The 288,358-nt window shown below is 35.1% G+C and overlaps 1 protein-coding gene, 1 long non-coding RNA gene and 3 pseudogenes across 8 annotated transcripts; 3 read left to right on the top strand and 2 right to left on the bottom strand.

Annotated features, from left to right (window-relative positions):
- The first annotated feature begins 42,223 nt into the window (after positions 1–42,223).
- Positions 42,224–45,893, top strand: LOC101708909 (ubiquitin carboxyl-terminal hydrolase 1 pseudogene; annotated as a pseudogene).
- Positions 45,894–94,699: 48,806 nt separating this feature from the next.
- Positions 94,700–115,507, bottom strand: LOC101720315 (uncharacterized). 7 transcript variants are annotated; one of them, XR_015453430.1, is made up of 6 exons: positions 114,611–115,507; positions 108,899–108,978; positions 108,101–108,173; positions 104,708–104,795; positions 103,184–103,358; positions 94,700–94,920 (listed from the first exon to the last, which is right to left on the bottom strand). It is a non-coding gene; the product is annotated as an uncharacterized LOC101720315 (long non-coding RNA). The 7 variants fall into 7 exon arrangements; XR_002397653.2 differs by lacking the exon at positions 108,101–108,173 and having other exon boundaries at positions 104,708–104,798; XR_002397654.2 differs by lacking the exon at positions 108,101–108,173.
- Positions 115,508–115,596: 89 nt separating this feature from the next.
- Positions 115,597–234,256, top strand: Vegfc (vascular endothelial growth factor C). Its single transcript, XM_004852960.4, has 7 exons — positions 115,597–116,185; positions 192,700–192,913; positions 194,352–194,542; positions 212,623–212,774; positions 229,874–229,980; positions 230,280–230,604; positions 233,757–234,256. Exons 1-7 carry the CDS (start codon positions 116,027–116,029, stop codon positions 233,869–233,871), a joined length of 1,263 nt encoding a protein of 420 aa, XP_004853017.1. The 5' UTR covers positions 115,597–116,026; the 3' UTR covers positions 233,872–234,256.
- On the top strand, positions 174,549–179,982 carry LOC106010022 (MAP/microtubule affinity-regulating kinase 3 pseudogene; annotated as a pseudogene).
- On the bottom strand, positions 227,852–228,689 carry LOC101719149 (large ribosomal subunit protein eL43 pseudogene; annotated as a pseudogene).
- Positions 234,257–288,358: the final 54,102 nt, after the last annotated feature.

The following is a 288,358-nucleotide window of genomic DNA, read 5'->3' as shown; positions in this document are numbered from 1 at the left end:
TGATGAGAGTTACATCAGCACCAGTGTCTACCAATCCAGAAAATTGTCTCCCATCCAACCACAAGGTCATGAGAGGCTTCTGGGCTAAAAGCATCTCCGACCAGTAGACATCGGATGAGCCGAATCCCTGGCTGCCTCGGGCGTTGTTAAGAGCCTTATTAGAGGTAGAGAGAAGGGGAAGGAGTAACAATTGAGCAAATCTTCGGCCTGATTGAATGGTGTTAATGACTTTGGGGGAAGAAACCATAACTCTAATCTCTCCGGAATAATCACTATCAATCACCCCCGGGTAGATCAGCAGCCCATCTATAGTGCTGTTGTTTTTGTCTATTACAAGCCCAAAGGTTTCCTTAGGCAGGGGCCCAAAGACCCCTGTCGGAAGGGCCTGTATCCCCATTTCTGGAGTCAATACTGTGTGGGCAGTGGAACTGAGGTCCAGTCCGGCACTTCTCGTTGTTGCTCTGAAGAGGTCTGGAATGGATTGTTGTTTGCTGGAGCAAAATTGAGCTCCCCGTAAATTTGTTTGGGTGTGGGGGCCCGGGGCTGGCCCCCTTTCCCGTTTCCCTGGTCCGGGTTATGGACAAGCGGGAGGGGCCAGCCTTGAGCGTCAGTCATGGACTTGTATTTATTTGTCCAATGTCTCCCTTTATTGCATCGAGGGCAAGGCCCCGGAGGTGTGGCCCTAGGGGCCGACGTCCTAGGGGCCTGACATTCTTTGGCAAAATGACCCGTTGTCTCGCACCGGAAACATTTGTTACCCGGGCGGTGTGACAAAGCGACAAAAACTGTTTGACCGTGTAACCCTGCATGGCGGCAGCCCTGGCAAGTCCCTGTTGGTAGGCAGTCCCAATTTCTGAGCAAAGGCGAATGTAACCTGAGAGATCAGTTTTCTTTTTATAAGGGCGGATGGCGGCCTGGCAAGCAGCATTAGCATTTTTAAAAGCAAGCTGTTTAACAAAATCTGTCCCGGTTTTTGTGTTCCCAAAAATCTGACCCGCTGTTGTGAGCAGGCGGTGAACAAAATCCGCAAAGGGCTCATCAGGCCCCTGTCGGATATTGGTGAGAGAAGTACTCACATCCCCTTTAGAAGGGAGCTTTCTCTAGGCTCTAGTGGCTGCGGTCTGAATCTGGGCATATAACCCCGCATCAAATTGCATCTGTTGATCGTTGGTAGCATAGGCCCCATCCCCTAGAAGCATATCAAGTATCCAACCATTACCCGCCTGAGCATTGTGTCTAGCAGTATCTCGGCAATTTTCAATATATTCAGATTTCCATAATAAATAATCACCTCCTGTAAGGGTGGCGCGGGCCAGAGTCTGCCAATCAATTGGGGTGAGCCAATTTTCTGCCACCGATTCTAGAATAGCCATGGTGTAAGGTGCAGTGGCCCCGTATTGAGCTGCGGCCGTTTTAAGTTCTTTAATAACCTTGAAATCAAAACCACTATGGTGTCTCCACGCCTGTCCCTGTGCGTCAGCAGTCTCAGTTACAGGAAAGACTTCCACAGTTTCAAGTTTTAGGGGTACCCTTGATCCAGATGGCACCCTGGGGGTCGCCCCTCTAATGGGGGGTCGTGGCTTAAGGGTGTCTTTTCTAGGGACATTTTTATGGGCTTTGCCTGTTCTTAAGCCTTCAAGCTGGGTAATAAGGTCTTGATGTTCCTTTTCTAACCTTATCTGTTTTTTTAGAAATTCTATTTTGTCCCAGAGTTCCTTTTGGGGATCAACAACAGGGCATGTCAAAGCGGGCGCAATGGGAGTGTTGGGTTCTGGAAGATAAGGAGGCGGACATTGAACTACGGGTGGCCAATCAGGATTGCGATATCTGGTAGCCTCCTCCTCAAGATTGGTCCAGTCAGCCTCCCCCGGACCGTTCTGTGGGAAGGGGGGGGTTTCTGAAGTGTCGGAGGGAAGGCTACAAGGCTGGTTCCTCCTTAACAGGCGGGGCGGGGTTAGAGGCAGGGGCTGAAAGAGCGGGGGCGGAAGCTGAGGAGCGCCGAAGCTTTTTTTTTAAAAGGCTTGGAAGAGGCAGAGCCCGCCTGTAAGCCCTCATCAATAACATTTTGTTTTTCCTTGTCTAAGTCATGGTCGCTATCAAAAGACATCAAGTCTTCTCCTTCATCCTTTGAAGGAGTCCCGTCCCGCAGGGGCTCGGGCCTCGGCGCCATCTTGGCGTCCCGCAGGGTATTTACAAACTCCTCACTCCGAGGGAGAGTGATCAACCCTTCCTCCGATCGGAGAGCTATCTCCCCGACCTGGATGGCTTGAGCCACCACCGGATCTTTGGTTTTCTGAGAGATAATGTCATTAATAAGATTCCAATAAGAAAATGCAGTGATCGGGACCTTTCCTGGTCCGCAAGTAGCATAATAATCTTTAAGGGCCTCCCCTACTCTTTTCCATCACCTCTCGTCAATGGTACCCTTGGCGGGAAACCAAGGGCAGAGATCTCTAATATAATAAAAAAATTTCAGCAATTGTTTGACTGTAACCTTTACCCCTCGTGCCTGTAATGTCTCCTTGAGACCTTGCACGAACAATTCGTGCTGACTAATGCCCTGTCCCATAATCGCTGCTCAACTTACCGAGGTGCGAAAAAGACGGCAGGTTTACGTCAATTGCAAGCCTCTCCTGTGTCGAGTGTGCTCTTTGTTCCTCAATCTTAATCTTAGGGCCCCTGAGCAGCGTCCTTCACTGGATCCCCCGTTCTCTGGCCGCACGTTGGGCGCCACTTGTCCCGGCCCGCGGGTAAGTCAACGAAGACCATAGAGGGGGAGCGAGGATGAGAAGGGACAGGGGACACGAGAGATGGAGACAAGACAGGTTTCTGATCAAGTCTCGTTTATTGCGGAAGCTGCTACAACATATATACCGTAGGGCTAGAGGGGAGGAGCGAGAGGAGGGTACTGGGGCTACTTCCTTGTTGCCGGGTAGATTTGCAGCAGGCCCGGATATGTCCATAAAAGGCACTCAAGAGTTCTAGCGGGGGTCAAGGCCCCCCACAGCTTGACATACAGATAAGTGAGGCATATAGGACTCCAAATAGCCTTGATCAAAAAAAAAAATCTACACTTAAGCATATAATTGTTAAGATTCCAGAAACACAACAGAAGAACAAAGTTCTCCAAGCAGTCAGAGAAAAGAAATAAATCACATACAAAGGAAAGCCCATCAGAATCACAGCAGACTTCTCAACACAAACCATCAAGGCAAGAAGAGCTTGGAGTGACATATTCCAAGCCCTAAAAGAAAACAGCCTCCAACCCAGATTGATGTACCCTGCAAAACTATCTTTCAAAATGGATGGAGAAATAAGATACTTTCATGACAAAGAGCACCTTAGGACCTTCATGAATACCAAACCAGCACTCCAAAGAATTTTACACAATATCCTAGGAACAGACATTGAGGATCACAACCCCAGGAAGCAAAGCAGAATGAACTCATCTGGCATGACAAGAAATTAAATGTAGAGGGGGAGAACCCAACAAAAAGAAAAAGTCATGGCAATGACAAGTCAATATGTTTCAGTTGTAACTATCAACGTTAATGGTATCAATTCACCAATCAAAAGAAGCAGACTGGAAGAATGGGTCAAGAAGCAAAATCCAACATTATGCTGCATACAAGAAACACACTTCATTCAAAATGAAAGTCATAGACCGAAAGTTAAAGGGTGGAAAACATATGCAATGGGAACCCCCCAAAAAGCAGGAGTAGCTATCCTCTTGGCAGATCAAGTCGATTTCAAACCAACACTGATTAAAAGAGACAAAGAAGGACACTAGATCCTTGTAAAGGGAACAATCAAACAGGAAGAGATGACAATCATAACTATCTATGCACCAAACACTAGTGCGCCCAACTATATAAAATAGATGCTAACGTACAGGAAAAGTCATATATGCACTAATACAATTGTAGTGGGGGACCTCAACACCCCACTGTCACAAATAGCTGGATCAACTAGACAAAAAATAAGTAATGAAATACTAGAACTCAATCGAACTCTTGAACAAATGAACTTAACAGATGTTTACAGAGTCTTCCACCCCACAAAATCAGAATACACATTCTTCTCAGCTGCACATGGGTCATTCTCAAAAATAGACCACATACTCACACATAGAAAATGTTTAAGTAAGTGCAAGGGAATAGAAGTTATCTCCTGTATATTATCAGTCCATAGTGGGATGAAATTGGAGATCCATAGCAAAAGAAACTGGAAAAATTTCATAAACAAGTGGAAATTGAACAATATACTTCTGAATAACCAATGGGTCACAGAGGAAATGAAAGAAGAAATCAGACAGTTCCTTCAATTAAATGAAAATGACTATCCAACATATTGGAATCTGTGGGATGCAATGAAAGCAGTCTTATGAGGGAAATTCAAGGCAGTGAATGTGCATATTAGGAAAACAGAAAGAACCAAATTAAACAACCTGACGCTCAACCTCAAGCTTCTAGAAAAGAAGAAGAGGACAATCCCAGAGCTCATACAAGGGAGAAAATTATAACGATCAGATGAGAAATCAATGCAATGGAGACTAAGAGAACAATAAAAAATATCAATGACCAAGAGTTGGTTCTTCGAAAGAATCAACAAAATTGATAAACCCTTAGCCAACCTTGTCAGAAAAAGGAAAGAAAAGGCCCAAATCCATGCAATTAGGAATGAAAAGGGTGAAATTACAACAGACCAGGCAGAAATCCAGAGGATCATCAATACCTACTTCCAGAACCTATACGCTAATAAGATGGACAACACAGAAGAAATGGACAGATTCCTAGATACATATGAATTACCAAATTTGCAAGAAGAAGACCTAAAAATTCTGAACAACCCAATATCAACCAATGAAATTGAAAATGTAATTAAAAACTTAACAACTAAGAAAAGGCCGGGCCCTGATGGCTTCACTGCTGAATTCTACAAGACATTTAGAGAGGAATTACTGCCACTACTGTTTAAACTCTTCAATGAAATTGAAAGGGAAGAAAACTCCCAAATTCATTCCTGCAAACAAGCATCACCTTGATCCCCGAAGCAGAGAAAGACCCAACCAAAAAGGAGAACTATAGGCCAATCTCACTAATGAACATAGATGCAAAAATCATTAATAAGATAATGGCAAACAGATTGCAGAAGATCATCAAGAAGATCATACACCCTGATCAAGTGGGATTCATCCCAGGGATGCAGGGATGGTTCAATATATGCAAATCAATTAATGTAATACACTATATCAATAGAGCCAGGGACAAAACCCATATGATTATCTCCATAGATGCAGAAAAAACATTTGACAAAATCCAACATGCATTTATGATAAAAACCCTACAAAAAATTGGAATAGATGGTCTCTACCTCAAACTGATAGAAGCCATCTATGAAAAACCAACAGCCAATATCATACTAAATGGTCAAAAACTGAAATTCTTCACACTAAAATCAGGAACAAGACAAGGATATCCACTATCACCACTCTTGTTCAATATAGTTCTGGAAACATTAGCCACAGCAATTAGACAAGAGAAAGAAATAAAAGAAATAAAGATAGGAAACGAAGAAGTCAAATTGTCACTATTTGCAGATGACATGATACTCTATATAGAAGACCCCAGGAACTCCACCAAAAGTCTTCTAGACTTAATAACCAAATTCAGTCAAGTAGCTGGTTATAAGGTCAACAAACAAAAATCAATAGCTTTCCTCTACACCAATGACAGACTCACTGAGAGAGAAATAGGGCAAATAATTCCTTTCACAGTAGCATCCAAAAAATTGAAATACCTAGGAATCAACCTAACGAAAGAAATCAAAGACCTCTTTTCTGAAAACTATGGCACTATGAAAAGAAAGATTGAAGATGATATCAGAAAATGGACAGACATCCCCTGCTCCTGGGTAGGAAGGATTAATGTAGTGAAAATGGCCATACTTCCAAAACTGCTATATAGATTTAAGGCAATTCCAGTTGAGATCCCAACAGCATACTTCATGGACCTTGAGAAAGCAACCCAAAACTTCATTTGGAACAAGAAAAGACTCAGAATAGCAAAAGCAATTCTAGGTAACAGAAACATGGCAGGGGGTATCACAATCCCCAACCTGCAACTATACTACAAAGCTATTGTGATAAAAACAGCATGGTACTGGCAAAGAAACAGACCTGAGGACAAATGGAACAGATTAGAAGATCCAGAAACAATGCCAGACACACTCAGCCATCTCATCTTCGATAAAGGAGCCAAACACCCTCCCTGGAGGAAAAATAGCCTCTTTATAAATTGTGCTGGAAAAATTAGGCTTCAACTTGCCAAAGATTAAAACTAGACCTATATCTCTCACCATGCACTAAACTAAAATCAAAATGGATTAAAGATCTAAATATTAAAATAGAAACTCTGAACCAGTTGGAACAGAGGTTAGGTAGAACCCTTGAAGACATCGGTGTAGGAAAAGATTTTTTGAACAAAACCTCAGTTGCCCATGAACTAGCACAAACAATCAACAAGTGGGATCTCTTCTTATTAAAAGGCTTTTGCACAGCAAGAGAAACCACCGACAGTGTGAAGAGACAACCCACAATGTGGGAAAAAATCTTCACCTGCTCTTCCTCAGACAAAGGTCTACTATCTTGAATCTATAAAGAACTTAAAAAGATCAGACCTCCCAAATTTGAAGTCCCAATCCAAAAATGGGCATATGAAATGAACAGACATTTCTCAGACAAAGATGTAGAAATAGCAAATAAATACATGAAAAAATGTTCAACATCACTGGTCATTCGAGAGATGCAAATGAAAACAACACTGAGATTGCACTTCACTCCAGAAAGAATGGCTGCTATCATGAAATCAACCAATAACAAATGCTGGTGGGGCTGTGGGGAAAGAGGAACACTGCTCCACTGCTGGTTGGAGTGTAGACTGGTGCAAGCACTGTGGAAATCAGTATGCAGATACCTCAAAGAACTAGGACTGGAAGTCCCATCTGACCCCACTATTCCACTGCTGGGTATCTTCCCTAAAGAATTAAAAGAATCATACCACAGTGATATATGTCCACCCATGTTCATAGCAGCACAGCTTGTAATAGCTAAAACTTGGCAACAGCCCAAATGTCCATCAACTGGAGACTGGATAAAGAAAATGTGAGTACTACCTAGCCATAAAAACTGAGAAATTAGACATTTATAGCTAAGTGGATGCACATTGAGGCAATACTCTTAAGTGAAATAAATAGGACACACATGTATCAATACCGAATAGTTTCTCTGGTGTAAAAAACTGAAAGTGTAAATAAGGACTAAATGTATAATAAATAATATGAAATACGAAGAAAAGGGGCAAAGGGGAAGGAAGTGGGAAGGCTAGGGAAAAGGATAGAAGGGAATGGGATTAATATGAGAGAATGGGATTAATATGAGAAAATGGAAAAATAGGAACAAAATCTTTGTAAATAGGGAGGAATGGAGAGGTTGAAGGGAGAGCTTGGCATGGGTGAAAAATAAGAACCAAGAGAGACTATGTAAAGGTGCAAATTTCCAATGATGAATGTCATTATATTGTATACCTAAAATGTACCAATGATTGGAATGAATAATCGATAATGTAAAATAGAAGAAAAGGTCCAAAGGGGTAGAGGTATTGGGAGGGGCAGGGGAAAGAAAAGAAGGGAAAGGAAAAATGATGAGAAATGGAAACATGGAAATAAAGTCTTTGTAAATAGGGAAGGGTGAAGGGGGGGAAAGGGAGGGCTAGGAATGTGGAAAAAATAGGTGCATTATGTAAAGGCACAATTGCCAATGAGAAATGTAATTGTGTTGTATACCTAAAACGTACTAATAAATGAATTTAATTAAAAAAATAATATCCTATTGGAGCATAAGAAACCACATTAACTTCACAAACATATAGAAATTGAATAACACCCTCCTGAACAACCAATGGATCACAGAGGAAATTAAAGAAGAAATTAGACAGTTTCTACAATTAAATGATAATGCAAATACAACATACAGAAATCTATGCAAAACAATGAAAGCAGTTCTATAAGGGAAATTCATAAAAGTGAATGCCCATAGAAGGAAAACCGAGAGAGCTCAAATAAACAACCTAATTCTGAACCTTAAAAGAAAAAGAAGAGCAAGACAAACCTGAAACTCATACAAGGGAGGAAATTACAAAGATTAAAGAACAAGCATAAATCAATGCAATGGAGACTTAAGAGAATGATACAAAAAAATCAATAAATCGCAGAGTTGGTTTTCAAAAGAATAAATAAAATTGATAAATCTTTAGTCAAGCTTGAGAAAAAAAGGAACAAAAAGGCTCAAATCTATGCAATTAAGAAGGAAAAAGATAAAGTCACAACAGATCCAGCAGAAATCCAGAGGATCAATACCTACTTTGAAAACCTTTACTCTAATAAAATGGAAAACAAAGAATGGACAGATTCCTAGATACATATGAATTACCAAAGTTGAACAAAGAAGATATAAAGATTCTAAACACCCCAATTACAATCAGTGAAAATGAAAATGTAATTAAAAATTTACCAATAAAGAAAAGCCCAGGACCTGATGGCTTCATTACTGAATTCTACAAGACATTTAGAGAAGAACTGTTGCCACTACTCTTTAAACTCTTCAATTAAATTGAAAGGGAAGCAATACTTCCAAATTCGTTTCAGGCAGCAAGTGCTACTTTGATTCCAAAACCAGGGAAAGACCCAACCCAAAAAGAGAACTACAGGCCAATCTCCCTAATAAATGTAGATACAAAAATCCTCAACAAGATACTGGCAAACAGAATACAGAGGGTCATCAAGAAGATCATACACCCTGACCAAGTTGAATTTATCCCAGGGATGCAGGGATGGTTCAACATTATAATTTTTTTTTTTTTTTGGTACTGGAGATCGAACTTGGGACCTTGCACTTTCAAGGTAGGCTGAACCACTGAGCTAAATCCCTGGCCCAACATTTATAAATCAATAAATGTAATACACTATATTAACAGAGTCAAGGACAAAAACCATATGATCATATCAATAGATGCAGAAAAAGCATTCCACAAAAGTCAACACCCACTAATGATAAAAACCCTACAAATAATTGGAATAGCTGGTCTTTATGTCAACCCGATAAAGGCTATCTATGAAAAACCAACAGCCCACATCATACTAAAGGGTGAAAAACTGAAAACCTTCATGCTAAAATCAGAAACAAGATGAGGATGTCCACTATCAGCACTCCTGTTCTATATAGTTTTGGAAACATTAGCCACAGCAATTAGAAAAGAGAAAGAAATAAAAGGAATAAAGATAGGAAAGGAAGAAGTTAAATTGTCATTATTTGCTGACGATATGATCCTCTACATGGAAGACCCAAAAAATTCTGCCAAAAGACTTCTAGACTTAATTGAAATATTCAATAGAGTAGCTGGGTACAGGGTGAACACTCAAAAAGTCAATAGCCTACTTATACACAAATAACAGACTCACTGAGAGAGAAATTAGGGAAATAATTTCTTTCACAATAGCATCCACAAAAATGTAATATCTAGGAATCAATCTAATGAAGGAAGCAAAAGACCTCCACATTGAAAACTGCAACACTCTAAAAAGTGAGATTGAAGAGGATATAAGAAAATGGAAAGACATCCCCTGTTCCTGTGTAGGAAGAACCAACATATTGAAAATGGCCAAACTTCCCAAACTGCTATACAGATTCAACGCAATCCCAACTGAAATCCCAACAGTATATTTCACAGAACTAGAGAACAATCTAAAAATTCATTTGGAATCAGAAGAGACCTAGCATAGCAAAGGCAATTCTAGGCAACAGAGACATGGCAGGAAGTATCACAATCCCTGGCTTGAAACTATACTACAAAGCCACTGTGATAAAAACAGCATGGTACTGGCAAAGAAACAGACCCCAAGATCAGTGGAATAGATTAGAAGAATCAGAAACAACTCCAGACATACTAAGCCACCACATCTTTGACAAAGGAGCCAACCATCCTCACTGGAGGAAAGATAGCCTGTTTAATAAATGATGTTGGAAAAACTAGATTTCAACTAGCCAAAGATTAAAAGGAGACCCCTATCTTTCACCATGCACTAAAACTAAAATTGAAATGGATTGAAGATTTAAATATTAAAACAGAAACACTAAACTTGCTGGAAGATAGGTAGAACTCTTGAAGACCTTGGCATGGGAAAACTTTATGAACAAATCCTCAGGAGCACAGGAACTAGCACAAAGAATCAACAACTGGGATCTTAACTTATTGAAAAGCTTCTGCACTGCAAGAGAAACCACCAACAGAGCTAAGAGACAACCTACAATGTGGGAAAATAATTTTATCAGCTGTTCTTCAGACAAAGGTCTACTATGTAAAATATATAAAGAACTCAAAAATATCAGACCCCCCAAATATAAGGACCCAATCCAAAAATGGGCATCTGAAATGAACAGACATTTCTCAGATGCAGAAGTAAAAGCAACAAATAAACATATGAAAAAATGTTCAATATCGCTGGTCATTGGAGAGATGCAGATGAAAATAACACTGAGATTCAACCTCGCCTCAGAAAGAATGGCTGCTATCAAGAAATCCACCAAGAACTAATGCTGGCGGGGTTATGGGGAGAAAGGAACCTTTCTCCACTGCTGGTGGGAGTGTCGACTGGTGCAACCACTGTGGAAATCAATATGGAGATACCTCAAAAAACTAGGATTAGATGCCCCTTTTGACCCAGGTATTCCTCTGCTGGGTATCTTTCCAAAAGAATTAAAAGCATCATACCACAGTGATATGATATATGCACACCCATGTTTATAGCAGCAGTTTGTAATAGCTAAAACTTGGAAACAGCCCAATTGCCTGTCAGCTGGAGACTGCATAAAGAAGATATGATTTTTTATAAAATGGAGTACTATTCAGCCGTAAAGAATGAGAAACTAAAGACATTTATAGCTAAATGGATGCACATTAAGGCCATACTCTTAAGTGAAATAAACAGGACACACAGTGTAAATACCAAATTGTTTCTCTGGTGTGAAAAACTAAAAGTGTAAATAAGGACTAAATGTATAATTGATAATCAAAATAGGAAGAAAAGGTCTAAAGGAGTAGAAGAAATGGGAGGGGTAGGTGAAAGGAAAGAAGGGAAAAGAATCTCGAGAAAAGGAAAAAATGGAAACAAAGTTTTTGTAAATGGGGATGGGCGGAGAGGGTGAAGGGAGGGCAGGGGAATGGGGAAAAAATAAGAACCAAGATACATCATGTAAAAGTACAAGATCCCAATGATGAATGTAACTGTATTGCATACCTAAAATGTACCAATAAACAATTTTTTTTAAAAGTCAAGCTTTTCTATTTTCTTGTATAGATACTGAATGCACAGCTACTTATTAAAAAGGTTGTACTTTATCCTCTTCTTTGCAATATTTTACTTATTATAAATCAAGAGTCCAAATATATGCTGCTGTTTTGGGGTTCTCCATTGCTATTATTATATTTTATTTCATTAAGACAACATGAGCCAAATAGTATGGTTTAATAAGAATCTTTAAATGTGGCAGTGCAAGTCCCATGCTTTGTTCCTCAATGATGACTCAACTGTTCTTTGCCATATTCACTTACATATAAATTTTAGAATCAACTTTGGAAATGAAAACCTTCTGAGCTTTTGGTTGGAATTGAACTAAATCTACATTGTCGAACTGATTATTTTCTCATGACTATTAAGTTCATGGATTTGTTATCTGATGATATACTTTGTACAACTGAGAAACAAAGCCAATTTCCTGCACCATATTTCAAACATATGGCATGTTAGAGGAGGCATAAAAACTCTGAATAATAAAAATCTTGAATTAACATGCAATTAAATGATAATTCCAACTTTAAATTCCAGATGTAACGGTGAGCAAACTTTTGCTCAAATTGAAACAGGTCACACAAATCTGTTATTCAAAAATCATTCTTGAAATAGTATTTAACACCTTAATATATGACATTGATTAATGCTGTAGTCACATAGGAAGAATCTTATTTCAAACCAGAGGTCTTCCTTGAAATAATAATTCAATTTTGTAGGAGAAAAATTACAAGATGACAGAAAACGCTTTATTAAAATATTTTTGGTGAAGGCTATAGGGAAATACCTAAAACATTTTTGCACTAGCTTTTAACATTTCTGTATAAAATGAAAGTATTTCCTTGAAAAGATGTTTGTGTTGGAACCACATTTTTAAAAGTTTCCCTTGGGTCCACAAATGTTAAGTTTCAGCAGCATCAAGATTCTAACCCTACAGCAAAATAAACAGAGAGCAAAGGCACAAGTCTGTCCCTTTCCTCCCCTCTCCTCTCTCTCTCTCTCTCTCTCATCTTTTCCTTATCACATTCCCTTGGAGATATACTGTCACATTTCCCCTGATATTAACTGGGAAGATCTACTTTCCATCTTTCTTCAGGGCAGCCCAATTGATATTGCTTTCTGCTGACTTCACCTCTTCCTTTCCCTATATGGTATCTACTTATTTTTCTCCTTTGGTCAGTGGCACAGCTAGTTTCTGTCGCTTGGGTGGTCTTTCAACTTGCCACCATGCAACATATCTAAATATGTTAACCTATGTAAATAGAAAATTAAAACGACATATAAGAAAAATGTAGATAATTTTTACAATTATTTATTAAATTAAAAATACTCTACAATGTTACTTAAAGTAGAAAATTAAAACTACCTACAGAGAAAAAGGTAAGATAATTTTTCCATAGATTTATTCATTATATTATTATTATTTATTTATTTATTTATTTATTTATTTTGGTACCAGAGATCGAACTCGGGACCTTGCACTTGAGCGGCAGGGGCCAGAACCACTGAGCTAATTCCCTGGCCCTATTCATTATATTAAATATACAGTTTAATATAATTGCACTGCAAAATTTCCACAAATTCCTACAGCTAGAAAAATATGTTTACAGGAACTAGAACCAGTGTACAAGTGCTGTTTCTACTCTAGGTCGTCAGTCAACAAAGCAGCATCTCTAGCCCATGGCTGCTTACATATGAATTGTACTTAGTGACTGCAATGGTGGAGGCACCTATGGAAAACACTTGATACAATTAGTGTATAAGTAGGCATGGGCTAGAGGCACTGCTGCATTCAAACACACCTAAGAAACCTTAGCTTAGCATTAAATATAGTTCAAAAGCACCATAAATCATTATCATAATTTATGATCCATAATAAATTATGATGATAGTTAACTGATGAGAGTAAAGGAAATAATCATGTTAGTAATAATATTTTTTAAAGATTTCTCCACAAAACTTCGCAAGAGTGCATTCAGTAAAAAATGAGATAACATGCTAAGAGCATAATAAACTGCAGATGTAACCTTCATATTTCCATATACTCTAATCTATTCAAATGGAGTAAACTATTACAATGTAATTGTCCTTTTGGTCAAAATGCCACCCCAGAAATGTACTCATCCCCTCCACTCCCTCATCCCATCTACGCCACTGTCTTTAGGCTATTTCACAGAAGCCCAACTCACTGAGAACATCTTTTGCTTCCAGATCTTCTACTCTCTCTTAGTAACAGAAGGAAGTGTGGAAGTTCTAATAAAATAACACTTCAGAACCAGTGCCTAATAAAGAATTTCCCGTGTCTTTCTTTACTGCTTTTGATGTTTTTCTTTCTCCCAGAAATAGGAAGGAAATCCCACTTCTGTATCACTCACCCTGAAGGCGGTTACTGATCCATCTCCACTCTGATCTTGTTGCTGGATATTAATGAATCACCCATGTTCATCTGTTATAGAGTCATGGATGAAGATACACTCTCAGTTAACTTGAATTTAAGACTGACAGCATTGCATTTGTAAACAGCTAATTACTCACTCTAAAAGAAACCAGCTTTGCTTTCTTTTTATATAACTTTGATTAAATGCCACAGAGTCAAAAGTCAACAGTAAACATAATAGAAGGAAAATTTTTTGTTTCAAGACAGGGTTATTTAATCACTCGGCTAAATATTCTACATACAATATTTAGTCCACCAAATTTAAGAGGTCAGTTCTATCATTATCTCTATTGTAGAGTTGATGTGAATCAGAACACTGTAAAAGTTGTTTGCTTAAATGTATGAAAGTAGTTGGAATATGATACACATGCTTTTCTGCTTGCAATGTCTGCCTCCAACAGTTTTTAAAGCTCAGAACAATGTATAATTAGAGGTTCATATACCATGCATCTAAATACTCAACAAATCAAGATGATATACTTTTGAACGAAAGTTCTCATATACTCTTACTTTGACAAATACTGTAATGCTAATGGAAACACATCACAGAAGTCCAAATTATGAGTTGTATCTCTTGGACTGCTTGGTATTATTAGGAAATTATAATACAAAATAGAGGTAGGACTAGGAAGGAAAGCATCTGTCCTGTAACATAAGTGGCCATATACACACCTTACTGACAACTCTACCATCATACTCAAACTAACCTGCACATGCTACAAACAACTACCTTTGGCCCCCAATCCCCAGAGTTTAAAGGAACTTACATCATTAACATGACCCATGTACTAAGGAAAGACTTGGAGAAGATATGAATTTTGAGTCTAGGTATCTGGAGTGTAGTCGGACAAAGATAGAGTAGGAACTGTGTGGGGAGCGGTGTCAGCCAAAGAAGCTCCATTTTAAATTTACCCTCCGTTGTAAATAGTTAGGAGATTATGTTATGGGGAACTATGTCCTTGCCAACTCCGATACTTACCTTCAGAGGTTGCCTTAAAAACAAGATGAATGTTCTGTAACCTCAACAAACAAAGTAGCCCTTGAGGGCGGGGAATGGTCTGAAAACTAGTAAACAAGGAAGCAGCTGTTTTTTTGTATAAAGGTCATGATTAATGACCTAACTCACTGAGTGTATAAAAGAGAGGTGTAAATAAACTTGCTTGCTGGGTCTTGGGAGCCCTCCGGACTCTGTGTCTCTTTGTCTTATTTTCTCAGTCCTCCTTTCCCCCATTCAGGAACCTTTCAACTGGTGACGGCTGGTCCGTCACAGGTGGCGCCTGAACGGGGACCTGAATACGAGGGATACCAGAGTGAAGGACGCCGCGGGAATATGAGGGCGCTCGGTAGGTGACGGGCGGCGATAATACTCGGGAGAGTATGGGGCAAGGCAGTAGCAGGGTGCTGTTCGCTCAAACGCTTAAAAATACGTTACAAGCCCGAGGTGCGCGCGTCGGGCATTAACAGCTCTGTGCCTTTTTAGAGTTTGTTGAAAAGGTCTGCCCCTGGTTCCCCACGGAGGGAACTGTTAGTTTAAAATTATGGAATAAGGTAGGAAAAAAATTACAGGATTATTATGCTGGCCACGGGCCTTCCAAAGTGTCTGTTGATGTGTTTAGTCTTTGGGGTCTTATCAAGGAGAGCTTGAACCCGCGTCAGGGGACTTCAGTGGGTAACTCACAAAGAGACGCAGTTGCCTCTAGTCCGGAGGACATTTCGTGCATAGATATGAAAGATAAAAAGGATAAATCTGAAAATACACATCCCTCAAATCCTTTAGATATGTTATGGTTTAATTGGAAATGGAAACAAAAGGAACAAGCACTGCAAAAAGGATATTGTAATTCAATTTGGCCAAATATATTTGAGTGCAGTCTAATTTTATAAATTGTCTTATATGTTTGTCTGTTGTCTGTTTATACAGTTGAGCTCAATTTTCTTTTCCTTTTCACCTTTTGAAAAAAAATTTTTTTAAAAGATATTCACCTATTGTTAAATTGGCTTACAGATAAATGTTATTAAATTAAAGGCATGCCCTCCTTCCCAGGTTGCTAACTGATCAAAGTGCCACTGAGATTTATTTTATAAAAATAATGTGTATTGTCACCTACATGCAATAATCAAATTGCAATAAGCAGTTGTAAAATAAGAAGATATATATATTCTTATTCTTTGTCAAAATAAATAGAGACTATGGGTACTCCCTTTGGTAAATAAAGAAGTGGCCACCCAGAAAATAATTATTCTGGTCTTAATTCACTAAAGGGACCCCCTGGTAATTTTTATAATCTTATGGGAGACACACCACAACAAATATTGTCTCAAAATGTTATTATAAATTGGTTACATTGGTTATCATTGAAGTTTAAATTCTGAATATGTTATAAATTGATTACATTGGTTATCATTGATGTTATTGTAAAATGTTTACATTGGTTAAGTTCTGAATATGTTATTGTAATATGTCCACATTGGTCATCTTCAAAAGCTTAATTTCTGTGTCATAAAAAAGAGAGTGTTATTAGAAAGATGGTTTTGGTACCAAACTACAATGAAGAACATAAGGTTTTATGTAACTGTGATATTTATTACTGCTCCTTTTCTGGTGTTCAAAATGTATTCATGCCCTCTAATTGTATGGGTCCTCCAACATATTGTTTATGGTAATAACCTTTTGATTCAGGTATTTGCCCTTCTCTTATGGTCCAGCCACCTATGAAAATAGACACACTTGTATGCTGGTATATTTTCCTTAAATGACTTCCTATAAAAAGCTACGCAGGGATTTAACCACAAAAACAACTATCATTGGCAATAATAACAGTTTAACTATATTTTTATTCCAAAATGCCTATATCCAGGTAAAATTATAATAGTTGAGTTCACTACTCCTCTTACAATGCTAATGCTATTGATCTTCTCTTCTGGGTGTTCAACAACCAAAGTTTAGAGACCAAAACTGAAGAGGTATCTGGGCTAAGAAGGCAGCCAATATTTTGGCCCTGGCCCTCCAAGGTCAACAACAATAACAAAAAGATCCAGGACATGAGGGAACCATCTCCAAGATCCTGCATTTTTGGTGAGTCACCCAACCTGAGCAGGGAGGTTGCTGAACACCAAAAGAGTAAAGATCCAACAAAAAGTGTGCCAAAGGAATGTCACCTGGAGGAAAAAAATCTCCCATGCTTTTGCAGGAAGCAACATGGTCAAGCAAGGCCATGACATATCCTGATGGCTGACACTGACAGAGGAGCTAAGAGGCTCTATACATGGTTCCAAGACAGTGCCTGTGGAGACTTAATTGATCTTGTTAGAGATAACAAGAGATTGATTTTATTTAATATAGGTCTCACTGTAACTTGGTCTTAAACATCCAGTAGAAAAGTATAACTAAAGACAATGCTACTTTGAGTTCAACAAAAGTTTTAGGTTTTTAAGCCCAATATTTAAAAACAAATTGTTAGATTTTTTAATCCTTTTACAGCCCCAATTAAAAAAAAATTATGCTTATTATAGACAGCTAAGCCAGTCAAACTATAGATCCTCATACTACATAGGGACAAGCCATTGTTGGGTGTGCTTGCTTTTCATAAAACCCCTTCACATAAAACAAAAAGAAAGGGAGATATGTTGGGAGCAATGCTACATAATTCTAGGGAGAGATCGTTTGGTTGGCCTGGTTATCTTGCCTACAGCCCAGCTACAGAATAACTCCAGTTTGGCCTCCAGTCACAGCTGAGACTTCAGTGATCCAGTGATGCTGTGATTCTCCAGGACAAAAAACATCCTGGGAAAACAAACATCTGCTCAGTTCCTCATTGTTCTTGGACTGTTAATATCTTGTTTGCCGGAGATGTACTGAACTCTCTACAAGCCTTCTGTTACACCTTGTTTATCCCAATGTAAACTACTAAACTCTCTGCAAGTCATTTGTTATCATGGGAATGGTAGGTACCGCTCTCTGTGAGGCCTGGCAAAGGAGTGATTGTCTCTCCCCTGAATGCTACCCACTTGGGGCTTAGTCCACTGAGGTCAGAGTTGCTAGTCATTATATTTGTGATTAAAAACTTCCCTCCCCAACCTCTTAATATTTTAAATGATTCCTCTTACACAATTTGGTTGACTCAAAGACTAAGGAGCTATGGTCTGCTCTATCTTAGAGCCTTTATGAAAATGGAACTTGTCAATTTAATGTAACATGTGATAATTGTACATTGTCAAATTGTGTAAAATTCAGGTATCAAAATGTTTTAATAATTCATAGACGGATTTCTGTTTATGTTTCTTCTTTTCGTGATATTCAGCCAGTGTGTTCGATCCATGTTCTCAACAATGGCTGTTCAATTACATCGTCAAAAATTGATCACCCTTAAATAAAAGGCCGGTTAGTCAATGACGGGTTTGAGACCAGGAAAATCTCTTACCAACCTAAGGCAGGGAAGTTTCTCTTCCCTATGATGGGTAAGGTGGGATTTTGTCCTGAGATCTCACCTGAGACAGGCACGGTCATCTAATAAATAAAACAGGGGGAGATGTGGGGAGCGGTGTCAGCCAAAGAAGCTCCATTTTAAATTTACCCTCCGTTGTAAATAGTTAGGAGATTATGTTATGGGGAACTGTGTCCTTGCCAACTCCGATACTTACCTTTAGAGGTTGCCTTAAAAACAAGATGAATGCTCTGTAACCTCAAGAAATAAAGTAGCCCTTGAGGGCGTGGAATGGTCTGAAAACTAGTAAACAAGGAAGCAGGTGTTTCTTGTATAAAGGTCATGATTAATGACCTAACTCACTGAGTGTATAAAAGAGAGGTGTAAATAAACTTGCTTGCTGGGTCTTGGGAGCCCTCCCGACTCTGTCTCTTTGTCTTATTTTCTCAGTCCTCCTTTCCCCCATTCAGGAACCTTTCAACTGGTGATGGCTGGTCCATCACAGAACTGGTTTAGCTCCTTCCTCTTTACTCACATGGGGAGAATCTCAATGAAGAAAAAAAAAGCAGGCTATGATCTTCTAAAATAATACTTCTCTAGTTGCATTTAGGTCACTAAATCCTGGTCTATAAGCAAGAATTCCTGTAACTGAGATCTGAGGGAAGTAATCTCTTCAGATTCTAAACTTATGCTTATAGCACCACTACTACCCTACTGCCCAAGAAAGTTCAAAAGAAAAATAATATAGAAAAGATAAACTTGTTAGAAATATGTAAATATACTCAAGAAAATCAAAACAGAAGTTTCTTGGAAAGAAGCTCAAACAATGAGGTCAAGTTAAGAGATTTTTGCTTCCTTCTCCAAAAGTCTCTAAGCCAATTTTTTGTTATAAAAAATACATTTTTATCATCTTATTTAAATCATTATTTGTTTGTTCTAAAAGACATGGAGTGAGTAAAAATATTAAAATTACTTTGCAACTTGGCTCTAAGGAAGTGTGGAGACAATCCTGGCTTCTCAGTTTGAGTTCTGGCTCTAGCTTTGTTGATAAAAGCCACCTTGGGTAAGTCCTTCAACCTCTCTGTGCTTGATACCTCTCATTTAGAAAGCCATGGTTACAATGTAGATCATGCTAATGTAGAAAAGTGAGGTATGACTCAAATGTAAAATAATATATGAAATAATCTACTTTGAAACTGATACTGTAGATTTATTTATCTAGAAAATGTTGCTATTAATTTGAAGAAAAAAATTTTTTTTAAATTCAAGAAATGAATACTTCCAATAATATGTAATGTTTTAGAGCATTATTTACAAAAACACTTCTGATACTTGGAAACTAGGAAATAAAGAAAAGTCCTTTAAGAAAATCAGTCTTCTTGGGAGATCTTCCTTATGTGAGCTTTTGAATTGCCTAATTTTGTACTAAAGCAAAATTAGATAAAAATTAGATAAAGTTACAAGAAACAGATTTGCAATTGAATTTCATGCAGTTTCTATAAAATACAATTTAAAATAACCTAAAATTTCCACCATTGAAGAGTTAAGCACCATATATGTGTGAAGAAATTGTAAATAACACATAAAAGCTTGGAAATCTAATTTCAAAAATTACCATATGGTATATCATATATTATGATTTGAGCTATATATTTTTATTTTCCTAATCAAAAAACAGAATAGAACATTTTCTCTTTTTACAAAAGCATTAATCAGATAAAGCCTTATTTTTTTCTTAAATTCTTTTATTGATATATTTTAAGTATACAATATGTTTACATTTATCATTGGGTGCTTGTACCTGTACATGATGTATCTTGGTTTTTATTTTTTTCCCCATCACCTCTGCACCCTTCATCCCCTCCACCTTTCCCTATTTACATAGACTTCGTTTCCATTTTTTTCTTTTCTCATAATTTTTCCTTTCCCTTCTTTCCTTTCCCCTTCCTTACTTGTGTTTAATAGTCTTATATTTAAAAGTTACACTTTGCTACATACTTAAAGTTCCAAAAAGAAAAGGGAAATGAAACAGTTTCAGATCTTCTAAAGTTACTCCAAGTATTCACTCTTCTTTTTGCTAACATTTATTCCTTATAGTAACATCTTTTTTGTCAGGTTTCATTGAGAAATAAGTCCCATATAAATTAATTTATATACACAATGAACACTTATTTCTTTAAAATAAAAACTTGTAAATGATTTGTTGTGGAAATATTCATCCCTGATTCATTAAATTATGAGTACATGATAGGCTTTCTATAACTATTATGTCTACTTCTTCAAAACATTGAATCCTTGGTTTTGTGCCATTATTTTCATTGGGGTTTTAGAAACTTGCCCAAAGGCTTATATACATGATAGCACCATCCAAACCTGAGACTGCTAGCCCTATGTGATTACTGGGTACTTGAAATGTACCTAATGCAAATGGGTGTAAAGTAATATCTATTTCACATCTGCTGAGCTTGTACTATTACATTATCCAGCCCATTTTTTCAATAGATTCTCAGAGTGGAGTAGAAAGAAATAAGATAATAGCCGTTCAATGAACATTTCAGTTGCTGGGAGAATGTTTTATTCTGTCTTTTCATACTTAACATCCACCTTTTTGCATTGTTCTAGATATTCCACTTTGCTAAGAATATATAGGTCTTATCATTTCCTTTTTTTAATATTTTGGCTCAAAAGTAAGTACACATTAATTAATTCTACAACTGCTACTGAAGATGGCAAAAAAAATCATAGCAACAAAATACTCTGAAGTATAGCGTATTAAATTAAGAGTGAAAATATTCCATCTGCTAAGTAAAGTCCACTAGAGAATATTGAGGAAAAAAAGCCTTCAAAAGTTTATCATTATAAGTGATTTAAAGACACTAGCCAGAAGGTGGGACTCTTTTTTTCACGTACACATTTTATAATTAAATTCATATTCATGTTATGAAAGTAATTAGCATTAGATTGCAAAGTATCCTCTGAGGTCCTCTTAAAGGTCTCACTAGTTGTTCTCACCTTAATATTAGTAGTCAAATTTAAAGTGGAATTTTAATGTATTAGTAACTTTTGTGCATTAAATTACTTGTTTTCAGATCTTTGGAATATTTTTGTATGTTTGTTTTCATGTCTGAATATCTAGGAATCATAATAGCCAAGAAAATGTCTATAGGCAAATATTGAGTTTTAGAAACCTTAGAGAAGTTTATAAAGAAACACTGATAAAATGTACTGTTAATTTTTTGTTTGCATGGTGTTGGAGATCAAACCCAGGGTCTCATACATGGTAGGCAAATGCTCTACCTTTAAGCTACACCACAAGCCCATTCAATAGTAAATTTTAATAGTGCTTATCTACATCATGTTTTTAAAATTTTAGAGAACATCCAAAAATGTAGTCAAGCTTATTGTTTGAAAATATTGGATTATGAAGGTGGGAGACCACCCCACTGGCCTATGTACCGAGGTCAGAGTAACCTCTCAAAACAAGCCAATTGTGGAGTTAACACTTTATAGGCTGCCTTGAACAAATCAATATTATGGTCCTATGCATCTCCCCTTCTCTGAAAATGCCAGCCTCATCAGGTCTGGTGATCTTTGTAGGTCTCAGGGCTGTAGCAGGTGAGGGGGGTAACTCAGGTGCAGCCTTCAAAAGATCTAAACCTTAACATTCTACCCCTGGTGCCCAAAAGGCTGTGTTCATCTCAAACAAAATTTATTCAGTCCATCTCTAAAAGTCACCCAAGTTTTAACAATTCCAGCATTGCTGTGGGAAAAAATTTTAGCAGCTATAACTCAGACAAAGGGCTACTATCTAGAATATATAAAGAACTGAAAAAAATCAGACCCCCTGAATTCAAAGACCCAGTTCAAAAATGGGCATCTGAAATAAACAGACATTTCTCAAACAAAGAAGTAAAAGCAGCAAATAAACATATGAAAAAATGTTCAACATCACTGGTCATTCAAGAGATGCAGATGAAAACAACACTGAGATTTCACCTCACCCCAGAAAGAATGGGTGCTATCAAGAAATCAACCAATAACAAATGCTGGTGGGGGTGTGGAGAGAAAGCAACCCTTCTCCATTGTTCAACATTCTCCAAATGTTGGTGGGAGTGCAGACTGGTGCAATCACTGTGGAAATCAGTGTGGAGATACCTCAAAGAACTAGGGCTAGAGGTCCCACTTGACCCAGCTATTTCTCTGCTGGATATTTTCCCAAAAGAATTAAAAGAATCATACCACAGACATATATGTATACCCATGTTTATTGCAGCACAGTTTGTAATAGCTAAAGCTTGGAAACAGCCCAAGTGCCCATCAACTGGAAACTGGATAAAGAAGATGTGTTTTTTTTTATAAAATGGAGTACTACTCAGCCATAAAGAATGAGAAACTAGAATCACTTATAGTTAAATGGATGCATATTGAGGCCATACTCTTAAGTGAAATAAATAAGACACACACATGTGTAAATACCACATAGTCTCTCTAGTGTGAGAAACTGAGAGTGTAAATAAGGACTAGAAGGATTAATAACTAATAATTGATACTTTGAAATAAGAAAAGGTCCAAAGGGGTAGGGGTGGTGGGAGGGGAAGGGGAAAGGAAAGAATGAAAAAGAAAAATTAAGAGAAAAGAAAAAATGGAAATGAAGTATATAAATAGGGGAGGGTTTAGGGGTGAAGGGCACACAGGTAATGGGGAAAAAATAAGAACCAAGATACATCATGTACAGGTACAAGCACCCAAAGATAAATGTAAATGTATTGTATACCTAAAATGTACCAATAAAGAATTTAAGAAACAACAAAAAACAAAAGCAAAAGAACAATTCCAGCATTGCTTAAAAGACCAAGTCCAAACTGTCCTCTGAGACTCAAGACTCTTAGTTGTGAGTTCTTATAAAAATTTTTGAAAAGTTAAATTCTTTCAATATACAATGGCATAGGGTAAACATTCCCATTCCAAAATGCAGCAGTAGAGGGATAGAAAGGAATTGTACCTAAGAAAGACTGAAAAGCAGCAAGACAAGCATTAAATCCTGTAACTCTATGTCCAGCACCCAGAACAGATTATGTCTAGGTGTAAAATCTAAAGGGCATGGGTAGCTCTGTCTCTATGGCCTGTTTGGCTATATAACTTCTCCCTCAAGCTTGCTCTGCTCACTCCCTACAGCTCTCTTCTCCTCAGCAGATGTTTCATGTTACTTTCTGGAGTCTCCATTACAGCACTGACTTCACTTTAAAGCTGCATGCATTGCCTTCTCTTGGGCTCCTAGCAGGAACTATGACTGTCATCCCATGTTACCTCATCTCCTTGGCTTTTCTCTGAAATCTGGACAAAAGCCTTTGTGGTGCCAAACTCTTGATTCTTCCTGTCCCCAGAACCAGCACCACTTGAATGATGCCAAGATATAACACCAGCTCAAGCAGTATCTACTCCCCTAACCCAAGACCACAACTGTAGCTTCATCTTAGGGCCAGGATGGTTGAACTCAGACGTAAACTTCCCTAAGCAGCCCAGAATGAGTAGGGTTCTCTGCAGCCCTCTCCTCAAGGCAAAGGTTTTCAAAGAAGTTCACTCCTTTACATCTTTGAGCCTATGATGAGTGAAATCTGGCCCATTCTTGAGATGCTCTCAATGCATTTTTTCTTATTTTCTCAATGTAAAGTACTTGGCTTCTTTAATGGTGATAACATCTTCAGCAGCCACATACTGTAGCCCCAAATCTACTGTTGCTTCCTTTTTGGCTAACCTGCACAATTTTTATATTTCTTAGCTCTGTTTTGGCTCTTAATTTTTGTTATAAATCTGGCTGAAAGCAGCTAGTAGTATCCATGTCGCAGATTGAATGTTGGGCTGCCCCAAAATTTTCTCTACCAGATAAATACCTTTTAAATTCAGCCTCACACAAAGCCTTGGAGCGTGAGAAAAATGTAGACAACTTTGTTGCCAGAAAGTAACACACATGGCTTCCAGTCTAGTTTCCAAAGTCCTCTCATTTCCATCTGAAATCTTATGAGTTTGGCATTTACTGTTTGCATTCCTATCATCATTCTGGTCTTCTGAGCTCTGGCCAGAACTACCTGTTAAGCTCTGCTTACCTCTTTGTTTTGGTACTGTGGATCGAACTCGGGACCTTGCACTTGTGTGGCAGGCACCAGAACCACTGAGCTAAATCTAAGGCCCATTGCTTACCTCCTTTTATATTTCCTTTTAAAACTTCCATCTCAATTCTCAAAACATTCCCAAACTCCTTCTATAAATGAATTCCAAAGACTGTTAAACCACATCAACAGGTATAATCACAGCAAAGCCCCAACTCTTCTGGTACCAATTTTCTATATTAGTTATTTTTCCATTACTGGTACAAAATATCTGACACTCACAAGTTAAAGGAGGAAGCATTTATTATGGCTCACAGTTTTAAAGGGCTCAGCACATGGTTGGCTAGCTGGAGAGCAGAAATGGCATAGTAGAAGTACAGATGCAGGAAAGATGCTCAACCCATGGCAACTAGAAAGCAAAGAAAATTAGGAAATAGGGAGAAAGGAGGAGACAAGAAGACAGTCTTTCAGGTCATGACTCCAGTGACCAGGTCCTACTTCCTAGAAATATATTAACTCTTTGATGGATTAATTCACTAATGAGTATAGAACCCTCATGATTCAATCACCTCCCAAAAGCTCCACCTCTAAGCATGTAAGACTATCTAAATTGTAGTGAATTGTGTATCATTGCAGGTAAGCTTTCTTAGACTTACAGCATTTTCTAGAGCTTGTAACTTAAAAACTGATCTCACATTCTACCATATTTCCTGAAGAGATTGCCCTAGAAAAGAAAAACTGAAGTCCAATTTCAAAAGAAAAATCAGAACTGAAATGCTAATCTGTGGAATACTAGAGCATTGATGTTGTGCCCAGATCCCTGTAGAACTTAATTATTCACTCTAAGAACAACTCTAACACTGTTTCTTTTAAAATGTTTCTGTTGTAATTTAGTTAGAACTTAATTTTTATTCCTTTCTTTTCTTTATCCTCAGTGTCTTCTAAATTTAAATTTGACTTTTTAAATTACCAATTGGCCTATACTTGAAAGAAATGTGGAATTTATTTTAAAGCTACATATATGTTGTTAAAGTGGTTTACAATGTTTAATGGTTTTTTGTTTTTCTTGAGAATGTGAAAAAAACTATGTATCCATTCTCTCCTGAAAAAGGCTCTTATATATAAAATATTTCAAACAACTTCAGTGGATTTCTAGACTTAACAGAGACTTCTAGATGGTAATAGATCTTATGTCAAAAAACTTATGGTTTGTATTATTCTCATCAATGTACATTTCAAGTACTCTACAACTTTTTTTTTCTATTGTAGTGTATATGAATTTGGAACTTGACTACTAGTGGTATGGAAACTTATATTACTCACACTATTTTTCCCAAATATTGAGGAGTTGGAATTTGTATCTTTGAATGAATTATTTTAAATGATCCAATTATGCATTTATTTTTACTTTTAACATTACTAGTTATTTTAAAGAGATTCTTAAAGCTCATGTAAATAATAAGTTGTTAGAAGGCAAAAAAGTCATTATATAAATTTAAAGATAAATCATTTTGGATATTAATCAGGAAGTTGAAGAAACAGACAAAATAGATAAAACTAATATATTTATCACCCATAACAAATAACAAATAAAGAATACTAATAAATACTAATAAATAAAAAGGAAATAATAATCTATATAAGGGAGCCTCATCCTTTTAAATTGTAGATATTGGAGAGCTCCCGAAGTCATTTTTCAGAGTTGTTCTCATTTCTTTTCATATTTATACCCTAAGCAATGTATTCAGTTTTGATATTAAAGCCACTTGTACAATGACACATCATAAATTATTACCCATAGTCTTTATCTCTCATCTCAAGTCTACACTTACTTATAGAAGGTACCAACTAAACTTCTCCTTTAAATATTTAACAGACACTTTATATCTGAAATCAGATCTTATTTTCCCTCTCAAAACTGCTTCTGTCATAATTTTATATGACTCAGTATGAAATTTTTTTTCAGTTGCTTAAGTAAAAAGCCTTGTTTCCTCATTTAAATTCACCAGGACACACACACAGGCTATCTACAAAGTATATAAATACTCAACAATTGTCCCTTCTATAGCACTAGCAACCTGCTATAACCTTTTACCTGACATTATAATTTAGATCTAGAATGTCCCCCCAAAGTCTCCTGTGTTCAGAAGTGGAAAGTGGAAGGATCATGGAGCAGAAACTAGAAGAACATATCTCCCTCCCTAGGTCTTCCCTTCCCTCTCTGCTTTCTGCCCTCCATGACGTAAGCAGCCTTCCTCTGCTATGCCCCTCTTCCATGTCATTTCTACTTTGAAATCAGCTGACCACAGACAAAAATGTAAGCCAAAATAAACCTCTCTTACTTCTTGTCCCTCCCATAAGAAAGTGACTGAGACACCTGGATTATGATAGGTCAGAACTTTTCAGCTGCCCTGCCTACTTTCCCTTGCCTGTTATTCTCCACAGAGTGACCCGAATAGCGCTTTTAAATAGTAAAGAGTTTTTCTAGTAGCTTAAAACCCTCCACTGGTTTAATATAAAATCAAAAAGCTTAATGATGCAAGCCCTCCCATGATGTGGTCTACAGTTAATTCTCTGATTCCACCTTCTATGATTTTAACTACTGTCCACTGTTCCACTCATACTGGCCTCCTTTCTATTTCTTGAACACACAAAGCTAGTCCAACTCAAAGCCTTGCTTTTGATGCTGGTTATGCCTGCATGACTCTTTCTCGAGACATGTGGAGGGCTTCTTTAGGTTTTATATAAAATGTAGCCTCATCATCAAATCTTTTCCTTATAATCTATGTAAAAGAAGAGTTTTCCACCTCATCCTTCACTGTTAAATATTTCTCTTAGTTTAATTTAATCACTGCTTGAAATACTATATAGCTACGATACATTATGTTTACTTGGTCCCCCTAAAAGATAGAAATGTAAATTCAACGGAGATTCTGGTTAGCTTTCCTTCTTTTCTGCTTTATTTCCAGTACTTAGGGCAGTACTAATGTTTGGTGGGTTCTCAAGAAATAGTTGTTTTATGAGCAAGGGACTGAGTTTGGTGTGGTGGATGTAGTATGGGGAGTGAGAGCACAAGAAATGGGTTAGAAAGTTATAGTCATGATATAGATGATAGATAATGGCAGCTGAGACTACATGGCAGCAAGGAAGCTTAGATAACTGGTCACTTGAAAGGTACAGATTAAGAGTAGAGCCAATGGCACTTGCTGGAGGGTTCAATTTAGCAGTGGAAAGAAGAAAAGTCATATTAAATGATTCCCAGACTACGACTAGAGTAAGTGTGCAGATGATGATACTGTAAACTAAAAAAGGTAGTAATGGAAGAAGAAGAAGACATTGTCAGAACTTGAGGGAATCATGTGTCCTGTTTTTGATACTCTAGATGTCTATTGAACATCAAAGTGGAAATGTCAACTGTGCAGTTTTATATATAAAGTGGGTTTAAGGGAGTGCTAAAGGCTGAAGATCTCACTGGGTATGTTCCACATAGGTGGATTTCAGCCAGAAGATGAGGTTTTCTAAGGAATAAGTATATGTGGAAAAAATGGCAAAGAATGGGCCACGAGACAGCCTGGTATTTACAAGTAGAAGAGTGGAAAAAAGGCAGGGACAGAGAAAAAGAAAGCGGCCAGTAAGATAGGAAGTGATTTCACAAAAGCCAGGAGAAAAAAAGTTTTTCTCAGTTGCTATAACTATGTCAAAAAGATAGAGATAAGTAATTTTTTCATCTTCATAAACTTAAAAGTAGATGTATGGGGCCAGGGATTTAGCTCAGTGGCTCAGCGCCTGCCTGGCAAGCACAAGGTCCTGAGTTTGATTCCCAGTACCAAAAAAAAAAAAGAAAAGTAGAGGGATGTTGGTCAGTAGGTTGGTAGATGTAGGTTGGGATTATTGGGGAATCATTGTCTTATATCCTCTATTTTCTTTAAACAATATTAAATGAGATAATCTGCTAACACTTGGAAGTGAATGGATGACACTGGGGGTAATAAATAAGATATTTTTCTTATTGTGGGAAATAAGACAGGAATTTTGCAAGCAAAACATGAAATATGATATACCTTCTAGTTCTAGAATTCAATAAATGTATCTCATTTTTGAAGGAATTACATAGACACTAAGTTAGATAAAAGATAAAGAGAGGTAACACTTTCAGGTAATTAGAGAAAGCTTTAGAGAGGATTTACATAGCAGTAAGTATGTGTCTAGATAATTCATTTTATCTCTCTTAACCTCAGTTCACATATCTCTAAAATTTAAATATATAAAGATTAGTGAAATACAGTAAAAGTGAAGTTTTTATGTGTGTAGTCAGTGTTTGTTAAAATATCTGAATAAATCATTGTCAATCTATAAAATGAAATATTTCTGTACAGGAGACGAAAACAGGATTCACTTATTATCTGGAAATCTGGAAAACAGTTTCAACAGATGCATTCCAGTAGTTAAGTCTTGAATGAGTAAGAACAGCAAAAAAGACAAATGCTAAATAAATTTTTATTAAGCCTTTGTTATATGCTAAGCTCTTTGCAAACAAAATCTGTAACAAATGGAGACACTGCCAGCTAACAATTGTACATCTAAATAAATTAGATGGAATGATAAGGAATTAGAAATGACAAATAAAACATCACTTAAGATTCTTTTGCTATAGAAAAAGCAAATAATATACAAGCCTTTGATATGTGTACATACCTTTTATATATGTACATGTCTTTGATATATGATAATCAATATTTTAACTTGAAGATGAAAAGGCAGATCAACAAATTATTTGCCTTTGTGAAATGAACAAATCAGAACGAATCTTTAATGGATTAACCATTTGGCAACCTGAAAACAGAGCCTTGCCTAGACCATAAAATAATTAGCCAAATCAATCAACTCAGTAAAAACTAAAGAAACCAAACTAGTAAAAATTTCCAAATGGAAGGGCAGAAGTCCTCATTTTTTCAATCTGTTGTTTGGCATATGCTGTACACATCTTTTGATGTTTTCAAATATATCTTTCTTCTATTTAATTAGAGAATGTTTTATATAAGAAGGTAGGTTTTATTTTTTCTGACGAAAAATTTTCAGATGCACTAAAGAGAGAAAAGAGGTTTCAAAATTTATAAGGATAACTGAAAAATAATAGAGACAGAAAACGGTATGAAGGAAACTACCTTTCTCTGTAAAGTTTGCCTCATTGAAGTTCAGCACAAACAGAGGGAGGAGGCCAAGTGGAGAGGAGTAAATTAAATATGGAAAGAATACTGGAGATGAAATTCTGGGGTTGGCTGCATAGGATTGACAGATCATAGCAGAGTTCAAAATGGAGAAATAAGGTCAGATTTTTCAATAATGATTCAGTCTACTGGACAGCATGGATAAAACCAGCCTAATTTATACTTGGAAGTTGTTTTATCTCACTTCCTAGTTCATTACCCAAAAACTGCTACTTCTCCAGTTATAACCTTTGCTGATTCTTTTTCATATGTATTGAAAACTTTACAAGGAAGAGAAGACCCATTAAAATGGATTTATTGTAGTTTAAGATCCAATTATTTAGATGGAAAGATAAAAGCAGAGATTTGGGAAAAAGTATTAAAAAAACAGATTCTGAAGTAATAATCAGTAATTCTAGAAAAAACTCACGAGTAGAAACTAAATAGCAGAGATTAAAAGACATTAGATCTTCCTGTGAAAAAACCTCTCTCTTTTAACTAATAAAATTGTCCTTCTTTAAAGCTTGAGCTTCCAGGGCTGAGAAGTTTGCCTTTACATCATCTTACATTCATTAACTTTATAAAATCTGAGGAAAAGCATGCCAAAGAAACAATTAGTTTATACTCCACTAAACACAAAGTGGCTGAGCTAATGCAGTCTGTGTCCCCAAAAGCCAATTCTTGGACCCAAGTTACTGTAATTGTTTTGCTTTTCCCTAATAAACTAATTTTATGGACAACTCACAAAAAGTAAAAACTTGTTATTTAGCTTCGAACTACAGACTTGGCATGTCAGTTAAGGAAACTAAATTTGTCTCCCTATTAAAATTAGCATTAAGTAGTAATTTCTCAGTTCTAGGGATCTTTCTCTAAATCACCAAAGGAAGCTAGCCAAGAGAATTACAAATGTGAGCCAATTTCAGCTTATATTTTGCCTCAGACAGGTTTTCAGTAATTTTTATATAATTGCAAAATTCTATTGATTTTATACCAGATATCAACTGGCAAACTTTGAGATTTATCAGAAATGCTCTGACAATTGCATTATCATACAGAAACCCTTTTCAAAACTACACATGTGAAAACAAGCATGTGTGATTCTGTAATGAAAGGGTCCATTGGATTTAAAACAAAGTAAGGGCCTGGCCTCCCACATCAAATTAGTTTTAATTCACCAAGACATGTCTCAGAGTTAAAAGTACTGAGCACCAACCTCATTGGCAATACAGCTTGAAGATTGGAAGAAGATCAAGAAATAGACTTTCTTATATGAAAAAAGTATATAACTTTTAAAGTAAAAATGATGCTTATTTGATACTAAGGGACCTAGATTATAACACTTCCTATGAAAGAAAGCATTTGAGCAAAAATCTATAAATCATGTTTCCATACTTTGTTCTATTTGTAGTTACTTTGAAACCACCTTGTAAGCAGCTATCATAATGGTTTACGTACAGAAAAAATTTTATTTTATTTTCCCCAAATTTATACTGGGTTATTCTTAGTTTCCATATTAAGATTAAATTCTTCTCCCTTATTCCTGACCTTGATAATCCAGCTCCAGCATATGTGATCATGATTTCAAAATCCTTTTTACTGACAACACCTACATCCTATTCATCTCTTTTACTTATTTACTCTCACCAGTACTATTCTTCCATCATTTAAGGATGTTTAAATGCCTTATCATTTCCCTTTCAGTGAATCCTCTTCTAGACTTCACTTTGTTAACTTCCATAAATTATCAATTCAACCACATTTTTTACCTGGCCCTGTATATCCTTGATCTGTTGATCTTTTTGTAGAATATAACTGAAAACCCCAAATCTAAATGGACAGAAAGTCTATTTTAAACCTTCTCCATTCTATCAAACTTGGAAGAAAACAGTTTTCTTTCTAATATAGAGAAAATATAAGTGGTTAATTTTTATCCACTACAGTATGTTTTCTGCCCCATCCACTGTGTGCATCCTATTCCACCAGGTGAGTTTGTTGGTTTTATATACTGGATCTGTCAACACAATCTGACAGTTACTCACATCCCCTTTTTCACACACTCTTCAGGCTCTTTGAGCTTTAATCTCTCAGTTCTTCAGTAGAATACTTTTTATATTTTCCTGATCCTCTCTTTATCTCTATTAATGGTGGTATTTTCTGTTGGTTATGTCATGTGCTCTCTTGTTTTCTCATTGTTCCAACTAGATATTTATTTTCAAGGATGTCTGATTGCTTACTAGAAATCCCATTTCTATGCCTTAGAGGCACTCTAAGTGAATATGTACAAATCTCAAATCATAACTTCTGGCCTGAAACCTCTTATTATTCTCATCACACCAGTAAAAAGCGCCATCATATGCTCAATTACTCATGCTGGATATGTGGCACTATTTCTAATTCCTTTTCATCCTCAAACTACACATGGATTCTATCTTTTTGTCTTGTCAGTTCTACCACAAAAATCTCTCAAGATCTCTTTTCTTTGAACTCAGGATACTTTTCTAAAGTAAGCATTCTCATCTCTCTCCTAGATTACTATTCAGTCTCTTAACTGAATATCTTTCCCGAGTCAGGCCATCTCTTGCTCATTTTTCACCAACTTTTTAAAAAATTCTTTTATTGGTACATTTTAGGTACACAATACATTTACATTTCTCATTGGGAACTTGTACCTTTACATGATGCATCTTGGTTCTTATTTTTTCCCCATTCCCAGCACTCCCTTCACCCCCTCCACCCTTCCCTATTTACAAAGACTTTGTTTCCATTTTTCTCATTTCTCATAATTTTTCCTTTCCCTTCTTTCCTTTCCCCTGCCCCTCCCACTTCCCCTACCCCTTTGTACCTTTTCTTCTTATTTTGCATTAACGATTATTCATTCTAATCATTGATACGTTTTAGGTATACAATATAATGACATTCATCATTGGAAATTTGCACCTTTCCATAATCTTTCTTGTTTCTTATTTTTCCCCCTTCCCCTGTGCTCCCTTTAACCCCTCCATCCCTCCCTATTTACAAAGACTTTGTTTCCATTTTTCTATTTTCTCAAACTAATTCCATTCCCTTCTTTCCTTTCCACTACACCTCCAACTTCCCCTTCCCCTTTGCCTCCTTTCTTCCTATTTCACATTATCTATTATACCTTTTAGTCCTTATTTACACTTTCAGTTTCTCACACTAGAAAAACTATTCGGTATTTATACATGTGTGTCCTATTTATTCCACCTAAGAGTATCGCCTCAATGTGCATCTATTTAGCTAAAAATGTCTCTAATTTCTCATTTTTTTGTGGCTGAGTAGTACTCCATTTTATTAAAAAAACACATTTTCTTTATCCAGTCTCCAGTTGATGGGCATCTGGGTTGTTTCCAAGTTTTAGGTATTACAAATTATGCTGCTATAAGCATGGGTGGACATATATCACTGTGGTATGATTCTTTTAATTCTTTGGGGAAGATACCAGGCAGGAGAATAGCTGGGTCAAATGGGACTTTCAGTCCTAGTTTTTTGAAGTATCTCCATACTGATTTCCACAGTGGTTGGGCCAGTCAACACTCCTACCAGTAGTGGAGCAGGGTTCCTTTTTCCCCACAGCCATATCAGCACTTGTTGTTGGTTGATTTCATGATAACAGCCATTCTTTCTGGATGACCATCTCTCGAATGACCAATGATGTTGAACATTTTTTCATGTATTTATTTGCTATTTCTACTTCTTTGTCTGAGAAATGTCTGTTCATTTCAGATGCCCATTTTCAGATTGGATCTTTAAATTTGGGAGGTCTAACTTTTTAAAGTTCTTTATAGATTCGAGATATTAGGCCTTTGTCTGAGTAACAGCAGGTGAAGATTTTTTCCCACATTGTGGGTTGTCTCTTCACACTGCTGGTGGTTTCTCTTATTGTGCAGAAGCTTTTTAATAAGAAGATATCCCACTTCTTGAATATTTGTGCTAGTTCATGGGCAACTGAGGTTTTGTTCATAAAATATTTTCCTACACCAATGTCTTCAAGAGTTCTACCTAAGCTCTGTTCCAACTGGTTCAGAGTTTCTATTTCAATATTTAGATCTTTAATCCGTTTTGATTTTAGTTTAGTGCATGGCAACAGATATATATCTAGTTTTAGTCTTTGGCAAGTTGAAACCCAATTTCTCCAGCATCATTTATTAAAGAAACTATCTTTCCTCCAGTGAGGGTGTTTGGATCCTTTATCGAAGATGAGATGACTGAGTGTGTCTGGCATTGTTTCAGCATCTTCTAATCTGTTCCACTGGTCCTCAGGTCTGTTCCTTTGCCAGTACCATGTTGTTTTTATCACAGTACCTTTGCAGTATAGTTTCAAGTTGAGGGTTGTGATATCCCCTGCAATGTCCATGGTGCCTGGAATTGCTTTTGCTATTCTGGGTCTCTTCTTGTTCCAAATGAATTTTTGGATTGTTTTCTCAAGGTCCTTGAAGTATGCTGCTGGGATCTCAATTGGAATTGCATTAAATCTATACAGCAGTTTTGGAAGTATGCCCATATTTACTATATTGACCCTTCCTACCCAGGAGCAAGGGATGTCTGTCCATCTTCTGATATCATCTTCAATCTCTCTTTTCAGAGTGCTATAGTTTTCAGAGAAGAAGTCTTTGATTTCTTTTGTTAGGTTAATTCCTAGGTATTTCAGTTTTTTGGATGTTATTGTGAAAGGAATTATTTGCCCTATTTCTCTCTCAGTGAGTCTGTTGTTCATGCACAGGAAAGCTATTGATTTTTCTGTGTTGATCTTATATCCAGGTCCTTTACTGAATTGGTTATTAAGTCTAGAAGGCTTTTGGTGGAAATCTTGGGGGCTTCTATACAGAGTACCATGTCATCTGCAAATAATGACAATTTGACTTCTTCATTTCCTATCTTTATTCCTTTTATTTCTTTCTGTTCTCTAATTGCCGTGGCTAATATTTCTAGAACTATATTGAACAGGAGTGGTGATAGTGGACATCGTTGTCTTCTTCCTGATTTTAGTGTGAAGGATTTCAGTTTTTGACCATTTAGTATGATACTAGAGGTTAGTTTTTCATAGATGGCTTTTATCAGTTTAAGGTAGAGTCCATCTATTCTAATTTTTTATAGAGTTTTTATCATAAATGCATGTTGGATTTTGTCAAATGCTTTTTCTGTATCTATGGAGATAATCATATGGTTTTGTCCTTGTCTCTATTGATACAGTGTATTACATTGATCAAGTTGTGTATGTTGTACCATTCCTGCATCCCTGGGATGAATCCCACTTGATCAGGGTGTATGATCTTCTTGATGATATTCTGCATTCTATTTGCCAGTATCTTATTAAGGATTTTTGCATCTATGTTCATTAGTGAGATTGGCCTATAGTTCTCTTTTTCGGTTGGGTCTTTTCCTGCTTTGGGGATCAAGGTGATGCTTGCTTCCAGGAATGAATTTGGGAGTATTGCTTCCCTTTCAATTTCATTGAACAGTTTAAGCAGTAATGGCAGCAGTTCCTCTCTAAATGTCTTGTAAAATTCAGCAGTGAACCTATCAGGACCTGGGTTTTTCTTAGTTCGTAAGATTTAATTACATTTTCAATTTAATTGGTTGATATTGGGTTGTTTAGAATTTTTAGGTCTTCTTTGTTCAACGTTGGGAATTCATATGTATCTAGGAATCTGTCCATTTCTTCTGTGTTGTTCATCTTATTAGCGTATAGGTTCTGGAAGTAGGTATTGATGATCCTCTGGATTTCTGCTGGGTCCATTGTAATTTCACCCTTTTCACTCCTACTTGCATAGTTTGGGACCTTTTCTTTCCTTTTTCTGATAAGTTTGGCTAAGGGTTTGTCAATTTTGTTGATTCTTTCGAGGAACCAACTCTTGGCTTCATTGTTTTTTTGTATCATTCTCTTAGTCTCCATTGCATTGATTTCTCCTCTGATCTTTATAATTTTCTCCCTTGTATGAGCTCTGAGGTTTTCTTGCTCTTCTTTTTCTGGAAGCTTGAGGTTCAGCGTCAGGTTGTTTAATTGGGCTCGTTCTGTTTTCCTAATATGCATATTCACTGCTATGAATTTCCCTCATAAGACTGCTTTCATTGTGTCCCATAGATTCCGATATGTTTTATATTCATTGTCATTTAATTGAAGGAACTGTCTGATTTCTTCTTTAATTTCCTCTGTGACCCATTGGTTATTCAGAAGTGTGTTGTTCCATTTCCACGTGTTTATGAAATTTTTCCAGTTTCTTTTGCTATGGATCTCCAATTTCATCACAGTATAGTCTGATAATATACAGGGGATAACTTCAATTCCTTTGCACTTACTTAAACATGTTCCATGCGCGAGTATGTGGCCTATTTTGGAGAATGACCCGTGTGCAACTGAGAAGAATGTGTATTCTGATTTTGTGGGGTGGAAGACTCTGTAAACATCTGTTAAGTTCATTTGTTCAAGAGTTTGATTGAGTTCTAGTATTTCATTACTTATTTTTTGTCTAGTTGATCTAGCTATTTGTGACAGTGGGGTGTTGAGGTCCCCCACTACAATTGTATTAGTGCATATATGTCTTTTCATGTCTGTTAGTATTTGTTTTATATAGTTAGGTGCACTAGTGTTTGGTGCATAGATATTTATGGTTTTCATCTCTTCCTGTTGGATTGTTCCCTTTACAAGAATGTAGGATCCTTCTTCATCTCTCTTAATCAGTGTTGGTTTGAAATCTACTTGATCTGCAAAGAGGACAGGTATTCCTGCTTTTTTTCAGGTTCCTGTCACATGGTGTATTGTTTTCTACCCTTTAACTTTCAGTCTATGAGTTTCCTTTTGAATTAAGTGTGTTTCTTGTATGCAGCATATTGTTGGATTTTGCCTTTTGACCCATTCTGCCAGTCTTTTTCTTTTGATTGGTAAATTGAGACCATTAACATTGATGGTTATAACTGAAATGTACTGACTTGTCATTGTCATGAATTTTTCTTTTTCTTGGGTTCTCCCCCTCTACATTTAATTTCTTGTCATGCCAGATGGGTTCATTCTGCTTTGCTTCCTGGGGTTGTGATCCTCAATGTCTGTTCCTAGGCTATTGTGTAAAATTCTTTGGAGTGCTGGTTTGGTATTCACAAAGTTCCTAAGGTGCTCTTTGTCATGAAAGTTTCTTATTTCTCCTTCCATTTTGAAAGATAGTTTTGCAGGGTACATCAATCTGGGTTGGAGGCTGTTTTCTTTTAGGGCTTGGAATATGTCACTCCAAGCTCTTCTTGCTTTCATGGTTTGTGTTGAGAAGTCTGCTGTGATTCTGATGTGCTTTCCTTTGTATGTGATTTCTTTTTTTTCTCTAACTGCTTGTAGAACTTTTTTCTTCTGTTGAGTTTCTGGAATCTTAACAATTATATGCCTATGTGTAGATTTTTTTTGATCAAGCCTATTTGGAGTCCTATATGCCTCACTTATCTGTATGTCAAGCTCTTTTCCCCTGCTTGGGAAGTTTTCTGCCTTTACTTTTGTGAAGAGTTTTTTTATGTCATCTGCACTCTCTCCTGTTTCTTCTTTGACTCCAATCAGTCTTATGTTATTCTTCTTTGCATCATCTAGCAGCTGCTGGATTGATTTCTCATGTTCCCTTACAATTTTGAAGCAATTTTTCTTTTCCTGTTCACTAATTGCAATCTTATCATCTATACCTGAAATTCTTTCCTCACATTGGTTCATTCTTTTGTGTAGACTTTCAATGGCATTTTTGATCTCCTGGAAATCTGTTTCCACCTGTTTTCTGGATTCCATTTGTTTCCTATGTTGGGATTCCATCATGTTCCTCAGCTCCTCTCTAGATTTATCAGTCGTGTCTTGCACTATGAGCACAATTTTTCCTGTTATCTGAGAAATTATTTCTGATTTCATTTTTTCCAAATCCCCTTTTGTTGCCAGTTCAGGGAGTCCAGGTGGTTGAGTATCGGAGTGTTTCATCTCATTTTCCTTTTGGGTTGCTCTAGGTGATCTGGAAGTCTGGTTTTGAGACTTGTTTATGTGTCTTCTCATTTTGACCTAGGAGGGTGGGTGCTGTTGGCGCCCCTGCATTTCACCTCCTTTTAGCTGGGAGTGGTGGGACAGTGGCTCAGAAGCCCCTTCCTCTGGGCCAGGAGCAGTGGGATAGATGGCGGCCCAGAAGCCCCTTCCTCTGGGCTGGGAGTGGCAGGAAGGACCTTTTCCACCATCTTGAAGAGATGTTATTTCTAAAATCTAGTGTGATAAGATCTCATTCCCCTACCAAAGTTAGAATGGCTCCTAAGTTTATTTCTTAACAGTACTGGTGAGTTAAAAATTTGACCTATTCTACCCTGTCCAGGCTCAACTCTTGTTCTTCTTTCTTATCAACACCTGATGGCCCCATTTCTCTAAATTTCTCTTGCATACTCACTTGATTCATCAGTAATTCCAAGTTACCTTTTCTAGAACACTCATGTCGAACCCCAAATCTAATCATGGTTCTGACATTGTTATAACTTGTGTTTAGATTTTCCCCCAAACCCCCATGCACTCATAGGTGGGGCTTTTTCAGAAGTGGCTGAATCTAGAGTGTGTGACACTGGAACTGACTCATGGTGCAATGCTAGGATCAAGGACACTAGAATTAAGGGTGTGAGTGCTATCCACCCTAAGGGTGAGTAGCCTGGATAAGATATAAGGGACAGAAAGAACTTTGGTAATCCCTTATTGCTTTACTACTTTCTCCCCACCATTTACTATTTCTCTTCTGCAATGCCAGTCTCCCATGCCACCCTGCTTTGGAACCAGTTGATTATGGACTGAAACCTCTACAACCTGAGATAAATAAACCTTTCCTCATATAGTTCACTTTGAGTGTCATGTATTCTCAGGGATGAGAAAAGTAACCAAGACAGAATTTTGTTCCAGAGAAGTGGGGTCCTTGCTGTGACTATACCTAACCATGTGAATCAGTCTTTGGGACTGTGTTGTGGGAAGAGTTTGGAAAGTTTTGGAGATGTCAGCTGAAAAGAGGAGCTGGAATGCCTTAGGCTGTACTTGATGAGATTTTCTGGACCAAGTTCAGAAGACCAGAAAGTGAGTAAAACCAAACTGAGAAGGTTTCTGTTGGGAAAAAAGACTGCATTGGCTGCTGGACTTCAAGCCATGTGTGTTATGCCATGGAAGAAAGTTTGTCTACATTTGCTTGTGTTCAGGGACTTTGGCTGAGGCTGAGATTAAGGGTGGTAGAATAATCTGGCAGAAGAAATTTCAAGACAGTCTAATTGTTGAGGCTGTTGCATAGCTACTGTTGGAGGCTTTTAGCCACTTTTATGTTGATAATCAAGAGCAAAGAGCCCAGCAGAATGATTCAAAATGTTGTGAGTTTGCCCAGAAAGGAAGCTCCAATAAAGTTGTGCCCTCCAAAGATAGAGCAGGGAGAAATTGGTGGATGAAAAGACTAGCAAGAAAAAGCCAAGTATTTTAGAAGAAGGCAACAGAAAAGATGGTCTGAGAAGATCACAAGAACCAACAAGACTCCAGCCTTTGGAGCCTCAGAGTTGCAAAGGTGAAAGCCTTTGTCTTGAGAAGAGAGCCCCAGAACACTCTGTTCCAGAATGATGGCAGTCTAGGCAAGTTATTCCTCAGGATTTGGTTGACAGGCACTGGACTGCTAAAGCCAAGAGAGAAGGAAGCCTGTTTACTGCTCCAGCTGGCATCACACCTTGGCATCATCCACGTGGTGCTGGTTTTAGGTGTATGCAGAATGCAAGAGTTGTGGAATCAGGAAGGCTTTCACTAAGATTAAGAAGGAGGCCTGGGAAGCCTTAAATCTCAGAGGAGACTTTGGACTGGGACTTTTCAGCAATGCTAAAACTGTCAACACTTTGGCAACTCTTGGACTAAATGCCTTTTGCATAAGGGGATATTCATGAGTCTTTGGGGGTTTGGGGAAGACTGTTATAGCTCGTGTTTAGATGTCTCCCTAAAGTTTTATCCACTTATAGGTGGGACTTTTTCAGAGGTGGCTGGCTCCAGAGTTTGTGATACTGGAATTCACTCTTGGTGCAATGCAATTCAAGGATCAAGGACACTAGGATTAAGGGTGTGACTGCTATCTGCCCTATGGGCATGTAATCTGAATAATATATAAGGAACAGAAAGAGCTGTGGTCATCCCTTGTTGCTTTGCTACCTTCTGGCTACCATTAACTCTTTCTGCTCTGTGCTGCCACCCTACCTTGGGGCCATCCAATCATGGACTGAAACCTCTACAGCTGTGAGCTAAATAAACCTTTTCTTCTATAGTTAACTTTGGGTGGTGGGTATTTTGAAAAGTAACTAAGACAGATGTTAACTAAATTTACAAGTTATGGGCCAAGACTTTCAACTGAGTTTTGGGTCTTTACAGGCAATATAAATATGATACATATTTAATATATAGAGTGATGTCAGGTTTAAGATAGTACTCATAATTATTTTATTTAAAAGAAAAGTATTCTTACAAAATATCTAATGTTATATCAAATTTACAACTTTGTAATGATTTCATGAACAGAAATATTCTTTGGATATATTTAATTATTTTAAGACTATTATTTTCACAGCAATTTTTGGTTGCTGTACAGTAAGATTTATTACTCCATTCAAATATTACGTGTGATATAAAATAGCCAGGATTATAATTAAAGTAGCAAAAGAATAAGAGAGAAAGGGAAATATCCATACAAAATCAAAAGAAATTTTTGGAGTGTACCACTATCCCCAGCCTTCAGCCTACTTCTTCTTACCCCCTGGTCAAAATCACTAAAAGTAGGATTTTATGTATCTGAAAGCCTGCCCTTTTATCTTGTGCATTTTCAGATTTTTGACCTAAGAAACAGAGGAGGTTAGAGAATGAGAGACAAGATGCCAGTTATCAAGAATACTAACTTCAGTCACTTTTAAAATGAGAAATTTCTGAGCCTGATTTTTAAAAAAAGATATAATATCATTTAAGTCAAGAGGTTTGAAGCCTTGGAGTCTGCTTTAATATATTCAGCTGCATTTTATTATCTTCTGCTGGAGGCTCAGACCTATGAACTTCTTTATTATACTCTTTATTAAAATCTATCACTAAGACCTTGAAAGAGAATACCCTTGCTATGCTTTTAAATGAATACATTAAATATGTTCAGTGACCCAAGGAACGTGTTCAAGAATATCTGGAGTACAATGAAGTGAATCTTTGACTTTTATAGCACTAATGACTCTTCATAGTATTAGTATCTTTCAGTACTTGATCCAATTATGAATTTGTGTATAATACTAAATAAGCCAGTAGGTACTTAAGGATTCATGTATGCTCAGTACTGTTTGGCATGGAAAATCCAACAATAGAAACTCACAAGACAATGTCTATTTTGAGGCAGGATATGAGACTCACATGACACTCATGGATAATAAACCAAGGCCATATATATGTAAGGGTTAAATGGCCAAGAGTTTCATATATTTAAAGGATTTTTCTTAAAGTTCAGAAACAGGAGATGCCATTGTGAGTAAACTATAGAAGCAAATATCTTAAGGGTAGATATAATGTGACTTCCTGATTTTACAGAAAAGTAAAATGAAAGCTTTAGAGTGGTAAAAAGAAGAAGGAAAAGGAAATAGTATTTTTGACCACCATATTCTCCAAAAGTGTTGCTTAGTCTTTGGATCAGGTCTCTAAATTTGGTACGATTATTCCAATTTTCACAGAAACTTCATGAGATCAAGTGATTACTTTTTGTGTGTGTAAGGACTCAAAATGCAGGAATTTTCTTCCAGGGTTATTTGATTCTAAGTCTTCATTTTCATAGCATGAAAATGTTTAATTGCTACATGTTAATTATGTACAAGATACTCATAGGTATTTTATTCTAATTAATTTTTAAATAAAGTATACCTGAAATCTATAATTTAAAACCTCTTCTACCTTTTTGCACTGATTTGTTGGTAGAATCATACTAACTAAAAAGAGCTAAAGCACATTAATTAATTATACATAATTGTAGCAGCAAACACTCTATTATTGCCCCTGTTATACTTACTTATATATAATCTTTCATTTCATGAATCCTCACAATAATACAGTAAAATTAAGTATTAAAACAACAGTTAACACTACATGTCAAGACCTGTTCCAAGAAGTTCTATTGACCTGTATGAATTTACAGAAGTCCACTCAACCTTTAGGAATATTCTCCAAAATGTCCACTGGATGCCTGAAACCATGGCTATTTCAGAAACCTATATATATTATATTTATTCTGTATATACATTGATAATAAACTTTAAGTTATAAATTAAGCACAGTAGATCAATAATAGATAATATAAAACAATTATTAAAATATATTGAAATAAAACTTACATGAATGTACTTTCTCAAAATATTCTACTCAGTTTTCTTCTTGTCATAAAATGAGACGATACAAGAATGATAAGATAAGCACAGGCCCCAGCCAAAGGCCCACCTGGAAAACAGCCATGCAGGCATACAGGCCACAGCCAAAAATCTGCCAAAATACCATGATAAGTGTCACCCCAGCCACAGGCCTGCTCAGGCACCAGTGACTCAGGTGCACAGCCCCCAGCCAAAGACCCTACAGACAAGAGCTAACCAGGTGGGCAAGCTCCAGCTAGAGGCATGCCCAGATACCATCCTAAGCGTGCACAGGCCCCAGACATAACTCTCCCCAGACAACAGTGCAGCACAGGAATCCAGGAGGCCACCACTCTGAACACAAGAATTGGTGTAATGGGGAGCCTCAGAGATAGGCTAGCTAAGAATTGAAGCCCAATGGGCAAGCAAAAAGTCACTTAAACAAAGGCACAGTAGACAGCATCTGTTGAAATGAGGAGACATGTAAACAAGTCTCAAAACCAGACTTCCAGATCACCTACAGCAACCCCAAAGGGAAATGAAATGGAACACTCTGATACTCAATGACCTGGACCCACCAAATTGGCAACAAAAGGGGATCTGGAAAAAATGAAATCAGAAATAATTTCTCAGATAACAGGAGAAATTGTGCTCCTAGTGCAAGACATGATTAATAAATCTAGAGAGGAGCTGAGGAACATGATGGAATCCAAACATAAGAAACAAATGGAATCCACAAAACAGATGCAAATAGATTTCCAGGACATGAAAAACTCCATTGAAAGTCTACACAGCAGAATGAGCTAATGTGAGGACAGAATTTCAGATCTAGAAGATAAGATTGCAATTAATGACCAGGAAAAGAAAAATTGCTTCAAAATTATATGGGAACATGAGAAATCAATCCAGCAGCTGCTAGATGATGCGAAGAAGAATAACATAAGACTGACTGGAGTCAATGAAAAAACAGGAGAAAGTGCAGATGACATAAAAAAAAATTTGCAGAAATAATGGCAGAAAACTTCCCAAGCAGGGGAAAAGAACTTGACATACAGATAAGTGAGGTATATAGGACTCCAAATAGCCTTGATCAAAAAAAAATCTACACATAGGCATATAATTGTTAAGATTCCAGAAACTCAACAGAAGAAAAAAGTTCTACAAGGAGTTAGAGAAAAGAAACAAATCATATACAAAGGAAAGCCCATCAGAATCACAGCAGACTTCTCAACACAAACCCTTAAGGAAAGAAGACCTTGGAGTGACATATTCCAAGCCCTAAAAGAAAACAGTCTCCAACCCAGATTGATGTACCCTGCAAAACTATCTTTCAAAACTGATGGAGAAATAAGATACTTTCATGACAAACAGCACCTTAGGAACTTCATGAATACCAAACCAGCACTCCAAAAAATTTTAGACAATATTCTAGGAAAAGACAATGAGGATCACAATCCCAGGAAGCTCAAAAGAATGAATCCATCAGGAAAAACAAGAAATTAAGTGCAAAGGGGGAGAATCCAACAACAGGATAAGGTCATGACAAGGGCAAGTCGATATATATCAATTATAAGCATCAGTGTTAATGGTCTCAATTCACCAATCAAAAGAAAAACACTGACTGCAGAGTTTAGAAAGAATGCTGGGTTGCTTCATTGCAGACTTTAACCAATTTATTTTAACTCTTAACTTCTTTTGTGAGGGTCTTATGCTCTCACTTTCAGAAACAAACTTGGAGATTACTTTAGGAGGACTCTCCAGTGTATTCCCAGTAGCTTTTCTTTTTGATCTCATTTGTCTCTGGTTCTCATCCAATGACTGGTGGTCCTTGGCAACTCTGACTTTTTTCTTCATGTTACCAAATTCAGTGTCACTTTTTTCTTTTCCCATTCCCTTTTGGAGGTTTTTCTTTATTGTACTCAGAATGCTTCATATTGTCCATTTCCATGCTGTTAATTCCACTCACTTCCTCTTTCTGATGAGGTTTTTCTCCTACCTTTGTAGACAATTCTGTCACATTTTTTACTTCTTCTTTTTTTATGAGTTGGCATGTTTCTTGAATGTTTCTCAAAATATACTGTAATACTTCCTGTGCATCATGCTGTAGATATCCTTTGTACATAGGGTTGAGTTCCCTGAGTGTGTTAAGCAGTTGTCTTGGCTAAGTAGCAAGCTCATCAGTGTATTTCTCTGGATTTAGGAGGAAACTAGCCTGAAGCTGTTCCACTGAAATGATTAAGGACTGTAAACTGCATATAAGTTCATAACTCACCAAAGAATCTTCTTTGCAATTTCCCTTGTCTTTTTTATTGGCTTCATCCTTTAGCACTTCTTTCTTCTTTGAAATAATATTAAATAAGTGCTTCACTCCAGATTTAAAACCAGGACAAAAATACAATACCAGAAGTGTACTATTAAGATAACAAGTATTGCCAAGATTATTCAGTCCCACAAATAGCAGCAAGTTTTCTCTCTTCTCACAGTTTATAGGTGAGGACTGTGCTGCAGGAACAACTTGGTCAATTTCTGATCCTCTATATTCAGAAGCTTTTTCTTCATTTTCTTGAGAGTCTGTAAAATCTAAGGCTCTCTTAGTTTCCTTTTTCTGAAAAAGCTTCAAGGAAAGTCTGCTTTTCTTTCTAAATTCTGCAGTCTGAGAAAACTAACAGCAAGCCAGGTATCCAAAGGACAGTGTAAAGAAAGTGAGCCTGATCTTGAAGAGGACTTGGGGAAGTATGAAAGTAACAATACAACTCATAGTTGTGGACTTGAATCTCCAGAAGACATCAAACCTATAGATGTTAGTGAAGTTAAATCTATAAACAGAGGTGCAGAGCAAATTGGTTTTGAACTAGTGGAAAAATTATTTCAAGGTCAGCTGGCATTGAGGACTCGTTGCTTAGAATGTGAAAGTCTGACAGAAAGAAGAGAAGATTTCCAGGACATCAGTGTACCAGTACAAGAAGACTAGCTTTCCAAATCAGGGGAGAGTTCTGAAATTTCTCAAGAGCCAAAAACAGAAATGAAGACCTTGAGGTGGGCAATTTCACAGTTTGCTTTGGTGGAGAGGATTGTAGGAGAAGATAAATATTTTTGTGAAAATTGCCATCATTACAGTGATGCTGAATGAAGTCTGCTGTTTGACAAAATGCCTGAAGTTGTAACCATTCATTTGAAGTGCTTTGCTGCTAGCGGCTTCGAGTTTGATTGTTACAGTGGTGGACTTTCCAAGATCAACCTTCCCTTACTGACACCTAAGTTGTGACTAGGAGACTGGAGCACAAGGCCAACCAATGACAGCTATTGATTATTTGCAGTTGTAATCCACAGTGACATTACAATTAGCAGTGGGCATTACACTGCTTCCATTAAAGTCACTGACCTCAACAGCTTAGAACTGGACAAGGAGAATTTTGTGGTTGACCAGATGTGTGAAGTAAGCAAGCCAGAGCCACTGAATGAGGAGGAAGCAAGGGGTGCCGTTGAAAATTATGACAATGAAGAAGTGTCCATGAGAGTTGGTGGAAATACACAGCCAAGTAAAGTTTTGAACAAAAAAAATGTAGAAGCTATTGGAATTCTTGGAGGACAAAAGAGCAAAGCAGATTATGAGCTCTACAACAAAGCCTCTAATCCTGATAGGGCTGCCAGTATAGCATTTGCTGAAAGTAGAAGTTCTCAGACTAACAGTATTAATGGGACCCATGAAGTGGACAGGAACCAGGAATCCAGTGACCAAACAGGCATTTACAGGAGAGGATTTGAGAACAAAATTTCCTGTGTAGTGCAAAGTTTAAAGGAGTGTGAGGGGAAGTGGCTGCTTTTTGGTGATTCTGAAGTGAAAGGTACCAAAGAGAAGGACTTTCTGAATTCTCATTCCTCTTCTACACCTCCTACATCTACTCCTTACTTGTTATTTTATAAGAAATTATAGAGTGGGTATATTTTCCCTATGTATATATTAAACAGGCCTGGCCAACATTGGTAATGTTGATTACAGCAGTCTTTTAGCTTATCTTTTAAAGCTACTGGATATTATGGATCTCTGTAGGTTTTTATATAATAGTGAGATTTGAAATACTGAAAAACCGTGTTAATTTGTAGAATTCATTTTCCTTCATAGAGACAAGTGATGTGTTAGTTCTTGGGAACAAACTTGTATAGATTCTGAATTGAATTATTCAAAATGGAAGCATTTAAACCTTTTGGATCTACACCAATCTTTTGTGTTTACTTTCTAAAATAAAGTGCTTGTATTTGTATTCTCCATGTTTGGAGAAATTATCTACATTTATAGGTCTGTGCTTTCCCACTTAAGAAGCAGAATCTCATTCAGTACATTTAGTTTTATCAGTTGTGAAGCCTGATCTCTGATAGGCTATAGCAGAGGCATAAAATCTAGAATGAGTGCATTCACTTTGGGGTGTGCTTTTCATCCCTTGAATCACTTTAGAAAGTGCCCCAGAAAAACCACATGGTCCCCTTTATCTTCACAAGAATTTTATATATATTTATGGAGATGATTCTGTACTCTAGTACATCTTTTGGGGCAAAGATTGGTTTGTATCTCTTCATACTCATTCTGCATGATCTGTGTATAATACATCAAATTTAAGAGAGGTATGACCTTGAATCTAACTTTTTAAAAAACTGGAGGTCAATAAAACTTAAATTGTATACAAATGCTCAAAAAAAAAAAAGAAATACACTGGCAGAATGGGTCAAGAAGCAAGATGCAACAATATGCTGCATACAAGAAACAGACTTAATTCAAAAAGAAACTCAGACTGAAAGTTAAAGGGTGGAAAACAATACTCCATGTGATAGAAATATGAAAAAAAGTGAGAGTAGCTATCCTATTTGCAAATAAAATGGATTTCAAAGCAACACTAATTAAGAGACAAAGAAGGACACTACTACCTTGTAAAGGGAACAATCCAAGAAGAAGAGATGACAATCATAAATATATATGCATGAAATACTAGTACACCCAAATATGTAAAACAAATATTAATGGACATGAAAATTCCAATAAGCACTAATACAATAGTAGTGGGGGACTTCAATAACCCAATATCATAGGTAGATAGATCAACTAGACAAAAAGAAACAAAAAAATACTAGAAGTGAACCAACCTCTTGCACAAATGGACTTAACAGATATTTACAGTGTTCCACCCCACAAAATGAGAATACACATTCTTTTTGGCTGCACATGGGTAGTTCTCCAAAATAGACCACATAGTTCCCCAGAGAACATATTTAAGCAAGTGCAAAGGAATTGAAGTTATCCCCGTGTATATTATCAGATCATAGTACAATTAAATTGGAGATTAATAGCAAAAGACACCACAAGAATTTCATAAACACATGGAGATTGAACAACACACTTCTGAACAACCACTGGGAAAATTAAAGAAGAAATCAGATAGTTTCTATATTTGTCATTTTATTAATGACAATGACAGTACAACATATTGGAATCTATGGGACACAATCAAAGGAGTCTTATGAGGGGAATTCATAGCAGTGAATACTCATATTAGGAAAACAGAGTGAGCTCAAATAAACAACCTAATGCTGAACCTCAAGTTTCTAGAAAAAAAAAAAAAAAGAGTAGGACAAACCCAAAACTCATACAAGGGAGTAAATTATAAAGATCAGAGCAGATATCAATGCAATGGAGACTGAGAGAATGATACAAAAAAAATCAATGAAGTGAACAGTTTGTTCTTTGAAAGAATAAACAAAATTGATAAACCCTTAGCCAACCTTATCAAAGAAAGGAAAGAAAAGGCCAAAATCCATGCAGTTAGGAATGAAAAGGGTGAAATTACAATGGACCCAACAGAAACCCAGAAGATCATCAGTACCTACTTTGAGAACCTATAGGCCAAAAAGATGGAAAACACAGAAGAAATGGACAGATTTCTGGATACATATGAATTACCAAAGTTGAACGAAGAAGAGCTAAAATTTCTAAACAACCCAATATCAATCAACGAAATTGAAAATGTAATTAAACTTACCAACTAAGAAAAGCCCAGGTCCTGACAGCTTCACTGTTAACTTCTACAAGACTTAGAGAAAAACTATTGCCACTATGGTTTAAACTCTTCAATGAAATTAAAAGGGAAGCAATACTCCCAAGTTCATTCCTGGAAGCAAGCATCATCTTGATCCTCAAAGCAGAGAAACACCCAATCAAAAAAGAGAACTGTAGGCCAATCTCACTAATAAACGTAGATGCAAAAAATATTAATAAGATACTGGCAAACAGAATGCAGAAGTTCATGAAGAAAATTATACACCTTGACCAAGTAGGATTCATCCAAGGAATGCAAGGATGTTTCAATATATGAAAATCAACAAAGGTAATACACTACATTAATAGAACCAAGGACAAAAGCCATATGATCATCTCAATAGATGCAGAAAAAGTGTTTGACAAAATCCAACATTCATGATAAAAAAAAAAAAAAAAACCTGCAGAAAATTGGAACGGATGGTCTCTATCTCAACATGTTAAAAGCCATCTATGAAAAACCAATAGGTTGGGCCAGGGATTTAGCTCAGTGGTTTCACCACCTGCTGTGCAAGTGCAAGGACCCGAGTTCGATCCCCGGTACCAAAAAAAAAAAAAAAGAAAAAACAATAGGCATCAACATACTAAAGGGTGAAAAAGTGAAATCCTTCACACTAAAATCAGGAACAAGACAAGGATGTTCCATCACACCACTCCTATTCAGTATAGTTCTGGAAACATTAGCCATAGCAATTAGACAAGAGAAAGAAATAAAAGGAATAAAGATAGGAAACAAAGAAGTTAAACTGCCATTGTTTGCAGATGACATGGTACTCCATATAGAAGACTCCAAGAATGCCACCAAATATTTTCTAGACTTAATAACCAAATTCAGTAGAGTAGATGAATACAAGTCAACACACAAAAATCAATAGCCTTCCTGTACATAAGGAACACACTCACTGAGAGAGAAACTAGAGAAACAACCCCTTTCACAGTCGCATCTAAAAAAATGAAATACCTAAGACTCAACCTAACTAAAGAAATAAAAGACCTCTATTTTTAAAACTATAGCACTCTGTAAAAAGAGATCAAAGAGGATATTAGAAAATGGAAAGACATCCCTTGTTCCTGGTTAGGAAGAATCAATGAAAATGGCCACACTTCCAAAACTGCTATGTAAATTGAATCCAATCCCAATTGAAATTCCAACAGCATGCTTCACAGAACTTGAGAAAACAATCCAAAAATTTATCTAGAACCAGAAGAGGCCTAGAATATCAAAAGCAACGAAGACAAGGTAGGGAGTATCACAGTCCCCAACTTGAAACTCCACTACAAAGCTACTGTGGTAAAAACAGCATGGTGCTGGCAAAGAAACAGACCCAAGGATCAGTTGAACAAATCAGAAGATGGAGAAACAGCTCCAGACACACACAGCCACCTCATCTTGGACTAAGGAGCCAAACACCTTCACTGGAGGAAAGATAGCCTCTTTAATAAATGGTGCTGGAAAAATTGGGTTTCAACTTACCAAAGATTAAAACTAGACCTATATCTCTCACCATGCACTACACTAAAATTAAAATGGATTAAAGATCTAAATATTAAAACAGAAACACTAAACCATCTGAAAGAGAGTTTAGGAAGAACTCTTGAAGACATTGGCATAGGAAAAGATTTCATGAACAAAACCTCAGTCACAAGTGAACTATCACAAAGAATAAACAAATGGGATCTCTCCTTATTAAAAATCTTTTGTACAGGAAGAGAAACCTCCAACAGCATGAGGAGACAACCCACAATATGGGAAAATTTTTTACCAGCTGTTCCTCAGACAAAATACTACTATCTAGAATCTATAAAGAACTTAAAAAAATCAGACCTCCCAAATTTAAAGATCCAATCCCAAAATGGCCATCTGAAATGAACAGACATTTCTCAGACAAAGAAGTAGAAATAGCAAAGAAACATATGAAAAATTGTTGAACATCACTGGTCATTTGAGAGATCCAAATGAAAACAACAATGATATTCCACCTCACCCCAGAAAGAATGGCTGCTATCAAGAAATTAACCAAAAGCAAATGCTGGTGGGGTTGTGAGGGAAAAGGAACCCTTCTTCATTGTTGGTGGGAGTGCAGACTGGTGCAACCACTGTGGAAATCAATATGGAGATACCTCAAGCAACTAGGATTGGAAGTCCCATTTGACCCAGGTATCCCTCTGCTGGGTATCTTCCCAAAAGAATTAAAAGAATCACACCACAGTGATATATGTGCACCCATGTTTATAGCGGCACAGTTTGTAATAGCTAAAACTTGGAAACAGCCCAATTGCCCATCAACTGGAGACTGGGTAAAGAAAATGTGTTTTTTAAAAAATAAAATGGAGTATTACTCACCCATAAAGAATGAGAAACTAGAGACATTTATAGCTCAATGTATGCACATTGAGGCCATATTCTTAACTGAGACAAATAGGACATGCATGTGTAAATACCAAATAGTTTCCTTGTTGTGAGAAACTGAAAGTGTAAATAGGATCAAAATGTATAATAGATAATGTGAAATAGGAAGAAAATGTGCAAAGGGGAAGGGGAAGTTGGAAGGGTAGGGGAAAAGAAAGAAGGGAAAGGGATAAATATGAGAAAAAGAAAAAATGGAAACAAAGTCTTTGTAAATAGGGAGGAGTGGAGGGGTTGAAGGTACAGCAGTGCAATTGGGAAAAAATACAAACAAAGATGTTTTATGTAAAGGCACAAATTTCTAATAATGAATGTCAGCATATTGTATACCTAAAATGTACCAATAAATTTAATGAATAAAAAATAAAAAGGATGATAAGATTCAGTGAGGTAAGTAACACAGGCACTGTGATGTAGCATTAGATTATTATATAAGAATACAAGCACTGTGATATGTGATACCTCTAGAGTCAATCTGATGCCTGAAATCACTAAGAAATGCCTGACGGATAGCATATATAGTACAGGTACTCTGTGCACAGATAGGCTACTCATGTGTCATGAGATCTTCTAGTGTGGCTATTCAGGACAAAGGGTTCATTCATGTTTCAGGTAGGATAGAGCCAAAGGACAGGATATATCATCACAGTATTCAGAATGCACACACTGTAAATTGTAGAAATTTATTTCTGGAATTTATTGCTTAATATTTTTACGTCATGTTTGACAATGGGCAACTGACACCACAAAAAGTACTAGTGTGTGTAAGGAGGATATCTCAGCACATTTTGTTTCATTGTAGAAAAATACCTGAACCTGGGTAACATTTTATTTGAGAAAGAAGTTTATCTAAACCATTGCTTTGAAGGCTGAAAGTTCAAGATTGGGCAGATCCATCTGTTTCATCCCTGAGTACATCACAATGTGCCAGATGCCATCTGGCATGAGTAGATGTGAGAAAGGGAGAGAGATCACTCGGTGAGACAGAAAGCAAGAAAATGGGAAGGGGCTAGGCTCATTCATTTTATTACATCTTATTCTTGAGAGAATTAATCTACTCCAATCAGAATTGACCCACCAGGAAGAGACAGCAGTAATTCAGTTACCAAGGCACAGCCCCTGTGACCTAATTACCACAACAAGGCTCCACCTCTTAAAGGTTTTACCTGCTCAGTACCACAAGTTGGGGAATAAACTTCTAGCCTGTGAACCTGTGAGGAACAAATCATATCCAAACTACAGAAGGGGACTTCTATATTTAATTTTTATACTAACTCACTGCGATAGGTGTTGATACCTTCTTTATTTTGCCAAAATTGAGTTACAGTTGTATAACTTAGCTCACTACCATGTAGAATTCACTAGGGACATCTGTCACTTAAGCTTGCATACAGAACCACTGTGTACTGCCACTCACTGAGTAAGCAGAGAAAGAGGGATTCAGACAGTGAGAGTCAAGGAACTTGGTTGTGCCAGGAAGCAATGACCAAGAAGTGTTCCCCAGATGGCAAACTGTTTGAAATGCTGGAAAGAACAGGCAACAAATAGAAAGTAGGATAAGTTTAATGTTCTGAATTTCCCTTAAAATAAACCAAGACTATATCCCCAATTTGGTTCTTCTATCAGCCTATCAGGTCATAAGAACTAATGTTCATTGGTTTAGCTATCAGGTCTGAGGACTTTTGTCATCTGTATCAATGTAATTTTACCATGCTTTCTGGAAATAAGACATGAATGGGTCTACTGTTTGCTTCAGGAAATTCTTGAAAGCCAATTTATTTGAAGTATATAAATTAAAATTCAGCTTGTTTGAATGAATATAAATGGCCCTCACTCACAATAGTTTGCTCATCTGAGCTAAAAGCTTACTATCAAACATCTATTTATCAAGACATACTTCAATATCTTTACCTTACTTTCAACAACTATCTGAATTTGTTCTATCTCAGTCAGATCCTTGTACTGAAAACCTAACTATAAGCTACATCATATTCAATGCCCAAGTCCTGTGATTACTCATCTCTGATCATACCTTTTGATACATGAGAAAGTCTACATAGGTGATGCTCTCTCTTATTGCAGTAGCAACACTTACTTAACCAGAGGTTGTTTTGGTAGTCTTTTGCGGAGAGTGAAAGGTTGGCATTCATGATCAGAACCACCAGAACTACTTGCCACAATACTGGACACATAGCAGACCTCTGTGCAGTCAGGACATATTCACATAGGCAACAGTCAAGGTCACGCTTCACATCCTTTTTCTTCCATTGTAAATGTGTGTGTGAACCTACATCTGCCTACCTCACTTCAAGTCAAAGGAGACAGAAAGGAAGAATTTTTTTGAAGAATTGTAGGAACACTGCCTGGAATTATAGATTTTTTTCTTCCAGGAACTTTGAAATTTGAAACCATATCAATTCTGCCTTCCTCAGCTCTTCACTAAAACTAAATGTGTTTCAAATGTAGATGGACTTCTTATTTAACTGATGTGGATCAGGAAATAATCACAAAAAATTTTTTAACCAAACATGTGTCAGGCATGTCGACTTCCCCTGTGAAAGGAAAGGAGATACATTGTACCCTTAATTAGATGAAACCTTCTGCTAAGATAAATAGGGGTTTTGAGTACTGAGTAAGAGGAACATTGGCATTGGGATTTTTTCTATTAAGTATAGTAGCTGATAATTCTTAAATTATTTTGTACAACAAATGCATGAAAGCTTTATGTGGTAAAGAAGAAAAGAGATGGTTCAAGAGTATAGGGAGTTGCAAAAAGGAGGAGTGAGAAGAGTTCCTCTTTGGAATTTTAAGTAAGAGAATTTTGGGAACCATTATCAAACAGTAATAATACCATGAGCTCTGAAACAAAGAAAAACAGTTTTTTTTGTGTTGTTTTTGCCCAATATCGAGGTTATTTTAAAAAAATCTTAAACTGTTGATCTATAATTTTAAAATAGACTCTGGACCACAAAAGATCGAATTCTTTGTACTGACATGTTAAATGCTAAGAGATGTCATCCCACAGAGACAATTTTATGTCTCTTTCTTCACATTATTTTTTCCATTATTTTCATTGCAGAAAGTTAGGTACTAACTTGCCAAGGGTCATGAACCCTCGAGTCTCAAGTAAATTTCTTGGTGATGATTTCATAAAAGTGCTATATGTCCTTTTCTCTCTACAAGAATACCAACCAGGCCCGATGAATGTCATTATATTGTATACCTAAAATGTACCAATGATTAGAATGAATAATCGATAATGTAAAATAGGAAGAAAAGGTCCAAAGGGGTAGGGGTAGTGGGAGGGGCAGGGGAAAGGAAAGAAGGGAAAGGAAAAATGATGAGAAATGGAAAAAATGGAAATAAAGTCTTTGTAAATAGGGAAGGATGCAGGGCATGAAGGGAGGGCTAGGAATGGGGAAAAAATAAGAACCAAGATGCATTATGTAAAGGTACAATTCCCAATGAGAAATGTAATTGTGTTGTATACCTACAATGTACCAATAAAAGAATTTAATAAAAAAAAAGAATACCAACCAATGTAGACTTATTTCAATTCTAATTCCAGAAGTTGAGGATTGTTCAGTTGATGAAGTTGAGGACTGTCGGGTATAATTTCTTTGTACTTGTTAAAGGAAGTGCTTTTCAAGTATTTTTTTAAGCAAATGTGGACTATTGGTTCACTTAGATTGTTTATTTTTATCTTATTATACTTTAAAATTTACTATTTCATGCAACTACTTGGGAAGAAGTTGCCAATAAATCTTGGGTATAGCAATGTTCCAAAGCAGCAAATAAATTGCCTTTCATAATATCAAAAACTGAATTTCCAACTACATTTCTATTATATACTAATTAGCAACCAGTGTATTTTACTATTTCTCTGACTACTTGCAAGTTCTCAATATTTGATCTGTACAAAATTTAAAAGCTCTCATAATTAACATTAATTATTATAGATTTTACTCTCACAATAATATTTATAAATGCTTTACTTGAGTGATAATATAAGAAACATAGTCCAAATTGCATGTACTTAAATTTGAAAGTGAGTAGCTACGTACTAACAATAAATCTACATGACACAACTTGTTCTTGTACCTGAGACTCAATTTGATGGCAATCTATATAATCTTAAAATAGTTCATTGGAAAGAATGAGTTCAGGTAAAGTTTTAGATAAAAATATAAATAGGCATTCAGCTTATCAGTTCTAAAGGTTATGCCAAAGCCAAAGGCAAATAGCAGGTTATCACCAATTAATCAGGCCAACATAAATCTTGGTCTGAGACATGTTATTATACTTGTATGACATCTTTTCTTTGCAGAGCTTTGTGCATCTATTCACAATACAGAAAAATAGAAAGTTGAGAAACTGAAATAAAAATATTTTAAAGCAGTATTATATGGTCAAAATTGGACTACAATAAACCACGTAGGTATATGCCCATAAAACTCATCAAAATCATTAAAAATAATCTTTGTGACTTCCTCAAATTTTCTTGTGCCTCTTATTAATTCCTACCTTTTGTTCCACTCAAACCTATTATGATGAAAATATGAAGTAAAGAATTAGCTCATCCAGTGACTGGCAAATCTAAAATTTGTAGGACAGGTGTAATATAAGAAGAAGTATGCATATTCTTCTCTGCTCCTTGACTCACATAGACCTCCTAAAATTTCTGCAATTTCCTGAATGAAAAGGATGCTAAGAGAATCTTTTATTCTAACATTTGGTCTTTGACCCTTGTCCATGACACAGTTCCTAAATCCCTCGGAATTTCCTGGGTGATGGGGGTGCTTTTGTTCTAATGAGTTGAATGGTGGTCTCCTTGGAGTGAATGGTCACAAGAAATCCCAATCTGTATTTATGAGCTTGGAGCTTTCAGCCCACATCCCATCCTTCATACAGGGTTAAGGGGCTGGAAAAGGGTTAAGAATCAATCATGCCTATGTGATGAAGGCTTCATTTAAAAAAAGAAGAAAACATGAACTATGAGGTTTGATAAACTTCCAGGTTGGTTAACACATCTGCATTTTGAGCAGTTGACACCTTCTAATTAAGTCTATAGGGACAGAAGTTCCTATGCTCAAGACCCATGAACTCTCCCTATATGTCTCTTCATCTGTTTATTTTTATCCTTTCACCTAAGCACAGAGTTTCCCTGAGTTCTGTGAGGCACTTTAGCCAATTAATTGATCCCAAGGAGGCAGTAGTGACAGCCCCTGTTTATAGCCAGTCAGGCAGAAATATGTGCATTCTGCAACTTGCAGGTGACATCTAAAGTGTGTGTGTGGTGAGTGGGGGCAGTCTTGTGGGACTGAATGCTGAATCTGTGAGCTCTGATGCAATCTCCAGGTAGGTAGTACAAGAACTGAATTGAATCACAGGACAGTCAGCTGACATCCCCTGGAGAGTTTCCCAGAGTTTTGGGAAACACTTCCATACTTTTTATGTCAAAAGTGTTGTATTGGATTGTGTATGAGTAAAGGGAGGTTTTCCTGTTTATTTGTTGGCTCCCCCCCCACACACCTTTATAGCAGGATGACAGGCTAGAAACTCAGTCAAGAATTGATCTTGCAGTTTTGAGGCAGAATTTCTTCCTCCACAGGGAACCAGTTTTTGCTCCTAAAGCCTCACCTAATTAAATTAGTGTCACCCAAGTTATCTAGAGTAATCTCTTCACTTAAAGTCAACTGATTATACATATTAACCACAATGACAAAATACAGTAATCCCTCAATACCTGAGAATAATTGGTTCTAAAAGCTCCCCCAATGGATACCAAACTTCACAGAGTTCAATTTCCTTATATAAAAAGGCATGGTATTTGCACATAACCTATGAGCATTCTCCTGCATATTTTATATCAACTCTATATTACTTATAATATCTAATACGATGAAATGCTGTACATATGGTTGTTATCCTGTATTGTTTAGAGAACAAGGATAAGATAAGTAAGTCTGTACCTGTTTAGAAAAGACACAATTATTTTTCAAATATTTTCCATCTGTGGTTGGTTGAATCCAGGAAGGAAGAGGCACACTGCACCTTCAGAGCGACATATTGATTTACATGTGAGAATATCACCTACTGTTATGTCCTAGCTAAGTTCACACATAAAACCAACCATCACACTGCCACCAAATAATGTTTCTCAAAGTTCACATCAAACATTCCTACATACGCATAAGGAAGCTTTTTAAGGGGCTAGGAAGTACTAAGCCAAATAACTTCTGGATATCAATGACAACTTGCTTTTTTGGTAAAATCTCTTTTCAGATGGTGTCTAGTTTTTTTCTCCAACAAGCTGACATAAAAAAAAAATTCTGAAATGTCCTTAATTTTATTGCAAGGCCCAGAGGATGGAGGGGGTTGGGGGGAGATAAGGGAAGTTAATCAGTTAACAGCTACAGACAAAATCTACAAAATACAATTTCACATTCCTGGATATAGTTGAAACCTTGACTTAAATGCCTTCAGATATGAACACCAGGGGTGTGGCACCCTGCTTATATATAAAATTTCCAGGCTGTTAACCCCAAACAATGTAGAAGTAACAAGCAAGACTAATGGACTGCTCTCCATTCCCAAAGTTTCCTTTGGTTTTTGTTTTCCCACCTCTCTTATCTATAGCCAATGTTGGTTCAACATAAACAATTAATGCTCTCCTTCCCCAAATTTTATAAAACTGCCTTCAGCTCTAGGTTCTGCAAACATTTTCCAACATAGCCTTGCTTCTGGTAGTTGCAGGAACTTGTCCCAGGATCCGGTCCCTTTTTCTGGATAATATGTGTAATGGCTCAACAATTTTTTCTCTTCCATTGATCTAAAGAACTTTGGTTTAACAAAACATGATTTTCATTCTCTTGTTATACAAGGCCCAATATCCTCATAAACAGCAAATACTAACTATTGACATGACTTCTATATGTTGTAGTTGATTTGGAAATAAAGGCTTTCTAATAAATATTTTAAATTTTCCTTGGTTGGTTGAAATATATCTGGTCTCTGTTCTTGGTCTAGCACAGAATTTCCATTCCTGAAGGATAGAAGGTTCTTCTGTTGAACACAGGGAGCCCCTTTTTATCACAGCTGAGTTTATACTAATGAAGTGAGCAAGGATGGAGCACTTTAGATAGCTTCAGAAAGGGGCTGATTACAGAAATGCCCCATGATTAAGGGTAAGAATGTTTAGCACTTTATCTTCTAGAGAGGGCAAGGGGACTGAAGTTTGAACTCTAAAAATCACTCTTAAAGGAGATGTAATGAACTTGATTTGTGAATACATTGATTTACCAGAGAATGACACAACCCAACCCCACAAAGATAAAAGCTCCTGTGCTTGGGGACCGTTCCAGACTTCATTCTATGTGCCACTTTAGTTGAGTGTTCATTTAGATCATTTATAATAAACCAATAAATCTAAGAAAAATGCTTTCCTGAGTTCTATGAGCCATTCTAGCAAATTACTAAAACTTGAGAGGGGATCATAGGAACCCTCAAGTTAAAGTCAGATAGTCCAAAGTGCCAGAAGCCCAAAATTTGTTAATGGCACCTGGAGTGGGAACAGTATTGTGGGTTAAGCTATGAGATATGCACAATCTCCAGGTAGTGTTAGAATTGAACTGAATTTTTAAATGCCCAACTAGAATCCAAAATAAAGAATTTGTTTTTGGTGTAGGAAAAGACCTCAGACTTCTTAAGTGTCTCTTCATACAGTTTTAATCCACAATTCATCAAAAATGCAGTACTTTCATTGCAAAGTGCTATTTATATTTCATCATGTGTTTTCTGATAATTGATTTGGACTTAATGAATAGCATTGGAACCTCCTAAGTATGAAGTAATACCCAAGATACAATGAAATATTTTTACATTCGTTTGAGACAGGGTGTCGCCATGTTGTCCAAACTGGCCTTGAGCTCTCAATTCTCCTGCTTCAACCTTCCAAGTGGCTTGAGATTATGGACATGGACCATCATAGCCAGTCATGAAATTGTACATCTTTAAAACAAAATGATGAATTGTTCCTGTCACCACCTAGAACTGAAGAAAAAGAATACCATGTCTTTAAAGATACTCAATCTAGTAGTGTGCTAAGTACTGTTCTCATTGACTTTATTTACTTTTTAGTACATGCTCTTTAGTCCACTCATTATATATTTTTATAATCACACAGTTCAAATATTTAGACTTTACTTCCTTCATTGTCTAATTGCTGGCTTTTGTCTTTTGGAGTTATTTCTAGTATTTCAGTAGCCTAGGGGTCTTCTAGTGTAGGTTGGTCACAACTACTGCCAATACTTTTGAGTGTTTAGTGGGGAAAGGTAATCAGAAGTCATCTGTGGTGTGATTGTGAAAAAATTGTAATATTGTAATAGAATATTACCAAAATTAATGATTGCAGTATGTTTGGTCTTTTAAATTAAAAATAATACCTTTATTGAACTAAAATTTGCATACCACACAAAAGTTGAAGTGTTAAGATTCAGCAGAAATTAGCACATCGAGAGTTGTACAACCATGAACACAATAACATTTAGATTATTGCTGTTATCCCGAAACAAAACACTCTACAGTTTATTACATTCTATAGCTGCTAGTTGGAATTATTTTTTTTCCCATTAAGTTTATTGGTACATTTTTGGCATAAAATACAGTTACATTCAGCATTGGGATCTTGTACCTTTACATGAGTATCTTGGTTCTTATTTTTTTCCCCTTCCCTTGCCCTCCCTTCACCCCCTCCACCCTTCCCTATTTGCAAAGAACTTGTTTCCATTTTTTTCCCTCTTCTTACATTTTTTCTTTTCCCTTCTTTCCCTTCCCCTACCCCTCCCAATTCCCCTGCTCTTTTAGACCTTTTCTTCCTGTTACACAACATCAGTTATACATTTTTTAAATTACAATATCAAGATCTAGGAGACATTACCACAGATTTTATAGAATTTAAAAGGATATAGAAAGCATATTACAAAAATCTTTTTTGAAATAAATTTGACAACTCCTAAGAAGTACCTTGGAAGACAAATTAATGAAACTAACTCTGGAGGAAATATAAAATTTGAATAGCACCTATTAAAGAGAGTATATTCCTAGCTTGAAAACCTACCTATATGAAAACAGCAGGCTCATAAACATTTTAACTGATAAATTATATCAAACATTTAAGGCAGAAAAAAGAAGGAATACTTCTCCCCTCATTTTAGGAACTCAACATTGTGCTAATCCTAAAACTGGATAAAGATAATAGAAGAAAAAAGTATGAACATAGATAGAAATTTGTTTAACAAAACAAAGTATTAGAAGTCAGCTCTGGCAGTATGTAGAAAGTGGTTTTGTTATAGGGATGGCAGTGTTGGTTCAGCATTGGAAGATTCACCCCCTAAAAGTCATCATTTTAACAGAGGAAAGGCAAAAGCCATACGATCCTGTCACTAGTTGGAGAAAAAGTATTGGACTAAATTCTAGAGCTGTTCATGGTAAAAGCTATCAGGAGCCTAGAAGTAGAACAGAAACTTCTCAACAGATTAAAGACATGTACTCCATACTTCCAGTGAGAATGCCTGATACAAATGGAGGAGATACAATGCTTTCTCCTTAAAATGGGGAACAAGGGCAGATATGATTACTCTTTATCTTTCCATTAAATTTTGAAACCTAGTCCCCACCAAAATAGTTTGGCAATAAAATGACACAACTAGGATAGGATTGGCACGGCAGAAGCAAAATCTTTATATGTAGATGAAATGATCATCTACAGAGAAAATACTAAGAAATCTCTAGGAGCCCCTAGAACTTGTACTTGAATTTAGCAGGATTAGAAAACACAAGGTATATATAAAAATTCAGGTCTGTGTATATGTGCTATAAATGAAGAATTGGATATTGAAATTTAAAAGTTATGTAGGAGTACAAAGGACCTAGAAAAGTTAAAACAAAAACAAAAACAAAAACAGTGTTGGAAGACATTTAGCACCTAATTTTAAGACTTCTTCTAAAGCTACAGTAATCAAGGCAGTGTTGATGTAAGGAAAGATGTATAGATCATTTGAATAAAACAGAGAATCTAGAAATAGAACCACACATATATGGTCCACTGAGTTTTGAAAGATTATTTAACATTAGCATTTTATAGAATATAAACTCAATTCAAGAGCCGAGGAAGAGATAGTGTTTTCAGCAAATGGCACTAGAACACCTGGTATCCGTACATAAAAAATTAACTTCAACCCTTTTTTTCCATATGTGAAAATAACTTGAAGGGATCTATGAATGTAAATAAGAAATCCTAAAACTATAAAACTTTAAGAAGAAATTATAAGGGAAAATATTTATGAATTCAGGGTAGGCAAGAACTACCTAGGATACAAAAAACATGATGTATAAAAGAGAAAAATTGATAAATGAGATTCCATCAAAATTTAGAACTTTAAATGACATCATTAAAATGAAAAGTAGCCCTTAAACAGGCCATATTTACAATACATATAACCTATGAGCAGAATATATAAAGAATTCTTAGAGCTCATTAATAGACAACCCAATTAAAATGTAGACGTAAGAAGATGATAAATAGCCAGTATAGCACAAGGAATGGTGTGCAATTCTAGAATCAGAAAAATACTAATCAGTACAATAATAAGATTGAATTATACACTCATTAGGGAGATGAAGTTAAAAGTTTTAAAAGCCTTTTCATGACTTTTTCTTTTGGATTCTCCCCCTTTGCGTTTAATTTGTCATGCCCAATGGATTCATTCTCCTGGGTTTCCTGGGCTTGTGATCCTCATTGTCTTTTCCTAAGGTATTGTCAAAAATTTTTTGGAGTGCCAGTTTGGTATTCATGAAGTTCCTGAGGTGCTCTTTATCATGAAAGTATCTTATTTCTCCATCAATTTTGAAAGATAGTTTTGCAGGGTACAACAATCTGGGTTGGAGGCTGTTTTCCTTTAGGGCTTGAAATATATCACTCCAAGCTCTTCTTGCCTTGACGGTTTGTATTGAGAAGTCTGCTGTGATTCTGATGGGCTTTCCTTTCTATGTGATTTGTTTCTTTTCTCTGACTGCTTGTAGAATTTTGTTCTTCTGTTGGATTTCTGGAATCCTAACTATTATATGCCTATGTGTAGATTTTTTTTGATTAAGGCTAGCTGGAGTCCTATATGCCTCACTTATCTGTATGTCAAGTTCTTTTCCCTTCCTTGGGAAGTTTTCTGCCATCACTTCTGTGAACAGTTTTTTTTTTTTTATGTCATCTGCACACTCTCCTCTTTCATCATTAACTCCAATCAGTCTTATGTTATTCTTCTTTGCATCGTCTAGTAGCTCCTGGATTGATTTCTCGTGTTCCCTTACAATTTTAAAGCAATTTTTTTTTCCTCCTCACTAATTGCAATCTTATCTTCTATATCTGAAATTCTATCCTCACATTGGTTCATTCTGCTGTGCAGACTTTTGATGGAGTTTTTAATCTCTTGGAAATCTGTTTGCATCTGTTTCATGGATTCCATTTGTTTCCTATGTTGGGATTCCATCATGTTCCTCAGATCCTCTATTTTTTTTATCTGTGTCTTCTCTAGATTTATTAATCATGCTTTCACCATGAGCACAATCTTTGCTTTTATCTGAGTAATTATTTCTGATTTCATTTTTCCCAGATCCTCTTTTGTTGCCAGTTCAGATAGTCCAGGTGGTGAGTATCAGATTATTCCATCTCGTTTCCCTTTGGGGTTGCTGTAGGTGATCCAGAAGTCTGTTTTTGAGACTTGTTTACGTGTCTTCTCATTTCCATGGGAGGGGGTGCTTCTGGCGCCCATACGGCTCACCTTCTCTGCCCTAGGAGCTTGGGATGGCAGCGGGAGAGCTTCCTTCCAGGTGCTGGGACCAGCTGAGCTTCTCTGCCCTAGGACCTTGGGATGGAGGTGGGGAGCTTCCTTCTGGGTGCTGAACCAGCTGAGCTTCTCTGCCCTAGGAGCCTGGGATGGAGGCGGGGTGGAATTATTTTTTAATGATGTTATCACACTTTTGCTTGGGGTACAAGGAGGGAAATAAGTGATATAACATGAATATAACTTTGCAGAGAAAATTTCCTTCTGAAGGAACAGGGTATATATAGTTTTATTGAAAACCTACTTTGCTAACCAGTATTAACTATTCATTACTTTCTTGCTCTGCATATCAACCCTTATAGTTGGGTTTTCAGGCCAATAATCACTTGTATGAAATCTCTAAGGCTAAATTCAGAAATCTTCCAGTATTAGGGTTTAGGTATTTTTCTGTGATAAACATTGATGCTTCCTCAATGAAATAAAAGCCCATAATAGAATTAAAAAACTATAAATTGCTTCATATAAGGTCAAGTCAGGCTTTTGGACAATGTTTCCAGGTCAGGTCAGATTTTTCTGCCAATTAAGAAGAAAAATTGTTTCAGTGGTTTTGGGGTTTCAGAATTATGAATAAGAGATAATTTGTGAGTACTAGGCCAGTTTTAGAAGGAGGAACTTGGCATCTGGAGTGATTAATAGAAGTTAAAAATGCAGACTTTAAACCCAGACCTGTCTTTATCCAGAGATTGCACTGCTGTTGTTGAATCAAAATTAAAGATTTGTGGAAATGTATTCATTATGAATAGATTCTCTAAGGGGATCTAAAAATAAAAGGTTTTGTTTCCTAAGTTTATTTATTATAAAATAATTAGTTTTAATACTTTTGAAAAATTTACAATATGATCATCCAATCACAAAGTCATAGGGAAGGTTATTTTTCTGTTTTAAAAGTTAATTTATATTTAATAAAAGAAAACTTGTATATTTTCTTCACTTACCTAATTTCAAATTAAATCGTGACTGTCAAGAGATTATTTTGACATTGAAAGCTTGATGGTAGATTAGATTTGAAGCATCCATGAAGCTATTATTTTCCAGGCAATCTACATGGCCTGTTAACTAGTTATGGTTTGCATTCATATCTATTCCTATCCTACAAAAAAGATCTCACTTTTTCAAGCCTACAGAGTATGTAGTTTATAAACAGGTATTAACTGGATGCCAATGGCATGATGACAGTGCAGTTTTGCCTAGGCAAAAAATGCTGGCAAATTACTGCAAATACTCTGGGATGTTACTCTGCCAGAACTTTGACTTGGGTTTTTAGAAAAACATGATGTTATCCTGAACACCAGATGCTGCATGCTAAAACTCTTGGACCAAATAATCCTTTATTGGAAGGCCAAATATAGTCCTCTGTGTCGCAATAAGCCAGAATTTTCTACACTTACCACTTTACCCTTAGGTGAACCTCCAATGATTATACCACAAGCAAACATAAAGTAATTACAGTGGAATGCTTTTAACTGGATATAAGTGATGGTATTGTTACTATGTTTTATGAAAGCTTAGATTCAATTCATGCCATAAGTTCCAAGAAATGGGTTTTTAAGAATTTCTATAATTTTTCTCTTTCACTGCTATCCTAAGTAAGAAGACATTTTACAAAATCATCCATTATAATAAGATTTCATATTGTACTTAAGGATTTGGAAAACAAATTTCTGTTGCATCCACAAATTTAATATATTGCTTATAACCTAATAGTTGTGAAAGCAATTTTTATTTGATCATATGTAAGTCTTCACTAACAAATTTTGCTCATTCAAGAAATAAAGCTCTTTAAAATGTAACATTGTGACCAGTCTTCAGAAAATAGAATCGTATGTCCAGTGTATCCTGCATAGTTTCCTTTTTGATTGAAAGTTGAAATTGGAATCCATGCAAACTAATCTAAAACTGAGTTTATCTAAGTGAAAGAATTACTAAATAGAAGTCAGTAATTAAGATTCTTCTTTTAATCACTTTTGTAGTAAACATTAATGTGCTTCTTATATTTACCTGAAAATATAAACAGCATAGTATATTTAGCATGAAAAATCCCACAATGAAAAAAAATGAAATACGTAAAATGAAAACAACCCATCCTCAACTTATACTGATAATTCAAGTTTCCAAAATGATACAATTCCTTGTATTCAGTGGAGTTATTTCTAATGTCCTAGCAAAATCACTTTGGTCATGGATTATTCCCTCATAAACTATATAATGGCATCCATACTACTCATAACATAATGTTCCTTTGATTCCTCTTCTAATTGCTGAAACAAGTTATATTTCTAGAATCTTTAGTCAGTCTCAGTCTGTAAAGTGCTGTTCAAAATCTGTTACATTATGTTTTTATTGTAATATTTAGATACTTATATAAAATTATAGTTTATTTAGAAATTTTTCTCTCTAAAAGTATTAACTATGATATCACAAATTTTATATCCACAAGGAAACTCTTTCATTGGATTTTGATATGTATGCCTCTCACATTACTCATATTAATAGCTAACATTAAAAATACATAACTAGGGCCGGGGATTTAGCTCAGCGGTAGCACACTTGCCTTGCAAGCACAAGGTCCTGAGTTCAATTCCCAGTACAAAAAAATGCCCAAGAAACAAAAAACATAAGTTTTTAACTGTCCATTATGTCCATAACTGTCCATTATGTCCATAACTGCCCATTATGACACTCAAAAATAGAAATGAAGCATAGATGTCTCCATTGATTGGTGATTTGTTTCAGGACTCGGCAAAAACCAAATTTGGAAAAAGCTCAATGCTTTTTATAAAATGACACAGTATTTGCATATAACCTATGCACATCTTCCTGTATACTTTAAATCATTTCTAGGTTACTTATAATACTTACTACAATATAAATGCCATGTAAATAGTTATTATGCTATATTGTCCACAGGAAATGACAAATATATATATATGTTAAATATAGATATAATTTTTAAAAGTATTTTCCCTCTTCAGTTGGTTGAATCTGCAGATGCAAATCTACAAATATAGAATGTCAATTGTATTAGAAAAGACATGAAAAAGAAATTTGAAAATTACATTTGTCTTTTTTGGCTAAATGTAAAAATACAGAGAAGAAATCAGATAAAAACAGATTGTACATACTAAAATTTCATTTCCATTAATTTAGTCATGACACAAATGATTGAATAGCCAAAGGACAAAGAGATGTACATATAGTAAAATATTTTCAAACTAGATTAAACATTTTTGGTACTATTTATTTAATTATGTAGTAAGTCCAAGAACAAGTTAAAAGATAGAATAAATGGAACATTGTGTTAGAGAAAGAATGAAAGAGGAAGGGACTAGTGTTGCAATATCCCCTTCAAGGGCACCCCCAGCAGTTACCTAAGTTTCTCCTACTAAGTCCCCCTCTTAAAGGTTCTACCACTTCAAAATAGCACCACAAGCTGGTAATCAGGCCTTCCAGACCTGGGACATGAGGCACACTTGTCCAAATCATAGCAGAGATCATAGGACATGTAGAAATGAAGAGGATCTAATTCCTTGTTGACATCATACTAGTTGTTTATGATATATTTATATATCTCCTTCCAGAGTATATATATAAATTCATACAATAAAAAACCCTGCATAGAAAAGTAAGGTTAAAGCATAAATATCAAAGATATAAGGACCAGATCTACAGCCAATAAGTACCATGGATGATCAGTCCTTGTCCAGTAAAAAGGAGAATATTAGTAAGAAGAGAAGTTAGTTGGAAACTTTTCTATTTGGAAGACTTGTTGTTTTCTGTAGAGAAGATGGCTAGAGGAATTCCAACATCCTATTTAGGGCATTATGTCTTGGTAGCTAACATGGACCCTGTATCTACTCTTTGGATTTGAACCTTGAGTACTTGACTACTTGAATTACGTTGGTTCAACAGCAGGTGATTAAGTACTAGAAAATCTCTCCATGCCATTCAAACACTCGAAAGAAGTAGATAAGGAAGCCAGAAAGCCAATTTCTTAATTTTTCAGGGGATATTTATGAAGACAGAGGAAAGCTCATTTGATCAATTGCGTATCAGAATATAGTATTTTTTCCTTAAACAATGATTCTCTATAGCCTTCAAATAATTTATCCATTTCTCTATCATCAACTTAAGGTAGAACAACACATTTTTACTTCTTTGTCAATGCTTGACACCCCTTAAAATGATTAATTCTTGTTCAAAAGATTCACTGAACCCAAATTACCCTTTTGTGCTTGATTGACTGCATTGCCAGGGATATATATATGCTTATTGAGTAGGATGTCTGACACAATAGTCTATGTTTAATTTAAATGATGTCTACCTTGGTCTTTCTCTTGCAATTTAATTCAAATAAATTAAATATATGTTTACTGCAACTCTACTATGCAGAACAAATGAATAATCTGGTGAGTCATTTTTAAATGTGATGGAGTGGAAAGAGCAATGAGGTTTGAATCCGAAGTATTGTACTTCTAGGTTGTTTCTGGCACTCAAATTCTGTCAGGTATTGGTCAATTTATGCACCTTCAAAGTTGATTTTTTCAGCTTATGAATTGGAGAGCTTTATGTGATATTTCTTACAGATTTTTTAAAGAATTGAGTCATACAAGACAACTATAAAGATGCTTTAAAATATAATTTCTGAGGCAATTCAAGGTAATATAATAAAAGACACAGGAAGAGCTTGATCTCAACAGGTATCTGTGGTCGTCTCCCAGAGTGTTTTCTGAATGTCTTGACACCCTCCCCCCAGAAATGGTAATGGGAACCTGAGATCTGCTAATCAGACAATAAGAAACCATCTGTGTCTCCAATGGGAAGTTACCTTATTGAAATGAGACCAAGAATTAGAAGTTCCCTCTAATTAATAAAGTAGGCAGAATGGAAAACTTAGATAATCATTCCAGTTTTTATAAGGTAAACGTTGTAAACTGTGTTAGCTTTCTGTGCCTGCCATAAAATATAGATATAATCCCTGACTTTCAATATTTCTATTTATGATTTTTGACTTTACAATGGTATGACAGTGATACATATCTAGTGGAAACCACATTTCAAATTTTTAATTTTGATCTTAGACTAGTAACATGTGATATGAGTTACTGTGGCTCCCAGTCAGCACATGATCACCAGGGTGAGAACCAACACATCACAGGGACTGTGAGGTATATTAAAGGGTTTTTCCACTTACGGTATTTTAACTTACAACAGGCCTACCTGGACATAATCCCATTGTAAATCAGGAAGCATCTGGGCCACAGACTTAGTGACTTAAATAACAGAAATTTATTTTCTGATAGTCCTGGAGTCTGAAAGTTCCATGTTAAGATGTCATCAGGTTAAGTTTCTCCTGTGATCTCTCTGTTTGTGTATGGACATCTTATTGTGCTCCCACATGACCTTTCCTTTGTGTGCATCCCTGGTATCCTTTCCCATTCTGAAAAAGACCCCTGTCATGTTGGATCAGGGTATCACTCTTATGACCTAATATTCTATTATTCTATACTTACTACTGTGGTTATAGAGATATTACAGTAAAAAGCATATGTATAAACCCATATATATTAATAATCCACTGGTTTTTTATTGAATATCACACTATAATTATTTACATGTAAATTATCTATTTGCAGGCACTATCTCAAAATATACATTGGGGTTGGGGGTTAAGGCTTCAATATAAGAATTTTGGGGGAGGAGCTGCAGGAAAAGATCCCAGCACGTGTATGTATTTTTACTTGTCAATGTGTAGTTTAGGTGTTTGTACAGTTTTATGTTTGTATAGTGCATGTTAATGTATTTATGCAGTTTGCCATCAGAAAAGTACAGGAGAGTTCCTGACTATGAAAGTGGGGCCTTTGCTGTAGCTGTGGATACTGCTCTTTTTGTACCACATGAGTGAAGAAAAATATGACTCATCAGGAAAGGCTTGTCACTGGAAAGACGCAAGTGGCTCAGAGATTTGAGAGTCGCCTCCCTCGTACTCTTTTGCTGTGGCCTACCCCATCCCTCTTCTGTGAAATGAGAGCAGGGGTGTTCATTGCTCCCTTACTGTAGGAGGAATGGACATACTGCCCTGCATACAGTCCAGCAGCCTGTTCTGAGGGCATCTGGAGGAACACCCAGTCTCTGAGCCTGAGCAGCAGCACTGCGCTCCTAGATGCCTGGTCCAGAAAGCCCTTTTTGTACTCATCGTATGTGTGCATCATGGGCTTGTTGTTCTTGAAGAGAGCAACCCACATGTTGCTGCCCTTTCAGTGAACATGCTTTGAACTATTGGAAAGTAGGATAAGAAATCATGTGACTGGAGAAAATCATGCCCAAGATTGTGGGTATCATACTTTTGTAGCTGCAGTAGAATTCTGTTTATATCTATGGGAACATTACTATGAAGACTCTGGAATTTGAAGAGATGCCCACCAGCTACCCACCAAAATGCAGGGGCAGAGTGCCCCAGGCTGACTGAGCCCAGCTCTGTTTGGCAGGCCACGCCCACTTGTGACCAGGAGCCAGTGAGGACCCCCGGGCATGCCCACCAGCCACCAGTGGAGCTGCACGGGTGACTGCAATAACAGAGCCCCCACACACACACCACCTCTGGCCTCTTGGCTGTGGAGCTACCTGGTTCCACACTACACAGGCACAGGGGGTCATAAAGGCCATTGTCGTGAGCTGCAGAACTGAACAACAGACAGAGGCCCTCTCTCAGGCTTCCTGATGAAAACTGAAGCCCACTGGAAAAGTGAACAGAATCTCTGCAATAAAGGCACACCAGACCACCATGCTTGGTAAGTTGGAGGGAGCATCATCTCCCATCCCAACCTGGACTATCTTCAGGGGAAAGGCAGCTGGAACCTGCAATAGAACCTTACACAGTTCAAACCTGCAGGAGGACAGGGAGGTCAACTAGGGACTTGCAGCCAGAAATCTGCCTGAATCTCACAGGTCTGTGACTGGCTTACTGAGACTCACTGACTTATAATTGCACACTGCTCCTCACGTTGTCTATTGTGGCAGCAGAGACATACCCTGAAAGAATCCCTTCACTTTTATCTTTTATTTTTTATTTTCAAAATTACCACTATTTTTTCTCTTATTTTTAATTTCTTTCTTCTTTTTCTACTCTTCTAAAATTTTTATTTTTCTCTTTTTTCTTTCTTTTGTATTTTCTTTCTTTCTATCTCTCTCCCTCACTCCCTTGCTATCCCACATTGTTCTTCATCTCTCTTTGTGTTCCTGTTCTGGCCCTAATTCTATTTCCTCTTTATTTTTCTTTTCTTCTCTTTCCTTCTCTCACTTGTGTCCTCAGGCTTCACTGCTTACCTTCCCCTATCCTTCTACCTATGTATCCCTCCCTCCCCAACTCTTTCTAACTCCTCATTCCAAAAGGGTAAAGTTGCTATATTGAAGAGTTCACACAAGTAAGGTGATAGATTAATAACTACCACAAATTGTCATTTTCTAAGAGGTACTTGATGCTACTGTGTTGCTGATTGTATCACTTGGGGTAAGTTGTTGTGATTGATCTAATCAGTTGTCCTTCCTGGTATAATGAAAATGAGATAGGCTCAGAGCCATTGGAGACTCAAAACCTAAAGACCAGCTATATCTGGAAGACACCTCTGAGAAGCAATCATTCCATAAGGGTTCTAAATACATCAACAAAGATACTTACAATAAGCAACTTCAAAGTATTAATCCAGGAACTAAACTATGGACAATACGAAAAACAAAAATGAGAAGACATTTAAGCAAGGCACAAACTCAGACTTCCATCCCACAAAAGGCAAATACTGGGGGAAAAGAGGTGGAAAAGTCTGATAATCAGCCACCTGGACACACTGAACTGATAGCAAAGGAAATAACAAAACAGATGAATGAGGCTCTAGAAAAATTCAAAACAAGAAATAATTTGCCAGATAACTACAGAGATGGTGAGCAGACTGAAAGACATGATTAGAGGCTCTAGAACAGAAACAGATAAAAAAAAATAGATGAACTCAAATATGCTGGAAGCCAAGAATGCCCAGCATAAGAAAGAAATAGAAATCATGATCACCCAATATAAGAAAGAAATGGAATTCATGAGACAGATTCAAACAGATATTTAGAAGATTAAAAACTCCAATTGAAAGTATGTAGAGCAGATTTAGGGAATGTGAAGAAAGAATAACAGATAGAAGACAGGATTGTGGTCAGTGACATGAAAACAGATATTTCTTCAAAATAGTAAAAGACCATGACAAATTGATCCAGCAGCCACTAGATGATGCAAAGAAAAATAACATAAGACAGATAGGAGTCCACAAAAAAACAGGAAAAAGTACAATTGACATTAAAAAAAACTGTTCACAGAAATAATAGTAGAAAACTTCCCAGACAAAGGTAGAGAATTGGACATATGGATAAGTGTGGCATATAGAACTCCAACTAGCCACAACAATCAAAAAATAATCTACACCTAGGCATATAATAGTCAAGATCCCAGAAACCCAACAGAAGAACAAAATCCTACAGATAGAGAATAGAAACAAACCACCTACAAAGGAAAGCCCATCAGAATCAGGGCAGACTTCTCAACACAAACCTTAAAATCAAGGAGAGCCTGGAGTGAAGTATTTCAAGAACTAAAAGAAAATAACTTCCAATTTAGACTGTTTTATCCTGCAAAATTATCTTTCAAAATTGATGGGGAAATCAAATACTTCCATGACAAAGAAAAACTGAGAAATTTCATGAACACCAAACCAGCACTCCAAATAATTCTAAGCAATATCCAAGAAAAAGACAATGAAGGTTGCAACTCCATGAGGCCCAACAGAGGGCAGCCATTGGGCAAGGTAAGAAACTAAAGGGAAAGGGGGGGAAAATAAGAAATGAAAGAGCCAGCAACAGTAAAACATCATGACAAGGATGAGTCAATATCTTTCAATTACAACTATCAATGCTAATGGCCTCAATTCACCAATCAAAAGAAATGAACTGAAAGATTGGATTAAGAAGCAAAATACAGCAATATGCTGTATACAGGAAACACACCTAACTCAAAAGGAAATTCATAGACTGAAAATAAAAGGATAGAAAACAGTTCTCCACGCAACAAGAATTCAGAAAAATACAGGGGTAGCAATCTTATTTGCAGACAAAGTAGATTTCAAACCAAAACTAATTAAGAGAGACAAAGTTGGTCACTACATCCTTGTGAAGGGAACAATCCAAGAGGAAGAGAGGACAATCCTAAATATGTATACACCAAATACAAATGTCCCCAACTACACAAAACAAATATTAATGGACATGAAAAACCAAATAGCACTAATACACTTGTAGTGGGGGATCTCAATACCCCACTATCACAAAGAGATAGATCATCTAGACAAAAAAAATCAACAACGAAATTCTAGAACTGAGCCAAGCTATTGAACAAATGGACCTAATAGATGTTTATAGAGTGCTCAATACCACAAAATCAGAATATACTTTCTTTTTGACTGCACATGGGTCATTCTCCAATATAGACCACATGCTAGCTCATAGGACATGACTAAGTAAATGTGAAAGAATTGAAATTATCCCTATATATTATCAGACCACAGTGCAATAAAATTGGAGATCAATAACATAAGAAACCGCAAAACCCCCACAAACACATGGAAATTGAATAACACCCTCCTGAACAGCCAATGGTTCACAGAAGAAATTAAAGAAGAAATTATTCAGTTTCTACTATTAAATGATAATGACAGTACAACATACAGGAATCTATGGGACACAATGAAAGCAGTTCCACATGGGAAATTCATAGCAGTGAATCCCCATACTAGGAAAACAGAGAGAACTCAGATAAATAACCTAATGCAGAACCCCAGGCTCCTAGAAAAAGAAGAGCACAACAAACCCAAAGCTCATACAAGAGAAGAAATTATAAGGATCAGAGCAAAAATCAATACAATGGAGACTAAGAGACCAATATAGAAAATTAATGAATCAAAGAGTTGGTGTTTTGAAAGAATAAATAAAATTGATTAACCTTTAGCCAACCCTATCAAAAAAAGGAAAGAAAAGGCACAAATCCATGCAATTAAGAATGAAAAAGGTGAAGTCACAACAGATCCAACAGAAATCCAGAGGATCATCAATACATACTTTGAGAACCTGTACTCTAATAAAATGGAAAACACAGAAGAAATGGGCAGATTCCTAGATACATATGAATTTCCAAAGTTAAATGAAGAAGATATGGAAATTATAAACTCCCCAATTACAATGAATGAAATTGAAAATGTAATAAAATATTTACCAACAAAGAAAAGCCCAGGTCCTGATGGCTTCACTGATGAATTCTACAAGACATTTAAAGAAGAACTAATGCCATTACTCTTTAAACTCATCAAGGAAATTGAAAGGGAAGCAAGGCTTCCAGATTCATTCCTGGAAGCAAGTGCTATTTTGATTCCAAAACCAGGGAAAGACCCAACCCAAAAGGAGAACTACACACCAATCTCCCTAATGAACATAGATGCAGAAATCCTCAACAAGATAGTCGTAAACAGAATACAGAGGGTCATCAAGAAGATCATACACCCGGATCAAGTCAGATTTATCCCAGGGATGCAAGGATGGTTCAACATCCATAAATCAATAAATGTAATACACTATATTAACAGAGTCAAGGACAAAAACCATATGATCATCTCAATAGATGCAGAAAAGGCATTTGACAAAATTGAACACCCATTCATGATAAAAACCCTACAGAAAATTGAATTAGTAGGACTTTGTCTCAACCAGATTTAGGCTATCTATGAAAAACCAACAGCCACCATCATACTAAATGGTCAAAAACTGAGAACTTGATATAGTGTATTACATTGTTTTATTTGCATATGTTAAACCATCCCTGCATCCCTGGGATGAATCCCACTTGGTCAGGGTGTATGATCCTCTTGATGATCTTCTGCATTCTATTTGCCAGTATCTTAGTAAGGATTTTTTGCATCTATGTTCATTAGTGAGATTGGCCTATAGTTCTCTTTTTCGATTGAGTCTTTCTCTGCTTTGGGGATCAAGGTGATGCTTGCTTCCAGGAATGAATCCGGGGGTATTGCTTCCCTTTCAATTTCACTGAAGAGTTTAAACAGTAGCAGCAGTAGTTCCTCTCTAAATGTCTTGTAGAATTCAATAGTGAAGCCATCAGGACCTGGACTTGTCTTAGTTGGTAAGCTTTTAATTACGTTTTCAAGTTCATTGGTTGATAAGTAAAGAAAGGTAAATGGGAAAGCAAAAGAAGCTTTGCTTTCATCAGTTGGGTTCTTTTGGTTGTGATTGGTCCTTTCCTTTTTTAAATTTTACTTGTGGCCTACAGCCCCCAATCATGACTGGGTACAGCAATGCTCAACATTTTCTGGTGAAAATTTTCCTTTTTATCATTAAGAAAGAATCCAGAAACTCTTAGTAATATCTTTTTTTCATAATTGCTTTAAAAATGCACAATGATAAAATTTATTTACATTCAATAACATTTAAAAATAAATGTTACCTTTGCCATAGTGGAAAAATACTCATAAAGTAATCATTGTGATATTGATTATGGGGTGTGTGTGTGTGTGTGTGTGTGTGTGTGTGTGTATCTTTCATTCAAATAGGTCTATAGAACCCAAAAGGTCTATGGACCATAAATTTAGACTCACCAGTCATTTGTAGATCACACATGTAGAAATTAGTAAGTTTCTGCCACTAACCTAAACTTCCTCAAATAATTTGTAACCTCTTAAAGCTTCTGTTGAAATAACATTGTTATTATCTCTTGCATCTTTATGAAATTGTGAAGTACAAGCAGAATAAAGTATTACAAGATTTTCACAATGAAGGATTTGGTTCTCTTGATATTGTATTGGGAACAATAGCAGTGACAGCAAAGGATCTGTAGAAAGGAAGAATTTTTAAAATGTGACTGTAATAATAGTCATCATAGAAGTGGCAGTATTTTTCCAAGGAAATGACCAGTTTATTTCCTAAACCTTATTCTTGTTAGGATCTACAATTCTACACATCATATGTGAAAAATGCATAATTATTCAAATATCAAATTAAAAAATTCTAAAATTAGCAAATATTTTCTATCATACATATGATTTTTTTACTACAGGAAATAACCTAATAATATCAATTGAATGAACTTTAAAATAACCTTCCTTATCTTCCTATTAGAAAATAAATCTATTAATGTTTCTTAAAGGAGGGTTACATGATGAATGAGGGGCACTGATAGCTCTGAACTTTCCAAAGAACAATGCATTAGGAGAGCAACTGAAATTCGGTGGTGGATAATGATGGAAAGGAGTGGACAATAGAAACAAATTTATAGTATTCTTGAAATGAATAGGGGATAAACATCAAGTGGGTGTTCCACTTGCATACAGATAAGTACTTCATATCCTTTCAAGAAGTTGAGGCCTAGGGATTTAGCTCAGTGGTTCTGGCGCCTGCCTCGCAAGCACAAGGTCCCAAGTTCGATCCCTGGTACCAGAAAAAAAAAAAGAAAGAAGAAGAAAGAAGTTGAAAAATATGAGGAAGAAAGATATAGGACATATAGAATTTGATGAAACGTCATAGAAAAACAAACTTTATCACTTATCTATTATTAGGCATTCATTTTATTTTCAGTAAAGAGGTAAAATAATTTATATTTTGGATAAAAAATAATCTCCAAGGACAAAATCAATGCTCAAAAAGCTTTACTTTAGAAAACTTTTCAATAATAAAGACAATCATTCGAAAGTTAGTGGTTTTCAAAGTAAAGGACCTAAAGCAGCTGCAGAAGCTATTTGAAAGTGTCTACAGGAAGAGCCTTAAGATTAAAAGGCTATAAACTATTAGACACCTTATAACAGAAGAGAAAGGACGAGACAGCCCGACTGATCCCAAGGAGAGATAACAGGACCAGAGAAAGACTCCCAGGGGAGTGCTAACGGGTGGTGAGCAGGGAGAGGTAATAACAGGATTGTGGGGAAGGGGACGGACGGGGAGAGGGGTAAATCTCATCTTTCTCTGTTCTTTTACGCAACCAAGATGATATATTGGAGCAAGTTGGTTTTTGTTTGCTTGTTTATTTCATCTAATTTGACTTCTTTTGAGCTTGATATTATAGTTTTGTTTACAAAGTGTTACCAAATGTTACCTTTTCAATCTGGAGAGCTTTATTTTCTGACAATTTGCTCAGCATTTTCCTCAGAAGCACATTTCCACACAGCCTGTTTCTCATTAGGTGGAATAAACAGCAGTGTGTTTACAGCACAGCATCAGACTTGAAAGAACATCCTTTCCTCAGGAAGCTGGTCAGGGAATTAGCATTGATGCAATTTAAACGAGAAAATTTCTGTGCCCAGCTGCGACATAAGGCAGAGTCTAGGTTCATTAATAAGGACTTTAAAAAGCAAATTGTGTAACTTTTTGAGACACAAGATACAGTTTTGTTTGAATACAGTTTTAAGTAGTTCTAATATATGCAATTCTACTTATGTCAAATAAATATATTATGTAATGACTATAAAATGTGTAACTTCTATTCTGCAAATATTAACTACCAACTGTGGGTAACATAAAGAGTAAAAAGATGGATAAGACATCCTTAAATAGTAACGGTCTAGTGACTAATCCAACTTACTGCAAAAATAAAATCCATAGAAACTACTCTAGTGTGATAGGTATATTTAGAAAATGTCAGTTAAATTGAACACAAGTGTCTAGAGATTTATCAGTTGAGGTCAATAACATTATTGAAGAAAGTAGTCGAGAATATTTATAGCTATTTTGATATGAGAGTATTTGCATATATTTATCTTTATAAAATATAGCTCAAACATATTGCTAGCAAAATTGATTTTTTAAAAAAGCAAAGTAAAAGTCCATTCATGCTCATGCAATTACATTGTATTATCTGATCCACATTCCTCTCATGAGGGTGATTTCACTGTCGTTGGCCCTAGACTTCTAGGACCATCCAGGATAGTGGGAATGAGAAATTCAAACAAAAGGTAAAGTTGATAATTTACAGGTAAATATGTGGAAGCCCAGGTAAATAAGTGGAAGCATAGTGTTTAATGAAGAGTCATTAGAATATTATTTATTATAGCACATAGAGAGCTTGTCTCTGGGTTTATATACAATTACTTACTGTTCCTATAAACATAATACTAAGTCTAGCATAATAGAAATAAGTATGTAATGCAGTTCCTTTAGATAAAATTCATAGATACTTTAAAAACAAACATACGGCCTGGGATTTAGCTCAGTGGTTCTGGCGCCTGCCTCGAAAGCGCAAGGTCCCGAGTTCGATCCCCAGTACCAAAAAAACAAAAAAAAAAACCCAAAACAAAACAAATATATTTTATCACTAATATGCTAATAATAAGCATACTCAGTCTATAGATATTTCTATCAGTAATCTGAGATTCTTTTGCTTAAAGTTTTTAAACATTTATTGAGCTAATTCCAAAGAGAATATTTAATCTGAAAAAATTATTATTTATTTCTAAAACAGTTCATCAGTTGCTTAAGAGATTATGGTATTCCTATATATTTGTATCACACATAACATCATATTTATTAGTATAGTATAAATTAAATTTTAAATCAAAACAGGCTATTTCCTTCATCAAATATTTTAAAGGAATTTATACACTTTTTTCTTGGTTGAAATTAGCAATAAAAACTAAATCCAAGTTCAGAATTTTATAAACTATTACCTGTTTCTTGATGTCTTAATACATTTCTTTGTGGAATCCAAAATATACATGCTTCTTGAGAGGGCTGCACATAGGGTAAAAGAAATGGCTTTGGCTGTTTGGTATGAAGAGAAAAAGTCATATCATCACATATATGGTGACCAGAATAGTTTACACTATTCATTATGATTATTACTTGTTTGAACCCTTGAGAAATATATATTAAATCTACATTATTAATAAAAATCCAGTTCAAACAGTGACAGTTGTGGCTCAGTAAAAAAAAGGTATTGGATATTTTGGCGTATTAGAGCACGCAAAGAAAGTAAAGAATGGAAAAGGAAAGACTAAGGCATTCATTCATGTTACTAGAGCAGAGTAAAGCAGTCACCTGCCGGAACCTGAGAGGTGAATATCTGTGCACCAGCCAGCATGAGCTGCTCCGAGCACTGAGCTGAACCCAGAGGCGCAGCACCTATGGGCTAAAGGTCCACTGGCCATGCATGTGGAATGCACCTTTAGAGTGTAGCCACTAGAGGATGACAAGGTCTCACTGACATTCCAGAGGGAAAGGTGTTTTGGAGAAGCCACAGGGACACTCGTTTCATGAAAGTTATCAAGTGGAGTGCTTTGACCAGAAAATGGGGGAAAAACATCATCACAAGAAGAAAGAAACCCTGAAGAAGTTACAGTACATAAAATAGCTAGCTTGGTAACCTTCACAAACGCACACACACACACACACACACACACACACACAATCTTAAATGGGTCTTAATTCGGTAGTTCATTATGCCCCTCCCATTAAACCAACAAAAAGTCAGTGTTTTACAATAACTTTTTTCAGAAGTATTCAAATGTACTTGTAGTTCCTGTTTATAATATACCTTTAAACTAATTTAAACCAAAACACAAAATTCTCATTTCTGTAATTTTTTTAGAAGAGTGATATTTGAAAAAGCAGTTTATTTTTCAAAAGTTAATTTTAGGAAAGTGAAAAACATTGAAAAAAGAAGTTGGTGCTGGCCTTTGGATAAAGAAAGCAGAAAACTTGAAGTAAAGAACTTTAAGCAGAATATTTTTTGTAAAAGTTGAGATTTTGTATTTATTATATATAGCAAACATACACTAAAAATGAGAGGAAAAATTGATATCAAATTCACATAACTTAAATTTACCATTTTAGTCATTTTAAAATATACCATCCAGTGAGTTATAGAATGTTCAAAATGCACCACTATCTAATTCCAGGTAATTTATTTTACCCTGAAAAGAAACCATGTACCTGTGAAGCAAGGACCCTCCATTTTCCCCTCCTCTTGTCCTTTGAGAACTACTTTGGACCTGCCTCTTCTCTACATTTGCCTGTCTCTGCATTTTCCTATTTTGTGTACTTGATACACTCAAAATCATCCATTAAGTGACCTTTCTGTATGGTTTCTTTCACTTACCCCAATTAAAAGTTTTGAATGTTCATCTATGTTATAGCATGTATTAGTTACTGCATCTATTTTTATGCCTGAAAAATATCCTATTACACAGTTGAACCACACTTTTGTTTACCCATTCATCACTGAGTATTTGAATTTTTCCATCTTTCAGCTACTTGTGAACAGTGCTGCTTTGAACTTGTATATATTCTTGTTGGAAAACCTGTTCTTAGTTATCTTGTATGTGAAACTGCTGAGTTATATGGTAACTCTGACTTTTAAGGACCTGAAAAATTATTCTTTTCAGTGTTCGGGCTGTTTTATATTACATTCCAGTAAAGATTTGACTTTCTTCGCATCTTCACAAGCACCTGTTGTTTTACCTGATTTGATTATAACCATTTTATTTGATGTGAAGTAGTAAATCGGTATAGTTTGCTTTTTTTAAATTTTCATTAGCACATGTTTGCAGTATATAATGATTACATTCACTGTGAAAAGTTGGTACATTTACATAACACATCTTAATTTTTTCTTTCTTCTCCTCCTCCCTCCTTCCATCTCCTGGCCATGTTACCTTTTGAAAAAAATCTACCTATTTTCTATTATCTATCTTTTATTTTGCTCTTTAATTTTTTTATATTTTGGGTGCCTCCTAAAGAAAGAATGTGATATTTAAGCTTGTGTGTCTGATATATTTCACTTATCATTATGGTCACATGATGTACCTGTTTTCCTACGAATGACAAAAGTTTATCCTTCCTTATGGCAGGGTAGTACTGAACTGTGTATAATACCATATTTCTTTATCCATTTATCTGTTGATATATAGCATATTAGCCTTATATAAATATAGGCCACTTCCAATATTTAGCTATTATGAGTGGTGCTCCTATAAGGATGAGTATGGCTGTATCACCGGAAAATAATGTCTTTAACTCTTTCAGGAAGATACCTAGAAGGGCAATATAGTTTTGATCGTATTTTTCTAATGAGTAATGACCACTTCTTCATATACTTATCATTTATAGAACTTCTGTGGAGAAGTTTGGAGAAATATCTGCCCAAGTTTTGTTTTGTTTTTATTTTGAGACAGGTGTCTCACTAAGTAGTCCAACCTTGCCTTGAATCTAATCTTTCTGCCTGAGTAGCTGGGATTACAGTTATGTGTCATTGAATAAAGCAGCAACATTATTAAAATTCAATTGATAATAGATTTATGGGTGTCTTCTGGTCTTCTCAATTCCATTTCATTGATCTGTCTGTCTTTATGTCAACATCATATTTTTATTAATGTAGTTTCTAATATGTCTTGAAAACAGAAAATGTGAGTTCTCCCACTTTGTTCTTTTTCAACGTTATTTTAACTATTTATAGTGACTAACAATTTCATGTGAATTTTAAAATCAGTTTGGTTCTATGAAACTTTTGTTGTGATGGCAAATAAACACATGAAAAACTTACTCAACATTGCTGACCATTTGAGAAATGCAAAGTAAAACAACAGTGAGATTCCACTGCACTCCAGAAAGAATGACTATCATCAAGAAATCAACCAATAACAAATGTTGGCAAGGCTGTGGGAAAAAAGAGCACTTCTTCATTATTGGTGGGAATGTAAATCAGTAAAACTACTATGGAAATCAGTATGGAGATTCCTCAGAAAACTAAAAATAGAAATTCAATTTGACCCAGCTATTCCCCTTCCTGGTATCCTCCCAAAAGAGTTAAAGACATCAGTTCACAGTGATGTATGCATACCCATGTTGATAGCAGCACAATTTATAATAGCTAAATCTTGGAAGCAACTTATATGTCCATCGACAGTTAAGTGAATAGAGAAATTGTGGTATTCATACACAAATGAGTACTACTCTGCCATAAAGAAGGATAAACTTGAGCCATCTGTAGGAAAATGGATGCACCTTGACACCATAATATTAAGTGAAGTAAATCAAACACACAAGCTTAAGCTGTCTCATGGTTTCTCTTGTATGAGAAACAAAATATATAAATAAAGTGCAATACAAAAGAAAAATAATACAAAAAAGAGAGCAATAAAAAATGCTATTTAATTCCAGGATGGACAATATATCTAAAAGTGTACCTTGACTTAGCATAATCATTTTATGTGTTTTATACATTTTTGGCCAATTAATCTGTTTGTTAATCCATATGTATGATAATGAACTTTATGAAGACTTAAGATAAACAAATGAATCTAATGCTGGCAAAAAAGGAGGAGTGGAGGGGAAGGAGATTGAGATGCGTTATGTGCCTTTACCAATTCTCCACACTGAATGAAATCATTAACATACTGCAAACATGTAGAAATACATGGAATCTGTAGGTGAATTTTCTAGGGCATTGCCATCAATATTAAGTCTTCTATCCATAAACATGAGTTTTAAAAATATTTTATATGTTTTTAATTTCTTTCAGCTATGTTTTATAATTTAAGTATATGAATCTGTAATTTCCTGCTAACTTTTAAGTACTTAGTACCTTTTTGATCCTATTATAAATGGAATTACTTTTAAGTTAATTTATTGCTATCATATAGAAATCCATTGCATTTTGTATATTGAGTTATATCCTACCTACAACCTCATTGAACTTGTTTCTTGGCTCTCTGTATGTAATTGTATTATTTAGGGTTCTCTCTCTCTCTCTCTCTCTCTCTCTCTCTCTATATATATATATATATATAGTTATATTATTTAGAAACACAGGTAGTTTAACTTCTTGCCTGACAACCTGGAGACTTTTTATTTCTCTTACTTAATTACCTTGGCTAAAATGGTTAATACAATGTTGAATAGAAGTAGCAAATATGGGCATTCTTGTCATGTGCCTTATTTGTGGTATTAACCTTAAATATGTTGTTAATTGTTGGGTCTTTCATAGATATCCTTTCTCAGATTGTGGAACATTTTTCTGTTCCTAGTTCATTGAGTGTTTTTGTCATAAAAAAGCATTGGATTTTTAAAACTCCTGTTTGTGTGGGTGAGACTATTGAGATGGGCATGTGTATTTTCCTTCATTCTATTAATACATTACATCACAATGATTGTTTTTCTGTTACATGATCCTTACACATAATGTGTATAATTCTTTTTGATATGCTGATATATTCAGTTTACTAACATTCCATTGAGGATTTTTTTGCAGCTATATTTATGCAGGATATTTGTCTGTCATTTTCTTTTCTTGTGATTTCTTGTCTCGGTTTGGTATTTTTTCTGAATTTAACAATGTTAGTAATTTTTTTGGTAAATCTTACTAAAGGTTTGTCAATTTTTTTATCTTTCCAAGAACAAACCTTTCGTTTTACTGATTTTCCTCTGTTGTTTTTCTGTTCTCTTTCATTGATGTCCATTGTAATCTTTTTTTTTTGTTTTCTGTTGTATTATCTTTTTTTTGTATCTATCTGCTATCTTCTTTTTCTAGTTTCTTAAGGTGGAGGATTAGGTTTTTGATTCAAAGCCTGTTCTCAAATGTAGGAGCTTGTAGTTACCATTTTTCTGTTGAGGGCATTTCTTGGCTTTGAATACAGTTCATCCTCACCCACGTGCAGGTTGAGGGTTGGTCTTCAGTGTAAGAATGTTGAGAGGTAATGGGGGTTTTAGAGACAGTTGGAGTCATGAGAAAATCTTCCCTCCATAAAGGGATTAATATATGTAGCACAAGACTGCATTAGTTATAGTAAAAGAAGGTTGTTGCACAGCAAGTCATACTGATCTGTGTCCTGAAGCACAATGAGCAGCAGAAAAGCAACAAGGGAACAATTTGTTCTCCATGTTATGGAGTCACTACCTTAGCCTCAGTCTGTCTACCTCGGGAACTTTTCTTTTCTTTTTTTTTATTGAGAAGGTGTTTCACTAAATTGCGCTGGATGAGTCAAACTCATGATCCTCCTGCCTCAGCCTCTGGAGTAGAGTAGCAAGGATTATAGGCATACACAGCCACACCCAGCCCTCTGCAACTTCTCTGTGTGAGAAATTAGATCCTTATGTATTTAAAATACCTTGAATTGTTGCTGTTGTTATTGTCATTGTTTCCTCTTTTATTTTTAAGAATGTTGCCAAATTTGATCCTAATAATACAAAACTAGTTAATGGAGTGGCTGACACATACAAAACAGAGCTACATAGTAGGTGTAATTCTTCATGCTCCACTTGTGTCTGCAGTTAAACCATCATATGGGTCTTATGAGATAATGTTCTCCTTTGAATGATTCTGATTTTCCTTTATTATACTAAAATTGTAATCATTAATATAGCACTTTCACAAGTTTTGGTGAGTCATTCTAGCAAATCAAATATGAAGGGTAATAGGAACCTCCCCAATTTGTAGCCCACTGATCAGAACTGAAAGTGGCCTGCAGAACCACAAATTTGCAACTGGTGCCTAAAGCCAGGGCTGACTTGCAGAGAAGTGCATCCTGAACCTGACAGCTTCGGTCCAATTTCAAGAAGTTGGTGTAAGAAATCACTGCAGGAAATAAGAAATTTAACTGTTTCTGTCTTCATTCTTTCTATGCCATCAGCTATGGGATTTTGCTCTGGAGTTGGGTTCTCCCTATATCCATGCAAACTGCTGAACCGTGACCTCTTTAGGTTCATCTCTTCATCTCTTTGCTTTATGAAATGAACCTGAAAAGTGGAATAGAATTTTGTATTTTAAAACTAAGGAGAAAGTGTAGCTATAGCTTAATTTCACTTGGGATTATATTAGTTTTGCAGCAGACAAAGCTCCTTATTTTAGAGAGATTATGCATAAAAATAGCAATGTGAGCCATCTGATGAAAGGTATTAATTTCAGAATAAAAGGTGTGCCCATTTTAAAAACCTTTTTTGCCAATATAATTCATAACAGTTTAGAATAATATCCTAAATTACTTTTAAACCAAATTCTGATTTAGGACATTACTGGATAATCATAAAATTCTTATAAAGAAGGAAAGCTCTTGTTTGTGGAGCAAATACATCTTTGACTTGCTAAGACAGGCTAGTTATTTTTTATGGATAATTATTCTAATTAATTATATTTTTCTGTTCACTTTTTCTTATAGTACATTCACATAATAGCATTCTGTGACCTTTAGAAAAACCAAATTATCTGTACAGTGATTTAGAAAATATTTATTAAACTGATTGCCAGAATTACTTGCCAGTGAGTTTTCTACCATATAAGCATATTTATAGTTTATTTTTGATAATACTCCATGAGCACTCCTATTTTATTTCCAAGTAACTTTAAACATAATTACCACAAAATTCATTGTTCTGAAAAGTTCTGGCAAAAGTAAAATAGTTATTTATCAACAAATTCCCTAGAGTTGAGATGTCACTAGCGATGAGAAACAGGCAAAAGTTAAATTCCCAATCTAAGGAATTTGGGAATTCTTCTCAAATTTTGAACTCATAACTGTCTCCCTGCCAGGAACACCTGATAGTGAGGAGGATGTCTGAATCACAGTTTAGGGGCCCTTCACATCTACATAGGCAATGGAGGGAGTGAAGAGCCAGCTCCATTGTGCAGAGTGAGCTATTGGACTAAGTCAGGCAAGGGCAGTTTCAGTGATCCAAACATGGCAGCTGCAACAGAGCTAAGATGAGCTCTACCTGGTCTAGTGTTCCAGGGACAGGGATTTGGTCAGCAGTAGAGATGGAGTTTCAGTTCCCGAGACTACTTTATGAAATTTGCATGCCCTTCACCTTACTTGTCTTAAAACAATATCATCGTGTTTCATTCTGATTCTAAATTTCTTATGGATCATCCATCTCATGTGTCCTACTTTACTGACTCATCATTAGCACTTCATACTCAGAGCTTTGTTTCAACCCACCCAAAATACCGATCTGATCATAACCACATCACTTCTGCCAGAATTAGAGCTAAAACAGAATCAGTGAAATTCCAGTGTACCATATTGGTGATTTCAGTAGTGTACCAGCATATAAACGAACAGCCAAAATTATTCTTAACAGTGAGAAGTGGAAAAGTCTCCCTCTAAATTCAAGAACAAGCAAAGGATATCTGCTGTCAACACTTTTCTTCAACATAGTTCTCAAAATACTAGCTAGAGCAGTTAGACAACAGAAACAAATAAAAGGGATATGGATAGGGTAAGAAGCTAAATTATTATTACTTAAAGATGATATGAACCTTTACATAGAAGATCCTCAAAACACCACCAAAAGACTCCTAGGATTTCTAGACATTTTGGGGTTGTATCTTCAAATTTTTTAATTTGTGCTTAACACTTACAGAGCTATGTGCCAGGCACTGCATTAAGGAATCTACATTAACTCATAAAAGTCTAAAATTTAGTTATATAGTAATCATTCCCAAATTATAGATGAGATAACTGAAGCAAACAAAGCTTAAGTAATATGTAGTTGAAATTCAATCCCATGCAATTGAATCCCAAATTTATGACGTGCTTTACTCTGAGGAGTAATTATGCTACATTTTGATTGATTCAACTTTCTTAAGACTAGGTATTATGCTATACTATTCATATTGATAGAAATAATTTACCTTACATATCAATGACAATTTTCAAAAAACTATTAACATCATTCTGCCAAGTTAAGTGATGTTTTATTTGGCAGTGCATGATCAAATATTTCTATGTTAAGAAAATTTATAAAAGCAAATAATCATTGCATGTAATCACTGATCAATGGTTATTGGTGTTTGAATTTATTTTTAGAGGAATAAATAGGTTTCACTTTCCTCATGGGATTCATTTGGTCAGAAATCACAGAACTTTATCCTACTCCTTAAAATTATATTGTTCTCATATTTCATATATCCCTACATGTATATTCCAAAAGCTATGTAAAACCATAACACTATTTCTCAAGCTCCTATTACCTTAAGACTATCAATAATTAGGCTTAAGGCATAATTCAAATCTGATCTTGTGATTTTTTTTCTGATTACATTGGCTCAATTTGTGTCTTTATGTTCTGTTCATTCATTTAAATTTCAAAGCATTTCAAAATTCTATTCTAAAATTTATCATTTAAATTATAGGTATCTTTTCTTGTTGTTGAACCTTCACTATACAAATGGTCACCAGCTTTTGATGATTCAACTTATAATTTTTCAAATTTATGGTGATGCAAAAGAGTGATAAATATTCAATAAAAACCTTACTTCAGATTTTGAATTTTTATTTTTCCTAGCTAGCAATATGCAGGATAAAAAACCTACTATACTTCTAGCCATTGGCTGTGTAGCAGTCTGTTAAAAAAATCACTGCCCTCATGCAGCTTACATTTTATTGGAGAAAGTCTAATAATAAATGAACTCCCACTGAGACTGAAGGTGGGCAGTGGCAGGCAGTGGTCCCATGGAGCTGTCCAACCTAGTTCAGCTGAGGTGATCTGGGAAGCATCTAGAACTATCATGGCGGAAAACAAGAAGTTAAGACCTTTTTCTAAGTATGACAGAAATTGACTTGTGTTTTAAGCAAGTCAATGTCAATCTCATTTTCATTTTTAAAAAGCATCTCTTAACAAGGCTGCAAAAGCTGATAGTCATTAAAACTGACCTCAAATTTGGTGTGGACTCCACGTTCTAAAGGAAGAAACAAATGCCATTCCTAAATACATTCAGCTAGTCAGAGACAGATCTCTGCTTCACATTCAGGTATGATTCATCCAAAACCTCTGATCTTCTATAAAAGTGGTCTTGATAACCTCTTAGATTATTTGGTTATTCTACTTTTATCATTCATCTTTAATATAAAGATGACATTTATCTTTAGTAATAGCCTTGAAAGTTCTCTTTCCTCCTATTGTGTAGAAAGATGCACAACTTAGAAGAAAAAAATGCCAGTTCAGGTGCTCAGTGACAGGCTGGCTTGCTGACCTTTAGGAAGTCTGGTGGTGCATCCTTGAAGGTGGGAAGCCACTCTCTTAAGATATACAAACCCGTCAGTCATTAGTGAAATGTCTATCATTAATCTGATTAAGAAAAGTCAGGCAAATCTAAAGTATCCTGGAACACTTTAATTACTGGATAAATACTGAAAAAATACCATATTTCCAATTTTTATTCTGGATACTTTTTTTTAGTTCTTTTATTGGTACATTTTAGGTATACAATTCATTTACATTTATCATTGGGAGTTTGTACCTGTACATGATATATCTTGTTTCTTATTTTTTTCCCCATTACCTGTGCACCCTTCACCCCCTCCACCCTTCTATATTTACATAGATTTAATTTCCTTTTTTTTTTCTTTTCTCATAGTTTTTCCTTTCCCTCTTTTCCTTTCCCCTTCCCCTCCTTTCACTCCTTTGTCTTTGGACTTTTTTCCTATTTCAAATTATCAATTATTCATTTTAATCATTTTAACCCTTGTTTACACTATCAGTTTCTCACACTAGTGAAACTATTCAGTATTTACACATGTGTGTCCTATTTATTTCACTTAAGAGTATGGCCTCAATATGCATCCATTTAGCTATAAATGACTCTAGTTTTTTGTTCTTTATGGCTGAGTAGTACTCCATTTTATAAAAAAACCTCACATTTTCTTTATCCAGTTTCCAGTTGATGGGCACTTGGGCTGCTTCCAAGCTTTAGCTATTACAAACTGTGCCGCTATGAACATGGGCACACATATATCACTGTGGTATGATTCTTTTAATTCTTTTGGGAAGATACCCAGCAGGGGAATAGCTGGGTCAAATGGGACCTCTACTCCTAGTTCTTTGAAGTTTCTCCATACTGACTTCCACAGTGGTTGCACCAGTCTGCACTCCCACCAGGAATAGAGAAGGGTTCCTTCCTCCCCACACCCCTGCCAACATTTGTTACTTGTTGGTTTCTTGATAGCAGCCATTCAGAAAATGGAAAGACATCCCTTGCTCCTGGGTAGGAAGAACCAATATAGTGAAAATGGCCTTACTTCCAAAATTACTATATAGATTCAATGCAATGCCAATTGAAATTCCAACAATATACTTCACAGAACTAGAGAAAACAATCCAAAAATTCATTTGGAACCATAAGAGACCTAGAATAGCTAAAGCAATTCTAAGCAACAGAAACATGGCTGGGGATATCACAATCCCCAACTTGAAACTATACTACAAAGCTACTGTGATAAAATCATCATGGTACTGGCAAAAGAATAGACCTGAGGATCAGTGGAATAGATCAGAAAATGCAGAAACAACTCCAGACATGCTCAGCCACCTCATCTTTGAAAAAGGAGCCACCCACCATCATTGGAGGAAAGATAGCCTATTTAATAAATGGTGTTCAAAAAACTGGATTTCAATCTGCCAAAGATTGAAACTAGACAGATACTTATCACCATGCACTAAACTAAGATCAAAGTGGATTAAATATATAAATATTAAGACAGAAACACTAAACTTGCTGGAAGATAAGTTAGGTAGAACTCTTGGAGACATTGGCATAGGAAAAGATTTCATGAACAAAACCTCAGCAGGACAGGAACTAGCAGAAAGAATCAATGACTGGGATCTCATTTTATTAAAAAGCTTTTGCACTGCAAAAGAAACCACCAACAGAGCTAACAGACAACCTACAATATGGGAAAAATTTCTTAGCAGCTGTACCTCAGACAAAGGACTACTATCCAGAATATATAAAGAACTGAATAAAATCAGACCTCCCAAATTCAAAGACCCAATTCAAAAATGGGCATCTGAAATGAACAGACATTTCTCAGACAAGGAAGTAAAAGCAGCAAACAAATATATGAAAAAATGTTCAACATCACTCGTCATTCGAGAGATGCAGATGAAAACAACACTGAGATATCACCTCACCCCAGAAAGAATGGATACTTTTTTTCATACTTTATTTATCATGACTGTCTTGTGATAGTTCCTGTAGATAATCAGCAATGAATATCACTAAAATGGTGTAGCTTGTAAGTGTTCATGGCATGTGAAACAATGGCATTCAGTTTCTCAGTATCCAGCTTTGCTGAACTGAACAGAATTACTATGACACTGATATATTTGAGACCAATGTGTTTGCATCAGTAAAGAGTCACTTTAAAATATAATATTTTCTCTTAGAACATCTTGGGGAGAAAACAAGTAAAGATGCCTAGGAAAAAGAAAGTTAAGCGTCTAGAAAAGATTAGGCTTCTTTACTTGATCTTTGGCAAACGCAATTGAGCTGAGATGTTTCGGGGATGCCAATTTTAGAGAATTCCACTTTGTCTTTCCTTTCTTAAGTCTAGGAGTAAAGGAAAAAGAGATTTTGGCCTTTTCCTTGTCTTATGGTTTCCATTCAGTTGCTATGCATGTGGGAAGTGACCTAACATGAGTGTAACTGGTAGATCCAGCACTGCTAACACAACTTCATAGTGGTTCAACATAAAATGCCCTAGATTCTTTCTTAGTGCCACTAGATAAAATACATTTTTTAATGATTAGCTGCAGGTAATATTTTACACATTCTCCCTGTGTGTAGAAATGTAAAAAGTAAGATGCATGGGCCATTTAAAAGGCTGGAACATCATATTCACATACTTTGCTGTTTGAATTATCATGTAGCATAGGTATCTATGGTGAATACATGCTGCTCTAATTATAAGGACCAGTTAGGAGGCAATACTCAAACTATGTTTGCTTTATAAATCCAGTGGTTGCTCTTATAGACAAAGCATAGCTGATGCTTTAGTTTAAACAATTTTTGAGATAAGACCTCTTATTTTATTTTAGAAATTTATTAAAATATGCAGCAAAAAAAAATCACTGTATAATTTAAATATTAATTTAAAATTTAAATATAATTTAAATTTTAATATTTTGAATGGAAAAGATAGGCTTGTTTTGGGGCTATATATAGTATCTACTGAAAGTACAAACTAGTTTCCAAGCTCAGAATGAAAGATTTTCAACCAAATGCATGTAAAAGAACATTAGTAGGTAAATTAATTTTTCATCATTTTTAATCATAAATTATTTGTTCTTAAACATAATAGATTTTATTATTAATTTTATTTCTCAACTTAAGTTGTCAGGTGGATTGAATTTGGTCAGATAAGAATTTGGTCAGAGAGAAATACATCTGGTGTTTTTCTTCAGCATGTCCAATTGAGTCAAACTTGTTATCTTTTCTTGGCTAAATCTATAATAAACAGCCTAGTCTCAAACAATAATATAATTCATCTTATGAGAATCTGTTTACAGCATTTATGTCCTGTTTCCTCAGTATGGGAGACTAAAAAGATCACAGTTCTTTTAGTAATGAAATTAATGTGACTCTACATCTTTTAGGATAATCCCATTTACTTGAGAGTGTTACTTATGTAATGCAGATATTTTCCCTTTATTAGAGGCATTATCTGAACTCAGGACCTTGATTTTGATGCTAGGGGCCACAATAATGTCATGGGATGCTGTTTGGTTACTCTATATCACTAAGCTACACACTCTGAGAATGACCAGTGAGAAATCTAGCATTATGTACCACTACTAATATCATGGAAGCATCAGAGAGCTGTCTTGAAATATCACTGTCCCAAAAGCTTGCTGCATAGGACAGTACTGGTTCCATATATCTCAAGGAGAAATATCTTTACAAGAGTCACCACTGCATGTGAAGAATTGTGATTCCTGTTTGCTGTTGTACAAATCTAATCATTTCACTGCTGATCCAGCTAGATAATTTCAAGATAACCACAGGAGATAGGAAAGGTAAGTGAACCTCCTTTTCCCTTTCAAAATTATACTCAAGCTGTAGTCCCTCCATACTTTTAGATATCTGGGCTCCTACTTTTACAATAAACATTTTTATTTATGTATAGCTGTTAAGCACAAGTCATGCTCTTAACACTGAACAAATGGATTAGGGAATTGGACCCATAGAGATTTTGGGCTTCAGGAATATTGATTCCACTATAGGTGCTTCTCCACTGGGATTGCCTGCAGTTGAAAGGGTCAGTTCTCTCTGAGTGCAATCTCTCAAGAGAAAATTCCTGCCTCCTAATCTCCATCAACATTTTCTCAAAAGAAAGAAGAAATAGGACCGTGATTTCTTCTTTCAAAACCAGTTATTTGCTCTTCACAAATTTTCCCAAATCTTTATTGGTAAATCTAGTCTTTCTGTATTCTACGGTGTAATAGGGGTGAGGCGGTCAGCAATTTTTGTCAAGCTCCAAAATTTGTTCCTTTGGCCTAATTGATTACAGCCATTTAAAAAAAAACAGCTTTTAAGGTAAGGGACTTTATTTTATTTATTTATTTTTGCTTCCCAATGTTTTATTAGTTAAATAATTAAAATCACAGGTTTTTTTTCTGTACATAAATTGTATTGAATTTGGTTTTTGGAAAGTTAATTAATTTATCCCACATATCCATATTTGATATTTCTAGATAATCACACTATCCTATATTAATATGCAACATTTTTTCATATTAATTATCTAGTCAGTATTCTGAAGTATTTGCCTTGTAGTTAGTTTGTTTCATATCTCTTTCAGAGTGGATGTATATTTTCGAAAGAGTTTCTAAGTAAAAGCTCTCTAATATTTCTTCAAATAGCTTATAAAGTAGATAACTTCTAATGGTGAGAACCTTCATGTGATGGTGAACAAATGTTGATTTGGAACTTTGCTTTATACATGACACCAAGAATCTGGTCCAGTGTGCGTGCTTACATTTTCCAAACATGCTGCTGTTTGAGTAAAGAAATGGTCATTATTTTGCAAGAAATCATTTCCTCAGGTTAATGTTTTGATAGTCCTCAAAATATTTAGCCACCAATCAGCAATTAAGTTTTATTATCCACACATATTCTTGTTTCAACTAAGCATTGTACTTAGAATAATGGTCCTTAATGATGACTGAAGATCTAGAAGTTCTTGCAAGTGAAGTTTTCCAATATTGTTTAAAAATAAATTATAAATTGAACTTTTGCAACATTCATTACAGGTAGAAATTTTCCAGTCATATTTTCTATAGTGCCTTACACTGATATATATGATTGAAGTATTCTATAAATGTTAGATTCTAGAATGAAATATCAGAAGCGTTGTTTGTCAGACAAATATTTGAGATGTTGCATCATGGCATGACATATAGAGATACTTTGCCTAGATCCTTAGTTATACTGATTGAGGAGGGCATCAGCTGAAGAATTTTCCACATCATTAACGAGGTTGTGTGTTTGTTCAATTTCACATTTTGCAGGTAACACTGAAGTTGATTTCTTATTCATTTTATTTATATTTTTGCACAACAGGGGAGACTGTGCTGCAGGCATTCATTGTTCTCCTTTGTGAGCAGTCTGTCACGATAACAAAGGTCAGCATGTTGGTAGACAATTTTTTCATCCAAGAGAGACTCTTATCTCTATACTGAGTTTATATCCATGTTGAGATTTTTCTATCCCATCTAAGATTGGCCTAAGACTTTTCCATGTAGATGACATTTATGTATTTTCTTTGCTATGTGTACTGTCTCATCATTATGAGTAGATAACTGTTTCCTACACATATGTTCTCAGTATGGTTTTTGTGCTGTGAGCTTTCCCTGATGCTCACCCACTAAGGTTAGACAAATGAGTGAAGAATTTTCCAATTAGAGGACAGATGATTGGTTTGTCTACTGTGCTCTTTAATGAATATTAAGTCTAAAACATTGATCAAAGTCTTTCCCTCTCACAGGATATTCACAGTTTTTCTCTTTTGTGTGAGTTTTCTCAGGAAGACTAAGCAACATAATTTACTGAAGGTTTTCCAACACAGAATGTTTATGATTTCTCTGTGGAGTGTGTTTTCTCTTGTTTCCCAAAGCTAGATAATTGAGTGAAGGCTTTCTCACACAGTTGACATTTATATGGTTTCTCTCCTGTGTGTATTCTCTCATGTTTACTAAGGTGACTGGATTGAGTGAAAGCTTTCCCACACACATGACATTCATATGGTTTTTCTCCTGTGTGTGTTCTTTTATGCTGTTTAAGGTTAGATGAATCAGTGAAGGCTTTCCCACACAGATGCCATTCATATGGTTTCTCTCCTGTGTGTGTTCTTTTATGCTGGGTAAGGAAATATGACTGAGTGAAGGCTTTCTTACACAGATGACATTCATATGGTTTCTCTCCTGTGTGTATTCTTTTATGCTGTTTAAGGGTACATGATGGAGTTAAGGCTTTCCCACACAGATGACAATCATATGGTTTCTCTCCTGGTGTGTGATCAATTATGCCTTCTGAATTTAGATGAATGAGTGGAAGTTTTCCCACACTGCTGGTATTCACACTGTTTCTCTCGTGTCTGTGTTCCCTCTTGCTGATAATGTTTAAGAGATTGACTGGAATTTTTTCTGCACATGCAACCTTCATATGGCTTCTCTGTTATGTTAGTTTGAGTGTGGCCTCTAAGCTCAGCAGAACTTGAAAAGGCTTTACTACACTGATGGCATTTGTATGAACATTTTCCATATTCAGTCATTTTGCTTCTTCTATGTGGGGATTCATGGCTGTAGGCTTTGCAACACAGATGATTTTCACTGGGTTTTTAAAAAATATTTTCCCATTCCATTACCTTGATGGTGGGTGTGTCATTTCTTCCATTAGGCTGAGTCCTTATCCTTTCAGGTATTGTAGGAGCACTCTTTCCCCAGTGTCCCTCATCTGAGTCCAGAAATCATCCTGGGAGATCCATGTGCTGTCTCTTTTACTCCGAGTTTGTCTCACAGGTGAGTTCACCCATCCACATCGGGCACCAAATGTAGGGAACAGGGAAAGGGGAAGTTACTAAAACCTGTGCAGTAAGTCCTAGTCTCCTGCGAGCCATGGCAGCACAAGGCAAATTAACTTATTATACAGGAAAAGTAGAAAAAAAGAGACTTTGAGAAGAAGCTGAGCTTTGGGCCTGATCAGTGCTGCTCTGGGAGGCAAAGACTGGGACTTTATTTTAAATAAAAAATTGCAAATAAAATACCAAGTGGAAACAAATATTTCTTTAAGAGAGTCTACTCCTACTTTTTCCACATCAGTTTTGCCAAGAATATTTCAGAAAAAAATATTCCCTGAATAATTCTGTATACATGTTTGCTCATATTCCTTAAACCAAATACACTGGCTATAATTGGAACTCTTAAAGAAGAACAATGAACTCTATTTAGAAAATTAGCATGAATTTCCAATATAAATATAAAACTTTAAGATATTGAAATAGCTATACCTTTGAAATTTCAGATAAAAAATAGTTTAAGTTTTAGGTATTTGAGGATTTATATTTAGGATCTAATCTTTTTATTTGAAAAGATTTCTTAATAGGATATGTCCTTTTTGGAAGAAATAATTCTGCAAAGTTAAGTCTTTCTAAACTGGATACAGCATACTTTTATAATTGTCAAGACCTCTATGGTATTTCAGTCAGTGAAAATAAAATCTATTAAAACAAAAGAAGTTTGTGCTGACAGATATAATCGTACATTGTCTGTAAGAATCTATGATTTTTCTTCTCTTCACGTAATGGTTTTTATCTAGATGTCCCCCAAAGCCTCATGTGCTCATGGACTCATAGGGAGGACTTTGGGGAGGTGACTGGATCGTGGGTGTGTGATACCAATCAGCCTATTAGCCCAGCAACAGGTACATAGTTGAATGTGAAATGGAGAGGTAAAGCCTGGTCTGAGGAGGTGGGTCACTGTGGGCATTGCCTAGAATGATATATCTCCCTCCTCCTCCCTTGATCTCCCTCTCTCTCTCTCTCTCTCCCCACCCCTCTCTCTCTCTGTCTCTGCATCCTGCAGCCATGCCATAAAGGTACTTTTCTTTTGCTGTGCACCTCTGCCATGTCTTCCTGCCTGAGAGTCAGCAGACTATGGGCTGAAATCTTTTTGAACTGTAAGCCAAAATAAATCTTTCTTCCTTCAAATTGTGGATGTCAGGTATTTTGTCCCACCAACAAGAAAGTAACTAAGATCCTGCATAAATATAGAATTGCTATTCATCAAAATATTTTGAAAGAATGAGCAAAACTTGAAATAATTTTACATTGTGAGAAGATAAAATAATTTCAATGTTTACTAAAATAAGAATTGAGAATTTTTTGAAGTTTATCTTTGAAGAAATATGGTTCAGAGCCCTTGCTCATAAGATCTGGTCTCATGAGGATGGGGTCCAGATTGCTTCAGCTGATCTTTCCCTTAAGGATCCAGAATACACACTTCCCTTTATTCCACTTAGGAGACAGTCATGTTTTATTCTAAACTACAGGAGTACAAAAGCCCTAAAAATACATGTTATTTTCTGGAAAAACAGACCCATGTACTGTACATTGAACTTTCAGAGTGTAGTTCTCTTCATTGGTTCCAGAGATTCCACATCTTTCCTATGTCAAAACATCAATGAGATGCTGCTAGTAGGTGATAGACATTTTCTGGCATGGTCTGTCTGAAAAATAGAGCAAAGAAATATTTTCACAAATTTAATTTCTGGTGAAACTCCTTGCTACATTTATAATTTTTTATCACTGTTAATTTTTTAAAAATTATTCTGCTCTATAATATATGTGAAAATCACTGATACAGGCTATGAAGAATTGATAAATATCTTAAGCATGAGGATAAGAGGATGAGCTTTTTAATTTAGACTACGTCAAAATCAACAGGACAAATAGCTTACAATCTGGACCTAGGATGACCAATGTTGATGCTATCTGTAATAGACTAAATAAAGGTCAGTGCTTAAACTGACATACTATGAACAGAGAACAAGGGGGGAAACTCAAAAGAAATTTCTAAAGTAGAACTGCCAGGATTTAATAATTGAATAGGTATGTTGGGTAAACAGACAAACTTGTCAGAGGATAACTTGAGATTTTTCTATCTGATGAATTTGAGAGGACAGACATAAACAAGGGAGAAAATGTAAGAAGAATAGGAAGAAGCCAATGACAACTAGAAAAATCAGTAAGTGACGAGATATTGAAATTAAAGAGAGAAGATAGGGCTGGAAATGTTGAAAATGGAGCTCTCAGGGAACATGTTATTTAAAGCCACAGAAGATAATGAAACCACCCAGTAAGAGGGAACAAAGGCGTGTAGCAGTGTTGAAGTTTGAAAATAAATGGACATATTCCTGGTACATAGATAAAACTGTGCACTTCTGAAGTAGAATGGTGTGGGGCAGACAGGTCAATTATAGATCTCCTGTAAAAGGAAACAAAGAGAGCACCACAAAGAACTCATTCTAAGAAAATACTTTAGTACTATAGGAAATTTAAAGTACTCATTATTTTGGTTCCTAAGACCATCCCTTGGTCTACTTCTGTGAATTTATGCCATCTGTACTCAAAAAATAAATATGGTTTAAAAAAGAGAACTAAAGTGAGAAAACAGAGGATTAGAAAGGCTACATCCTTAATCTGATCAAGATTAAGGATTGCGGGCCGGGGATTTAGTTCAGTGGTTTCCCTGCCGGCTACGCAAGCCCAAAGACCGGAGTTCGATCCCCGCTACCAAAAAGAAAAAAAGATTAAGGATTGGCCAAGTTGGAAGCATGGGAAGCTGTTCTGAGTGAACCATATGAAAATTGCAAGACTTTAGGAATATATGTCTTGTACTCTGAGTAATTAGTTTGAAAATAATGAAGCACAATGTAATAACTATTGTTATTCTTTTATTTTTTATTTTATTTTTTCATAAAATAAAAAAAAATGAACTCATTTGAATGTAGTCTGTGATATGGTCCTCAGAAAGAATGACCGAAGCCCAAGAGATGAAATTCATTTGATCTAAAGAGATCAAGGAACTAAAAATCATGATATGAATTGCTGTTGTACATCAAAGTAGAAATCATGTAGCAAATTCCAAGTAAAAGATAAAACACTGAATTGGTCCTGTACAGTTAGTTATTGATTAACTTGGACCTCATTAAGAAATTGAATCATTGGTGAGAAAAAGATAGTGTGGGTTGCACTCCTGGGATAGATTAATAATGGTCTGGAACTATGCTGTCCATTATATTAGGGACTAGCTTCTCGTGGCTCTAAAGTACTAGAAACATATGTACTCTGAATTGAGATGTGCTGCAGCTGAAATACACACCAGATAGTAATACATTAGAAAAGACCATATATATAATATTATAAATATATATTAAATATATATATATAAAATTGGTAACTTTATATTGGTTTCAGGTTAAAATGAAAATGCATCAGGCATATTTGAAAAAATAAAATTTCACCAGTTTCTTGTTATCTTTTTTTTAAAGATGGTTATGATAAAATTTAAAATTACCTTTGTGGCCCGCATTTCTAGGTTATATTTTCTGTGGACAAGGCTGACAAGAAGTTTAGATGATTTTAGATAATCACTCTTTCCCCTTTCTTCCTACTGAACATAAGTACATGCAAAAGCCAAAGCTATGTATATTTACGGCATGGATATGAAGCCTTAAAATATAGTAACAAAAGTAAAGCTATTTAAGTTATATATGGGATGGCTAGAAGAGAATTAGGAATAGTCTTCAGTCTCATTTCCTTTCAGACTCTGGATTTGGACTGGTATGAAATTTTGCAATGGTAAGGAAACAATAACTGACACTGTTCTGCTAACCCTAATTCTACGTCTATCTTCTCAAACAAATTCCAGTGTAGATTCTTTAACACCTAGAAAGAGGATGTCACTCTGGGTAACAGATCATTATACAGGTGATACTATATTCTATATTATTCCATATTCTATACTCTATTTGAGATAAAAAATAAAAAGCTAAAATTTCATATTATATACATTACAAAATATGCAACCCCTAGTATACTCTGATGTAAAGAGTAGATATATCATTGATGTAGCATATGAACTGACTTTAAGCTGCTCTTTTCAAACAACTGTCACACTAGTCTGGTTTATGTTCACAAAAAATAAAACAGTGCTTCCTTTTTAATCACAGAAGTTTGCTTTTTCTTTTCATATCAGTTCCCATATTAAAAACAATATCATTAATATTTTCTTTAGAGCAGTCACCTGTTTCTTTTTGAAGACAAAATTCATCTTTACAGACAAGTGCAGAAAAAACATGCTGACAACATATAATGAAAGAGAGCATAAGTTTAAAAACTAGTAGAAGGGCTGGGGATTTAGCTCAGTGGTGCCGCCGGCTACCTTGCAATCAAAAGGTCCTGAGTTCAATCCCCAGTACAAAAAACAAAAACAAAACAAAACAAAACAAAACAAAAAAGCTAGTAGAAGATGGTAAAGAGGCCACAGAGGAAACCATAGTTATGAAACAGTATAAAGCTAAGAAAAATCTAGGTTAGTGATACACAACTTATTTTACTGTTTCTAGAGCCAGGCAAAATGTTTGGCAATGAGCTTCATGGGAGTCAAAAAAGAGGGAAACACATTTTGATGAAATAATCACAGTAACAATAAGATATGTGTGTGTGTGTGTGTATAATTAATTTGGTAAATTATGTTTTGTTCTAGTAACAAGCATAAAGAAAATGTCCTGTTGTGGTTCTTTAAAAAAAATACTATGTGATATTGTTTCTTCACTTCAAGCTGAATTAAAATTTTAAAAACATGTAATAGAGTTTCTATTGGGCTTACAAACAGTCACAAAAAACAAAGGAACAGAATAAAACACCCAGAAATAAATCCATGCTTATATGGTCAGTGAATCTTTGAATATGCAATAAAAAGAAATATCTTCAATAAATGGGTTTTGAAAAAACAAGACATCCACATGCAAAAGAATGAAACTGGGCCCTTGTCTTAAATGACATGTGAGAAAGGAAATGGAGATCAGAGTTGGATGATGAACGTGTTCTGAGAATCTAATGTACAGCATGAATGGTAATGGTTGTGTTAACTAAACTGACTCTAATAATAATTACAGAATGTATAGGTATATCAGATAAAGCAAATACAGTTTTAAAAGAATATGCCTTAGGATATTTTATTTTCAAGGGGAAATTACTATTAAAATAAATCTGTAGTGGAGTGTCAGTATCAATCTATACCCTATATGTATATATTGACACATTCAAGCATGTTCTTTTTAATCAATGACCTTCTCTATCTTTGCTGTGGTGCCACAAGTAATTATCTTACTGTCCAAATTCCCATATTACATTATGAATATACGTCCACTAAAAATCAACTTTCAAATTCGAATTTTTCAGCATCGCAATCTCAGTAACTAGTCTGACAACAGATTATTTCCTGGAAGTAATAAATGAAAAAGAAATTAATATTTGTTAAAACTTTTCCAAAAATTTAAAGATGAGAGAACATTTTCTAATTCATTCTATGAGACCAGAATTACCTTAGTATCAAAGCCAGTGATCCTGCAGACAAAAAAAGAAAAAACTACAGGGTGCGCTAGGTCCCTATATCAATCTTGAACATTATTAGCCTTAAAATAAAGGGAATTCTGATAAATTCTATTATGGTGGTTAAGCTCAATTGCGTCAATTTGGCTGGCTTGGGATCTATCAAGGTGATTAGTGAAACACACTACTGAGTGGGCCTGGGTGGGTCATGGATGTGTGATCTTGGCCCCTTTCTCTCTCGCACTTTTCCTCAGCTCTGCTTCCTGATTCCCATGAACTAAGCAGCTTTGTTCTGTCATGACCTTCTGCTGTGAGCCAGCCAGACAATCCTCTGAAGCTTTGAGCCAGATTAAACCTCTCCTGATTAATCTGGAGTGTCAAATATCATGTCCTCACGAAAAGAAAGCTAACTAATACAACTACAACATGGATAAAGCTTGAAGACATTTTGATAAGTGAAAGAAGCCAAGTTTGAGCCTATTATAAAAAGGGCTAGGGATGTAGTTCTGTGTGAAGGCCCTGGATTCAATCGCCAAGAACAAACAAAACAAAGCAAAACAAAACACCCAATCCCAGAGATCCTGAGGCAATTGGTCTGGGATTGAGTTTTGGAACTTTTAAAGTAATAGTTCTCAAACTTTAGTGTGTATCAGAATTTCTTGTCTTGGAGCTTCTAATTTAGTAGATGTAGAGAGAGACTTGAAAATATGTATTTCTAACACATTGTCAGGGGCCAGTCTTGCTGCTAGTCTGGGATCACAGTTTGAGAACCAAAACCCTACAGACAATTATAAGTCCCAAAAGATAATAAAAGATTAAACAATGCCACAGGTGCAAATAACTAAAAATAGAGATTGCTTTGATTGGCTTAAAAATAGAAAGAGCCAGTCTTGAATTTAATTGTTAAAAGTTTAAGTGATATAAGCCAAAAATAAAATAGTAAAGGCCTAATAAAGACACAGAAAGACTAAAAAATGTTAAATTCAACAGACTGTAATAAATAAAATATTGAATGCAATCTGTCAAGGTGTTTAAAGGTTGGCAAACTAACATCTTTACAAGAATGAGAATCAATATTCTTCTAAAGAAGATACTTCAAGGTGAAATTTATTGATTCTTGCATGATCAGTTTAGAAAAATGTAAGAAATAATTCTTTCCCTACATGGTGGCACATATAATCCCAGTATTTGGGAAGCTGAGGCAGGAGGATTGCTGTGAATTTGAGGCCAGCCTGGGCTTCAAAGTGAGTTCAAGGCGAGGGTGAATTACATAGCGAGACCCTGTCTCAAAAATAAAAAACAAACAAAAAGAAACAATTCTTTTTCAGAACTGTGTTATTAAAGCTTCCCAGGGTGGCTTTTGAAGCAAAATATTTAAGTATTTTAATTCCAGAATGACTTAAACTTGGGCTTTCCTAGAATTTGTGCATGTGACATCTGCATTTTTCTTATTTTTTACTCAGTGCTTACTTGTATTAAATCTAAATGAATTTAGGAGCTCAGATTACATAGGGCAAAGAAAGTGAGATGTACCATGCTTAAAAATTGAATAAAAATTGTGAAATTCATAGAATATCTTAAGCCAATCAATAACTGTAGATAAACCTTACCAGCTTCTCTTTTGTTCAAACTAGTTTATAGATATTCAGAATTATTAGTGTCTTTTTAGATATAACCATTATTTTTAAATAATGTGGGAATTTCTTTGAAAATAAATGTTATTTTTTTACTAAACAATAGATTCTGTAGAAAAAATATAAGATAAACTGTAATTATTCATGTATTCTGTCAACTCTAAATGACCTGTTCAACACAAATAGCAAATGATGTTATCTATAGTGTTTTATGGTCTTCTTTCAGAAAAGAGGCATTTCCTGTTATTTATTTTGCAGCTTATCTGCATCCTAAAACATAATAACTATGGATGAAATCATTCTAAATTTAAAACAAGTATGTATTTATATGTGTGCCATTTTATTATAATGAAATTCCTACACAAACCTTGTTTTCTATAATGCCTCAAAAATAACCTGTTTTAAAAAGATGATTAAATGTACTTTGTCATGAACTTATGATTATATTTAATCTCAGTCTTTTTAATATCTGAGTTTAAATGTAGAATAATATATAATATAATATATAATACAATATGTAAAACACAAATATGACAATGAAGTTATTGAAGTGTATAATTTTTCAGAAACACTAAAATTTTCAGAATAATACTAAAATTTAAAAATATATATATATTTTACAGGAAAACAAATATTTTTCTTGGCATTTTAATCATTTGCTTAATTTTAAAATAATAGCCCTCCCAAAAATCCCCCCCAAAAGAATGGAGAGAATGAATAATTCAGCTTAGTGACCTAGGAGAGCAACTTTAGTATTCATGCAAATCTAATAAGAAAGAACCAATTCCCTGCTACTGATTCAGTTTGGAAAAATTATTTTGAAAATAAATTTTAAGATTCAGACAGAATTTCAAGAAAGAGAATTTTTGTGAGAAGCATGAGTCATGGACAAATATATGTTTTACCCTCTTCCTGTGTACCTGTTTACTAAGTCACTCTAAAATGTTGCTATCTTCCTTAACCAATTAAACCTCTTATGTTTTATGTTCTCTATAAGGTAAGTAGGAAAATTATAATATATACTCATGGATTAACAGAGCCTTAGAGAAATAGCAATTCCTTCTTGTTTTATTTTTCCAGAAATTTCCTGGAAATTCTAAAGAATCACATCCACTGGAAACAAGTTTAGTCTGTCAATTTCATGATATTCTAGAATATAATGTTATAATAAAGTTGTGATAAGAAAACAAAATGACAGCCTATACATAAACAGATCAACATATTATATTATAAACAGTCCATTGGGAATTAAGGGCTTTTCCCCACTGAAAACTACAAAGCTTTATTCATTTGACATAAAAATTATTAGCTACGTTAAGATGTATAAAATACTTTTAATCAATACAAATGTTGTTTATTTTATTTTGATAGTGATTCACCATCTCAAAATATCCTGGAGAAAATTTTAATGGTATAATTTTTTTTTTGTTTCAATGAAAATATGCCAAAAGTAATTGTTATTGTGTGAGAGCTTTTTACTTGTATTTCATTTAATTTTCTAATTTGAAATTCAATATTTCACAAAGGTGTTTACAGATAACCTTTTGATTAACTATAAATAATAATCATTGGTAAAGTAATTCATTAAAGTGTTTTTAATAGTTATGTCACATACTTTTTATGCCTTATCATCCTTCATCTTATTTTCCAGATAATTCTCTTTATATTAATCGATTTTATTTTTTATATTATATACAGTAAACTCCCATGAATTCTCTTGAGATAATGTGAGAAAAGTAGATAATAGGTGAATAGATAGATGTCTATCCAATTGATTGTTTACATACAGAGATAAAATGAGTTATACAAGGAAAGATAAAGAAATTGAAGAAAGTGGAGAATAAGAAAGAAAAAAGATGAGGAAGATAGGAGGGAATGAAACAAAGAAGGAATTTCTGTCATTTTTATGGAAGTAATTAAATTTTTGATTGAGTTCTGGAAAAAAGCAAAATCCAAACCAAAGCACAACAATTAAAAAAAAGTAACTGAGACCAAAACAGAAAGTAGTGTTGTATTCCTGTGTGTATCCTGGCTCTACTCCAAGTTCAACAGATCCAAAATTTAATTTATTTTCCCTACTTCCCTATTTTATTCCAGTTCCCCTAATTTTACAGCCTTCTATATAATGAGGTGAGGAGAAAAATATGATGCATTTTGGAAATAGATGTATGATTTTGAAGAAATGTATGAACTTTGACAAATTCTTATTTTTTCACTTTGTTTTCTCATCCATAGATGAGCCCACATCAGACTGTTCAGATAGGCTAAGTTAATACTTGGAAAAATTCTATTTTACACACTTCTCCCTTTCATATAGTAGATCTTCAATAAATAAAAGCAACTTCATTTACTGTTATAGTCACCAGCACATCATTTTTAAGTTCCAATTTACCTAATCAACTTTATTTATTTTCTTGTCATCTGTTTCTAAGTTGCAAGGCAAAAAATTTATCCCGTTTCCCACCTTAACTCCATTTTGTCTATCTTCTAACACCCTTGTATTCTGGTTGATGGTACAATAAAAATTCATTTTCCAAGAATAGTCCCTAGTATGTCACTTTTTGTCGAAAACATATCAATGTGTGGTCATTACAAAAAGGGTTTTAACCAAAGTTATGCTCAATCTCAACTGTCCTTTTCAGTCTCAACTACTTGTAATTTGGCTTCTTGTACCCCTGAATTCTGCAATATCATCTTACATTCCTTCTATTTCCAACACTGCACTTCTACCCAAACTCACCGTATTTTTGTCCTTGTCCCTCTGCTGCCTTCATTCCAACATCTTTCCCCAGAATATGTAGAATGCTCTCTTCCCATCCTGCTGCTTTCCCAATTTCCTACTAGTCCTTCAAAGCCTAGCCTTTGTGTCCTCCATGATTATGTCCTTCTCAACTTCTTCCAATCTTGGTTGCATTCTGCAAAATTAATATAGTTTTAGTATGCCATTGCTCATGCAGTACTTTATATAAAGGTTTATATTTTATTAGTGTTCTTGCCTGTTAGCAGTCTTACATATATTTATCTCAGAAAAATTTTAATAACTATGACAACATGTACCAAGTGTAAAAAATTGTGGCACAGATTATCAAAGATTAATACAAAACTAAGTCAATTTTCCCTCTACGTCCAAGAAACAAACTGCTAAAGACTTGTACTTTCTTAGTCATTTTTTTCTTTGCTTATATAATTAACAATTAGGATAAATTTATGTATGTATGAGTATGCACCTATTTTATTTCTCATTTTATCCTGCATATCTGCTCTTGAAATTCCATATTCTTTGAAAATTAATTTTAGTGCATATATGACATTTAATTAAAGGTGAATGTATCAACATTTGATCTGTTTCATTACCAATCAGTGGTAATGATCGTACCCCCCACGTTTGTAAATCATATACTTTTAAAAAGTTGACGATGTTTTTTACTATAACATTGTACTTAGTAACTGCTTCCTCAAATATTCTTTCCCGAGTGTGAGGCCTGGGTGTAAAATTACTATGATGACGTAGAGAATTCTAGTAATCCTTAGAATAACCATTTCAATGTATATGGCAGGAAATTTGTATATGTATACATACATAGGAAAAAGAGAAGAAGCATTGAAATAAACAATGGGAAGTAAGATTAAATCAGATGACAAATTCTGGAATGTATTAGGTAAGAATGAATACATGAAAAGAATACTTGAACAGCCAACACATGGAGATAAAGGTAAAATGTCAATCTGTACACAAGAAATCCTAGGAAAATAAAATATGAAAATAGTTTATATAGATTATTTGAAGACATCTGACCCATGAAATTACACACACAGGCGAGCATGTGCTTGCACACCCCTGCACGTGCATGCACATATGCCCAGGCATGAACTCAGGTTGAAAGGACCTAGACTATGCTACAGAGCTTACAAATAAATCATGATGGATTTATAGCAAGAAATTTCAGTAATATCAAAAACACACAAAAGAGAGAAAAACTTTCTAACAAGAAATTACAGATCAAGTAACAAAGCCAAAAACCAAAACTAAAACTCAAAAAAATTCCAGCATATTAACATTCTTAAAGAGAGAATACAGGAAAAAAAATAAAAAAGAAGAGAGAGTACAGGGAAGTGCTTAAGCAGGTTCTGTTAAAATGAGCTCTAGAACATTAAACAAGTTATTTAACTTCTCTATAGCTCAATTTCCTCATATATATAGAATAGAACATAATTTCTACTTCATAGTATGTTAATACTAATAAATACTGTAGAATATGTAAACCTCATAAAATTATAGTCAGACAGGGCCGTGGATTTAGCTCAGTGGTGCTGCTTCCTGCCTTGCAAGCACAAGGTCCTGAGTTCCATCCCTGCTAACAAAAAAATAATAATAATTATATATATATATATATATATAGTCACACAGAATAGGCACTCTATAGTTATAAACTGTTATCATGCTCAGATTTCTTTCTAGTAATATCCAAAGGAGAAATTCAATAGAGTTTTTCAAAGTGCTTAAGAAAAGAAGGTTGATGTTAATATTTTACATTCATTTGAACAATCATTTAAATTAAAGGGTAAAACCAAAATATAATAAATATAAGGAACAAATAAAGGTTAATATGTCAGAGATGATATTAACACCATTGTATTAATTATTAATCCTCTATTCAAAATTTATTGAGAGATTATTAACTGAGTATTATTATAAGTTTTTTGTCCACACTAAGTAATTTTGGATTCACCTAAATAAATCCTATGTGGAAAAGGGGTTCACTAAAGGTCACCTAGAGTTGATCTGATAAGTGATCAAAGTTACCTATATGGTAAGTCTTCTTTGTGAGGTTTGTAAATGGGAGACAGATCTTAAATACAAACCATCTGTTGATTTTCCCTTTCTGAATCTTTTCTCCAGGAAAGTTTGTTTACAGATGTTATCTCTGAGAAAGGGTCCTTGAGCGTGGCTTCAGTGGAGGCAGAAACCTTTCTTTTGAGTTTTGATTTTGGTTATCTGTCCTGTTGTGCCCTCTTTCACATAAGAAGACAATTAGTGATTGATTCCAATTATGTGTGAAAGTAAATATTTTCTAACAAATGATTGGTCCTAGGTTACAGGCCCTCATAGCAAAATGTGTGCAAAACATAGAACTTGATTGTTTGTTTTGGCCAAACTGTGTATACAGTTCTCCAAGTATTAGAGTCATACCATGGAATGACTAAAGATACAGAAAGCAATACTAAAATGAGTGACCTTAAGTTTTGACTGGTAAGAAATAACAATCATTGGCTAACTATCCAGAACCTTGGGACTACAATGATGAAAGAAAATAGAGGATGAAAAGAAGAAAGGAAGAAGGAGAGGAGGGGAGGTGAAGGAAGAGAGGGGAGAGGGAGACAGCACATGCATTCAAGGGTGGGTTCTGTGGCCCAGTCATTTAGATCTACTTTGGTAGATGTTTGGTGGAAACTCTCCATACTCTCCACGTCTTGCAGATGCCATCTTTATGATGGAAGCTGACTTCAGCCAAAGGCCACCTGCTGCCGAGCAATTCTTGAGAAGTCCTAATTTTAAATATCTTCATAGTATTTCAATCCTGTTGGGTCAAACCTTGTGTCTTTTTTTGTTGGGAAACATGAGTCTAGGTATTGCTACTTTTGTGTTATACTGTTATTCTAGTCAAAATTTCCTTCTGTTTCTTCCCAGTGCTGTTCCTAAGGAGTTTTTCTATGCTGCCTTTTCCAGATGACAAAGCTTTTGTTTTTTAGGTCACGTAGAGGCTGGTTGGGAGAATATGAAGGAAATGGAACTCATTCCTGTTGGTGATAAGGCTTTGTGTGTTGCATGAAGCTCTTATAGTGCTTTGCCATGTTTACCCAAAAGAAGAAAGAGCCTGATGTGGTTTAATGTGTCCCTCCCAAATCCATATGTTGGAAACTTAGTCTTCACATTCTATGTTAATAGTATTTGGAGGTGAAGCTTTGGGAAGTAATTGGGATTAGAGGAGGTCGTGAGGGTGGGATCCACATAACAAGAGTTGTAGTGTTCTAAGAAGAGGAAGAAAGGCACTGGGTTAGCACACTGGCTCTGTCTGCTAATGTGATGGATGCCCTCCTCCAAGTAATCATGAACAAAGAAGGCCCTCATCAGAGTCTAGCAGCACTATAATCTTGGACTTTCCAGCCTCTGGAACCATGAACCACATCAGCCTTTTTTCTTTGTAAATCACCCAGTCCAATTGCAGCCATAGCAAACAGACTAAAACTGATCTCAAATTGGAAAAAAGATATTCAAATTCAAAGGGACAGCTGTCACGTGTCCTTGTGGCAAGATATTAGAGTTAAAATGTGATTATCTTTCTCTACATTTCTGGAGGATTGAGGCTAATAGGGACAACAAAATTTTTGAGTTAAACAGTAAGTACTGGAGAGATAGGTTGAAATTCTCCAGATTGAAAGCACAAAATTAAGTAAATATTTTAATTTTTTATTTTTTTACTGTTGGCATGAAAAAGTCTCCTTGTACCTTGGGAATTCACAAACATTGATTAGATATTCAAAATCCAAAGTAAGGGCTCATGTCCCACTTGGACAGTTTTTTAAGAAATATGCTGATGCAAGTGAAGCATGCTTCCAAAGATATTCTTGGCAACCTCAGTGAAATTTCCCCACTAGTGTTGCTACCTATGCAGTGATCAATTTGTCCTCCTCCTGACAGGTAATTTCATGTAAAATGTTCTCAAAGTTTAAACTGAGGATCTCTGCTGTCATTCAACAGGACACAGATCATCCTCATATAATTTTTATAACTCATATTAAAACCCAGGTACAGTATCACCAAAAAATTACCAGAAAAGGTCTGAAGATGGCAGGTTCAGGATGAAAAAAGAGGAGGGTCTGTGAATTATCAGAAGCAGTTGCCACATGAAAAGATTAACTCTGAGGAAGACGTTTTGTGACAGTGGCAGGTCTTTTGGTTGATTCTGTAATGCCAGTAGCAAACAAAAATGTATATAGTCAACTTGTACTATTTAGAGATTCCCTTTGAGAGTTTAAAGGTAAATAGGAAACTAAGGAATTGATGTTCAGTGCAGTTTCACTGATTTCCACCTTCCTTCAGTGAGGATTTGGAGGACCATTTTCCATTCTAGTTTTTTCTTGTGACTTAAATCTCCTCTTTCTCTGCCTTAAGGCCATTCAGAAAAAAGTGGTGCGAGAGCTGGAGCTGGATCTGCCCCAAGCTCCACGCTCTACATCTCAATGTTTTCAAAAGGTAAGGAGACTCTCTCCACTGTCTCCAGTGCAGCCATTCCTTTGTTTGTTTGGTGTATGACTTCCAAAAGTTTTGGGTCACATTTTGTGGATTTTTCAAATCCCTCTGGTTTTACTATGGAATTTGGGGTCTTCTCTGTCACAGTTAAGATATTTGCACTAGGCAGTGCATTTTACCACATATGAAGTTCTTAACCACATGTAAATCAATTGATGGAGATCCGGTAACCCAGATTACATGTTCCTAGAGCCTTTGAAAATTGTCCAGTAAATTTATACCTATTCTGCCTATGTTTTGGAAAGTCTTTGAAAATTATTTTTAGCTCAGACTACAACCATGGTTTACTATGAACCATATGGGGTTTATACTTTTTAGTTAATTCTGAGAGGCATTTAACCTTACCGGGCTCCTTCTTGGCCAGAAGGAAAGTGAAGCTAAGTAACCAGACAGAGGGTTGCAACAATGGAGGGCCGTACTGGGAAAAGGGAAGAGTATGATAAAAACTTTTAGTTTCAAGTTGTGATTTGAGCAAACCTAAAATAAAATGTCTTTCACATTTTTCATTTTTCTCTTCCATGGAAGATATATAGAAGCAATTCTGGGATCTATTCTATTGTAAGCTCTCTCAGGCCAATCATAAAATACAGGTCATTGAATATGTAGAATTCTATTCCCTTTCTATTCCAGGGAACCTGTCAAACAATTTTTGTTTGTTTGTTTGTTTTTCAATTTATTTTTATTACAGGCCCAAAATGGCCACTGAAAGTCTCAATTAGTATTGATAAAATTATGCTATTTAGACAGAAGATCATATGTATTTGTTATACTATAAACATATGTAGGAGGAAGGAACCTGGCCTAGAGGAGATATGAACTTGAGTTAAGTCTGAAACAAACACATAAAAGTCTGACAGCAGTCAAACAGATGAGTCTTTTTGCGCCTCACGTAATAGGCTCCACAACCATATGGCTACATAATCTCCAGTAGCAAACTTGGTAAGTCTACTTTCTTCGAAGGTGGAAAACTTTGGACTAAAGATGTCTTGCAACTAGGTTTGATACTCAGCAATTCCTAGAAAAAAAGTCTCTTTTGAAATCATCATTATATAGTCAAAGCAAGAATTCAGACTCTTTGATAAACTTGTGAAAAATTTATGACAAAGTTCATTCATTTGATGTCATTCTGAGTAGTCTCCTTACCTTTTGACCATCTAACCCTCAGGTCTGGCTCAATGAATTGACATAAGAGGTTTGTGATTATCCTCTTTCTTATTAACTTCCTGTTGTTGATTCCCAAAGGAAAATAATGAAGAGATCGGGAATAAAAAGCAATGTTGTTAATAACATGGGAGATTTACATAGGAATACATGTTTTCAAGTCTCATCAAATAACCAAAGAATTTCTGAAAGGAAATCATAAGGAACAATATATACTGAGCATATGGTAGTTTGATTTAAAAAACTGGGACTAGAATCTGATATGAAATATATTCTGTCACTGTAGTCAAAGAGATCCCTCAAGCAAGGATACTCAAGGGGCATCAGTGGTTTGAACTATTTCTGAATGGAGGGTTTTGGGCTTTTGCAGTAAGAGTGTTATGGCTTGTGTTTAGATGTCCCCTCAAAGCCTCATGCCAATGAGGTGGGGCTTTTTGAGAGGTGGCTGGATCTATAGTGTGTGACGCTGGAATTGATTCATGGTGCAATGCTAGGCTCAAAGGTGCTAGAATTAAGGGTGTGAGTGCTACCCACCCTAAGTAGTCTGGATAAGATAAAAGGAGCAGAAAGTCCCTGTTAAAGTCGCTTGTTTGTTCTCTTTTTGCTCTGCAACCTTCGGTCCGCCATGAACTGTTGCCCCTCTGCCATCTGCTACCCTGCTTTGGAGCAAGCCGATTATGGACTGAAACTTCTACAAACTGTGAGCTAAATAAACCTTTCACCCTTTAACCTTAGGTGTTAGGTATTTTGTCTCAGCAATGAGAAAAGTAACTAAGACAGAGAGATACAAATAGGGTCTCTCCTCAACTTCAAAATTGTTGAATTACACCAAAATACCAGCAAGAAAAAAAAACTTTTAATAAGGAAAAATTGCATTTAGCAGAACTTACAGCAAGGATGGAGACTACCACTAGGGAGTCTTACCAGTAGCAGTGCTTCAGGGTAAGTGAGAAGTAGAATAACTGAAAGGCTTTGGGGTCTGGACTCAAGTAGTTTTAAGGTGGGTTTTTCAGAGTGTGGAATTGAGTGAGACTGGGGAAAGTTCATGATATAGTAGTTTAAGATTGTTTGAAACAACTCAGAGTCTTGGTAAGTAAACTGTTATTGATAAGCAGACTGATTGTCAGAGTGAGAATATTATTTTGTCTTTAATATATTCAGTTCCTGGCATTTTCTGAAGCAAATAGCAAATTTAACTAGCTTTTGAAAACTTGCTTTTCCTAGTCCAAAGGAAACAATAAAATCATGTTAACAGAATGGTCTATAGTTCTATCTAAGCCATGTTCACAGATTGTTTCAATTCTTAATTGAATTCTCAATTCTTCAATTCTCAAATTTAATATGAAAAAAGCAGAAATTTCCAAACTGAAAGCTATACACTAAAGGAAAATTAGATAAAAATGAAATAGCATGAAATTAAATAAAAAATAAAAAGAAAAAAGTCAGAAACAGCAATTACAGTTGGAGATTTTTAAGTCTCTCTCATATAAGATTCAAATATTACAATGAATGGATTTAAAATTAATATTCAATAAGGGAAACAATCAGTTACGTACATGGCCATAAAAAAAGCCTCCCTGCAATTTAGAAATCAATATCACTTATAGTACAACTAAATATAATTATCAAAAATTAGTAACAAAAATCCCTGTCTGTAAATTAAAAATAACAATAACTTTTCAGTTAAAAGAGGACTAAGAGAGGACAGGGCAGTGAGGGGAGGAGAAAGGGACGAAAACAAGAATTAAATGTGTTCTGCACATGTACCAGTTCCCCAACACATATGTAACCATTATGTACTGCAAACATGTGCCAATAAAAATAAATAAGAAATAAATTATTAAAAATATAAGATATATTTACAACCTCCTGCTAAGGGGTATTATTGGTCAAAATTGACAAACATAGGTAAAGGCAAATTTAGACCAAAATTTATATATATATATATATATATATATATTTTTTTTTTTTTAATTTTATTGGTACATTTCAGGTATATAATATAATGACATTCATCATTGGAAATTTGTACCTTTACGTAATCTATCTTGGTTCTTATTTTTTTCCCCATTCCCCTGCCCTCCCTTAAAATGTGTTCATCAAAGACTAGAAAGTAAAGAGCAAATGATCTGAGCAGTCAAGTATAATTGGAGCAAAAAAAAAAGCAAAAACAAAAAAGAAGCAAGAAGGAAGCAAATAACTGAAATCAGAAAGTAATAAACTCAAGGAGACAGAATGGATGTGAGAGAATGCACAGTGGACATATTGCTATTATTTGCAAGCAAGTACTATAATCATAGCAAACAGAAAACCAATAGGTAAAACAGACAGATGTTATTCTGGCTGTCCTTTTAATTTGGAATGATTTCTGGAAATGAAGAATGCTTTCTGGAAAACCCAGTGTTTTAGAAACCCAGTGTTGTAAAACCGGTCTTGCATGAATCCAGTGATGTACTCATAAACCAGAACAAAGGCACTTCTCAAGGTTTAAAATCCACTTGTGGCATAAAAGAATATTCTAGGGGGTAAGGACTGAAAAAAGTCCTGACCAACTTTCTTTTTAAAACTAATCTAGCCTCATATGTGTGTGTGTGTGTGTGTGTGTGTGTGTGTATGTACAATGTATGTGTATATGTGTACAATGGTACCTCAATTTACAAACTTAATTCGTTCCATGATTCTGGAAAAGATGCCCATGTTCACATTCCTGCGGGAAAGATAGCTGTGGTTCTGTTAGTCACCCTGTACAGAGTTCACAAATAAAAACAAAATTTTGTCAAACGGCTCTGTTTGGGAACAAAACTGTTTACAAACAAAAGCATTCATGAATCGAGTGGTAACTGTGTATGTGTTTGTGTATATATATATATATATATATATATATTTGCACTCAAGTATACCATTGGCCAGCATTTTCTTTACTTAATGATAATAGTAGAAAGGTAATGTGTGAAGGGAAAATTTAGTAAGTGCAGACTGTGCTATTCAAACAATACAGTAGTTAATACATTTTGTTTCATTTTGAGTTTGTTGATTTTGCCACTTTCACACAATGCTAGTCCCTGTGGCTGTTGGAAATGCTTGAGTTTCTCAATTTTGGTTGCCTGGTAGGATCCTAATGTCCAATTCTTGTACCAGACTAGCTAAACCAGAATTCTAATGCTACATGCCAGTATTTGTGTTTTTGAAAACATGTTCTGTCATCTCAAGTGCAAAGTTAAAAAGCACTGTACTCTAGCAAAGTTCTAAGAAAATCACAAGTTCTGTGTAAATCTTAGCACAGTCTATCCTAGCTCTTCATTTTTTCTGTATCTTATATTAATATATATTATCAGGAAGTTAGAAAGAACAGTAATAGATTGAAAATGTGGAGATGCCAGTTTCAAAAACCTGCCATGGACTGACTCTGGCAGGAGAGAGATTTATAAAGACAACAAAATTCAAACTTGGCACAGTGAACCAGTCCCACACATGCAGGTAATGTAGACATATCTGAATAGTAGTACAAATGAAAACCTCTTGAAAATTTTAGTTCACTTCCAAAGAAGTTTTCTTACTACAGTATTGGCTCAAAGCCGGAGTGAACATCCCAGAAAATAGGACCACCACCTGCCACCTGGAGAATCCAATCACAGAATGAGGAAAGGAGTTTATTCGTTGTGGTCACAATGGAAATAAACAGGACTAGAGTCATAATACCTGTCTTCAGGGTACCAAGAATAGTTGTAGGATTAGGTACAGAACAACTATGGCAGGGAGCAAGAGGAATGCGTAGCCAAGTAGTTTTACTCAAAGTGTTGTCTGGCTGATCATTGGTCTGGTTCTGCAGAATCTGTCACCACCTAACACAGGTCCTCCAATGATAACTGAAATTAAATCTGAAGCAATCAGCATGAACTTTCTGAAACTTTAAGGGGAAATTTAGGGAAAATGAAATAGGCACAGTGTGAAAAGTATTAAGCTGGTCTCTTAACAGAGGAAAGTAAGAGAAAATAGGAAAGAGCGTTCAGTTGGAGGAACTTAAAGAGACACAGATCTGACTAAGATCAGACTGGCTTGTTACAATGAAAAGAGAGCAGCTTTATGTGGTGGGCTGAGGTCAGGTTGGTTATCTCAGTCCTGGTTTCCTACCTCTGGATGAATTTCTATCGCTGAGGGCCAATTTCATTCCTATGAGGTAATTGTTTCTGTGTGGTGGTGATATAGGACTTCCAAATGATACAGGAGAAACAATGTAACTCCCAACCTGCTGGATGTCAGATATGCCAAGTGCATGTTCCCCCAAATTGAAGAATGAATTCTAAGGAACAATGGAAATTAAGAGTAGGGAGAATTTATTGAGGGGGAAGGATATAGCTCTTGAGTCACAGGAGGGGACCTGAATGGGTTGCCCATGAGCCCATTTTTCAGAGGAAGTTTTATAGAGCAAAATCATGAGGTAGATACAAAATCATGAGATGGGCACAATGTGGGATGAAACTATGATCAACCAATAAGATTACAAGTATAGCTGCTTAGGCAATATTGACCCAAAGGGGAAGCAGGTCATGCAGCAAGTGTACATGGAAAGAACAATTTAATCTTTATTGGAAGAGTTAAGTCAGGAGGGTCACTGATGCCTTTCTACACTTTATTGAACCAAGTAATATCATCAGAATATATTGTTTATCCCTCAGGGAGGCATGCAGGCCTAGTCACTCCATCTTTATTTTGAGGCCACAGTTGTATGTGCACTGACTTCTGTCTACACTGACTCCAAGGGACCAGCCCTGGCTGACTGCCTAGAGTATGTCTACCTAACTTAGCTGTCTATAATAGTGGGGCCAGGGGATGATCTTTAATCTTGATTCTCATCATGGGATAACTTCTTACACTGGTGGTGGGGAGGAGGGGAGGGTGCTCAGGTCCTACTTGAGGTGATTCTTTCCGCTTGGGGCCGGCATCGCTTTGTCATAGGGTGATAGGCCTGCAAGGCTGGCTGTTCCTAGAATTTGAGATAAATTGGGGAGAAAAAAATGACCAAGACTAAGAGTAGGCTCAAGGAGCAAAATGGATTCACTCAAGACAATGACTGAGTCTTCCTTCTCACCCCCAATTTTAAAGGTCCCTTGTTAACAGTTTGAGCCAACACTATTTTCTGGTTACCAGAAAATAAACTTGATCCGAGGCTTTGTACATAAATGCATGCTGTCTAGACAAGGAATACCCTTTTCTGCATGCTGATTGGCTCACATGAATTACCTAACCATGTTCTGGGCAGTATACTTTATGAACATAAACTTATAGTATGGCTGATGAGGGAAACTGATCTGCCATATGGGAAATAAAAGAGGATCACAGGGAAAATGTGACAGATATACAGTATTTAAAATATCTGAGGGATACATGTGTAAACTAGATTAGATTTATTATGTAAAACTCCAGAAGTCAAGAGCAATAGATAGATGTAAGGAAATCTTCAGAAAATGTAATGCAAAGAACAAAGTGGAGAGTTTTCTTTCTTTGCAGGTACAGTATTTAAGCCTTTCAGTAAAGGAAGCCTCTAAAGATTTGAATAAGAAACTTTCATCCCCATGTAAGATTTTATGCACTTAGAAGATCAATGTATGTACAGTAGCTTGGAAGTAAAAATGAGGCTTTTCATGTTCTGCGAGCTACTACAGCTCCTCAGCTGGATCTCTGCAAGGTGCCCACCTTGTGCCACTGGAGAGACCATGCCACCAGCACCAGGAGACAGCTCCTGGGTGTTTTTCCAATGGGAAATGCTGCCACTTTTCTGTAGATGTCAAGTCCTTCCCAGAATATGCTGGCATGTATCCTCCTTTATCATCTGCTTTCTCTTGTAAACCCGACTTCTTGCTGAAATTGATGGCCCTGTCTGTACTATCCATTAGGACTCAGGCCCTTCTTTCCATCTGCCAGAAGTTTAGGATTCCAAAGAGTTCATTAGCATCTACCCCACCAGGATGAAAGTTGAGAAGTCCTGTAGTTCTTGCTTTACCAAGCAACTTCAAGTTACCCAGAGGAAGGAAGTGGGGTTTTGCTTATTCCCAGGTCCGGTGAAGGTCTCCGCCAGAGTGAAGACTTTCTCTCAAAAACTGTAGCGCTCTCGGGCAGGCAGTTTGCAGACTTCGCGCGGGACGCTGAGTGCCAGGCGCATCTCTAACAGGGCAGGAGCACTAGGGCTGCCAGGGACAAAGGGTCGGCTCCCTCCTTCCTGGCCACTGTACCTACTTTTTCTCCGCTCCAACTCTGCCAGCGCGGTCGCGTCGCCTCTAAAACAGGTCCTGATCTCCCGTCCCGAGACTGAACTTGCAAGTCTGGCGGCCCACTTTCAGGAAGGGAGGAGAAAGAGGAAGGAAAGAAGGCGGGAGGTGGGGCTGCGGGGGAGGTGGAGGGAAAGAGTGAGCTTCCGAGGGAAAGTGAAGGGGAGGGCAGCCGGGCTCGGCACCCTCCCTCCCTCGGCCGCTTTCTCTCACATAAGCGCAGGCAGAGGGCGCGTCAGTCATGCCCTGCCCCTGCCCGCCGCCGCCGCTCGCCCGGCGCGCACTGGAGGCTCCCGCGCCGCGGAGCTCCCGGCCCCGCCGCCGCCTCGCGCCCGCCGCCCTCCTCCGCCCCCCGCGCCGCCGCCGCCGCCGCCGCTGCCGCCGCCGCCGCCGCCGCCGCAGGCTCCTTCCACTTCGGGGGAGGGGAGGGGAGGGGAGGGAGGAGGGGGACGCGGGCTCCGTTGGCTCCCGAGGAGCAGAACCTTGCGGGGATTTTGGGCTCCCCCTCCCCGCCCCGCTCTTTCCAAAAAGCAAAAACAAAACCGCTTCACCTCGCCGGCTTCCAAGGAGGGGAGCTCGGATGTCCGGTTTCCTGTGAGCCTTTTACCTGACACTAGTCGCCCTTCCCCGGCACCGGCTGGGAGAGCGACTTAGAAAGTTGGGCACGCGGCGTCCCAGACCCGCTCCCGCCGCGGCCGGCGCGCCCCGGGGGATCCCCGCCTGCAAAGCCTGGGAGAGGGACGAGGACGGGACCTCGGCCTCACAGGGGCGCCCTCGCCCGAGCCCCCACCCCTGCCCCTGCCCCTGCCAGCGGACCGGCCTCCCCTCTCCCGGTCCTTCCACCATGCACTTGCTAGGCTGCTTCTCTCTGGCGTGTTCCCTGCTCGCCGCTGCGCTGCTCCCCGGACCGCGCGAGGCGCCCGCCGCCGCCTCCGCCGCCGCCTCCGCCTTCGAGTCGGGACTCGGCTTCTTGGACGCGGAGCCGGACGGGGGCGAGGTCAAGGTAGGTGCCAGGATCGCCCCGCGCCCGGGTCTGGGGGCCCGCGGGGTCGGGGCCAGGTTTGCGGAGCGTGGGTTTGTGGAGGAGCCGCGCGGAGGATAGAGCCTGAGCTCCTTCAGCCGCTGGATCCTAACTTATGTGTGTGCGTCCTTGGAGAAAAGTTTTTCTTCCTTTTAAATAGAAAGTTCTTTCTAGATAGGAAAGCAAGTTACAGGAGTGAAGGACACAGGGGCTGTCTAATGATAGAGATCGCAGCCTCTTTCGAAGCGGCCTCCGCAGTCGCAGGGGCGGGGGGTGGGGTGGGGGGGTTCTTGAACCCTGCCCAGTTAGCACGGCTCAGGAGAGCGTTTCTTTCTGGTCACAAATGCCCTTTTCTTCCCCTAGCTGATTCCTGGGACTCTAAACCGCTTTGGGGGCCAGAGTGGCCAGTCAACCGAGACTTCTTTTCTTAGTGTTCACGATATGTTGAGCACCAGGCTCTGTGCGCAATTAAAAAAAAAAAAAAAGTTTAAGAGAATTTAGTAACTGGGCTTGAGGGCTTTAATACTTCAGAGTTCACTTGCAGTTGGCCAGAGCTACAGATGTAGCTGGAGGTCAGAGTCGTTTAGGTCGTAATCAAGAAAGATCTTTTTTCACCTGTATGTAAACATATTTCTGAAAGTTGACCATAAGATAATAACAATTAAGGCGTCTTTTCTTGTTTGTTATTTTGTTTTTAAATAAGAAATGTTTAATCCTTTGCCTGAAACTGTTGCTGATGATTTTAAGGGTATTGTGGTTTTTGAAAAGGGATTACCAATAACGTTTTGGTCAGCTTCTTACTGGGAGCTTTTAAGGAGTATGCATTTACCTAAAAAGCTCATACCTGATCTATCAGTAGCGTGTGCTTAACGGAGTTCTTGAACTCCTGAAGAAGTTTTATATTCCACCTACTATGAGGCCTCTCACTTCAAACAGTTTCAAAGATTGCAGTTCCCCTGACTGAGAGTAGACTGTGGTCGTTAATTTCAACTCAAGACAAGTGAAATATTGGTGGTGTTGCTTTTAACTTTCAATTGACTTTATTGATGAACACATACAGTACTGAGGAGGTAGAAATTAAATTGCCTTTCCATTGTATTTTTATTTATTTATTTTTAATACCAAAACATTTATTGATAGATTGTAGAGCATACATGATAACACTTATCATAGGGAATTTGCACCTGTACGTGATACCTCCCGCGTCTTTTTTCCCCCTTCTTTCCATTGTATTTTGAGATGCATTTTAAGAACTGAGAAGATTCATTCAGAAAACTACCTTTGTATTTAAATTTTGCGAAAATTTTAAAATACCTGAGTAAAAAAGATATACATTCAGTTGCAGAATTTAGTGTGATTTGTGAAGTAATTTTCTACACAGTACTTCTCTGTAACTGTAATGATGAGAATATCCTTCAGTCCTTAAATACCACAAACATATAGCATTGCACCCACTAATACTTCTTGTAATTTGAGTCCTTTAATTTTGTCATACCTGTTCACTTTCTGTTACTTTAAACTAGAATGACTTCCTAAAGTAACTTGTTTTAATTTACAACAAGAAAATGGGAAGCATCAAGTAAAATGAGAAACATTTCCTGATAAACTTATGTCCTGTGTGAGAATCACTCACTGCTGGATCTGGCCCAAATGAATGTGCCTCTCTGTGTGTGTGTGTGTGTGTGTGTGTGTGTGTGTGTGTGTGTATTATGTTATGTAATCTAATGTATTGTCCTGGAATTGGGAAATAAAGTAAGTTTATTTTTAATTTTCAACATTGTCTTCTTTGGTGATGTAATCATATTTTCCCTTTGCTATAAATTTCTATGGATTTTTGTTTGCAAATGTTGCTTTTCATATTTGGCATGTTGTATATGTTGAGTATGGGTTGATAGTTTAAATATGTGGGTTCCCTTCCTACAGGATGAATATTACCTGAAATCTCTTGAATTCTGTAGACTACAACACAGTGTGTTATTGCTATATATACTGTTCCCCAATAGTTAAATAGAACCTTGACAGGTTCTTTAATGCCTTAGTCAAACCACTATATTCTTCCAGTGAAACTTGGCACTCAGTTGATCCAAAGACTGATCCAGACTCCATGTCTCTCCCTAGTGGCCTGTACATGCACATCATTTTGATGTAAGCACTAGAGAACTGTGGAGGAACCAATTGTTAATTTTCCATGAACAGTGTGAGCCCCAAGAAGATATTTCAGAAGGAAATAGAAGTGCTAAGTATACATAATCCCCATAGATGAAAATATTTATGTAATTAACACTTTGGTAGTATTATTTAAAAACACTTAACAAGCACAGACTGTGAGCCAAGGTGAGCCATTCAGTCCTACCTGTGCCCTCCAAAGCCATAGAAAAAGTTGGATGTAAGATACAAAGGAATCAAGATTTTCTTGTTCCTTGACTTACATTTGCATTTAGTAGGTCCCCCTTTGTAATTATTCATGGTTATATGACTTAATGAGAATTCCTGAAATGTTTCTCTAAAGGATGTTAGTGCAAACAAGTCAATGTCAAAAGGTAAGGCAGACAAAATTAAAATTAAGTGGATACCATAGGGAAAAAGAATATATTTCAATTTCTGTCAAGGTGAAGAAAACTGAAAAACATGGAAAAAGCAGGTTGCTAAATACAGTAATTTCAATATAAGTTTAACTAGAGTTTACTGTAGTTATTTGGGAGTTAAGAAGTTTAATTTTAAGGGAGAAGTTGGTTTATGATTTACAAAAGGAAAGAATTACTTTATATGAAATATATTTATGGGATTTTCATTCTAAAAAGTAAGTGATACTGGGAATATAAATATCTAGGTCTTATATATTTTAGGCTATAATAGGCCAAATCTTTCTCCATTACTTATAATTCTGTATAATTTTCTACTTTTTACTTCTTTCATGTTTTTATTTTCTGATTCATCTTAATGAGTGGCGGTGTTTTCTCAGAACACCATTTGTGTACCAGTTGCATCAAAATTCCCTGGAAGTATTTAGTTTAAAAAATTTTTCCTAACCTGAGACCAACCAAATCTCTTGGCTTGGATCTAGAAATATACATTTACAGGAACACCCTAAGTCATTCACTTGCACAATGAAAGTATTAAGTGCAATGATGAATGGCAGGTATTGGTTTTATCATTTTCATTTTAAAACTATTGAGTTTGCAAAGCGATCTATTAGGTATGGGTCATCTTAAATGGCATATTCTCCTTCTCACAGTGTTTACAACTCAGGGGAAAAAGTAATGGCTTAGGATAAAAAATAGTATGAGGTATCATTGCTCTTTTGTTAGGAAATTAGTGCCAAAGCATTGTCCGTATTCTGAAGTTTGAGTGAGACACATGTCAATGTGACCTCGTTGATCTAGGAAGCAGAGCATTAGTTGTAAGTTGAATATGAATCCAACAGATGAATTCATCAAAACTGGAAGTCTACTTTGTCTCTTGGAAGGGATAAGAAGGTGAAAGCAAGAAAAACAGTTTGACCGGAGCTAAGGGGTTATATAGTAGCAGTAACAATGATGACTTTTAAATAAGAACAAAGTTAAAGAGATAGTTAAGGTCATCCTGATTATAGCCTGAACAAATTTAAAGAGTTTAAACTTCATGCTCTGGCCATGGAGATTACTCATGATCTGAGCAGTGGAATGGCAATAGATAGAAGACTATTGAAATTATTAATGAGAGTAATTAGAAGTCAATAAGGAGGACTCACTGGATGGATGGTCTAGTTAAGAAGCAACAGAAATAGTCTAGATGGAATGATACATAGTTCTAGAAGAGTGGTAATCGGGGAATAGACAAGGAGCTGTTACAGAGTAACAACCTGTGGATCCAGTGATGGATGAATTACCGTGAGTTAAGGAAGTAGGAGAAATCACCTCTGGCCTCACTGTTTTCATAATAGGAACATTTTAGTTCTATTTTAGAATTAGGATGTTTCAATGAAGCAAGTGGTATTCATGGACAGATAGTGAATAATGACAGCACCATTCCATATGTCATCCTGAGATTTTACTAGACATAGGTTGTTGTTGGAGAAGCAAAATAAGCTTTACAATAAGGCTTACATGATGTACATCATATTGAAGGGAAATAATTATTTAGGGTCAACAAGATTTAAACTATGTAATGTAGTTACAATATGTGAGCATTTGCTAAGTGTCACTACAATCCCTCTGGGAAAATTAAGAGTATTTATGTCCTCTTATCTTGCACTAGAAAGGAAAAGATAAACTTTATTCAAACAAAATAGGTCAACAGGGTGGCTATAAATTTTAGTCATTTCGTTTGAGGCTTGTCTATTCTTTGTGTTGTAGTATCCATGTTTCTTGACAGGAACCCTTCCTCCACCAATCTTCAGAAAGAATTTCACGATTAGAAAATTGAAAAATATTTGAGGAAGAGGAAACCTTTAAACACTCTTTACTTCACCTCGCATCATTTTGTGTTAGAAGCTCAATGTTTGACTTCCTAAGGAGCCCTCTTCTAAAGAGGGCAAAGGATTGTACAACCAAAGGATTGGATCCCGTGCTCTTTCTCCAAATAACTTAACTCTTTTTTTGGCAAACCTACAGCTGTTATGCTTACAGTTTTCCTCAGAGTATACAATTCAGTGTTTTTGTCACCTTCCTTTGTTCTGATTTATTCTGAGTGATGTTGGCCAATATAAATTTGCACATAAAAAACTCAACTAACCTTCCATTTTGGTTTCCAATTTTTGTGTTTCTTTTTGTGAACTGTGAATTCCTGATTCATAGCTTTCTTGTTGTTGAGACAATATCAACATTACCTTGGGAGGCAGTTAGTTACTGATCTCAGGAGCATACATTTAAGACCTGTGAGTCTCTCATACTGTCCTCCATTGATTGGGGAAGAGTGTATGGTGCTGAATTTGGGATATTTCTTTCCATATTTTCAGTTCTTGGCTTTTGAGAGAGAGAGGTTGGTCTTCTTGTTTTCACCAAAAGTCCAACCTGGAAGCTTTTCTCAGCTCTTCCTGGGGTTTATGAGATGCAGGGGCAGGACCTACACCTCCAGCACTTGCTCTTTCCTTTGATAGCTGCAAGCATCTTCCAGGTTGGGATCCCTAGGTACTGTGCGTTCTTTTGTGTATTGAGTAGGGGTTTAATGATCTGCCACATCGTGAGCACCTCTATGTGCCATGCACTTTGTTGCATCTTTTTTTTTCTTCTCTGTTTTTAAAAATTAATTTTATTGGTACATTTAAGTTATACAATATAATGACATTCATCATTGGAAATTTGCAACTTTACGTAATGCATCTTGGTTCTTATTTTTTCCCTTTCCCCTGCCCTCCCTTCAATCCCTCCATCCCTCCCTATTTACAAAGACTTTGTTTCTATTTTTTTCTTTTTCTTTTATTAATTCCATTCCCTTCTTTCTTTTCCCCTACCCCTCCCACTTCCCCTTCCCCTTTACCCCCTTTCTTCCTATTTCATATTATGTATTATACCTCTTAGTCCTTATTTTGTTAGATCTTTCCAACTTAATTTTATTTTGTGTTTCATTCCAGTTCCATGATGAGGTAGATATTATATTTCATTAAGGATGATGAGTCTAAAACTCAGTGACTTGTCCAGGGCCAATCCTAAGATTTTGTGATTTTTAAAAATTTTTGCAACAAATATTTTAGAGAAAAGTGATAATGGGTTTGGACCTCTGGGTGTTTAAAATACACACGATTCATTTTCCCTTTAGCATCTATGCTTTTCTTCTCCTGTATATCAGAACAATGGGCAGTGTAGTTAGGGGGATTTTGTTATGTTTATAACAGTGGGACAAACTGAAATGCATGTGGAGTTTTTCCCAGGTTTTACCATAAGCTTCCCCTTTGATGCCTTAAAATCTATAGATGCGTTAAAAGAACAAAAATTCTATTTTCATTTTTTTCTTCTACAATATTTCTTCTTCTTGCCCTTGTCCTTGTCATCTTCCTCCTCCTCCTCCTCCTCCTCCTCCTCTTCCTTCTTCTCCTTCTTTTGAAGGGTCAGAGAGGGAAGGGAAGGGTAGGAGACAAAAATGAAAGAGGGATGTACATATACCATCTTCCCATGATAAATGAAATCATTATGTACTACAAAAATGTAATAATAAAAATTTTTACCAAAGAGCAGCTGCTTAACTTTGGCCTAACAAGAATTATTGACAGTTATTAAGCAGTTTTTCTAAGTTGTGCTAAAGTATCTTCAGTGAAAGACTACGATTTTACCTGTGCCGTCTGATCTTTAACAAACAAGTGGTTTCAGATAGAACTAATTTTATTTGGCAAAGACATTATACCTCTTCCAACTTCTGGACATGTGTTATTTATCTTTCACCACTTGATTGTTCCTGGCAGATGTGCATTCTGTAGATACTATATGAGCCTAGCTTTAGTTACAAAGTTACAAGTTCTTATTTGTGGAGTAAGGCATCATCCACGTTTCAAGTTAGAAAAAACAAAACAAAACAAAACATATGTAGCCAAGAACTTTAAACAAAGCATGTTAGTGAGACTGATTTATAATGTAATTGTATAATGTACAATAAATATTCTAGATTTTTCTGTGTAATTGTTTCTTCTAAAATTTACTTATGTAAATTGTTTGGGTGGTTCCTATCCTAAATTTATTTGTTTATTTATTTTCCAGAATTCTTAGTTTCAGAAAGCAGAGATCACATTGATTCAGTTTGCTTTATGTGCATCCATGACAGAACCAAATACTTAGAATAATTTTTGCTGATGGGTTTATACTGTACCCAAGAGACTTTCAAGTGTTAGAAAGGAGCCAGATCTTGTTTTTCCGTTTTTCCTTTGCAGTTATGAAACCCAAAAGCACATTTTCATAAATTATTTGATGCTATATCTGTAATGTGAACTGGCATACAGCTACAGATAGTCATTATTTATCCTCTAAGTTTAAATATTTCTAAATGTCATTGAGGAAATAGCAGTGTGTTTATTTGTGAGATGTTGCCAGAGTTCCTGCTTGTTGAGAGGTGAATACTAAAATGTACACACACTAGGTTTTCTGAAAGGTTCTGGCGTCTGAGACTGAAGTGATCCCTGGGGTTTAGGTAAGGAATTGGAAAGTAAGACTGTTTTTTTCCAAAGGCCTTCTGCAGTTGTCTGCCTTAGAGACTACCAGGAAGAGGAAAAAACAAAATTAAAAAACTTAAGAAAGAGACAATATAGATGCTTCTGACACCACTTTATGCAGTAGTACCAAGGTTTATGCACTTTCTAATTCAAATTCTCATATTATATGTACTTTAATTCAGAGTTATTTTAATTTTCATTAGTAGCAGCTTCAATTCTAAGCAGGAAGTTAAAATGCAGTTTTGATATAAAAAGTTTGGAGTGAATTATTCTTGTTTGCAATGAGCTTATAATCATTTTTGAGAAATGCTAAATTTACTCATTAAAAATACCAGAAATGGGTTAAACTGCAAGTGTAGACAGTGTAGGAGATTTTTGTAAGAGTCTCATGACTCTACCACCAGTTGTTGGGTAGGTTTGTGTGGGATACATGGGCAGACCTGGGGGAAGTGGGGTGATAACAGATCAAATGTGAAAAACCAGTGGATGCTATTATAGAAATGGGAGGAAGGACATTTTGGATATTGAAGATTGACAGTGAGGTGCAGAAATAGCAATGGTCAGGGCTGTTTGGGGAACCGGGATAGGACCCTTTGGCTGAAGGGTCAAGAGTTGTTTTTTTGTTTTGATTTTGTTTGTTTTTTAGCCCTGGGACTTGAACCCAGGGCCTTCACACTGACCTAAATCCCAAGCCCTTTTTGCGAAAAGGTTACAGTTTCGCTAAATTACTAAATTGCCCAGGTTGGACTCAAACTTGGGATCTTCCTGACTCAAACTGCTCTGGGATTACAGGTGTGCATCACCATGCTGCTGAGAGTCAAGAGTGTTATGGGAACATTATGAAAAGTGAGAAGCCAAAGAACAAATATGAGTTTGGGTCAAAGGTAACAGGAGGATAGGGCTGGGGATTTAGCTCAGTGGTTTTGCTGCCTGCTTCGCAAGCGCAAGGACCTGAGTTTGATCCCCGGTACCAAAAAAAAAGGTAACAGGAGGTGCTAAAGATTCCTGAAAGATATACTGAAAGTGAAGTTTTAAGAAGTCTAAACTGCACAAAAGTGTCTGAAGAAACTGAGGAGAAACTGGTCAGAAACTTCTCAGAAGCCATTTTCAACTGCAGAGTTTCTCAGAATCTGGCAATAACTGTGCCTTTCTGATTCCATGGTAGTATGTGGTGTTTGAACTCCTCTGTATGCTCCTGATTTCTGATGATGGCAGTGGTAATTACTTTTGACTTATGTAATCACCCATTACTGTGTGATCTGGATACATTTATACAATATATTAATAGCAGACATATTTGCTGTTAAGGCCTGCATGCCAAACAGACCAAGAAGTGTAAATAGTGATCATGCTTAGTCAGTCTCTCTCTCTCTCTCTCCGCCCCCCCCCATAGTTCTTTAAATTGGCAGCCTTGAATTATGTATTCTTTCTTGCCTGGCTAAGTATTTTTCAACAACTCATTAAAACAGTATTAAAGAAGAATCAGAAGTGTGCAAGATTGAATTGTTCACACTTATTTTTAGGTCAGCCGACAATTAAAAAAAGAGAGAGGAAGATATATCTGTAGTGTTTTGAAATTCCATATTTTAAGAATCTGCTTAAAAAATACTCCTCTTAATCATAAGTTTAGGAAGGCAAGGTGAGAGATAAACTAAGTAACTAGTATAAATATTTTGTAGCTGCTGTTATAAAATTTTTAATATGGAAGTATTTACTCAAATTTAAAATACATGTATTAGAAAATGGACATATTGAAAAGAAATATTCAGACGTGCACATTCCTACAGTTAGCAATAGTAAAGTGTTCTCAGTGAGCTCCACTCTACACCTTCCATGATAGCTGGGGAGGAAATGGATATTTTGGGGTGGATCAGAAAGATGTGGTTTATAGTTGGTTTATGTAGTTGTAAAAGTTTTTATTAGACACTTATTTTGTAATGTATTGTATCCAGTTGGGTCCCCATGTTACCATTTTCTCTTCCTTTTATGCAGTAGGAAAGCAAGCAGTCACCAGTGGGGAAGGCAGGAATCAAAACAAGCCTTTTTTCTGACTGCAGAACTTAGGCACTTTGCTTTACATTTGCTGTGATAGTACCTAGAACTCACTGTCAGTACTTCTGTTTGTTTCAGTCACATAACTGGCACTTCTTCAGTGACATAACTGCTTAATAGAGAAGCAATGTAGTGGATAAGAATGCAGGCTCTGTAACGTTGTTTATGTTTACACCCCTGGCTGTGCAAAGTCATACCCTACCAGTACCACTTACTACCTACGTGAATTATGCACAAGTTGCATCCCTTCTTTGTTTTTCTTTATATGTAAAAGAAAGAGTAATTAATGCCTACTGCACAAGATTATATTGAGGATTAAAGAGAGTGGGTGTCTATAAAGCCCTTAGAACTCTGACAGGCAGGCACGTAGTTTGATTTCTGTAAATCTTTGTTATAATTTTTTCATGATTAGGAAAAAAGTCATAGCAGATATTATGTCTAAGGCACATGAAGTGATTCTATAGCATCTTGTAAGACTAATTTATTATGTATTTTTATATAAGCTTATTGATAATTCCTCTAATTTCTAAAAATTTGATGGAAGAATGTAATATTGGTGTTTGATTTTGAGATAGTTGTGAGAAATACAGGATATAGTTCTGGTGATAATGGACTTCCCTGTGCATGAGGGTGTGCGATTTGTTCCTGTCCTGGAAGGTGGCAATCCTGGCTGTAGAACACCAAACCAAGACATACAAGATGGCAGGCATCACTTAAAGTGCTTCAGACTTAGGGCATTCAGGTGAAAGAACTTTGATACAGGGTTTTTAATAATGCCATATAATTTCATATGCACTCATCCTGAGTATACCTGAAGCTTGAACATTTTCAAGTTTATAATGTCTATTCATGAAATATGCTATTGTGCCTACTTCAGTGTGTAAATATCACATCTTCACAAAAGAAATATATATTCTAAATTTGCAATGAGATCGTTGAAGAATATATAAAATATTGAAATACATTTCACTGAAGAAAATGTAATCTAGTTTTCTTTTTTTGGTCCTGGAGATTGAACCTCGAACCTAGGCAGGGATTCACTCCTGCTAGGCAAAGCACTCTACCTACTTAGCCATATCACCAGCCCATGAAGGAATTTTAATGGTAGAAAGTTATATGCAGGAGTTCAACTTGTGTGAATTTGTTTAGAAAGATATAATTGCTCTGTTCCTTTGGGACCGTTTTCCTAAATGACAAGCAGCAAAGCATGTACTCTCCTTTATATCACTACAGTGAATCCTGGGGTAGAAACATTCCTTCTCTGAGACTAAGTCTGGTTTACTTGGGCACTCTAATTTGCTCAAACTACTGAAGTTGATTTTCTTTGATGAATGCATTTGCCAGTCAGTCAGTGGTATAAATTGCATGGGCTATGTGTGCTGAACACTTCATAGTGCCAGGCATTGGAGGCATCTGAACAGACAAGGAAAAGGAATTAAAAAGATGTGGAGTACACAGCTCTTGAAGAGCTGACAACATATATTTTTTCAACAACATCTTGAAAGTCCAATATTCACTTCTTTAGAATTCCAATACAGAAGTTAGCTGGAGTATTTTAGGAACTTATGGCCAGATACTATATTTCTGTACAGAGAATTTTTTTTTCACAGAATCAGGAACAAAGAACTAGATACTAAATAGACAAGTCAGGCAGTATGTGAATGAATAAACACTTAGATAATACTGTCCTGTCCATCTACATGCCAGTACTGGTACTATCTTTTTAAAAAGGTCACCTTCATGTTTTATTTCAAGATTAAGACTGTGTATACATGTATAATGTGAAACTTTATAATGAGATATTGTTGTATTTCCAGTTATGTAATATTCAGATTTAAATTTTTATGTAAAATAACTTTTTTCACTGTAGTTTTTCTTTCTCATACTAAATTTCCTTCCTTTTTGAATATTTAAGTGTTGTGTTCTTTTGCGAGCTCAGAAACGGGATTAAACTAACTTTGCTTATTTAATATCCTTTTATATGCAGAGGAAATGCTTATGAAATTGATAGTACTTTTGGTTCTAACATGCTAAAATACTGGAAAAAGGTGAAAAATAAAATGCCATGTATGAGTGTGTGCCACTCAGAGATAGGAACACTTCTTTCTTTTGGAAACTGGCAGGGAGTATGGGAAGCTGACTGCTTATCTGCCTTCTCAGACAAGTAGTGTTCAAAGGATTTTAATGCCTTCTCTGAAATGGCAAACATAATTACCTTACTTAAAAAAATATGCTGGTAACAGCCTTTTTGGCCTTTCACCAAGAAAATAGTTTCCCTCTCTCTTTTCTTTCTTTATACTTTAATCAGGTCTAGTCCCCTAACCCACATGCCTTCTCCCTAGAGAAAGAATGGGTAAATTTGACAAATGAAATCAAAGTGAAACCTTAAAGAAAATAGTCTCCATTTTTTTTAACTGAAGTGACCACACAGCTGCCTCAAATCCTGTGATTGAATTCCTATAATCTGTAGAAAAAACTGTGATGTCCACTCCCTCAGAGTTTTTTGGAATTAGTCAGTTAATATCAGATACCAGATGTGGGGCTGTTGTAAACCACAGTGGTTTACTTTACTACAATATCATTGCCTACATGAAATACTTCTAATTCCTTCTCTTTGTTTGTGTCTGTTGTGTGTATTTAGTTACTTTATCCTTTTTAAAGTTCTCTTCCAAGTTTATATTTTGAAAATTAGAACACTTATTTAGATTCATGTTTGCTTATGGGTCATGACATTAATGACATTGCTAAAAAACAAACCAATTCTTTTGTCTCAATGCCAAATTTCAGTTTTGAGATGGTAATAATTCATTGTTCTCTTTGAGTCTTCTGCTTTTCTTTTAATTTTGGTGTTTATCTATGCCAAATTAGGATTTTAGCAAGGCCAAAATTATTAATGAGTCATGACTATCAAACACTTAAAATTGTATAATTTGAAGATACTTTAGATATACAGATTAAGCAAATAATGATGTCATAAATTTTTCTTTGTGTACAAAAACTAAAATAAAGTCAATAAAGTCAATAAAGACAAAAAAGAAAAAAGACACCCCCCCAACCATTGGTAGCAATAAGGTCTGTTCTGTTGGAGACCAAATTTATCTTACTTTAAAAAAATAAACACATCTGTGTCATGTCTACACGAACACAGCATAGTCATCCTGTTACTGTAATATAACACAGAAAACATAACTTAGTGAATTGAAGATAATATATTTAAAATTGGTATTACTTTTTGGTATTATCCTTGTGTGACAGTTCATGGTCTTCTACAGTCTTAAACTTGAGATAATGTTTGTGTCACTGCTTTAAGTAATACTAAGAGGTCAGTAATGGTTTGGATCTTAAGTTGTCCCTCATAGGCTATATGCCAAAGACTTGATCACAAGCATGTAGCAGTGCTGAGAATTGGTGGAACTTTTAAGATAAATGGCCCAGATGACTGGTTATTGGAGGCGTGCCCTTGAGAGAGATACTGGGACACTGACTCTCCCTCTCTCTGCTTCCTGGCCACGATGAGGTGAGGAACTTTGTTCCCCACAATTTTGTGCTTTCCACCATGATATGCTGTCTTGTCATAAGCCACAGCAGTGGGGACAAGCAAAGATGGGCTAGAGTCTCTGAAACCATGAGTCAAAATAAAATTTTCCTCCTCAAATTTATTATCTCAGATTTTTGTCATAAAAACAAAAAGCTGACTTACACAAGGATGTAATTAGAGGACACTGACACTTCTTTTAGCAGAAAATATCTGAAGACCAATTTTGGCTCTTGTTTACCATTTTTAAAAATTATGAAAGCTATCCTTGACTTTGGGTTTAACTTTATCATACTCCTGAAAAATATCTGCAACATGGCAGGAGAGCTGGATGATGTATCCCTGATTAATCTCAGGTAAGACCTCTAACCCTCATAGGGTGGGATGCTGCCTTCTACCCCATGGATTTGCTTTAGCCTAACAAATTTTATATAATTACATACATAATTTAATTTTTCACTCAAAATTAAACCGATGCTTTCTGTATTATTATGTACTAAAAGAAAATCTGTGATATTGAAATGAACTATGTATTGTATATGTGCACTTTTTGTTATACATAACTATTAAATACTTGCTTAGTGATTAGAATAAATATGTCTTAATAGATAAAACTACGAAATGCCAAGTAGTCACCATTAATCTGAACTTTAACAAGTTCCAGTTAAAGATGTATATGTTTAAAACCTTCAATAAAAGGTTTTAAATAAATTTTAATAGAATATCACAAAAATACATTAAAATGGATTTTAATATATGTGAGTATAGGTTTTCTTTTAACTTAATAGCACATATATCAGTATGTAGGACATTGGAATATTGTTTTTTGTCCATATTTAAGTTCATATTTTGATATTAAAACATAGCGCAGGTTATGCAATATTTATAAATTATATCTTTTCTTTTTTATATCATCTTATATAGCATAGTTTTTCAGTTAAATATTTTTAAAAGCTTTCCAACTGCTTTTAATAATAACAAAATATGTTCATCACTGCCAGGAATTTTCATTGTTTATACCACCTTGTAATGCAATATGTACGTGTCATCTTACAAAGCACATTACAATTTATGTTGAGATAAATTTTCTTAAATTTAAATTTGAATTCCTTGGAAAATCAGATTCCATTAACTCTTTTGTCTTTTCATCTCCAGTTACTCATTTTCCCCCTATTTTAATTTATACATGATGCTTTTCTATTAGAATGGGTTTGATTTTAATGAAATATTAGCTGGTGTTATGACTTGAAATTTTTAGCTCATACAGTAATACCTCAGTTCACAGATGCTTCTGCTTCCCAACAATTCGATTCACAAACAAAAGCATTCAGCAAAAATTTGCAGCCGTTTACAAACTCTGGATCCAGTGGCAAACATGACCATGACCACCTTCCCCACCCAAACACAAATGTAGCCATCTTCCCCCAAATCATAAAACAAATTATGTTGACAAACTGAGACACCACTGTATACGGCATCAATAAATGAAGAAGTATATAATATATAGAGTCTGCCAAAAAATATATACACACTTTAGGAAAAGAAAAACTTGTGTAAATATTTTAATATTAAATTTATTGAGATATCACAAGATTAATACAAATTGCCTTTGGCCTCTGCAATTACAAAAGGTGCTCAAAGTGGTGGCCATTCACTTGCAGACATTTATTAGTATAGTGAACTGCTGTTTGGGTAACCTTGGTCATTGAGACTGCTGCACATGGCATTTTCAATTTCTTCTCTAAGGGCCAGCAATGTTGTGGGTTTTCTCAGATATACGACATCCTCTAGTGTCCTCCATACAAGGGTAACACTATCTGTTGAAAAAAAATCACACTATTTTTCTTTACCTGAACTGTGTATACATTTTTTGGTGCTCTTCTCTCTCTCTCTTTCTCTTTCTTTATATATCATATAATGTAAAGAACCAGAAATATTTTCTCTTCTGGCATGCATAATACTTTCTGGTGGGTGTATTAGTTGGGGTTCACTAGAGGAACAGATTTTATATGAAATATTTGCATATGATGTATAAAAGATTTACAAGGCAGACTTAGAGTGGCTGCCTGCAGAGTCAGGGGTGGAAGAATGCAAAATGGCCCTGGAGAGCAGAGGATGCAGTCAAAAGCTGAAGGCCTGGAGCTCACTACAGATTCTCCTGCGAGTCCATATTGGAAAGTCAGAGTTGCTCTACAAGGCTGAAGATTCTGTCCTGGGAAGCTGAAGAATTTTCACTGGGAACCTGGAGATGGACGTCCAAAGGTGATGGTGACGACTGGAGCTCCTCTGAAGAGTCAAAAATGAGACTTCTTCCTTCTTTCCCTTTCTCATCCAGACTACAAGCCTGTTGGTTGGTGCCAACCACACTCATGGTGGGGCTTCCATATTCAGTAAATCAGTCATCCAGATACACCCAGAATTGTGCTAAAATATTTCACTGGGCATTTCTTATTCAAGTTGACACCACACTTAACTATCAAGTGGGGTAAGATGGTCTGAAAAGTAATGCATTCCATTGCCACAATTTAAGGTCAGTAATTTTAGGGATATCTAAATAGTTTATGAGGGGAAAAAAGCTACATGCTCAGGAAATTAAGAGGATTTATTTCCTGTGAATGTAGATAAGAGATTATTTTAGATCAGAGCAAATGTGTTATAGCAGGGGATTGAAGCATGTTGTAATGCATTTGGATGTTCAGTTATCAAAACTTGACATGTTCAGTGAGACTGATATTAAGAGATAAATATACAGTACTTTATAATATTCTTTATAGTCTTTAGTTGTTCAGCAAAATAACTTGCTCTCAGAGCTAGATGATTTATCCAAAAAAATTTTAGTTAAGTAATTCTTTGGGGGGGGGGCTACTGGGGATCAAACTCAGGACCTTGTGCTTGCAAGGCCGGCACAGTGCCACTGAGCTAAATCCCCAGCCTCTAGTTGGGTAATTTTAACTTGATTCAATGTTTGATTATAATGCGTAGTATTATTAACTCATTTAGAAATTCTCACTCGTTGTTGGAGAAATTTTTTTTTTTCTTTTTGCTTAGGGCATGTTCAGGAACAATTTTCTCTCTAATAGCATTTTTTTTTCTAGGAGAGGGTCCTCTTTACTTATTTGATTTCCCCTAAATAAATTTTTTCTTTACTTTTGACACTGCCTTTCTTACTTCTAATTGTTAAATATGATCAAATAGCAGCAGAAATTCCTTGTTAAGTCTCAGTGTGGTTCAGTTCTGAAAACTTACCAGCCAGTACGTCTATCATGGGAAAGCCGTTTGCTGCAACTCGACCATAATGTATGAAGCCACATTGTCCTCTGCTCTGTAGTTTCTGTTATGCTTTATTCTGATGAAAGTTTAATATTTTGGTGAGTATATTTGCCGTAAAAGTAAAAACCTATTTCATTTTGTACTATAGACAGAAAAGACACCAAGTTCTTACATTTAAAAAATTATTTTAGAATTCAATTATGACTTCAAGTGAAATAAGCACAAGAACCAGATTTTAGGTGTTTGCTATTAATAGATACTTAATACTAGCTTTTATATTTTTATCTGCCACTTTATAACATTTGTTAATTAACTTAGCAAATAGCCACTGCCTAAAAGAAGTTATGTTTTAAAAACTTGAGAAAAACAATTCTATTATTAAAAATACTGTTTTGTTTATTTAAAAACTTTATATTTTTATGTGATATAACTATAGACAAGAAGTTAGACTTAAGCAAAAAATAACATCTATTTAATGATAAATACAAAGGTCATGCAGTGCTTCACCGAAGCAAAAATGTCTCCTACGCAGTTGTGCCCAGTAACAAATATCAAACTGTGACATTTTTTCTCCTTCCCTCTTTATTATTGTGTTTGTTATAATAAGTACTCATCATGGGAAATTGGTACTTATACATATTGTGGTTTGATCCTTTTTACTCCTTTCCCTCCCGACACCCAGAGCCCCATCTCCACAAAGTCTGTCTTCCTGTTTCTGATCATCTTTTATTTTGTTCCTAATTTATTAATAAATAATAAATTTCTCCTTATATAAGAGAGATCATGCAGTATTTAACCTTTTATGCCTGATTTATCTCACGTAGCATTATGGTCTTAAGATGCATCCATTTTCCTATGGATGAGTCACATTTATCCTTATTTATGGCTGGGTAGTATTCCACTGTGTGTATATACCACATTTTCTTCATCCATTCATCTGTTCACAGTATTAGATATTAGAATAAGACTGATTTATCTATAACTTATAACATTAAGCAAAAATGCTTTAATAAATATAAATTTTAACCCTATGTTGAAACTTGCCATTTGATATACATAGAAAGACAAAACAAACTGAAAACTTGTATGTATGGCAATAATTTTTTATTTTTGTCATAATTTTTGGCCCAGAGTATCATATTTTTCTCAATAGAACACAGGTCTGGAGCAAGGGTTAGTCTACTGGTATAAGGAAGAGGTGATCCTTTTTGTTCCCTTCTATGCTCCTTCATCCCTTTTGTGTTCCTTTTCTCTCTGTCTCTCTGTCTGTCTGTCTGTCTCTCTCTCTCTCTCATCTCTCCTTTCTCTCTCTTTGCCTCTCCCTTTTTTCTCTCTTTGCAGTAGTGGAAACAGAACTCAGGACCTTAACAGTGAACTATGTACCCAATCCTTTTTTATTTTTAATTCTAAGACAGGGTTTCTAAATTGCCCAAGATTGGCTCAAATTTAATCCTTTTGCCTCAGCCCCTCAAGGGCTGGGATTACAGGCTTATCCCCCCACACCCGGCTGCTTCAGCTCTCCTGTAAAATTTGTCTGTAGGAGGCTTTGGGAACACTTGTGAAATATCACAGAGCAAAGATGTATTGCTTCTTCGCCTCACAGACCTGATCATGTGTTGCTTTGTGTCTTGCCCTGTTGGCTCCAATTCATGTTTAGTGTAATACAAAGTGTTAATTGGAAATTCAAATGTAGTTGAAACCAAGCTGCATTTAAAAACACAAATTTTCCAGGTTTCTTCATAGCTAGTATTGTCATTAGGTTAGTTCTGGCCTTTATATAAGAGGAAATGTAGTAGGGATCTATGGGAATACTTTTGCTGTTCTCCTAAGTCTTTCTTTCTGTTCCCTTATTTTCTTCCCTGAAAAGCAGAAAATGTTTTATATTTTTAAACATTTACTTCTTACTTATAAAAGAAGACTTGTGTGAACTAAGACTTTTATAATTATTAATGTGAGCCTTTGACTATGGAGTAACTTTCCAAATTTGTGCCCTCTTGACCTCTTAATGTTTGTCTCAAAATAATTTGTATCTTTATAAATCAATATTCTTTGCTGGCTGATTGATTCTAAAATGTTATGTTTATATTTTATATATACTTAAGGTTTACTCAGTGGCCACATTTCAGATCAATAAAAGTTCTGTCCATTGTTAAGATGATATATTTTGTCCTTCTAACTCTTAGACGTGTTAATAGCCTGGGATTGACCTCTGATTATCTCTAATTGTTTCTAAAACTGCTAACTAGAGAGGATAGCAGGACACAACTCTCAGGATTTAGAGAGAAACTGGGGTGAGAAGTCTCACAACTGACAGGAACAAACATACAAATAAGAAACTATTTTAATATGCTTCAGATTAATAAATAATTAAACACCTGTACAGTGCAGAAACCCTGACTGACACAAGGCCTTTGCAAGCCTGAATTTGTCACCATAGTCGTCAAGATGGGAAATTAGGAAAGAATGTTAATTTAAATTTAAAACAGCTGGAAACACAATACATGGAATATAAGCTTATCTTCTTATCCTTCAACAATTGCTTGCAGATGCCACTCAGTGGAATGTTTACAGGTGACTCAGTTGGCTGATATACAAAGTACCCCTTCTTAAGAAATGGGCCAACATCGTTTTAAATGTGTACAAGTTCCTCTTCACTGCTTAGAGTTTCAAGTTAACATTTTTGAGGGCAATTTTAACAACAAACAATAGATAAGAGATATGTAATATTAGTTCAGATGATATTTTTTCTAATATTTGATTTATAAACTCAACCCATTTCTCTTACATTTAGATTTTCGTCTTCGTCATAAAACTTTGGAGGTGGTATCCACCGGCCAAGCTATAGTATATATGAAACGATTAAAAATTCAACAAGCCTTCTCCCTGCAGGTTATTTGCTTCCTTTTTAAAATGTGGACTTGTTATCCTTTACTCCAGAGCAAATGTCTAAAAGTCATTTCTGCCACATTATTTCCCATTTGACAGATCGTGAGAATATCTCTTGAGTCCACAATATTAGTGTAGTATATTCCCTGTGTTTAGCACACTTTCACAATACCAGTTATTTCAATATTGTCAGTCATGAAGAAGCTTGTCCTAGCTTGGCTGGACCAATTGATTTCTAGGATATACTCATCTGAGAATCTAGAAGATATAAATCAAGAAATGTCAAGTTAGGTAACACCATTAAGCATGTGTTCTGATGTAATCATAAACTGTATTTTTATTTACTGAGTTTATATGGGGAGATCATTTTAGTTTCTAGGAGTGGTCATATTTTTCCATTTTTGATTCTTTGAATTTAAAATTTCAGTTTCATATTATGTTTTATATGTTGTCTTCACTTATTTATATGCAAGAGTAATTGCCTGTCACACAAATGAACATTCAACAGACTCCACACGTATGGAGTAATGGTGTAAATAAACGGAATGGCCAAAGTGTTTCATTTGTCACTGAGGCTCTGGAAGTTTAAGTAGATTTCACATTATATTTTCTATCCTGTTTAAAAACTAATACTTTATTAAACAAATAAGTTAATTTTCATAATTGTTTTGTTGCTGAGTTTAATAACTCAAAGTAACAATCAGAATTTTTACCTCTATGCAGTTTTATTCTATTAAAATGTTTCTATTAATAGGTTTCATGCTGAAATATATTAAACAGTCATATAACATACATTATGTACAAATTGCATATAATTGCATAACATAAATCAATTACATAATATGAATTGTTGGTTTTATTTTTACTTTTTTGCCTAGCAATACATTGGGAACAAATGAATTTCAAAAACAGAATATTAACTTGTAATTTATTCAGTATTCTAATTAAATGAAGTTATCTTTGTAAGTAGATGTTTAAGTGAATAACTCAAAATTTTTACTGTATTCATAAAACATATTAAGCATAATCTCTAATGACTCAGCTAAAATTAAAAAGTGAATTAATGCTACTTCTCATTCTCATTGGTGTTTTTATTTACTGCTTCTACTATCTGCCTTTACAAAATTTTTAAATTTGCTTTTATTTCCTCTTTGGCCTCCTTTCCACAAATTTTGTTCTTTATTTCTGTTCTTTTATGCTAGAAATCTTCTTTTTATTAAATAGCTATGTCCAAACCATAAAAGAATTTTATTTTAGTCTCTGGTGATTTTACCTGCTTTTTTGAGAGTATCAGTTAAAATGGGATTTGGCCGTATTGTATAACTAAACTCTGACTACAGTGGCTTAAACAAATTGGAGTTTATTTTTCTACAATAACCAGAAGACCTCAATGGGTAGTTAAGGTCTGGTGCAGTACAGAGCTATATCAAGTCATCAATGTCCCAGCCTTCTGCATTTTGTTTGTTTGTTCATTTGTTTGTTTGACTTAGTCATCCCTGGAGGATGGCTTTCCTCTCCTGGTTGCAGCAAGGCTAAAGACTCCATAGCATTATGCCAGATTTTAAAGAACAAAGGGGCAAAGTTGGTGAGTTAGAATGAAATCAAAATCTTTTTCAGAAAGGCTTCCCTGAATAGAACTATCTTTTGGTCATCTCTAGCTGCAAGAGACAATGAGAAAGTGAAACAAATGATTACAAGCGATATTCTAATTCTCTTTTTAAAGACGAAAAAGAGGATGGACTTTGTGTAGGTTACTGGCAAAGTTTGTATCACGTCTCTGCAGTTTCCAGATATTTGTCCTCTATGCTTGCTTGCAACCTTTGAGCATTCTTTGTAGATTAACCTAATAGATGAATGTCATTGAAATATGGATTTTTAAAGTAAGATGAATTTTACCACATGCAACACTTTGATTGTTCAAAAGATTTAATATCCAGTTTGGAGAGAGGGTTCTTATATGAAAAATATGTAGAGCATGTGAATTTATACTTGCTAATTTTATTGTGTCATACTAAGTATGTAGTAGAGAAAGGAAACACCTGGAAAGGCCAGTACTTTTGAGCAGTTTTCAAGTACTGTAGATTTCAACTTAAGACAAATGAAGTAATACTAAATTAAATAAATATAACATTGATTTATTTTTCCTTAGGTTATTGCTGGTTGTTTTTCATTGACCCCTGTATTTTTTGTGAGATTAGAAACAGAAAATTTTCAGTGTACTTAACTTCTTTCTGAGCCCCCTTCCTATTGCTTAATGCAGAAGCCATATTAAGGCTTTCTTTAGCCAGTATGGTCACTCTTCCCATGAGTGTATGTACGAAAATTGGGAGGCAGCTATCATCAGATTACGGGCTACTCTGGTAATGCATAATAATGTAATCTTTGCTATGACAAAAAAACAAAACAAAACAAGCCTACAAGAGGAATAGATGATTGACATTTCTTCACCTGTAATACACCAGGTATGGATGCAGTGCGTTATCTTCACAGAGGAAAAGCTGTAGTTCCTTTCCCAGGTAGAGGGTCCACAGCACTGGTACTGATACTGATACATGGGTGTTACAGTGTGTCTGCCTGTCCGTCCCATGTCTTACACACCTTTCACTAAGAAAGAAAATAAGGGGGAAACATAAGCTCACAGAAAGTGTACTTAGTTCATTTCCAACATTACTGGAAACCTATTTTATTTCTCTATTATTACCATATGATTTGGTGTTTTACTTTACCAGTTTTGTTACTCAAATATGTAATCATATATTTAAAATTTTCCCATAAATAGATCATTTATCCAAATTAATGGAATTTGATCTAGAAATAAAAGCAGAAATAGCTATTCTAAGGGTATTTTAGATTTGTATAGTTTCCCCTGCTTAATTTCCATAGATCATCATCTGACACACTAGGATTTGAGCAGTTTATACTATTTAAATGTTTCCCTTGTAACTATATTATTTGTCTTTAATGTTTCGAATTATTTTTCGTAATGTGCCTTATGGGTAATTGTCACATATGGTGGTGTTTTCAACTGCATCCACATTAGAATTTATTTCTTTCAGGCATTGATTTCTATTTTCTAAGTTTTTAAGTGAATGTCCTTGAGAAATGTAAAGTTTGCATGGTTGTTTTGCATCAGTTATTTGTACCTTCATTTGAATGAAAGGTGAGAGTAGATTAAATTGTTCTTATGAGCACTTCAAGGGTCAAGTCCAAATGATTCCTCTGTGAATGGCAGAGGGGGCAGTGGAGGAGGTGCTCCTCATAAGGAAATCCAAGAAGTGTATGTGACTCGCTCACTAGTGCTGTGGAATTCTCATAACTTTATTGACCTTTATCTCCTAATCTCTTGAAACCACTCTAGGAGAGTGTTAGTCGCTAAAATTGGAGCTCAGTTATTTTTCTGGGGCACTGATCCAGAGGACACTATAATAAAAACAGATAATTTCAAACTTGGAAATAGATACTATTTTTATTCATTGCCTGGAAAGGCTGCATTAAGGCTTTACTCTGTTCTGCTATCTCAGGGAAATACCCCATTCAGGTCACTGGAAATGCCGTGTCAGATTGTAAAAGAGACTTCATATGCAGTCAAGTAAACCTGCTAAATATATTTAGAACTGGTTCTTGTGACTAATACCTTAAACTGTTTCCATAATAACAATTTTAGTACTAGTAGGATTTAACCCTTTGCATGGAAATAACTTGCCAAATTTGAAAAAAAAAATTTTCAAAAAAGTCAAATATATTTACTAAGCATGCTTTGAAAGAAATTTCAATAATATAAAGTTGTGTTTAAAACATAGCATATTAACTTTAAACAGTAATATTGATGGAAGTCATTTGGTCACTGCAGAGAAGTTGATCTGGTTTTGCTAGTATAACTTCTAACTACTAAATTCAATGGAAAAAAGGAATAAGACCTATTATAGTTGGAAATTTAAATATTTAATCTTATAGCTGAATTTTATCTTCCAAAATTACTATTTTAAAGATCAAATATAACTATCACATATTTCTTCCCAAGGCTTTTATGAAACATATTTTATTTCTTTTAGTCTGAGTTACTAGAAAAATAATATCTGTAGAGACTGCAGGGGTCCATATTTAATTCCTAGAAAATTCAAGTATACTTTCCGCAATTATTCTATTTTGTGCTGTTATTGCAGCATAGGCTAACTGAGGCAGCCTGGATTTGGAGTAAGAACTAGATTTGAGTTTAGCACCTTAATAGCTATGTTCCCTTAACTGTTCTGAGTCATACTTTGTCTTTTATAAACTGAGGAAATAGTGTATACCTTACAACATTGTAAGAGAACTCATTTAAAGCACTGTCTCTTGTTAGCTACAAATAAAGCTGTAGTTCCCTCTGCAGGGCCTGCCAAAATTCAAAGGACCAGGCTCTTATGACCTAGCTCCATGTCTTAATACCATACTTCACTGTATGACTTTTGGAAGAACTCATGTATTCCTCCATAGCATGGAGAAAGTGCCAGATGTTGGTCAGGTACAGAGAGAGAAATGATAGCCTTTCTTGGTTTTTTTGTTCATTTTCTATTAGGTAAGATAGGTTAAACAATTTTGAATTGACTATTTTTAATAATTTCAGGAGACCCTAAGCTACAAGAGTAACCCCCTAGCTGCTTAGTATCCCTAAGAAAAGGAGGCAGAGGAAGATTGCTCCCCGGTGTAGGGGGCAGAGAGTGAAGGTAGGATTCTGCATTGGTTATTTTGGATATAAAAGGCATGCTCCCAGTTGAGCCCTTTCGTATCTCAGAATTAGCTGGCCTTTGGAGGAACAGTCTTTTTTCAGCCAGAGGAATTTTGTTTCTTTTTATTCTATTTCACTTATTTTAGTTTATCAGCACGTATTTGCAGTACATAATGTTTATATCCCCTGTGTGAAGTTGGTACATGTATATAACACATCTTAATTCCTTTCTTTGTAGCCTTCCTTCCTTTCCCTTTCCTTCTTGCCTCCACTTCTTTTTTCTTGTTTTGGTACCAGGGATTGAACTGGGGGCCACTAAGCTAAATTCCCGGCCCTTTCCATTTCTTGATCCACTTCTCATTTAAGAAAGATTTATTTCCCTACTTCCTATTATCTTTTATTTTGCTCTTTATTTATAATTTGTTTTTAATATGTCAAAATATGATAACAGAGAAGATATAAAATATATAATACATCCTCTTACCAACACTGGCAACTGTTGATTTTCTTTTTCAACTACAACTTTGCCACAGTTGTTTGTCTTACTGTTAATCTTTTCTCATTCTCCACTGGACCTTACTTTTTTTTCATTATTTTTTAATATTGAAGAGTCCAGGGCTCAGCCCACTCCCCTAACCCCATTTTCATTTTTTTTTTTTTATTTCTCTCACTGTCTTAGTAATGTAACCCAGTTCATATTTCTAAATATCCCCAAATGTGTATCTGTAGTCCAAACCACTCTTCTTGATTTTAAAATATAACCAGCTCCCTTTTTGATTCCCTATGTGATATTTCCACTCCAACACTTCAAGTTCAACACATTCAAAACTAAACTTCTGATCTTCCCATCCGTGATGAAAAATGCTCTACTCACAGCCTTCCCTGATCTGGTTAAGGCTCCAGCCTTGACTTACTCCTTAATTATACTACATCTAAATTGTCAGGAATTTAGTCCTCCTCACTAAGCCTTCAAACTATGCAGAATCTAACCAACTCTCTCCTGGTCTACTGCTACCTCTCTGCTCTGAGCCACCACTGTATCTACCTGGATCACAGCTGTGTTTTGTTCACCAGTGTCACTGGTTTGACTCTGAATCTCCAGAGCATAACTTAATAAGCAGGTAGAATAATCCTCTTAGGAAGTAAATCACACTGCATCCCTATCCTATTATATATAAGGCTCTAAAGTAGCTCCCTGTTTCACAAAAAAACAAAAGACAAAACTTTGACAAAGTAAAAGTAGTCAGAATCCTGGCATAGTTTGAATTGAAAGAGTTTAATGCCTGTTTTGTGTTATAAATGTATGTGCAGTCTTAAGGAAACAGAAAGCAACAGAATAACAGAAAGCATCAGGGACAAGCAACAGTGGGTAGTCTTACCCACCTTAGTCCTGGAGGGCCTTGGTGAGGGGATGGTGCCATTAATGTTAGAAGCCACTGGGCTGCCAACAAGAGCTATCACTGAAAGCACTCACTTCTGTAACTAGGACATAGAGGGCCAGAGGGGAAAATGACTATTCCAGCTCATCTTTCCTCATGTCCTGGCCAAATATTCGGGACTGGCCATCTTTTCATCTTACCCATTCCGGTGATTATGTAATGGTATCTTATTGTGTTTTTATTTTGCCTTTCCATGGAGACTAATAAATTTAGAAACCTTTTTAAAGTTTATTACCCATTTGAATATCCTCTTATACAATGTCTATATCAGTATTTGGCATATTTTTCTTTTTGGTAGCAAATCTTTTTTTAAAAAATCAATTTCTAAAATTTCTTTACATGATTTGCATACAATACCACTTGTGAGACACATGGGTTATAAATATCTTTTACTTCTTGTCTCTCTCTCTCTCTCTCTCCTGAATCCCTTAATTTTAATTTGGAATGACTTTTATGGTTAATGAATTTTATATCTTATTTAAGAAATCATTGTCTACCCTAGATTCTATAGTTTTTATATTGTCTTGATATATGACACAAATAACTCCAATTTGTTGTTCTTTAATATTGTGGTATTACAGTGAATGTATAAATTGATTTGTGGAAAACTGACATTAGTAATGATAAGCTTTCTGTTTAGTGGTTTTAAAACTTAGTACCTGAAATTTCTAAACTTTTTCTTTTGGTGTAGAGGCAGCCTCACACATCTTCCATATTGTTACTTGAATGTATGACATTTTGGAAGCTATTGAAAATGACACTTGTTTTTTCATTTCATTGTTCTAATTTTTTCCTGATTGTAGCATTTTTAGATTGACATTTATTCTATTTTCATGTATGAAACATTTTCTCCCATTATTGTCTGACTTACTGTTTTCATTATCAATCTTATTATTGCTTCTTTAAAGAAGAAATGATTTTCATTGTGGGCTTTTAAGCTTTTCTTTGTCTCTAGACCTCAGTAGCTGTTTTTATTGTACACATGTTTTGGTGCAGCTATGTTTTGTATATAATCTGATTGAAGTTCATAGTAATTCTTGAATCTGCAGTTCACTGGCTTTTATTATGTTGTAAAATTTTCAACATTATTTCTTCAGATATTTCTTCTACCCTGTACTCTGCTCCCTCCTGTCACATATATGTGAAACCTTTTCAGTGTTTTCTCTGTAATGAGTTGTCACTTTCTATATTATCTCTATTAATGTTTTTTCCCTTGTGTTCTCTAGTGGTTTTCTATTGGTCAGTCTTTTACTAATCCTCTGTTTAGCTGTTATTAATTAAATATGTTCAGATCTATTTTCAGTTATTAAATCTTACAGTTCTCAATTTTTTAAAAATAAATTCTATTTATTTGATCAAATTCTTCATCTTCACTTTGTTTTCTTAAACAAATTAGTCTCAATACTTTACAATAGATTTTTCTATATTTGGGTCTTCTGGAGATTAATTGAGGTACTGGGGATTGAACTTAGGGGCACTGTACCACTGAGCTATATCTTCAAATTTTTTTATTTTCAGACTGTTTCACTAAGTTTTGTAAGAGGGACTCAAACTTACCATTTTCTACCTGAGCTTCCTTGGAGTTTAATTTTTGTTATTTGCCCTAGTTCTTTTATTGTTGTTACTGTTAGTCTTGTTTGTAAGTACAAGTGAAAAATTTGCTTGAATGCCTAATATTGTTCATGAAATATCATACCTGTGTCAGTTATGCTTATTTTCTTCTAGCAAGTGTTTAATGTTTTCTCTGGTAGTCAGCCAAAATGGGAACAGGTCTCTCTGGTCTGTCAGTGTGATGTGGCGAGCAGATCATCTGCAGTCTTCCTGTAGGACAGCCCGGCTTGATTCACACACATGGCATGACATCTGTTGTCCAGCTGACCTATTTGAGAGCCAATGGGCTTATGAAATCATTCCTCCTTGGTAGGTCCTGAACTCCAGTTTTGATATTCTCAGCACTATGAGACTATTGAAGACCTTGTGCTTTTTCAGATTTTTGCTTAGCTTCCTTGCATCTTGCTCTGAATAGTTTGAAAATGTAGCTAATTTCTCAAAAGGAAAATCTTCAGTATCTTCAATATTAAGGGCTGGGGATTTAGTTCAGTGGTTCTGCTGTCTGCTTCATGAGCGAAAGGTCTCAAGTTTGATTCCCTAGTACCAAAAAAAAAAATTATCTTCAATACTATTTCTCTTGTCTCACCTGTTCTCCATGATCTGAGCTCCTCATATCTGCTTTTCAAATACTAAAGTACAAGGTTTTATCTTTCCAATCCTATGAAAATGCTGAAAGTCTTTATTATTTTCTGCTGTATTCTCAACTTCTTTACCATCCAAGAACTGTTATGAGAAAAGCACGCCAGCTTCCCTCTGTAGGTTTTTATTTCTTACTTACTGTCCAAGATCTTTCAAACTGAAACTTTGCCTGCCTCTACACTTATATCTTAAAATAGGTATTAATTGTCTTTAATTTTACTTCATAGTTTCTCATCCTCAGAGGAGCTCTTCCACCATAGAGAGAAATGAAGGTCACTAAATAAGACATCTTAATAATTATTTTATGGTTAATATGGCTTAGTGACTAAGGAAACACAATTTTTGAATAGGCCCTTGGCTTATGCTTCTCTTACTATTTTTGAGATATCAAAACTGTTTTATCATCTGTGATTAGAAAACCAGACCTTCTTAAATAATGCTATTGGGAGGATTAATTGGAAAATATAAACATAAGAATTTATTATATAACCATCATACAGTAAATTTAATAAATGTGTCTCAAATGATACAAAAACCTTATGAAATCTTCAAGCTTAAGTCACAGATTTCTTAAAGTAGAAGTAGTATCTGCTTTATTGTCAGTGGGTTATTAACTAAATCATTTGAAGGCTTTTTATTAAATATTGATTACATATTAAATAATATAGCCTATATTTAAGATTTAAAGCAATAAAAGAAATGCCATTGTACAAATACTCATTATAATTATATTGCCGGTTCCTTTGAGTTTTAAATATATGTATTCCTTACAATTATTTTGTTGAATTTTGTTTTCTCTTGAATTTCATACATGTGAAATGATATGCATTCCTTTGTAGCTTGTTTTGTTTACTTAACTTCAATCTCTGTAGTTCATCCATATTGATATTTATAACTGTAAATCCTTCATTTTCCTCATTTTCTATGTAGTGAAAGTATATTGTAAAAATTTCCTGTTAATGAAATTGGTATGACTTCTGGTATTCCACTTTGGGCACTTTTTTCTTGGAAGTGTATTTGAGAATGAGTTGAAGATGAATTTCTCTAGGGCAAATTTATGTTTGTTTATGTTAGCCACCTGTAGGCACTGTAAATACACAGACCATTTTCCATGGTATTTTTTGGCTTAAGGCTGCTTGAACCCACAGGTAGTATTATTTCAGATCACAGGCCAGGATGGTTGCCAAATTGTGATTATTCAGCCTTTCATCCAGAACAAATGTTGAGGCAGGCAAATTTTCCTCCCACCTCTTTCTGTGGGCCTGAGTGTTTGCTATATTTCTTTTTCTACTTTGCCCTTACATTGAAAAGACACTGGTATACAGTGGACCTCCGAAATTTGCAGGCGTTATGTTCGTACAACATCCTTGAATTGTGAAAAACCATGATATGGTTTCAGATATGGTCAGAAAAATGACTGTTCATGCCTATTATGCTACCACAGCATAACTTTTTAGTTCCCAGACAAAATCCAGTAGTTCATTCTTTTCCTGGACTGTCTCACCCTTCTTCTGGAGCTTAGGTTCATTGCCAGAAGCCTTAGAAGGTGCAGGGTGTTTAGGAGGCATCGTAGGGATCATAGCACTTTAAGAAGAACAAAATCAAGAACACTCCAGATAGCTACATGTGGTGTAGCAAACTGTTATGATGCAGTAATGCTGGTACATCTGCAGTCAGTCAGCAGCAAGGAGAACTGAATAACGCTATCAGATTGGCTACTTGCAAACCTCTGGCCAAAAAAAAAAAAAAAAATTAGAATATTTGCAGTTTCTGGGAAATTGTGGCATTTCTGTGAACAATTATTATTTAGGTTGTAAGGAAAAAATCCATGAGTGACTATGAGACCACAAACGCTAAACCACAGCTTCCCCAAAGAGCCATGTGTTACTGGTCTTGGTGGTACTGGGAGGTCACGAAAACTTTAAGAGATGAGGCCTGGTGCGAGGTCTTAGGTAATTGGGATTCTGCCCTGGAGGAGAATCGGGGAGCCCTTGTTTCCTCCTCTTTCTTTTTTCTGCATCCTGGATATGAGATGAGCTGTTTGCTTCTTCCCATGCCCCCTGCGATGATGTACTGCCTCACCACAGGGTCAAAACAATGGGGTCAGTCATGAACTCTAATTAAACTGTGAGCCAAAGTCAAGCTTTCCTCCTCATTACTTGATTATCTCAGATATTTTTGCTGTAGTAACAGGAAGGTAACACAAATCCTGTAGACTTTGGGAGCTGTACCTTAACTCAGAGATCTTCTGTTAGACTTTCTACTTCAGCAAGTTCTGCTCTCTTCTGTGAGACTCAACTTCGAAGCCCAAGTTCACCAGCTGAAACACCTGTTTAGGATGAGTATGACGTGATTGCTTGATTATTCTCTAAATTCTATTTTTTATTTCACTTTTAGCCTTGTAGCATCTTCATTGTATATGTAGACACACAGGAACACATGAACACACATATATGTAGATAGGTATGTATGTAAATATCCAGAACTCTTAGAAACAGAAGTCTTAGCTTGTTTTGTGCTGCTGTAGCCAAATTCATAAGACTGGATAATTTATAACAAACAGAAGTTTATTTATTTTAGTTCTGGAGTCAGAAAAGTCTAAAATAAGGGTGCTAACAAGGTGCAAAGTCAAAGCCTGATGTCTGAGGAGGACCAGGTCTCTGCTTCCAAGACAACACCTTGAGCAGTGGCAGAAGAGATGAAGAGGAAAGAGAGAGGAAAACCCTTTTTGAAAAGCATTGACCCCACCTCTTAAAGACCCCACTTCCCAATATCTTTACACTGACATGCCAAACTGTGTTTTGTAGGTGACAATCAAAACATAGCAAGAAATGACTGATTTATTTTTATGAGATATTTTAGGGTTGTTCTTAAGGCCTGGTGATATAAGGGATTTGTGTTCTTACTCTAGATCATGTCAACTGCAGTGGTGCTAGCTACGTACCCGTAAGCATCTTCTGCAGGGTAAGTACAAGGTGAAATAGATTTTCACTTCCTTTCTGAACTTTAGCTGGGATAGAGGTCCAAGAGACTGGTGCCCAAAAGTAAGTAATTTGTTCTAAATAAAGCTATAATATCAATAATAATGATAAGGACAATAATGGAAAGACAGCCGACCTTACTCTCTGTTAATTTCTTAGGTTTTTCTGTCTCTGACCACTTTTTCTTGTCAGGGTATAGCTTCTTTCATCCTTGACTGAATTTCGACTGAATTTCAATGCTCAGTGCTGTTTCATTTTATACTTCATGCCTTCCTCTCCCCTTTGAGTCCTCCATCTACCTGGAAACACTCACTTTTTATTATTTTTGTGTACCATAAGATATAATTAATGTAAGGACTAAGTATGTATATATTTCTTTTGAGTTACATTAGCATGTGAATACTGTAGAGAGGCTGGTTGACAGAGACAAGAAATACACAAACACACAAATTAATTTATTGTCCTTGATACAAAAATCTTACCTGGCCGTGAGGGCACATGACTGCAACCCCAGCACACTTAAAGGCTGAGGCAGGAGGATCAGAAGTTCAAGCCCAGTCTTTAGAAAGAGCCTAAGTAAAAAAGGGCATGGGATAGCTAAGTGTAAAGGCCCGAGGTTCGATCGCCAGTACTGTTTAAAAAAACTTTATATATCAGCCATTCTTATATTTACTGATCTAGGTTAAGATTATTTCCATTAGAATGTTCACTGAGAACTAAATAATGGTGATACATTAAAACAGTCATTCAGTGTACTGGACAGAAAAAGTTATAGCATAAAGAAGTAAATGCATTTATCAATTAAATTTATTTTTTGTGATTTTAGAATAATTACATGTAGCCTCAGTTATCATACACTAGTTTATTTTCTTAAGAAATTGTCATTTGTTTTTGTTAGACTAATAGCAAGAAAATACTGTATAGAGCATTTTGGCTTCAAGGAGCAAATCACTTCATTCCTGGGATCCAGAACCCTCTCTCGTTGGCCAGACTTGCAATGCACAAAACTTTTTAATATTCCCTTGTATGATTTTTACTATGAGCAGAACAACTGTTGCTGCTGCTACCGTGAGTGAGTGATTATAAACTTAGAATACATCCTGAGACTGGTGCCATTTGAAGCTCCCTCAATGTGGTGTTTGTTCAGTTCTTTAAAAAACCAGCAGATCATTAATGAGTGGAGTATTGCTGGGGAATAAATAGGACTTTTGCAAAACCACATGCCTGAGAAAAATTGGCCAGAGAAAGGACTAATTATTTTATTCCTTGTTTCATAGAGCAGTTTTAGGTTGTATGCAAAAAAGTTCTGGAATACATTTCTTGGGGAGTGTTGGATAAGAAATGGAAACAATTAAAAACTTGTTATGGAGTGAAATTCTTGATGGATTTTTTTTTCTTACTACTTTAAGGAGCCTTTAACAGATAAGTATCTGTTAAAATACAGAGACAATATAGTCTAAAACATCGGAAGACACTTCAGCTAGGCTTAATTCAGATAGATTAATTGCCCAACCACTAAAGATGGCTCTGCCTGGAGAAATTCTTTATTTGGGGACACAGCTATTAGGGGAAAACTTACTGGCTACTAACTGACTTGAAACATTTGTATAAAATCCACTTAAAATAAGCTTTATTTTGAATTGTTTTTCTACTTATAGAAAAATGCTTAAGAACTTTGTACAAATTTTTGAAATGCTGAAATATATTAAAATATATATCTGCAACAACACCATTACAGCTTGCCATTCTTTGCTCTAAAATGTCTTTGCTCTCTGTATATTTACTGTCTTTTACTTATAGTTACTCCAACTTGTACTCAGAGAAGATAAAATTATGCTCAAAATACCATTATTCTCTAAATTTTAAATATAATGTGCTCTAATACGCAGATTCAGAACTGTTTCTAAGGAATATGGTGTTACTGACCACATTTTGTTTAGTGCTCTACTCGATTTTAACTATTTTCATTTCTTTCTGTGAAATAAATGAATGTTTCTTTAAATGTTTTCATGGATAGTTTGAATACTAGGCCTTCTTCAGTGTTTAGCTTTCCTGCATTTCTTCAAAAAGTATCTCTAGGGCCGGACATTTAGCTCAGTGGTGCCACCATCTGCCTCGCAAGCAGAAAGTCCTGAGTTCGATCCCCTGTACTAAAAAACAAACAGAACAAAACGAAACAAAAACAAAAAACCCGATTTTCTTTCGGGCCTGGGATTTAGCTCAGTGGTTCCACTGCCTGCTTTGCAAGCGCAAGGTCCCGAGTTTGATCCCCAGTACCAAAAAAAACCAAAGTATCTCTAGTTCTACCAATCTTTTTGGGTTTTGAAAGTTTATTATTATTTTAAATTGACAAATGAAAAGTTATATATGGTTTAAATCACGATGTTTTTATTTGGGTATATGTTGTGGAATGACTAAATATGTTAAGCTAATTAGCACAGTCTTCATCTCACGCACCTATCATTTACTCTCTCAGTTATTATTTTACTTGTAGTCACCATATACATTAGATCTACAGAAATAATTTTTGCTGTTTGACTGAAAAAAATTTTTAACAGTAGCTAGTCCCCAAACTAGTACTAGTACTAGTAGTTCCACTACTGTCCCACTGCTCCTCAAAATCCAGCTCCTGGTAGTCACCATTCTACATGTTACTTCTGTGAGTTTCTGTATGATCATGTAGATTTTGTCTTGACTTATTCATGGAACATAGTATCCTCCAGGTTTATCTTTCCTCAGAAAGTATGATTTCCTTTTTTTTAAGGTTGAATGGCATTCCATTGTATCTATCCATCCACCCTCCCCATCCATCTTGGTTTGACAAGATAGATAGAGATCACCTTTGTTTTATTCACTCATCCATCATTGGATATTTAAATTAATTCCATATCTTAGCTGTGTTGAGTAATGTTACAATGAATATAGAAGTACCGATATCTCTTCTAAATACTGATTCAATTTCTTTTGAATATACTGTATAACGAAAAGTGCTAGATGATATAGAGTTCTAATTTTAATTTTTGAAGGACTTCTATACTATTTTCCTCAATGGTTGCTCTAAGTAACATTCCCCCTAAAAGGTATAAGGATTCCTTTTTATCTACATCCTCAGCAATATCTTCTTCTAATACCTGGTTAGGTCTTTTGTCCACTTATCAATTAGGCTATTCTTTTTTTTTCACCATTTAATTTTTTGCATTACTTATTGTGTATATAAATTTCTTATGATATACATGGCTGGCAAATATTTTCTCTATTTCTGTAGTTTGTCTCTTCCTCTATTAATTGTTTCCTTTGCTGTAGAGAAGGGTATTAGTTGATACAATCTCATTTGTCTATTGTTGTTTTTACTTGTGCTTTTAAGACCATACCCCAAATTTCTTGTTAAGACCAATGTCAAGGAGATTTTTTAAATATTTTCTTTTACTAGTTTTTTGGTTTCAGATCTTATGCTTAAGATTCAGATTACTTTAATTACATTTTTCTTAGTTTTATAACTTACTATTCACTTTGAAAAATTGAGTAAAGTTTTATGATCACATTGTACACATGTTGTGTATGTGCATGTACCTCTAACTTGCCTTACATGTCAATTCTCATGTAATTTTCATGTACTGCACTTACCAGCCAACATATTGTATACATATTTATAAACACATTGACATATATAAATACATTGACTCAATTCTCTGAGATCATTATCAAATATAAATTCTTTATTTTGATTCATTTTTAAGTCAGCTAAATGGTGTCTTATGAACAAATGTTTGAAACAGTATAGAAATATATGGATTATATTTATGGACTCTTATCTATATGAGGATATTGTCTTCTCCCTTATTCACTGCCTGTCCCCCAAAACAAACTCAATAAATGGTACTCAATTACTCTTTGGTATTTAAGTTATGGAAGTGAATTCATAACGTAATATTTTATCTATATATTTACCTTATTTTTAGAGTCTTTATATATACATTTTTCTAAATGATATCAATATACCAAATCATTAAGTAATTATAATTTCAGATGAATTAAAGAGATCTATTGCTCTCAGCCATACAACTAATTATACAATTGTGTGAAAAAGTGTTAAAACCTCAGGAAGACAATAAAAAAAAATAGCAGAAGGTATATTCAACTAGAAAAGAGAATTTTAAAGGTTGAAATCAACATGATGAATAATCATGAGAAATGTTAATGAAGAACATGAAATAAATACATGTACTTTTTGGTTTACTAGTCTTTTTTGGTTCTTTAACCCTGCTAATGCATGCTTTAACATTTACATTGGAATTTAATTATCTATGCTTCTACCAATGTTCTTTTAGAAATATGAGTATACCTTTCTATTATTGACTTTAAAATTGTTGTTAAGAGATCAAACTATTTATTGTATTTTAATGTCCTGTACATGATGTGTCCCGGCTTAACTGGGAGACATGGATAATGTTCACAGATTTATACTCTAAATTTTGTCTTCTAACTTGTGTAGTAATTACTCCATTCAATTGGCATTTAACATGTGTTACTTTGAATACAGGTGCCATTTGTGTGACCTTTTGTGTCTCTGTATATAGATCTAGATTATGAATGGTACTCAGAAAAAATGTAATTAGCAATAATTTTTCCTCTTATTTTCACTAACTACTAACATCCTCTCTCCATTTCCCCCCTCAGTTTATCAGTCTACATTTAACTTCTCTTGTCGGTCAGCATCTGGCTACCATTTGCTGCTTAATATGTGTCAGGCTTTGAGCATGGGGCTTGGTGTACAATTCACACAAATCTACACAATATCTTGGATTATTCATTTTACCTCATTGATTGTTCATTCACCCTCTAGCAATCTATCAGTAAGTCACAGGTTTTCTTCCTCTAAAATATATCCCAAACTCATTTATTTCACTGTATTTTAACTGTTAGTTCTTGAAAAGCAAGCTGTTTTCATTCTGTGAACCCCTGATCACAACAGAACCTAATTGTCCTATCACTTTTATTATTCACATCCTTCAAATCTAATCTGTCCATGGCAGCCGGGATGTGTTCCTCATTGTGAGATAGTGTTATGTCTAGATCACCACCTACTGAAGGCATCTTCCATCACATTTAGACTAACATCCAGTCCCCCATCAGGAAGGCTAACACCTATCCAGATCTGGCCCCAGAGTCCCTCTTTGACTTCATTCCCACTACACTGTGCTGTACAAACTCTTGTCAAAAGCTTGAAGCCCTTTCTTTTTCTGTGCCTTATAACCACATTCTTTTCATAGAGTCTGGAATATTCTTCCCTAGATAAGCATAGCTTACTTTTATTTTTGTTTTGCTTTATTTTTGAGGTCTCACTCAAATACAATTCCTTAGGGGACCTCTCTATCTTTTCTTAAGTAAGTAGCTACAGTAGCTACTCTGTTTCATTCATAGCCTTCAGTTTATTTTCATCCCTACGTTTTTTTTTTTTTTTTTGGTACTCGGGATCGAACTCGGGACCTTGCACTTGCAAGGCAGGCGGCAGAACCACTTTTGCTAAATCCCCGGGCCCCCCATTTTTTTATTTGTTGGTTTATTTCCTATTTGATTCTGTCTCTCTGCTATGAACTCCAGAATCTTTGAATTAGTTTGTTAATAGCTGAATGCTCAGAACTTAATTTCTGACTTTAAAAAAAAATGTCTGTAAGCATTTGCTACTTATCATTAAATAACAATATAGTATTTCCCTTACAATAGCATTATGTTTATTATTGTTATTGTCATCTGATGTATTTAAAAAGTCAAAGACTTGAGTTATCCAGTGAGTTTTGTGATAGAGTCAGAATCTGAACTTAGCTCTGCTCAGGGGAGAACTACCCTTGGAAGAGATTAATGTGGTACTCGATAGGCTGGGTTAGTTCCTGTAAGAGTGAGTTCTTATAAAAGGGTGATCCTGGCCTCTTTTCCTTCTTCTCGCTCCATCTGAGCTCTCTTGCATGCACTGTCATCATGTCATGACACCTGCCATGTTGCGGCGTAACCAGAAGGCTCTCACCAGAGTCCACTTGATGCTGCCCAGTCTTGGACTTTCAGCCTTCAATGCTAGGAGCTCAATAACTCTCTTTTATTTATACATTACCCAAGCCAGGTGTTTTGTTATAACAACACAAAACAGACTAAAATGTATGAATATGTATCAATGGTATCATGTATGTATTATATAGTTTAGTATTTACATAGCATGCCTACCAACAGGTGATGAAGATTATTTCAAATTTTTCTGACTGTCTTAATTGAGTTTCCCTATAAGTAGACTTTGAGGCAGAGATTTGAGGCAAAGAAATTAATTGGAAGGTAATTCCAGGGTACCTGGCAGGGAAATAGTAAAATAAGACAGGATAGGAGAGGACCCCAATGTGGCATATGATCCACCAATCAAGATGCTACTATGGGTCTCTGGAGTTTACTTCTACTGGAGATCTCTGAGAGTGTAGAACAGGTTCCTTTGAGTTATTCCAACTAACAGACACTGAACTGAGATACTAAATTTATATCTTTTATGCACAAGGTATTATTAGTCTTTGGCTGAGGGCTGTTTCATTGAGCATAATTCCTGCCATAAGTGAGCAGCAGGAGTTTTGGAAGTAAGAGCAAAATCCCAGAGGACAAAATTCACATTCACATGTTGACACAGGAAGTTAGACTGGTATTCACTGGAACTGGGGGGACATGGACATACTGGCAGACTGGGTCTGTTGTAAATTACCCATACATGTAAAGTAATTTGTATGCATTTGTCAATGTATAAATCTATATGAATTGGAGACAGCATATAAAAAGTAGCTAAGTGAAAACTATAAAGTATAAGAATGACTTAGATATAATGTTAGAGATAGAATAAAGACACGATACTTCAAATAAACTGGTTTCATCTGAATATGCATGTTGATGTAGACCATGTGACAATCTGTAGATGTATTTGAGAATGTTATATTTTTATATAATATATAACATTCTTCCTTTCTAGAACTTATCAATAGATAACCTAAGAAACTTTTCTATATTTTCCTATGTTTATTGATCCTCACCCCATACTAATATAAATAAATAGGTTTTTGATAAAGCAGCTATACCCATGGAAAGGAGAATAATGCCCCCCAAAGATGTTCAAGACCTACAACCTGGAAATGGTGAATGTATGATTTTTCTTATCTTGTCCTGCTCTGTAACTTTTTTTTCCTTTTCCTTTTTAAAAATTTCATTGGTACATTTTAGATATACATAATGATGACATTCATCATAGGGAATTTGTACCTGTACATGATATATCTTGCTGCTTCTTTTTTTCCCTTCCCCTCTCTTCCCTTCAACTCCTCCCGCCATATTTACAAAAGCTTTGTTTCCATATTTTTCCTTCTATTCTCTGTTGCACAAATGGGCTTTGAAGATGTGGCTCCGTTAAGAATCTTGAGAGGGAAAGATGATCCCGGATCATCTGAATGATTTGGTATAATCACAAATGTTCTTATAAGTGAAAGAGAAAGTCACAGAGTCCAATTCATATGATGTGATGTGAAAAACACTCATCATGTCACTGCTGGCTCTGAAGATGGATGCTATGAGCCACAGAATGTGGGCAGCTTCTCGAGCTGGAAAAGGCAGGAAAATGGATCCTTCTCGAGTGTCTGGAAAGGCCCTCTTGACACTGGGATTTCAGCCCATGAGCACCATGTTTCATTTTGTACCTCAAAACTGTCACGTAATACATGTGTGTTGTTTTAAGCAATTAAGTTTCTGGTAATTTAGTCCGGTAGCAATAGAAAATTAACATGCTCCTTAATCAAACACACAAATGAAAGGTCACCCCAAGTAAAAAAATGGTAAGGCCTATATTTTAAAATTATAGCAATATTTCAAATATATATATAAAGCTATGTACATAAAGCATGTACATAAATGCATGTAAAGCTGTATACATAAATGCACGTAAAAGATAGGCAGGTAGGTAGGTAGATAGGGATAAATGCTACGTTTTGACCTTTGGAAAGGATTTGAAATTTGAGTAAGCAAAATTGGTTTGGAATTCTGTCTAATTACTTTCTAGTCCCAGAGAACTTTTCATTTCTCTTATCTTTAAATTCACTATTGGGAATGACACTAATGATATTCTTGTTTTCCTCAGAAGTTTGTTGTAAATATCCATTTGGATAAATTTACATGAAAATATGTTCTAGATTACAAAGTAATAATTTCAGTCTTACTTAGCTTTGGTACAATATGGTAGTGCAAAAAGAGGCAATTTCAAATATCAAATATTCAAAAGATATAAATTAAGCCTCAATTTTAGTCAATTTATAGATTTCTGAGTACTTCTAAATCTAACTGTGATATATTTAAAATGTGCAAGTCTTAATTCTGAGAGTAAAAAGTATCATTATTTTTCTACTACACATTTTTAAAAATTGCGTTTTTCTGTGCCTTAATACATTTATGTGGAAATGAAAACACTAGCGGACTATCAGTTATTTAACTGCCCTACATCAACCACTTGAGAGGCATTATAAAATTGTGCTGTAATTCTAGCTTTCCTAAAAACAAATTGGTATAGGAGTATTCTGTGTCCTCTCCGTTTGTTTCTGTCTTAATAATTAGCAAAGACTTTGGGGAGGTGCAGAAAAGAGCAAACCCTCTCTGATGAAAGAAAGGGTCACCATAGCTTCTAGTGACCAAAAGAGCTTCCTGCAGAGCAACTTTGTAGCAAGACTCTAGGCTGCCACAGACTCATGGGTGAGGAATCCACACAGCTAATGAATTCCAGAAGGTGGCTTCTCTTTTCTGAAGCCTCAGACACAAGGGATTGGTGTTCCAGCTTTTTATCTTGTAGATTCAACATCATTCTTTGACACCCTCTGCCATTTCCTGCCCCTCCCTGAAACAAACCCCAAACAATAATAAATAATGCTGTTTAATTTTAAGACAGCATTACCATCAGACAGTCCTTAATACCACAACTGCAGCCAGCCCCAGTGTATTTCAGTGGAATCAAGCTGCATGTAGAAGACCTGCAAAGAACACCACAGTATATCAAAACCTCTCCTGGATTTAGTTCCTTGCTGTCAATGCCAAGTTTGCTTCTGGCCTTTTCCCATGCATTTATCTTCTACCCTCCATCAAGGAATTGTTATGAAACATTTATTGAACATGATGTAGTATGTAGTATCTGATCTTAAAATAACAGCACTACATAAGTATTGTCATTTTACAAATGAGGAAATAATCCTCATAGTTATAACTCTTGCTAGCTGGTGACATAGCCAGTGAACTTGGAAGTCTCGGGTCTTTCGTGGCAAAGTGGTGTTTCTTAGTTATGTGTGAGAAACACACTTGTTCTATAAAATATGTACATTTACTTCATACATGGAGGTGTTTATTAGATGATGTTCTCATTTTGCCATAATTGCTGAGTAAAAATTCCACAAGAAATTTCCATTTTATGGTGAATAGAAGGCGTACTTCTGTTTGCATTTCAGCCTGACATATCTAAATGAGATCATGCTCCTCTCGAACACTTGAAGAGTGGAGAAGATGGGTTTATGTTGGCAATTCCTTTAGAGCCAGAAAGCGACCTTTCTGTTACATTCGGATTCTGTAAAGTCAGGAGGCCACTCTGAGAGCCAGGATGAACTGTGTGAAAGTCACACCACCACTGTTTTCCATATTTGTATTTCCTGGCACCTTACAGGAGTCTGGGCAGGCTGTCTGGCATTTTCCACTTCTTTAGTCCTTTAAAAATCCAAAAGCTTCTCCATTAACTCCTTGTGAAGGCCTTCAAGGAAGTATTTGAAAATATTGAAGGAACCATTCAAGAAAAAAATATAGGTCAAAAAGTATGACAATATAATAAAGATTGTTAAAATCATATTATTATATTTTAGTAATCATTTTTATTTTGAACTTTCCATAATGTAAGTTCAATAGGCTAATTCTGTTAGTCATATTTTAGAGAAGTAGAAAGACAACATCAAATGTAATATTCATCTGTTATTTCTTTTCTTTTGTGACAGCCAAACTATGTAGAAGAGGACAGAAACCTAAAAAAAAAAAAAAAAAAGCTTATGCCTCTGTGATTGAGCTTAAATTCCTTACATTTTACCCTATTGTTTTTAAGAATCAAACATTCCAGATAAAAATTGAAGATCTCTTTTCTCCAACAAGTTAACTTCTCTTCTGCATTTGCTGCTTGTAGTCTGTGCACTTTTTTGCACTCTTACTCTACATGTATTTTGGTTTTTGGTTTGTATTTCTCTATTTCTGTATTTATATTTCACTACTTCATTTTGTTTTCTGATTGTATTCTTTTTCTTTAAGCACATTTTCATTGTTTTTGTAACTTTTTGAGTTGAACTAAAATTGAATTTATTATTTTCATTCTTATGAGTTTTAATAAATTATTTTATGCTTTTATGTCTTCCTATAAATTTGAAATTTGAAAAAGTAAACATTTCCATTGTAAAGTTCTAGTTTTTTTTTTCTCATTCCAGTTGTCTCTGTTATTACTAGACTCTTGCTTCCCAGTAAGGTTTTGCACTTGTATGTAATTCTTTTAAATTTAAGGCAGTGATGTTAGACTTGTAGTTAAAATGACTTCTTAGTAGACTGTGTGCTTAATACTATGTTGTGATCCCCTTAATGTAATATGTCCTATTTTTTTACTGCCATTAATATTGCTACTTAAATTTGCTTTTCTATTTTTCATATATTTATCTTGTTTGATGTTTTTATTTAAAACTTTCTAAATACATGTAATAATTTTGTTTTATGTGTGATTCTTATAATCATTTTATTAAAAAATAAAATCTGATCATCTCTTGATGTTTAAATTTGATAAATCCTTGTTCATGTAATTTCTGATATGTTGGAACATAATAAAGTCTTCATGTATTTGAGCCATCTCCTCAGATTTAGTTACAGAGGCCAGACTAATATATGTACGTTGTGTTATCATGATAAATTCCTAGTGTAATCATGATAAATTCCTGAATATTTAATTTTAAAATATTCAATTATTATTTTACTTTAATTTTTCTTAAAACTTAATTTCAAGACTCAAAAAATCCTAGTCTTTCAAATTTCCAATTAATTATACATGATTTACTGATGTATTTTCTTTTAACATTATATTTTTCCTTGTCTTCATAAACTGTAATTTTTAAAAAAATTTAGTCTGAAGCTAAAAGTAGTTTTTTTTTAAAAAAGAAAATTTTTAAATAAATTGTTTTGTAAAGAAAAGAAATTATTATGGAATACTTGTTGGGTTAGGTAAGTAGGAGTTCTGCAGTTTGTCTTTGCTTGTTCTACTAACCACTGTTAGTATAGCAAAAAATTACTTAAGAGACAGACCCAAGTGTCTTTTTATGATACCTTAACAGTTAGGTTATTCTTTTCTTTTGGTTTATCTCCATGTTTTTTATCCATTTGGTTGTAGTCTGGAGAAGGGGCAGAGTTTCATCAAGGTCTCCATTGGCAGCCACTCTCCTATACCTATCAATATCCTTTGAGTCTTCCCCATCTGATACCAAAACTATAGTCAGCTTCTATTTTTTTCTTTAATTCCCATCTACTCTTAGTCTTTAACATTATCCCAAAGTTTAGGTTGGGTTTACTACATTATTGCTGTGGATTATAAACTTTCTCTTTTAAGAATAGTGTTCACTTTCATCTTGTTATATACTGGCCTTTCCTGATTATTTAGATCAATTTTTGCTTAAATGGATTTATTGATTGGAGCCTAATTTTTCCAATATGACTTCTCCTGTCTTCTGTTTTTAAATTTTTAACTCTCATCTAAACACCTCAAGTCGTTTTTAAAAAGAAGTTTTAAAAGCATATAAGTGCATTCTTTATTTTCTGGTAGAATATATCAGGAAAACAATTATGCTTAGCAACTTATACTTAAAGTTTTTATCACTTAAGCTTGCTAAAGATTTTTAGCAAAGGCAGAAAAACACATGTGAGTGGTGTTTACAGGCTATTTTGATCTGCTTTCAGATTTAGGGCTTTATCCTGGACAGCTATTTTCCTGGAAAACTTACAGCAAAAGCAATTTTGTGTCTATTAAATTCATGTGTGTGTGGAAATGCCAATTTGAGTAATCTATTCCTTCCCTCTCTCTTTTCCTCTATTCCTCTCTTCCTTCCTTTTATATTTATGCAGTTTATCTAGTACCAAAAATATCCATACATAATTACACTTCTGTGTTTTTCTATACATAGATACTATTGTTTTCATGTTACAGTTGAAGAAACAGCTACTTAATGAAGTTAGATAATAGCCAAATGTATGGTAGATTTTATAGCATGTAGCCCTTCAAGGCTCAGAGTTATATTTAGGTCGTCATTCCTAAACCATGCTTTATGTCCTTCTATGTTGGTTTGCTTTTATATTTATTATGGTAATTATGTTTCACCTCAGCAGTTATCTATTTACTGTTCTTAAAAGACTGAAAATTTTTTTCTTTTTTAAAACAAAATTTATGTGTATTATCACATAATAATGAAGCTTATGTGGGATCAATATAAAACTAGTTTAGTACAGTCTTGGTGTAGTCTTAAAATTTCTAAGAGTTTTGATACACATTAAATGCCTCAGAACATATTTACAAGGTCTTTGCCAAACTCAAGGAATTGTTCTAATATTTTAAAAATATTAATTTATATATATTAGCATATACATTTTAAGCAGTCTTTTAAAAATATTAGTCTAATCAGAAAGTATATCTAAACAAACTAATTATTGCTTGGCCTAAGTGTCTTCTCTCCAGACTATTTCAACCTCCCTCTTTGCTAGCTGTTTAAGGAAGCAGAACTTTTTCATTATGTGGTGTACTTACAAAGTCTAGGTCTTGCTTCTGACCCAGAGTTTGTAATTACATTCCTTACAGGTTTTTTTTGTGTGGGGGGGTACAATACTTGTACTGAGATCAAGAGAGATAGTGAGGTAGAGTGGTAGAGAACAAGAGGGAGAGAGTGAATCAAACTCACAACCTTGTACTTACCAAGCAGGCACTGGCTCCACTCAGCTACAGCCCAGGTCTCCTTATCGTTTTTGAATGAAGACTGATTGTGTCATTTCTTCAAAGAATAACTGATTCATTTAATCTAATTAATTTTTTTATCTTTGCTGTTAGTAATTATTCAAAACAACATTGTCTTCATCAATTATGTATAGTTTAAATCAATTTGTTTTAATATAGTTATACCAAAAAAGAGCATTTTCAGTCTGTAACTTCAATTTGTCTCCATCTTGATTAGTCTTCAAGTACATCTCATTTCCATGTTTTTATTTTCAATGCTTTTATAACCACACTGCTAATTCTTAAGCATGATGTAACAGGATACAATCCCATGATATACTTCCATGATTTCCAAGTTTAGAATTATGTTAAGTGGCAAACATGAATCAGAAGGATTCAACTTTTTCAGTGTGCATTGTTATGCAGGTTGATGCAGAGGCAAGTGATGCTGTTTATGTCCCTGTCTGCATATTCTTAAAGTGCATATCTCTGTGGTATCTAAGCAGTCAAGTGGTAAAGAAATTTCACATCTGGTTAATAAATTCAGCAAACAAGAGCTTATCAACATCTAGCATCTGCCTTACTTTAGTGGCTTTATACGAATAACTGATGCATGGTGACCTTTGATAATTTTTGTGGTTTTCTTGGAATTTCAATAGTGTTTTACTGTTGTCTGTGTGCTTTTGTGAATTTTACTATTGCAACCAACTTCCTTGTGGTTGTTTTACTCATACTGGAAATCACAGTATCAAACACCAAATTCTATTTAACTTTCAGTTGTATCACATATAACCTAACTGGTACAACTTTCTGAAATATAATCACCAAGAGAGAAAACAAGGCAATATAAAAATTATGATGAGGAGGGAGGCCTCAAAAGTATATTATCAGGGGTGCTTTCCTCTTTTAAAATGATGCCATTAAAGTGTAGAGAACTAAGTGAAAACTTCACAGCCACTACTTTGGAAGGGTACTACTACTAGCTGCTCCTGAACCTCAGCAATAAAACTTCACATTTTTTTCTCTCCAACATGTTAGTATTCAGGTTGTTTAGTTCCAAAGACTGTCCACCAGTGTTTTTTAAAAATAAGATTACAACTCCTGTAAGGGTGGGAATTACTGGCCTTGCATGATTTAATTTTCTCTGCCCTTGGACTAATCATACATAGACAGAAAGCGGAAAGGTATAGCACAGACTGAGTTGGAGTAGGGGTGAAGTATTTTTGTGAGGGAAAGGGACACCCTATATATCTCATTTCTAAAAATGGTAAAGAAAAAAAAACTGGTTGCTAATAAATAGAGACTGTTCTATGGTGTTATCTTATAGTATCAATATTTTATAAACCATCCTACCCAGATATCTTCCTTATGATATCCTACAAGTTACTTGACTTCTGTTTGATGTTGACCTTACTCCTTTGTATTACCTCATTGATATCCCTAGATCTTAGAAAACTGTTTCTTATATTGAAGCAACAGTTTTCCTTCATACACTGGTTCTGGCTCTGTCCCCTAATTGATTGAAAACGTGCCTTCTGCAGGCCAACACAATAACAGTTAGCCCAAAGATGGCATGTCATCCTTTAGGTTTAGATTTTTCTAGTTATTTGTCTCTAATGCTATTAGCAATGTTCTATTCAGTATGACTTTCACTGTTCTTGTGGTCACTTTTATCCTCATCTGCAGCATTCCCTTCTTTCTTGAAACGTGGCAAATACAATTCACAGAACTGCATCTCTCAGCTGCCCAGGAAGACTCAGGCAGCTTTAGCAGGACATCGCATTTTTGACTTGTGATGAACTTGTAAGCTCTCCCAGTCTTTTTCTCATGCATTATGGTAGATCAGATTGTTTGCCACATTATTTGGAAACATAGATCATTCTGGAACTAGATCTGACCATTTTTGTAGGTAGTCAGTGATGCATAAGATAAACTCACCATTCCTGGCAAATTCAGGCAGGGAATGCTATTGAATGAGTAGTCCAGAGACCCAAGTCACATGGAAAACTTGCTTATCAACTAAGTACTAATAAATCAGATCTATTGGAGATGAGCCTGAGAATTTTTTTAACAAAATTTTGGAATCAATGATATAGTGAGGGATACTAGTGGATGTTAAAAGAAATAATATGCAATTGGATGACTCCAAACAAAATTAATAAAGCTTCATAAGGGAGTCAAGGAAATGGTGAAATCCCTAAGTATATGTAATTGAAAGCATGTCTTTCACACATCAACACAATAAACTTTGCAAGAAGATATATCATCCTTTAGGTTTGTATTTTCCGTGTTGTTATCTCTGAAACTGCTAATATTGCTTTATCTAACCTAAATTTCAATACTCTTAAGGCTGCTGTGATCCTCATTTGGAACATTTTGTTCTTTATGAAATGAGGTGATTACAATTGAACACAGTCTTTGAACTGCCCAGGACAGACCTGCACAGGCCACAATATAGTTTAGCAGGACAGCACCATCTTTACCCTTGGGAATTCCTAGGTATACATGGTTGGTGTTTAATTCAGGACAGTCTGTTGTTACAAACTTGGTCAGAGGTCCTAGCACTTAGTCTTTGTATCTTCTTTCCAACAAGGAGTGAATTCAGACAGAAAGAGAAAAGTTGTTACTCAGTTATCCAGGCTGCACTACAGTGAGAGATTATAAAATCATAAAGATTGGGGCTTTCTAGAGTTAGTAGAGTAGTGTAATATAGTGTAAATAATGAAGCTCTGTAATCTAATTCCAAAGTTATAGGAATATGTGTGATTATCATCTTTTCAGTTGATACATGGGAACTCTTTGTAAGTTATTAAACCTCTCTCTGACCCCAGTTTCTTCTTCTATAGAATAAATTTAATGTTGCCTTGTTCAAAAGGTGGGGGTTTAGGCAAAGAAATACTGTATTTGAAAAGAGATGTAGCCCAGACTCTGATCTTAAACACCAATAAAAATATTAATAACTCATAATAAAATTATATTTGTTGGCACTCCAAAACAATGACTTTATTATCATGTGAGCATTACCAAAATATTGGGCTAGAGATATTGAAATCTCTGCTACTAAACACCATATTAGAACCTAGAGCCCTGACACAGGATTACTAAATTTTCTACTTTAGGCCTATTATACAGCTCCACTCTTGGACCCAGAGTTTAAAGGGAATGGAGAGTTATTTTTTCATTCAGAAAAGAACTTGATATTTCATAAGAAAATATTAACACTCAGAGTTTTAGGGTTTCTAGGAAATTAAGGTATTTATTTCTTAAATTGTATACTTGGTCTTGGTATGATGCCCTGGATTCTAGGTGTCCTGTGGATTCTGATTATTCTAACACAAAACTTCATCTATTATAGGTCCTATTAAAAATAAATTTAGTGTTTATAAAGTGAAAGCTGGTGTTGGGCGAGTGAGTTCATGGATATCATTATACAGCTAATGACTTCATGGTCTGTTAGAGTTAACAGATTTGTAGGAGTTGATATCCAGGGTTAATCCCAGTCAAATATTGTCAACCCAAAGTGTCATTTCATTGTTAGAGTGGGATTTTTTACTACGTTCAAAATTTTTTAATGCTGTAAGCATGAAACATTTTAAGTTGGGTAATGAGCATTTGTTTATATATTTCTTTCTGTTGTTGTTACCAGGAATTGTGCCCTTGCCAGGCAGGCATGGTACCACTGAGCTAAATCCCCTGCCTAGTCTTTTTTTTTTGGTACCAGGAATCAAACTCAGGACCTTGCACTTGCGAGGCAGGCACAGTGAGCATTTGATTACAGATAAGTAATATTTTTAAATGCAATATCAGGCTGGTGTTATAATTTAGTGGTAAAGCCTGAGCTTAGCATGTGCACAGTTCTGGGTTGGATCCTATGCACCAAAAATCCAGTAGCAATGTCTTTTTTGAACTGGGTATTTTTCATCTTTAAATGTTGACTAGAATTTTTGAAAATCCAAATTTTGGTAAATTTCTGTGTACTTAACATAGGAAAATTAAATACAAGGTAGAGATTTGGGGTTACTGGTTAAAAATAGCATTTGTTCCACATTTACCTGCTGAGCTATTACGAATAGTTCAGAAAAATGATATGTATTTAGTTTAGAGAATAAATGTTTTAAAATTCCTGAGTGGTGCATATTATTAATGTCTATATATTTATTATTCATATGAATAAAAATAGATGAAGAAATATAAAATAACATTTGAATTTTGGTGGAGAGAAGAAAGCCACGTATTTGCAACCTGGAGCACCAGACATATATAATCATATAGATCCTATCTATAAGATTACTATATTATATAATCAATATATTATTTACATTGGTGTAATTATCATACATATTTATATAGATTATTTTACATATTATATCTTATTTCTATATTATGACTACATAATGTGCATGATCATCTGGTTTCTGATTTATTGTCACAAGGCTTTTAATCATTGAACCATTTGTTTTATGATCATTTGACATTTAAATTTTTATTAAGTGAGGCATATCATATGCTTACATTCTTTATTAAAGATTTCTCTTGTCCTAAAAATTTTAACAATTTGTATTTTATTTCAATGAGAATATGTATTTTGAAAAGAAATTTTTGTTATTTGCCCTGCTCTCAGTCTTTTAAATGCAAATGGCTTTTCCAAGGACACCAGTAAGTTAGAAATGTACACAGAGAATGGCTAGCAGTGCTCAATGTGGTGTTTGCTCATAGCTATCTTGGACTTTCCTTCTTAATGTGTCCCTACACTTCTCACGTCTGGATTTAGTACTCATATGACCTCTCTTTTGTGGTTAACTGACCTCTGCTGCCTATCATTGTACTATTTCCTTGATACCAGTATTTCTACGTTGCAAATTAGAAGATTTTACCAAGCTGCTGTCTCCAGCACCTGGTACAGTTCTCACCAAATAATTATTTGTTGAAATAAACTTAAAATTTCGCTTTTTGCATCATTATAGGCAAGACTTACATTGCCAATCATGGAGAAATTTGAGTGGAATTAAGACTAGAGTTGATATTTAGAATTTCACATCTGAAAAATGAGTGTAAATGAAATGTATGAAGATGATGATTTCTTCCTAAATACAGCAAATGGCGCAGCACTATAAAATGTGGATCACTCTAACTTTTCCTTTCCCTTATTTTAATCATGGTTGCCGTCCATTATGAAACACATTGAGCATTGTAATCTTGAGAGCACCTCGAAAGATTTTTATTATGAGACACATTTAAATGTAATGAAGCTAAGACATAAAGTGATTGTTAATAATTAAAAGGAATTTTTTAAACAGGAGAAATTAGATTTTAAATTCATATTGATACAATCCCAAACTCCTAGTTTTCCTCCTAAATTATGCACTCAAGTATAGTATATAAAGAAGAAAAAAAAAAAGAAGAGAATTTAATACTATACCTCTTATAGCTTTTCTTCCGAAATATAGCAAATGCCACAACCTATATAGTATGGGTCTTTTCTAATTTATATTTTTATTCTCTTGCATAAAACATAGTTACCGTCCTAATTAGCAATATAATGAGTAACAGTTTCAGCAAACATTGCAATTTAAAATATACATTATATGGGTTTTCAAGTAAAGATTACACTTTATCTTTGCATTTATTACCCATACTGTATTATCTTTTAGATTGCATAGGACTCCATGTACTCTATTACTGTACAGTTAGGAATTAGAGGTCTAAAGCATCACATACACAGCACAATTCAGCAGTTATTTGCCTGTTTCCCAATTGCTGGAATACTAAAGCTAACCATGCCAGACAAATCAAGCCCCAAAGTGGACTCTCTTCCCCTGAAGCTTTAATGTTACGGATTAATATCTCACTACAGTTTCACCACTGTTATTTGCCCACCTGTCACTTCCTTGGGCACTAAAGTGATTTACATAAACTAAGTCATTCTTCCACAATTAAATTAGCTGAAATTATCAGAAGCATTCTTTTTCTGAAATATTAGGATTTAAGTCTAACAAACACAACTTTCCCTTTGTTGTATAATTTTCCAGTTTACTATAAGATGATGATTTTATAGAGAAACAAGTGATCAAAATGGAGCTCTTGGTTTAAAAAATAAGTACCTGGACTTTTCTGTGTGGCACAATGTTATAGTATGTAAAAGATATTGGGCAATGATACTGATTAAAGCTATTCTTGGCTTGGCTTCATTTTCTTTTTCTTTTTCTTTTCCTTTATCTTTCCCCTTTTGGCTGTCTCTCAAATTTGAAGAATTATTATCAACCTCATTAATTAATGGTTTAATATTTTTATGTAATAAGCATTTGTGGAGTACTCGCTATTCATTTCTTGATCATTAGGTTGTTCATTTGATCAGTAAGTGCTCACTGAGGTCCTATTATACATAACGAAACATACTGAAATGTATACATACTATACATTTCACCACTTAAGGTAAAATGAAAACAAGAATTACCTGAATGTAGGACAAATATTTTTGTGTTTATTTAGGATATTTTGGGAATATTTCCTTTTGAAATGTTTCATGATTAGTGGCACTTTTTTATTCTGAAAATTCTAAACGATGCCGAATATATACACAACCAGTCATTTGGAGCCGGGTCTAGTTAATAATACAAGCACTCTGATAGTGAAGTCTAATTTTGATCAAAATGTCTATATAACTATAAAGAATGAGATAAATTTTTTGTTTTTTATTCTGAAGAAAATCAAACTTATGGCTTGAACATGTGGCCAGGCCTTCTTCACAGCCTCTCTGCATAAAATTTCCAAATAACTAAGTAGAAAAACTCACATTTTCCTGCTCAAATTAAGTAAGCTTGAGACTGATTTCTTTGAGGACAAGTTTTACTACCATCAAGCTACAAACAAATGAGTAAGTGCCACGAGCCAATGTGAAAACTACAAAGTCACCACTTAATTTAATTGTGATAGGATTTGTTTTTATTAGGTGATCTGAAGACTGACATCAAAATCTTGAAAGTTTGATTTTAGTTACTTTCTTGAGTCATTTTGACCCAGAACAGATGCTCCAGAATGTCTCTGGGATACCTGTGCATTGCAAGTTGCCAAATTTATAAAATAGATTAGCCTAGAATTTAGACTTGAAAGTGTCTGTTTGTTTCTTATTTTTTTTTCATTGAAAGATTTCAAAATCTTTTTCTCATCTTTTAAAACTGAAGTTTACTTGTACCTTTTGTTTGTGTTAGCACCTCATTCTTTCAAGTGGACTTCAAATAGAATTTGCTTAATTCATTATGGTCATCATCGTAACCAATAAACCTTAATTTGGCCACAAACAAAGGTGGAATAGTATCTCTCAAAGTTAACAAAAGATATTCTTCTCATCCTCTGTTTGTTGTTTTTTTTTTTCCATTAAGTTTATTGGTAGATTTTAGGTATACAATACAGTTACAGTCATCATTGGGATCTTGTACCTTTACATGATGTATCTTGGTTCTTATTTTTTCCCCATTCTCCTGCCCTCCGTTCACCCCCTCCACCCTTCCCTATTTACAAAGACTTTGTTTCCATTTTTTTCCTTTTCTCACATTTTTTCTTTTCAGAAAGAAGGAAAAAGAAAAAAAAAATCTTATCTTCTGTTTTCTATCTTGCAGCTTATAAAGACATATAAATATATATTAAAGCAAATATGACAATTACATATAGTGGGAATTGAAACTGTGGTTAATTTTTGAAGAGTCGCAAAGGAATAAAATATGAAAAATAAATTGTGAACAATTGTGATTATTTCAAAGATTTTATTTGGAAAAAAAGCAGTTATACTGCAAACATTAGGTAACTAGACTGTATGATTCTTCTGTTCAGAACATGAATTTATTTTGATTTATGGGAATGTTAATAGAAGTGGAGAAAGTTTGTTTTCCTCTTTCATTCAAATAATTTTATCACAAATAGGACATGAATTACATAAACACTAACAAAGTTATGTTTTGAAATGTTGAAAAATTCTAGATTAATTTATACTTTGTTGATCTGAAACATATCAAATTTAAGTTTGCTATGTCAAATTAAAAATTATAGAATATTTTAAAGAATATTTTCAAACAAATTTATAATCTATTTTCCCTTGTTTTAGTTAACTAATTTAATGCTTGCTTACATTTCTTTTTTAATGTTGATTTATATTTGACTTTAGAATTTTTATTAGTCAATGTGACAAAATGGGTGGTCTTTTAATTAATATTATCGCTCAAGATTGTAAATAGTGTAGGCTTTATATAACCATTTAAAATTTATAAACTAATACATTGGATAGTTTGTTTAATACTTAAAATTTGGTAGCATTTTTGAACTAGAAAGATCATTATTTTAAAATACATCCTTAAAAATAAAATGAGTTATGTTTCATTGTGTAGCTCATTGATAAATATTTAGTCTATAATTTTGATCTATCTCTCTGTTTAGATAAGAGAGGTTTTTAATTTAGTAAACAGTATGTTATTTAGAAATATGAAAAACATTGAAGCAGTTGGCAACCAAAAATTTAAAAAAAGAAACATTTAAAAAATCACTATAAGAAGTACTGTGACTGAAACGAATATTTATGAGTCTTGTGTGTATAAGAAATTAAACTTTACAAGACGTGTTTTCTTGGCAGGGCTATCGTGAACAAAACAGCTGAATATTGATGGAGTTTTAGCTAAGTGTACTAAGGGTGCATTATACTGAGTTCTGAAAACACATCTGTTTTAATGATTAGTAGGAATCATGAAGCACATGCATATTCTTTTTAGTAGAACTAATTGAGGCATAGAGAGACTAAATGCTGTACTCAAATTCCACAGATGATAGGAGTACAGGTGAAGAAAACTCTTAAGCCAGCTCTAAAACCTAGTCTCTGAACTATTGGGTTGCATAGACAAATAGTTATAAAAAGTTAGAAATCAAATGAGAACACTGCAAAATTTTAACTATAGGATATTTGTAAAAAAAATGGATCGAAATGTATAATAGATAATGTGAAATAGGAAAAAAAGGTACAAAGGGGACTGGGAAGTGGGAGGGGTAGGGGAAAGGAAAGGGAAATGGAATTAACATGAGAAAATGAAAAGATGGAAACAAAGACTTTGTAAATAGGGAAGGGTGGAGGGGTTGAAGGGAGGGCAGGGTATAGGGAAAAATAAGAATCAAGATATGTTATGTAAAGATACAAATCTCCAGTGATGAATGTCATTATATTGTATACCTAAAATGTACCAATAAAATTTTTTTAAAAGTGATCATTTAATTATGAAAGTTTGCTTGAATTATGAATGACCTTTAACAAACTGTGAAACTCAAAGCTGACATTTTCCGAAACCATGAACCCTTTTATTTTTGTCTTAATGATTTACTTGCAAATTATTTCCAAAATTGTCCTACTTATTCAAGAAATACTTTTCAGACCTGATTATTTTCCAAAATTTGTGGTTACAAAAATTAAGGTATGTGCCTCCATGGAGTAGATAATGCTTCAAGATAGAGATGATACTTTTTCTCTAGCAGAAAACAGTGGAAGGAAATCCATTTTTGAAGAAACAGGTACTTCTATCTCAAGGTAAATTGGTTTATAAAAATCTTTGCTATTTGAGATAGATATTATAGAAGATTATGTAAATATGCCAATATACATTAGATACATTTCAAAAGATTATGAGAAAAGTTTATATATCTTACTATCAGTCTTTTCAAATGATGATTTTGAAAATGATCTAAGTGAATCAGTAGACAGGATGTCATTTGCTCCGATGTCTACACCTGCAGCTCACTGTTACATCCTCCTACATCCAAGTGTAAGACTTGCAGTGCTCAGGTCAGGGTGGCCTTGCTCAGAAGCTTATATTTGTAAAGTATTAAATTTTGTTTCTAGCTATTAACTGCTCCACTGAACTCTTTCTGCACACCTAAAGAGGCAAAAATAGAAATTTAATTTCTGGGCAGATTCCTTCTAGGAGCCTCTGTCCAAAACATCCAGTGCTGAAACAAGAAAAGATAGTAGTGGTGCATATGTACTTGTAACATATTTCTTTTTCTTTTCTTTCCTATTTCATAGTACATAAAGAATAGAACTGGTTAAAAGACACATGAGTCAAAATGCTGGCTTTTTACATCCAATAAGTGGAATAAATTTGCAGTGTTCTGAATAATAAATTAATACTGTCAGTTTTTTATTTATTGCATTCAATCAGTTGGGTGTTTGTTTGTTTGTTTGGTACTGGTGATCGAACTCAGGTCCTTGCACTTGCGGGGCAGGCAGTGGATCCACTGAGCTAAATCCCCGGCCCTAGAGAGTTGGAGTCCAGTGTACCTTTTGTTTTTGGGGGGGTTTTTTTGGTACTGAGGATCGAACTCGGATCCTTGCACTTGCAAGGCAGGCGGCGGAACCACTGAACTAAATCCCCAGCCCCTATTGCATTCAAAATGTGTATCTACACAAAAAAGTTTTTCATTTATTAAAATAAAAGCACACAATCACTAACCTTACCCTGGTGAAATAACAAGAAAAATAGTCTCACATTTGGTCTAGACTTACAGATGTAAGTGCTAGATAAAAGAAAATTGATATTTTAAAAATATCTGAAGTTATATAATTAACTGAAAAAACAATTTCATTTATAATTCAAACAATGGTTTTTAGAAATTATAATAGAGTTCAGAGATCTAAAAGTTTTACTTGTATCACTTTGTAGCTAGCAAGGGATAAAGGGGTTGTAAGTAAAGAGAACAGAATTCACCAAGGAGAAACTCCAGGAAGACCAGTCCTCTCAAAACAGTTGACTTTCTTAAAATAATACAAAATAAAAAGCAAAACATGGGGGTGTAAGAGGAAAGAAGAAAGGAGTAAGAAAATGCTAATGAAAGAGAACCGACATAAAATGCCTAAAATATATTAGACATTTTAAAATGTGAGGGGGTGAAAATCAGTTTTATGAGGTTAACTGAATAACTAAAAAATTAAAAATAAAAGAAATAAGTAAAAAGGAAAGAAAAAGATATTTTCTTTTAAAGCAAAAACTAGTCCCACCTATAGATGATACCTTCAGTAAAATTAGAAGTATTTGCAAATATTAATCACATTGCCAGTCATTTAAAGTAAAAAGCAAATAATGGTGAATATTTTCAAATTGTGTTTATTAAATTCCTGCTTTCCTAAAAATTCATAAAGTTACCATGTTGTTTAGTTTTTCCTTAACACTTTTATTTTTAAAAACCATCTACCTAGAAATTAGGTGAATATTTCTTGACAGCCATTTCATAATTTTAAATTTATGAATCTTAAATTTGGGATAATTTGGGGAGTCTAGATGTCCCCCCAAAGCCCCATTGGGTCAGAGGTAGCTGAATCTGGAATGTGTGATGCTGGGATTGAGGGTGTGTGATTACTTAAACCACTACATGTGACTGAGTGGTTTAGCACGGCCCTAATCCCAGTAGTCTGGATGGGATAAAAGAGGCAGAAAGAGGTGGTGAAATTCTCTTGTTGCCTTTGCTACCTTGTGCGCGCCATGTTGCTTCTTCTCTTTGATGCCTGTTCGCTGTCCCTGCCTTGGAGCTAGCGGATTATGGCCTGAAACCTCTATGAACTATAAGCCAAATAAACCCCCTCTCCTCTAACTTTGGGTGTCAGATGTCAGGTATTTTGTCTCAGCAACCAGAGAAGAGTAACTAACACAACAATCCACATACATATGTGTACTGTATTCATTCTAACCATGTTCTTTTCCCATACATACTTTTATAATTTAGGTTTCTACCACTAAACTTTGATATTTTATTGCTTTCTTAAATTCCACAAATTCCTTTCATTCATAGAAAAATATTAGTCCATGTTGAGTTGATATTTGGATTTGCTAGTCATAAAAGTATTAAATTTTATTGTAAATTTTGATAATTTGTTTTGGAAGTTCTTATCTATTTTCCTTACCAAACTAAGGATGTTTTTGAAAACAAAAGACAAAATGATAGTCCCTTCTGAACATTTGCAGAGGACTGAATTCAATGCCAAATACTCATTTTTATAATCCCCACATAAATTCCACCTAAACTTCAAATAATTGTGTGATTTTCTTATTCATTTCTTATTTATTGCATTTTATATGAATCTACACAAAACAATCTAATGACTGTTGACTTAGATATTTAAAACACTGGCATATTAATGAGGAACCTGAGACTCAGTTTTAGTAATATATATATATATATATATATATATATATATAAATTCTTTATATTGCTGAAAAATTGATGTTAAGGTTACATTTTCCCTTCTAAAAAATTTCCTTTTAGTTTTTACTGGTGTAAATTTTAAAATGAAATTATAAATTTTATTTAGTTCTCAGTTTATGTGTATTTAAAATTTAGCTGGATTTGGGATCTTTTTTAAGTTTAGGTATAAGGACGTGTGGAGAAATCTTCATAAATATACACAGTTGTATGCATATTACCGCAGTAAAGATAGAGAGTAGTTCAGTCATTGGCCCTCAAATACCAAGTTATGCTACTATGTGGTTTAATTCTTTCTCCACTTCCAATATAAGCAACACCTTTGCAGCTATTCTTCCTATGGATTTGCCCATAATGTTATATAAGAGTAACTTACACATTTAGTATTTTGAATCTGGCTTCTTTTACTCACTGTAATAAATTTGTATGGTTTTATATCGTTGTACATATCACTATTATGCTCCTTTATTTTCTGAATAGTAATTCAGTAGTATGAATGTCCGTCATATTTTATATATTCAAAATTTTCATTTTTCATGATCATGATTAAATCTACAAATATATGCATAGGATTTTCTTTCTATAAACATAAATTGTCATTTTTCTTGAATAAATACTTAGGAGTGAGATTGTTGGTAAGTGTACATTCAGCTTTATAGGAAATTGCCCAATTATTTTTGCAAAGTGACAGCTCCAATTGCTGCACATCCTTACTGCATTTAGTATTCCATTTTTTATCTATTCTAGTGGATGTGAAATAGAATCTTACTAAGGCTTTACAGGCATCTCTCTGATAACAAATCATTATTTCTTATTTATATATCATTTGCTTCTCTTCTTTAGTGAGCTATCTGATCAGATCATTGATGTTGAGAATCTTTTTCATGTACCTAGTAGCCACTTGAATATAAATTTTAGTGAAATAACTACATAATTTGTGCTTTTAAAAAAACTTGTTTTTTTATTTGGGAAAGTCCTTCATATATTCTATATATAAATCATCAGATTTATGATTTGAGAACACCTTTTATACAATATCTTTTAATTTTTTAATGATTTTGTTTGAAGAACAAAACTTTAATTTTAATGAAGTCCAAGTTTTTTCTAATTATGCTTTTGATCTCACATCTAGGAGATACTCGTGTGATTTGAGGCCACAGAGATAGGAATACATTTTGTTCTAATAGTTCCATAGTCTTACCACTCACATATAAATATATAATCTTTTTAATTTTAATTTATGAGTAAGATGAAAAGTAAAGGTGTGTTTTTGTTGTTGTCTTAGTCATTTTGTTTTTGTTTTTCCATATAATTAACCAATTGTCTTAGCACTAACCTTTGAATACACCATCCTTTCCACCATTGATTTGCCTTGATATCTTTGTCAAAAATCTTTTAACTATACATACAGGAATTTTTTTTGGTGTATTTAGGGCTTGTTCTAGATTCTCTTGTTTGTTCTTTCTATCCTTAAGCCAATTTCACACTGTTTTAATTACTGAATTGTAAGAGAAAATTTGAGACCAGATATGAGTCCTGTAACTTTGTTCTTTTTCAAAATTATTTTGTACAAGAATTTCTGGTGAGTCAGTTTTAAAGCAGTCTGTGAGCCATCTTGAGGGTCTTTGCACATATTACTTTTAATCCTGCTAACAGCACTGCAAACTCCATCCCCTGAAATTATGCCCTTGGACTGAATCCAATTTTCTGCCAGGATGGGTGGGGCCTTCGCACACTTCGATTCTTTCTGCTCTGTGCACTCCTTCGTGTGGAATGCTCAGACTTGTTCTTCCAGACCTAAACGCAACACTGTTACTTCAGACTCTGAGGTCTGTCGACTTCGGTTGCACTGAACTGTTGTTGGATCACAAATTCCTTGACGTTTGCTGGTTGTGTTCTTCGTGGAAGGTGGAATCAGAGGTGCCCTGACCCCGCTGCACAGTGAAGATGTTCAGGCCACTGCTTGCCCTATACACACAAGCTAGCAGAAACATCCAGCCCATGTGATTTAGAAGAATGGGTGAGAGGAAGACATAGCATCTGACATGAGGGAAATATGGGAATGGTGCAAAAGCTGAAAAAAATAATTTAAAATGTGACACTTTTCCAAAATATTTTTTCTTTTTTTTAGTGCTGTATGGGTTTTATTTTTATTTTATTTTCCACTTTTGTTTGTTTTGGTATATGTTTGCAGAACATGATGATTTTATTCATTGCGATGTGTCGGTACATGTATGTAACACTACATAGTTCCTTTTTATGACCTCCTTCTTCCCTCCCTCCATATCTTTATGCTGTCAGTATTTTCTTTTCTTTTTTTTTTGTACCAGGGATTGAACTCGGGTCCTTGCGCTGTCGGTATTTTTATGACTGAATTGACAGGCTCTAGAATGAAAATTTAAAAATAAGTAGACCACTCATTTATCTTAGCCAGAAGGATAATTTAAACCAGACAACCATCATTTGTTGTGGAAAGCCTTTGCGACTATTTTGGGACATTCTTTTTCTATTTTATCTCCAACTCTTTCCTGTCTTCCCCTCTCTTCACTACCTTTTACCTTTCCTAATCCTGCCACTGATGACCAGCAGATAGTTATTAGTTTTGCTAGTTAGAGTATGTTTAGGAGTTTATTTTTATTTTTTTAAATCATCCAAAGACTGCCATCTAGACAGTGAAGACAGTGATGAAGAAGCGCATACATTCTGCACAACTCACATGGACATGAGCTACCAGAAGTTACGTCCCACTTTGGGCACTCTGGAGCTTAATGTATAAACTTAACAACTTCTTCTGCAAATGAGCAGACTCACATAGAAAACGATGCACTGCTAAAAACATTTGGCAAGGGGAATTTGTAAAAATGAAATTGGCAAGACATATCTTTACAGGGAGAAAGATTGTCATAAAAATAATTCACAAAATTCCACTGAATCCAATAAGATTACAGAAGGTCTAACAAGTAAAAATAATGAAAATTTTAAATCATCTAAACATAGTGAGGTTGTTTGAAGTCATTAAACTGAAAAAACACTACTTAATTGTGGAATATGCAAATGGAGGTGACATATTTGACTATTTGGTTATATAAGGAAGAAAGAAAAACAAGTGCCAAATTTAGATAGAGCACGTCTGCAGTATAATATTGTCCCAAAAATATTGTTCACTGGGACTTTGAGGCAGAAAATATACTGTTAGATGCAGATATGAACATTTAAAAATAGCAGATTTTGGTTTTAGCAGTGAATTTACCGTGACAGTAAACTCGGCATTTTTGTGGTATGCACCATGTGCAGCCCCAGAGTTCTTCCACAGAAAGAAGTATGGTAGCCCAGAACTCTATATGCAAACTGTTCGTGTTATTTTGCACACACTAATCAGTGGGTCAGTTCCCTTCTGTGGACAAAATCTGAGGGAAGTGAGTGAGTGTCTAAAGAGGGAACTATGGAACCCCTTTCCACATGTCCACAGACTGAAAAGCTTTTCAAGCATGGCAGCCTAGAGTAAATCTTGAAGGACAGATGAATCAATGCAGGGCACGGGGAAGATGAACTTGAACCATTCATTTGATCCAGAACTAAACATCTCAGACCAGAAAAGAATAGATATGGTGGTAAAGGGATTTTCACAAGAAATTCAAGAATCTCTTAGTAAAATGAAATGTGATGAAATCACAGCTCCATATTTGATGCTGGGGAGAAAATCTGGGTTGGACCGTAGCAGGAACTAGATCTAGTAGGACCCTTTCACTCACCAAGGTACAGCCAAGCAGCAAACTCAGAAACATCACTGGCTGGTCTGCTCAGCACAGAGTTCAGAGAAACCTTTCTTTAAGCCAAGAAGCAAAGACAGCACAGTGACCACTCTGGACTAGCTGTGCCTCCAGTTGCTGCATATCAGAGGAGTGAGACCAGCACCACAGAGAGTGACTTCAAAGAAGATGGAATTCCCTGCAGAAATCTAGCAGCAGTGCTGTGAGGGGAAAGGGAATTGCTCCAGCCAGTCCCATGCGTGGGAACTCAAGTAATCCCAACAAGGCAGATATTCCTAACCGCAAGGGAAAACCCTGCTGTCCCCAGGAGCAACACAGCATCTGATGCAATGATGTGGCGCAACTCGTTTGTGGTGAGAGAACTACTGCAGACAGACGGTGATTCAGAATGGCAACACTATTCCTGATCAGAGAACTCCAGTTGCTTCAACCTACAGTATTAGCAGTGCAACCACCCGGCATCTGATCCAGTTCCCAGAAGGCACTGCCAGTCTTAGTACTTTCTACAACCTGCCCCCAGAGTGGCGGACTGCAGCATACAGTGACCCCCCTGCCTTCCCCAGCCTGTCCCATGAAATCACACCACTGTTCCACACACAGAATTGAGGCTCTTCTAATTTTTTTCAGTAAATTAACTTTGAAATTCACAAGTTATTGCAGTGTATCTGCCAAGCAAAGGGATAAAAACAAGCAAAACCTTGTTTCCTGTATTTCACCTGGAGCTTGAAAACCACTAGTTCTGTGGATTCCACGGACATGATGCAGGAGATCTGCAGAATGCTGGATGCCACCAGCTGTGGCTGAGCAGAGGAAGCACTTGCTGCTCTTCTACGTCCAAGGCATCAGGCGTACAGAGAACCTGCTGCAGTGGAAGATGGAAATCTGTAAACTGCCAAGACAGTCTGTGAACAGGTTCTACATTAACCAGAAATCAAGGACATCCCCAAATTTTCAAAATATTCCTTCCAAAATTGCCAGTGAGGGAAAGCTGTAACCCAGCAATTATGGTGTAAAGTAGCAATTTCAGCGGTTTTCCTGAAAAAAGTTAATTTATCTATTCTGGGTTCTTTGTACACATTTTAAAATCAGCTTGAAGTTAATAACGAAAAATCCTGGTGAAATTTTGATAGAGATTGAATTTAATTTATAGGTCAATTTGGGAAAAGTTTTCAATTTAATTTTGTTGATTGGTTCAATCTGTGAACATTGTAGTACTATTCATTTACTTAGATGTTTAATTTCTGTCAGCAAAGTTCTATACCTTTCACAAGAAGGGCTTGTACTTCTTTAGACAAATTGATTCCCAACTCATTTACTATGAGGAGCACTACTGTGAATGCAGTTGTTTCCTTGATTTCATTTCGTGGCTGTTCGTTGCTAGTGTATAGAAATACAGTTGACTTTTGTGTATTGGTCTTATGCCCTCTGACCTTGCTAAAACTCATTTTTCACTTCAAATAGACTTTTTTTGTATTTCCTTAAATTTTTCTATATGTATATCATTTAATCCCTGGATAAAGACACTCTTATGTCTTTCCTTCTTTGAATGCCACTGATTTTTAAATTAATTTCCATAATTGCACTAGCTGTTGCCTCTATGTTGGACTGAAACTGTGCAAGCAGACTTCTTTGCCGCATTTCAGCTAACAGGAAAACACTGAGTCTCCTGTCAAGTATGGTGTTAGCTGCATGTCAGTAGATGCCCTTTATTGAGGGTGTTCAAGCTTATTTCTAGTTTACTGAGAATTTTGAATGTTAGATTCAAAGATTGGATGTTAGATGATGTTAAATATATTTTATGTGTTTTATTGAGATGTTCATATGATGTTTTTCTTTTTTATTAATGGTGTTTATTTCTATATACTGATTATTAGATGTTAAAATGACCTTGTACTTCTGGGCTAGGTCTCATTTTCATAGTTATTCTTTTTTATATCTTGCTAGATTCATTTTGCTGTTCTGCTAACAAATATTTTGCCTACATGTTTCTAAGAAAACTATACCACTGAGAAATTGTTACATATTCGTGTTTCTCTAACTTCGATATCAGTTTGTTCAGCGGCCCCATTAATTAAAATGGGATGTATTTTCATCCTACTTTATCATTTGGGAAATGCTTGGGAGGATTGGTACAATTTCTTCCTTAAAGAGGTTTAAGAACTCACCAGTCATTTCCATCTGGGTTTGGGCTTTTGTTTTTAGAAAGATTTTACTAATTCAGTTTATTTATTAGGTATAATAAATAGATAAATATGTAGAGATCCCTTCCACCCTCACATTGCAGGAAGTGTCTCTGCAAGCAACTATGTAACTTTTCCTTGTGGTTACAGAGAGATAAAACATTCTGCAGAGATGAAACATTCTCAAGCTTTTTTGTGTGTGTTGTAATGGGTGTTGGTGGTGGAAGGATTCTTTAGTCTGGCTATAAGACTTCATGGAACCAAGCAGGGCAAAGGGCTTGGTGTCTTGATCACAATCTTAGCTGCTAAGACACAATACCCTACATCCACGATTTAAGGAAGAAGAGCCCTATTTTTCTTATGTTTCAGTCTGTTAGTCAACTGGCTCCAAGCCAGGATGGCATGGCAGAAGTGTGTGGGCAGAGGAGAGTTGGGAGGAATGCTGCTCATTGTGTTGCCAAGATTCTTTTGCTGGATTCAGATGGAGACTGAATTGGGCAAAGTGCAGCTCTGCTGGCAGTCCTGACGACACTGGATAATGCTGGGTCCCAACTGTTGACACAGCCAGTAGCTGGTCTGTTCCACTGCTGGCCACTGCCTTCCAGTGCTGACTCATGTTGGACTCCACAGGCCAACTCTGTGGGGGAGTGGTTTCTGGTTTGGGGGACATTTTATATCTAAACCATAACTTGGGGATGTGCTACTTTCCAGGCACGCTTTCTTTCTTTTCTTTCTTTCTTTTTTTTTTTTTTCAGTACCAGGGATTGAACTCAGGACCTTGTGCTTGCAAGGCAGGTGAGGTGCCACTGAGCTAAATCCCCGGCCCGGCACGCTTTCTTTTGATCTCAATATCCTCCCCTTTCCTTAACCTCTTGTCTCCTTTCTTTCCTTCAATCCTCTCACTTTCGGTAACTGTTATCATCCCTGCTCTTTACCTAGTGTCCTTGACTTTGAAGCCTCCATATTTCCATTTCTCCATAGAATAAGGCCCCAGGTTCGAACTAGCATTTGAAAGATGTAGTTATTTGACCAGATGATGACAGTAGATGAGGGATCTTATGGGCAAATTCGTCTTTAGTAAACTTCCATCAGTCTTGCGATTTTTATCTGTGGCTTCCCCTTCATTTTGTATTGTACGTGGTGAATAAATATTTCCATAGCTCTGGGATATAAAGTGACGTTTTATAGCCACCCCACCTGCAGGTACATGGCATTCAGCTTTCTCTCTGGCAAAACTATTGGATTTTTATCGTTGAAAAAATATATGCTATCAATCATCTGCCATTATCTCTCTAGTTATATTGTATAATGTTATATTAGTAAAATTTTGGAAGGCAGAGCTATATAGCTGTGTTCATTCTGCCAAGCTTAACTAGGAGTTAAAAAATGTATTTTCCATTTATTATTGACTTGTTCTTAGCTGCGAGGCCAGCAGATATTATTAATGAACTGACAAAATGTGTGTAGAAATATTAGTTGTTTGACACAAAATAAGGCTAAAAATATCTTACATTACTTCACAATATATTTGGCACCACCCATGATGACTTATTGTAAGAATCAATGCATCAGAATAAAGTTACAGCAATGATGTTTCTCCATCACAAGGTGAAGGTTATGCAAATTATTTATTCCTCATTGATGCCTAATTCATGATCCCTACCACCAAATAGACTTTGTAATATTTGCTTTGCTTTTTCATTTGCTATTTTTTGTATTAGGTCTTTTGCAATCACCTCTGTCTTTATATCCTTTTCAACTGTATTTTCTGCTAGGACAGGGCTTTATTCAGATGAAATGGTGATAGTTGTAAACTACTTCTACAATACCAGTACTACTACTATTAGCTAATAAGAGATTTGATCCAGACAGTAAATACCTTAGAGCCTTAGGCTCTATGTGTTAGAGATCCTGATGCAGTTCAGGGAGGGCGATTCAACATCCTGGATGTCAGAGTCTCCAGTTTGTAGAAAACAATTAATCAATGGCAGCCTTATAGAGCTTTGTGAGGAATTTGATAATCTTTTATGTTATGGGAGGAAAAGACGAGCTAGAGGTCTAATATTTTAGTTGTAATATAATTCTCTTTTTCCTATCTGTGCCCCAAACTACTGACTTTTAGAATGCACTTCTAAGACCATTTGTTAATTCAGTTTACCTTGCATCACAGAAGAAAAATGCAACTAAGTGCATGAAAAATTTCCACTTAAAATACAAAGCAAATAGGGGTTTTCATAAATTAATATTCTCATAAATAAAATCTTTTATTATTTTTATAAATTATCTTTAGATCAGGCTTTTGTGTTTTCATTCCATCCTTCTTTTAAAATTTTTCTTCTTTATTTCTTGTATTTTATTTAATAAGTGAATTTTAAACTGTCTTCTAACACACCACTATTCATATATGATTTTAATTGAATTTGAAAATGTTCAGATTAAATGCATGTAAATTTCCTGTATTTATGGTCCTGCATTGACTTAACCTAGATAAATTTCAGTACTAACATAATGAAAAAAAATTAGTTAAAATAAAGATGTTCTGCTGATTTTTTTCAGTGTTCACTTGAAAAAGAAAATTGTGCTTATTTTGTTTTTTCTAGATTCAGACTAAACAGAAAACAATTTCTAAGATGAAATCGTGCCTATCATAAAAAATATATCATTATAGTTAATTTTTGGCAACTAATAAAATTTGAGTTAAATTATTTTAAAATATTTTTGTTTTACTTTGATTTTAGGAAAATGTTATCTATAAAGTCATTTTATGACATAAAAGGAAATTGCTTTTGTCTTACTCCTCCTTTGAATACCATATTCCAAGTATGCTATAAGGGAGTGTACTGTGTGTTCGATACACAATCAAATGGCCATGTATGAGGGTGAATAGGAGTAAGCCAAAGAACATAATAAGCTAGTGTTACAGTGTCTGAAGTGGTATGAAGGAAAAAAGTGCTGAACTAGATTGTGCAAATCAGGATATTAGTGACAATGGGTAGAAAGGTGTAACAATTATTTGGCATTTAAGCTGAAATCATAATGAAGACAGGGCATCAATTACCTACAGTGCCAGGACAGTATAATTCCAGGAAAATACACAAGTTTTACTAAACTTTTAACCCTGAAAATAGCTTGGAGTTTATGAGACATGAAAGTTCTGTGAGTGAGTATGGGAATGAGATGGGAGAGAATTGGAGAGTTAACAGGAGCCAGATAATCCCCAGCCTTCATGTTGGTTGGTGGATGTTAGTTTAAGTGATAAACTACTGAAGCAGATTAAATGAGTGTCCTCATTCAGTGAGTGTTGATCAAGGCTTCCTCTGATTTCTGCTGAAAGCCAATTGGAGGCATCAGTAGAGCAATGAGAAGACTGATTATGAGGATGACATGAGGAATCAGGCCAGAGATGGTGGCAGCTTAGGAAAGGAGGTTTGCAGTGGACACAAGAAGCACTGCTATAATTTATTAGTAAGACTAAGACTTGCTGATAGATTATATTTAGAAGAGAAAGATATTAAGCGTAAATCCCAGATTCTTGAATGACAAGCTGGTAAGTTTTAATTAGGATTGTAAAATGGGAGAAACTGGGAAGGAAATGGATTTGGAGAGAAAATTCCATTTTAGATATTTTAGGAATGAGATCTTGAGGAATCTCATGGTAGTCATCTTTGGGGACAAATTTCGACTTCATACGTGCACTGCAATCCTCAGAAACAGATCATTTTGGGAGAGTTAGGGTTAGATGTACTATTTAGGAGTGTAAGATGAGTGAACTATTTCTGAAACCTTAGAACTCACATTTGGGATTGTGGATAGAAGTTAGCAAAGGTTGTTGATAATAATGGACTGAAAAAGGAGCAAGATTAAGAGCATTATCTCAAGGAGACAAAGAGCACATGGTTTTAAAAAGAGAAAAACACAGTGGCCCACAAAAGAGAGGATATGATGGGGCAAAGAGCATCCATGGAAGTTGTTGGGACCTGGTTCTGCTGGAAAAATGGTAACAGAAAACAATTTGGAGTGTGGGCAAAAGGCTGGGAAATGGAGAAATGTGCAAATATAGACCCTCCTTTCAAAAATTTAAAGTCTGGCCAGGCATGGTGGCACATGGTGGTACTCTGGCCACGTCTGGGATCCCAGCACTTGTGAAGCTGAGCAGGAGGATGGTTGTGAGTTCAAGGCCAGCCTGATCTACATAGTGAGTTCAAGGCCATTGTGAGGTACGTAGTAAGACTTTGTCCCAAAAAACAACAAAAAAAATCAAAAATTTAAACTCTGAAAGAGAGCAGAAAAATGGTGTAGTTCAATAAGGATATAGGCTGATAGAAGGTCTTCCTTTTGCTGGACGCTATTTTAGTCTGTATATTTGTATCTGTTTTTTAAATTTGTGACAGCAGCAATTTGCATGCTAATAGGAATGAGAAAGAGAGAGGAGAACATGTTGAAGAGAGGACAATAACAAAAGGAGTCAACTGTTACTACAACAGAAACAGAAAACAAAGCATGCAAGAACCTGTGCAATTAATAGCTTTGGAGAAAGATTGGGAGATTCAGTGTATATAAGTGAGTTGCTATTTGCCATCATCTGTTTTTCTCATTGAAGTATGAAGCATGTTTTTGTTGTTGTTTGCTGAAAACATGAATGAGAGATCAAAGCAATTGGAGAGGGTTTGTAATTAGAATGGGAGTAAACTGACATGGAATAAATGAACTGATGGTAATCATTGTTAAATGAAAAATAATTCTGATACTTGTTAAAATGGCATGCAAGCTGGGCATGGTGCCACATGCCTGTGATCTCAGCACTTGGGAGACTGAGCAGGAGGATTGCTGCAAGTTCCAGGCCAGCCTGGCCTACATAGTGCAAGGCTAGCCTGAACTACATAGTGAGATCTTGTCTCAAAAAAAACCTTTTTAAAAATGTATGAAAAGCTTTATTTAGGACTATTGTGATAAGTGTCAAGAGTTTTGTCGCAGGGAGAAAGATCAGGCTCAACTCCAAACACAAGAGTTGGTGGGGATTGATAGTCTAGTAGCAGGTTGAATGTGCAAATTAGTGAATGAAAACTAGAAGGAAACATCAGGCAAGTGAAATTTTTATTAAGCCCACTTAACAGGACTACAGGCCAGGGTGACCAAGTATCACCTGGGGGATAGAGACAGACATGGGACTTGATCAGGTATCCAGGGTGGTCAGATATTGGGGGTAGAAGTATTCTTTCTAAACTGACTTAGCAGAATTCTTGCTGAAACTGGTGTGTTAGCTTTCCATCACTGTAACAAAATATCTAATGTAATTATTTCATGGAGAAAAAAAAATTTATTTTGGCTTACAATTTTGGAGATTCCAGCCCATAATCAAGTGGTCCTACTGCTTTTGGGCCTGTGGTAAGGCAGCACATCATGAAAGGGGTGCCTAGCAGAGCAAAACCATTCACCTCACCATGTGCCAAGAAACAAAAGAGAGGAAGAGTGGGCCGGAGTCCCATAATCCCTTTCAAGAACATGACCCAAATGACCTGAAGATCTCCCATGAGGTCCCACCACTTACAGGTTTTACCATTTCCCAACAGCACCACCCTGAAGACCAAGCCTTTAATGACACATGGGCCTTTGGAGGACATTCAGTATCCAAACTATAGTAACTGGCTTTTCAAGGATACACACAGAAGTTCAAAGAAAAAGCCTAGTGGAGAAGAGGCCTCAGAGGAATCTACAGTTTGTTCCAGGGAAGTGTCATTTTCAGTAGAAAATTAATTAAAATATAAATTTCTAAATCATTTTGTACCCATTTTGAAAAATAGAAACTTGTTCTCAAAATAAATAATAATAATTTTAAACAAATCGTACATATTTTAAATGAAAATAGCTTGGTTTAGTGTCTGCAGTCCTGCTTATGTACAGTATATAGGTGTACTGAATATAGGTGTTCTGTTTATTTGTAGGCATATAAAATAAGAGCTCCACAGTGAGCTTCTTTGATTAACACAGCTAGAAATATTGACACTCTGTTAGACAGCTTTCTTGGCACTGAGACACAATATTCAACACCTATAACTTAAAGGAGGAGAGGTTGAATTTGCTCACAGTATTAGTCCATGATTGGCTGGTACCACGATAAGAACATCATGGTGGAGGCACGTGATGGAGCATTCATGGCAGTTGGGGAGCAGGGCAGAGGAATAGTGTCATAGGAGAAGGGTGAGGGACCAGACACAGACCCCAATACCATGCTTCCATGACCCACCCACACTCCCTTAGAATCCTCAGAGCAGATCTCAGAGCCAAAATAAAATTGAAATTCCACCCATATAGCTATTTCCTCAGAAATTCCAAAAAAACTGTCCTTTCTTTGTGGTACTTACTACTGTCTATCTTCTTGTATTTTATACATGTTTCATCTCCCTCTTGAGAAAGTATTTATTTCTGATTTATTCTTGTTCCTTTCTCAGTACCTGGAAAATTTTCTTCCATCTAAACATCCAATAAATATTAATTGTATTAATTCATAATATGATTTATTAATGAATAAATATTGCTTTGCTGTTGGCCAGCACTCTCCTCTCTCTCTCTCTCTCTCTCTCTCTGTGTGTGTGTGTGTGTGTGTGTGTGTCTCTCTCTGTTCAGGAAGTAGATCCCTTGATCTCTTGAGAATATCTTGAGGAGGAAGGGGATAATTAAAGAATGTTATTTCCATTTATGTTAAAATGAAGTCCACCTTGGTAAATACACTTGCTATATAGAAATGTACCTGGCAAACATTAATAAATATAAAATATTTAACTTTACCACCATTGAACTAACAGAGATGGCTAATGCTTAGCCATATTTTAGAGTCATGAAACTAATTTCAGTTAGAGTAGAAGAGTCAAGTGTTTGAAGTTTGTATTAGGTAAATGGATTGTTTCCTCTGGTGAAACTTTAAACATTAATTCTACCTTTTGATACAGAACATTGTAGAATGTAAATATTTAACTCTATGTGCGACCTTCAGAGGTCAGATTCAAACTTGTAATAAAATTTACCCTAGATTACATTTTAGTAAACTGAAATCCTAAGTTTTAGTTTATGAATAATAATTGAGTATTTAATTAATGTAATTTTTCATCTCTCATTCAGTGTGGACATTTATTCATCTGCCTACTTCTCAAAACAAGCTCAAAAAAAGTACATAAGATATATCTATGCTAAAAGGTAAACTGAGTCTTCAATCCAGTTCTTGCTTGACTACATTGTCATTTATTAAGACCAAGATAATTGCAGCAAAACTTGTCACCATAGCCATCCACATATTTTTAAAATTTTGTTTTTAAAACCGTAAGATATTTGCAATGCAACCTGCTAAAAATTTTATAAAAGGTAAATTGCATAAAGAAGGTTACTGTTAAGATAGAGGTTTAAATAGCATAAAATTGAGAAATGTGTTTTGGCTTAATATTTTTATAAAACAGCCTTGACAGTCAACAATGAGTTGTTCTAGAAGCAGTTAGATATTTAAGAGAACATGATGTGATAAGAAAGTGTCTATGGTTTCCCAAAGTAAGTGCCTTTTCCAAGCTAAGTGACACTGACCTCAGCAAACAATTCCATTGTCTTAACGATAAATGAGATGTGATGATAGTCTTTAGTCATTTTTCTAGCTTGCTTATTTACTGAGTGTATAACTTCAGCATACTACCCATTACTTCACATTTAACACAAATGTACCCATATACCCCTTCCAGAACCAGAGTACAATTGTCCAACGTCAACATCTTAGAATATAAGTAGATGAGTAAATGAGCTTTTAAAGAAAATCATCTGTAGAATTCATACTTTTGCTACTTTGAGATAAATTTTTAAATAGATTGTAATTATAGAAGAAATTTAACAGCTCAAGGGTTAGTAAAAATGCAAAATAGATATTTTTTTTACACAAGTTCTTCTGGTCACAGTTTTTAGACACAGTTCTTCTGGTCAAATAATTCAACTTTGTTTTATTCAACATTGTTTCATAGCAACAAATATCCCTCCCTTCTGGAATCCTTTAGACACAAAAGCTCACAAGCAAGAAAAAATTCATCTGAAATTAATTACAGTATTCAAAACAGGTATGGTATGCTTTAAAATTAGCCAGTTCCTTGGAAATAAAATCAAAGAGCTGATAATACTGTTAGCTGTAAAAAACAAAGGAGACATAATTTCTAGCTTATATATTCCATGAAAGCAGGCTTTCCTTCCTTTTTTTTTTTTTTTTTGTACTGGGGATCGAACTCAAGACCTTGTGTTTGCAAGGCAGATGCCGTGCCCCTGAGCTAAATCCCTGGCCAAGGAGAATCTCCTTCTAAGTAATGTGCCTAGAACATTCCTTGACACATATTAGTCATTTAATAAAAGTCATAAAAATCACAATATTTCTCTCCTTTATTCTTTATTATTTAAAATATTTTATTGGAAGCAGATGACTGCCTAGTATACCTGCTTTCTTCCTATGTGCTTCAAAATTATTGTAAACATTGTTAAGAGCAGCTTTACAAGGTATAGTTTATTATCTGTGTTTAATTAATGAAGAAACATAAGTTTGGGCTCTTATTTTTATAATTATCTACAATTAAAGAAAAGCTCAGTAGGACTGCCACAGTGTGTATGGGCTTTATTAGCTATTGAGACATCAAGAGTGACCAGTAGGGAATTAAACCAGTCAGCATTATGCTTTAAGAACAGTGATATGCTGGTGTACATAGGATGTATTAAGAGAAAATAGATAAGGAAAACAGGAGTCAATTTTAATTTCCAGAAAGAAAGTAATGAAAACATAAACTCTAGGAGTAGCAAAAGTAGGACCCAAGACAAAAGAGTGGGTGTGTCACAGTGTGCGACAGTGGTGGTGTAGAGGATGAAAAGATTATTTGGAAACAAGACTTGTTCTAAACATGGAGAGGCCCAGAGGAACTGACCAGAGAATCCAGTGCTCAAAGGAGCAGACCCAAACCAAGAACTCTCTGGCTTTTATTTTGCAAGGAAATACAGGAAGAAAAACAGCTTGGGCAAGCAATTGTGTCAAAGAACAAGGAGGTCTGCTGCATGATATTCTTCAGGTTAATCTAAGTAATTTATTGGGCAGGGTGAAGGACAGTGGCCAAACCTAGCATGCTTCACTAAACTTTAACCCTATATTCCAAGGCCTACATGCTTTTGCCCCAGTAGGCCACTTCATAACCCATTTCTCCAGCCAAGCCCCCCACATAGGGGAGCTTCTAATCTCATTCACCACTATAATGTACTTTAGTTCTTGTGATATCTGTTACTTTGACCGTAGCTTACCATAGGAAACACTCTCAGTAAACCCTTGAAATTCCTCACCCAAGCTCTTGAATTTTGGTTAAAATGCATTGTGTTTGCATGTGTAGGATAGTCCTCAGTTGGTCTTTTAAATATCAAAGAAAATTTCTTAAAAATAATTATTTGATTAACCCATCACATATCTTAACTTCATATGAATTTTGTAAATATACATTTTTAAAAGAAATAAGATTTATTTTTGAAATTATAAACTATAAAAGGAAAATAATTAAGAAATTTTTTATTAACCTAGGAATACTGCATATAAACTACTACATTCTCTTCTCATTATGAAACACAGGAACATTGTGGAGAAATGCCTATGTAAAAAGAAAAATAATGTTATTGTGGCCAAAATATAAATCTTTTTAAGAATGTTACAATTGCTAAGTCCAGCTGTTGGTTATAGTTTAGATTCACTCATTCTAATGTGTCTAAGGAATTTTTAAAGGGTGAAATTCATGCAGATTTTCAAACTGCTGGCATGTTCATAAGAGGCTTGTAAATATATGTTTTAATTATCCTGTCTGAAAAAGCTTACTCTTATTCAACTCCAGAGTTTTCCCACCATATCACTACCTGACACATTAACTTGTTTTTTGTTTGTTTGCTTGCATACTTTGCTTTCTGTTTTTGCTTTCTTGTAGGAGATATTACTGTGTGTTGTAGAATGTTTAGCACCGTCCTTGGACTCTATTCACTAGTCCCCATAGTAGAACCACCTCCACAGTTCTGAACACTGAGATTGTCCTTAGATGTTGACAAAAGTCCCTGGGGGAAAATCATCCTCCTTGAAATTATTGATTTTGTTATGTTCGGCTTCATCTGCCTAGTGCTACTTTGCAATCGTATCTGGAAGAAAGAATTGATATATCTGAGATCATTTTGCTGTTTTAAAAGAACACAGAGTAAATGAAAATTTCATTCCAGAATAAAATAAATATGATCTTTCCCTTCAGTGTAGAATTATGAATCGTTTGTTATTAAAGCTTGTTTCTCTTCCAGACAAGCACAACACAGTAATTTCCATTTATTATGAAAAATAAATGAATTTCTTATTCTTCAAGCCATTTTTATTCCGTATTCTGTGATAGCCTTTGCTTTTGCCAATGATTGTTATGAATTAAATAATATGTTAGAGCAGCAAAGTAAATGAAAGAATGAAATGAGAACTAATCATGTATACTGCAGTTTGCTGAGAGATGGTTATTTTGAAAAATTTGTTGTGATTATATGTGTCCATTATTTAAAATTAAAAATACAGAAATGTATAAAGGAGTATAATTACCCTCATCCTGCAATTTGTAATAGATAACCATTTTGTATTTGCTGCTTATCTTTTACTCTAAGGCAATATACAGATGTGCATGTGATCAGCCTATATATGAGTTCTGTTTTGTGGAAAGATTATACTATACATCTGATCCTTGTGTGGGTGTGTGTATTGTATAAATTCAGTGCACCGTTTTTCTTACAATATATCATGAGCCATTTTTCATGTCTATATTATACAGCTTTATCAAAATTTTAGAGTGCCATTACATTACTTTGTGCACTAAGAGTTTAACCAATTATTTTTAAAATCTAAATAGATTGTTTTCATATTAATAATTATGTAGACAGCCTCACTGTGAGTTTGTACATACATCTGACATAATTATATCATTTTGTTTGATGAGGAATTTAATTCTAAAGTAAATGAACTGTCTAAACAGTGTACTAATCTCTGTTTAATTTGTATTATAGTATTTTCTTTAAATAACCGTACTAGTTTTTACTCACACTGGTATTAAAAGGAATTATAATTTCTTTTACTTTTACTGTCATCCAGTATATATTAATAATATGTGTTCTTTGTGACTATTCATTTCAAGTTCTTTGCCCATCTATCTACTGAAGCGATCTATAGTTCATTTTTATTAACATGTTCTTGCAATAGTCTAAGAATGAGTGCTTTTTATCCATTATATATATGGCAAATAATTTTCCTATGTTATTGTCTTCTATTTTTTCTAGTTTTCTAGTATACACATATATTTCATATTTTATTTTTATATTCACCTTTTCAGACTAAGAATATAAATATAACAATTTTCTACTATTTAATTTTTTTATACAGCATTTACTCTATTGTAATTTTTTTTGAGGCACAGTCTTAAAATGCAGTTTAAGCAGGCCTTGAACTTACTATGTACCCCAGGCTGCCCTGTCTCAGCCTCCTCAGTGCTTATGGGTCTGTGCCACCACATTCAACTTTCTATTGTGAATTTTGTTTTTCTCCCACTGATCTATTAGGCAGCCTACTTTTGTTCCTGACAAATGCAAATATTGTTATAGTTGTTTTCCATTTCTAAATTTTAAAGTGCAGAGTAATTCGTCTTAAAACTTCAAATAATACTTACCTGAAAATTCCTCTTTAGTACCATCCCTTTTGTTAAAATTTCTTTCATATATTTCATTGCATTGCATAACAGAGATATGTTGCATCTCCTCTTTGTAACAATCAGATCTATCCTAGCAGTGATGTGGTCTACTTAAGTCACGACCTGACTGTAATCTTAGCTGCATTGTAGGGGAAAGAGCTCGAGGGACCCTCCAGTTACACTCAGTCTGTGGTTGCTCCTTGTGTTCTGGGACTGTTCAGCAAGCAGAGGTTAACAAAAGCCATCTATGATATTTTATAGTAACACTGACCAAAAATATAACTGTGTATTTTTTCCCCATTTTATTGAGCTGTGATTGACAATTAAAATATATTTAAGGTGTACAGTATGATATTTTTATATGAATTGTGAAATGATTACCACAAGCTAATTAATAATATATTCATTAACTGGCATAGAATGTGACTTTTATAATCATTTTTACTTTTATTCTCTTTCTCTGTGGGTAATGATGCTTTTAGGTTACAAAACACTTTTGATTCTGGAATTTAATCTCATATATGAAATTTTCCTCAGGCAAATATTCCATAAACATTTAATTGGGAAATTGATAAGATACTCTGTCACCTTCTTTGAAACTATATCTCATCCTCATCTATTCATTACCATTCTGTTTTGTAGAGCTGTATGGTATATCAAGAATCATTCTGCATATTCTAGAAAGTAATGGATTACTACTAACATTTTTATAACATAGGCCTAAAGAGATTGTGATATACTCAAATCACCCAGTAGATGGTAAGGAAAGGAGATACCCAGCATTCATAGCCAATTTCACTCATAATCTAACAGAAAGGAACATCTTTCATAATATATTATCTCTTTAATGTAAGAAAATAACATTAGATTCTATTTCTAAAATATAATACAGATATAACCTCATTAAAATAATTTAGATTATTAAAAATAGAGAGCTAATATCTAGACTATATGAGGAACTCAAAAAAATTAGACCCCCTTAATTTAAAGACCCCATCCAAAAATAGACATCTGAAATGAATAGACACTTCTCAAATGAAAAAGTACAAATGGCCAATAAATACATGCAAAAATGTTCAGCATCACTGATCATTCAAGAAATGCAAATTAAAACAACCCTGAGATTTCCTCTCACTCCAGAAAGAATATCTATCATTAAGAAATCAACCAATAAAAAATGTTGGCGAGACTGTGAGGAAAAAGGACCCCTTCTCCACTGTTGGTGGGAATGTAAATTGGTGCAACCACTATGGAAACCAGTAGGCGATTCTTCAAAAAACTAAAACTAGAAGGTACATTTGACCCAGCTGTTCCATTCTAGGTATCTTCCCACAAGAGTTAAAATCATTATACCAGCCGAGGATTTAGCTCAGTGGTTCCGCTGCCTGCCTCACAAGCACAAGGGCCCGAGTTAGATCCCCGGCAAAAAAAAAAAAAAAAAAAATCATTATACCACAGTGATATGTGTATACCCATGTTTATAGCAGCACAATTTATAATAGCTAAATCTAGGAAACAGCCCATGTGCCCATCAACAGATAAATGGATATGGAAAATGTGTATTTATATACAATGGAGTACAACTCTCCCATAAAGAAGGATAAACTTGATGAATTTTTAGATAGATAGATGCACCTTGAGACAATAATGTGAAGAGAAATAAATCAGACGCACAAGTTTAAATATCACATAGTATCAACACAAAGTATAAATAAGGAACAAAAGCCAGGCTAAATATTAGGAAGCAGTAAGATCTTTTTCAAATGGGAAGGGAACAATAGATCAGGGGAGGGAGGAAAAGGAATTTTAAGAAAAAAACTGAAGGAAAAATTGGAAATAGAACTTTTACAAATGGAAAGGAAGGTTGGAAAGAGGGAAGGAAGGGGAAGGGGAAAAAAGAATTAAGATGTATTACATACATGTACAAATTTCCCATGTGAATGTGATCCTTACGTACTGCAAACGTGTACTAATAAAAAGAAAAACGCTAGAGAGGATTCCCAGCATCTAGGAGGCTGAGGAAGAAGTATCTGAGGATCAGACCCAGCCTGATCCTTAGCAAGATCCTGTCTCAAAATAGAGAAGAAAATTAGAAAGAGCTGCGGATATAGATCAGTGCAAAGACCCTGGGTTCAATCTCCAATATAATGCCTCCCCCCAAAAAAAATCTTAGGAAAAACTAAACTGTAATTTGAATATAGACTTGATCCCCACTTACAAATTTTTGGAGAGGTGGGAGCCACCTGAAATTTTAAATTCTCCAGTTAACTGCTAAACACAATAAACTTTGAAAATCATGTCCAAAATATTTACTTATATGTTTAGATTTTTTTGCTGTCTTTTAAAATTAATTTTGTTGGTACACATTAATCATAGGGAATTTGTACCTGTACATAATATATCTTGATTCTTTCCCCCCCCATTCCTGTCCCCCCTTCAGCACTTCTTTGCCTCCTTATTTACAAAAACTTTGTTTCCATATATTTAAATTTAAAAGCTGTGCTAATCATGACAACATAAAATAAGTTGATTTTGAATTTCACTTTGAAGATAGATAGAACTGTAAAAGTTCCATTTTCCCCTAATATAAAGCACAATTTAGAAAAAAAAATTTTCTTGCACATGTGACTACTTGAATAAAATTTCGAATGTTCTACTTAACTAGATACACTTATGTAAGCAGTTAACCATTTATAAACAGATACAGTGTTTGAACTATTTCATATCTGTTTCATAGCAACATAACTTTTGCTAATCCATTTTTTTAAATATTGGGAAGTTCTATCAAAATACAAACCTTACTATGACACTATTATTGAAGTCTCATTTTTCACATGATTATTTATTCTAAAATAGCTTTCCTGTTAGATGCCTAATTTCAACCACCCTGTTTGTATTGTATTGATACTCATAACTGGAAATTAAACAGTTAGAGTGAATTTCATCAGACTTTTATGTATACAGGAGAGTAATACTAATGAATACATTTTCAAGATTAAAAATGTGCCAGTTATGTAAAAGAATTGTAAATTTAAAAATCCACCTTAAAGTTATTTTAAAAATTATACCCCCACATAAGTCTTGTCTTAAAAACAAAAATATATATATATTCTTAATTGCATAGATTCAATCAAATTAAAATAAGAATGCAACTTTATCAAAATAGCTAAAAAATTCAGGACACATTAATAGTATTTTATTAGTGAATGTAGGATAATTAACATTAAACCTAAGGTTTTTTTTAGTACATCTGTTTCCTGATTCTTAATTTGGTAAGTAATCTGTCTTGTATTTTTTCTTTGATAGGTTTATGCAGGCAAAGATCTAGAAGAGCAGTTGCGGTCTGTGTCAAGCGTCGATGAACTCATGTCTGTACTCTACCCAGAATATTGGAAAATGTACAAGTGTCAGTTAAGGAAAGGAGGCTGGCAATACAATAAAGAACAGCCCAACCTCAACACGAGGACAGAAGAGACTATAAAATTTGCTGCAGCTCATTATAATGCAGAAATCCTGAAAAGTAAGTACCAGACAGAAAATGTGTAATAAGTCTCATATGTCAATCCAGTGAAAGTCGCCAGCATTTGTGCCACTCAATATAACTTAAGGCCTAAAAATAAAGAAAATGGTAATACCTTGGTTTCAAAATACATTTTGTGATTTAATTCTGAGTGTTGATGATTTTTTAAAACACAAAGAAAGGTGCATGCATATCAATGCAAGTATCTTTTAAATTGAAGTAACTTCCCATTGTAAAATTAAAAAAACATATAAATATATTTTACACATTAGGTTAAATGTTCTTTTCAATATATATTCCCATTCACAGGCCAATTTAATTGTTTAAATGTTGTGTATCTACAAAATATTTCTATATAAATTTTCTTTCTAATCTGGATTTACAAATGCTTAAATTATCTCAAAACAAACCTAGATCGCTTTTGCCAGTGCTAATTGTTGACTTGCTGCTCACAGAAAACTACTTCAGAGCTGTACTTTTGTAAAGTTGATGAAATATCTAGCATAAAATTTCACAGAATTTATGATGTTAAATGAACTATAAGTTGGTGGGCTAATTTTAAAAATAATTCTCTTTAGTTATTAGATATTACTGTAAAGGAGTGATATTACAATGAAGTTTAAAAGCAAAAAAAAATGGCTTTGTGGTTAATAAGCAATAGTTTATATCCTTTATTTTCCAACAATTTATGTTAGAGGAAATATGGGAGAAATAAACTACAACATTTAGGAAGTACAACATTTGTAATGCAGGAAAGAGTCAAGAATGTCATAGATAATCCACTAACCCACTATAAACAGGATTCCAAGAGAAAGCATGAAGAGATAGGAAATTTGATTTTCCTGAAAAGAGTTAGTGCAGGATACAAGGTCTTGATGGGTGGAAAATTGCCTTGCACATCACTTAGCTACTGCCATGACATTATCCAAAGTCGCCAAATAGCCTGCTTGAAAATGATTTTTGAGTTGAGTCCAAAACCATTGTCATCTTTTCTCATTTACATCTCAGTTTAAAATAAGAATGAAACCATATTATACATTTGCTTCAAAACAAGAAAACACTGCACACTGTAGCAAATGAGTGTGACTCTATTTCTACACATCTTGTAAACATCCATATGTTAAATCGCCATTTTCTAAAGTAAGAAAAACCAAGCATAAGTGCTGCGGGAGAGTGGTTTACTCTTTAAAAGCTTAATCCTAATTATTTAGCTTTTTATGTAGCTACAGAAATGAGTTTTTCAAGAAAAAAATCCTTAACTGTTCTTTTAAATATATATTCCTATTCACAGGCCAATTTAGGATCCTGTCAGCTATTTCTCAAAATTTACATATTATACTTAAAGTCTGATATCAAATGTGAATAACTTCCAACTGCTCTGAAATTTCCCCCCTCGGTGGCTTCTGTATAACTGAAGGACTTCCCTGTGACTCCACAGGTATTGATAATGAATGGAGAAAGACGCAATGCATGCCACGTGAGGTGTGTATAGATGTGGGGAAGGAGTTTGGAGCAGCAACAAACACCTTCTTTAAACCTCCATGTGTGTCCGTCTACAGATGTGGGGGCTGCTGCAACAGTGAGGGGGTGCAATGCATGAACACCAGCATGGGCTACCTCAGCAAGACGGTAGGTGTCTCCTCTCTCAGCTCCACCCGGGCGCCCCTAGGGAGGACCATTCTGTGCGAGGAAGGGCCTTAAGTTTCCGGTTGTATTAAAGTAACTTAGTTGGAGTCAGAGTCGCTTACATTTTCCTTGGAGAATGGAGTAAATGTTTCAATATTTTGTGTTTTTAATGATACAATATCACAAAGAAAGTAATTGATGCTTTAGGAATTATTTTCATATAGTGGAGTCAAAGCCTGATGGAGAAAATAATAAGTATACATGTACATACATATATGTATACATACTGTGTATATGTGTGTTGATCATCAAGAATAGATTTTCACTTGACATAAATCAGTTTTAAATGGTTAAAACTTCTTTCTGATATAGTACAGTTTCCATATGGCAAATTTATAAATATATCCATGTGTTCTGCCAAACAGTGGTGTAGTGTTGAAATAAGCCAACAAGTGAAACAAATTTATGTGTTCCTTTCAACAGCAATGGAGATAATTCTGACATTAAATCTTAAGTATTTTGAGTAACCTGTAAAGCCCATCACATTAGATGTTAAGCTGCTAATAAATAATAAACTTATCTTACAGGTGGGTTTGGATCATGGTTTTTCAAAGCAGACACACAGGTGTGCATTACAGGTCTTAGGTGGAAGAGGAGGTTGGCTGTGGGAGGACACTCTTGTGTGCTGATGGGACCTGTGGGTGTGCTGTTTGCAGTGTGTGTGCCGCTGGCCTCCATACGAGTTGGAGTGGTCAAGTGTGGCAGGCTGGCCAGTGCACACTTCTCCCCTAAAGACAAAACTGCAGTTGTTATAATAGCTTTTCCAAGCTATTTTGAGTTAAACTGTCATCAGTTATCTGGCTACATTCAAGATTATCCTTTGACCATTAGAATGAAAAATGAAATGTTTGAAAAATATGATGTAAGATTTTATTTATGAGATATAATGACAGCAAATTTAATTCTATACACACATTAGCTGATCTCCATAATCAGAAACTTACTGTACAGTATAGCGTAATGGAAAATTAAGATCACTGCTGTAATTCCTCCCACTGCATGTGCCACCTAGTTGGAAATTAGTCTTTAAGACTAACTTAAAGATGTGTGCAAAGGCATTGGGGCAGAGAGAACACAGTGGTTCCTAAGACTTGAAGAAGCCTAGAATACTGTTAACATAAAAAATAAAGGAATAGTTATGTTAGAGGAAGATATAGGCCAGGTATTCAAAGCTATGATAAAGATATAAGATATATGATAAAGATATAAGACATGATAAAGAATAAAATTGCTCTTATTCTAAAAGCAGTGGAAAGCTGGGAGTGGTGGGAGCACATGCCTGTAATCTTAGCACTTGAGAGTTTGACGCTCAAGAATCAGCAGTTGCTTAGCTGTAGTGGGCAACTTAGAGATTTAACAAAATCCTGTCTTAAAATAAAAAATGAAAGAGGCTATGCATGTAGCTTAGTGTGAAGGCCCTGGTTCAATCCCCAATACCACAAATCAATTATTTTAAGAAGCAATGGGAAATCATTGAAAAGCTTTGATGCTGGTGACTGAGAACATCAGACTTGAGTTTCTTACAGTATCATTCTGGGGATGTTGTGAAGGATACATTTGAAAGAGGAAAAATAGAACAGACAGGATGTTATACCATTAGTTGGGAAGAATATCAAAGGGTTTTGTAGTACTGTGAGGGCTGGAGACATGGAGATTAAAGATGCTGAGGGAAGAGGGATTAACATTTGTCCCAAGACACCTCTCATCCAACTCCATACCCTCTCCTATGTCTCATCTCTTCTTTTTGCTCTTCAGAGGACTGACTTCCAAATCTTTATCTTTAGTTTAGACTTCACTCATGGTTTCCACAACACAGTGCTACTGAAATTTGGCTCTCCCCCAGACGGGTCACAATCAGTCTATCCTGTAATGGAATAACAAACTCTCCCCTCTGCTCCAAATATACAAACCAGCAAATGAATCCTTTTGGTCTCTGTTATTGTCTTTGTTGTCTGTTTCCCCAGTATTCTCTGTCTTAGTAAATGACACTGACACATATCCATTTAGGAAAGCTATTTTATTCTTTTAACTAAAAGCTGTTAAGTAACTACACCTTCCAGACATCTCTAGAACACAGACAGGATCTTCATTCTGCTGATCCTACTGTGGTGTGGGTCACAATTTATCTCTCACCTGAAGCACTATCCCTGGACCAGCCTAATAAATGCTCTCATGCCTCCATTTTTCTCTCCCTCCAATATATTTGCACATTTTAGTTGAGAGTTCCTAAAAATGTCTCAAAAGCATTGCATTCTGAGACTGAGTCAGCACTTAGCCACTATATCCATAAGCTGGTTTTTGCTAGGTAGGTTGTTCAAGCATGCATCTGTAGTGATTGGTGTAAATGCACTAAGTTGTTAAATACTTTGAATGGCAGCCTTCTTTAAGACCAAAATCCATTCACGTGATTTACTGGTCCTTCCATGGTTTGACTTCTCCGTAAATCTCTAGCTTCATTTTTCACAGTCCTTCCTCTCAAAAATTGCTTTCTATCAGTACCCACATTTTTTTAGCTCTTAGATTTTTCCTGCATCTCTCACTTTCAAGTCACTACAATGCTGTATTCTGTGTTTGAAACATTTCCTTACCCATGATCCTCAGGTCTCCATTTATCTAGTCAATTTCTACTCATCTTAGGTCTAGACATAAATGTCACTTCTGTTACATCCTCTTGTATGTCCCTGTAGCATCCTCTGTTGTCCATATTTTAACATCATTATATCATCTGTCTGTCAGATTGTCTTATTCCCCAGGCTCTAATTCCATGAAAGTAAAAATGGTGTTTGTCTTTTAACCTGGGGCATAGTGTAATAGTTGGCACAAAGTAAACACTTAGAACTGAATGGAATGAATACTTGACTGAAAGGAAACACATCCAAGATCAAAGGTAGAGTTTTAAATTTACCAATCTTGAGAGTTTGAATACTGTTTCAGTGCAGATACCAGAAGAATTTTGGACATGTGATTCTCAAATTCTAGAGAAATGATCAGGTCTTTCAGTATAGAGTTGGGAGTAAGCAACTTATTGATAAGTGTTTTTGAAGCCTTAATGCATTTGTTAACAGAGAATTCATTTACCAAGAAAGAAGAGCAAAAGCTAATATCAAGGAAAAGCCAACATTCATTATTCATTGTTCTGTTCATCCTTTCCTTCAATTTTGTAATAGTATATTTTTCTGCTCTAAGAATTCACTGAGATTTTTTTTGTAGTAAAAGAATAATTTTAATTTAAATTCAGCTAAGGAAGTTATCTGTGTTTTGCAATAGATAAACAGTGAATTAGAGATACTGCCCTAATGGAGAAAGCCAGTGTTTATCAAGTAACTAGTAGTGTATATGTTGTGAAAGGAAAGAACAAAAGTTTATGGAATTGCATTTAAGGAGGCTTACAAACCAAAGAGAGGGGGGGAGGCATGCCATCCCTGATGACACAAGGCATGCTTCCATTGTTCCTAATGCAATTTGTAAAAGCTCATACTTAAGTAACACCTTTTTCTACATTTACTTAAAGAATTATATTATCAATGCAGTGTAAATGGGAGTGTGTGAGGATTTCTTTCAAATATAAAAGGAAGTTTCTTAATACCTAATTTTCTTAAAGTAAAAAATTTTCATTTTCTGTTAGAAGTTCCAGACATATGTTTTAAGTCACTAGTTGAAATCAAATAAATTGTAAGGATAATATAACTTAAGTAATGCTCTTTTATAAATACTTCATAGAAATGTCTTTTAGAGAGCTCAATGAAAGGCAGGCTATCAGAATGTGTGAGGAAGTCAGCTGCTAGTTGGAAAGTGAAACCATATGCTCTAAGCATTCCAAAGTGAAGTAATCAATAACAACTGCTTCAAAGTCTGCTTCTACAATAATATCTAAGTGGCTTTGAAAACTCACTTGATTGGATGTCTTCTTGACCTCTTTCATAAACACATACTTTAAATGTATTTTCTTATAAGAACTTGTATATTTAGGAGATAAAACTAAAAAATAGAAAGGAAGTTTTGTAGAAGGTAAGGTATTTGGTGTTGAAAATTGAAGCAGAAGAAAGTCATCTGCTTTTAAAAAATCATCTGCCACATATATGGATTGAAAAGTTATTTGAATGTTACTTTTTTACCTTATGTATTTTACTAAAGATAAGAATGAACACAAAAAATTCTACTAAGTCCATGAGGTCTTGTTAGAAGTCCTGGAGTTAGTACTCAAGAAAATAAAATATATTTGCAAGGTCTGAAGAAAGCAGCATAGCTTCCATGAACTATTCATTAAAAGTTCCACATTTCTGTATCAGAAAGAACGAGCTATTTCATTTTTTTCATTATTTTACAAAGAAATAATAAATGCATACATATTTCCAAAAACACTTCCAATTGTGATTGATTTAAATTGAGTGTTTAAGCCAGGGATGTAGCTCAGTGGAGCTGCGCCTGCCTGGCAAGAGCAAGGTCCTGAGTTTGATCCCTGGTACCAAAAAAAATTGAAAAATTAAAAAATAAATTGAGTGTTTATGAAATTTTACAGCAAAATATATGTAAGCTTAAGTAAAACGTAACTATATAATAAATTTAGGAAGTATTATTTTGCACTTCAGTCAGAGATATTTCTTCTATTAAATAGAATGCTTTGGTAATCAGAAACATTAATTTATTCCACTCAGCCAACAGAATGTGATTTGTATTGAATCTTTAGCAAATTAATATTTGGCAACCACAGTTGTTGGGAATCATGTTTAATCCTGCTGTGGAAAAAGAACTCTATTATCACTAACAAACAGTTATCAGAAATTTCAGGAAGAATAACACTTGCCTTATGGAAATAATTAAGGCATCTATGAAAAATACCACTTTTATACAACTAAAAGTACTAACGATATTCACAAATTCTGTTCAGTGTTTCTAAAACTCCTGAATTGAGCTTTTAACTTCAGTTGTATCTCTGAATGTGTATTTTATGTGTAACAGTATATTAATATTAATTCAGTGCCAGATATAAATCTTGAGGCTGTCTGGTATCTGGTGTTCTTTCCAGTCCCAAGTTAAGTTGCATAGGCCCTTGATAGCTGTCCATGTGGTTGAAAGACTCAGTTGAAATGATAATATGGATACTTGATTTTGACCTTTTCCCATTTTTAGGGCTTATTCCTTTAAATATTTTGTAGTTGTTCAATATGATTTTACAGTTATCGATCATACACTCCAGGGGCTACAGTTTGTTTTGTTTAATGTAAAGTTATTTCAATTTAAATGTAACGTGATAAAAGGTAAACTATTTTAAGTATGGTAATGTTTTAAAGGAAGGAATTGGATTTCATATTCTTTCAAACATTTCTTTTGACTATAGTAGTAAACTAATCCAATAAGGAAGTTCTACCTTTTTTTTTATGAGTAGCCTGTAAGATAAAAAGAAATGGGAATTGTTGCTTTACAACTGTTGCTATGCTAGAGTAAACAACCTATCATTTCAAAATGTGGTTTTATTTGAAGTCTGTTCTTGTTGATGAGAATTGAATATTAAATATTTTCATTTAAGAATGCCAATGGATAACAACCAGGAGCCTACAATTGGAAATACTTGCCACTTTCTCTTGTTTATTACAGTTTTACAAAATATAAAATCAGATTTCTTTTTATAATTTCCAGCCCTATTGAAATGCCTTCTTTATGTAGGCCTTTGTTCATCCTCATAACTGAAAACTCTTTTAGTAGACATATATTATTTGTGTGTAAAAGTATATTTCATCAGTCTCCATATAAATTTTATTGTTACTACTCAAATCCTAAAGTAAAGACAAATTAGTATGTTCAAGAATTACTATCACATAAAACCATTTTAGGAAAATCATTTTCAAGATATTAAATTATACTTTATTGTCAAGTAAACTATATTATCAATTAATATTTATTAAATAAAATATATAGAATATTAGCTAATGCTGAATACATAAATTTTCTATTCTGTGAATTTAGGTGTCAACCGTAAAATAATATTATGCACATGGTACAGCAAAAAATAGTCTAGTCATGGTATAAGGACACATATTTTCCCAAAATATAAAATAATCTTATTGTTTCAAACACCAGTATGTTTGGATAGATCTTGATGCTTTTGAGAAAAAAATTACAGTTACCAAGTTATTTCACAGCTTCATACAATGACAGGAACAGCTTTCACATGGAAATTAAGTTTCAGATTATTGCTTACTGACATTTATGGCAAGGTGGTATTTTAAAGACTTGAATATATGTACTTCTTGCTCTACATGTATCTGTGTTCTAATTCACCTTTACTGTCACCATTAATCTTGTTAACTATGAGCTGCATAGAACCAATAGTCATTCATGATTATTATCCTGAGATTCTGGCAAGGAGCTTGGTAATCAGTAAATAATTGTTAAAACTAAACAAGGAAAGCCAGGCTGCCATAACACCACCCCCGGCACCAACGAGCAGAGCTGCCCCCAGTGCAGAGGAGGTGCACCTTCCAGGGCACTGCACCACTGCCCGCAGCTCCAAGGAGGTGAGCCATGTGGGCGCCAGCAGCACACATCCTCCTTGCCCCCACTGACATGACAAGATAGTTAAACAAGTCTCAAATCCAGACTCCCAGATCACTAAAAGGAACCCCAAAGGAAAATGAAATGGAACAGTCTGATACTCAACCACCTGGACTACATGAACTGGCAATAAAAGAGGATCTGGAAAAAGTGAAATCAGAAATAATTTCTCAGATAACAGCAGAAATTGTGCCCATAGTGCAAGACATGATTAATAAGTCTAGAGAAGACACAGATAAAAAAATAGAGGAGCTGAGGAACATGATGGAATCCCAACATAAGAAACAAATGGAATCCATAAAACAGATACAAACAGATTTCCAGGAGATTAAAAACTCCCCTGAAAGTTTACGCAGCAGAAAGAGCCAATGTGAAGACAGAATTTCAGATATAGAAGATAAGATTACAATTAGTGACCGGGAAAAGAAAAGTTTCTTTAAAATAGTAAGGGACCATGGGAAATAAATCCAACAGCTGAAGACGATCCAAAGAAGAATAACATAAGACTGATTGGAGTCAATGAAAAAACGGGAGAGAGTGCAGACAACATAAAAAAAACTATTCACAGAAGTGATGGCAGAAAACTTCCTGAGCAGGGGAAATGAACATGACATACAGATGAGTGAGGCATATAGGACTCCAACTACCTTGATCCAAAAAAAAAAAATCTACACCTAGGCATATAATAGTTAAGATTCCAGAAACCCAACAGGAGAAAAAAATTCTATAAGCAGTTAGAGAAAAGAAACAAATCACATACAAAGGAAAGCCCATCAGAGTCACAACAGACTTCTCAATGCAAACCCTCAAGGCAAGAAGAGCTTGGAGTGACATATTTCAAGCCCTAAATGAAGACAGCCTCCATCCCAGATAGATGCACCCTGAAAAACTATGTTTCAAAATTGTTGGAGAAATAAGATACTTTCATGACAAAGAGCACTTTAGGAACTTCATGAATACCAAACCAGCACTCCAAAAAATTTTAGACAGTATCCTAGGAAAAGAAAATGAAGATCAGAACCACAGGAAGCCCAGCAGAATGAATCCATTGGCCATGACAAGAAATTAAACACAAAGGGGGAAAATCCAACAGAAAGAAAAACTCAACAATGGTAAGTCAATATGTATCAGTTATAACCATCAATGTTAATGGTCTCAATTCACCAATCAAAAGAAATAGACTGGCAGAATGGGTAAAGAAGCAAGATCCAACAATTTCCTGCATACAAGAAACACACTTAATTATAAAAAGAAACTCATAGACTGAAAGTTAAAGGGTGGAAAACAATACTCCATGCGACAGGAACTCAAAAAAAAAGCAGGAGTACCTATCCTCTTTGCAGATCAAGTGGATTTCAAACCAACACTGATGAAGAGAGACAAAGAAGGACACTACATCCTTGTAAAGGGAACAATCCAAGAGGAAGAGATGACAATCTTAAACATATATGAACCAAACAATAGTGCACCCAACTACATAAAACAAATACTAATGGACGTGAAAAATCAAATAAGCCCTAATACCATAGTATTGGGGGACTTCAATACCCCACTGTCACAAACAGATAGATCACCTAGACAAAAAATAAGCAATGAAATACTAGAACTCAATCAGACTCTTGAACAAATGAACTTAACATGTTTATAGAGTGTTCCACCCCACAAAATCAGAATACACATTCTTTTCAGCTGCACATGGGTCATTCTCCAAAACAGACCACATACTCACTCATCAAACATATTTAAGTAAGTGCAAAGAAATTGAAGTTATCTCCTGTATATTATCAGACCACAGTGCAATGAAATTGGAGATCAATAGCAAATAAAAACTGCAAGAATCTCATAAACACATGGGAATTGAACATTACACTTCTGAATAACCAATGGGTCACAGAGGAAATTAAAGAAGAAATCATACAGTTCCCACAATTAAAGGACAATGACAATACAACATATCAGAATCTATAGGACACAATGAAAGCAGTCTTATGAGGGAAATTCATAGCAATGAATACTCATATTAGGAAAACAGAGTGAGCCCAATTAAGCAACCTGATACTGAACTTCAAGCTTCTAGAAAAAGAAGAACAGGACAAACCAAAAACTCATACAAGGGAGGAAATTATAAAGATCAGAGCAGAAATCAATGCTATGGACACTAAGAGAAAGATACAAAAAATTGAATGCAGCCAAGAGTTTTTCTTCAAAAGAATAAACAAAATTGACAAACCCTTAGCCAAACTTATCAGAAAAAGGAAAGAAAAGGCTCAAACCCATGCACTTAGGAATCAAAAGGATGAAATTGCAATGGACCCAGCAGAAATCCAGAGGATCATCAATACATACTTTGAGAACCTATATACCAGTAAGATGGAAAACACGGAAGAAATGGACAGATTCCTAGATATGCATGAATTACCAAAGTTGACTGAAGAAGACCAAAAAATTCTAAACAACCCAATATCAACCAATGAAATTGAAAATGTAAATAAATCTTACCAACCAAGAAAAGCCGGGGTCCTGATGGCTTCACTGTTGAATTCTACAAGAAATTTAGAGATGAAGTACTGCCACTATTGTTTAAACTCTTCAATGAAAATTTTAAGGGAAGCAATACTCCCAAATTCATTCCTGGAAGTAAGCATCACCTTGATGCCCAAAGCAGAGAACGACTCAACTGAAAAAGCGAACTATAGTCCAATCTCACTAATGAACATAGATGCAAAAATCCTTAATAAGATACTGGCAAATAGAGTGCAGAAGATCGTCAAGAAGATCATACACCCTGATCAAGTGGGATTCATCCCAAGGATGCAGGGATGGTTCAACATATGCAAATCAATAAATGTAATACACTGTATCAATAGAGCCAAGGACAAAAACCATATGATCATCTCAATAGATGCAGAAAAATCATTCGACAAAATCCAATACAAATTTATGATAAAAACCCTACAAAAATTGGGATAGATGGCCTCTACTTCAATCTGATAAAATACATCTCTGAAAAACCAACAGCCAATATCATACTAAATGGTCAAAAATTGAAATCCTTCATACTAAAATCAGGAACAAGACAAGGATGTCCACTATCACCACTCCAGTTCAATATCGTCTTGGAAACATTAGCCACAGCAATTAGACAAGAGAAAGAAATAAAGGAATAAAGATAGGAAACAAACAAGTCAAATCGTCATTATTTGCATATGATATGATACTTTATATAGAAGACCCCAAGAGCTCCACCAAAAGTCTTATAGACTTCATAACCAAATTTAGTGCAGTAGCTGGATACAAGGTCAACACACAAAAATCAATAGCTTTCCTCTACATGAACAACAGACTCACTGAAAGAGAAATAGGGCAAAAAATTCCTTTCACATTAGCATCCAAAAAAACTGAAATAACTAGGAATCAACCTAACAAGAAATCAGAGACCTCTTCTCTGAAAACTGTAGCACTCTGAAAAGAGAGATGGAAAATGATATAAGAAAATGGAAAGACATCCCCTGCTCCTGGGTAGGAAGAATCAACTTAGTGAAAATGGCCATACTTCCAAAACTGCTATATAGATTCAATCCAATCCCAGTTGAAATTCTAGCAGCATACTTCACAAACCTTGAGAAAAAATGCAAAAATTCATTTGGAACAAGAAGAGACCTAGAATAACAAAAGCAATTCTAGGTAACAGAGACATGGCAGGGGTATCACAACCCCCAACTTGAAACTATACTACAAAGCTACTGTGAGAAAAGCAGCATGGTACTGGCAATGAAACAGACCTAAGGACCAGTGTAACAGATTAGAAGATGCAGAAACAACTCCAGACACACTGAGCCACCTCCTCTTCGATAAAGGAGCCAAACATCATCATTGCAGGAGGGATAGCCTCTTTATTAAATGGTGCTAGAAAAATTGGGTTTCAACTTGCCAAAGATTAAAACTAGACCTATATCTCTCACCAGGCACTAAACTAAAATTGAAATGTATGAAAGATCTAAATATTAAAACAGAAACACTGAACCGACTGGAACAGAGGTTAGGTAGAATTCTTGAAGACATTGGTGTAGGAAAAGATTTTATGAACAAAACCTAAGTTGCCCATGAACTAGCACAAACGATCAACAAGTGGGATGTCTTCTTACTAAAAAGCTTCTACACAGCAAGAGAAACGACCAGTAGTGTAAAGAGACAACCCACAATGTGGGAAAAAATCTTCACCTGCTCTTCCTCAGACAAAGGTCTACTCTCTAGAACCTATAAAGAACTTAAAAAAATCAGACCTCCCAAATTTAAATACCCAGTCCAAAAATGGGCATCTGAAAGGAACAGACATTTCTCAAAGAGGTAGAAATAGCAAATAAGCATATGAAAAAAATGTTCAACGCCACTCGGCATTTGAGAGATGCAAATGAAAACAATGCTGAGATTCCACTTCACTCCAGAAAGAATGGCTGCTATCATGAAATCAACCAATAACTAATGCTAGCGGGGCTGTGGGGAAAGAGGAACCCTGCTCCACTACTGGTGGGAGTGTAGACTGGTGCAACCACTGTAGAAATCAGTATGGAGATACCTCAAAGAACTGGGACTGGAAGTCCCATTTGACCCAACCTTTCCCCTGCTGGGGATCTTCCCCAAAGAATTAAAAGTATCATACCACAGTGATACATGTGCACCCATGTTCATAGCAGCACAGTTTGTAATAGCTAAAACTTGGAAGCACCCTAATTGCCCATCAGCTGGAGACTGGATAAAGAAAATGTGTTTTTTTTAAAAAATAAAGTGGAGTACTACTAAGATATAAAAAATGAGAAATTAGAGATATTTATAGCTAAATGGATGTACATTGAAGTTGTACTCTTAAGTGAAATAAATAGGACACGTATGTGTAAATATCAAATAATTTCTCTAGTGTGAGAAACTGAAAGTATAAATAAGGACTAAAAGTTATAATAGATAATGTGAAATAGGAAGAAAAGGAGTGAAGGGGAAGGAGACGTGGGAGGGGTAGGGGAAAGGAAAGGAGGAAATGGAATTAGTATGAGAAAATGAAAAAATGAAAACAAAGTTTTTGTAAACAGGGAAGGATGTAGTGGTTGAAGGGAGGGCAAGGGAATGGGGAAAAAAAAAGAACCAAGAGAGATTATGTAAAGGTGCACATTTCCAATGATGAATGTCATTATATTGTATGCCTAAAATGTAGCAATAACATTAATTAAAATAAATAAATAAATAAATAAATAAATAAATATACTAACCAGTGTAAAAAAAAAAATCAATATGGATCTGTGCTCTGTCTGCCCCTTCTTTCAACCAGTGACAGCAGAGACATATTAAAACAAACAAACAGACAAAACAGTAACAACGACAAAAAAAAAAAAACTAAACAAGGAAAGACATTTAAGTAGAAATTTAAAACTTCAGAATTCCTCTAACAAAGGTTCAGCCCAATCTTGGCTGATGATCATGATGATGTAATAAAGAGGAGGAAGAAAAATCCAAATAACACCACTATGAAATCACACTACTTTAATCCCTACTCTATGGATAATGAAGTCCAAATTAGGGAAATTAATAATTTTTCCAAGTCACAGAGTAGTAAATTGCAGATCTAGGTCTCTTAATTAATGTCTGTTTCTTAGAACTAAGCCCTTGATTATTCTTATGTAGTAGAGAGTAACCAAGTAGGGAAATTGCTAGTTACCATATTTGAAAAGTTGTATGTGTTTACCTTGAAAGGGACCCAGTGAATTTTAAATGTATTCATTAATTATTTTATTATTTTTTTATTCATTAATTATTTTTTGTTTAAAAATGTTTTTTTCTAAGCATGTTTTATCTGATTAGGAAACTACTTCTGGACACATCCTTAGTAACATAGTCTTTAAATATAGATATATAAGATTCAAAAATTGGTCTGTAAACAAGAAAGCAGAATTTACTATAATTATTAAAAAGACAATAGAAACTTTATTGATAAACATTTAAATGTTAAAAAAATGAATCAATCAGTATATTCACATCTGACCAGTACAGAAAGATATTAGAAAATTAAAGAGGCTCCTTCACTGTATGACAGAGCTAGCATAGGTGCCATTATGTCCTAATGCACACATACATGGTGTAGTCTCAGTAGATGTTGCTGATGGTTTTGATGTAGGCAGATGAATAAAACTCACTTATCAGCAATCCTTCTACTTTTCATATTGTCCAACTCTACCTTTTGTAGGACCCTTGAAATTTTTCCACATTGATACATTCAAATAGACAGTTGAGGAAACTGAAAAACACAGGGCAAGACATGAAGATGGTGGATTTGTTTCAAGAAAAGAAAAGGATTTTTACTGTGGGATTTTACTAGTACTTGCCCTTTTGGATCAAATTAACTGAACTCGAAGGCTGGGTTGTAGCTCAGTGTTAGAGCACTTGCCTAGTATGTGCAAGGCCCTTGGTTTGATACCCAGCACCAACAACAAAAACTAACTAAATTCAGCTGCTTTGTTGCTTACTTAAGCACAAATAAGTAAGACATCTGTCATTATGATTTTCTCTCCTTTTATTTTAGTTAAGCTATAAGTAAATTTTTCTCTCACATTGTCCTGTTGTCAATGCTTGAAAAGCCATTCAGATTAGAGCAAAAGAAAAAAAAAACTTCTAAACAATGATTTGTCTCAGTGCCTTTTTATGGGTCGCTTTGTCCTTTTAGTCACTGTATTCACCAACGTTAAGTTTCTTCCAACCTTTGAAAGGATAAGCTCGGTTTATATTTCCAGAAATTCACTTTCTCATATTGAATTAACTGTTCTCCATCTCACCAAATAGTCATCAGAGCCCTCGTTTCTAAATACACACTTGATACTGTGGGAAGACTCTTAAGTGTGGACACTATCTACCAGAAATGGATGATGTTTAGCCATGCATATTGCTCATGTTTTTGTTTCCCTTTGGAAAACAGACCAGGTGGAGATTCAGCATGGCAGCCATCACTGGGAGCAGGAATGATATTGTCAAGGGTCAGAGGTGGTAAAACATCAACTCTTCTAGATAGCTGTTATCTCAAATAGTGATTTATTCTTTACTGTCAGGATCTGGGCTGCCTTCTGTCATGCAAAACCATGCCAAATCTTGCAATGATCACAACCATTCTGTAAGCAACAACATTCCTGGTGGCCTGGGCTATCCTATCAGAGTCCCTACTCTTCAGTCGTATGGGGCCTCTCTTGTTCCTCCATTCCTGCTGCTCCTCTCCTGTCACCTCTGCCCAGCCACAGCCATTCTAGCTTCTGCTGGGACACTTATCTCCAATCAGTTTTTACTGTATATGATATCACAGAAACATTTGACCCTGTGATCACACACACTTTTTTGAAGCTTTCCTCTCTTTCTTTGGCTTCTTTCGTCTTAAAAATACTTTCTTCTGGTTTTTTTCATCTCCACGATTATTGGTCTTTTTTCACCCTTTAAATGTTCCTGCTTCCCAGGTTTCTATTTTGGGACATTTTCTATTTTCCTTCCAGATGTTCTAAGCAATCTCATCAGTGTCCAACACTTTATAGTTTAGATGGTTATGACTTTTATATGGCTTTTCTTGAGTTTTGGACATATCTAACTGCCTATTAGACATAAATTCTTGGGCTTTTCTTTGCTGACCAGTACAACTTCCTGCCATTCACACTATGTCAGGGTATAAATACCTCTAAGAATAAATTATATAAATAGGAAAATTAAGGGCTGGGTGTATGGCTCTGTAGGAGAGCTCTTGCCTAGCATGTGCAAGACCCTGAGTTTTATCCCTAGCACCACAAAACAAGATGGGGGAAAGACAAGGAGAGGGAAAGAGGGAGAGAGAGGGAGGGAGGAGAGAGAGAGATATAAAAATTATTTTATATCACCTTGTATATCTTCTCTGTTGCTAATTCTTAATATGGATCCTCTAAGAAATAGAAAATTTGTAGTATATTTGGATCTTGCAAAAATTCTGTTATAATACAGTTATTTATAGTGTGAAGGATTTCTATTATTTAATCTAATAATAGTTTTACCGAAGCAGAATTAACAAACATCTTTAGAAGAACTAGTTGAAATCATAGCTCTGACATATGATGAATCATACATTGTGTTATCTGTGTAGGATTGACAGTATTCTGGAAAACTAGAATCTGGAGAATTTCTGCAAATAATAATAACATCTGTATGGCTAACATTATACATATCATATACATTAGGTTATATAATCTTTATAACAATCCCACAGAACAATGTGTCAGATGATACTTTGTTTATTGAAAGAAAAATACAGCTTTATTGTTGTTGGCTCTTTTCTTATTTTTCCCCCTTTCCCTTTAGTGCCTTACCTTGAGTGGTGTCTTCTCTCTGTTGGCCCTCATGGAGTTGTGAACTTCATTGTCTTTTTCTAGGATATTGCATAAAATTGTTTGGAGTGCTGGTTTGGTGTTCATGAAATTTCTCAGATGTTCTTTGTCGTGAAAGTATCTAATTTCCCCATCGATTTTGAAAGATAATTTTGCCGGATACAACAGTCTAGGTTAGAAGTTATTTTCTTTTAGCTTCTGCACTGCAAGAGAAACTACAAACAGAGCTAAGAGACAACTTACAATATGGGAAGAAATTTTTAGCAACTGTACCTCAGACAAAGGTCTACTATCTAGAATATATAAAGAATTGAAAAAAATCAGACCCCCCCAAATTCAAAGACCCAATTCAAAAATGAGCATCTGAAATGAACAGACATGTCTCAGACAAAGAAGTAAAAAGAGCAAATAAATATATGAAAAAATGTTCAACATCACTGGTCATTCGAGAGATGCAGATGAAAACAACACTGAGATTCCACCTGACCCCACAAAGAATGGCTGCTATCAAGAAATCAACCAATAACAAATGCTGGCGGGGGTTGTGGAGAGAAAGGAACCCTTCTCCATTGTTGGTGGGAGTGCAGACTGATGCAGTCACTGTGGAAATCTGTATGGAGATACCTCAAAGAACTAGGACTAGAGGTCCCATTTGACCCAGCTATTCCCCTACTGGGTATCTTCCCCAAAGAATTAAAAGAATCATACCACAGCGATATATGTGCACCTATGTTTATAGTGGCACAGTTTGTAATAGCTAAGCTTTGGAAACAGCCCAAGTGCCCATCAACTGGAAACTGGATAAAGAAGATGTGGGGTTTTTTTTATAAAATGGAGTACTACACAGCCATAAAGAACGAGAAACTAGAGTCATTTATAGCTAAATGGATGCATATTGAGGCCAAACTCTTAAGTGAAATAAATAGGACACACATGTGTAAATACCAAATAGTATCTCTAGTGTGAGAAACTGAATGTGTAAATAAGGATGAAAATGATTAAAACAAATAATTGATAATTTGAAATAGGAAAAGGTCCAAAGGTGGAGGGGTGACGGGAGGGAAAGGGGTAAGGGAAGAAAGGAAAGGAAAAATTATATGAAAGAAAAAAAAGTGGAAACAAAGTCTATGTAAATAGGGAAGGGTGGTGGGGGTGAAGGGTGCACAGGTAGTGGGGAAAAATATAACTAAGATACATCATGTTCTGGTACAAACACCCAATGATAAGTGTAAATGTATTGTATACCTAAAATGTACCAATTAATATATAAATAAAAAAAGAAAAGAAAAATACAGCTAAGAGAAGTTAAATCACTTTTTCAAGTTCATATAACTTACAAGTGAGGAAGCTAAAAAAAAAAAAACCTGCTTTGTCTGGATATAACCATGTTCTCCTTTGTCCTAAGACATGTTGTCCTTATGGTAATAAAATTGCTGAATTTTTGAATAAATATAAAATGAATACATTTCAAATGAATATAATGTATATCTTATTATTTAGATGTTTACTTTTTATTAGATTTACATTAACTGTGTAAAAGCAAAAAATCATGTATATTGTGTAATGAGATGTTTTGATACAAGTATACATTGTGTAATCAGGTAAAACATAGCTACTCATGAAGCGATTATTCTTTCTAGCAAAAACATTCAAAAGCTTTCTTCTAGCTCTTTGAGACATCCAATACATAATCACTCTCTATAATCATTTTACTGTATAATCATTCACTGTGTAGAACTTCTTACTGCTATCTAACTGCACCTAAGGGCCCACTGATTAACCATTCTCTGTTCTTCCTTTCCCTCTACCCTCCCCAGCCTCTACTAGCCATCATGCTATCTTTAATATCTATGAGATCGGCTCTTTCACACTCTACATATGTGTGACACACCATGGAGTACTTGTTCTGCGTCTATCTTATTGCACCTAATGTGATTTCCAGTTCTATCCATATTGTCGTGAATGATAGTATTTCATTGTTTTTTTTAAATTCATTTTAAAAAATCTCTATTGGTGTGGCAAAATTGGCAGCTGCTTCTATCCCCTCAGTATTTTCAATGATCTTCAACTGATGGCATGCAGCAGCTCTAGGGGCCAAGTTTCAAGGCTCTGGAGTGTGTCACGCATTTTAGCCCAGCTCAGATTGCCAGGGGGTACCCCGTAAGAGCTGTCTCAGTCATTAGTATGTTACTACTAATTTATCTTCTCAAGCAGTTAATGGACAGAATTTCACTTTTACTATTTTTACTGGTTTAATGTAGAGGTTAACCTGAGGAATATAAATCCACTTAGTTTTACTGATCAGAAATTTGTGTTTAATTTAAAACATTGTTTTAGGGAGAGCAACTCAATTTCTGCATAAATAAAGACTCAGCATGAAACTTTAGTTAAAACTAAATTTTAAGACTCTAATACAGAATCATACAAAATGTTCTACCATATTTTAAGCTCCTTTCATAAGACCTTGTTAGGATTGCAGAAACATAGCTTTATCTATAAATAATGATTGTTTGTTCTTTAAATATAATAAATTCATGAGACATCTGAGACATGTAGAAAACTGCTTTGAGGAAGAAGTGTAATTTGTAATGAAAATTAATTTTACGTCTATGAAATGTATGCCTATGTATTTAGTTCCCATAAAATAGAACTTAGCTTAGCGTTTCCAGGTTTCACGATCAGTAGCTTTGCTATTAAATCACAAAAGTGTTTGTAGACATGATAAGTGCCACTTTTTAAATCCTTAGATAATTTAAACTTTGAACTCAAATAATCTAGGATTCTGGAACAATTATTTTTCTTGAACATATTGCTGTGTCACCCTTCTGCTCTGTAATTGTTAGTTGCTTATCATAATTATAATATATTTCAGAACTAGTGATGTAAGATAATTTATGATAATTATTTTGATGAGATACCATTTAGGAGCTGGTTTTACTTTGTAATCATACAAAAAAGTAGTGTCCTGAATATGTTATGCAGCACTACATAATCTTAAAGAGTTAATCTCACTCTTTTTGGACTCCAACATTTACCATAAAAGTGCTTTATAGCATCTATATAATTTTTTTCTTCTTTTTTGTCCCTTCTTTGTAGTTGTTTGAAATTACAGTGCCTCTCTCTCAAGGCCCCAAACCAGTAACAATCAGTTTTGCCAATCACACTTCCTGCCGATGCATGTCTAAACTGGATGTTTACAGACAAGTTCACTCAATTATTAGACGTTCCCTGACAGCAGCATTGCCACAGTGAGTATGAATTAAATCTATTTTTTCTGCTTCCTCTACTAATATAAAATTATTTTCAAGTATACACAAGTTTATTAAAAGAAGTTTTGTAAAATTTGCTATGCTTTGCATCAAATACAAAACAAATTATTTATGGTATACTATGAAAATAAGATTAAACCAAAACAGGGAAGCCCATTTTGTAGGCAAGGTAACTCACAATATGAAGAAAATAACTCTATGAAATAACACATTGCATTAGTTTATGCTGTTAGTAAGGTATCCTAACATTCATAAAATCAGGTGTGCAAACTCATAAATGATGTGAAAGTTTAAAACACTTGAGGGTTAAGATTTAATTCCGAAACAAAATAAACATAAATAAATTTATATCTATTAGCATTCAGTTGCCTTTCTTATAACTTCATGTCATTTCTTTCATATAACTTCTTATATATAATTACATTATAATATAATTGAAGTTAGATAGATAGGTACATGTAAACCTGTTTTTTATTTCAGCAAAGACTAGCTTTTGAATAGTGCTTAATTACTTGAAAGAATTTTTCTGTTCATGTTACTTCAAATTAACAAACTATCATTTATTATTCAAGCTGCTCTCCCAACTTTTTTTTTAAATTTGGCAAATACCAGAAATTGATCATTGAGAAAGAAGTGAAGAGAGCATTACATCCTTACCCTGTGAAAAGTTTGTACTGAATCAATGTGTAATGCCATGTGAGACCTAGGAAATTTCTACCCCAAAATAGGGATTCTGCTCTTTGTTTTTAGGATTTCCAGTGAATATTGGATGTACATTTAAATAAAGCTCATATAACTCCAACATTTTTTAAAAATATAAATCTATTGACAGACAAACATGTATTACAAAAATTTAAAGAAATCTCTTGTTTTGGGCTACTCGACTATAAAGATAAATATTTCAATAATGTTCTTTCCCACTGAATTTTTTTGCACTGCTCTACTTAGTGTGGCAGGTGAGAGGCCCTGTACAGGGACATCCTAGGTACAGTTTCATTATGGAGTCCTAAGAGTTCGATTTCCTTTCTCAGCCCTGTTTCTCTTGACAACTCATTCATTCTGAGAACTTTAGCCATTGTCTCTGTGCTCATAATTTCCAGAATTACACTTGAGATCTGACCACGGTCTTCGCTTCTACTACCAGTACTTTATCTAAATTGTCTTACATTGCTATGCAATTATATTAGATCTAAGTGCAAAACCAAACATTTATCAAGTCCTTTTTATTTTTTCACTATTCTTAGCAATATTGTCTCTTATTCCTTTAGACCTTTGAATCACACAGTTGCATTCATTCCTTCTTTTTTGTCCCAAACATGACTGGTTATTTTGGGGGAGGAGAGATATCTGTTCCAACCTAAACTAGTTCATCTTCATCATTTTCATCCTTCATGCCCTTTACTCTATGCATTCTTGATTTAATGCAGTGGTGTCAGTACATTTTTCTAATATCAAATCTTTCTCTCACGTATCATTTCATTCATCTGACTAGAAAGTGACTGTCAAATGATCAAAAACTTGAGCCCTGATCTCTTACCAGCCTGTTCTGTTAATGGGTTTTCTTCTTTGTTTTGCCTTTCATTATTCACCAAGTCTGTGTTTCACAGTCTGATTCCCTGAACACCAAACTCATTTCCTGCTGTATATCTTGTTTCTATTCTGTCCTGGCTTGAAATAAGTTTCTCTGCCTTTCCACAACCCTATCTGTTTCTCAGAGTTCAGGTAAAGGTCTTTCTCCTGCATTTATCTAGTCAAAATGTCATAGTGACCTTTGCTTCTTAAAAACTCATAGCAATTACTGAATCTGTAACATACCTTTGCATGCCTTCATCAGGGGGTATAAATATTCCCTGTGAAAATCGATTGTGAGAGTGTCCCAGGTAGTTTAATATCCTCCATAATATCTAACTAAAAATTCTCAATAATAATCTATCCATTGCACTGTTCTTGGTTTTTTACTTACACTGTCTCATTTAATCTTCACCAAAAATCTCCTGTGAGATCTGTATTTGTGTCATTTTATAAATGAAGCAAACAACACATACAAAGTTCTGTGGAGTACTGAATAAAATCCTGAACCCTTTATGCAATCCTTAGCATAGTATCTGGCATCCAAAAGGCAGTCACTAAAAAACAAACTTATTATTAAGATCCAAGTCTAACTTATAACCTTGTCTCCATTTTTTAAATGTTTTCTGTACCACTAAATACAATAAGAAATATGTTATATTCCAATCAATATATATGCACATATATATACACACATAATATATATATATGCTATGTAACATATAGTTTTAAGATATGACTTTACATGTAGTCATATATGAGTATAAAAATTAAAAAAATAATTTCCCTTATTATACTACTGTTCAACCTTTTTCATTAGTCCTTCCCAAGGATTCATTCATACTTTCCCTACTCACTCCCACCATGAAATTTTAATGCCACAGATAGTAATATGTATCTCTTTATGTAATACTTGTACATTTGAGCTTTATAAATAACAATGAAGTATAAAGTTTCCTTTTTATTCAATATAGGGTTAAAATGACAAAATAAAAATATAAGTTAAGGGCTGGGGATTTAGCTCAGTGGTTTCGCTGCCTGCTGTGCAAGTGTAAGGATCCGAGTTCAATCCCCGGTATAAAAAATATATATATATAATATATATTATTATATATATTATATATATATGTTAAAAGTTAAACTAAAAGCTTTAAATCTAAGGTATACTAATGAATCCCTGTAATCCCACCAGACTGAGAGGCTGAGTTGTAAGGATTACAAGTTGGAGCCTGAACTGGCCAACTGAGAGACATATGTAGCAAGACATCATCTCAAAATAGAAAATAAAAAATGGGCTAAGGATATACTTTAGTACAAAGATCTTGAGTTCAGTCCTCAATACTTCTAAAAAAATATTGATTAACAATTCACAGAAATCTATACCTTTTTACTGAGAAATAAAATGTTAAGGTAATAAATTTACATAAATGATAATGTTGTTACATTGTGCAAACTAGAAGTTGATATGAATATATAACAATGCAAATATAAAATTTTTTGTATACCCCAATTCATTATTTTACCATCAAAATAAAATGATTTTTAAAATAATTATTTTTTATTTTATTGGTACATTTTAGACATACATAATGATAACATTCAACATAAGGAATGTGTACCTGTACATGGTATCTCTTAATCCTTTTTTTCCCCAATCCCCTCCCCTCCCTTCAACTCCTCCTGATTTTAAAAAGAATTATTTAAAATATTTAGAGAATTTAACTTGTACCTCTGCTGGATGTGAGAGAACTACTATTAACTTTAGCTAATTGATATTAATTCAGAAGTTAGCAACTTTGACATAATGATTGGATGCAGCATTTGACATAGTGATTGTATGCATAACTTTTGTAGTGTTAATAATAAAATATAAACAATTTTCATTTAATTATTTAATTTTCTATGTTCAAGTCACACTCAAAAATACCAAGGACCCAGCATAGGAAATATCCACAAGGCAACCAGGCACAGTCAGAGCACAAATAGGTACCTCCCACTGCCTGATTTTAAGATTACAAAGTCAAGAAATGTCCTCCCACCACACCCATCTATTCACCAGAATTTTGTAGCTTTTGTTTACCACACCCTCTGGAGATTTCCTGGTACCAGTACCACTTCTGTAATAGCTCATAAAACCTAATAATGGATTTCCTTAGGTTTTGGAAGGCTAAAATCCATTGTAATGATCAAGATTTTTATCTCCCCATATCCAGTTTTTATCCTCTTAGAAATGATATTACTCCTGTTATAAGTGTGTGATTTATTACATGTGATTCACCTAAATATTTTTATTTTCAACTCTGTTTCTCTTCTTGAAAATGTTGGTCTTTATCCAGTTGTGAATCAAGCCTGCAGATTAATAAAAAGAGCTACCATAATGATAATGTCTATACACGATTGATGAGTAGCTATGTTATGAAATCCTAACCTTGCTTAAGAGTTAAGAGGAACACTCACCACAATTGCTAAATTAAAAAGACTAACAAAAAAGTGTGGGAGAGGCTGTGGTACAACTAAAACCTGTATAATTACTGATAAGAGTGTAGTAACATGGTTCAACCATTTTTCAAAACAGTTTGGCAAATACTTATGAATTTAACATATACATTTACAGTGTGATCCGTAAAGTGCCCTCCTAAGTAATACCAAAATATATACATACATGCATACTTTCTCACTATAACTTGTACCGAAACCTTCAGTAACCAATAACTGGAAACAACCAAATGTCTATCGTAGTATGTCCATAGAGTAGAACATTGCTAAGCAATGTAAGAATGAACTGTTGAAATGCACCATATGAATAGATCTAAAAAAATTAATCCCAGTGAGATAAGATAGACAAAAAAGAGTGCATCCATTATGATTTGATTTGTATGAAAACCTAGAAATGGCAAATATAAGCTAGATTGAGAGAAAGCAATTCAGTAGTAGCTTCAGGATGTGAATGGAAAGATTAGAAAGGTTGGAAGGGAGAAAGGAATATTTTAGTATAATGGGAATGTATATTTTGATTGTGGTGGTGGTTTCATGGGTACATAAACTTCTGAGAAGGCAGTGAATTTAAAATTAGAGCATTTAATTGTGTACAAATTATTTTCAAAAAGCCAAGAGAAAAGGAGCCCTTTTATCAATTATAATTTTGAAATTAGTTTAGATTTAAATTTCTAGACTTTGTGAAAACCTTTATGAACTTAAGTGAAATGTTTTGCAGTACTGGAGATTGAACCTGGGGTCTTTGCACTGAGCTACCTCTCCAGCTCTTGTTTATTTTTAATTTTGAGACAAGGTCTCATTATGCTACTAAGTTGCCCACACTGAGCTGGAACTCCTGCCTCAACCCCCCACAATGCTATGATTACAGGTGTGCACCACCAGGCTGCTGCGTTTAATCTTTTAAGATTTTCCTGTGTCCTTGGTGGGCATGGGAAGGTTCCCAGAACTCTTTTGTATAGTTTGAAATTTCATTCAGATGTGACAGATTCCTAGTTCTGTTCCACTCTTGGCTCTTATCAGTCATTGTCAGGGGGAAGACAAAACATGCCTTTTCAAATGGCATCTTATTTATACTATGATGAAATTAGAAAGGTAGCTGGCCATTTGTTTTGCATTATTTATGATGTAAAGTTCAATAATTGAGGATTCAAATGAGTCATAATATGAGTCATTCACAAAGTATTTATTGAGTACTAAAATGGACAAAGAACGTTTTTGGTGAGAGAGAACAAAGATGAATTTGGCTGGCTCTAACCTCCAGGCACTCTCGGTCAAGGAAAGGAACCATATATTACATTTATGCTATTACTGTATTTTATTTTGTTACATATCACTAAGTACCAAGCACACACTGTCCTGTGACTTGTAAGAGTTCTTCAGGTTGCTTCTTTCATGATAATATACAACAGAGGAGGTTGAAGAATGTAGAAACTGTAGCAACTTCCTGTTTTAAAAATTAATTCCCAGCTTTTCTGGCTTTTGTTAGTTTTGTAAACTTTCTTACAACTATTTATCTATGAAACTGTATATAGGTAAAAAATATTAAGTATAACAATACAATATAACATCTTAATCTTTCATAATCAATCTATTCAGTAATATGCTCTAATAGATATTATCTGATACTGTAGAACATCATAATATGTTAATACTAGCAGTGCCTAATCATAGACGTATTATGTTTATAATCAGTAATCCATATCCATATTTCTATAGTGTCTAATATACAATAAGCATTCAAGCTGCTATTGTTAACTAACATTTTACAAATGAGAAATTTGTTTCTTAGATCTGTTAATATGTGTAGTGCTAATCAGCTAAAAATTGCCAAAAACAGATTAAAATTCAAGTCCTTCTATCTTGGAAACCAGTGCTCTTACCCTGATATCTTATGGCATTTTTGGTATTTACAGCAAAACATTCAAATCTCAATATCAATATCAGTATGATATACCAAAGTATATCATAAATTCCAGAGATAGCAGTGATCATTGCTAATTAAGCAGTCAGTTATTAATATACCTATGATAGTTTTACAGATTATTTTCTTTCCAGTTATTTCCTCTCACATTTTTCTTTGAATTGAATTCTGTGCCTGTCCTTGACCCCCTTTTTATGGCAGGAACCATTAGTAAATAAGCAGTAATACCCTCATTTGTCTGATATATATATATCCATCCAGTCTTCTATCTGTATAACATTCTTCTACAAAATATGGGGTATCTAAAAATAAACAATGCATTTCCCTAGATAGAGGAATTCATGTACCAGAGTACATTTATATTTCTAATATAATAAATATAGAATACACTATATTGTGTTTCTTTCATTCAGCCGTGTTTGTAAGCCTAGTACGGACCAATAATGTGCTAGCCTATTGACATGGAAGGTAGAAAAGATTGCTACTCTGGAAGAAGTCTCATACACAAATAAGCTGTGCAAATGCACAGAGTGAGCATGGAAATTGAAGCATATTGGATGTGTAGTGTATATGAGTTGGAGAAGATATTTATTGGTCTAGAGAGGTCTAATACTCCTGAGAACACTAAAATACACAGAAGGGTCTAGTATTTGGACTTTTGTATTTTAAAATGAATGGCTCTGGCGGCACAATACGTAGATTTCTATTTACACAGGAGAAACTGAATCACAGTGTTAATTTCCCCAGGCACACAACTAAAAATGTAGCAAAGCAGAGTTTCAAGCTAAATTTGTTGAAATATAATTCATTTCTTTAGGTACGTAGTCATTACTGCACTTAAAACGTTAAAAAAATTTTAAAACTCAAACGTATAGGAAAGGACAAAAATAAAAGAAAACATGAAATTGAACAAATATTGTCATATTTACTTAAAGTACAACCCAGAGCCCCAGTCATCATTCTTCATTCTCCATTTGCAGAGGTAATCCTCACTCTGAAATAATACTCATTCTTGCTTTTCTTTGTTTATGGCATGTGGATCTATTAGCTTTTCACAAGAGATTATATAGTATGGATTTCTGTGCTTGAAATTTTATATTAAAATGCTGACAGTGTTTTCTTCTCTTGACATTATGTTTTATTTATTTATTTTATTTATTTTTTTGGTACCAGGAATTGCACTCGGGTCCTTGCACTTGCACAGCAGGCGGCGAAACCACTGAGCTAAATCCCTGGCCGACATTACGTTTTAAAGACATAATCATATTGCTATCCATAAACCCACTTCATTCATTTAGTAGCTATTGACTGATAAGCAATTGAATAAATATTTTCAAGTTTCTCTGCTATGACGGTATGCTGTAGGGAAGTCAGTACATGACAAATCAGAAAGAGTGCAAAGGAGAGAGAGAGAGATCACATAGAGACCTAAGTGCCTTGAGGTTAACAGTGGTAAGTTTATTGGCTGGTTAACTGGTAGCATGGGCTATCCCAAAGATAGAAAACAGCACATTGTGAGGACAAATAATATACTACAATAATTTAATTAGGTTTTAATCTGTGAAATAAGTAGTATATTAAGTTTAAAAAAGATTAAAGCTATGCCTCTGAAGCTGTGGAGTTTCACTTTTTTTTGTAGAAAGATGGATGTAGCTTTGGAAATTTTACCAGTAGAAGAAGGAGAAAACAGAGTTCAGCATAACCAGGGTTTCTTGGATTGTTCTTAATGCAGATAAAAGGAGAAGGTATATATTATTAGTTCAGCTGGTAAAGAAGCTATGTCAGTCTTTGGGGGACAGTCATATTCTAGAGAAAGATGAAAAAAAGATAAAAAGATGATGGAAATAGATAAATCTAAACCTGAGTACTAATTAGTGTTTTTATTTGTTAACTGTTTTCAGTTTTTGTGAAAATGTTGGCATTATTTACTAATAAAACTCATTTGCTTATGAAACATTCTACTTACTGAGATTGAAGGAAAATTTCATTCTTGTAAGGACTCTCTTTTCCAAGGGGGAGCATAGACTTATAGCCCAAGCAATCTTTGATTTGGAACTTGAGTACTGTCTCTCTGTTATTAATCAATAACAGATCCTTAGCCCAAATTCTCAGAAACTTGGATATCCACGAATTTTCATTTTTGCCTATTTTAATTCCTATCATTTCACTTTTAATTTGAAGATCATATTTTGTTGCTTTTTTCTTTTTTTTTTTTGACCCGGGATCAAACTTGGGAACTTGTGCTTGCGAGGCAGGTGGTGGCACCACTGAGCCAAATCCCCGGCCATATTTTGTTGCTTTTTAAAAAATATAAATACTATAACATGATAAAATTAGTTTACGAAGTTATATTAGGACACAAATGTAGAGAAATGACTGTCAGTTAAATCAGGACAGAGTCTGTATCAGTTGATCGGAAACTACTTTTCCTCCAGCATTTTAAAATTTGCATTTTATTTTGCTTTGAAAATATCTTCTTTGCAAGTTTAAAAGCTTGTGTCCATAATTCAGTAGTGTTTGAAATCTTAATTCATGTATCTGTTCATGTTCTTTTCTACAAAGCTCATTTTGTAAATACTGTCAGACACCTTCAAATGAACACCTATTGATATAAGTCAATTTACCAATAGATCTCAGGCAAGCAATTTCAGATCCTGGAGCATTATTTTTTTTTCTAAAGAGAGACTGTGCTATATACTCTCCCTATCTTTGTACTGTCTGGTTTCTATCTTCTAAAGATGATCGATTACTGGAAGAAAGAACAGCAAAATGTGTATCACGGAGAAGAGTCCCTCGGTTCCTCTCTGTGTTCATACTATGTCTGCGGTGCTTCTTAAAGTTAGTGTCTGTTTGATCAAAGACCCTTGTAAACTAAATTTAATATTATGTTCTAACAAAATATATTACAGTTACTTTTAATAAATGTCATCATTAGATCAGCTCAACCATTTGTTTTCTGAAAATGTTTTAAGACTTCATTTTGAAAGCAATTTTAGGATTACAGAAAAAAATTGAGCAGAAAATCACAGACTCCCATGTATATTCTTATACTTTCCTGTCCAATGTTTTCTGTTGTCGTCTTGTTTTTATTTTTTTGTTGTTGTTGTTCTCATTTTCTTTTTGTTTTGTTAATGAATTCTGGTTATGTTGAGGTAATGAGGCTACTGCTTCTTGTGGATGGGCATTTTTACTGAATTTCAGGTTACTTACTTTTATGAATCCTCTGATCTGGCTCTTTTAGATTAAAATAAACATAGAAATAAGCACTGACAACCTTATAAATAGAATAATTATTAAATGTCCATTGTTTCAACCTACTAATACTCTCTAAACCCTGTATGTCTAAGCAAATAAAAAAATAAGTACAAGAGCAAGGCATAGTCTTCAGTACTTGTCCATGACTTGCTCCCCCATGCCCATTTCTGATTGCTATTCACTTAAAAATCAAACAATCCTCTACTTAATCAGTTGGCTAAGACATAGCATGAGTCATGTTTTATATCCAGTCTTTAGTTGAGCTTTTGTAAATGCAGATTACTGGGTTCACACAGTTACTTGCAATCGTACAAAAGGAAAAGATGAACTATATCAGTCTATTTTTAAAAGATTACAACTATTTTATAAGTCTTTTGAATATTAAACCTGATAAAATGTATTAAAATCTTGGAATTTTTATCAGTGAGCCCTGCCTACCATTATTCCTTTGACATCCTAGCAAAACCCAACTATGTCCACCATTCTTCCTGTTAGTAGGTAATGGAACACAGACAACAATAGACATGAGCAGGAACTTACATGAAATTAGTAAAATTTTTTTTTTTTTTTGGTACTGGGCATCAAACTTGGGACCTTGTGCTTGCGAGGCAGGAGGCTGAACCACTGAGCTAAATCCCCGACCCCAAAATCAGTAAAATTTAATACAAAAATGATACGTGAATATATTTCTGATTTCCATGCATAATACTGAAAAATTTACTTAATGATATAGAGATGAAGGCCATTTTTCTTACTATTCTCCTCCTCCTTCTTCCTCTCCTCCCTTTCCTCTTTTCCTCTTTCCTCTTCCTTGTTTTTCTTTGCTGTGTATGTGTATTGGTGACCTAACCCAGGGCCTCACACACGCTAGGCACTGATCACATGCTCTACCACTGAGCTGTGCCCCTAACCTAAAGTCCACTTTTACTTAGACATTCCATTTACTGTTAACCATTCTTGCAAAAATCTGAACAAGTTGACATCTGTGTAGACATTAAAATGTGTTCAAAGGCCATGCATAATGAACTCAAGATGAGCCAGACAATCCAAAGACATTTGGAATGAAAGTGTGAAAGTTTTACCCAGGGCTCTGTGACTCTGACAAAGAATATAGCTGCTCTTCCAGTCAACAGTGTCAAATAAAAAGGATCTGAATCTTGATTCTTATAGATCTGAATTTCAGATAACCATAACAGTTGATGTTTAGGAAATTGAAACTCCATTTTTGTATTTACCGAAATTATTAATGTAGTCAAGGTTTCTTTACTTGTTTTCTTGATAAAGTATGGATCATCTTAGTGGATATCCCACTGAGTTGGTCTGAAAATGCTCTGAAAAATGGTGTGATTGCTCATAATACCTATTTTCAGTCATGGATTTCACTGTCAATGGATCACACTCCACATTTTGCAAAACCTAGGGAAGATAGACACTTGGGGGACATCTCTGTGGATTATAGATGATACCTGGTCGGTAACATTTTAATCTGCATTGGGTTGTGAAAAGGCCTTACAAAAAGAGCTGACACAGTTTATATTTAATTTGCTCTTTTAAAAGTCAAGAAGGACTACATGTAGGATTTGTATTAAATTAATGCTATCATTCACTTTGAATGAATTATGGAATATGTGAGAGATTTAGTAAATATATCAATAAATAGTTTAACATAAATCAAAGTTTAATTAAATATTTTTTCAACTAGATGCATATTATAAGGATCCTAATGTTTGCAATAATATAGATGAACATCATGCTACCTGAAATAGGCCAGACACAGAAAGATAAATATTTTATGGTCTCACTTATATATGAAATAAAAAGAAAGGAGAACCTCATAGAATAAGACTGGTTACCAAGCTCTAAGGAGTAGAGAAACAGGGAAATGTTGATTACAGGGTACAAATTTGCAACTAGTTATAAGATGTTACAGGAGACCTGTACTCACTGCAGATATAACTATAGGAAATAATAGTGTATTGATGTTAAAATTTGCTAAAGTAGATCTTACTGTTCTCACCAGGCACAGGTAACTGAGATGACAGATATATTAGTTAGCTTGGTTGTGGCAACCATTTCACAATGTGTACACATATCAAAACTACATTTTGTATACCTCAAGCAGAAACAATTTTATTTGTCAAGTATATATTAATAAAGCTGAAAAATATACTAATGCAATTAATTTTGAAAGGAAATATATTATAAAGATTATAGTTCTTTGAAAAACAGTAATATTTCAACTCAATTTTAACTAATGACCAGTAAAAGTTTATAGTGTGTTTTAGTTCCTTGAAATGTGCATTTGGAGAGTAAAGAAATTTCAAAGCATATAAAAACCACAGTGCCAAAAAAGAATAATAATAAAAATAGTATGCACAAAATAGCCTGCTAAAATGTTCAAAATATAAGAGCTTGTAATTACTAGTGAACATTTAGAATGTAAGCTAACAGAACATATTTGGAATACATTTATCTTTTTAAATTTTTGAAGGAGAGGTAAATGGCAAAATAAGATTTATTTTATCATTGAATACATTGTACTTTATGTTGAGCAACATATATTCATAAATTCTTGTAATTTTATTTTAATAAGCAAAAAATAGTGCCTCTTCAGCTAAGGCCAAATGAAGTTTCAAAATAGTAAAGTAATTCTTGTAAACATAACTTTGTCCTTCACAAAAAATATTGTGATTTTATTGAGGTGCAGCAAGAAAATTTATTTGCTTATATGATCCTCAGCATACATCTACTTTACAAATAATTGTGTAACCCTCTGCCTTGATAAAAACAGTGTCTTTCAATCAGTATGCTTAATAAATACAGTAGATAAACCAACTTATTTATAGAAAGTTTTAAAATATGTATACACATTAATTCCCTTGAATAGAAATTTCAATAGTATAAAAATGGTTTGGAGATTAAAGCATATAGGTGATAAACACATTGTGTTAAACCTACCCTTATGAGGATGTATCTTTTCACTCTAAAATAATATTTGAGAAATTTTGTCTCCTTTTCTTTTTTTTACCATGAGAAGCTTTAAATGTTAAGAACATGCTGTTCACTATTGAAGTAGGAAGCCTCATTTATGAATCAGAAAATGTATTCTATCTAAACATGTTTCTTTAATTCAGTGGATTTCAGATTTCAACATTAAAATATGTTATTATTGATGAGTAACAGTTTTATATTTTTGGCAAAGCCACTAGAGTTAGATTTTCTTTTTTTTGAGTCATATTTTTCTAGAAATTTAAGTTTTAATTATTTTCAACAAGCTACAATTAGAGATATAAATTTTATTTTGCCAAAACCATTTCAGGTATAATTAAAATGGCATTCTGGGGTTCATATTTTTATTTAAAATAAACATGCAAATGCAAAAAAAGGCTAGTATAACCCAATTATGTGAAAGTCATTGTTTAATACTATAAAACTAGACATCTTACTCTTTTGTATAACATGTCCAGAAATAGATTCCTACATTTGTCTATACACATAAAGCTCATATTTTTAAATTTATATTGTTGAAGAGTTTGAAACATTAAAGAGAAAGTTAAGTATTTTTTTTCTGGCTGTGTAAGGTACTGAAAAATGATTTACTGTCATACTTAATTAAGACAGAAGATTTTGTACACATAAACATAAGCATAGGCAAATTAACAGATATTCCTGAGGTAGAGAGTCTCATTGTTCCCCAGTATCAGTAGTGGCTGAGATGATTCTTTCACTCCTTGCATTTACACAGCTTAGATCTGCATTCTGTTATTATTTTTCACAAGTAAAAACAAATATATTTGACATTGCAACCAAATAATAACACATTCAGAAACACCACACAGTTGAAGGGGAATGTGTGTGTGGAGGTTAGCATGTGCATATTTATGTGTGTTTGTGTGCATATGATTAAAACAAAATTTCAGAGAACAATATGTATCACATATACTCTAGCAGTTTGTATTTTATTATATGCCATTCTGTTACATTAAAAAATGTATTCCCTAACTCATGTAATTGATTTCGTTATCCTGCAACGATCTGCAACCAATAGCTGGAAAAACACAGGCTAAGATAATGGAAGCATAAATTACATAAAACCTAAAAGAAATGTCTTTCTACTCCTACCACTACAGTATCATGCCATCTAAAGTCACCATGGCAATGTGTTACTTAAACCATGCATAGGTCAACACCAAAGCAAAACGGTGTTTCTGTCATTTAGAGAAGAATTATATGAATTTCATGCATCCAGGATTACTTGAATTACTAATATAAAAGTATACATAAAGTACATCGTATTTGATAAAGGATACTAAACCTTGGATGGGACATAAATCTTAAACAAATGGCATTCTTCTGGGACTTTGGTAAATACTGTCTAAATTTATCTGGACTAATATATTCATGATTTAACCCAGAAAATGACAAAATTATGAAATAAGACTTGACTTTGAGATCTAATATTATTAGGGATGTATAACATTCTCCAGGAAATATAAAGTGAACAATGTTTAAAATAACACATGAATACCATCTGCTGTGTAACCGAATGAAAAAATATACATGTATCAAGCTTTTTTGAGAATAGAAATGCTAAAAATATAAATTTTAAAAATAAGAAGAGAGATGGCATACTCAGCATGGACCAGAAAAAACTTCTGAATATGCATTTTCTCATAACTTCTCTGAGACAGGGTCTCCCTGTATAGTTTAAGGCTAGCCTTGAACTTACTATGTAGCCCAGGCTGGCCTCGAACTGATGGTAATCCGCCTGCCTCTGCTTCCTAACTGCTGGGTTTATAGGATGCACCACTTGCCACTATGACCAGCAAATTTTCTCATAATCTTAACTCTGATAATCACTTGAATATTTTACATTTTCAAAATTAAAAACAAAAAGGCATATATGTATGCAAGATAAAGCAAATCAGTGTTTATATGAAGATTCTTAGAAGCCAAGATTTTAATGTAATTTATTAGTATTAAGTCAGAAGATTAACGAGTTAAAGTCTCAGTAATGTTAAATTGGATTTCAAAATAACAAACTGAGCTCTTTCCCCTAAACATATATACAGGAATCTCTTGCTTAAAATCAGTAATCTATTTTCAAAACCATACATTGGGCTGGGGATTTAGCTCAGTGGTTTCACCTCCTGTGGCACAATTTCAAGGACTCAAGTTCGATCCCTGGTACAAAAAAAAAATACATTGCATATATTGCAAGCATGTTTTTATTATTTTAAATGAGAAAAATTACAATGAAGTGTAGGCAAACCCCAAACCTAGCCTATTTCCTACAAAATTACACACACAATAATGTCCATAGAAAAGTAACAGAATATCTTTTGTGTGTGTGTGTGGTTTTTTTTTTTTGGTACCAGGGATCGAACTTGGGTCCTTGCGCTTGTAAGGCAAGCGACAGAACCACTGAGCTAAATCCCCGGCCCAAGAATATCTTGATAGGATCTAAAATGCTTAAACATTGCTTTGTGATCATTCAGCAGTTATTACTGTTATTAACATACAGTTGGTTGTATGTAGTTACATGCCCTGTTTGCATGCTATATGAGAAGCTGTTTATGGTTTGATGTAGCAAATAGCACAGCAATAAAATGTCATAATTAAATTAAATTCAACAAAACATCCAGCACTAGATTTTGTTTTTCACTAAGCTAAAGGAGACATGACACTTGGAGATTAAAGCAGATGGTGATGGAGTGGCTGGCCACAGGAAAGTTTTAGAAGAATGCATAGAGGTGCTGTGGGACTTGGAGCTGCCGTCGGGACAGCTGGACAGGAGAGCTTTGATAAATCCTCGGAGATGGTGTTCAAACTGAAGGAAAGTGTAGCTGTGAAATGCAGATTTGCTTATTCTGTCAAAAATGTGTTCATATGATGAAAAACTCAGCTAATTTTACATAAATTTATCCATTTATTATAGACTAGGGATGTGTCAACTCATAGCGCTTCTCCTAGTTTTTCAGTTCCTTCAGTCTCCAGATGGCAGGCTTGACTTTGGCCACAGAAGTGGTTTCGTAGGTCCAGGCACCACCAGCCACTGTTTTCATGCAAGAAACACAGTGCCAGATCCCCACAGCCCGTCCCTGTGTCTCGATCTTGCCACAGAAGGAGCAGGTATACTTGGTGTGTTGGCTGATTTCAGTTTTCATCACTGTTTTCCACAAGGAAGCACCATAGTGGGTCCCATATTAACCAGCGATTTGATTCTGACCTTCTTGGTGCGTTTGGCCATGACAGTGCAATCCAGGCCCAAGCCCAGAGAGGATAATATTAGGGTGGGTTTTTTTGTTTTGTTTTGGGGGGTGGGGGTACCGGGGATCGAACTCAGGTCCTTGTGCTTGCGCAGCAGGAGGCGAAACCACTGAGCTAAATCCCTGGCTCATCAGGGTGTTTTTTTAAAAAAAGATGTGTCACTACATTGAGTATGACTTTGTGGAACTTTTCTTCCCAACATCCAAAGAACATGACTTGTTTACACTCAAACTCTTTTTAAAATGTCTACATGTGATCCTTACATTCTATCAAGTTGGAATGTAAATCAACTTTCTTCCCCCACATAACGTTTACAACATTGTATTGAGATGGAGAATTAGAAAGATGTACATAACTATTTTCATTTGATACCTACACCAAGATCCATTGAAAAATGAAGTTGTGAGAGATTTTTATTTTCTCTGTAAGTTATTAATAGCCAAAAATCTTTCTACTGGGTAGACATCAGTTAGGGAAACATTCTGTGGGATACACTGGCGTTTTCTAGTCTCCCCCCTGAAAAGATCTACCAGTAATGTAATCTGATTGCACTGGACACACTAATCCCAAATGATAACCTCTAAATATCATTTTTTAAAAATACCTTGAAGGAATAGTTGATTCCATGTGTGAAAAAAAAATAAACAAGATGAGTTTGTGTTTGTTCATCTCAGAAAACAGAGATGCAGCCAAACTGTAAGGTCCATGTATACAGGCATTAACACATGAAAGGGTCCCAATTAATTGATAGCAAAACAATAGGACCATTGGAAGAGTAATTGGTGTACCTAATTGAAAACTATATATTCATATTTTTTACTGAAGCAAATAAGGAATATTGGAAGGGAGGAAGATAGGAAGGGAAGAAAGAAAAAAAGAAGGGAAGGAGGGAGGGAGATATAAGGTGGGAAGAAAGGAAGGAATCAGAGATAGCAGATGGGAGAGAAAGAGTCAGATCAACACACCAAATGCTTTTTTGGTACTTTTTTTGTTGGAATAGAGAGTGGAAATTTCACATTAAGGGAGGCTTTACAGCCATGTAGATCTCTGTTTCATCAATATTTTTTAAAGCCAAAAATTTAAAGCAACTTAAATAGTTACCATGACAGATTAATACAACAAATGATGGTAATTCTTTTCACAGACTACTATACAGCCACTAAAAACAGTGGAGCAGAACTTTATGACAATATATGTAAAGGAACCTGTAATATTTTGTTTAGTGGCAAAAGGAAATTTAAGAGTAATACAAAAGGCTTTCTAATACTTTTCATAAGCTAAAACATTTTGTGCTTACAGAAGTAAATATATTTGCTTTAAAGAGATAAAAGTCCAGAGTCATGTAAGATCATATGACCAACAGTGGTCACTTCTAGACTTAGAATTTTACAGCAAATGTGGGTGGCTTGAGAGGGAACATTAACATTTCATTTACTATATTCTTATATATTTTAAAGCTTTCTCATGAGAAGCCAGACATACTGATTTGTAATACATATATGAGAAAGAGATGAGCACTTCTGTGCACCAGTTACATATTGCTTAATCCTACCTCTCTCTTCCAAAGATGTCAGGCTGCCAACAAGACTTGCCCCCCAAATTACGTGTGGAATAATCACATCTGCAGATGTCTGGCTCAAGAAGATTTTATGTTTTCCTCAAATGCTGGAGATGGTAAGTAGAATCTTTTTTGCTCTATATATGTATATGGTCTATACATTTATTAGCACATATTTTGTGACTGTTGTACAATATTCAGAACATCATTATTTGAAATGCATGACTCCAAACAGGGCGTTTCTTGTTCCACATTGGTATTATGTTTAGCTTCGTCCTAAAGGAGCATACCTGTGTTGATATACAGTCTTTTAATGAAAAACATAAATAGAACAATGCTTTAAAATGCATGTGTTTCACACCACACCCAGAACAACGTAAGATACAGTGAAGATATGTTTGTCTCAACTCGACAGATGGATTCCATGACATCTGTGGACCGAACAAGGAGCTGGATGAGGAGAGCTGCCAGTGTGTTTGCAGAGGGGGCCTCCAGCCTTCCAGCTGTGGACCCCACAAAGAACTAGACAGGAAGTCATGCCAGTGTGTCTGTAAAAACAAACTTTTCCCCACCTCATGTGGCACCAACAGAGAATTTGATGAGAACACATGCCAGTGTGTGTGCAAAAGAACCTGCCCAAGAAATCAACCACTAAATCCTTCAAAATGTACCTGTGAATGTACAGAAAATCCACAGAAATGCTTGTTACAAGGAAAGAAATTCCAATATCAAACGTGCAGGTAAGGGATCTTTGCAATAGCATCAGTTTTTCTTATTGGAACTATAATCTTCTCAACCCAAAGCAGTTTTCTTAACCAAACTAGCAGTTGCTTATTAGAATGAGGCCAATAAGCTTAGGAAGAGAAACATGATATGTTTTAACAAATGCTAAACTTTAAGATTGGATTTGCTCCCAAAAAGCAAGATAGGAGTGTGGGGGACCAAAACCAGACCCATATTCAAGATAAAGTTCAAATCCTGTCCGAGAGGCTAAGGAAATAGTGTGCGATATGAGTTAGAGGACTTGTGTATTGTTTTCAAAACACATGCAAGCAATCCACACCTACCCTCACCAAAAATTATACTTTCAGATATAATTTAGGAGAAACTGTTTTAAGTACAGGCATTTCTAGTGTAAAATTCATGGATAAAGAATAAGATGATTTCGTTTACTGTTGGATGTTATGAAATATTTACACTAAGTATTTTGTAGAATTAGAGAAATAAGTCAATATGTTATCAAGGTTATATGGGACTCATTTCTTAAGCCTTGATTTTGTTCCTTCATCAAGGAAAAAGAGGTTATTGCACTCAAGGACTTTCAGTGTTATTCCCTGAATTTATTTCTCTTTTATCTCAGAAAAATCAGATGAACTACTACTATTTAAACAAGATTTGTGTTTTGGATTTTTTTTTTACCACATTCTTTCAATATTGCTCAACCAGTCATTCTTTCTTGCTTCTGTAACTATTATCTTCAACTTCATTTTTAAAATTCTCTAATTTCTTGCTTCATTAACATCTTAGTGCCAAGATCTGTCTTCCCCAGAGCTTCTCAGAAGCTAAGTGTGTGACACGGGCTTTCACCTTTCTCTCATCACCCATTTAGTCAGCCAGCTGTAGCCTGGTGTATGCCCTCTATGTGGAAGTTAGACATAAGCGTTAAGGAGCCTCTGAGTTGCCACCCAGTGGATAATTCTGACTTCATGCACCCTGACCTTTCTATCCTCTTTTTCTTTGCACTCTCCTCCTCTTTGTCTAACTCGAGATTGTACTTTACTGGTTGCTCACTGCATTTGCAGAACATTTGTTTTTAATCATTTTCACTGATTGTTTTCTTCCATGATCTTTTTAAATCTGGGTAGATAATATCCTTTTCAGCAGATAAAAGCATGTTTATTTATTGACAGTGTAGTATTCCCAGTAGTGTTCAGCAGTATATACTGAGGTAAGTAGAGGCTATTACTGTGTGCTCTCAATTTAATTTCTATTTCTGAAGGTCTGTCTGCCCTAGCATTTTAGTCACTGTAAAAGTCCATAATGAATCTCACTGATTATAATTTTTCTTCCTTTGTTGTTGCAGAGTACCTTATAGAAATCATTATATGTCCTATTTAGAATATTTGAGCAATAATTATGCTCCACATTTTAATTGCATATTCCTATACCAATTACCAAAAGGCTAGCTACAAAAATATATTTTGGAGCTAGACTTGGTGGTGCATGCCTATAATCCCAACACTTGGGAGGCTGAGATAGAAGGTTCGCCGTGAATTCAAGGCCAGCCTAGGCTTCATAGTGAATTCAAGGCCACCCTAAACTACATAGAGAGACGCTGTTTCAAAAAACCAAAATACACACACACACAAACACACACACACACACACACACTCTTCTTCATCCAGAAGGCTATAGATACCAAATCTTACTAAACCTAGTAAAACCACTTTCTATGTTGAATCTTTCTTGAGTCTAGTGCACAGTAAAAACTCAAAAATATTTATATCTGCCCTCAGACTAACCAGCCATAGAATTCTCTTTTTTCTTTCAGTGATGGAAATAGCACACAGCTTTGCACATGCTAGGCAAGCACTCTTCCACTGAACTACATAGCCCGCCCTCACAGAATTAATTAATTTATTGATTGATTGATTTTTAGCATATGTTTTCAGTCTGTAATTATTACATTTATTATAGGGAGTTAGAAAATATTTCTATCATTGTATTTATCTTAATAGAATACATTCTTTCATAAAGACTTTCTGTTTACTGCGTCTCTTTATATGTACACTCTACTAAGTGTGTAGTTCTAGATTTTCTGATATCAACTGGAGCAAAAAACCCCTGATATTTTGAAAACATACACTTTTCTCATTTTCTCTTGATATTTGTTCCATACTTGTGGAGGGCAATATTCTTTTGTCCACTGCTTTCATCAGCAACTTCCATTGATCTTTGAGATGGTATCCCTTTTGAATAAAGAAATACTTGTGGTCTTATAATTATGAATTTCTATGCAAGAGGATTTTTTAAACACTAACTAGATATACTTCCTTTTCTAGAGAGAAAGAAATGAAATTCAAAACCAAATGTAGGGGGTTTTTTAGTGCACTTTTGATTTCAACCTCAAGCCATCTTGAGTTTTTTTCCTGTACCCCCATTTCATGTGTTAGGCTTGTTAATACTCCAAAAAGATCTTCAAAGATAGTACCAGTTCACTGAAATAACAGGATATAACAGGGCTGTGCCCTATTGGAAATTCATCCTGTTACTGCTGCTAGAAGTTGGAAGTCTAGATTGGAAGGAGAGGGATCCTCAAAGATGAACATTGTTCCTCTCCCTCTGCCCAGACCCATCTGTTTCACAGGAAGTCCAAGTGGAGAAGGAAGAGTCAGCTACTATCATGCAACCAGCTGTCAAGTAGAAATACAAGAGTGAGGGTAGGGCTGCTCATTGAGGACCACAGTCTTGCCAGGATGGCTGGTTTTAATTGCTTGAAAGTCTGGGTCCCATACATGTCCCACACTCTTTTTAATTCTGCCATGCTTATGTGATCACAGAAAATCAGCAGACCTTAAATATTCACTTTCAAAAATTCTGTTGTATGTTACTTTCATCCACAAACCAGAAAGCCCTTCAAAAGAACTAATGATTACAATATCCCATCGTCTCCATTTGGTGTATCAGCAAGCAAGGCATGTTTTTAAAGGCCGTTCCATTCCTCCAAAATATTATAATTTTAAGCACAAACCTAAGTATTTATAAAACTACAATTTTATGATAAACTGATATTTTTTCTAGTTTAAATGTAGAAAAATGTAAAAGTACATTAGCAGCATACTGAACTCACTGCCTTGGTCTTTAACAGATGTGTTCCTCTTTGTTTTCCTAGTTGTTACAGACGACCATGTACAAATCGACTGAGGCATTGCGATCAGGGACTTTCATTTAGTGAAGAAGTATGTCGCTGTGTCCCTTCATATTGGAAACGACCACATGTGAACTAAGATTGTACTATTTTCCAGTTTATCGTTTTTCTACCATGAAAAACTGTTACCACATTAGAACTGTCTATGAACAGAGAGACCTTGTGGGACCATGGTAACAAAGACAAAAATCTGTTTTTTTCTGAACCGTGTGGATAATTTTACAGAAATGGACTGGAGCTCAACTGTAAAATGCTTCTTTTAAAGACTGGTTTTGTGCCAATGACCAAACAGCTGAGAGTCTGAGATTTTTTTAAAAAGAAAGAATGACTATATAATTTATTTCCACTAAAGATATTGTTTCCGCATTCATTTTTATAGCAATAACAATTGGTAAAGTTCACAGTGATCAATATTTTTATAACATGCAAATATGTTTAAAATAAAATTAAAATTGTATTATAAACTGGTAAGTTCAGTCTATTACCATCTTGCATTATAAGCAAAAACTGATATTATGAAACATTGATCTCCTCCTTCCTTTTTCCTTTTTCTTTAACCAGGTGTCAGATTTTGATGGCTATGAAAAGAAAAATCTAAAAGGAAGTTAAGAAGGACAACAGTATGCTATTTCATTTTGATTAAATTTATCTCAGTATATTTAATGATTATAAATATTGTAGCACATGATACTTTGGAATTTGTCACCAAATGAATCCATGCAGAGCATCTTATGAAACAGTCCACTTAGCATGTCCATCTGATAGAAAGTTGTTCAGTGCGCTAGAAGCATTCAGACTCTTCACTGGGTATAGAATCCTTCAGTATGCATTGAAATGGCTTTAAAATATTTTCTCAAAAATAATCTTTTCCAAATATGTAATTTCTTTTGACCAGCTAATATATTTTTGAAAGCTAAAGTCCTCCTTCCCAATACTTTTAAAATAAACTTGAAATAATATTTATATTCTCATATATTTTTAAAATGAAACATTTCAGCCATACAACTGAAGTGCATGTTTCGGGAGTTTTTGTATTTTTGTTGTTGTTGTTTTATTTTTGCAGTGCTGAGGATGTGCTTTACCACAAGCTATATTCAAAACCCCAATGTTTTACTTTTTAAAAGGACAGCATACTAAAATACTGCTCTTTATGAACAGACATTTTGCCTACATGAATAAAATCAAGCAAATGACTTGTTGTTGACAGAACATTCATTGTATAATAGTGTGACATAGGTTCTGTATATAAATAATTAGCCTTGAAAGGAGAAAATATTCAATACAAGTCATATATAGATAGCCTCTAGAAAGTGGCAAGTTTAATATACCAGAAACCTGTAATTAGTATAGAGGGCTACTCATTATAATATTATAAATGTTTAATATGTATAGAGGACTAATCAATATATATAAGCAATATAAATATTAGTATGGATGTTCTTCTATAATTTTTTTCAAAATATATAATTAGACTATAAATGCCCTAAAAACACCCTCAGCATTTTCAGTATTTACTTTTAAAACAGATTTTACAAGCAGTGTTTACTGAATTTCAATTATGTGCTCAGTACAACATTAGCATCTACTTTATGAAGTCATATGTTTCTCATATATTAGAAAATAAAATGAAAACAGTCTTTCAGAATTCTTTCATTATACACTTAAACACTATCTTCCAATGTTTCAGCAAAGATTAATTTGAAGCCTCTAAGCAGACAAAATATGCATTGTACATTCTATATTCTGGGCAGGTTTGGGTTGTTTTCAAGTTTGAGAAAAAAAGAGGAAGGGAGGGAGAAAAGAAGGAAAATGAACTCGATAACAGCTAGATTTCTGTAAAGTTCTTCAAAAGATCAAATTCTGGGGTGATTGCAGAAGGGAAACTGGAATCAAAATAACCTATCATCATCTGATGAAGAGGCATAAAAAGGTCATCATCTTTGAAACTCAGTAAAGATTCAATGCAATAATTCTTCATCTCATTTAAGCCAAAAATGAAAGCAAACACACTTTATGTAATCTGTTAGTGTAACAATCATTTTTACGTTTGATACATTTCAAATATAGATTTAAAGTTAATTTTAGAAAAATAATCTAAGCTTCCTGGGCCCATACAAAGAACATTAGGAACTGATACCATGACTGTTACATGTTAGATTAAAAAACAATCTAAACTGTATTTCTCAAATGTAAGGGCAAGCCAAAAAAAAAAAAAAAATCAATAGACCAAAAATAAAAGCCATAAACATGCTAGGAAAACTACATTTAAATTTGTTCCTGGAGGTGTAATGTATTTTATTTAAAATCAAGAATAGTATGGACAAAGATAGTATATTGCCAAAGATACTTGAAAACAATTTTATGTGGACTATAAAAATCCCACTTCAACACATTATAATGAATGAGTTTTTTATTTGTTTGTTTGTTTTGTAGCCAGTTAAGATGACTAGAGATAAAGCTAAACAGTTATTTGGAATATCAGCAAATGTGATTCAGCAAAAACTAAAATTACAGTAAGACTATGCATAAACTCTGCAAAGGAGTCCCAAGATACTCATACTATTAATCCAAAGAAAGAAGTTGAGAAAATACTGGAAGCTCGCAGCAGCAGTTAATATGTCCAAATGCTAGAAAGTTTATAAACAAAATTTTATGTCCAGAAACCTAATACTGTATAGTCAGTTGAAAAGGCTAAAGGAAAAAAAATGTTTTGGTAAGCAGTTATATAAGATTTGACATTTACTAACTGCCTGCGTGAAATAGATTCCATTATTAGAATTTTTAAAAACAGTCCTTCCCTCATATTTGCATTACTCAGAACAGAAGCTTGAGTGGTGTCAATATAAGACTGAATTCTCCCAGAGTGCACTTTAAGGGATGGAGCAAAGGCCATGAACTTACACATATGCGCTTTAGGCTTCCTCTGCAGATGCCCTGCCCCTGAACCAGTCTCACTCAGGGGGAGAGAGAAGAGGCAGACACGTCAGGTGAGAGAGTTCATATTGCAGTCATTGTTTTAACATGTTGCCAAAGCTTATGAAACTCCTTGCCTGTGTAAGTTCCCATGTTCCCCGGTCTAGGCAGTGCCAGGATAGGAGTGAACAAAGGTCTCTTGGCTCAGGCTTGTTTATATTACTGTGCTATCCCCAAGGTTCCCTTAGCAGGGTGAGCAAAGGATACCTTTTGAGGTATCTTGATTTTTATATAGTAGATAAATTCTACTTCTTCTAGAAATTCTTCTATAGTAGAATAGTTCTCAATAAACTCATTATTTTATGCTAAAAATGCATTATAGTATTCCCAAAAAACAATTTGAGGAAGTAAAGTGATACAAAATAGTTTAATTCTAATTTATCTGTTCAACTGATGAAATTTTTGCCATCCTGCTTATTTTTAAAGTGGGAAGTAACTATCTGTGGACAAACAGAAATGTAAACAAAGGTTTCCTATGGACTTCTTATTCCAGAGCTAAAAACTCACTGTGTAAAGAAGCATACTAAACAGGATGATCCAGTCTAACTGAGCACTGGATTGGAATTCATAAATCAAATCTTTAGTCTTGACCTTTCTTCTGTGACCCTGAGCAAGTCACCAATACCCTGAGTCTCAGTTTGTTAATCTGTGAAAGGAGTTGGATTAAAACTGTGTATAAATCTTAGCTCTGATGTTAGAGTTTGTACTAAACAGACAGAAGTCAAAACCAGAGTGTTTTTAAGAACTTTGGGGATACATCATTGTTGAGATTGGTGACCTTATTTAGAGGAACTATTTTTCTTTTTTAAAGTGTCATACAAGAAGTTATAAATGAAAAAAAACTCCCTTATACTGTCAGATCAAAGTCCAGTTTTTCCTGATTTTTTTAAATACTAAAGGTGGTCATATATGGGGGCTGAAAAAAAATGTAAAACATCGTGAAAAAAGAAAGAAACCACAAACATTAAGATTTCTTCTACAATTCTTCCAAAACTCAACAGATGCACATATACTGTACTTTATCCTGGAAAGGGCTTTGAAGTAGAAATTGATTTCTAATTGTTGTTACCATCTGGGATTCTGATGATAAGATGTGATTAAGTATTGAGCCCACATCACCAGGATCTGATATCTACAAATCTGTAAGCTCAGAGATCACAATGCTCAGATGCTGCTGTAGGCAAACCCATGAGGACTGTTTACACCACAGGCTTGAGCCATGGCTGTCCACACAGATGGCAATAACTTTTGATTTAATAGAAATAACTTTGAGACACTACTCAAAACTTCTTTAACATCTACTTAGTAATAAGTGTGCAAAAAGAATTCTAAATTATCTTAAACACAAATATTTAATTTTATAGATGTAATGTTGACAGGAAAATTTTTTTTCAGGAGATTTCAATACGTTATGACTTCATAACAATATGCTTAGTTTGCTGTTAAGTCATGCGGAATTTAATATTTTATCATTTGAAGGCAGCCATACCTCTCAGTTTTTTTAGAAAATTGATCTTGTTTATGGTCAAATTTATATATGTAGGTTCAGAAATTTCTTTGACAATGTTATTATACCCATAAAATGTAACACCAGCAAGTCAGTTTACAAAGAACCTCTTTTCCTTGGAATAAGTTACCACTGGAATATCTTTACCACTGGAATTTCACAGAGCATTCCCTCATGTGTGACAAATGGATCCTCTAAAACACCTTTTTCTTCACATAGTATATTTCCATTCCCTTATACCCTTCCCCCTTCACATGGCACTGCTTTTATCTCTATCTCCTACTCATTTTCTTTCTTTTCTTCCTCCACAATATTTTGGGAAACCATTGATGAATGATGTGCTATCACAGGAGGAGAAAGAATACCAGTATACAGGTGGGATTTTAGTATCTAAGATCAAACATTCCCATCTTGTTCTGGTTTTATCCTAGACATAAACTGACCAGCTGGTGTCCACTTTAGACAGCTTATCTTATTTGTGAGGATGCCTTTGAAGTTCGTGATCTTTGTAGAGCACAGAGTAAATAAAGAATCACAGACTTGCATTTCAGTTTTCTAATAAAAGACAAGATAGGAAAAGAGGAAGGAAAAGCAAGAACACTAGAATTTTGAGAAAAAAGTGAAGATGACTATGACTTTTTGGAACAGGGATTTTAAAAGTGTGGTGGAAACCTCTTGAAATACATTGAAACATTTCTGCAATCTGTGAGTAAGAAAGACAAAGGCGAGATTATATTCTCTCTTGAGTTTTTCATTAAAATATGGTATCCACTAAGTGAATCAGATAAATACTGTCATGGAAGATGAAAAATTCTGTGCTAAAAGTCCAAAATAAAGCATGGGAAGATATTTGACATGAAGTAATTTTAGTCTTTATTTGTGCACATGGGAATGTCACTTTATTCAAAGTCAAAAGAAAAAGTATGGGAAAACCTATATAGGTGAGAATTCAGGTTTTAAAAAAATAATGGAAATATCCATAGCGTTCCAAACCTCCCAAAGTACCCCTTAACTAACCTTTTCATAATAAAAAGGGTTGAATAATGTGCATAATTTACCAGAAAAACCAATAATGTTCCTAGTGTATTCACCAAAAAGTGATAAAATGGGCCTTATTTACCAGAAACAACAAATTTGCATTGTACTCACCATTAAAGTTGACATCTTTGGCTTCCAGGACGGGAGGATGAAATGGAAGGTGATTATTTTTTGAAAGGAGAGTTCCCTTACATAAGAACATCAGGAATTTGGTTCTCTGGTGTCCTATCTCTTCTTGGGTAAGTCTGTAGCCCACTGGGACCTGCTTCCAGCTCACTAGGTCTCAACCTTTTGAGACCTAAAAACTGGTCTAAGGTTGTCTGCTTCTGTCTGCTCTTTAACACTGCTCTGTAGTATGACATGACACTGTCATTAAGCAAGTGAATACGAATGGCTTTTTCTCCATCTGGGTGAGTCTTCTCTACAAACTTCTGTAGTTCTGTCCATTTTTTCAAGATTTCCTTTATTTCAGAACAAGAATTTTTCTGCATTGATTGTTGATACTTCCCCTCATCTTCAGAAAGATCCTCAGCTTCCATTCTCTGTTGCTCAGCCAGAAGTTGTTGAAGTTCCTCTGTAGAGAGTTCCCCTGGGCATTCCTCCACCAGTTCCTCAATATCACCACCGTCTACCTGCAAGCCTATGGACTCTGATATGGTGACAATGTGATCAATTACAGGGTCACTTGAGGGCTCAGGCTCCTCTACACAGCCCTCAAAATCTCTCTCCTGTATAATTTTAGGCCACACTTTCTTCCAGGAAGATCTCAGTGTCCTTAGAGAGAATTAGGCCCAGGATTTCTCAGTTAACGCCACACAGGAGAGACTGGTATTCAGGTCATAACTCAACACTTTGGTCATAAAACTAAAATTCTGATTGCAACCCAAATTGTACATATGTAAGGCTGGTCTATAACTTGAACATCTACTGTAGTTATGGAGGCCAGAAATACAAGATTAAGTTATCTGGTTCTATTCTGGTGAGCCCACTTTTCCTGGCTTACAGATGTTTAGCTTCTCATTATTTTCTCACAGGACTTTTCTTTCTCAGAAAGGGAGCAATCTCTGATGTCTGTTCCTCTTCTTAGAATACCAGTCCTGTTGGATTAGCCTCTTATCCTTATGACTTCAATTAGCCAGGAAGGTCTTATCTCAAAATACATTGGGGGTTAGGGCTTCAACAGATCGAATTTGGGGGTACCAAATTCAGTCTATTGAAACTCTTCTTTATATGGAGATTTTAATTGGTAAAAGAAAAATCAAATATGAAAAATCAAACATTTTGAGACCACAGAAAGTGTTCCAAAGCAGATCATATTATCTGAATTTTGTGGAATGCTGCAATAAGAGACAAGAAAACAAGGGTTTTATTTATTTTTTTATTTTTATTTTTTGGTACCAGGGATTGAACTCCAGTCCTTGTGCTTGTGAGGCAGGCGAAGGAACCACTGAGCTAAATACCCAGCCCCAAAACAAGAATTTTATAATTTTGGGCTCTGTAGAGAGAATAATTAATTCAAGAACCTTTAAGTTATATTAGTCATTCTAACTGAGGGAATTTCTTGAAAAACAGCCTTGCTGGACTGGAGGTAACATGATAAAATACCTGTGTGGATAAACTGGATTTTGTACCCAACTTGGAATTAAATTTGTCTGCCTGTACAGTTTGTACATCAAGATATCTCAGATTGTAATGAGATTATATGAAAGTCTGAACAGTTACCTGATGCTTTCACACATTTCCAGTACAATTATTAAATTAATCAAAAGGACTCTGGAGATGACTTTCCAAGCCAAAAAGCAAATGACTCCATGCAACATTAGACTTCTGCAAGTAACCAAAAATCAAAGCCACAACTATTGATTTCACAGAGCAGTCCCTTACTTCCTTGGTTGCTTGTTACAAAATTGCCAAATACGTTAAATTTTAAAATAGTCCTTGATTCATAATAAAACCTCAGTAAGTAATTCCCATTACCTTTGGAAGTTTCAAATGTCAAATTCTCTTTCTAACCAGAACTAAAGCATCCAGAAATTCAGCCTCATTCACAAATAGCAACAGAAATTTCTGAAAGGGGCTAAGCTTAAGAAAATGTTAGGATTTAGCCAAGTATCAAATTTCAGAATCTGAATGCCTGAATTGATCATCTTAGTGGTTATATAAAAATATAATGCATTTTGAAATTCAATACTTTTTGTCAAATTAGGTTATGAAAATTTGTGCTTTAAGTGCATCAATCCCTCCTCTTTAGCTTTTAATATGAACAAAAGCACAGAGAAACCTGAGGCTAGCTATGTAAGATCAAGCTAAATATTTCAAAAATGGGTTCAGTTTTGTCTCAATAAAAATGTTCTTTTGAAAAAAAAGAAATGAAAAATTTTAAAGCATCTGAATATTAATAATACCAAATTAAAAATAAACTTTTTATTCAAATATCTGAATTGTATTCAAGGATTTCTCATATAATTTTGGTACAGATTTCCTTTATGTTAAATAAAATCCACTTTGCTCATAAACCATAGAGATGCAGTTTAAATCAGAAATCTTCAAATATCAACTCTGAGAAAATTCCTATTGAATTTTTAAAAGCAACATGATCTGGAAAACTTCACTAAACAATGCATAATGTTCCTAGACTTCAAACTGAACAAATAGGCAAAACTAGGTTCCTAATATGTCATTTGCTTATATGGCTAGTTTTAAATATTATCCCAGTATTGGGAAAAACACATTATACATTTGAAATAGCTATCTTGGGAATTATCATCCACTTTGAGCATATTTGAGCTATTTTTTTTTATTGCTTCCAACCTCAAAGAAAAATACATTTATAGAGGTCTACTGAAACTCAGTGAAATTTTCTAAAAGATGAAAAATGGAAGGCTCAGTCAATGTGCTTCAAAGCATTGTTTGTTGAAAATATTTAAAGTTTAGAATGTAGAATTTTAAGACCTTGGAGGAGGGGTGGTAATAATTTAAAAATAAAACAAAATCTCTAAAGAGTTTGTGTATAAATAATTTGGAAAAAATAGAAAATTTATAGGTGGAAGAGGACTCTAGTTAAAAATATAGACTATCTTTTATGTATTTCAAATCCCAAGAACTCCTTAATAATATCAGCAAGATCAACTGTCAGATGATGCTTTTAATTTACTATCACAGTATTATATTCTTCAGTAATGATGCACTCTGTACATATGAGGGAAATGAATTGGTCTTGAGATAAATCACTTATCCATATGAATTCTGATTAGATAATCATGAAAACTAGCAAAGTACATTTTAAAGGTTGAAGGTGACCAGCTTACACACAATTTTAAGCAAATTTATCATTTTAGAAAATTACCCGAATATACCATTGGTAGTATTGTAAGCTATTTTCAAATAATTCCCGGTTAAACATGTTATTTTGTCAACATAAAATGTGAAAAAGAATGAGCTGACCAAAATCAGCTGTTCTAATGAAAGCCTATTCAGCATGGTTGAAAGAGCACAGTTTGAATCCTGACTCTCCTCGATATCATTAGCACCACTTTACCTCTCTGAACCTCAATTCTTTAATCTGTATTGAGATCAATGTTTACATAAAGATTCAATGCAACAGTATATATACAGGCAAGATTTTTTTATGTAAATGATGCTTTGATATTGCATTTATTGTGCATGTATATGTTGATATTTCAACTAATATTTTAGAATTAATTATAAAGGAATAACATTTTATTTTTCCTTCTATTTGTTAATTCCTTTGCAGAAACATTGATCTGATTAGTCAAATTCCATAGGACTTCTTTTAGAATCAGTCCGTGCATGCTTTTGGTAGGTACAGGTGAAGAAGGAAAAGCAACAACAAAAGCAACAAATCTTATTTTGCAGTCTAAAAGATATGTCTATAAAAGAATATGAAGAATTCATTTAAAAAAATCTATTACATACCTTTGTAGGTTCTGGAAATTCAGAGATTGGTGGTTGCCTTACAGTGCTCCTCTTTTCTTAAACTCAAGAGTCCCAGTACCAAGCTGGGTACATCACCATCCAGATTTTTTTAAAAAACTACATTTCCCAGAATCCCTTGCAGCAGGTGTGATTAAATTCAACAAAGTGTGGGATATTGAATAAAATTACCTTGATATTTTTTGACAAGAGTTGATTTAGTTGACTCTAACACAATCGAAATGCTTTGTGGAGCATATGCAGTCCTAAGGTGATCATGAAGATGTAAAACATGTTGGAATAGAAAATTAAGAATTTTAAGCAAACAATTCCTTACATTTTAAGCTAAAAAATTTACCAGGATGTGTTAGTTATTTTATCTACTGTCTCTTTTTCTTTTTTGGGGGGAGGTATCAGGGATCAAACTCGGGACCTTGTGCTTGCGAGGCAGGCAGCGGAACCACTGAGCTAAATCCCCAGCCCCTACTGTCTCTTTTTCAAAAGTCATAATTTTATAGGATACATATATTTGTAGTAGAACAATTCAGGTATGTGTGTGTGAAAATTAAAATGCCCTGTAACTATACTATCCAAAGATAATCATTATATACAAAAATGAGGCAGTGTGACATACAGATTTGTTCCTTGCATTTGGAGCTTAATTTTTATGTACATATTTTTACAATGTTTCAACTTTGTGTAATATATAATATTATAGCTGAGCAAAACTTTCAGTATTCTATTTTGAGCCTTTATTCAATAGACTTATAAATTTTAATCTTGGTATAATTATCATCTGTACTTGTTTATATACTTTGGTCCAGAGCCATGTATCCTTAGGCTTGTTCCTATTTGTAGAATATATGGTTTAAAAGTATTAATCTTTTACAATTCTTGATACGTAATTCTAATAATTCCCTGTCAAAAGTTGGTGGCATTTTGTACTCCCATTTTGTTTGAGAGAGGTTTTCATTTTTTTACAACTTGACTAATATATTTTATAAAGTCATAGATAATTTGTGAATTAAAAAATACCTAAGTTGCTTCAATTTACAATTCTTTTTGTCACTAGTGAGACAGAGTACAGCCTTAAGCCTTTACAAATCGTTTATCTGACAAGTTTATTTAATACCTCTGCCAATGTTTACTGGATTGTTTTACTTATCAGATTGTATAACTTTTTTTTTTTCAGTACTGGGGACTGAACCCAGGGCCTTTGCATTGAGCTAACTTTTCAGCTCTTTTTGCTTGTTTTGTTTGGTTTTGCTTTTTTTTTTTTTAAGACAGGGTCTCACTAAGTGTCTCAGTTACTTTTCTCTCATTTCTGAGACAAAATACCCAACACTCAAAGTTAAAGCAGGAAAAGTTTTTTTTCATTTACAGTTTGTAGAGGTGTCAGTCTATAGTTGGCTGGCTTCAAGGCAGAGTGGCACATGGTAGAGGGTCATCTCAGAGGAGGCTAACAATTAATGATGGCAGAAGACAGCAAAAGCAACCAGAGACCTTAACAATGTCTTCTTGCCCCTTTTATCTTATCCAGACTACTTAGGGTGGGTAGCACCCACACTCTTAATTCTAGCGCCCTTGAGCCTAGCATTGCACCATGAATCAATTCCAGCTTCACACTCTCTAGAATCAGCCACCTCCAAAAAAGCCCTATGACTGCATGAGGCTTGGAGTGGGGGGACAGCATCTAGACACAAACCATAACATTAAGTCACTAAATTGCCAGACTAAGCTCAAACTTGTCACGTTTACAGAGTGCTGGGATTCCAGGCAAGCAGCACCATGCCCAGCTAGACCTTGTAGTATAATACTACTTAAACTTTTATTTTTTACTTGTTCACACTTTTTCTTTGATTTCAGTTTGCCTGATTTTATAGTTTATATTTTTCTACATACAAATTTTTAATTATTATGTAATCAAACCGCTTTTTAAAATTTATTTTTTTATTGTATGTGTCAATTTCTTTTTAAAAATAAATATTACTGTTTTATCACACCAAAGGCAGGCAATAGTCATGGGATAAACTGCTGAATTATGTAAATGATGGAGAAAATGTCATCTGTGTTATTAATCACAGGAAAACCATGTACAGGACCCCAAAAGTTTGAAGCTGAGCTATGAACGGTAAGTGTAATGTCTGTGCTTTCAATGGGAGAACGTATTCTACATAACAAAGCCTTCATTTCCTGTCTTCTTTCATGGTTTCACAAGAATGGCTTTTGATTTATTGGACAGGTAAATGGAGATGCTGCTTTGGATTGTGACACCAATGATATTCTGCTGAACATTCTTCTATCCTAGGGTAGAAATTTCCTAGGGTAGTAGGGTATCTAGTGTACAGAAATGAAACTATCCAGAGGAGAAAATAAACTTATAAGTTGTAAGTATACCAGAGCATCTGTGATACAAATCATCAAATATTTAATATTAGAAAAAATATATAACAAAACAACTAATGGTTCTATAATCATAGTATTTACAAAATTAAAAACCAATAGGAACTTACTTCAGTGTGTGATATGATATATTTGCCCAAATCATTTCATCAATTTTCCTACAAATTGTGTGGTGTAGGGCATATATTCTTCTTTCATGTATCTTTTGCTACACATCATTTTCTTATGTATTATATCTTTTCTAATTCACCTTTTTATTTATCTTTTAAAAATTATGTCATCACTATCATGATATTTTAGCTTTATTTTTATTTTTGCATAGTCACAGCAAACACCCCACACTTACTGCTATCCTGGGCCTCATTTTATTAGGTTCATGACCTCACATTTTCCTTACCTGATATTTTCTGAAAATTTTAACCTCTAAATGATGTGTAAGTGTGAAAAAAGAGAAGAATATTATTCTAGTCACTTCAAAATTAGCACCAATATAGAAGGGGTAGCTGCCTAATTTCCCTGACTATCTCTCAAGCCAACTGTCAACTACAGAATTATACAACTTTATATTTTAGTCAGGTCTGCCTGCTTTATTTTAGAAGACAAAAACCTGTACACTATCAGATTTTTCATTTCAATCCTTATAATTTCAATTATAAGTTCCTCCAGATGCTGTCTATAATCAGTCTGCCATCAATTTTCAGAGGTCTTCATAAGAATTTTACTATAAAGTTGAAGAAGTGGGAGGCTTTCAGCCAGCCAGGTGTCATTTCATCCCCAAGCCCCAGTGCCTCTTAAAATTATAATATTTACATAATACAACTCTTGAAATAAGTCACATTTCACACTGCATTTTCTGTATTATCAACATGATGCCAAAGAAAAATGTGGCTTAGTTGAAAATGACTTTTACAATGCACTGTCTCTAAGGGGGAACCCCCAAAGATGATTACAGAATTAACTCCAGGACTCCTTCATCACTAATCAGATAACTTTTAAAAAACCCTGGTGAAGGTATTTTCTATGGAGGAAAATATTAAACTTGCTTCATCCTCATCTAATGGAATTTTGATGAAAATATAAAATATATCTTTATATTAAATAAAAATATAAAATCTGTTGAAGTAAAAAAAAAAAAGTATGGTGAGAGAAGAGTTAGAAGGAATAGGGAATGGCTTCCCTAAAAGAAAATGTCAACAGAATCTTAGTTGAGATTCTATGTCAAACTACACATGCTCCTACACATTAATTTTGGTAATAGAATGTATGATTTGTTTAATTTTCATTGTCCAGATTTAGAGACATTAAATTAAGTTCTTTATAGACTCTGTTAAACTCTGTGTGACTTAAAGACTGAAATCTTTAAGATTGAAATAGAGGAGCTGGGGATGTAGCTCAGTGGTGCCAGCGCCTGCCTCGTAAGCACAAGTCCTGAGTTCAATCCCCAGTCACAAAACAAGAAACAAGAAAACAAACAAACAAAAAGATTGAAATAGAAAGATTTTATCATAAGTAATCAAAACTCATTGGTAGGTAATTAATCTAAAAGTAAAAATGAGGATCATTAAGGATGATAGAATTATACTTTAAATATATTTTACTTTATTTTTGTTATACTTTAAAGATATTTTTAATATTTCAAATACATTTTTATTTGCCATATGCTTGTAGGCTTTGTTGAAGAAATTAGAACTCGCTATTGGCTTTCTGCCAACATGATACCTATATTTATTTGTTAGTTTTAAAATTTTTATTTTATTAAAGTATACTGAGAAATTAAAGTCATTTGCAAAAAAGAAAAAAGAAGCTAAAACAATTATTTTATTGTATATCCCCAAAGGTTTGCTAGTTGGCTAGTGAAGTCCTAATTTGACAAATTGGACAATCTTTTTGATGGTTTTTTTTTTTCTTAACTCTTTATCACTAAGCCTTTTCAAAGCACTTTCATTCTTTTAGTACTCATAGTAATTTTTTCATGTTTCTTTTCAATGGTGATATTGAATATGAAAAGAGTATTTTAATAAATTTGTATTTGTATATTTCAAATAACTTACAATATTGAGATGACCAAAGTTTGGCTCATATGATTCCATAGGCTTGAACAAAAGTCTTTTTTTTGGTAACTATAAGAGATACATGTCATCAAAAGGTTCTGAACTGTGGACTATATTGTTTCAAAAAAGTTATTCTTACACTTTTCAAAAAAAGAATCTCTAGGTATATAAAACAGAACAAAAATATCAATTCAAATATTTGCAAATAGAGAACATTAAACTAATAGTGTAAGTTTAAAAGTGCTAGTGGTCTTTCTCTATTTTTTTATATTATGTATCCTTCTAATGACTGCTGTTTTCAGGATGTGCTCAAGATGAACATGTTCACCTTCTTTGAAACTTTGAATCCTGTAATCTATTTTCCATTTCTGGCACTCATACTCTTTGACTTCAATACCTAAGTGGTAGCTTTAGGAAACTTTAATATTATACATTGGTTAGGGGTTATGGATAGACCTCAGTGGTATAGTACTTTCATAGCATGCACAAGGTCCTGTGTTCAATCACAGCAAAAAAATAGTCTAGTTAAAAACCAAATGATATTTGTCAAAAGCTTGTGCTACCCAGGTTAAAAGAATAATAAAAGAGCAGAAATGTAAACTCTGAAGTTTTGAGGATTACAGATTACAATGCCACCAACATTTTCCAAACAGAAATCAAATAAGTTGCAAGTAACATTACAAACATTATACCTGACAACCTTTTATATAAATTAATTATGAACAACAATCGTATTTGAAAAGAAGGAATATATCAGAAATAATCTCAAAATTTGTTTTTCTCTCTTATTTGTTGACCTTTTTCATATTTTAACCTTGTGTTAGTCAGTGTGATGTGGCTATAAAAAACTAAGATGATCAGCTTATAAAGAGAAAGTATTTATTTTGGCTCACAGTTTTGATGATGGGCCCTTTTGCTAAAGGTCTGTGACAAGTCAGCATGCCAGGGCAAAATGGCTCACCTCCCTGCCAGGAAGCAAAAGAAAAGAAGGAAGGGAATGGGATTCCACTACCTCCTTTGAGGACGCACCTCAAATCACCTCACATAGGGCCTCACCTTTCAGAAGTTGTATCACCTCTCGGTAGCATCACCTGATGACCTTAGCCTTTGACACACAGGCCTTTGGGGCACTTCCAACATCCAAACTACAGCAAATTTGTGAAAACTTCCAGTAATCCACCCCCACAAAATGTGCCTACTTGCTATATACCTATGCATTTGAAGTAGTCTTAAGTGATTAAACTTACCTATTAGATGTAATTCCTAACAAGTCTCTATCCAGTATTTCACTTTTGTGTCCAAAACAGACTAAAATATTCAAATCTTAATGTAGCCATTCGATAGAAATATTTAATGGTATTTACTATTTTTTTTCTTCCCAACAAAAGAAATCTGGATATTTTTTCTGCCCCAAAGTTCCTTTTGAGTGAATAGAGTTTCAGTACTTCAGATAGCACTTTCTTTCCCCGAGTCTTGTCAGGCCCTGCAGGACATTGCTGGTTGTCAGCCCTCATACTTCCTCCCTGACTTGGTTCTTTCCCACGTGCAGCCTGTTGACAGAGATGGTTGTCAAAAATAAAATAAATCTCTCAGAGCTTTGTGAGTTTCTATGCCATGTAGTTATATTTACATTTAACCAACATTTTCATATAATCTCATATGCTTTGAAACCTTTGCTCCATTGCCAAATAAACCTTTTTCACATTTATTTATAGGAACTTTGTCATGGAGCTGATGTGTTCGTTCATTTACAGAATTGTTCAAAGGCAAACAATTGAAATTTGTTATATTTTTATCATTTATCACATTAAATAAATTGAAATATTCACAAATAATCATCTATTTTTGTTATTGGGAATAATACATCCAAAGCTATCTGCCAAGTTGATGCAATAGCACCAGAATAACAGAAAGCATAGGATCCAAACAATCCTAAAATTCATTCAATTTGAACAAAAGCAGTTACATAATTTCAGACTACAGTGTTATGGTTTAGATCTAAAATGTCCCCCAAAAGTCTCTTATGTTCAGAGGTCAGCGTTTTGGAAGGTGATTGGTTCATCAGGGTGCTGTGTACATCTGTGGATTAACTCATTGATGAGTTGATAGCCAAATTACTGCTAGGAGGTGAGATCTGGTTGGAAGAAGTGGGCTGCTAAAGAAGTGACTGAAGGGTGTATTCTTTAGTCTCTTCCTTTTGCTCTCTGTTTCCTGGCTGCTATGAGATAGGTAGCTTTCCTCTACCCAGCTTTTCTATCACGTAGTTTCTATGTTGAAGTTAGCCAACCATGGACTGAACCCATGAAACTGTGAGCCAAAATAAATCTCTCCCCCTTTAATTTGTAGATGTCATGTATTTTCCCCAAGCAATAGGAAAGTGACTAATACCCATGGTCAACATACAACATTTATTACTGTGTTTTCAACAATTTGATTTATTACAAGGAATATGTCTTTTTCATTAGAGTGATATACTTTCAACTCAATCTGGAATTGAAGTGTTTTACACAGTCTTTTTAATCTTAAAAATTGAAATTTCTATATTAATACCTCCACTATCTTCCAATTTAGTTTGTAGTTAGTTGCCTCTATATTTTCACTCTTGGTTGTCCTAAGGGTATTTTTCTGAAAACAATATATAGGTTGTATCATATAATAGAGTGTGATTTGTTCTTTTTAGTTTAATTTCCTGTATAACTGGGTTTTTTCTACCTTATTTCATCACATATATTATTTCACCTTTATTTTTTGGTACAATGAAAAAAATCCAATTCACATACCCCCTCTATTTATTGATAATTTCTCTTTCTATCTTGTTGTGTAGACATTCTACTACTATTTGAAGGCATGACAAAAAACCATTTTTTAATAAAAACTGCACTCCTCCTGCACACTTCAATTAGATGATAAATTTATAATAAATTTATTTCTATATTCTCATCATTTTGAAAGTTGTTTTAGTTTTATACATAATAATGCACATATTTATAGGGTGCAGTGCGATATTTTGATCCAGCACATTGTGTGATGATCAAACCAACCAGTATTTACCATATATTTTACTTCAAATGTTTATCATTTATTTGTGGTAAGAATGTAGAAAGTCCTCTTTTCTAGTTATTTTGAAATATACTGTGTAATTTCCAAGCATGGTGGTGCACACCTGTAATCCTAGTACTCAGGAAGCTGAAGCAGGAGGATCACTGCAAGTTTGAGGCCACCCTGGGCTAAATAATGAGTACCAGTTCAGCCTGAACTAAATAACAAGACATTTCCCCCCAAAATAAAAAGAAATATACTATATAAAATTGTTAACTATAATCACCCTATGGTAAACAGTAGAACAGCAGAACTTATTTCTCTTATATAAATTCATTTTTCCCTTTGATTATTCTCTCCTCATTTTTTTTGTCTCCTCATACCCACTAAGGTCTCCTGTAAACAATATTCCTTTCTGTACTTCTACAAAGTAAGCTTTTCTAGATTTCACAAATGAGTGGAATAGTGTGGCATATGTCTTTCTGTATCTGACTTACTTCATTTAACGTATTCTCCAAGTTCATTCACAAGTGTTACAAGTGACAGGAGTTTATTCTTTCACCTTTTTTTCTTTGCCTTTTGCTATAATAGAAGTGAACATTTTCATTTATTACCATTACTACTGCTGTTTTTGCTAAGATTATTTCATAGTACCATACACAGAGCCCTCCAAAAAAGTGTATTCAGCAGTTCCGCTGTACTAATAAATGTCTGCAAGATAATGGCCACCCTTTTGAGTACCTCTTGTAATTGAAGAGGCCAAAGGTAACATATTGATCTCATGATGTCTCAATAAATTTAGAATTAAAATAATTGTACAAGTATTTCTTTTCTCGGTATATACATTTTGGGTGGACTCTGTATAATTTTAGTTCCTACATTTCTCCTTCTTTTTCTGTGTTTCACCTGCTAACTCTCTTAGAGTCAGTTGAAGTCATATAGTAGGTTCTGGCCAGCAAACATAAATAGAAGGCATGTGGATCATTTCTTGGCTGAGGCACTGATGAAAACCATTTTTGCAACCCTATAACCTTTTTCTTTCTCCCCCCAAAAAATCCCAGCGAAGCTCTTGTTTTAAGATGGCAGAGCCAATGTTTAAATACTTAACTTTTTTTTTTTTTGGTACCAGGAATTGAACTCGGGACCTTGTGCTTACGAGGTAGGCAGCAGCACCACTGAGCTAAATCCCTGGCCCTAAATGGTTAACATTTGAAAGACCCCATTGAGATCAGCTGTATGGGAGAGTTACCCAATATAAAGAAAATCAGTATGCACAAATAAGAAATAAGGTTTTGTTGTAGAAAACTACAGAGAATTGGAGGTTGTTACCAAAGCAGCCTACCTATAATTCCCTTTTAAGGGAACATTTTACTATTTGTATTATATAGTCTCAAGTGCACACATACTTACACTCTGTAATGCTATATCTATTTCTGATCTTTCCTTGTCTTGATCTCTGTATAATACTTAATTGGTGACTGGTTGGGCTGGGGGTTTAGCTCAGTGGTTCCACCGCCTGCCCGGCAAGCGCAAGGACACAGGTTCAATCCCCAGGACCAAAAAAAAATGAGGTAATTGGTGACTGGTTAATAACTTTTCTCAGTTACTTGACATGAAGCAAATGAATCATAGGTATTCTAAATTCATTTATATTTTGTTTAGGTAAATGCTGTTGGTTTGATCTATGATTCTTGAGTTGCATTCTTTTAGTTTCATTAGTCTGTAGATAACTATTCCACTGTTTTCTGGCCAATGTTTTTGTAAAGATAAGTCTCGTGCCAGTTTGACATTTTCTCAACAATCAACAACAGTTACAAGTGAGTTTAAATGGAAAGCTGATTTAGCTAAGGACTGTTTTATAGGGAGGGTTCAGTTTGGAGTGTAGAATTCAGGGGGCTCCTACATGCTAGGCAAGTACTCTACCAGTAAGCTACATGCCAAGCCACAGATTGAGATTTCTGTACAGAGGATGTGCGTGCGTGTGTGTGTGTGTGTGTGTGCGCGCGCGCGCAGGTTTATTGTGGTAGCCTGAAATTGAGAGAGCCTTTTACAATTTTAGGTCTAGGTTCTTCTTCATCTCTAGAAATATGCTTTCTATAATCCTGTGACAAGAAGCCTCCACATTGGACCTCAGTGGTCCCCCACCTCTCCCTATTCACACATTTATGCATTCCTCTTGAACAATGTACTACACTTGGTCTGTTGCTGGATATAGCAAAAGTGACTGTGTGTCACTCTAGGGATTAAGCCAGAAGAGTTTGACCTTTGTCTTGAACTCTTGCATACACTTTCATTCTTTCTCAAATCACTTGCTCTGCAGAAAGCCATGCTGTGAGCTCTTCAATTGCATGTGATAAGGAACTGAAGCTTACAACTAACAGCAACAGAAGTTAGCATGAAAGTGGATGGTTCCACAATGGCCAGCTTCAGAAACAACAGCCGTGGCCAGCAGTCTGACTTCAAACTCATGAAAGATTGTGAGGCAGAACCAGGATGCCTGTTTTTCAGAAACTTGAGACAATAAAAGTAGTTTTTTAGGCTGTATTAGTCACCATTCCCTTTGTTGGACACATAGGGAGCACCCACAACTCAAAGGAGTAAAGATCTGGTCAGCTCACATTTTCAGCTCCAAGGCAGAAACATCATGGTGGAAAGACCTGGTAGAGCAAAGCTGCCCAGTTCATGGCAACTGGGAAGCAGAGCATGGTAATAGTGCCAGAGAGGAACAGGTGAAGGGCTATATGTGGTACTCAAGGTCATAACTCCGTGACCCACCCAGTCACACCTGGAGTGTGCTTTACTAACCTGGTACGCATTCCTTAATCCAATGCAGTTGACACACCAGGATTAATAGTCACATAAACCTCTTAATTTGGGGGTAATTTGTAACAGTAGTAGATATCTAACACAGTGTTACTTATATGTTTATTTTCTCCTCACCATTTGTTTCATTTTCTTCAAGGATTTCTATATGACATGTGTTTGCTTTTTTTGATCTATCTTTCCAAATGTGTTTTCTTTTCCCTCATGATTTTCAAATTTTTAATATTTTTTCCTCTGGGCTTTGAACAATTTTTACTTTTGGTCTTCTACTGAAATAATTCAAGCTTCTGTGGCAATTAAACTGTGTTACAAGTGATTAATGGGAAATTATGTTTCTATTTTAAATACTACGGGTCATTATTTGTAGGTAGGAAGTTGTCTGTTTCTGCAGAAACAATTGGGGGAATTCTATCTTACATACACTCAGGTCAAGGAAGACTCAGCCTATTCATTCAGGCCTTCTCTTGTCTTTTGGGAGTCAGATTAATGAGGAATACTGGTACAGGCCTTCCTTTAGATCCTCTCATACCTCAGAAAGCCAGGGCATTCTCAGGATACCCTGCTTTTCAGTGTTTGACCTTAAACTAAAATGCTGCTGTACAGAACTCTTAATAGTTAAGAAATCTCCATTGCCACAAAAAGCAGAATTCTCAAGGAGCAAGAACCTTCTTTACATTCTGTGGTTTTATCTCAGTGGAGGCAAAAGGCTTGGAGCTAGAAATAGACAGAAAAGAAATGACTTGACCATTATTTTTAAAGTCAGTGGCATTCTTGGGTGGATTACCAGGCACATAAGCTTATGGCAAAGCATACATAAATGATGGGCTAAGGCTAGAAAAGAAGCCACTTAAAAATAATTGTCTTTAATTCTAAAAGACAGATATTTTATACCTCCACTCATATAAGGCACCTGGATTATTCAAATTTATAAAGACAAAAACTACAATAATGGTAGCCAGATACTAGGGAGAGTAGAGAATGAACACTTTTTTAAAAATGGGAACACAATTTCAATTTTGCAAGATGAAAAGTATTCTGGGGTATATAGTAGTGATGCTAATATAATAATGTAAATGTATCATCTAATGTTATTGAATTTTACCCTTAAAATGGTTAAGAGGCTAATGTTATGTTATATGTACTTTATCACAATAGAAAATAGTTAAAATGATAAATTTTATGTTATATATATATCTATCACCACACTTTAAAAATAGATAAAAAACAATTATTTTTTTTAATTACATACTCTTGATATTATAGTCATTACATTAGTTCCTTTATAGCTATTTTCTTTAATTCTTTAAAATCCTAACAATTTTATGATCATCTTCCTATTCAGAGATTTAGAGAATGCTAGTTATTTCACTTTTCTGAGTTTTAGTTTTTAGAGATACCAATTGTGCCTACTGCTAGGATTATCGTAAAAATTCAAAAGTAGAGTCCAAGGAAATGAAAGTTGCCATTAGTGATAAGAAAAACTTTGGTGGAAGGCACACAATCTTTTGTGGCCTTCCTAAAGGAAGTATATTTTGAAGCAGAGAATACACGTGAATTTAAGTCGTGAGAGCATGCTGGGAAGAGACGAAACATTTAGATAAGGCCTAGGTTTTGTGTCAAATAGCAAGTCAAATGGTCTTCAGAACATTTTCCTTTAAAAGCTTAAGAGAAATACAAGGAAATTTCTAATATCTCAGAAGTAGAGACTACATTGCTATTTTTATGTACACATTTTAGCTGCCTTGAGTGCAAATTATTCTAAACTGAGATGATGAAAAAAAATATTGCTCAAAAAGGCTTTTTTCTCCTAATCACACAAGGTCCACTTCAAGAATCTGCCAAATCTTGAATAATTATGTAAGAGATCTAATCTTCCTCCCATGCCATTATAAATCACAGAAAACAATGTTCCTTTTCAGCCTCAGAGTTTTGACTGCAAAATACACAAAGAACATGTCAAGAGTCACATACCACCAAATAAAATTATAATTGCAATGGTGCTTATGCATGTCAACAAAGGAAAACCAAACCAAATGTTTGTAGAGAGTTAGACTACAAACCAATGACACACACAGGTAGCTATCTGGACAGTGGCACATTGCAAACGCCTCTATAGCTGGAAGAAAGGCATCATTTGCCACTACACAACTTATGTCATCTGCCACTGGACAACAAAACAGTGACTTTTCAAGTTGCCTCTGACCACAGATCTCTCAACTATTCTACTGTGAGGGTGGCAGGAATACCTTTATCAGGTAGACAAGGTGACCAATTGGTGTCTGCAAAAATTGGAAGACTTCCAAACAGCAAATCACTCACATATTAAAATTTAGTGGGAGAACAGAGCTGAGGAAGCAAGAATACTCTCTCTGTGAAGGACACTGATGACAATACTGTGTCATTTTGGAGATGCTGGAATCTAAGTAAACCCAGACTGCTACAGGTCAAAAGTCATGAGAAAACCCAAAATTATTTATCCCAGGCTTGACAGTCCAAAACTACACCCAGAAAAGTTTGGGGCCAATTTTCTATAAAGAGAAAAATTTAATTATTTAGAGACTTGTTGCTTGCATTTGGAAATTCTGGGACTTGTCATTTTCAATATTTTCCACTCTGGACATTTTTCACTTCTTCTAATAAAATGATATTCCTATGTCATAGTTTTCACTTTTCACTCTCAAAATTGTTATGTTTTCTTAAAAGTGTTGCAGTTTGAGTTCACAGAAAAATAATACCTTCAATTTTGCCATAAAAGCCAAGTAAACAATTATTGTGTATTTTTAATAGAATCTTTTCTTCTCTTTACTATAAACTCTCAACATATTTTCTGTTGCCACACACTGAGGAATTATGACATGGTACACTATTTACAGCATATTTAGATATTACCATCTTTAAAAATGCAGCTGAGATAAGCTAACAGGGTTCTAATAAATAAATAACTGATTCAGAGCAAGAAATAATGGAAGGAAAATTCTTCCAGTTATGGTGGGATGTGATTCATTTCAAATCATACAACTTTTAGAAGTTTATTAAAAGAAGGATGTAATTCAAATATTATAAAAATGTATCTTTTTCCTTAATGATTTACATTTTCTGACAGATATGACTTTTTAGAATATTTATGACAGTGTCAAGCTTTTCCTTAGCCATTTATTTCAGAAGGAAGTGATTCAAGGCTTAATGTTTTGGGGGACTTGGGTGTGTCTTTGTGTGACTATTCCTACCTATTCAGCAAGGAGAGAATAGTTGAAAAATTGAGTTGTTATATAAACTATTGATTACTTGTTATTTGTGATATTGTTTTATGTGTTTCACATATACTATTTGTATCTCCAGTAAATCAAGTGAGATAGATAATGTTAACTTCTTTTTATAAATAAGGAAAATGAGATGCAGAAAGTTTAAACAAATTTTCTTAAACTACAGAGCTAATGAAATATATAGCTGGGAATTGAACCCAAGATACCTGGTTTCAGAGTTTTCTCTCTTTAGCTAACTACTGAGTATAAAAAAAAATGTATATTCTTTTGAGTTCCTTCAATACAGACCCCAATTTCTAAACCAGATGCTGTTTGTACATTAAATTGACTTCTAGATTTATTACAAAATTGGAATGTGCATTTGTACATTGTGAATGCTGCTTGTACTTGATCTATTATATTTTATCCCAAAGAGAGAATATATACTTTAACATAAAAGGTTAGAAACAGAAATAAACAAAAATGTAAAAGACCATAAACTCAGCACATATTATAAATACAATTACAAAATGGAAAAGAGGGTTGTGGCAGATACGTTTTTCAAAGATGGCCAAAGTAACATTGTTCATCTCACACACTATAGTATGAGTGTATGCTTTACAATTGCTCAAAAATAGTGCCTTTCTCTTGCATCCAGGTAGGCTATGACTGGCTCCACCAAGAAAGAACTGTGGCTTGCAGCTCTCCAAACACTGGCAGGATGCTTCCTTTTGCAACTCTGCTGTGAGAAGCCTAGGCAACAGAAGCCACATATGGATGCTCTGGTTGACATTCCCTGCTGAGCTCAGCTTTCAAGTAACCCAGCCCAGGTGGCAGACATATGCAGAAAGAAACCTCTCCATGACACCAAATCACTGTCACTCAAATTAACCCCAGCATGTCACAGGGCAGTGATAAGACATCTTTCTGTATCCTGTCTGAATTCCTGAATCACAGAGTCTAAGAAGAAAATAAAACTATTGTTCGTTTCTTTTTTGAACAAAGTCTGGGGTGATTTGTTTATGTAGCAATGACAAATTAAAGAGAATTGGATACCTAGAGATGAAACACAGCCAAAACAAAACCAAAATCAGGTGGGATTTGTTTTATAGGTTATGTGTCAGGTGTCCAAAAAATCTTGGGTCAGGCTGAAAATAATGCCCCTCATCTCTGGAACTTGTGAATATGACCTGATTAAAAGTTCCTTACAGAAATGACTGAATTAGGGATTTAAGTTAGGGTGTTGGGTAGATTATTTTAAATTATCCAAGAGGATTCTTAATGTCATCACTAATGTCCTTATCAGAGAAAGCCAGACAGAGAACATAAAGAACGAAAGGTAGAAACAGGCAGAGCTTGGAGCAATGCAGCCATCAGAAGGAGGGAGAGGAAAAGGTGGCTTCTCTACTGAAGTTTTCAGAGGAAGCACCTTGATTTTTCCCAGTGAAACTGATTTCTGACTTTACTTCCAGAACTATAAGAGAAATAATTCCTGTTATTTTCAAATACACAACATATAGTAAGGTGTTGCATTAATCCCCCAAATAATAGAACCTTCTAAAACAGTCAGTAAAGGTTTTAAAGAGATTGAGGCAATTGTTGGAAGCTAGAGGAAATGAGACTTCCACAATGGTGTAGATAACAATGCAGGTACCCACAGTAATGTGGAAAATAAGAGGTCTAATGAACTCAATTAACTACATAGGGAATTTTTGAAAGAAGTGTCCAAGTGCATATGCCTTTTTCTAGGTAGTTATAGTAGGACATAAGAGTAGAAAGAGGTTATCTAAACAATAAAATATTCATTCTCAAGAATAGCTATAGAAGGCCTAGGTAAATCTTGCCAGACAGAAGACTTCTCAAATAAGAAATTGTTCTTGGTTCAAATATTAAATCCAAAGTGCAGAAAAATATTGTCCTAGCGTCAAGATAAAACATTAGGTGTAACTACAACATCTGTTATGAAGATCTCAGAAAGATTTATGTTTGTGTTCCATGGCAAATGGACAGAGAATGGGTAGGTGCTATAATAAACAGTCCCAGCTGAACCTGGCCTTTGAGTCATGTACAAGACATTTCAGTGAGATACAAGACATTTCAGTGAGAAATGCTCCAAATGATTTTTGCCCTCAAATATTTGAATCACTCTCAGTTGAGGCCCCAGACAAAAGCCATTCCTGCCATACCTTACTCAGTTCCTGACCCACAAATTGGTGAGTGTGATTCTGTTGTTGCAGTTGCACAATACTAAGATTAGGATGGCCTGTTATATAGCATAAATAATCAAGGCAAGAAAAACATCAAAGAATACAAAGGTGAAGGACGAAGCAGCAAAAGAAATGATGGAAAAGTCAATAGACACCAGTACTAAAAATGCTGCTGTTTTCATGTCTTGAGCATTGCGGTAATTACACTTTTCAAGTGACATAAAGCTGCTGGGAAGGGATAATGAGACCAGTGAGTGCTACGTGGATTATAAACAGCTCTTGACAAATTAGGGCGAAATCAAATACATGCACAACAGCAGCATGGAGAGAGTGCTGCCATCAACACTTTTTGAGTGCTTGGTAGATGCCCGAAACAATGTAAGCAAGTTTTTATTGAATTTTAAGTTTGCCTGATTTGCCAAAATACCAATGATGTTTTAGGTATAGGGTTGGGGGGAGAAAGGAGGAGGGAGAGTAGGGAGGAATTTTAAATTAACAAAGAAAGGTTCAACCCAAACCATTTTAATGAGAACAAGACTTTATAGCAAAATTGCCAGATAGTCCAGTGGATTCAAAGCATTTTTAATTCTTAACAGTGTATGAGACACTTTTCTTTCTGTAATACCTTGTTTCTTTCACAAATACATTTTACAGACAGTATCATATTACCAGGTAAGTTTCTGTTTCTTTTATTGAAAACATGATCCATTTTTGTGTGTATAGGAAATACTATGTTTTAGATCTAATTGAATCCTCTTTTAAAAGAAACAATGTTTTAAAAATTAGAGGGTGACAGAATCAATTGATTTCATATACATCACTCTGCTCAAATAAAGGATAATAAGGGCCGAGGATTTAGCTCAGTGGTTCCACCTCCTGCTTTGCAAGCAAGCGCAAGGTCCGAGTTTGATCCCCGGTACCAATAAATAAATAAATAAATAAGAATAAGAATAAGCCTGCCAGGTGAAGAAATTTCTTCATACTAAAGAACAGTAACAAACTAACCCAATTGTCCAAGTAGGCAACCAAGTTCATGATTGAGATTTGTGTCAAGAACGGCATGTGGGGCCGGGGATTTAGGTCAGTGGTTCCGCTGCCTGCCTTGCGAGCACAAGGACTCGAGTTTGATCCCTGGTACCAAAAAAAAAACAAAAACAAAAAAACAAAAAACGGCATATGTAACTATGTGCAGGCTTGTTAATGATTAATTCAGTGTATTAGTTCTCTATTGTTGCATAACAAATTACGGAAATTTAGCATCTTAAAAACAACACTCATGTATTAGCTTACATTCCCATAGGTCGGAAGTCCAGAAGCCTGATTCCTGTACTCAGAGTCTCCCAAGGCTGAATTCTTGAAATTGGCCAGCCTGCATTCTGATCTGGGAAGGAATCTGCTTCCAAGCTTATTTGCATTGTTGGCAGACTTGGTCCCTTGCTGTTGTAGGACTAAGAACCTCTTTTCTTGCTGGCTGTAGGGAAGGGGCCACTAATAGCAACCAGAGGCCACTCCAGGTCTTGTCCCACGAACTTCAGGCTCATCAGTGTCTAACTGATGAGACTTACAAAGCGTCTCTGACTTACTCTTCCCAAGAAGCTGAAGAAAAACATTCAAAAGGCTCTATTATTAGGTTAGGCTGTCCCAGATACTCTTTCTTTTTAATGTCTACCTTCCCTCATATAGAATTTTCACTCTTACAATGAGTCTCTGACTTACTCTTCCCAAAAAGCTGAAGAAAATTTTTTAAAAGGTTCTATGATTAAGTTAGGCTGTCCCAGGTACTCTTTCTGTTTTAAGGTGAGCTGATCAGTAATCCTAACATTTGCAAAATCCTTTTTGCTTTGTAATATAACTCAATCAAGAGGAAAACACCAATAGTAGAAGGTCATGAGATTATATTAGACTTTTGTCACACTGCTACAGCTTCAAGCAAAACCTACTAATTTACTTTCCTTTTTCCCAATTTAATTAGCCAATTCCAGCTCTTAGGACTGAATGTAGCCCGTCAAACAGGTCTAAATTTTACAACTTTGAGAACTTTGAGTTCTACTTCTGCCTCTGACCACATCTATTATTGCAGACATACCCATTCATCACAATGAATCTCAAGCTCTACATTTGGAAAAATACAAGGAAACAATAAATATGCCATAGGGTTTTGTGAGAATTAAATGAGGAAATAAATGTAAAAATATATAGTGCTATGCTTTGTATGTATGGGACACTCATATCCTCTATCCCTGGCTGCCTTTTTATAAAACTGTAGATGGGCTATAAGCATAGGGTTTTACTTCTACTCCTAACACCTCAGGTACTCAGTATATTTTCTTTCATTAGTTTCCTTTCATTAACATTCACTGTGTGTCCACTTTTGTTTCTCTAACACTTAAGGGAAGTCAAAGTAATAAACCACCAGTCAAATATTTAAATTTAATTATGAATATACCAACACTTACAAAATTGGGCTATGCTAGTTAATATTAAGGTATATTTAGTGTGAGAATTTAATATAGATAAGAGAAAAATAATGTGTAGAAAATTCAATTTCAAATGTAATAACAGTACGGTCTAGAAATGTTGTACTCACTTTATTATAAGTTTATTTTCCAGGACAGCAGACTCTAGTATTAATCATATTTCTCTCCATTAATTTATAAAATAAATTGCTAATACCTATATTTGTCAAGGTTCAGAAAATTCTACTGAGGTACATACATTTATTTACTCTCATTTTACTGATAAAATTTGAGACCAATTTAAGTAGCTTTGCCAGGATCTTAACTAAGTTAATGGCACAACTACACACATTTTAGAATTATTGTCCCTTACTTCAGGCCAAGTCCCAAGTCTTATACCAAGCTATGGGGCCATAAAGCGATTGTCAGTGTTATTCTTACGTTTTCCAAATGTTTCTACCATCAAGGCACAGAGACAGCTTGATGGAGTAAGTGCAAATCAGATTCAAATAACAAGTTAACCCAGATCATAGTTTGGTTTGTTAAGAACTAAGAACTGCTAACCAATCCAAAGTGCATGCATTACAGATCCATCGATATCATATTCCTAAGGTTATGTATTCCTATTCTTCTTTACAGAGCCACTTAGGAAAATCACCCAGTTTATAATCAGTTCTTGGTAATAACTGAAGAATGGATGTGGAAGTCACAGAAACTTGAAGGAAAACAGATGTTTTCTGGAGTTTCCCTCCCGCCCTGATACTGAGAAAAAATTAAAAACCTTAGAAAAACATGCCTTGCTTGAGTGTATTTTCTCCATATAAACAAGACAAAAAAGCAGTATTTCTCTAATAAATGGATTTTTAAGCATCAAGTCTCAGAAACTACTACCAAAACAATGACACTAGACCAAATTATGGCATTTATATTTACTCATTCACAATGATTCCACAAATTTGGAAGCATACAACTTGCTTCTATGATTGGAGTTTGGAAAGAGAAAAAAGCAAAAGAATTTTGTAAATATATTACAAAGGAGAACTCTAAGATTTCATTCTCCAATTAAAGAAAAGTTTTCTAAACTGTTAGCAATATTCCAATTTTTGGAAATAGAGGTGAATTTAGTAATTAGATTTATGGTGTGTGATTTTCAACTAGTTGTCAGTATGTAAATGTAAATTATTTTCCTATTTGGATATTTTCTCCAAAATTTTTTTATTCTGCTCTCATTCCTTTGAATTGAACAATGTATTTCCAGTAAAAGCACTCAAGCTACATGACACTGCTATTGGGCTGAGTGCTATATTTCCATTGCCAAATTGCTGGTATTGCCAAGTGTCAATCATAAAAAATACTTTTTCAATTAAAAAACTGATAAGTTTTGTTAATAGTAAAATCTTTATCATATGGTGAAGACTTTAGGTACAAAAGATCTCATATGTATTTGTAAATAAGATTTTTTGGTAGGGTCTACAGAGAAATATTTCTTTTGTTCAGGCAACACAACATTGCTGGACTATTATTTATCTTCTTTGCCTTCAACAAAGTTAGCTTCACTCTCAGTTCAGTTCACATGCATTATCAAATATATTTTACTCTGGGCTGGAAATTTAGCTGAGTTTGATCCCCACACCACAAAAAACAAATATATTTTATTCTGAGAAGTAAGGAGCAAACAATTGTGCATTATTTTATATCACTTGCCTACCATTTGGGACAATATTTCAAATTAAACACCATGAATACATTAATTTTCCTAAAACACTCCTCTAATTATATTATCTGCCTAAATATTTACGTTTTCTCCCAGATCATAAAAGTATCTCCCCTTAAATTTCAAAGCACTCCACCAGAAAAATTCCCAGTATGATTGCCACTACTATCTGGTTTTTGATAACTGTAGACTGAATGTTCCATTTTGTCTGAATATCCTTTCTCTTTTCTCAACATTATACTTTCTTAATGCTATTCTCAATTTGTGATAGCCTCATTGTTTCTTCTCAGTACATTAATATTATTTTATTTCAATCTTTTCTAAAATTAGTTTCATTTCAAGCTAGACTATAAATAAAATACAATTTCATTATAAAATTTTTTAAAAGAAATGAACATAGGAATAAAATCATAAATTCTGGGTTTTTTGCTTAGATTCATTAATTGATACATTTTAGGTATACAATATATTTACATCTATCATTGGGTGCTTCTACCTTTACATGATGTATCTTGGTTCTAATTTTTTCCCCATTTCCTGTCCTTCCTTCACCCCCTCCGCCCTTCCCTATTTACAAAGACTTTGTTTCCATTTTTTCCTTTCCTTGTAATTTTTCCTTTCCCTTCTTTCCTTTCCCGTTCCCCTCCCAATTCACCTACCCCTTTGGACCTTTACTTCGTATTTCAAATTACCAATTATTTGTTTTAATCACTACTTACACTTTCAGTTTCTCCCATGAGAGAAACTATTCAGTATTTACACGTGTGTCCTATTTATTTCACTTAAGAGTATGTCCTCAATATGCATACATTTAGCTATAAATGTCTCTAGTTTATCATTCTTTATGGCTGAGTAGTACTCCATTTTATAAAACAAAAACACATCTTCTTTATCCAGTTTCCAGTTGATGGGCACCTGGGCTGTTTCCAAGCTTTCACTATTACAAACTGTGCCACTATAAACATGGGCACACATATATCACTGTGGTATGATTCTTTTAATTCTTTTGGGAAGATACCCAGCAGGGGAATAGCTGGGTCAAATGGGACTTCTAGTCCTAGTTCTTTGAGGTATCTTCATACTGATTTCCACAGTGACTGCACCAGTGTGCACCCCCACCAACAATGGAGAAGGGTTCCTTTTTTTCCACACCCCCGCCATCACTTGTTATTGGTTGCTTTCTTGATAGCAGCTATTCTTTCTGGGGTGAGGTGGAATCTCAGAGTTGTTTTCATCTGGATCTCTCAAATAATCAGTGATGTTGAACATTTTTTTCATATGTTTATTTGCTCTTTTACTTTTATGTCTGAGAAATGGCTGTTCATTTCAGGTACCCATTTTTTTTTTTGGTACCAGGGATTGAATTCGCGTCCTTGTGCTTGTGCAGCAGGCAACGAAACCACTGAGCTAAATCCCTGGCCCCTCAGATGCCCATTTTTGAATTGGGTTTTTAAATTTGGGGGGGTCTGATTTTTTAAAGTTCTTTGTATATTCTAGACAGTGGTCCTTTGTTTGAGATACTGCTACAAAAATTTTTTTACCACATTGTAGCTTGTCTCTTAGCTCTGTTGGTGGTTTCTCTTGTAGTGCAGAAGCTTTTTAATAAGATGACATCCCAGTTGTTGATTCTTTGTGTTAGTTCCCATGCTACTGAGGTTTTGTTAATAAACTCTTTTGCTATGCCAACGTCTTCCAGCAAGTTTAGTATTTCTGTTTTAATATTTATATCTTTAATCCACTTTGATCTTAGTTTAGTGCATGGTGAAAGATAGGGGTCTAGTTTTAATCTTTGGCTGGTTGAAATCCAGTTTTTCCAACACCATTTATTAAAGAGGCTGTCTTTCCTCTGGTGAGGATGGCTGGCTCCTTTGTCAAAGATGAGGTGGTTGAGTATGTCTGGAGTTGTTTCTGCATCTTCTAATCTAGTCCACTGATCCTCAGTTCTGTTTATTTGCCAGTACCATGCTGTTTTTATCACAGTAGCTTTGGAGCATAGTTTCAAGTTGGGGATTATGATACCCCCAGCCATGTCTCTGCTTCCTAGAATTGCTTTTCCTATTCTAGGTCTCTTCTGGTTCTAAATGAATTTTTGGAGTGTTTTCTCTAGTTCTGTGAAGTGTATTGTGGGGATTTCAATTAACATTGCATTGAATCTATATATTAATTTTGGAAGTATGGCCATATTCCCTACATTTGTTCTTCCTACACAGGAACAAGGGTTGTCTTTCCATTTTCTTGTATCCTCTTTTTTCAGGGTGCTGTAGTTTTCAGTGTAGAGGTCCTTTGCTTCCTTTGTTAGATTGATCCCTAAATATTTCATTTTTTTGGATGCTATTGTGAAAGGAATTGTTTCCCTAATTTCACTCTCAGTGAGTCTGTTATCTGTGTACAAGAAGGCTATTGTTTTTTGAGTGTTGACCTTGTATCCAGCTACTCTACTGAATCTGTTAATTAAGTCTAGAAGTCTTTTGGCAGAGTTTTTTGGGTCTTCTATGTAAAGTATCATATCATCAGCAAATAATGAGACTTTAACTTCTTCCTTCCCTATCTTTATTCCTTTTATTTCTTTCTCTTTTCTAATTGTGGTGGCTAATGTTTCCAGAACTATATTGAATAGCTGTGGTGATAGTGGACATCCTTATCTTGTTCCTGATTTTAGCATGAAAGTTTTCAGTTTTTGACCATTTACTATGATGTTGGCTGTTGGTTTTTCATAGGTAGCCTTAATCAGGTTGAGATAAAGACCTTCTATTCCAATTTTCTGTAGGGTTTTTATCTTGAATGGGTGTTGGATTTTGCTGAATGCCTTTTCTGCATCTATTGAGATGATCATATGGTTTTTGTCCTTGACTCTGTTAATATAGTGTATTACATTTATTGTTTTATGAATGTTGAACCACGCTTGTATCCCTGGGATAAATCTGACTTGGTCAGGGTGTATGATCTTCTTGATGACCCTCTGTATTCTGTTTGCCAGTATCTTGTTGAGGATTTTTTCATCTATGTTCATTAGGGAGATTGGCTGTAGTTCTCTTTTTGCATTGGGTCTTTCCCTGGTTTTGAAATCAAAGTAACACTTGCTTCCAGGAATGAATCTGGAAGCCTTGCTTCCCTTTCAATTTCCTTGATGAGTTTAAAGAGTAATGGCATTAGTTCTTCTTTAAATGTCTTGTAGAATTCATCAGTGAAGCCATCAGGACCTGGGCTTTTCTTTGTTGGTAAATATTTTATTACATTTTCAATTTCATTCATTGTAATTGGGGAGTTTATAATTTCTATATCTTCTTCATTTAACTTTGGAAATTCATATGTATCTAGGAATCTGCCCATTTCTTCTGTGTTTTCCATTTTATTAGAGTACAGGTTCTCAAAGTATGTATTGATGATCCTCTGGATTTCTGTTGGATCTGTTGTGACTTCACCTTTTTCATTCTTAATTGCATGGATTTGTGCCTTTTCTTTCCTTTTTTGATAAGGTTGGCTAAGGGTTTGTCAATTTTATTTATTCTTTTGAAAAACCAAATCTTCAATTCATTGATTTTTTTGTATCATTCTCTTAGTCTCCATTGCATTGATTTCTGCTCTGATCATTATAATTTCCTCTGTTGAATGAGCTTTGGGTTTGTCATGATCTTTGTTTTCTAGGAGCTTGAGGTTCTGCATTAGATTATTTATTTGAGGTCTCTCTGTTTTCCTAATGTGGGTAATCACTGCTGTGAATATCCCTCATAGAACTGCTTTCATTGTGTCCCATAGATTCCTGTATGTTGTACTGCCATTATCATTTACCTGTAGAAACTGTTTAATTTCTTCCGTGACCCATTGGTTGTTCAGGAGAGTGTTATTCAGTTTCCATGTGTTTGTAAGGGTTTTGCAGTTTTTTACGTTATTGATCTCCAATTTTACTGCGCTATGGTCTGATAATATATAGGGGTTAACTTCAATTCTTTTACATTTATTTAGACATGTCCTATGAGCTCACATGTGGTCTATTCTAGAGAATGACCGAAAAGAATGTGTACTCTGATTTTGTGGGGTGGAACATTGTAAAAATCTTGTCTCTCTTGATTAGTTTTGGTTTGAAATCTACTTTGTCTGCAAATAAGATTTCTACCCCTGCTTTTTTCTGGGCTCCTGTCATGTGGAGAACTGTTTTCCATCCTTTTACTTTCAGTCTATGAATTTCTTTTTGAGTTAGGTGTGTTTCTTGTATATAGCATATTGTTGGATTTTGTTTATTTATTTATTTTTTTTGGTACCAGGGATTGAACTCGTGTCTTTGTGCTTGCACAGCAGGTGATGAAACCACTGAGCTAAATCCCCGGCCCTGGATTTTGCTTCTTAATCCATTCTGCCAATCTCTTTCTTTTGATTGGTGAATTGAGCCCATTAACACTGATGGTTATAATTGATAGATATTGATTCATCCTTGTCATGATGTTTTACTTTTGCTGGCTCTTTTATTTGTTATTTTTTCCCCCTTTCCCTTTACTGTCTTGCCTTGCCTGGTGACTTCCCTCTGTTGGGCCTCATGGAGTTGTGACCTTCATTGTCTTTTTCTAGGATATTGTTTAGAATTGCTTGTAGTGCTGGTTTGGTGTTCATGAAATTTCTCAGGTGTTCTTTGTGGTGGAAGTATCTAATTTCCCCATTGACTTTGAAAGATAAATTTGAAGTTACTTCCTTTTAGGGGTTGAAATACTTCACTCCAGGCTCTCCTTGACTTGAGGGTTTGTGTTGAGAAGTCTGTTGTGATTCTGATGGGCTTTCCTTTGTAGGTGATTTGTTTCTTTTCTTTAAATGCCTGTAGGATTTTATTGCACTAAGGTCTGATTATATACAGGGGGTAACTTTAATTGTTTTGCATTTACTTAAGCATGTCCTATGAGTTAGCATGTGGCGTATTTTGGAGAATGACACATGTGCAGCCAAAAAGAATGTATATTCTGATTTTGTGGGGTGGAACACTCTGTAGAAATCTATTAGGTGCATTTGTTCAAAAGCTTGGTTCAGTTCTAGAATTTCGTTGTTGATTTTTTGTCTAGATAATCTGTCTATTTGTGATAGTGGGGTATTGAGGTCCCCCACTGCAATTCTATTAGTGCTTATTTGGTTTTTCATGTCCATTAATATTTGTTTTGTACAGTTGGGGGCATTCGTATTTGGTGCATATATATTTATGATTGTCATCTCTTCCTCTTGGATTGTTCTCTTCACAAGGATGCAATGACTATCTTTGTCTCTCTTAATTAGTTTTGGTTTGAAATCAGTCTATGAATGTCTTTTTGAATTAGGTGTGTTTCTTTTACACAACATATTGTTGAATTTTGCTTCTTAATCCGTTCTGCTAGTCTATTTCTTTTGATTTGTGAATTGAGGCCATTAACATTGATGGTTATTATTGATAGATACTGACTCATCCTTGTCATGATGTCTTACTGTTGTTGGTTCTTTTATTTTTTATTTTTCCCCCTTTTCCTTTAGTTTCTTGCCTTGTCTGGTGGATTCACTCTGTTGGGCCTCATAGAGTTGTGACCTTCATTGTCTTTTTCTAGGATATTGTTTAGAATTGCTTGTAGTGCTGGTTTGGTGTTCATGAAATTTCTCAGGTGTTCTTTGTCGTGGAAGAATCTAATTTCCCCATTGACTTTGAAAAATAATTTTGCAGGATACAACAGTGTGGTTTGGAAGTTATTTCCTTTTAGGGGTTGAAATGCTTCACTCCAGGCTCTCCTTGACTTGAGGGTTTGTGTTGAGAAGTCTGCTGTGGTTTTGATGGGCTTTCCTTTGTAGGTGATTTGTTTCTTCTCTCCAACTGCTTATACAATTTTGTTCTTCTGTTGGGTTTCTGGGATCTTGACTATTATATATCTAGATGTAGATTTTTTTTTTTTGATCTGGCTAGTTGGAGTTCTATATGCCTCACTTATTGGTATGTCCAATTCTCTACCTCTGTCTGGGAAGTTTTCTACTATTACTTCTGTGAACAGTTTTTTTATGTCAATTGTACTTTCTCCTGTTTTTTTGTGGACTCCTATCAGTCTTATGTTATTCTTCTTTGCATCATCTAGCAGCTGCTGGATTGATTTTTCATGGTCCCTTGCTATTTTTAAGAAATCTCTGTTTTCATGTTCACTAACCGCAATCCTGTCTTCTGTATCTGATATTCTTTGTTCCCTTTTGCTCAGTCTGCTGTGAATACTTTCAATGGAGTTTCTAATCTCTTGGATATCTGTTTGAATCTATTTCATGGATTCCATTTCTTTTTTATGTTGGGTGATCATGGTTTCCATTTCTTTCTTATGCTGGGCATTCATGGCTTCCAGCATGGTTCTGAGCTCATCTATTTTTTTTATCTGTTTCTGTTCTAGACCCTCTAATCATGTCTTTCACTTTGCTCACCATGTCTGTAGATATCTGGGAGATTATTTCTGCTTTGAATTTTTCTAGTGCCTCATTCATCTGTTTTCCTGTGCTATCAGTTCAGGGTGTCCAGGTCATTGATTATCAGACTTTTCCACCTAGTTTCCCCCAGAATTTGTCTTTGGTGAGCTGGAAGCCTATGTTTTTGTCCTATCAAGGTGTCTTCTCATTTTTAATTCTGTTGTTGATGCTGTTTTTTGCTGTATTTCCTGGGCTGATCCTCCAATATTTCTTATTTTGAGTATCTTTATTAGTGGTGTTTAGAGCCCCAATGGAATGATTGCTTCTCAGAAATATCTTCCAGGTATAGCTGGACATTTTAGGCTTTGAGTCTCTAATGACTCTTAAGCAATCTTGTTTTAGTATACCAGGGTGGACAACTGATTAGATCAATCACAACACCTTAGCCCAATTGAGACAATCAGCATCAAACACAGCTTAGAAAATGACAATTTGTGGTAGCATTTAATCCGTCACCTTTAACCTCATGAACTAGATCAAAATATGCGACCACTCCAAAATATGTTTGTGGTAAGTAAACCCTTCAATATAGCAAATATACCCTTCTTGATAAGGATTTAGCAGGAGTTGGGGAGGGAGGGGTAGAGAGATTGAGGGAGAGGGAAAGGTTAGATGTGATGCTAGAGGACACGGGAAGATCATGCAAATTGTGGGGATCTGTTGAAGACAGGAGGAGAAGACAGAGCGAAAGACCAGAGACAAGTACAGAACACACTGACAACAATAGGGAAGCTAGAAATTGTATTCAGCTTCCTATAAAAGTGACAGTCGAGAGGAGAGAGATAGAAAAAAAAGTTCAGAATGGGACAGGAACAGGAACAAAGAGGGACAGAAATATAGAGCCAGAAGGTATAGAGAGAGAAAAAAAGAAAAGAAAAAAAAAATATATATAACAAAACAAACAAACAAAAAAAGGTCTCCCTCGGGATATGTCTCCGTTGTCCTAGTAGGCAATGTGGACAGCCATGTGCAGGTCTAAGCCGATTAGTCTCAGCAAGCCAGCTGTAGTCTACTGAGATTCAGACTGATTTCTGGCTGCAAGGTCCAAGTTGAGGTCCCTGACCTCCTGCTGGATTAAACTCTGCAAGGTTCTACTGCAGTGTCCCATCTGTCCTCCCCCCTATAGGAGTCCAGGTTTTTATGGGAGGTGCTGATCCCACCATCTTACCAACCACCATGGTCCAGTGTGCTTTCATCAAAGAGTTTTTCTTCACTTTCCCAGTGGGCTTCAATTTTCATTGAGGAGCATCAGAAAGGCCCTCTCTGTTGTTCATTTCTGCTCTATCTTCTGGGACTCCTAACTGTGGCCTTTATGTTCCCCCTGGCACCTCTGCTGTGTGAATTCAGATGCCACACAGACTCCGCGTGTTCTCCCGTGGGGTGCAGCATGTGCGTGACCAAGGGTCTCCTACGGAGTGTGGCCTGCTGGTATCCGTGCAACCAGGGGTCTCATAAATTCTCTTTAATTCTTTCCTCAATACATAATCTGTATTGATATTTTGATATAATATTTTTGCACTTTTTGAAAGGCATCAACAGTACATAGTATCTCATACTTTTCATTAGCTACTACATTATAGATATATGAATACATATTATCTTTTCATACATCATTCTTTGATTCTCTGAATTTGTGTATCATTCACCTTTGTGACCTTTGTAACACCCAATACTGAGTGTGAGTTGCAACTATATAAACCAATATACAATCAGTAATATATTGTAGCTTTGCAAATATTGTCTATTTAAAACTATCAGAATTTAAAACAATTTCACTGATGTTTAATGACTTTTTAGTTAAATTTACTATGCCATTTTGTTTCATAGAAAAACAGATCAGGTAACTTGTCATATAAGTAACCAAATCATACATTCAATACCATATATTTATATCATCATATAAATTAATATTTAAATAATGTTATTTAAAATAATAAATAAAATATTTAAAAATTCTAGAAAGAAAAATGGTTCCAGAAAGAGGACAGTTTCTCTAAAACAAATTTTTCATAATGTTATTAAAAGGATCCATATGACAAAAAGGCTTGTGTGCAAGACATAAAAGGCATATAGCTTAGAGTATATGAGAAAATCTAAAACTTGTATAAATAGGGAACCATGTTAAAGAAGGGCATAGGAATCTTTTCAACATGAAACTACATAAGTGAGTATGTGGGCTCTGATTCATAGCTTAAGACACTGATTTTGATTTGTAAATAAGCATACATAAGAATGTAATCAAAGACAGCTAATGTGTGCTTGTCTTGGAATTCACATGCATGATTTTACTACTTTACAGCATGATTAATCTATACGATTTCTAGCTTATGTGAGAAAGAGTATAGGTTTTTTATTAAGGAAGTTATATAGGTGACAAATAAGTTGTTATTTGCAATAATGGCCCCAAGAGATACAATGAAATGGGGTGTTTGAGTATGCATAGAACAGTTATGTTCACCATTAGTAAAAACATGAATTTTCCCTTCCTTTTCCTTAGTTTTCCCTCAACCAAATCCTCTCCTATTTCAATTGCACAAAAACCATCATATACTGTAGAGATGAAGAATGTAGGGCAACTCAAGAAAGTATAATTTGATCATTTTACTTCACACTTTTTGACGTTTTATGTTTCTACATCAACAGTGCTAGATAATATAAACTACAAAAATGTAAATGGCTATATATATATATATATATATATATATATACCAAAAATAATGAAATTATTCTTGCAATGAAATACTGTTATAATTGATACAATATAATATTGACACTAGATTACCTATTTCAATAGTTTTCTCAGATACTATGAAAGTATTAAATGGATTCTTAGTAGAATAAAAAAATCATATTTTTTAATGTAATGCATTTTAGTTTTTAGTTTTTGTTTTTTCTTTTAGTATTTGTTTTTAGTAATGGGTACACCACAAGCAAATTAGTGTACACATCAGCTTTATTCAGAATTCTTTTGAATAGATTTAATTCTTTTCTCAAATGAAGTTGTCATTCAAAATCAGTTTTAAAAATATGAATAGAATATGTATTTTGATTTTCTAATGTATTACAGAACCTCTCAATGTACTAATAATTCATCATTGAATATCATGCTAAATTTTCCCTTAAATTAGTCTTACATGAGTTTTAAGGAATAGGAAATAGTCTCTTTTGAAAATATTAAAAAAGAATTATATTAGAAAAAACTTTCTGGTATTAGAATTTAAAAATATAACATGTTTGCTTTCAGAGAACTAGTGGAACCCAGTGAAAATACCATTTTCTCCTTTATTTTTCATGTATTCATTGGATATCCACTTAACATCAGAAACTGCTGAAAACAGGGCATCTACAGTTGAAAAGGCACCACTCTTATCTTCAAGCAGTTTAAATAGGCAAATAACTATAATAAAGGGAGATAATTATGAAGAGAGCTATAAAATGTACCACAGAAATACTAAGCATGCATTACAATATTTCTGCCAGTTTCCACATTTTTGACAATAAGATTTCCATTTCAACACTGCAATTACAGTAAAGGAATGAAATTTGGGGAATTTTTTCAGAATCAAAATAGAAATTCATAGGAATAAATTGTGAGTTGTTAACTTACACAGAATTTAAAGAAAAATAGTAAAGAGAGATAAGAGATTAGAAATGGATTTTTGAAGTGCAAAATACGCAATTGGAGAAAAAGTAGAGATGTGAAAGAAATGATAAATTTTAATATAAAAGAGTTACTGACAGTTATATATGTCTCCTGCAGTTGGAATATTGGAAAATGTGATCAATTGTCCATGTTGATGTAGGCTTATTAATATGTACCATCTCTTTGTAAAGCCCGTTGACAAAAAAAGAAAAGTTGAAATATCCTCAAGGGGGATTTGTAGAACTACTAGATTTATTAATTTTAGAAACTCAATAATTTTATCAAGTTTTTTCTTCTCCAACAATCTGCCATCCCCACACTCTTCCTACCACAAAATGCTGGCACACAACAGGGCAACCCCAAGTCCTGACCCCTACTCACTCTCTTCCTGAAGAAGCTGAGTGCAGGATTTCAGGTTAATCCTATCAAAGGCTAACTTGGAGTTTGGGCTCAGGAATATTGTCCCTGGGCAGAGACTTTCATGAAGCTGTTCTTCCATCTCCAATTTTTCTTCCTCTTCCCAGCTTGTGGAATCTTGAACATGATCCAGGAGGTTGGCGGAAAAGCTCAGCTTTTACTATGTATTCTGTTTGCTGTTGAGTTGAAAAAACTTGGCTTTTGTTATTCATAGATATATGTTAAACCACAACAAAAGTTCTCCTCAGTGATGTGAACCCCACCTTGAGGCCTAAATGTCTATTTTAAATCATTACAGCAACAGAAAGCTCACCCAGGGTCTTGGTATCAGTACTGTAAAATCTCTACCATGAGGGCAGTTAAGTACAGAACATCAAGTCCCTACTGCTCCCTGAATTCGAGAAGTAGGTGAGAAAAGGAGAGAGGGAGCTAAAAATGCTAAGTGAAAAACCCATTGTCTGCATAATTTTATTCTGCCATGCATGTGAAGTACTCAGAATATTGCCAACTACATTATAGGCCCTGATTTATTTTAAATCTGTAGGAGATTACTGAAGCACATATTATCATGTTTTTACAAGATAAGGAAATCAAAACACAAAGGTTTACTTAATAGATAACAGTCTCAGGCAAGTGGTAAAAGCATAGTGGAAATTGGTTCCCTGAAACATTTCTGTTTTCTTTTCAGGTTATTGTGTGGCCTTAGGCAGTTGGTTAAAAGCAACAGACATTAATTTGTCCTTCTTTTGTGCCAAGGCAACAGTTCTTATTTCTGTCTTTCTTTTAAATAAAATTCAACAGGTCTAAATAAACTAGCTGCTTTTGAAATATCCAATGTTGTAATCCCTCTCTAATATTACATCTACTTTAAAAAATTGATTTTTCTCTGTATAACATTGACATTCCATGAATGTACAAGAGCATGAAAGATTTTGGCATTTAAGTTGGGTGTAGAGAAGTAAAATTTAGAGTACATTTTGCACAACTTTGTGTGTAGTTTTTCAGAAGTTCAAATTGCCATGAAAGTAGGATTTGAGAAGGGGCTAGCTTTGATGAGTATACGCATATGAAAAAGAATGAAAATGTGTGCTAATGAATGATCATATATAAACTTCAAGGATGAGCAATACAGTAATAAAAGAAACAATGTGGTATTAGGTTAATTTTAGACATTTTGTTGGTTCTAAATTTCCATATGCCATTTTTAAAGGGCAAAAAGAACACAATAAGTGAGATGATAAATAGATTTTCCACTGGCTCACATAGATTTTTTTAAAGCATGAGAGAATATCTAAATCCATTTAGGCAAAAAAAGAAGCAAAAAAAGAAAATGAAGTTCTCAATTTCCTATGAGTTGGTCAGTATATATAATATACCTGTGCAATTCATTTTTATTAGGAAGGACAAAACTGTTCATGATTTTAAAAATAAATTAATGATGAACTTTTGTCAAAGATATGTATCTCATTTCTTGCCTTCCTTTTTCTTTGTCAGTGGAATGAGTTCTAATTTTATATTAAAAAACTTTTTAAAAGAGCCAAGTATTTTACAATATATTTAATGTAACTATTATAAGAACTCCATAGACATACAAATGTAATCATTTTATCTATACTTACACTAAAACTTCCACTCAAAATAGACTTTCTGTTGTTGATATATTGTCAACATCTATGAGAAACTCTTGTCTTGTTTCCTGAGAAAATGATGTGTCATCACATGTCAGATGTTCCACAAGAGGTTCAGAAGCCACAAAATTAATTTCTGACCTTTTATGGAAAGTTGCCAGATAAACTTTGGGAGCATGCTGATGATTCAGGAAGAAATGGGTTTTGGGAAGTCCCAATGGGTTTGCCAAGCATAGGAGATGCCATTTTGTATTGTTTCATCTTGTGCAGCTTTTATACAATAGTAGTTCTTTCATGAGTATTAAAATTTTACTTTCTTTTAAAATATTTATCCACACATTCTACATTCAACGTACAATCCAATATGCATTGAAAATATTTGAAAAAAACATGTCTGCTCTGAATACGTACAGACATTTTTCTCGTCATTTTTCCTTAAACACTAGGTTATAACAACTATTTACACAGCATTTATATTTTATTAGGTATTATAAGGGATCTAGAAATTAAAGTATATAGAGGATATACACATATCATATGCAAACATTATGAAATTTTATATAAGGAACTTGAGCATCTGTGAGTTTGGTATGATAGGCGGATCCTGAAAACAATTCTTCCTTGGGTACCAAGGGACAACTGTATAATCTATCTGAGAATGCAAAGTTGCCAAGAAACATGTACAATTGATTCCTTTTCTTTCTTCAAGAGGCCTGAGCCTGCTTCACCAGACTATTTAGTAGTTCACAAAAATTTTGTTAGGACTTAAAACCCATGCTTAATGCTAAGCTTCCAGTAGCCTAATGCCCCAGAATGGTCGTGTGAGCAGACAATGATAATTATTGTTACCAAAGTTCAACTACATTGAGTTTGCTTTCAAACGAACTGCACTCTATTTTGTTACCACCTTCAAATACGCAGTGCCACATTTGTGTCACAAACTTGACTCTATAATCAGTGACTCTATAATCCCTGAAAGCCAGCTGCCATGTTCCTAATCCTAAACTTCATTCCCATCAGCAAATTGGGTTGTATATGAGGCTTTCAATTTACATAATTTTCACTTAAAGTCTCATGTCAGTATATCTAAGGCCTGTGATTGAACTAAAATTTTGAGAAAGTAACTTTTTAGTCTTCTGTTTGAGTAGATGAGAGTGATAAAGTGGGAAACTCTTAATTGGCAAAAAGCACTAAAATAGACCAGGGCAGTCTGAAAATATGACAAAGATGAACTAGAATATTAATGATTTGTTTTTTAAAAATTAAACTTAAAATTTTTTTGGTATAATTGTAGATTCATGTGGAATTCTAAGAAATAATACAAATAAATCCTATGTACTCTTAGTTTCCCTGAAGTATAGTACAGTAACATAAATTATACAGAACATTTCCATCAGTCTCTCATGCTGCTTTCTTTCCCTTGGCTGCCCTTATATATCACCACTCAACCTGCATCCAGAACCCCTCGCAACTACAAATCTGTTCACCATTGTGATTTTGTCATTGTAAGAATATTTTATGAATGGAATCATACAATCTGTAAACTTTTGGCCATTTTTGTTTCATTCAGAATAATTTTCTGCAGATTCATCCAGGCTTTTCTGTATATAAATATCTCTTCCATTTTACTGTTGAGTAATATTCCATAGTTAGTTAAGCATTCACCCAAAGAAGGACCTCTGAGTTGCTTCCAGTTTTGAACAAGTATGAATACAACAGCAATGACTATTTGCATTCATTTCTCTGGAATAAGTGCTGTATTGTTCAATTGCTGTGTTGTATGCAATAGTATAGTTTGTTGTTTAAAGAAGATTCCAAATTGTTTTTCCAGGATGGCTATACATTTTAATGCTCAGCAGCAGTGTGTGACAGTAGATGTGATATAAGAGTACGAATAATCTAGTTGCTCTGTATCCCTGCTAGCATTTGCATTATCACAATTTTTTTAAAAATAAGCTATTTATATAGGTATGTAATAATACCCTACAGCTTCCATTCTGCACTTTCCTAATGAGAAATTATGTTGAATATTTTTCTCATGTTTATTTGCCATCTATATCTCATCATCACTTTTTATGTCTTTTGCCCATTTTCTCAGAAGATTATTTCTGGGTTTTGTTTTTCTTTTTACTGTCAATGTTTTTCTTTTTACTGTCAATGTTTCTTCATAACAGTCTTTTGTCAGGTATGTAGTTGGCAAATATTTTCACCTCTTCTGCAGTTCATGTTTCAATGCTCTTCACATAGGCTTTCCTAGCACTATTTCATGGAGGCACTGTTACCAAGCAGCCTGCTTCTAAAAGTGGCTTGCAAACTAAACATTACTGGGTTCTGGGTTGCTCGTCTCTTCCACTCGAATTAGATTCTAGGTTTTTCTCATCTCAAATAAAAAATTGAACAAAACGAGCAAAACGCAGTGGTCAAGTTTATTCAAGAAAGTAAAAGTGAAGAATTCGGCAGAAACCAGCTCTGGCAAGCAAGGTTGGGCAGAGTAAAAGGAGAAAAAGCAATAAAAGGACACCCTGGAGAAAGCAGAATGGGCTACCTTAAAGAATGTCATCATAACAAGTCCCCTTGTGGTGTCTGTGGCTGTTATGCAGTCCAAATCTCGAGGAAACCCGCAAGAACTTCCACATATGATTCCTGAGAGGTGGCGCTGGGACCCCATGCTTCAGGCTGACATCAGGTCTAGGCCATCCTATTGAAAACCTGCTCAACTTTTTGTGAGAAGTCAATGTGCAGGGTTTTGGGAACTGTTCTGAGCATGTGTCTGGGATCCTATAGTTAACAGGTCAGGCCTACACAGCCAGCTTTGCCACACCCTAATCTCCTGTCTCAGTACTATTTGTAAAGTGTTCCTTTTCTGGATTGTACTTCTAATGTCAGATTAAGGAAATTTTTGTCCAGCCTTGACTCTCAAGGATTTCTCTTACTTTTAAACATTCCTTGGTTTTAAATCTTTGAGTCATGTTGATTTAATATTTATATAGAGTGTGAGGTTTAGGTATCCATTTTTCTCCTCCTCCTCCTGCTCCTTTGCTTATCTCTCCCCGTCTTCCACCTCTTGCTCTTCCTCTTCCTGCTTCTCCTTCTTGCCAATGAATGTCTAATTGCTCCAGTACCATTTTTTGAAAAGGGTACCTTTCTTTTTTTTTTTTTGTAATGGGGATCCAACTTGGGACCTTGAGATTGAGAAGCAGGTGGCACCACTAAGCTAAATCCCCGGCCCTCGGTACCTTTCTTCTAATGACTTGCTTTCAATCTTTGTCAGAAATCAACTAGGTATATTTGTGTGGACCTATTTCTAGGCCTGGTGCATTGATCTGTAAGTCTATTCCTCTACCAATAACACAGTCTTGATTACTAGAACTGTATAACATATTGTTAAATTGAGTAGAGTAATTCCATCCAATTTATTCTTTGTGTCTTTTGGAAATATTTAAAATATTTTCAGCAATAATTTATTTAAGTACTTTCTTAGTCCTCTGTTCTTCTCCTACTCTTCCAGCACAATGAAGACACAAATGTTAGGTTAGTCATAGTCCCACAGATATCTTGAGCTCTGTTTATTTATCATACATTTTCCTGTTTTCTGATTGGGTAATTGCTATTGTTCTGTATTCCAGTTGACTGATTCTTTCCCCTGTCTCCTCCATCCCACTCTAGGGATCGTGTACTCAGCTATCTATTGTAGTTTTTATTTTGGTTTGGTTTTCCTATTAAGTTCTACAATTTCCATTTGTTTTGCCTTTCTAGCTTCTACCATTTGCTTTTATTTTCTATTTTTTTTGATGAAGTAGTCTATTTTTTTAATTTATTACAAGTGTGCTGACACTTATGTGTTGAAACATGTTTATAATAACTGCTTTAAAATCACTGAAGTCACTGTCTGGTTATTTTAATTACTCTATCATCTCAGTATTTGTGTCTATAATTTTCTTTTAAAATTCAACTTGTAGTTTTGCTGAATGTAAGATTAAAACATGAACATTGGGTATTATGAGACTCTGGGTCTTATTTAAGACTTTTATTTTTGTCCTCTGACACCTCTTCAGCAAGGCAAATGGAGTCAGTCCCTCGTTAGTGTCAATAGGTTCTGGCAGATATCCAGGCTCCCCACCTGAGGTCTATTGAGACCAGAAAGTGAGGGGCTCCTTAGTCTTCCTCAGGAATGGTAAGGTTCTGTCTTCCCTCTGGTACTCCTCTGACACTACCCTGGCTGAGAGGGTAGGAATTTGTTCTTACTGCCCTCTATTTGTCCTCCATCAGATGGTGTCTCTTAACCTGTGGCTGCACACACTGACAGAGCTTCAGCAGGGAAGAGAAAGGGGTCGCCTTATTGACAGGCAGGGTCAGAAGTCCTGGGTCCTCCTGAGGTCTCTGCTGACACTGTCCTGAGGAAGGGTGTTTTATTCCACCCAGCAGAGATGAAAGTCTCAGCTTCCTACCCATTCCCCTCTGTGCCAACCTGGAGGGTGGGCTGGGACTCCTCATGACTTCCTGGTTAAGAAGGTATTCACCTCACAAGCCTTCTTGGCACCAGGAGAAGCACTTTTTTTTTCACCTCATGCTTTGCTAGAGTAGAATTGTTATAGTCTAAAAGTTTTCTTGCTAGGTTGCCCTTTTTCAGGTTTTGCAGTTACAACTTTGGTTGGAGTTTGACTTCTTTTGCTTTGGGTTTTGTTTGTTTTTGTCTGTGCCTATTGGTGGGTGTGGGCTGCTGATTTCTTCTCCACATCTGGGATATATGAAGCTAACAGAAAACCCAAGGAATAACAGCTGTGTGATTTCTTCAGTCCTGATATTCTTAGCCATTATTTCTTCTTCTCCGCTCCAGTTTTCAGTTTATTTTGTATATAAGAGCTATAGTTTTCAGTTGTTTTAAAAGAAAGAAATAAGGGAAATATCCCTACTCCTTCCCAGAATTGAAATTCTGGGAGTCCAATTTTAAATAATACCATCTCAAAGGCATAAGTGAAAAAATACACTTTATTAGTAATTCTAATTTTTTGGTTTCCGTTTTGTTTAGACAAGGTCTTGCTATGTAGTTTAGGCTGGACTTGAACACATAAAGTAGCCCAGTTGGCCTCCAACTCTTAGCAATCCTCCTGCCTCAGCCTCCTGAGTGCTGGGATTACAGGTGTGAGCCACAATGTTCTTTATTAATAATTCTACAACACAGTATTAGCCTCCAATTGAAATTACTCTTAGAGGGCCTTTATGTGAAATTACTTCTGGAAAACTTAATGTAGAAAATACTATATATTAGCAATGTTCTTTGATTAAATACATTTTAACATGTATAATAACCCCATATGTTAGTGTATTTCTCTAATTTCCTAAAATTTATTTATAGAACACTGTTAGCAGACTCCCTGTAATCTAAAATGATCATTCTCTCTCTTCTTATGGAAAAGGGCAAAACCATATGATATAAAAAATGCCTTTGCATCATCAGCTTGAATGAAGTGATTTTTCCCAAGGTTTGTTCAATGTGTGATTGTTACTGTCTGAACATGGCAAGCCAGTCAGCAAGGTGAAAGTCATCCAGAGAACTTTCTTGGAGAAACGAAGATGCTGAGTGGTGAATTGAGGCTCAAAAGGTGTCAAAACTTGCACCACGTCACTGCTCTTAACAATATGTATTCCAAATGAGGATATGATTTTTATCCATGCAATTCTATCTGTTAGGAGGTTATTATTTCTCAAAGAAAATAGATGTTAACAACTAAGCAATAATAGACACCTAGTAGAAAAAAGTTGTGAATGATGAGAGAATACATCCACTGTACAGGTTCTGATGGTTAGTGTAACTCTAAGACATAATCTGTTTAAAGGTCATATTTTATGCTACATTTACTGAGAACAAGATTCTGAATGAAAAATATCCAAACAGTCAAATTATGTGGTTGCTTCTAATTATCTCAGTTTTAGTCTATATAAACAATGCCTTGAGCTTAACACCTATTTCTGTATGCAATACATTATATATAAAACTGCACTGACACATTAAAGGGGAAACTAAGAATGGAAAAGAGAAAGGTAATTTTAAAAGAGCTCAAAATATTTTCTAAAAATGTGACTTAGAATCAAACTTTGGGCAAAGATTACATTTGCCTTGGAATATATAGCTTCAACAATGAGAAAAATTGTTCCCATGGCTTTTCACCGTCTGTGTGTAGTCACAAATCTACTAGTGAGAAAAATTCCACTTTTACGACATTTTCATATTAATTGATTTGTGCCTTTTTTTACTGCAATAGTTTGACCTTCCAGGGTCATTAAGTGGGAGTAATTTAAGCAATATTTTTCATTTTGGATACAAAGAGTTAGCAGTGATCTTTTTATTGATAATGTTCACATCCTACAAATCTGAATCAACATACAGGTCTTCTATTTACATGCTGACTCATCTGGAAACTGTTCCTACAAATGACTCACTTAACTCAATAAAAATATAATATTCTTTTAATGATTGCTCGCTTGTTTTCACAAATGCTTTAATTTCCTAGAGAATCCTTAATAACATCAAACCTTACTGTGTGTAAGGCTTTCCTAATAGAGTCAAATATATATACTCTTTTGCTTCTGTGCTCTCATTTTCTTACATATTCAAAATGTCCCCAATTTATGAACTTTCAACTTCATTTTTGTTCAAAAGCTATAACACATTCATTAGGAACCATATGTCATTTTGAATTTTGATATTTCCTTGGGCTCTCTAATAACTAGGAGCCACAGCTCCTAGTCAGCTGTACAACCACAACAGAAATTCTATAATCTACTGTTACTAGTTTTCTTTATATTATGTGTTGTGTTTTCATGTCCTATCATGTCTGCAGAAAGTCTATCTCTGTTTCCTGTACCACATAAATATTCTGGTTTTATTTCATTTTCAGTACACTTGGTAAATAAGACAGTCAACCCTTTATTACAAAATATGCTTTGTTAGAAGATTTTGCCCACTTGTAGGCTAATATAAATTTTCTGAGTACATTTAAGGTAGTGTAGGGTGAGCTATGTTAGAGATATATTAAAAGTTGCATATGTTAGATGTATTAAACACAGTTTCAACTTAATATTTTTAGCTTACCATGAGCTTATTGGGATGTAACCCCATTGCAAGTTGAGGAGAATATGTATTTAGATAAATGGTTCTCAACTGCAAGTGATATTTATCCCCCATGGAACATTAGGCAATGCTAATATTGGGCAATGTCTACAGACATTATTGGTTTTCATTACTGAGGGCAGTGCTAGAAACTAAGGAGTAGAAGCCAGAGATGCTAAATAATTTATGACTCACAGGAAAGTCCTTACACAGAGAATTACTCAACAAAAATTCCAATAGTAAGATAGAGAAATCTTGGTCTAGAATAAGTCACCTACACCAGGCCCTGTACTTTCTACTCATGAGGCTGTGACCTCCATATCTGCTTGCTGTCACAGTACCAGCTCATCAACTGTTCTCTATGCCACATCAGAGTTCAGGGGAACTTCAGATGCTCTGTTACTCTGGATTTGAAAAGTCATTCCCTGGCTTCCACATCATCACTGTCAAAAGTGAACAGGACACTCCAGAACTCCACGAACTACTGTCAAGAACTCCATTCATAGGGCTGGGGATTTAGCTCAGTGATTCTGCCACCTGCCTCATAAGCACAAGGTCCTGAGTTTGATCTCTGGTACCAAAAAACCCCCACATATAAATAAATGAGATGTTGAAGTAAAAAAAAAAAAAAAAGAACTCCATTCGTTCATCAAAAATTTAGGCCTCACTGCCAATCTGTGTCTTAACATTGTGAGAAATAATTTTGGTAATTCTTTTTATCCTTGTGCCTCACAAGAACTCAAGGACTCCTGAGTCATCTGCAATTCTCCAGACTCTACTCTACATTACATTTACTGACTATGTGGGACTGCATAACTCTGCAATCATAAAACTCCCCTAGCCCCAACTGTGATTGAATGTGACTTAATAGATAAAGATGCTTGTTAGTTCCGGGACACTAGATAAGATCTGTATCAGCCATAAGGTCCCAAAGTAAATTACTCAACTCTTTGTTCGAAACTGATGTTCCCACACCACTATCTATAGAACAATCTACAAACATCTGCTGACCATCAGTACATGTCAGCTGACCACTAACCTTTGTTCATCTTCTGTAAATTTCACCTGTTAACTTCCCCTACAACTCTCTATAAAAAGAGCTTCGGACTTTGAGCTAGTTGCCTCTCTAAGCTACTTTGCTTTGGGAGTGCCATCTGGCCAGACTAAGGTCTGTTTTACTTTCCAACTTGGCTGGTGTGTTCCTTCCCGGGTGTTCTTCACTGCAGTCAGCTCCTCAGAGCATTTGGTAAGGCCCTTGGTCTTACAACTAGCCCTTTCTATTCTTCCATAATACCTCAAACTCTTCTTCTATTGTATCCTTTAGAATTTAAAGTCAGTAATCAGAAAAATCCCCCATATCTTCAAATTTGTACTCTTTCTTCTAAGAGCATGGTTTCCTTAGCCTTTTCCTAGAGGTAATTATTTTCTCTTCCACAATCTCGGCTTTGCTACACCTAGAGGGATCTTCTATCGGGTGAAGCCTGACCAAGTTATCAGGGGATGCCTAATCACCTGATTGGGGTACAGTGGGGGATAAAAGAATACTAGAACAAAGAATAAAGAATAATTACTTGGGGGGCTAGGATTTGATCTTAGCTCTCTCCTGGCTAAGACCACCTGATCTTAGCTCTGTTATGGCTAAGACCATGAGCTCTGGATTAGTCAGTGTTTATGATTATACAACATAGCAAGGGGTGTGAATACAGATGTAGGAAATAGCAGAACTAATGCACTTAATGAGCTAGGCTTGGAAAATGGAGGAACAATGCATTCTTGCAAAGGAAAGGTCATAGTTAACAAGCCACCTGTGTTATCTTTAGCTAACTTTTGAGAATGGCTGTATAGAGTCATAATTCTTCAGCTCCAGTGTCATCTTGCTATTAAAAATGTCACAGTCTCTTAAGTCTTGAGATCTTAATTGTTACTGTTGGCATAGAGAAGTCTGTCTTTGTGTATCAGCTGAAACTCATTTAGCAAGCCACACGTGGGCCCTGCAATGACTCATAATTTTAATCAATAGCTGAATTATAAGCCAATTCAATTATATCTTAAAGCCTGCTCAGTGTGGTTTCAAGCTGGTCTCCTGCAATCTTCCTTTTCAGATATTTTCTCCCCTGGTCCCCCAGCTTCAGATTACATAAAACCAGACAATGCTGCCTTGCATATGACAGCCATCTACTGAACTTTCAGTAAAGATTTTCTTTCCTAGGTGACACTTACTTTTTCCAATACTATATCCCAACCCTCAAGGCACATACATTTTATAATACTTTGTCCTCTTGATTTCTCAATCTTTTTTCTATAGTATTTAATCGATGAATGAAGAATTTCATACTTTATCTTATCCTCTCATTCCCATGGCACATTTTGGACATTGTAGTTATCAATTTCTTCAATTCCTCTATGTTCTCCAATTTATGCATCCTACTTTATGAGAGTTTTTCCTGATCATTCTCTTTGATTAGTCTTCTGTACTGTCTTTCATCTCATTTAAAATTTACTATCTATTAACAAACCACCTCATCATGACATCATGTCCCTCTGATGTAATTTAAATTTTTTCTTAGTTCTTTTTTTAATTTTTATTTTTCATTAGTACATGTTTGCAGTACTCAATAATTACATTCTTCATGGGGAACTGGTCCGTGTACATAATACTTCTCAATTATTTTTTCATTCCTTCCCCCCTCTCAGTCTCTTGGTTCCTTCCCTTTCCCTTTGCAAAAGATCTATCTCCTTATTTCCCTTTATCTATCTTTTATTTTGCCTTTATTTCCATTTTGGGTTTCTAATGTGAGAGAAAACATGAGATATTTAAGCTTGTGTGTCTGATTTATTTCACTTCATTGTGGTCTTAAGGTGCATCTATTTTCCTACAATGCCTCAAATTTATCCTTCTTTGTGGTAGAGTAGTACTCCATTGTGTAAAAATACCACATTTTCTTTATCTATTCATCTGCTGATGGATATATAGGCTCCTTCCAAGATTTAGCTATTATGAATTGTGCTGCTATAAACATGGGCATACATATATGATTGTAATATGATATCTTTAACTCTTCTGGGAAGATATTTCAAAGGGGAATAGCTGGAAATGGACTTTCTAGTTAGTTTTGTGTGTGTGTGGAATCTCCATACTGATTTATATGAGTTGTATTTGTTTATATTCTCACAACTATGAAGAAGGATCCTTTTCCCCAAACAGCCTCACCAGTATTTCTTAATTACAATTCTCCCTTTGTTTCTGATCGTTCTTTTCTGGCAAAAACCCTAACCACATTTAAATTCAAGTTTCTACCTACATGTTACCTTCATGCAAGCACTTTTCCCAAGGAAAGAGTAATGATATTTTGGACAATGTCAAATGCTACAAACCACGCATTATTATTTTAAGAGAGCTACTACAGCACTGGCTTTCTCCTCAATCCAGTTTTGGCACCATTTGTCTCTGTTGGATTTTTAAGAAACAGACTCTAAGAGAGATCTGTTTATAGAAAGTTTATTAGGTTCTAATGCCTGTAACAATATCTGTAAGGATGTAAGGAAACAAGATCGGACAGATGGAGAAGTTAAAACATTGTGGTCTTGAAAAAGGTCTCAGACAATCTCATGATGAGCTCTAGAGTTCGATGGATTTAAGAATGTCTGGAATTTAAACAGGGAAGCTAACCTTTATGCACACACATTGTATGCCAAAAATCTGCCTGTCTCTGTAGAGTGAGTAACTTTGGGTGGGGCAATTCTTTTCCGAAGAGGGCAACTCCTCTTATAGAGAGGAACTCAGCTGTAAGCTTTAATTAGCCAAAAACTGTTCCTGTAATTCCTAGAGGATTGAGTGGATTTTAATGTGAGTTGTGGACAATATGTGCATCCTTCTATGCCAATAAATATTCATCTATCATATTAAGCACATTATTTACATTTACTAAATCTATTTTCCTCTTTACAATTCTCTAAATAATTTTCTTTATTGTAATATAGAAATTCCTAAATGTATGGCATGAGCAAAGAGGGCCCATTTTCCTGGACTTTCATCAAAATTAGTAATTATTAATATTTGGAAGAATGATAGGTGAAAAATAAGCTGTCATTTTTCTTACTAATAAAATTGAATACACTGACTCTTCTTAATAACTATTGCATTTCTAGGATTGCAAATTGTATTGTTATATTCTTTTCTCCTGTGCTCACTCTGAATATTTTTCCGTATTGACTTGCAAGGACTTTCAAAAATATATTAAGATTTACTATTTTTTTCAGTTGTATTGTCCCTCCTTATTTTTAATTACTACTATTTCTATTTTCTACAGAAAAGTGGTTTTTATTCATTATGTAATAAAGGGCCAGGGATTTAGCTCAGTGGTTCCGATGCCTGCCTCGCAAGTGCAAGGTCCAGAGTTCGATCCCTGGTACCAAAAAAAAAAAAGAAAAGAAAAATTAGTGTTCCATTATGTAATAAAAACACTCAATAGTTTTTTATGGGTTCTCATTTTGTTATTTAAAAAGATATCAACTTCATTTGAGCAGTCCAATAAACATTATCAGTTGGTTGATATATGGAAAGGGACTATAAGAAATAAAAGCAGGCTTAATTGCATAAAGTTGAGTATGAAGCTAACTATAATGAAAAGTTAAGGTAATATTGATATAGGGTGTATGATCTATGGACCTTCAAATAATATAAGGGAAATATTCTAACTTCTGACCTGCTAGATGTCTGACACACAAAGTTCATGTTCTCTAAAATTGAAGAATGAACTCTAGCAACAATGGAGGTTAAGAGCAGGAAGAATTTATTGAGAGAAAGGAAGCTCTGTCTAAGAGAGACACAAGAGGGTCAGAAAGTGGGTAGCCTGCCAATCCTGCTTCTCAAGGGTATTTTATTGAGCTAAGCCATGAGGTGAGGCAGGTTCACATAGGAACAAAACTATAGTTGACCAATAAGATTAAAAGTATAGTCACTTTGATAATATTGATCTAATGGGAAATCATAAAGTGGGTATGAGGTGGGACAAAACTATGGTCAATAAGATTACAAGTATAGTCACTTAGGTAATACTGATTAAATGGGAATCAAATGGGGAAGCAAGTCATGTAGCAAGCATATATGGAATGAACAAGGATTTCCAGGAAGGAATGGACTAGGGAGGTTTTGGTTTCCACCCAAGGTGATTGATCCTTCTTTTGCTGTTCATCCATTCCTAGGGGAAGTATGTGCATGTAGAAGTTTCTCTCTCTCTCTTTTTTTTTTAGGAGTAGGAAAAATTTATTGAGAGGAAGATAGCTTCTGTCCAAGAGAGAAAGAAAGGTGACCAGACTGGGAAATGGGTTGCCCACTCACCCAACTTCTCAAAGGTGTTTTATAGGTCAAAGCCATGAGGTGAGGTGGGTTCAAGGTGGGACAAAACTATAGTCAACTAGTAAGCTTACAAGTATAGTTGCTTAGGTAACATTGAGCCAATAAGAAATCACAAGGTGTACAAAACTATGAACAACAATAAGATTATGAGAAATATAGTCACTTAGGCCATACTGATTAAATGGGGATCCAATGGGGAAACAAGTCACATAGCAAGCATATAAGGAATGAGCAAGGATTTTTGGTGGTGAGGGGTGGGTCAGGGATTTTTCTTGGAAGATCTTGGTCCCCCACCCAGGTGATTGATACCTATTTAGAATACCAATAACTACTGTTCATCCTATGTGGGTGTGGTAGTTTCTCTTCTTTTACAATGCTGACCTTTAGAGAATATGTCTTGATTGTCCTCCTTGTTGACTGCTTGCAGGCCAGCCCTTTCTAACTGCCTACAAGATATCTAATTAACTTACCTATCTACAATATTCCCCTCTCTGAAGAAGTACCCCTAACTGCTGTTAGGGTGCAAAGGGTAAAGACCAATCTGGCTACTTCTGTCTGAAGAGTGTCATAGTTGTGAT

Source organism: Heterocephalus glaber, unplaced genomic scaffold (assembly GCF_053883595.1).
Source record: "Heterocephalus glaber isolate CG9 unplaced genomic scaffold, H.glaber_assembly_v1.0 deba00001461, whole genome shotgun sequence".
NCBI classification, from domain to species: Eukaryota; Metazoa; Chordata; class Mammalia; order Rodentia; family Bathyergidae; genus Heterocephalus; species Heterocephalus glaber.
Note: the sequence above shows the minus strand (reverse complement) of the source record. Positions and strands in the feature narration are given on the sequence as shown.

Coding starts and splice junctions, on each gene's coding strand:
- Vegfc (XM_004852960.4), top strand. CDS start 116,027: ATGCACTTGCTAGGCTGCTTCTCTCTGGCGTGTTCCCTGCTCGCCGCT. Junction 116,186..192,699: donor CGGACGGGGGCGAGGTCAAG/GTAGGTGCCAGG, acceptor TTTCTTTGATAG/GTTTATGCAGGCAAAGATCT. Junction 192,914..194,351: donor TAATGCAGAAATCCTGAAAA/GTAAGTACCAGA, acceptor GTGACTCCACAG/GTATTGATAATGAATGGAGA.